The sequence below is a fragment of the Podarcis tiliguerta genome (assembly GCF_965153285.1).
Source record: "Podarcis tiliguerta genome assembly, chromosome: 9".
NCBI classification, from domain to species: domain Eukaryota; kingdom Metazoa; phylum Chordata; class Lepidosauria; order Squamata; family Lacertidae; genus Podarcis; species Podarcis tiliguerta.
Window position 1 is genome coordinate 43,315,070 of NC_139542.1, and position 288,358 is coordinate 43,603,427.

Here is a 288,358-nt window from a genome sequence, read left to right on the forward strand (position 1 = left end):
GTGTGCAATCTAGATGCTAGGAGAACATGCTGGCACATATCTCTGAGTTATTTTAATATAACTCTGTGACGGGTTCGGAGAGCTTGAACTGAAGAAACTGTTTAGCTTCTGTTCCATGCTAATGATAGCTGATTATGTAAATGTTTCACTAAAACATACTGGGGAAAAGACTTCAAGAAATTCAGATCTCAGACAAGATGAGTATCTTAGATGGGAAATATAATGCACTCTTGTTTATCTAAGAATTTTGCTATTTTCTTCTAAAAATGAAAATGCATCTCTTCATTTTTAAAATTAAACTTCAATGTATTTCATTTATTTCCTAAAAATACAGGAATAGGTTCAAGGTCTCTGGGTTTCCTCATTTACTTATTTGCTATATTTCCTCCCCACTCCATTGAAATTTCCCTATCCTTGACCAATCCTATGCATCTTATTATGAAAGAAAGCCTCCTGCATTAAATGAGTTTTACTGCCATGTAACTTATATAGGATTGTAACTTCAATCTGATAGCAGTCGCCAAAATTTCAGTTATGAGGTCAAACAACAATGGAGACAGGGCACCCCTGTTTAATACCTCTACCACTGCAGGTGGGCATATACCAAGATTGCAATTACCACTTCCTTCTTCATTCACCTGGGGCATGTGCGGGAAGAAAAAGGAGTAGATAACCTTATCAATAAGAGGGTTTTCAAACACCAACAAGTCAGCACACCCGTCCCTGTGGACAGCAGCCTTAGAATCAATCTAGACTGAAAGCATCGTGTTGAGGATGAACATAAATAATTCTGGATTGAGAAAAGCTACATTTCAAGCACTACAAAGAGGTTAGTGTATAGGCAGCCTGAAAATCATTTGATTGAAAGGCAGGATATGAATCATCTAAAGGTAAGCTGGGATCCCTACTCAAGGGAAGGAGTGAGGAAGGAGCACATGGCTGCAACTTCTTCTTTTTAAATAATTTTTTATTTATTCTTAATAAATGATACAAAAATGAAAATAAAATAAACTAACATATACTGATACAAAAAGAAAAAATACATATACCCCTATACTACAAACACAAACCCTACATACCCCCATGACTTCCCTCCAGCACTACTCAACTTTCTTTGGTTCAACTTTGAATATTGTCATTGTATTCCTCGGATAATGCATCCCTTTCTAAATATTGTTCTCATTTATACTTTACATACTTAGTCCATGCATATCAACATATTCTTTTTAGAGCAGTGTTTTTCCATATATTCCTCGAAACATTGACAATGTTTTGAGGCCACAACTTCTTAAACTGTGGTGTTACTCTGTTGTTACTTTACCCCTAATTTTTACTCCTGGTTTATTTGATGAAGAAAGGGCTTGTTTAGCTCAAATTAGCATTTGCCCCAAAGAGCAATTCAAAAGGGGTAGGGAGAACTGAAGGAAGACAAGGCACCTTTTTAATGTGCCACTGCCAGGCTCAGGCTGGTAGAGCAAAAGTTGGAGGCATATTTTCCCCCTTTCCCCACCCATTAAAAAACAACAACAACCCATTGGTTCCAATAGGAAGGAAATAATCAACACCATGTCTAGGGCTGGCATAGTTTGTCATCTGCTTTGGAAGTGTGTCAGAGTAATGACCAAGCTGTGGATTGTACAGATCCACAACCTCTCTCAGCATGCACACAAAACGTCTCTAGAACACCTCCTTTTTGACCCTAGTTATTTCTTTTCAGAATATAATTCAGCACTGAAGGAGTTACTTGTTATATGTGTACAATAGAATTTAAATCTGTACAAATCTATTCTCCTTTGGTGGGCAAAGCATTTACCTTTCCAGCTCGTTGGTAGGTTGCTGCAGGTCCTCAGCCAAATAATTGCAAATTCTTCCAGCCACCTATGTCAGCATCCGGAAATGTGTTTTATTAAATTTGGGCACAGAGAACCTGGCCAAAGCCACATGCACATCTCACATAACAAATGCAAACAGACCCTTCTTTCCTACATAAATGTAATTAGCTTTGCACTCCTGCTTCTACTCTCTTTTTTCTTTCTTCAATAGAGCCCTTCATTGTGTTATTATTTTATCTGTGTCAGCTGAAAGGAAATGCTGGTTCAACTTGGCATTTGCCTAGGTTATTTGTTTCAAAAATTACTCTCACTGGAAAAAAATAGCACAGAGCTTAGCAGTTTTTGGAGGGAGCAGCAACAGGGGGATGGAACAGGGATGGCAAATGTTAATCATGCTTTCTATCATCTATGTTAACACTGGGAAGAAGTCAAATATCCAGGGGATTTTCCTTGAATATATTTTCCCCAAGAAAAACAATGATATGGTTTTTTAAAAAATATGTTTAAAAGATTACAGATGGAACCACATTTTCTAGACAAACGTTTTAAACAGCTGCTAAAATCTGATGGGATAATGAATTGCTTCAGTTGCCGGTGGCTGTAGTATGATGACCACAACACCTGATCCCGGTGTTCAAGAGCAAAAAAGAAAATATGTACTTAGACAGCTCTCCTTTTTGATATGTAAGACTGAGATCACCCACTAGGGAGTAATGGATTGGACAGCTATTTTGTACACCTTGATTAATAACTGAAGTGTCCTTCAACACAGCAAATTTGTGCTGCTTTGAAAGTGGAGAGGGCGATCAATCTCAAGATCTCCCAAGTCATTCTTTTTCAATGTTAATTTGCATTTATAAAGGAGCATCTAGTGATTCTTATGAGCTGTGACTGATCTGGGCATTTTGCATTAGAAAAGTTTAATTGATTGACATATCTCTGTTAGTTTCCAGTATGAAACTATGCAGCATTTCCTTGAATGAAAAGTATATTGGCATAGTTTTATTGAAAGAGTACAGCAATTTCCTAGGATGAACAGCCATTGTGACATGGGTCCCATTGTGTCACCATTTCATCAGAAGTGATTCAGCCCATGGAAGTCAAAGCTCACCTTCCTGAGGGATTCCACAATGGTGTGAGCAACCAGTGTGGGAATATGGCAGAAATTATAACATTGCAATCAGAAAGAACTGACAATACCTGTCCAGAGACATATTTATAGAAGGGCAAATGGGGCAATTGCCCTGTGTGGTGCATTTGTGGGGGCAAGATTTGCAACATCAGCAGACGCCTTGAACACTTAGCTTTCATTTTGTTAACAAAATTAAGGTCCATACATGCTCTGGGAGAAACTTTATAAGCCTAAATGTGATACCCTCCCTCATATTTTCTGTGAAATGAGCTAGCCTTGCTTGGCTGCTCTAAATGAGTGAAATCACAGCTGGGGGCTGGGGGCACAGGAATTCCTCCTAGGGAATTCCTGTGCCTTTCTGTCAAATAGTATGTGCAGTAGGAAGTCATCTTAGATCACCCCGATTCAGGAAAGCCAGTAGTGGAGGTGATGACAACTTCTTCCCTGGGACTTTCTCCTGTCCTCTCTTTTGTGTGGCTCCAGATGAACATCTACACTGACAATATATGGCATATTGCACAGGTGAAATGGATAGCAGCATGGCACCACTTGCTCCATCAGCACCACCCCTTTTAAGCATTGTCAACCAAAACCACCCAACAGTTCCTGATTTGTTGGGTGATGCTTCTTCACACGCTCCTCTTTCCAGGCCTAGGGACAATAACAGTGTGCCGCACTGCATACAGAAAACATGCATACAGAAAACAACACTAAGCTGCACTGCATCAAGAAAATATGCCAAAAAGCAATAATACACTTAAACAGTTGGAAAGCAATGGAATCAGTACTCAAGTTAAATAAATCCACAGTGAAGTGAGCAAATCATTAACAGCATGCATCCAGAAAGCCAACATCATCCTCCATCTGGATCTCAAAGCAACAATTTAAGATTTCCCAGTGCAACCTAAACCAACAGGTTCCAAAATGTGTCTCTAATTCAGCACTGAACAAACCAGCTGAGTTCTTAATCTGTGAAGTCCAAGGGTGGGCTCTGAAAGCCAGGCGCCATGTGGTAGCCACTTAACAAAATGAACTGAGTGGCATCAGGAAACTCACAGTGAAAGATGCAGCCAAGTTTAGTAGCAATTGGTGTGCCATTCAAGGTCATGATCGTGCTAGCATGTCTGCTCAAATTCTTAGGAGCAGAGTAGAAATGGGGAACCCTGCTTTACTGATGTTCCTTCAGGCACCTGTTATTCTGGGAGTGCCAGCTACCACTTCCCCCTCACCCTTGTCCTTCTTCAAAGGCCAAGAAAGTACCTTGCAGGTGTTAGGAGAACCAGTGATGCTTCTCTGGTGATTGCTGTTCCCATAGATGCTCAGAGCATCTTATGACCACCAAGAACCTAAGACTATAGCTCAGACGATGAAGTCCCAGGATCACTGGCATGGAAAGCCACCCTGCACTTACATGCTTTCAGCCTCTCTCACTGCTGTAATAAGTTTCCAGGTGCTGAACGCCTGTTATATAAAGAGAGTATTTGAATGTCAACTGACACCCTTCACCCAACCAGAATCATGTGTGCTGCTGTCCAAGAAGGATTCTACCACAAACTCTTTGTGTCCTATAAGAAGAGATGAGAGATAAGATATGAGCATAGATGGGGATAGGGAAACATTTCTATGGAGGACTCTTGTGGGGTTATGGTTTAGCACTCCCAAGGGTAGCTCCTAAGTTCAGTTTGTCATGCTTTTGTTGTGTTCAGAACATACAAATGATTTATTAGAGTTTTCCATATATACAATAATTTTGTATGCAACTGTAATTAAACCATGCCCCTGTGAATAAACCATGCCATATATTTTAAGGAAGGGCAGTGGTAATAATACACATGCTCATTTCATAGTTGTTGCAGTGTACACGTATTCTTAAAAATCCAGATTGTTGTTGTTGTTTAGTCGTTTAGTTGTGTCCGACTCTTGGTGACCCCATGGACCAGAGCACGCCAGGCACTCCTGTCTTCCACTGCCTCCCACAGTTTGGTCAAACTCATGTTGGTAGCTTTGAGGACACTGTCCAACTATCTCGTCCTCTGTCATCCCCTTCTCCTTGTGCTCTCAATCTTTCCCAACATCAGGGTCTTTTCCAGGGAGTCTTCTCTTCTCATGAGGTGACCAAAGTACTGGAGCCTCAGCTTCAGGATCTGTCCTTCCTTAAGAATGGATAGGTTTGATCTTCTTGCAGTCCATGGGACTCTCAAGAGTCTCCTCCAGCACCATAATTCAAAAGCATCAATTATTCGGCGATCAGCCTTCTTTATGGTCCAGCTCTCACTTACATACATCACTACTGGGAAAACCATAGCTTTAACTATATGGACCTTTGTTGGCAAGGTGATGTCTCTGCTTTTTAAGATGCTGTCTAGGTTTGTCATTGCTTTTCTCCCAAGAAACAGGCGTCTTTTAATTTCATGACTTTTAATTTCACCATCTGCAGTGATCATGGAACCCAAGAAACTAAAATCTCTCACTGCTTCTATTTCTTCCCCTTCTATTTGCCAGGAGGTGATTGGACCACTGGCCATGAAAATCCAGATATTCATACTCAAATACAAAGAAAAGTGTCGTTTGAATTGTCCCTTACATTCTATGTGCACAGAAGCTCAAAACAGGATTGTTTCCTTCCTGAATTTCAGCATTATTTTTAAGAACCATCTGTACTTTTCAGCTTACTGCCATCATCTAAATATTGTAGGAGCTTTTGGGAAACTGACAAATCAAGCTGTTGTGCTTCTCAAACTTACCAGCATGCTGCTTTCCTCTGGTGCCTGCTGTAGTCCTGGAAACAGATGTCTGGTGTGCAAAAATGTGTCAGGTAAACTACCCACTGTTTGAAAAGTCAGCAGCAGAGGACAGGATGCTGGTAATAATTTCACAGAGGAACGTGGAGCTGCTGTTTTCCCCAAGAGCGTCAACAAAATGGTGCTAGAGTAAATATGAAACAGAAAACAATGGAAAAGAGGTTGGATATGTAGAATGGATAAAGTCTGGCAAATTATAGGCAGAAAGGGCTACAGAAAAGTTGCTGTAATTTTCCCACAAAGGCAGGGTGAGGAGGAGAGAGGAGACAAGCAGGCATTTGCAGCTGATCATTGCCATGCCACCAGCTCAGGGAGGCTGGTGGGTGAGAGGACACTGCGGCTGTGAGTCACTAGCTACTCAGTGTCTCTTGTGCCCTCACCAGGCACGGCTGCACTGGAAGGGATACAAAATTCTAAGAATTGATCTAGTGGACACCAGACGACACACTGACACACATAAAGGGCAGGAGTCTGAATCCTGGGCATCAATCAGCTCAGAATGCTACAGTGTGTGGGTGGACCAGAGGAGACTAAGAAAAAGCAAATGATTGTTGGGAAAAGATTTAGAGGAAGACAACGATCAAAGTTAAGCGGGCACAGCCTGCTAGAATGTGGTAAGAACTCAAGGAAGGGGAGACAAAGGTCTAATTATAAAGCTCAGTGGTGAACCAGAATCAGTACCCTGTAAAGAAGGAGGAGGAGGAGGAGGAGAAGGAGAAGGAGAAGGAGAAGGAGAAGGAGAAGGAGAAGGAGAAGGAGAAGGAGAAGGAGAAGGAGAAGGAGAAGGAGAAGGAGAAAGAGAAACTGGCTAGGGAGACCCATGATGAGAATGATCTTTAGTCCTTTAGGGAATAGGGAACACTTGACTGAGTTCTTCCTTATGTAATCTCACAACAGTTACTGTTACAGTTCAGGGATCCACTCATCCCCAACCTCACTACAGTGGTACCTCGGGTTACAGACGCTTCAGGTTACAGACTCTGCTAACTCAGAAATAGTACCTCGGGTTAAGAACTTTGCTTCAGGAGGAGAACAGAAATCGCGCGACGGCAGCAGCGGAGGCCCCATTAGCTAAAGTGGTACCTCAGGTTAAGAACAGTTTCAGGTTAAGAATGGACCTCCAGAATGAATTAAGTTCTTAACCCGAGGTACCACTGTACTGTGAAATTTTGAAAAATGGCAGTAACTCCTTCCCTTTTGATAGAAGTGGATGAAGTTTTAAGGCATACTAGCCCGCCTGAGAAAATAAAGCCCAAGAAATTACAGGCAAATAGTCAATGGGCTTTAGTGCTTAGCACCTTCAAAGTTTGTTTTTTTGAATTTTGTTTTAATAACGAGAATGTCTATTTTTAATAATAAATTTTAAAAATAGTATTTTAAACTTTTGAGCAGCATTGCATTGAGGGCAGCAGACTGGGAAGGAACAACTACCTTCTCTGGGAAGGAACAACTACCCTCTTGGCCTTTTCATCATTTCCTGCCCAGTGTCTACCTCTACTTCTTGTTTGATGCTCTGTCCCCTGACAGCCCGGGATCACTCTGAGTCACTCAACCTGACCTGCATCAATCTAGGGTTACTTCTCTCCACCCAACTCAAGAGACACCCAGATCCTCTTGTATCTGCCTGATTTGGTCCAGAGCTCAAGATTTAGGAGAGTCTGCTGCACACCTGTGTTGAGGGATGTGATAAAAGAGATAAGCAGGGATTGTTTTCGGCCAGAACTCACAAGACCTAATTTTGGCACCTTTCAGGTGGGCACCATTGCCATTATAAGAGAATAAGGGAGACATTCATTATGAGTTCCTGCACCTCTTTTTCTAGAAAAATTGCACTGGAGATCAGGATATGCTACAACAGCGGCATTAGTAATATTCTTGATATAAAAGTAAAGGGGGTGAAAAGTGTGGGTAGGTGAGAATACATTTTGTTTTAGATAGAAAAGATCTTGCCAATATACATGTGTGTATTGCTTTTTAGAGTACTGTATCATGTTTTTTTTCAACTGAAACCCAATTTCTGTTACTATCGACTCAGTCGGTTGTGTGGCTACCTGTCTCGTAGTACATTGCAAGTCACGGATGGATAGGCTTGGATGACAATCTGCTTTTCTACTTCAGAGAGTTAGAATATTGCCATCAATCATGTCACTGTAGTAGTTAGCTCGCAAATCCATTCTAGAGTTATAGAAACTATTCTCATGGATACTACTTGTAATAATCTGCCTTCAAGCGAGTGCGCACATGTTCAAACTGCTGGTGTCAGTTGCCATGTAAAAAATTATCATAGATCAGTCATTGTTTCACAGTCAACCTCACAGAGCTGTTTTGGGGATAAAAAGTGGGGTGAGGGGAGAATAAACAGTTTCACCAGCACTAGGTACCTCCCTTGCTAGGATTGGGGGCAGAGTTTTTCAGGGGCTCCCACTGGTTTATTCAAGTTGGCACCCTGTTTCTGTCCATGTACAGAGGGCAAGCTACAGAGGTTTCTCCTGTGCATGATGTACAGCAATGGGCAAGGCCTATCTGAGGCCCCCCACATGGTTGCTGAGATATACTGTCCCTTTAAATCTTTCCCCCCTAATTTCCATTGTATTTCTTGTTTGGCTCTCAGGTCACATTAAAACCTCCATGGGCTCTTGGAGTTATTTTGTAATTACTTCAAAACTTATAAGTTTGTGTATGTCAGGTGTGGGAGAACTACAATCATCCCTGGTCATTGGCCATGCTTACTGGGACGGATGGGAGTTGCGATTCAGCAACATCTGGAGGAGCAAATGTTCCCCATTTGTGATGTCTGTTAACCCCCTCCAGCACACATAACATAACAGTGACTGTGCTGCTCAGTTCCTCAAAACGAGGAGCTGAGGCCATGAAGCCAGCCATGCCTCAAGGTGGATGCAGAAGAGTAGCTTGCTCCAGCTTCATTCCACCTACTCTCCTGTGCATGGAGTCTCTGTCCCCTCCCCTCTGCAGATGGAGAGTTAGGATTACTGAATGACTACTGTGGTCACTATATGAATATTGTAATATATTATCTCATTATCTTTCCCCATTCCTCTACACCAGCCTTTCTCAACCTGTGGGTTCCCAGATGTTGTTGAACTACAACTCCCATCACCCCTAGCTAGCAAGGCAAGAGCTCAGGGATGATGGGAGTTTTAGTCCAACAGATGGGAGTTGTAGTCCAACAGATGGGAGTTGTAGTCCAACAGGTTGAGAACTGCTGCTCTGCACAAAATATGCACTGCAAATATGTGCTATGGTGGACCTTGGCATCTCATATTTCAGTGGCGCCCTGGGTGATGCCAAAATCTGGCATACACCTCCCTGCCTCCCACTGGATATCATAGTTGTGCTGCCTTCTGCCCCCAGAAACTTCATGCCTAGTGTGACCACACCAGTCATGCTCCCCTAGATCCACCCTTGATATATTCCATGAATCAGTGGGGGCTAAAACAATATTCAGTTGATTTCTATTATAGGTTGGAAAGCGGTGGCTGAAATCCTAAACGTATTTTCTTGGGCGCAAATACCACTGAAAGTAATAGGTCTTCCTTCCGGGTAGACAGGCAGAGGATTGCAAGGTAAGCTGAGCATGTGAAATTTGTTTTCTAGCTGAAAGGCTTTGGCTTTTTATGGCAGAATTGTATGTAGCGAAACAATGTTTATAAACATTTTCATGCTTTTTAATATATTGTGATTTTCTCATTTAATTTTTTAAAATCTAAAGGTCATAGATGTTAACTATAAACAAGAGAAGTAATCAAACACATGTGGTGTGAAATTCCATCGAGGACTGAAATTAAACAACACTTCAGGAAATGAGAGACAGGAGAAAACAGGAGTCTTTGGACTTTTGCACTACAACCTGAACTCGATTGCATTTGTCAGAGGATTCTCATTTGTACAACCTGCGTGCTTGCTCCTGAGCACTGGTCTGTTGATGTTATTAGAGTACTCTGCTTTTTTCAACAAACACTGAGCTTGGACATTTCCCCATATACCTGCCTGAGGGTGTTGGGGGTGGTCTGGAGAAGCAATCAGATGTTTCAGGGTGGTCACAGAAGGAGAAATCAGTCTGCATTTTGCAGCTGTCTAGAAAGAAGGATCCATGGAGACCTCGAAGCAGATCCTGTTTGCTTTTTGAGGCACAGCTTTTAAAACTAGCACTATCTCTCTGAGGACTTGCCTTCTCCCCTCCCCGCCCCCATCCTCAATGTGTATATCTGTAAAGGAATAAGTCTCAGGAAAATGTCACACAGCTCTCGCAAGGAAAGAGGCATGGAGGTGCCTGCCCACAAAACATTGTAAGAGGTGCAAGCAGAAGATTCTGATGAATTTCAAATCAAGAAGTGAAGTGGGACCACTTCAGACAGATTTGGGGTTTGTCTGACGCAAAGTGATATTGAATCAGGGAGTTTCTTTGTGCAAAGCAGGTACTTTGCCACTGAGTTGTGGTCCTCCCAGTGTTGACAAAGGACTTCTCAGGAACTGGCAGTGTCATTCTTCAAGAAGTGAAGTGGGACCACTTCAGACAGATTTGGAGTTTGTCTGAAGCAAAGTGATATTGAATCAGGGAGTTTCTTTGTGCAAAGCAGGTACTTTGCCACTGAGTTGTGGTCCTCCCAGTGTTGACAAAGGACTTCTCAGGAACTGGCAGTATCGTTCTTCATTGGGAAGTTAGGTGAGCAGTACTAACCTGTTGGTAGAACCACTATTGCCAAGAACTCAAAGTTATATGCATGCAATAGAGTGGTGAAAACATCATGTTGCAATTCTGAAAGGGTGTGCATTACCTGAAACTTAGAACTTCCGCAAGCTAAATCTCTGTGGTTCTTACATATGTGCAGGAATCCATTCACTTCCATGCCAAAGAACATTTCATACATGCAACACTTTCCGTGATATTGCCCCAAATGGTACAGTACTTGGTGACGTTATGTTCTGGCTGTACTTTGGTGTTTCTGCATGAACATGAACAGAAATGCTTGATTTGGGTAAGAGTATTCTCTTGATGAATTTCAATATAGTAGTAGATGGGAGGTTGGTTAGATTAATATGTTTGATGAACTAAATGATGGACGAGCCCATCTAGCATTCTAAACTCCTATTGTCATCACGTATTGTGCTTTAAATCAGGCATAGGGAACTTGCCTGTGTCCCAGTTATTAAATTGCTTTCACTTTCTTTGCTGCTATATGGATTCAAATCTGTCAGTACATGGGTCAATTCACAATTCAATATGAAGAGGGAAAGGAGGGGGAACCCATAAGATTCACATCATTCCGCCTTCACAGGGACCATCTGTCCCAGCACCTGGCGACAGTAGGCAGGATTTGTCTTCAGCACAAATGCCGCTCGTTGTTTGTTGAAGGTGAAACAAAATATTTCTGCAGCAAATCATGAATGATGCACAATATTAGAGATTTAATCAGTATAAAGGCCACTTCATCACCATAATTTTATGACCTTTCTCCCAAGCATCAGAAGATGTATATTCTATGGAAACAACCCTACTTTTTTTTAAAAAAAGGAAAGGGGAAAAGACTGCATTTCTTTTACCACTTATCTTCAGAATAACTAAATAGTTCAGAATATTTCAGAAGCAGTGCTTGTAACTGTCTCATTGTGCATGTTTGAAAATGTGCGTTTGGCAGAAGCAGCTATTCCATGTCAAGTGTTTTTCAGAGAGGGCTCCATTTTCCAGTAACCACTTAAGGATTAGCAATATTTTTAGGAGTGAGAATGTGATCTGCTATTTGCATATCCCCTCAGACCCATTGCATGTTTGTTCAAAATCCTGCAGTTCACATCTCAGGTCATATGGTGCAATAATATCTTGTTTCACCAATCCCTACATCTGCATCTAGATGATGACAAATATAAGAAGAGAGTTCAGTGTTTGAGACCACATTCAAAACTGGTCAGAGCAGCATAGCCAACAAGCTGAATTTCAACTAAAGCCTGCAGTTCTTACCCCTCCTTGCTCATTTGTTTATTTCCTAACTCACTTGTTACCAGCTTAAAAAGTAGCTAGGTTATCCTTTTTCTCAATTTGGACCCAATCTGGTTTGGAGAAAAATGCATCAAAATGCAGTATTTCCTAAGAAATGGCAAACAAGATACAGAATAGCTATGGATTGTGGCTAATGTCATTTGCACACAGCTTCTGAACAAGTGGTGGAATGCAGAGTGAGCGCACAGCTTGTTCCTCCCTACTCTTCTGAGCAAAGCACCCTGCAGCCAGATGCCTAAGAAGAAGAAGAATAGTTTGGATTTGATATCCCGCTTTATCACTCCCCTTCAGGAGTCTCAAAGCGGCTAACATTCTCCTTTCCCTTCCTCCCCCACAACAAACACTCTGTGAGGTGAGTGGGGCTGAGAGACTTCAAAGAAGTGTGACTGGCCCAAGGTCACCCAGCAGCTGCATGTGGAGGAGCGGGGACGCGAACCCGGTTCCCCAGATTACAAGACTACCGCTCTTAACCACTACACCACACTGGCTCTCACTAGTTCTCTCTTAAGAAGGGCACTTTGTTCAGTTTTTTCAGCTCATGGTGAAGGGAGGAGCTAGCAGCAATGGGCAATGGAGAGAGCGAGTGAGTGATCAGGAAAAAGGCAAGACCGGTACACTTTGACTTGCACTTAATTTGCTGCTCCATTATCTGACCCTTTGGCTTTGAAGATGGCCTTGTAGGTCAGGCGAGGACGGCAATTTATTTATTTATTTATTTTCCAAGTTACAGATTGCTTAGTTAGTAAACTCTCTAAGGGAGAGATCTACATAATTGGTGTTCTTCATGCACTGCTTATATTACACCTGTCTTTATCCTCACTTTTCCTTTAAAAGTATCTTTTGGATTTTCAGTCCAGGAGCAACAATGTCCAAAGTTAGTACTTGTTTTAATACAGTGTTTTAAGGCTGAATCAGATAGTTACAATATGCAACAGAGTGGATACCTCCCCTCTCTCTCTCCCCCCTCCCTCAATATTATTTTTTTTTCCCCTGGAGAGGGAGAAGCATGTCTTTTGGAATTTATGGCTGTCGTGTGGAATCAAATGACTATTTGCTATGTACTAGTTGGCTGCCTTAACCCTATCTGAGGGATGGCTCTGATTATACAGAAAATGAAGTGTTTGTATTTTCTGGGCATTCAATGAACAAATTTATCTACCCCACCTCCATTTTTCAATATTTCTGAGCAGTTGCGAGAACATAGTCATGCTCAGCTCACTAGTGGCTAGAGGCTACAGAGTGGGGATGGGAAACTGTTTTTCAACACCAGCATCCATCAGCCCCAGCCAACATAGCCAGTAATCAGGGATGAGTGATAGTCCTCTACCTTCTGGAGTGCCACATCCTTGGTATAGAGGATACTTCTCCATTATCCTCAGAAAATACCACTCCAGAGGTTTTGAAAGAGCCATGGTGAAGATACAAATTAGTGTGGTTCCATACCAAACCCTCTTGCCATAAAGATGCACTCTCAGGAGAGAAGGCACTGGAGACTTCAAAGTTTGACTGGACAAAACACTCTCCTTGTTTTGGGTCACTTCAGTGCATTGTAGAAAATTCCTCACTGAGTGGACAATTCTAAACGTAATTGGTATGCTGTAGTGCTTTTGGAAAAATCATTTCAGACTGTGCAGCTCTAATGCTTCATTAAAACAAAACAATTCCAGGAGGGCCTTTTCCTAAAATACTTGTAAATCTAAACCAGTAGTAAGGGCAGAGAAAAAAAAGAATTGCAATTAATGTGGAATGCCTCTATGCCAGCTCTGATAACTCAGGGATGCTGTAATAACATAAGAAGCCAAAATCAACTGAATTACTGCTGGCAGCATATATTTCAATTTAAAATTGCAATATTTTCCCTTCCTGCTCTTGACAATGAGATAGCACAGTGACTCTAAAAATGTTAGGAATCATATTGGGCATTACTGATGCTGTTTAAAAAGGTATATTCAAACAGCAGAGACACTGAAAAAACCCTACCTTATGCAGAATCTTCTAAATAGTATAGCATGCCATTTCTCTATGATGAATAACAGTGCAGGGAAAACAAAGCATAGTGCTCAGTCTTTTGGGTCCAAAACCAGATTAAGACCTTTGGAGGCTATAAACACTGAAAATGTCGTGGTAATTCAAAATAAAAACAATACTGTACCTTAAAATACATTTTTATTTTTTGAAATGACACAAAACTTACATATATGCAGTTTTGACTAATGTACACATTTCTGCAAGCAATTTTCTCTAATGCATTTTTGCTTGTTATTTTCACCAATGTATCAATTTATATTACACTCGCCCTTAATATAAGCATTTTAACAAAACAAAACAAAACATTGGTTGGAAACAGCATCACAAAATTTAGATAAGCATGAACATTAAAGGGTACCTGTGCTTTGGTTTGCATATTATGTTGGAAACTGAGAATTTGATAGAATTGGTTTTAAATGTGTTCTGCATGGAATTGCTCCACCATACCTAATAGATTGCAGTTAAAATAACAAAGCGAAAAACAACAACCAGGTACAATGTGTTCCATATGCCTGGTACCATTCAGTAGCCTAGCTGCTGTGTTGTTTTTGGGGAGAGTCATATCTCAATGGCAGAGCAATTGCTTTGCACGCAGAAGGTCCTGTGTCAAATCTCCTGCATCTTAATCTAGGGTTGGGAGTCACCCCTGTCTGAAACCATGGAGAGCTGCTGCCAGTTACCAAAGGCAATACTGATCTAGATGGACTATGGGTCTGACTAGGAATAAGACAACTTCCTGTGTTCCTAAACCAGCTGCCGTTTCTGAGCAGTCTTCAGTGGCAGACCCACACGCAATACCCAGCAGTAATCCAAATGGCATGTTAGCAGAACATGGCTAAATGTGACCGACTTATCTGTCCCTACATGAATGAGATCACAGCCAAAGATGCCACTATCCAATATCACCACAAACTATTCCCTACCCCAGGCATGTCCAACAGGTAGATCGTGATCTACCGGTAGATCACTGGACGTCTGCGGTTGATCACTGGTAGATCATTGGCTGCCCCCAAAGAAGCCGAACAACTGTGGCTCCCCTAATAAAAGCTCAACCTTTTACCGCCTCCTTGAAAAAACTCAACAACTTTGACCTGAACCCCCCAAAAGGGGGTAGATCACTGCCAGTTTTTAACTCTGTGAGTAGATAGCAGTCTCTTGGGAGTTGGCCACTCCTGCCCTACCCCTTTTATTATGCAGATCATTGCTGGTGAACAAAGCCCTGTGTTTTGAAGGACTGTTCCAGCTATTATCCTCCTATCTATGCCCCTCTTCTGCCCCCCCCCATCGCTTTCTCTCTCAAATTGTACTCGAAATTTAAATTTCTTATTTATCATCTCCACACCCTTTTGCCTTCTCTCCACCTGCTTTTTGGAGCTCCCCTTAGTTTAAAAAGCAGCTTGTGATGTGATACAGGAGCAAGGGAGAAAGATGTAAGGAAGATGGAAAAAATAAATTCCCCGTTAGGGAGCACTGAGATTTCCATGTGCTTCTTGTGGCCTAAATAAGTGGGGGTTTTAATGGGTGCTCTGCAGCAACTGTGCTAACCGAGACTGATCACTAAGGCAATTAACTTCATGATGCATACTCTGCTACCTTATATTACAAAGTGGGGGAAAGTAGGTGACCTTGGGGGGGGGGGACACTACATACATAATTATCACATTTTCCTCTTTTAATCAAGAAATGCTACTACAGAAACATTGCGGTTTTTAAGCCCAACCTTACTCTTTCCTGACAGATCTCAAGAGCCAGAGAGCTGGTGTCCTACATTCCTCTTCATTACAGTGAAAGATGCCAAACGGTTCTCTGCTCTCTTCTTTTCCTACTGGAAAGAAGTTCACAAAATTTCTCCAATTTAGGTTGAAGACTCAAAAACATAAGTTCTCTGACCATGTCATAACTTTATTTGTGAAACTGCTCAAGTGGCCTAAGAGAGCAATTACAGTTTTTCTCAAGATCACACATTTGATAATAAGAGAAAGTAAGATGTAAAAATGCCTGTTGTCTTTGTCCATGGAGTTTTCTTTGCAGGGATACTGGAGTGGCTTGCCGGTTCCTGCTCCTGGAAAAGACCCTAATGTTGGGAAAGATGGAGGGCACAAGGAGAAGGGGACAACAGAGGACGAGATGGTTGGACAGTGTTCTCGAAGCTACCAGCATGAGTTTGACCAAACTGCTGGAGGCAGTGGAAGACAGGAGTGCCAGGCGTGCTCTGGTCCATGGGGTCATGAAGAGTCGGACACGACTAAACGACTAAACAACAACAACAAGATGTAAAAATAAACCAGTAATACCAATTCTGTAACATAGGAAGCTGCCCAGTACTGAGTCAGATCATAAATCCATCCAGCCCAGTTCTGTTGATATTGATTGGCAGTGGTTCGCCACAGTTTCAGACAGGAGTATTTCCAAACCCTACCTGCAGACGCCAGGGATTGAACCTGGAACCTTTTGAATGCAAAGCATGTCCATTACCTCTGAGCTACAGCATTTTGCTATAGAAACACATTATCATTTTATGACAAAGAAGTATCCCTGTAGCATTCTCGTCCAGAAGTATGATGAGTTTGCCCCCTGAGAGCTGCAACATGTCAGACAAAATTCTCGACAACGGGATGCTGTTATTATTTTTACAAAAGGAGATAAAAGGCAGATGGTTCTCTTCACTGCAAAAAGAAAGAAAGGAACAAGCAAAAAAATAAGAGGCAATCGCTTTTGGATTTTCAGAAGCTGCAAAGATTCTACCTCTTTTCCTTTAATACTTGTGGCTCAAACATTTTTATAGGCGTTGGAGAGTTGAGCTGAAATCATACATTCTGGTTACAGTTTTGACCTGTCAGTCACAATGGAAGTCCTACCTCCTACCCTTTCCCACCTTTGCTGTAACTTCTATGCACACCTTGGCATTTTCTGGATATTTTAAGTTGAGAGACATCAGTTTAACATTTAGCAGATACTTGTATGTAGCATTTTTGGGGTGTCCAATTTTGTGAGCCAGGAGGTTTGATTCAGGGTGCCTTGTACAGATCCAACTTCAGCTTTGAGAAGCTCGGAATTGCTCTGAAGCTCCCCAGGAGTTGGCTGAAATTATTGCACACCCCTAATTTCTATGGGAATATGTCATCACCATGGTAATAAACTGACAGCCATGTTCATGGCAGACCCAGGGCTCAAGCTATATGGTTTGCCATCAGTTAGATTAATAACTGGCAAAATTAATATTTCTTATTAAGTTTGAGGAAAGATCCCCACCACTGCCAGCAAAGCCTGCCTGATGGCAGAGGACTATAGGACCTGGAAAGAAAGCACTGACTGACTATCAAGCTGATTTTGCAGTGGCTGAGGACAGTTCCTGGCTATTGTGAGACTTTAGGATGAACATCTCACAGTGGCTCCTGGCCATTGTGAGATCTCATGGTTGCCAGGACTTTATGGTTATTGCAAGACTTGGCCATTGTTGCTGGCCTCATCATTTGGCAGGCAGGAACTCACAGGACAAGGCCCATCTTTTTCGTGGAGGGTTAGGAATGTGACGGCTTTAGAACAGTAGTTGGATAAAGAGAATCAAGCGGAACCCCACCCGGATTCTAGGTGATGCAGTTAATGATTTCAATTAACCAATAAAGTCCCAACCAATTTGAACCCAAGTCTGGTGTCAGCCTATTTCTTGCTATTCAGAAACTAGTCCACAACAGAAATCTAATTGTATCAGATTATGTGCTGCTCAGTGGAATGTCTTTCCTTTATTTTAAAGAAAGAAATCCTGTCTTTGTACCTGGCAATAAAGATCAATACTGATCCTGTAATTTTAAAGAGAGAGGAAAAAGTGCACATACATGTACTATTAAGTGACCACATATTTTTACATTCTTTTTGTGATTTGGTGATGTGTACAATGCTAAAAAAAGGAAGGAATCTGTCTGATCTGAAATTCCTGAAAACAGAAGAGCTTCTCTCTGCCTCTCATTCCTCATGGCACACTCCTTCTCTCGGAAATTTAAATGAACTGTTATCCACCTTTAGTGAAGAGGCTCCTAAGCCTCTTGGTCTGAGTGCTTTACAAATCCTTTCCCACACATTTTGACGGATGTATCTGCTATTAGCTGATTACATATGTGCAGTGCTTAATATAACATAACCACTCTTAAGGGCATGAATACATCTCATTAATCCAACATCTCATTGCTAGGGATATGAATGCAGCGCTGAAGCAATTGATATTGCCAACACGGGTCCTGACATCCTATCATTTCAGCTGCAAAACGGAATTTCTAAAGATCTGAGAAGAAGCAACCTCTTTTACCACTTGCCATATTAAAGGAGGTTCACAGTTCCAGAAATAGACCACACTTCTGGATACAGTGATTGCAAGGAAGGAGGAAACATCCCAGATTGCCTCCCAGGGTGGTATACACATGCCTGTGTACTGAACATCAGCAGTGTGAACTGGCCTTGAGAGAGTAAAAGTCAAGCTTCAAAACTGGAGATAATCTTTCTACAGAAGGCAGGATTAGGACAAATAATCATCCATGTGCTTAAATGGATGAAAAAGAAAAAACCCTCCTACCAGATCAAAACAGGTCCAAACAAATATGTACAGCATCACCATAATGGTTTTCCCCCAGCAACTTAGTCTAAATGTTCAGCCAGTCACATATTCTTCATTTCAAGATGGATAAATTGCACATCACTTAGACCATTTCTTCAGAACGACATTTGATCAATATGAATCATGGGTAACGGCAGGGAAGAAATTCAGTGTAGTTTGTGTTTTAATGCAAACATTCCTAATGTGCAGTTACCCAGATGACAGGTGAACCAAAACACAGCTATGCTTTGAAATTCTAACTTCCCAAATTTTCGCAATGTAGTTCTAAAAAGAGAGGGATAAAAATGCACCAGGTAGGTAAAAGTAACATACAAAAATGCATTTTATTAGAGAAAATTGGTTGCGACTTTGTGTATACAGTGGTACCTTGGTTTACAACCATAATCTGTTCCAGAGGTCCAGTTGTAAACCAAAACAGGTTGGAATCCAAGGTGCACTTTCACCAATGGGGCCTCCTCCCAAAAACTGGTTGTAATCCCCCCCCCCAAAAAAGGGGCTGTAATCCAAAAAAGGGGACACGCACTTCCGGGTTTGACGTGGTTGTAATCCAAAATGGTTGTAATCCAAAGCAGTTGCAAACCAAGGTACCACTGTATTACAAGAAATGCACCATTAAAATGATGGTGATTTTTTTGTAAAAATATAAATAATTGTAAGCAGATCCAAAAATGTGGCAAATTGAATTGAAGATTTTAAAATTGATAAAATGGGAGAAACTGAAGTTGACAGATTGATCCAATCTTAATCAGGGATGGACAACCTTTTGACAGTGGCATACTCTGGGCTCCCAAATTTCAGCAGCTCCCTAAATTTCAGCATACCTCACCTCTCTTATGGCACACAGTGTAGCTGAACCGGTCACACTACCCTAAAAATGCATCTGCTTTATATGTTGGGGTAATCTGCTTGGGGCTAAAGCTGTCATTGAGTGAACCAAAAATTAAATAATTCAGAACACAGTTATCACTCTCCCCATTTTAGAATTCCCAAGTTTATGCAGGGCTGCTCAGAAGTAAGCCCCAGTTGATTTGATGGAGTTGCTCTCAAACCTTTTTTAAAATACCATTTACAAAAATAAACATGACTTTAAAATGCATTGTAGCATTCACTCACTTCCTCAGATTCATGAACTGTTATTCTCATTTGACACATACCCCTCCCCACATGTATACAGAAGCAATTTGTAAAAGCTTAGCAAAGAAGCCATAAAATGCAAAAGGTATGAGATTTCTATCCAAAATTCAAAGGTGCAGTGACAGTTTTTAACAGTGACACAAACTCTCTAGCTTAGCTATCCTACTGTAATACCTTTGGTGGGAGAGGAGAGAAAATCTTGGACTCAACAGAGACCTAACCAAATAGAGCCAAACTTGCTGTGGATTTCTGGTTCAGCAATTAAAAAAGAAATTTATTACAATTTTCAACCTAGCCATCATGGACATTCCACAATATAAAGGGTTGCGATATGAAAAGGCACACAAAGCTGGAAGCGTTTTCTGTGGGAGATACACATGTCCTGCTAAAGAGAAGAGACATACTATGAAAGAGAGATTATGGCCTGAAAAACAGATTTTCAGAACAGCAACAGATACACTAATAATGTAGTTAAAGACTTCAAGTTGCAAACACAGCTACTTAAGGGAAAGACAGATTTCCTAATAGATTTAGAGATCAAGAGATGAAAATTGCCACAAAGGAGAGGGATAAATGGATGGAGACTTAAAGGGAAAGCAAGAGCAATGAGCCAAATGGTTGGATGCATGCTGAAGGCAGACAACATCGGCAAGCAGCTGGCCCAGTAGAAGATAGGCAATTTTAAACTAAATTTTCAACATTTCCCTGGTGGCTCATTTCTCATTTTTTTCATGCTAGCCAAATCTCATTGCAATGAAACCATTGTGATTCCACTTATACAAACTGAATATTGATCAATATTTTACAGGCTCTTGGATCTCATCAAGATTTATAATGATTCTCAAGTACTAGATGATCACACACACACACACACACACACACACCCCAGGGTGGAAAAAGGCATGAGACCAGATATATTTTCCTACTTGTGGTTTGAAAAATCACACAATGATATGCCCAGAATGTTCATCATAGACACATGTCTTTAGACAGTCAGGTGTGAATAAGATGCATATGCCTAGTTCTGCAAGGGTAGAACTAGATGTCCCAGGAAATCTGGGGCTGTTGCTAAAAACTGCATCTATATGCTTAGTGTGACCTGACCCCCTCACACTGTTAATTTTATCTATCCTCGCTCTACATCATTGGCAACCCAATATTGTGATGATGCCACATCATGCATTGTCAGTGGCAGCCCCATGTCATCCAAGAAAGTCTAATTTTGCCCTGACAGTTGCGACTTCATGAAGACACGTCGTTAGTAATTTCCTGTTACCTTTTTTGGGGATTTGAAAGCTAAATATAAACAAGTACAGTTAGTAAGGGAGCATAGAGATAAGGCTCAGTGGTAGAACCATTTTCTTCTACGCGATAGGTCCAAAGCTCAGTATTCAGCATGTCCATTTAAATGGTCAGATAGCAGATGAAGTGAGATAGCTTTGCGGTGGAGAGTTCTTCCCAGTAACCATAGGAAGTCCTTGGCAATATGGACCAATGGTCTGAGTCAATCTAAGGCACCATCATATGTCCACAGTAACTCTGAACTAGATTTGCCATATTTCATTTTAAGCATTCTGGGTTTTATTCAATGAAGCCATCCCATTAGCACATGGACTACCACCTCTTCAATAGGACTTCTTCTCCCCTCCTCTCCCTGTCCATCCCTGCCCCCCGCAAATGTGTTGTGGAATTTTCCCTGACACTCTGGAGAAGATGGGACACATGGGGAGAGGAGAGGGAGAGGAAATCTTGTTATAAAAGGAGAAATCTTTGTAGTAATGAAACAATACCAATGTATACAATGCTAAGAGTGCAATCTAAAGGAGGGCAGGGGTATTACACAAATGGTTTAACTGCTTCAATCACCACCCTACCAGAACTGTATTTTCCATCCTATTGGAAACAGTGGAAGGGTAAGGAGAGGAAGAGGTCTACAGATGCTACTTTTGTGAGTCTAAATCTGTATTAGGGGCATGAGAAGGGACTAGGAGAGCTTTGGATCCTTTGGAACCCAACCAATTCCCAGAATGCCCCTCCGAACATAGACCTCCAACATCAGTTGGGCCAGTGCATTGAAAGAGCTGAAGTCATCTGAGAGGAAGGCTCTGACGCCGGGGCTCCATACATAGCATACGTTTTAAGCACCACCCATCAAAAAGAATCCTGGGGACTGTAGTTTGTTAAAGGGTACTGGGAATTGTTGCTCTATTATGAGTAAGCTAGGGATCCCAGGATTCTTTGGGGGGGGGGCTTTAAATGTATAGTGTTGTCAGGCAGCAGAGGAACCAACCCCCATAGCAGGAAGAGCAATGGATAAGGCAAAGAAAAGTCCTTACCATCTGCTTTTTATTCAATATTTACAGAGAGGGGCTTGGGAATGCAGTCTCTTGGGATGATGGCATTGTCCTGAGTAAATCTCCAACCCGCTTCTCTCCCACTTGCTCATTTGTCGTCATCATCACCTCCTCTACAGGTGCTACTTACGGCCTTCTGTCTTTGAGCTCTTTGCTCTCCTACTTTTAAGGCTCGCCGGGTTTTGAGAGATGGTGGGTCTGGAATGCTTTCTAGTGACAACATGTCAGCCAGCTGCTGCTCTGGCTCTGCCTGCTCCTCCTCTCCCATTATTTCCCAACTTTCCCCCTCATCTTTCTCTGAGCTGTGACCTTCCTCAAACCCCTGTTGTGATTCTGAACTGTATTCTTCTTCTCTGGAAGGGTCAGGCTGGGGAGGTGGCCTCCACCATTCCTCCTCTGCCCAGTCCCTGACAAGTGTGTGCACAGCCCTATTCTCCCTCTTTGATGTTGGAGCTGTGTGTCTGATGTCAGAGAAGGTTGTCCAATGATATTCTATGGCCTTTGGGACACTGTTCCTGGCACCACAGGACTGCACCTGTAAATAGCTCTAGGTGTACTAGAACCAGCCAATCTTTAAATATTGATAAGAATGTGAACTTAATTTCATATTAATGTTTTAAAAACATTCTAAACACATCAGAATGTTTTAAAAGGAAAGTCTCTTAAGATAAAAACAGTTTCTGTTGGATTTTAATTTGGAAAGAAACTGGTACAGCAGACATTTCAAAATGCTCTATCCTGGTTAGGTTATAAATTCAAAACCACAAGGCTTCTCTTTTCTATCTCATTTTCTTTCCTAAATTCCCCTGAGGTTATCTCACTCTTAATGAATCCATTGTGATTTTTTTTTTGTCCTGAGGAGAAAGAAAATGGAAACTTTCTAAGCTGCAGCCTTTAGACTATGGCAAAACAGGAAATACTGTTCCACTGATTTGTCAATAGCACCAAGAGGAGAGAAATAGATTTGTTCTTTCACAAATAACAAGATCTAGCTGGCTCAAATAAAAGAACACTGAGCTATGGATGACCATCATAGCAACAGGAATCAGAGCAGCAGACAGTGGGTGTGATCTTCAGTTATTATAAACTGCCATTAAGCCATTGATTTACCTTAGCCATAAAGGTTTGAAACCACCTCCCTGGATCTGTGTGTATGTTATCAGCATTTGCACAGACAACCTGCAAATAAGTTGATTACACAGTAAATGGAGCATGCCACTGACAATAGGTGACGTCTGTCTTTCAGTAAGCCCAAGAGCTCTTTTAAGCAATTCATCGTGTGAAAGGTTAGTCTAATATCAAAATTGCAGTGCTGAGCATAAGCTGCTTCAGCTGCTAAAATAAGTCTGAAGGCTTTCCGGAGTACAAAAGAATTTGGAGAACTAAGGAGGAAGAATTAGGCTTCTTGGAGTTTTGCACTTGTGGGATCAGAAGACAACTGAACATTTCCAATCCCTCCTGGCCCAGCTTCCCATTCAGTTTTGTATGTATTCACTTCCCCTTCCCTCCAAAAAACTTTTGTCCTCAGCAGTCTACACCCAAGGAAATGTAAATTTGTGGATACAACTGTGAGAACAAAAGTTCAAATAGGTTTAATAAATAGGCTAAATACAGCTGACCATTCGCGGTGTGGTGATGCATTACACTGGTGTATATGTAATCATTGGGTAAGCCAGTAATCTTTAATATCCTGCCAAGTGGCGAGGAAGCTCTATCACACATCTACACCATATCAGAAATTGGAAATAGAAGAGTATTAGTAAGATTCTTTCACTATGTTGCACAGTGTTGCAGAAAATCAGGTAAATCTACTGTATATAGCTACTAGAGAAGAACCTGACTGTGGATAAATAAGTTAAGTGATTAATCATGAGTTTTGTTCCATTAGCTGATTTATCAACTTGCTAAATTTGCATATGGAAAACAATACACCAGCAAGGTTAATGAGCAGAGTTGAGGAAGGGATTAGGGGCAAGGCTCCCTTCAGAAAACGTAAGGGTTGCCCAAATGAGAACAAAAAGGAACACAAATGTGACAAAAGACATGCAAGCTGGCAATAAAGAGTACAAGAAAAGAAAAGGAATTGACGAGCACCTCATTAAAACCATGAAGACCAATAGTTCAAAATATTAGAAGCAGGAAATTGATTAGCGAGGTGACTGGACCCTTGGGTGATTAGGGAGTTAAAGGGTTACCAAGAGAGGAAAGGGAGATTGCAGAAAAACTGAATGAATTCTTTGCCTCTGTCTTCACTGCAGAAGATTTAAGGCAGATTCATGTGTTTGAGGTAACATTTTTATTCGGCGAGTCTGAGGTTCTGAGACTAATAAAGGCAGTGCTTTTTTTTCTAAAAAAAAATGTTTAAGGGTACTCTCATTTTCCTATTCATATTGAAATACTGTCCCTCAATGAGGCCAAACCTAGATTAACAAAATGTTTAGGGCTATGCGTCCCCCCTGCATCCCCCCAGAAAAAAAGCACTGAATAAAGGTAATGAGACGAAGTTCTAGGCCTTATTGACAAAATAAAAATCAACAAATCACCAGGTCCAGGTGACATCCACTTGAGAGTTCTTTAAAAAGTATGACATAGCTGAAATTCTAACAAAAAAAAAAAAATGCAGCTTGATCCTAATGTCACGATAACTTTTTCCAAACAGCTCATTCCAGGGTGAGAATAAAATAAAACACTAGACCAGAAGATATTAAAAGCAAAACATTCAAAGAATATATCCCTTTGAGGGTGTCAACAACCATTTAGATAGAGGTGATCCAATAAACTTTGACTTTCAATCAGCTTTCAATAAACCCTGCCATCAAGACTCCTGGTGAAATGTCGCAGTCTTGAGATAAGAGGACAGTTCATCTTGTGGATCAGTAACTAGTTAAAGAACAGGAAGCAAAGAGTAGGAATAAATTGACAGTGCTAAGAATGGAAGAAGTGGGATTCCTACCCCACCCCCAGATTGGTATTGGAATCAGTGCTTTTTAACTTGTTCAGAAATGGAGTTAGAGGTGAGCAGTGAGGTGATCAGGTTTGCAGATGGCAACAGATTGTCCAGGGTGGTAAAAACAAAAAAGGAATTGCAAGGAGTTTCAATGGGATCTTTGAGAACTGAGTGAATGGGCATCAAAATGGCATAAATAATTCTATGTAAGCAAGTATAAAGTAATGCACATAGGGGAGCCCCCATCCCCAAATTCTAATGCAACCTCAATGGTAGTCCTAAATAGTGGGATTTCCTCCCCACAGAGATGTATCTAGCATCATCATGGTATAGATTCCGCTTTATGCCTAGCTCTTTGGCACCTGAGATATTATGTTTTTAGAACCTACCCTGTTCTTCGGATTGTAAATTGTTTTAATTGATTTTAATATTGTATTTTAATATTGTTGTAACCTACCCTGGAACCTTCTGGTGAAGGGTAAGTTAGAAATCCCAACCCTAAAACAAAACATTAATGATAACAATAACATTGAGACGAAATCCCCCACTGTAGTCATACTAGCCTTCCAGGCTAAAGAGCTATTGACACATGTTTACTTAGTCTTTTTTCAAAAGCACCTAATGGCATTAATTCCATTAATTTCCTAGGGAATTTCAGCAGTACTTGTTATGTGAAGATATAAATTCAAATGATCATGACCTTTATGAACAATCCTGCTTTCAGGAAGCCAAACTTTGTATTGTTTTAAACTGTGAAGTAAACAGTGTATCAATGCAACCCTAGCCATATTTACTCAAGACTCCTATTGAATTCAATGGTGCTTCCTCTCAGATAAGTGGGTTTGGATTGCCATCTAAGATACCCTGCATATTCTGCTTATAAACTGCCATCACGATAGCCAATTATATTACATTCAGGAAGCTGTGAGGTGAACACCCTCTGGCTCATACCATGTGCTTCTTACAAAGCTTGGCTTGATCTACACGTCATGATTGAGAAGACAGGTCTCTTCCCTGCAATCAATGTCAATTAGATGCTGCTTTTGTGGAGCTGACAATCCAATGGGACCAAAATAAACTCTGAAGGGCCCTTAGGTAATGAAAAATGACCTTTGTGAAAAGGAGAAAGGGAACAAAGAGGGATTTCAGGCAACCATTCATTATCTCAGCAATTGTAGAAAATGGTGGTTTTTTTCTCTGTTGAGTAACTAATCCTCTTCTTTTATTGGTTTCCATTGACCTATGTTTTGATTGATTATGATCCCGATTCTAGTACAAGATCACTCTGCCTCTTATCACCTGTTACTAGTAGGGGGAACTGTCACTTGTCTCATGTGATTTATGATATCACACAGGTGAACTCAAGGTTAATTGCATCATATATTTGAATAAATCAGAAGACCCAACTACCTTTAAAGAAGACATCAATAAACATTGCTGAGATCAAGGAACAATCATCTTCTTTTAGGCAAGAAGCAAGAAGGCAAGAAGCAGCTAATGCTGTGGACAGATCCTACTAGTCTTTGATAGTTATTTGCTCCAGTTTGGTGAATACTAGTACAGTAGTGTTAGCTGACATGGTCTTGAACAATCCTGAAATGAAAAGCTGAATGTAGAGAGAAGCTAAATTCCATTATTGGGCAAATGACCACACAACAAATATGTATGAAACTGCTCTGTGACCTTCAGATGAAGGGTGATATATATATATATATTAAAAAAGTAAAAATAAATAAGGTAAATATCTTGTCACCATGCAGAGTTACTTACAAAGAAATACAATGGTCCCACCAGCCTGGTACTCAATAATGTTGGTGTAATGGTGGTATAGCCTATCTCAGGGGTTGTCAACCTGGTCCCTACCGCCCACTAGTGGGCGTTTCAGGATTCTAGGTGGGCGGTAGGGGGTTCTACGGCACAAGCTGAATCCTCCTCCCATCAAGCACTGGTGGGTGGTAAGAAAATTTTACCATCAAGAAAGATGCATTAGTGGGCAGTAGGTATAAAAAGGTTGACTACCCCTGGCCTATCTGGGAACTTATTTACCGTATTTTTCGTCCTATAGGGCGCACCGGCCCATAGGACGCACCTCGTTTTTTGGGGGGGGGAAATGAAAAAAAAAAATTATTTCCCCCCCTCAGCTGCGGCTGCCGCCCCAAGCCTTGCGGACACCCGCCAGAAGCAAGGGCAGCCCTCTGGAGGGCTCCCCGTCCTTCGGGCGGCAAGCTGCCGCCCCAAGCCTCGCGCGCTCGGCGGGACCTCCCGTCGGGCGTGCAAGGCTTGCGGACACGCGCCCGAAGCACGGGGAGTCCTCCGGAGGGTTCCCCGTGCTTCGGGCGGCAGGCTGCTGCCCGCAAGCCTTGTGAGCCTGTGGGAACTCCCACAGGGCTTGCAAGGCTTGCGGATAGCTTCCTGAAGCCTGGAGAGCGAGAGGGGTCGGTGCGCACCGATGCCTCTCACTCTCCCGGCTTCAGCGAAAGCCTGCATTCGCCCCATAGGACGCACACACATTTCCCCTTCATTTTTGGAGGGGAAAAAGTGCGTCCTATGGGGCGAAAAATACGGTACTCTGAATAACAATGCTGAAAGAACATGTTGTAGTCTAAAACATCTGGAGGGCACCAGGTTGGGGAAGCCTTATTTAAATGCATATTTTGATACATTTTAACTCCTGAAAACTGTGTCACAGCATTCTGAAAAGTATGTTCCAATCCGCTATTACCAGGAATGTAGAAGCAAGCTAAGAGTTTCAGTGGCCTTGTCTACTAGAGTATGAGTCCATGTTTCTTCAAACTGCAGGCAATGATGGAAAGCAGTCTAGGGAAGTGTGACAGAATCCTCATTATCTTGACAAGTGACTTCACATTAATGTGAATGCCACATATGTATCACTAAAATCTCTGCTGTGGGCTCAGCACTGACACAGTACAGGTCACCTGTTCTGATCTAATATATTCTGCTTGGCACCATTTCTGACCAGTATGACACAGCTCTCAGATCATCCTCGCTATCTGAGCCTCTGGGCCAATCCATTTTTCCTCCCAGAGAAAAAAAAACATTCATATGCCATACAGCTGTCTCCTGGTGATAATCAACATCACTGATTCTGTTTCATGAGCAAATGACCTTTGCATGCTAAGCCCTGATATTCTATGAAGAGTATGAAATGCTTTGTTGGGCATTGAGTTAAAGGGAATTCTCCCACAAATGACTATAAAGCATGCTGGATCCAGTTCTAATTAGAGAAAACTGGACAAATTGGTGTTGAATTACCAGTTTGGTTCCATGAATGCCAAATTCATTCCTGATTTGTGTATTTGACCATAGAAAAGAGGTGTGTGTGTTTGCATTTTCAAAATATCCTTTTGGAGTGTTCAAGATGCTCCAAAGATTCACAAAGGCTTTCTTACATCTCTGGAAATGAGGCAAACTTCCAGAATACAGACAGCAAAAAAAAATTCCCCCCATGTGCTAATTCTCACAGTCTGTAATAAGGTCATGTTCACTGCAGTTCAAAACATCACCAGCCATAACAACATTTAAACAACTATTGCTGGAAGGCTCATCTATTATGAATAGCCATTTTCATTAGAAGCCATGTTTACCCCATAAAACTTGGCTGTTAATTGTGCTGTTTTGGGAGTGCAATGTATATAGCGTGATTCATATTTCTGAGAATCCATGCCCAGACTGGGCAATGAGAATTTAAAACCAACAGAACCCAGTGAGTGTTTGTGAGGGAACGTGATTATTGCTCTAGCTAATGTGTTACTCATGCAGTGTGGGGAAGAGCTGACTGACAGGGAGAAAATAGCACAGTCTTCAGCAGCAGGTTTTAAGATGAAGGGGACGAAATGAAAATTCTGTCATAATCTTCCTCTCCAGCTATTTTTAAGTTCTTAACACCCCTCTGTATGACTCACACAGTTTCCCTTCCGCTCTCCCTCAATACTCCCGTCATTGAACTCAATCACATAATGAAGCTCACAGAGTGTGGCTGGTTTCTGTAATCTCACAGGTGCTACTGGTGAGATGGAGAATTAAATTTTAGAGCCATCTCTTCAGATACCTGTATCCATTTAGTAAGCAATCTTTCTCTGAGTCGGACGTTTAAGGGGAGGCACAGTACTGCCATTGTCCCCCACATCTTGGTATTTTAAAGGGAGAGACTGAGGGAAATAACCTGCATTGTTTACTCTTTATTTTTCATGCAGGAGTGTCAGTTTAAGGTATTTGTCACAAACACACCACAAGCCAGTGTGTAGTTTGGGGGTGAAAATGTCAGACTAGGACCTAGGAGACCAGGGTTCAAATCTCCATTCAGTCATGAAGCTCACTGGAGGACCTTGAGCCCATCACTGTTGGTCAGCTTAAACTACTTTCCAGGGTTGTTATAAGGTTAAAATGAGGAGGGCATAGCCATATATGCTACCATGAGCTTCTTGGAGGAAAGGTGGGATGTAAACAAACAAATGAAATACTGAGTGGTGTGGAAATTCAATATAATGTTCCCTGCCCTGAAAAGATTCATGAATCTTATCAAAATTCTTGCAGTTCCCAGGAATAGGGCAGGATGACATCCTCTTCTACCTGTTTCTGCCACGTGTCCTGTCAAAGAAGGACACAAAACTGGAGTCCTGGGGAAGCCCAGTCGGGGGCCTCCAACATAAGCTGAAGTGTAGATGCACTTCTCACTTTAAGAAGTCACAGTGGAGTTGACACCACACATTACACACATTTTGTATGCAATTTTGCCTCATAGATGCCTTTTAAAAACTAATCTCGCCTAATATATTGCATTTTCTATTATATTTTCACCAATACATGCATTTTTATGCACAATTTCTCCAAGTATATGCATGTCTGTACTCATCACTTGACTAAAGAACAGCATTGCAAAATTCAGAGAAGTGCAGATTTTTTAAAAATGGCTATGTTTCAGTTCATGTCCTATTTTGGACATTGAGAATTAGGGGAGCTCACCCTTTAAATGCAAACTTTTTTTTTGTTTACTTTCTCCATGCAAATAACTCATCTTGGTGCCCTACAAGCCTCCTCAATGGGCTTCAGATAAAGAAATTCTGTACCATTGCATTGTACTGGTATCTAAGGCTTTATAAATCCTATTGCACATTTTCTTGTACAGCATCTTTGCCCCCTTACTGCATGGAACTAAACAAAACAGGGAATATCTTCCCACACCACCTATATGAATGTTTTATTTTCTTTTGCATGAAATGTTTCAGTGTGATGCAAATAGCTGCAAACTGAGATACTAAATATCAAGCACAACATCTAAAATGCATCTGCAGTTTATTTGTTTTATTGCATTGCATTTATACCCCACCTTTTCTCTAAGGAGCTCAAGATGGCGTACATTATTCTCCCCCTCCCCATTTAATCCCCACAAGAACCCAGCGAGGCAGGTTAGGCTGAGAGGCAGGGACTGGCCCAAGGTCACCCAGTGAGCTTCATGGCTGGGTGGAAACGAGAACCCTAGTTTGACACTCTAACCGCTACACTATCCTGGCTGCTACCACACACCACCAACTAGCCCTTGGCGCTCACCAGGCCATCCATGATTTGAAGGATCAGATGTAATTGAAGAATACATTTCACTCCTGCTCCCTTTGTGCACCAGAGGTTTAATATCCAGGAATGGATGACCTTCCCCACATGTCTATGGTGACAATTTTGAGACCAACGTGGCCTTTTTAGCAAAGCCAAGTTCTTGTTTCAGTTGGTGCAAAAGGCTTACAAGAGAAAAGGGAGCTAGACTAGCTTCTTCTCGAGAGGGATCCATACCCCATGGTTTTTGTAAGAAATCTCACCAGACTGCTTTATTATTTGCTCTGGTGTGTTTTTCAGCCATCATAGATTGCATAGCTTACATAATTTTCTCACAAGAGTCTGCAGTCCTTTTTCCCCATATAAGCCCCAGATGTGTATGAATGTCAAAGAGATTTATACACACTTAAGGAGGGGGGGGGGAGGGAAGAACCTGCAAGATCAAGAGCCTCTGGTTTTCTTATGCATTTTCCATTCCATTAAGCATTCATGCTGAATTTCTTTAATTGTAACTTTTTGAAAGCCAGAGCGCCATAAAGCAGCCTTGTATGCTTTTACCCCAAACGTAAACGGCATTAATGCAATTGAGGCCCTGTTGATGACAACTTACTTAAAATAATAATATCGGGATGTTTAGAGCCTGTCTTTCATCTCTTAGCCTCTCTGTGTATCTACCTTGCATTCAAATGCTCTTTGATTTCACCGCAAAGAACATCTCTCACTCACTAGTGAGCATGGACTTATTAAAAATTAATACAGAAGCATATTTAAAAATTAAACATATTTGTACATTAAGTTTCGGGATGATTCAACACTCAGGGAAAAAAGGTTGTAAGAAGAGAGAAGACATTCACTTGAGCAGCAAGATCTTAGCTTTCCTCCCCTCTCTACCTACTTGTTTGAAACACCTCTGGCTATGCTCACAGCAGTTTGGGCAAATTCTCCTGCTGACATAAGCTTTTAATATTTTTTTTGCCATAGTTTTTGCCGTCTTTCTTATGAAGCATAGCCATGATATGCAGAGAGAGCGTGCAGTGCTGTCTTGCTAGCTCTCTCTGACTCTTTCCCACCCTGCCCTTTACTCAGGAGTTCAGAATTTTGAAAAATGTTCTAAGAATGAAATGTCTGAAGAATAATTAACCGAAGTAGAAAATCTTCCAGCAGGGTCTTTTTTAAAAAAAATACACTACCCCAAAAGCACAAAAAGAGGCCAGTTTATCACTCTCTCTCAAAAAGCCCAACCTAAAAATGGTCTGAGGATGCTACAACCAGTCTGCCACTGGAATGGAAGCAAGCATTAAAACAACAACATTGCTTGTGAAACACAAGATTGTTTTTAATGAGTTTTGTTAATATATCAATGAGGGAAAGTCAGGAAAGAAGACCAATCTGTTTAGTGCACACATGCTGTGTTGGATTACTGAAAATATTGTTACACACCACCCCGAATCTCCACAGCAATGTGAGATTTCTGGGAGTTCCAGGAATGCTTATCAAGGCCTATGTTTTCTTTTGGACAATGGGGCACAGCGGAGGTTGTGGTGTCTTCATAATATATGGTTCATTTACTCATATATACAACCTGAGTCTATGATGGAGGAGCTTAGAGCATCATGCTTCAAGAGAGTTCTTGCTTCTGCCATAGTCTTGGATGCCAGTGGAACCCTCTGTTCCCGGTCCCAGATTGCTGCTTACAGACTAACACCCTCTCCCCCTGAGCTCGCATCAGGCAAACTGAAATCCTAAATGTAATTCTGCTGGAGGAGGGCTCCAGTCCTCTGCCGCCTGGTACAGTGTGTCTGCTAATGGGGCATATCCCTGCCTTTGGTTGCTTAACAACTCAGCCATTCTCAGCAAGTGAATCCCTGCTGCATCCCATGATTCATGGGGATTGGTTAAATTCTAACCTCTTTCTTGCTTCCAGGAATTTAGGGGAGTCTTGCCCCTCAACTTATAACAATACAATACAATACAATACAATACAATACAATACAATACAATACAACACACACATATGGGGGTGAGGAGAGAAGCAGGCAGACAGATAGACAAAGAGATGAAAGTATATTTCCTTTTCTGTTTTCTCCACAGGTCGCAGCAGCAGGGAAGGCAATCAAATGGGTACACATAATGAAGTATCAGCATGTTAGGCTAAGCAGAGTATGATAGTGTTCCCATAGGTGAAGGCGAGCCTTACATTTCTCTTTCTCTCCTTCCTGGTGAAAAACACTGACTTGGCAATGTGTTCCATTTTATATGTTGCAAGTGGGACCTGCAACCTTATGGAGTGCTCCTGTTTATTGAGCTGTTTTTGTTTGTTTGTTTGTGGTACTTTAGCAGTTCTTGTTTCCGGTATTTATACAACCACTGGTGCTGAGACCTGCCTGAAGGTGCTGTTTTGGCTACCTTGGAATCCACACTCAGAATAAATTCACTGTTAGTATATTGGGTACTGAACATTTGGTGAATGTTGATCATCAGAGGGGAAGCATCTGAAGTGGGAACTGAGGCGAGATGATTGAGAAAACTATGACTTCTGCAGTAAGATCCACACCATGCTTTAATGCACATTCAAACACACACTTTCGGCTTCCCCCAAAGACTCCTGGGAACTGTATCCTTAACAAACTACAGTTCCCAGATTCTTTGGGAAATGTCATGGTCTATATCTGGCCTCCATTTCCCTGCTAAAGTCCAGCTTTGACAATTATACAGTACGTGTGAAAAGAGGAATAGTGCATCATTCAAAAGGAAGTATTAAAAACAACAGTTTTGATATGGGAGATCACCGGTAGAATCTTTCTGATTGAGCCTGATAGTATTTTCCCCTCAGGTTACCTAATGAATTTCAAATGCAGTATGAGCTGACAGCTCAGAGCAAACAGTTAAAAGATTTGCATGTTTCATGCTCAAGTAAAACAATGCCCATCTTCTCCACAGCATTTACTTCACAGTGTTAACAGAGTCACCATAGATTCAATCAGAGAGCTCTATTTGCCAGTGACCTCAGCTGGATTTCACCATATGGCTACAAGAACTGTTAATGAGAAGAAGATCAAGCATGGAGGAAATAATCAGCCAAATACTCAGTACATTCAGTAATGACATTATCAAGCTCATTTTCTTGTGCTGAAAAGATAATGAAAAAGCACACCCACTGAAGTGTTTATCTCTGCAGTTTACTGCTTTTTTATTGTTAAACGCCTAAGAGCTTTTGCAGCAATGATAGCAGACAAAATAATAAGCTATTATTTCCTTAATTTTAAGATAAGGTCTATTTATATGCCCACAGTATATGGTGTTAAGTGCAGAAATAGCTGTTTGCTTTTTTCATCTGATGCCTCCTCGATAGGTCGGCAAAAGTCCACATGGACTATTATGATCAGAAAACACACAACAATGAAACAGAATCGCTTTTGTTTCATTATGACAAACGCATAGTGGTGAAAGTCAGATAAAAGTTGAAAATGCAGTCTGTTAATGTTAGGAAATATAGTAACGAGAATGATGACTTGAAAGTGCTATGCATGGCAGTGCTATCAGTAGTACCACTGATACCTTAACTTCTTACTTTAGGCCTCTTGATCTAAGGATGTGGGTGTAAAACAAGACACATCACACTCTGTGCTGAGTTTTGTGGAACTTCCATCCCTTCCCCCATCCCTCCATTGTAATGGTTCTAGGGGTTGCTTGTGCGTAAGCTTGTCCCAACCTCTGGCTGGGTTACCTGAGTGAACCTTTCCTGTCCGGGCAGCCACTCGCCCGTGACTGTCTCAATCGCTGGCAGAATCCATCAGTGGGCGTTTCTTAAACTTCTCCCAGCAAAGAAGCTCTTTGACGCCAAGTCTCCGCCTACTCTCCCTGCGCGGAAGCCTTCTGCGCAAGGAGGGCGTAGGCAGCGGAGGACCCTTCCTCTCCCCGCTGGTCCCCAGCAAGGAATCATGGGACCGCCTCGCCGATTCCCCCATCTGCCCCCCTTCTCCACTGGAGCTATGTTGATTCTCTTCCCCAGAAGACGGGCTGCCTCTCCCACTCCCGGGACGCTCTCTGGAATCCCTTTGGAGCTTGCTCTCTCCCTCGGACACTGATGGCAGTTCCCTGACAGTAACAAATGATGAAGACTCCCACGTGCTGATCGCCTATTAGATGTGAGGGGCAAGGGGGAGCAAAGTGAAGTCTGGTATTCTTTCTCTTGCCAGGTCATGTGCTGGGATCAGGGCTGTGCATTCAAATGCATGAAAACCAAACTTTCTCATTCTCATCTCTAGCAAGGGAAAGTATATCAGAATAAGTTCCAGTTTGGTAGCCAGAAACTGATCCCAGTTCATTTCATAATCCTCTCACATCCATGCATCCAGTGCCCAAATACAGAGTTTCAATTTTACCCAGGTTTTTTCCCTTCTTAACCTTCAGTGGATTGGGCAGGTTTAGTTAAACCAAGAATGAAGGGGTAAAACGCATATTTGAAGGCTAGAGAAATTGTTCTAGGAAGCATGAAGCTTGTTATTGACATATGCAAACAGGGTATTTTTGTGAGTGATTTTGATAGAGACACTATTTATAAAAAGCCCTTGCAAAGCAATTAGCTGTCCTCTCCACATAACAGGATGCTGTTCCAAAATAGCTACAGACCAAAAGTGTACAATTGCTAATTTTCATTGTGAAGCTTGACTTTCAAACAAGAGAATGCTGGAAGAATAGCTAGAAGGTGGTACAGAGATTCCTATTAGGGAAGAAAACGCATCTGTGTCCGCTTCTGCTACTGCCACAGCAGTTTAATATCAGAGGATGGCTAGGTGAAACCCTGTTTTAGTTTTTTTAAGACACTGCATCCTCAAAATCAGAATCTATTTAAATGAAGTTCCAGTAAGGGTCTAACTGTAACCGAGATTACATGAAAAGCGTCGCTTTAGCAATGTCTGTCTGCCTACTTATCCATCTATGACATCAGTTTAGATTGATGGGATATAACTAAATTGAGAAATAACAGAAAGATTGTTGGTGAATATCTGGTTTATGGAATCCCATAGAATTCAACTCCTTTGTTAGGAATAGGCAACTTCTCTTTGTTCTTTAGATGTGTGCTGCAAAGAACACATGGTATACCTGAGGAAACCATAGTCTCTGAATAGTGTGAGGCCCTATCCTCCAAAACACTGCATGCTGATCAGTCCCTCCCCTTGGTGTCTGCACACACAATACAAATGTCTGCAGGGAGGTGGCCTTCACATGTGCAGTTGTTCCACACCATCCGGAACTCTGAGTGATTGGAGTTCAAGATTGCATGGAATCCTTTCGTTTGTGCAGCTGACTATACAAAGCCACTACCTCTCACCACAGGCACCACACAGTGTGGTGTAGTGGTTAAGAGCGGTAGTCTCGTAATCTGGGGAACCAGGTTCGAGTCTCCGCTCCTCCACATGCAGCTGCTGGGTGACCTTGGGCCAGTCACACTTCTCTGAAGTCTCTCAGCCCTACTCACCTCACAGAGTGTTTGTTGTGGGGGAGGAAGGGGAAGGAGAATGTTAGCCGCTTTGAGACTCCTGAAGGGGAGTGAAAGGCAGGATATCAAATCCAAACTCTTCTTCTTCTTCTTCTAGAATGTATGTGCAGAAACTAGGGGCAGGGGCTAATCATTGTGCTTGATTTGGGGGTGGAGCTACTTGGTGTGGCCCTTCTCATTCCATAATATTATGTATTGTCTCACTCTTGCCATATTCAGTAGAGTTTGTTTGTTTGCTTGCTTGCTTGCTTGCTTTACAGAGAAACTAAATTTTTACAGCATTACTTGATATTTTCAGAAAATAAAATAAAATTTCTTTGGTTTTCCGAGAACAGTTTATGTGCTTTTTAAACAAACATAGATTAACCAAGCTAAATGCTGTGCAAGCACAAAAATAATAGCAGATTCAAATTTCTCACACCCGAAAACACATTTTTTAAGACTCCTCACTGAAGACAAGGGCAAAAATTAAGTTTCACCCCCTAAAATCGCACACCCGATTATAGGCTTGTAACATATATTACAGTGGTACCTCGGGTTAAGTACTTAATTCATTTCGGAGGTCTGTTCTTAACCTGAAACTGTTCTTAAACTGAAGCACCACTTTAGCTAATGGGGCCTCTCACTGCTGCCACGCGGCTGGAGCACGATTTCTGTTCTCATCCTGAAGCAAAGTTCTTAACCCGAGGTACTACTTCTGGGTTAGCGGAGTCTGTAACCTGAAGCATATGTAACATGAAGCGTATGTAACCCGAGGTACCACTGTATATGCATTTGTGGCTTGTCCACATAATAGGCACAGTAGCCCTCTTTCACTGCTTAGGTGTTGTTAGTTGCAGTTGCTTTTCAGAAAAAAGACAAACTGACAAACAACATTGCTTTTGAAAGGAACACAGGGCTGCCTAAGGAAGAAAAGACACACCACTAACAAAGTTCAGCTGCTAAGTTTCCATTTGGGAATCAGCTACACAGTTGCAAATAAATGTGTTGCAAAGTGCAACATACAAATGTGACACTAGATGGCGGCAGTGAGCTACGCAAAATTCAATATATTTTTCAAAACGTTTTTAAAAACCATTTTTCACAGCGTTTTTTGTATATGTGTGTAGATTCCACCTTGGCCACCATTTACAGCATCGCTTGATCCGAATGCCAACTATTACTATGGTATACCCCACTATTAGTCTCTGTGTGCATTTTCTACAGCCTAAAGGAGCCAGATATAATTGATTTGGTGTTCACCAGCTCTTGGAAGTTGGACCTCCTCTACCCAGGCAAAGAATGAGAAATGAAAAGAATGAATTGCTCTGAATAACTAGCATGAGGGGGAAAGAAGATTCTATCTTTTATAACCGAAATGTTATCGGAACCACGGATCTGCCACTGTCAGGTACTTGAATAGAGGTTTCAAGCTGTAGCCTGGCAGGAGTGTGATAGATTTCACATTCTTGGCTCTCCTATTTTTCCCCCACCTGCCACAACAGCATTTGTAAACTGCACCGCCTGGTGACTGATGATGCCAAGGGTAAACAATGAACAGAGAATAGACGAAGAGATGAAAAGGCACCCTGTTGGCGCAGGGAGGAGAAACAGCCCTTAATCATCTTATCAGGGATGGCACTTTGTGAGTTATTTATCTGTGCTGTCTGCTTTGCTTCACAGGACTAGTATACCAAAGTCATTAGAATAAAATGGTAGAGATGGTGTGCGCATTTAGAAATGGCGATGGGTTTGTTTTTCTCTCGCAAGGCTTGCTAACACATATTTCTCAATCTTGCTGAAAAGAGGTGGTGCCACAGGAAATTTATCAGCCTTGATACAATGGAGCATTTGGTCCAATATATTGTATATTAAGAAGGAAACCTCTCATATATTGTGATTAATTTGATTTGATAATACTGATCCTTTTCAAGTCGCAACTCCCAGCTCTTTTGAGCTAAGCATAATGTTTTTATTGCTTCTTTTACAAGACTTGAAGGATAGGAGAATTTGACTCCTGTGCTGGTTTTCCTGGCAAATAATTTGAAACGAATGGGGGTTGGTTTATGGTTTGCAACAGTGCAGATCTAACCCACCTACAATATAATAAAAGATTTAGTGACTTTAGCAATCTCGCTGCCAATCAGGCAATCATAAATGGAGATATCAAAATATAGGCATTTATTATTATGAATAAAGTATATAGGGGAGTTCTGTTCATTTAGAAAACCGTTATCCTGTCATGCCTACAAGTGCTTAGCTTTAATATCAACAACTTTTATGACTCTGTAAAATGAAAACTGTTACGCTATGTTGCTAAACAGAAACCTTTGCCATTATTTTTGCACAGATATATAACATTTTTAAAAATATGAAGTTAAATACCAGCTAGTGGGCCAAACCAAAGACTTGTCATACTGAAAAGGTGACTCAGTGTGTGGATTATGAAGGGAAAGGTTGAGGGGAAAGTGTTATGTAATCCATAAGCCCCATTCCATGGCCTCCAATCATTTTAGCCCCTCCTGTTGGTTTTCACAAGCCACAATCCAAGCTCAGTTCCTACAGGATGGATGTAAAATCCAAGCATACCTTTTATGTCCTTGTATCTCCTGAATGATGTCCCCGCTCCCCCACAGCAAAGCTACACTCATCTTACATCTGAAAGCCAAAATGAAGTTTTTAGACGATAAAACCCTGAGATGTATCATCAGCGTGAGTTGATAAAATCAATCGCTGAGCATAACTCTCACTAATGAATTGAAATAATATTTTAATTTAGCTCTAAAAGAACGAGAATTCTAATGGGTTCTTCTCCAAAGAACCTAAGCATTAATTCAATTTCATTTGGAATGGAATTACATAGCACAATCTCTTGCTTCAATCCTAGGACCAATCAAAACAAATTATGTATTCTTAATGTGTTGGTTCAGAAGGCAAAGCAATAAGAGCTATAAAGTAGCCACATACCCAGTGCAAATGAGCAACTTTTTTTTGCTACTTATTTTTGCATAGCATGCAAGTATTATTTTCCTTTCACATCCGGATTTGTGCTTTTAGATGGCATGGCCTTAAGACTAGGAAAGTTGCTTGTATGGGAGCTAAAAGCAAGCTTGTTTAAATGAAATTCTACATATTACATTACTCCTGCCTGGTTTTTAATGATAACTAACACCACTTGAAACATGATGGAAGCAGTTTAGAAGTAGAATGATAAATGGTCCTGCTACATCCATCAGCAGGTGAAGGAGTAACTGCTCCAATGTTTACTTTCCTCTTCTGTCCTGGTTCCAACATGAAGCTGCAGGTAGGAAAACCTCCTTTCTAAATAGCTGTACTATTAGGTATATCCAGTGGCGTAGCGTGGGGGGTGCAGGGGGTGCCAGCCGCACCGGGCGCAACATCTGGGGGGGGCGCTCGCACTCGCAGCTCTCTGCCCCTACCTGGCTCCACGGGTTAGGGGGCGCAAATTACTTCCCTTGCCCCGGGTGCTGACAACCCACGCTACGCCACTGGGTATATCTGTACTTTGTTAAGAGCTTTATTAGTAGTTGTAGAAGAAGAGCAAGCTGTAGTAGTAATCATCACCAAATTAAAATAATGATGATGATAATAATATGTAGTATTAATTAATAATAATATTCAAAAAATGTTGTTTAGCTCTGATATTGTGTGGCAATAAACATTTCAGTGCCCCAGAAATTATACCCAACAATGACCACCTTTCCCCCAAAATGAGCTCACACAAATAATGTAACTGTGGCTGTTCACATTTATTTGTGATCCTCAAAGGTACTCAGTGGTGAAGGAAATCTTTCACGAGACTGGCTAGAGAGAGTTCTGCTCCTTGACAACTTTATTTTGTGCAGTTCAAGAATCTGAGGCAAAGCATTTCTAGCCAAATGTAAGAAAGAAAGCAAAGCGGGGAAATGCAAAATTGCTTTCCACACAGTTCTATTATTCTAACCTTAAATTATTTGCTTAAGGGAATAAAAGGAATAAAATAAGCAAGATGCAATATAGCAGGAGGTGAAAAATATTAGCCTTTTATTGTCCTGTGTCAGTTTTCCTTTGACTTCTAGCAAATCTTCTTGCTTGAATGCCTTCTTTGGAAAACATCTTGATTCGCTATGAAATCTAGCTGAAGATGCGGCATGGGTCCAAATAAGAATAAATTGATTTAATTCTCCATAATAAGGATGTGCAGTTTACTAACAGATCACAAGAAGAGGCAGCAAACACTTCAAAATTGTTTGCATTGCTTGCAGGTGGTTGGAGCCAATTGCTCTTAGATCCTCATTGTTATTTAGATGGATGCACCAGAAAAGAAATAGCAAGGATAATTATATTTCTGAAAAGAATGGCTTTAACGTATCTGATATACATTTTTTAAGAAAAAAATGATAAGAAGAATAAACACTGCCGTAAAGTGACTGCTCCTCTGTCTTACATTAAAAGCAGGCTCCTTTACAAGAATCTATGATTTCAAAGCCATTATTGTGTGTTTGTGTGTGTGTGTAGTGCAAATACAAAACAGGTTTTTGAAACCAAGTCATTTCCTTACAGAGTTAGAGTGACAATTTTGAAATTGCTTATGTATGCAGACATAAAAGTGCACTTAGTAGCTGTAATTACAGCTTTTACAACAGTCTAATTAAAGAGCACATCCATCATATATATTGTCTTCTTTGCTAGGAACATTATCAATCAGCTTAGAGGGAAGGAGAAGACAGCATATTTCCTTTTCAACTCTGCCTGGGCTTCTAAGTTAGACATGTGCTAGTTCAAGAGGAGGAAGGAATCCCCACACTATGTACAGCACTGTGATATGACTTCCTGTTTTTCAGCTCTCTGCTAGCAGGCTCCCCCCTCTTCATTCTTCATTATGCATATGATGGGACAATGGGAGAGATGGGAAACCTGTGGCCCTCCAAATTGCTGAGCTACAATTCCCATCATCCACCACCATGCTAGTTGGTATTGATGGCAGGTGGGCTCTAGGTACGCCTGGAAGACAACAAATTTCCTGTCTCTGGGCTAAGGCAACATAGATAGCCAAGGAAAATACTGTACTCTCAGTATTTAGCAGCACCTGGTCTTTCCAGTCTTCCCACTAACATTTCTCTCCCATTTACAGAAACCTCATACCGACGCCCTAAGTTCAGGGAGAATCAATGAATGGAGTAGGGGTGGATCACAGCTCCTAGCCTGGCCCCCAACTTCCACATGATGACAGGAAAGCCTAAATCAAGTGCATAAATTCAATCAAATAACTTGTATTGATTCTTCCCAGATTTAGAATGTCTGCACAGGGCGGTTGCCATTCATCTGTCTGAAGAAATAATGGAGCGTGCCTCCAGGGGTGAAGTCAAACCGCTGCGTTATGTGCTGGTGACCTTCCCAGGGCCCAAGACTGGGCAGTGTGTATGGGGGTCCTAGGCTGCCCAGATGACAAGAACCCTCCCCCCCCCCTTGGCCTTGCTGATGTGGTCCAAAGGAAAGCAGAGCATTACGTTTGACTGCAGCTTAGCTGCAGGGGTCATTTCCCAGGGAGTGGCTGCTATCATATACAGCTTATAGGAGCCACAGGTGAGAGCTGAATGCTGGGTGAGGACCAAAGGTGAGCAAACTGCTCCAGAAGGAGCATGGCACGTCCCACATTACAGGTACTGCCCTTCACCTAACACCCCACACACCCATACAGGGGTAAAGGTAAAGGGACCCCTGACCATCAGGTCCAGTCGCGGACGACTCTGGGGTTGCGGCGCTCATCTCGCTTTATTGGCTGAGGGAGCAGGCATACAGCTTCCGGGCCATGTGGCCAGCATGACTAAGCTGCTTCAGGTGAACCAGGGCAGCACATGGAAATGCTGTTACCTTCCCACCGGAGCGGTACCTATTTATCTACTTGCACTTGATGTGCTTTCGGACTGCTAGGTTGGCAGGAGCAGGGACCGAGCAACAGGAGCTCACCCCGTTGTGGAGATTTGAACCGCTGACCTTCTGATTGGCAAGCCCTAGGCTCTGTGGTTTAACCCACAGCGCCACCCGTGTCCCAACAGTGGTACCGACACACAATTACACCAGACTAGACCATAGTTTCGTTTCATTTCGTTCCAGATTATTGCACATGCAGTCACCCTGGCCAACTTGCCTTCCTCATGAAAATGGACAGAGACTACCCCTACTGAAATTTCAGTATTTATGACTTATCTAAACATATTTTAACTTCATAATAAATAAGTAAATGCTCAGTATAATCAATGTGCAATCAAGTAATTATTCATAACATTTTCTTTATCGCAGTTCAATATTGAATTATAATCAATTCTCTGTTTCTCCAAAGAATTACAACAAGCTGATCTCGCTCAATTCAAAATGCATCTGTACATCGCTTTTCTTCATAAACTACTTGACATGTGTCTCTGTCAGCATGGCATGATGGAGTGTCATAGCTCCTGCTGGCTGGGGCAGAAAGCAAGGAAAAAACTGGTGTAGCACTCAAGCCCAATGCCCATTAAGTGATGGCAGTAGAGCTGACACAGGATCTTATCCCTCCCTGCTCCAGCAACAAACCTCATTCTGGGGTTTCTGCAGGCTACCACTTATGGGAATCCCACCAGTGGTACTTATGCTCACCTGCACTTTGGGCAGATGGCACCATATGCTTCCTGCCAGAACAGTGATGCTAGTGAGAGTCTGTGGGTGGAGGTCAGTGGAGCTGTTTTGAGCTGAGTGGAGAGAGACCTCCACCCCTATCCAACCTCCTCCCCACCACCAGTACTGCGGATAAGAGGTTTAGATTGCACCATTAGTAGTAGTAGTAGTAGTAATAGTAGTAGTAGTAGTTTTAAAAAAAACTTTCAGAATATAAATTCTCTTGTTGGAATGTGTGGACACATTTCAGTGCAGCTTCCTGCCTGGTTTGGGGACACTGGTGTATGTCTTCGTCTGGTGAACTGTTACCCTGTTGCTTCTTCTGAGGCTCTCAGCAGTCTGTAATACTATGATTATCCTCCTGAGCTACCTGGCAGGGCTCTTGTGGACTCTGCACACCAGTATTCCCATCTCTACTCTATGGGAACTGGTATCCAGCAGGGACTAATGATAAGATGCTTGCTCTCTCATGGCAGTAAAGTTCTATGCAAGATATTTACACAAGCCTCGTAAGTGTGAAATTAGTTTTTTGGCAGTATAAGAAAGACACCATTGCATCCGTCCATTTCTCCAGATTCCAAAAAGGCAGTGGAATCCTTGAGGAGGTATCTGGTGTTGGTGTCAGGCTGTATGAGGGCCAATACAATAATACATTAAGTCAGAGAAGATTATATAGTTGGTTTTGATGGGAGGCTATCCCCCTAAAGAAGCAAGTTTGAACTTTGGAGTGTGTTTCTGGACTCTTGCTTTTTTCTTTATGATTGTGGATAGCTGAAACTAAGCAGTTTGCTTTCCCCCAGCTTTGCTGTTGCTTCTTTTTCCTGGTCCTGAGAAATATAGCTCTTCTGGAGCCAGTATTTTATTTTGGGTGGAAATATCCCACTGATGCCAACAGGGTAAGAATCTGAAGATCAGAACGTGATCCACAAATCCTACCAAACAGAGGATGGAAAAAGGAAAGAAAGCTACAATAAAAGCTATCTAGTTGGATATTAAACTGCATTTACCTGTATGAAATACTTAAAAGGATTCCTGGGCCTTCGATGGAAAAAAAAGTACTCTTACTTATGTAAACTCATTTTAATATGTTTATATTCTAACTGTCCACTGGCTAATATTAAAACAGAACTCTGTGGATAACAATGGGCAAAGACTCACTTCCTGTTCTTTTGAATGGGAGATGAATCATCAACTCCTTCTCCATCTTTAAGCTGAGAGCAGCGTGCAAGGTGAAAGTTGGAGGAAAAGGAACTGTCATTCTCCTCTCTTTTGGAGTTAGATTCTTCTTGTTCTAGCATCTCAAGTTGGGATCACAAGGGGCAAAAAGGATGCCACTACTCACGAGCACTCATTAATCACCATTACACATTAGAGAATAGGAAATGTTTAACAGTCGTTGTCCCCATTCATCTTCACAGCAACCCTATGAGGCCAGTCATTGTCTGTTTGAGATGTCAAACCTCCTAGGGTACTTACCATGGATACAGAGAGAAAAATAAAGGACCAAATCAAAGTACAGGACACATGGATTTACAGGGGGGCGGGAATGTGGGTTTCTTTCCAGTTTTCTCTCAAATTGGCAGTCAAACAAATATAGGAGTGGATTGAATGATGCTTTCCTCCTAGTCTGGCCTACAACATAGAGTACAGCATGACTGCACCTGTTCCCCTTGCCCACTCACTATATTGCTGCTACCATATTTGGCCATCCACAGGGGAGAGTTTGTTCAATATGGTTTATGTGCATAAAATCCATTGTGATTGGGCAAAAACCAAGTCATTGATCCACTTGAGTAGAAAATCAGTAATCAACAAGGACAAAATGATTTCTATACACATAGGCCATACAGATGTGCTGTCAACATCAGATGGTTGCCTGGAATATATGAGGCAAGACCAGTACACAGAAGGGTAGAAAGGGTAGTAGTCTCACACTCCCCTCCACATAATGGGCCAGATCATGGGGAAAGTATTGTGCAACCCTCCATCCAGAAGAAGTAAATTTAGATGGCAGTCTTTGAAATTTCCACAGCAATTGGCTGTAAGATCTTTGACTTCATTGGAGAACTAACTTCTGCCCTCACAGCCAGCTCAGGGACTAAACTGGGAGCAGAACAAGGCAGAACAACAATGGGCTTTGTATTTTGCCCAGTATTGTAGAACATGACTACCTTGGCTTCTTAGATGTATGTGTGTAAATGAAAGCATTTGGGAGAGTGAAAGGGAAAGTATCTATTTCACACAAACGCCAAAAGAGAGAGAAAAAGATAATGTAAACGTATTTAGCTTTGGCTGAATTGCATGCAAGAAAAGCAGCTGATTTGTTGGAGCAAATAAGTCTCTTTAGCACTTTTAGTAACTGATGTATCTTAATATTTACTGCAATGCAAGGTTCCAGGCTGCTGTCTGTGCAAATATGCACATAAAGTGCCCTTAGAATTGGACAAAATTGCTAGATAATCAGGGCCTCAGGATGCTCCTGAAGAGCCTTTTTGGAGTCTTCCATTTCACGCAATGAATTTTCAATCAATAAAAATCACATTTTAAAAATTTCCAATTTTGTCCACTGCCGTCTTTACGGTGACTTTCTCTTACTTCTCTTGGCAGTATATGGGTCAATACAGGCAAGGAAAGAACCAATGAATACATTCTGTAAAAATAAATAAATGCTGATGTGCTGAAAGTTGATTTCTGAGTGAAAAATGTCAGTTTAGATATTCTGTAAGTTTTAGAGACTGAGAATTGCTGGGTCCTCATGACTTCAGAAGCTGAGCATTCAGAAGTCAAAATGGATTTATTTATTTTTTGTCTTCCACAACCACTAGAATCACTGTACCCCACGGGAAATACATTTTGTGAAGAAGTAAATGATATGTTTCCATCACTGTGACCTCCAGAAGGTACCCAGCAGGGAAGAGCAAAGGGTGATGCTTGATTGGATTGACATTTTCAGCCTAGTGAACTGCATATTGTCCTTGACCCATCAAACAAAAACTAGGAAGTATCTATATTCTACCCATGCAACCCACAAAATGGGGGAAAATTTTATCTTGAAATGTGATCTTTTTTGTAGCATGAGAAGTCAATGTTTTGACACTAAATAGCTGATGTAAATGAGTCTGGCCAAAGCAGAAAGTCTGTTCTGGGCTGTGGAAGAACACAAAAAATGCTGGATTCATGGGCAGGAGGTGTGCATTCCAATTTCTGTCCTGGAAAAGGTTGTCATTCCTCTATGTTCAGCTCCCCAAAGCCAAACACAGCTGATTCACATATCTGGTTGTCAAATCAACCAGATACCAGGAACACATTCCCTCAGGACCAATCTGTAGGTTGCACACCAATTGTGGGAGGTGCTGTAGCCAAAAGTAGATACAGCCATTGTAGTCCGTACATTGGTGACCTTGAGCTTAGATAGTTGCAATGCACTCTATGTGGGGCTGCCCTTGGGCCTGGTCTGGAAGCACCAGCTGGTGCAGAACGCAGAAGCTAAAATGCTGGTGGGGACAGATGACTAACAGCTTGTGACACCTCTGCTAAACATCTTGCACTGGCTGCCTGTATCCTACTAGGCCAGGTTCATGGCTCTTGTATTAATTTACAAAGCTCTGAACAACTTGAGTCCAGGATACATTTTGTTTTTTGTTGTTTAGTCGCCTTAGTCGTGTTCGACTCTCCATGACCCCATGAACCAGAGCATGCCTTGGAAACTCTCACATTCTTCTCAAAGCTTCTCCTTTTTATGTCCGTGGAGTTTTCTTGGCAAAATACTGGAGTGGTTTGCCAGTTCCTTCTCCAGGTGGATCACATTTAGTCTAAACTCTCGGCTATGACCTGTCCGTCTTGGGTGGTCCTACACGGCATAGCTCATAGCTTTTTGGAGTTCTTCAAGCCCCTTCGCCACAACAAGGCAGTGATCCATGAAGGGGCTAGGATACATTAAGGGCCACTTAAAACCTTATATCCTAGTTCAATCACTGAAATCATCATAGCAGTTTGCTATGTTACAGAGGCCGAACTAGCCTCAACCAGAAGTGGGCATCTAGTGTCACTTCTGTCATGCTGTAGAACACTCTTTCAGAAGAGATTCAGTAGACATCCTTTGCTTTTGACCTTCAGGGATCTCTTTTTAATGCTGACAGTCCTGTGCAGTTTATTTATTTATTTTTTTTGTTGAGTAGCCAGTCATTTGCTTTTAAGGGGTCTATGTTGCTCTACACCACGCTGAGATTTTGTGGGAGGGCTGTATATAAATACTTTTATAAATAAATTATAATAAATCTTGACACTTCCCTCACTTTCTGCTGCATCATGTCTCCCTTGCTTCCTCTCTAGCCAGTAAACTGCTAGAGAATGAAAAGAACTTTTGCTGGAGGTCTGAACTGACGGTAAATGTTTTTTGGAATTCACTTGCATGACAGCATTACATTAGGCCGAGGACTATGTGGGGACAATCCCAGCCCTCCTAAATGCATCAGTAATCTGCACTGTGTCATTGGAATTCTAAATATTATTTCCTTTAAATACATGACAGTTCACCATAGCCATTATTTATTTGTTACAATGGCTTTTCCATTTTTTTAAATTTAAAAATGTCCAAAGTGGCTTACTGAAAAAGAAAGAAGAAGAAAACCGTAACATTTTTTAAACAAACCAAAAAACACTTTTTTATTTATTAATTATATTTATGCCCCAACCTTCCTCCTAAAAGATTAATTGATTTCAGATGCTCGCTGCAGACACGTGCCTCCAAATACATTTTTCTGAGATGCAAAAGATGTGAACTGTCATTCCATTTTCTTACATTTTTAAAGCAAAATTTCCCTTGACTTGTAGAAAGGTTTGATGCACATTCTCAAAACACTGTTAGTAATTTCAGATTTCACTAAAGAAAACAAGAGGAAAAACACCATGTTCTCGAACACAATTTTTCAATGAATGTAATTTAATGCACATTTTGAGCCACTTGATACAGATTTCTAAATGGTCTTACTGGGGGGGAAATTACAGGTGTGAGCCTTTTTTTAAAGTAAGAAATCTTCTTAATGGGAGTAAGTGCTGTGTTTTGAGTGTTAACAGATGCACTTAGAGTTAAGAATTAAAGCATAAAGAGAACTTGTTCATAACTGCACAAAATGAAGACTAGATTTTGATACATAAGTGGAAGATCACAATCATTTTGATTAATGGGAACTGTGAGCTTTTTAAAAGACTGCAATATCTTTTCAGTTGCCTTCTCTAAGTTACATGTCCCCCCACCCTTTTTATAAACTGAGATGGACCTGCTCTGGCCATCCCAACAAAGTGGCAAGCAGAAAGGACTTGTACTTCTTCACAATTCCATGACTTCATGCAACCTTTTTTGTTGTATACAATTCCAGATTGTTCAAGGTGGTTCCTGATCTTCTGGAGTGGCATGGGAAGTGGTAGGGAAGAGGAAGGAAAGGGAACATATCCTTTGGCAAGCTTCATTTTACTTGGGGTCCTGATCATGGCCCCAGCCTATTAGCCAATGTTCAGAGGCAGGGTAGAATGAACCACTCGACTCTGAGTCTGCTATGCTAATACAGCAGATGAAAAGCAAACTCAAGTTCCTGATGCTGAAGGGGGCTGGGCTGAGCTGTCAATGATCTGCTGAATTCCAAGCTTACTGCCAAACACATGGCACTACTGGTCACCCTACCTGACAGTCTGCTATGGCCACCATAAGTGGCAGAGTTGTGGGTGCAGCAGTGGCCCTGCTGTTCTGCAGGTAAAAGGTAAAGGTAGAGGACCTCTGGATGGTTAAGTTCGGTCAAAGGCGACAATGGGGTTGCGGCGCTCATCTCTCTTTCAGGCTGAGGGAGCCAGTGTTTGTCCACAGACAGCTTTCCAGGTCATGTGGCCAGCATGACTAAACAGCTTCCAGTGCAATGGAACACTGTATCAGAAGCCAGAGAACACGGAAATGCCATTTACCTTCCTGCTGCAGCAGTACCTATTTATCTACTTGCACTGGCATGCTTTTGAACTGCTAGGTTGGCAGAAGATGGGACAGAGCAATGGGAGCTCACCCCGTCGTGGGGATTTGAACCGCCAACCTTCTGATCAGCAAGCCCAAAAGCCTCCGTGGTTCAGACCACAGCACCATCGCTGTTCTTCAAAGCCCAATCAGCCCTGGGGAAATGGTGGTTAAGATTGTGCCCTTAAGAAACAAAGAAACTCACTGGCTACAATATTATCAGCTAATGTAAAGAGTATACGTTTGGAAGTAAAGGCAACTATGGAAGCAAAGTAAGTCTAGGCCAGAAGATTGGGCTATCAGACAAGGTCGTGAACTACGGCTAAACCAGGACTAGGCATGAAAGGCATGTAATAAAAATGTTTTGTCACCCAAAGCATTTAATGTGTAAAATGAGCTGTCAAAGGCAGCAGCACAAAATGAACTGACAAACACAGTCGGAAAGGCGTTGTTAGAAGGAAAACCTGTTAAAGACGACAAAAGCCAGATTAATAGGGCATTGAGTATGGAGAGGCTGCATGACCTTCTTCCAGGGGGTAGGAGCGGGGAGCTATGTTGTTATAGCCAGACAGAACAGGCGTAGGCTTTCTCAAAATTTGCTTAATGTTTAAATGGATGCCGGTTTCTATTCCATGTAGTTCATTCCCGTCATCCCACTGTTCTAGCAAATGGCAAAAGACCTTCTAAAAATATGCAACTTAATAGGTCCCCGGAGAAAGAAAATGAGCATAGCAGATAGAGAAGATGGAAGGTTAGCTTTGCAGGGATGGGTAGGATGGGAGGGGGGGAGATATAAGAAGAAATATAGTGAAATGAAAGTAGGACAAAATCTCTGTCTTCCAACTTAGAGTATATTTTCAAAGAAGAATCAAAGTGGCATACTCTAGCTAGGTCCATGTTCATTCATGTTGTCTGCTTTCATTTTGGGCACGGGAAGAGGTAACTTGCTAAAGTTTAGCAAGCAATCCTCTTATTTGTCATCTCCAATGGAGTCTGTTTATTCCCGAGTATTTTTCGATTTGGCTGCTTTAAATGAAGTGGGCCAAATTTATTTCTGGTACAAACATTTTGCTGTGAGTCATTTGCCTGTTCAATAATGCAGCATTAAAGGCACCATTCTGAGGGAAAGTTTGAAAACCACATATATTTATGACTCAGCAGCACCTGAATCTCTGGTTCTATACAGTGAGGAATTTGGGGGTAATAAGTCGATCCTTGGGTTATTACTGTTAGTCTAGGATGTATAGGGTTTTCTATCAAATGATCAGTGAATGCTTGCACAGAAAGCCATCACTTATCAGACCAACGTTAGCATCAGAATGTGGAATTTGTAATGGAACATTCCCATTGCTTCTCATTCCCATTGTTTCTCATTGTGTGATCAGTTTTGTGACCTATTTTTTGTAAATGTTAGATGGTCCTCCAATCATTCAACCATTTGGAAGAACAGAGGCGGATTTAGGAGTGTGTGTTGCACTGTGCACAGAGCCTCAGGGATACTGCAGGCGATGCCACAACTATGATTTAGGATGAGGCACGAGACATAGGAGGTGCTGAATTTTAGCGTCACACAGGGCGCTGCTGAAATTTGAGACCCCGAGGTCTGCCACTGTAGGCAAATAACTACCTGGCTATTGGCTTGATATTTCCTTAGACCAAAGACTCAATATCAAAAAACTGGAGGAAAGTCAGGTGGAATGTAATGTCTCTTAATTATGCACTTATTAATAATGAAATGCAAACTATTTCGCTTTAATTTTTGCTGCTTTTATGTGAAAAGCAGATTGAGAAATGGGAATGACCCCCTCCCCCTACTAAAACAAATAATCTCGAGAATGATTTTTTTGGAGGTGGGAGAGTATATGCATCGAAAAGAGGTATATAAAATTATGCGTGATGTGGAAAAACAATTTCCCCCCTCCCTCTTTCATAACATAAGAACTAGGGGAAACCCAATGAAGCTGACTGTTCAGATTCAAAACAGACAACAACAACAACAACAGAGTACGTCTTCATGCACTGTGTAGCTAATCTATAGAATTTGCTCTCACCAGAGACAGTGATGGCAACAAACTTGGATGGCTTTAAAAGAGAATTAGATAAATTAATGGTAGGCAAGACCTTCTGTGGTTACTAACCCTGATTGATACATTCTGCCTCCATTGTCTGAGGCAGTATGCTTCTGAATATCACTTGCTGGGAACAGCAGGAGGAGAGAGAGCTCTTATACTCTGGTCCTACTTATGTGGTTGACCACAGTGAGGATGCTGAAATAGATGGTCTCTGGCCTGATCAAGCATGCACTTTTTATGTTCATATGCTATGTTTTAAAAATGGAAAAAAGAAAAACACACACCAGTATTTTAGAAATGGGGAAATGTATTGGGAGGGATAGGCGAGAGAGAGAGAGAGAGAGAGTTTTATTATTAAATCACTGAAACTATTCCTATTTAACTGAGCTCAAACCTGACCTGTAATGTGCACCTCCAATACAAGCTGTATTTTTACATGGCACCAGGATTCTGAGGAGAACATTGTTGCCATTTTGCACTCCTGGCCTGAGGTTTTTCAATACCTAGAAACAGAGGGAGGAGAAAAATATGTAATACACCAGAACAAACATTTGAGATTCCATGGTCAAAGGGAAGGTGTCAGCAGAGAAACCAGCTTTTTTTTTTTTTTGCAACTCCTGCAAATCACTTGGCACAGCTTGAAAAATCTCTGCAGGGCTTGTTCCTTCTCAACACATACATTTATGCCATACACACACGCATTGTGCATTAGGAAACCTATCATTGCGGCCTCTACAATTGACTTAATTGGGCTTCTCTGTTTTAGACAAAGCAAATGCATTTCTCATTCGGCACCAGGATATTTTTGTTCCCTCCTCCCCAGTACCAACAAGGTTTTCCCAGCCTATTAATGTACAATTTGCTTAGAGGCAGAGGCAGCCTCCTGGTGCATCAGTACCACGAATAACTACTCATTATATCCGATCTGCTTGTATTCCTGTTGTCTTGTTCAGAGACCTTTTAACCCAGGCATCCTGGAGGCAGGCAGCTCTGAGAATTGACTTAAGATATCTTAGAGTTTGGATTTCAAGACCCACAGTCTGCTTCTGTTAACTCAGCGGCTTCAATGTGACCCACAACCGAGATAGCTTGGGCTTTCAAATGCCACCTTTTAGGCACAGATTTGTGAAAGAGGATTTGAAAAATTTCAATGGAAGTAGACAGAAAGGCAGGCGGCACTTGTTGCTTATGGTATGTAATTGAAGTGCATGTCTGTTCGGTAAATAACTTGACTCAAACATTTACATAATTGCCTAGAGGCTAATGACATTTCTCCTTGCTGAACTGAGACAGGATTTGCTCGTACATATCCATCCTCTTTCAAATTACCTCCATTAAAAAAGGCATGGTGGCACTTGATTCTCCCCAACCTTTGGACCATCTAACCACATGGGTTGTTGTTTGCTTGACCCCAGGACTGGACCTGACTTTGGATGCTGCCTCTGACTTCAGCCAGACCCTGGTTAGCTGGCCTCCCACTCCTCTGAATCCTGCACACTGTTGCTCAGCAACGAGAGTACAACAAGGGCCCCCTTCAATTTGGAGCAAGCCCTGATATCAAGTCATGTTACTTCCTGGAGCAGGGGTGTGGAACCCTTTTCAGCCTGAGGATTACATTCCCTTCTAGACAGTCTTCCAGGGTCCACATGCTTATAGTGGGAGGAGCAAGAAACAAAGGTAGGTGGAGCAAAGAATGCCATTTTTTCTTTGTGCTGTGGGTTTGTTACAGACACTGAGGCATCTCTCCTCCATCTAGGTAAGCAAGCAAGATTATCAGAACTCATGGACATAAAAAAACAATCCCAAGGGCTAGTAAGAGAAGCATGGAGGACCACATCTGGCCTCGGTTCCCCATCCCTGGCTTTCAATGTAAGCACTAATAATTAGGTGATATTCCCTTTATTATTATTATGACATTTATTTTCCACCTTTCCTCCAAGGGGCTTAAGGTGACAGTTCTCTCCCTCCTCAATTTATCCTCACAACCTTGCCAAGTAGGTTAGGCCCAAGGTTACATGGTGAGCTTTTATGGCTTAGTGGGATTTGAACTCTGGTCTCCAGGGTCCTATTTCAACACTCTAACCACTACACCACACCTGCTTTCACATAAGTAAAACATGAAGGGGCTCCTGAATTCGTTCCCTGCTGAAGGTGGAAGATACAGCAAGCCAAGGTATGAAAAATAAAATAGGACTAACTTGCAGGCTTGGCTAGCCCCCATTGAAGACAGTTTTATATTTTGAAGGCAGTCAAAAGTGACTTCATCAATCCTCATTAAGATAGCTAAGAAAACTTGCTTAATGAAGCAGAAAGATGAGTACAGATTCGGTCTTCTAAATAGCAACTGAATTGCCAATATGCCACAGGGGCAGATTATATGTAAATATTAGGAACTGTCAGCAAATTAAAGATGTCTGGCCCTTAAACAACCAATCAATTAGCTAATTGATTAAATTTAAATAAATGTACATATTGCAACACTTTAGTGAAGGTAACCTTTTGAGGTCCCCAAAGGAATGGTTCAGCCTCTTTTTAACACCAGAACTTACAAATATGATAAACAAAAAACAACCACTAATTGTAGGAAGAAAGAAAAATTGCTTACACGTTACACTGAACACAGGTACAAGCTATTTCTACACATGTACAGGTGTTTGTGTGTACTCCTATGGATTTGTGTACACACAAATATAGGATTGTACATTCATTTAGTGTAATGTGTGGACACCTCTAGAGTCACATTCTTATAAGCCCCAGTAAGTACTTCCAGTATTTATAAGAGATTAAAACCTTAGCAAAAATAAAGTAAAACCTGTAGTAAAGTAAAACATGTGCAGCCATGATGAATACATAGCTGTCAACCATCCCTTATTTGGCGGGAAACTCCCTTATGCCAGTGCCGTTTCCCGCTGCTGTCCTGGTTTGATCATATCCCATAAATTTCCCAGGTTTCAAAGGAAGCAGATCCTCTCCCTCCCTCCCTGCCAGCCAGGGAGGAGGGAGGCTCCAACTGTCTTGCTTGGCTGCGTTGCTCCCCCAATAAGGAGCCTAAGAACGACCAGGGGTGGAGGTTGCATGCCGATCAAATTGGCCGCCTTTGCTCAGCGCTTCCCAGCGGAGAGGTGACGGTGGTTTTCCTTGCTGCATCCCCTTTGCTGGGTTGCTACACTGTGGGAACCACTGCTTGAGGCTTCATTTGGCTGTTGGCTGGGCTTTCTGCCTTTGGCTTGGAGGGGCTCAGAAGTTGAACATACCTGTGCCCGGAATCGGATGGATACGTCATTGACAGCTCACTCACCCTTGCTGGGGAAAAGGTCTGTCTGGAGTGGGGGCACATGGTGGTGGGAAAAGGAAATCCCTCATTTTGGCTGCTGATCCCTTATTTTCGAGGCTGCTGGTCCCTTATTTTCAAATCTGTAAGTTGACAGCTATGTGAATATGTACAATTGAGACCCAAGACACAGCCTTCTCTGTGGTGGTACTCTGGCTGTGAAACTGCCTTCAAAGAGAAACAGTGCTCCTCTTTACCTCCATTCAGGAACCATACTAATACTTTTGCTTTAATTCAGTGCTTTTTTCCCCTGGGGGGGCGCCGGGGTAAGCATGCCCCTAAACATTTTATGAATCTAAGTTTGGCCTCATTGAGGGGCAGTATTTCAATATGAGTAGGAAAATGAGAGTACCACTAAACATTTCTTTTTGTGAGGGGAGCACTGCTTGAATTTATCCAGGCATTTGACCTGTGGTTTTATAATGTTTTTACCCTGCTGGTTTAAAGTGCAATACATTATAATGCTGTTTTAAAAGGTTTATATGTCATTTTATTACTGTGCGATGACCTGGGCTCTCTTTGACAGGAACAATGAATTACACATTTGAGTTAATAACTACTAACTAACTAAATGATCTCAACTCTATGCCATGTAGATTTGCTGATATCTCTGTCGTTGGACGCTTTATTCATATGCACTAGCTGCCTATTAATCACCAAGCCAGTTTTCTCCTACGTACATATAAAACCTTAAATAGTACTGGACCAGGATACCCAAAAGTCTAGTAAGCCTAGTAAGATCTTCAAATGGAACCCATTTAGTTCTCATATGGCATTGCCCCATCTGAGATAGAACCAACTGAAGATGGTTAGGAACAGCCTTGCATTTTTACCATGTCACAAAAGGCAACCAGAAGTTTCATGCAAGTAAGTGCACAGAATTCCATTCAGGCAAGTGAGCAGGCTAGTGGATATGAGAGAGAGAGAGAGAGAGAGAGAGAGAGAGAGCTCCATCGCTGCCACAACAGCCAGCTTGCGTTCCATGCTGGACATGGAAGAAGTACTTTGTAATGTAAATTGATTGAGCATAGGAAGCTGCCTTATACAGAGCCAAACCAGTGGTACACTTAGCTCATTATTCTGTACACTTACTGGCAGCACTTTCTTGGGATTTCAGATGGGATGTCCCTCCTAGATATACCTGGAGATGCTCAGGCTTGAACCTGGGACCTTTTGCATGCAAAGCAAAGTGTTTTCCCAAGCCGTGGCCTTCCCCAAGGAAATGCAGCCAGCTGATGGAGGAGGGAGAGACTGGAGGCACAATTCTCCTCCATCAGCCTGCTTGATTTCCATGCTGGCTGCAGAGGAAGTAAAGCATGGCCAACAATAGCAAGTTTGGCTATTGGGAGTGTTGATTGCCCCCTCCACCAGCCTGCTGCATTTCCATATTGGTTGCAGAGGAAGGAAGGCCCTTCTACCTGCAGAAATATGGATAACTGTGTTTAAGGCTGGAGAAATGAGAAACAGAGAGAACTGAAGTGGACAGCCCTTTCCTTCCATAGTCTTAACATGAATAAACAAAATACAGTACCATAGTACAAACACTCAACCCACACCACACCACTGCTTTCTGTGACCTTGTTTCCTTTTCAATTTGCAAGCGGCCCCAAAGACCAAGGGCAGGAAAAACTAACCTTGATTAATCGTGTAATCTCTTTCTTGTAGCTTTGGCTAGAGGGAAAAATGCATTTCAAACAGACAAATCTCTGCCAGAAAAAGCAGCCTCAGCTTCCTCTGTTAGCATACATTATTGCCCTTTTCTTAATCCATGTTAAGTGACTGAACTCAGCTGTAAGTTTATGTCCCACTAGCAGATGGCACTCCAATTATTCATATTTGTAATTGCCTTAGAAAAAGAAGAAATACAGTAGTAGCTGGCATATCTCCTCCCCCAAATTAAATTTCCCTGGTGAGTTAATTGTTAATTATTCCCTAAACTAGTCAGGAATATATTTTTTTAACCCTTCTACCCACATTTGGGAAACTGTGTATATCAGACTTTATTGCTCTTTATTTTTTGTGGATTATTCATTTGTTCAGATAATGTATTTTCATTATGGTTTGAAAAGATAAAACTCAACAGCACAAATTGTAATTTGGAATGTACAGTCTGGTTTAGAGCCACAAAGAAAGCTAGGGATTTCCTTTCTGAATGTTCTCTGGAAGAGATATCAACTGGTCTGAAAAACTGGAACAAATTACTTACGGCACATTTTCATTCTAGCCCTCAGTTAAAGGCTGACAGAGTTAAATAGTGAAATTGGCTAATAGAACATAGGAACGGCCCTGCTGGGTCAGACAAAAGGAAAAATTTAGTCCTTTCCGATTGTGACCATCCAAGGAAGAGGGGAAGCAATCCATCCCAGTCTCCTGTGTGTGCCACCAACTACACCCATACACCGCTGCATCATGTGAAAGCGGTGTGATGACACAATGTGTCAGGGAGTAGACTACCTCTGTTTGGCCCAACAGGCTGCAAAGGCATCCCACCACCAAGCCAGGTTGGCTCAGGTGGCTCAGGACATGTCTGGGCATGCACAGGGATGATGGACAGGGTCAATGTGAGCACCCATATCTGGCCTGCGGCAGTGCCAGATTTATGTATAGGCTAAGTAGGCTGAAGCCTAGGGCCTCTAAATCTAGGGGGCCTCCCTAGCCCACCTGCTCCCTGGAGGGCAGTCTCCCCTCTCCCAAAATTGTAAACCCAAGACTTCATGCAAGGGCAGGCAACTCAGAGACTCAGGGCTAGTCAGTTGGGCCCCATTTGAAGCAGTGGGGCACAACTTGATTTTTAATTTTTTTTTTGTAGGGCCCCACTTCACAGCCAAAGTCTGCAAAATCTTAGAGATATAAATAAAATCTATCTAGATTGCCCTGGTGCGGGGCCCCCCTTAGGAGAGGCACACGAGGCCCAATTTGTTCAAATTGCTCCAATTGCCTTAAGGTCAGCCCTGATGAGACTGTGCAGGGGTTGGACTGATAAGCCCTGCACCTTCTAGGTCCATGGTGTCACTATTCAGAGTACAAACTCAAAGACTTGTTATGGAAATAAAGGGGGGGGGAACTTACTGGAAATCAGTTTTGTCACCTCCCCCCTCCAAACCCCGAGACAATGAGCCCAGCCACCTTTTATTCACAGTCGCATAAGCACTACACTACAGCATGGCCGTAAACCTGTATGTTCAACCACTGAAATATATACCCAATATGTAGCAATGAAGATTTATGTTACTGCTTTATGAATGAACACTGTGTTTTATGAATGGATTCTGTATTTTGTGAATTACCTAAGAGCCACCAATAGGGAGCTCTAGAATCTGACAGGTAACCAATTGGGTACTACCAAACAGCGACCCCCTATTGCTGAAAGCAGGTAACCAACAGGGAACGCTTCAGCTCAGCCTTTGCACTGTTGACTGAACACCCCCTGCTGTGCAGATAATGGAGAAAGCTCATAAATTGTACCTCTTCTGGCATCCTGGCCAACTCTATTACGCTGGTGTAAACCCTGGTGCGCCAGAAGCCCAGAATAGCAGCAAATAAAATCCGCTCATACGTCAGCGACTGATAAGACTTGTCAACCAGTTCTTCCAAAGTCTTCCTAAATTATACAGCTCCAAAATACAGGCCAAAAGAGAGCAGGTCTGGGAAGAGTGAGGCATACAATGGGCACCACCAGTGAAAAGGACCTGCTCTGTGTAGCTCCTGCCCTGTCATTTGATAGGGTGCCCACTTGCCCTCCTTCTTGACATGGAATGCTCTCTATTGGAGTCTCCAGGTCCAGTACAAAGACAATAAGAAGGGAGAGCAGGGACCTTGAAGTTCCCAACAGCTATTAATCAAGCAAGCAAGCACATAGGTCACCTTTGTCACAGTCAGGACACCTATGTCCTGGCCAGGCCTGCGCCCAGTCTTGTTTTTGTACAATCTTGTTTGTCCTCAGTAACCAAAATTATATTATCAACATATACAAGCAGAAAGGTTGTTTTCCTTTATTTGCAAGGAATGTAGAAAACAATGTGGCACTAATAAAGAAAAGTTTCAGGGTGGCAACAGAAAGCAAACTAAAAATGCTTTTGCAGTTCGTCAAAATATCCAGCAATATCAAGTTATAGGAAAACTGGTGCTATTAACAGTAATCCTTCTATTTGGTTGATTGGTTCGGCAACTACCATGCACATGATGTGTGGTGCTAATTATTGTCCCAAAGAGTTAACTGATAACTAATCAGAGGCAGCTACAGTTGCAAGTGGCAACAAAATATCTGTGAAAGGAAGAGGAGCAAGTTTGCTCAAGTGTGTTGCAGGTAGAAATACTGTTTGTAATGAAGTGAGAGCGGTAGTTCACTTGCTCGAATTAACAAATAAGAAAGCTTTGAGAATTTAAATTCTAAATTAAAATTGATTACTTAATTGAGAAGTAATTTATTTCCACACTGTGGCTGCAGACCAAAGCACTCGTCAGGAGTGCTATGAGATTCAGGTGAGGGTCAGATGCCTTGTCAATCCCAGCAGGTATATAACAGAAAGACCCGGCTTGCTACAGCCTCCCTACAAAAGGTTTACAAAGTTCAGTTATTGTAAAAGATTTTCAGTGTTAATTTTATGCATATTTTTTTTTTTAAATCACCATGATTTTTAACAATAATATCTTATGTTCTTTAAGGAGAAATTGTGAATTGCAGAATTTTAAATACCCGTCATCATCCTTGGCTTCACTCAATTTTGTTTATAACACTCTTTCATTTTCTTTTAGTTGTGAGGGTGGAGGGTGGGGAGAGGCCTCACCAGTGGAGCAGCCTAGGGCCTCTCCATCTAAATCCGGCCCTGGACCTGTGCCATTATGCATCCTTTTTCAATGTCTGAAGAGGGCTTCTCTTCTGTCACTACAGACAAGTGGAATGAAATTCAACATTCACCCTGTGTTTTGGATGGACTACAGTGAGCTTAGAAGCTGGGTGGCTTTCCAGGAGATTTGGGCCAGTCTCTAGACCAGCCTATGCAATATTACAGATTAACTTTTCTATTGAGTAGCATCAGCCATGGAACCTATGGGATTTGTGGAGATATTCACCATCAGCCCTAGAACATGACACATTGCAAGAGAAGATGGGAAAAGGTGATCAAGTGGTCCACCCACAGTGGGGGCTCAAACCCACAACCCTGAGATTAAGAGTCTCATTCTCTACCAACTGAGCCAACTGTTTTTAATATTATGCAATATTGTGTTTTCATATTAATCTTGTGTTTTAATTGCTGTAACCCGCTGTTGGGGTGATGTGTGGGTAACAAATTGTAGCTATCGCAAATAACCAGAACAATCTGCTTACATTTCTGAAGCGGAGCTCATAATAAAGATATTTCCAGAATTATATATTTTTTATATTAAAAAAAAACTTGCTCAAAGAAAGTCAGCCTGTGAACAAATGCAGTTCATGCTGATGTCATTTACCTGAGTGGGTTCAAGGTTATGCTTTTAGATGAAGAACTATATTTTGATGAGAAGGCAGTATGAATACATTGAAAAGATAATGCAAAAAGAAAATCTGCTCTCCCAGCTAAGTCTCTTGAATTAATGGTATACTTTCCCCCGCAACTTGTACTCTCAGTTCTGAAATATCTGTAAGGAGATTATTTATTTTATGAGAAACTAAGAAATAATCTTTGCTGAGGTTTTGGTGTTTGGCATATTCAAAGAGGTTGCAGATGAATTAGAAATAATGATGAGTGTTTAATCTAATAAAAGTTATTAAGAATAAGATGCGATGTGAAAATTCCAGGCACAATCCATAGGAATGGATATGAACCATCTGGTATCAATGAGAGTTCAGTACTTTACTGCACACTATTGCTTTGAATGTGACTTAGGTATGCACAGATTCTTCTGAATGTACTCTCTGAATGTCAAGAAAGAGATGATAGTATAGATTGTAAATGCATTGCATCAAAGGTTACCCTGAAATCCTGAAGTCTCTACAAGAACCAGGCTGATAAATCTGGGGCCAGAAAAGCATGGGATGCATCAGGCGGTGGTCATAGCCAATATTACAGAAGTGATAATCCTGTTTCTATGCAGTTGATATTCTGAGATGGCCTTATCCATATGGCAGCTGGTTGCCATAGTTTGCATGCAAAGTCTCACCAGTTTTCACGATGCTTTGCTGTAATCTACAATCACAGTATTTTTGTATCACAGTATCCTAACCTACAAATGGAAACCCATAATGATTTCATAGGGTAGTAGAGACAAGGTGATGGCAATGAGTGACAAATTTGATTAATTGATTGGGCAACCTCTGGTGGCAGCATTCATGGCCTTCCTATAAATAGCTTTGCTCTTGCACACATTGAAAGAATGGGTAGTATCCAATGTTACTTTGACTCAGAGGATACCCATTGAAATTAAATGGACACAACTAACTTCTGTTTATGAATCTCAATGAATCTACACCAAGTAAAAAAATAAAAAATGTATACAACACAAAGCTTGTTTCTAAATATGCTAAACTGTAAGAGCTCATGGGGGAGGGGTGTCTATGAGTACAAGACAAAATTTGATGTCAGGATTCAGATTCTGCCCTTGCTAGGCAAAGCTGCAGATACATAAAATATACACAGTGATGAGTATGATTGATGGTGAAAGGTAAGAGTAAAAGATATGTTATTAAATCTGTGTGCTTCAGTCTAAGAGCTAAAATATGTGTTGTTAATTTTGATGGATAATGTGGTATTAAGGTGTCATGTTACATTAATTATAATATGTAGAAGATATATAATATGGACAATACCCTCTGTGAGCATATATAGCAAAAATATATAGTCCATGGCAAATGCGATTATTCAATAATATGCAGAACATCATTGATTTGGGGGTGTTCTATTAAATTATAATTTAAGCAGTCCTTGGTTCAAAGACAGGACACAGAGTTCATTCGTGCCCATTCCTGAGGCTCTGAAACAGATAGGTGTGTGAACAATCTACTGAATCATAATTCTGAAGATGCCAAAATGTATTTTTAAAAATCTCTTGGGGAGCTCAAGCTACATTCCTAAACATCCTTATCTAGGAGTAAGCCATACTGAATACAATGCCACTTACTTTTGAGTAAATGTGCATGACATTGCTTCACACCAAGGTATCTGCCACAGGCATAAATGTCAGCATTTAAATGCGTGGTCTTGGGTGAAACTGGCTCTTACTGTGGAAACAATATAGCTCAATTCTATCACTGCTTTCAGCCTGAATTGTTACTTATTGTGGCTGAAGAGATTTTGTTGATCTCCAAGGGTTCCAAACCAAATTTACTTTTGCAGCACTTCCTTAGTTTCCTTTTTGAAATTCTTAAAACCAATATTAAGTCCATGTCAATCTTGAGCATCACAGGGATCATATTATTGGTAATAAGATACCATGAAGTTTTGAAGGAAGATGAGGCAAGGGGGTTTAAAAAGTCCCCAGAGCAAAGAAGGAGAAAAATTTCACATGATAAGGAAAAGTAGAAAGCGAAGGAACTCAAGTAAAAAAATGTAAGGAAACTTGCCACCTTTTAACATTTTTTGTATGTTTGTGCTACATGGTAGGATTTCTAAAAATGGTTTACTTGCAACTTACTATGTGGATCATTGGTGGCAGAAGGAGGGGGTGTTCAAATATTTTCCATGTGAGGCATTTCCTAGGGAGGGGGCGGGGAAAGAAAATTATTTTCTGACAAATTCTGTCTCAGTTAGTACTTAGCTATACTTAGTTTATATTTACGAATGGACAAAGCAATTGGATGAAAGACTAGGGCTGATAATCCTAAACCTGCCGGGAAAGCAGACATGTTTAATGGAACTGTGGAGTCCCTGCTCCATCCACAGCATCAGCACTTGGACAAGCTGGGGCAGAAGAAGATGGGGGGCAGGAGAACTTTGTATTTTTGCTATACCAGCTCCCAGACTAGTGCAGCAAACAGACCCAGATCAGGCCCAGCACCACAACATGTTGGCCTGAAGACTGGCTTAGGATCTGGGGGATCCTTTGCTGTGGTTTGTGCTCACTACCAATTGATGGGGATACTGTTGGCAGTAGTTTCTGCCTGCCCGCAGCTTGGGCAGGAGCTTCAAAGTGGCAGAGCACCCTCACTGGAAGAACTGCATGGGTGGACACCTCTACCTTCTCCAGACCTCTCCACCACAGCAGATTGTGGGGTGGGTGAATTGGATTGTTGTGTCCAGCTGCAATCCTATATCCATATATGTCTGAGCAAGTAGTATTGAATGTAATGGGATTTACTTCTCAGTAGACCTGTCTAGGATTGTGCTGAAACAGAACAGTAGGCCAAGCCCATTGTTTGCTTCAGCTGTCAGATATCAAGTTCTCCTACCTGAATTATAGCCATTCCTTAGAATTAGGAAGGCCTGCAGTATTGCTAGCTGCAAATTTTCCATAGTCAATGAAGTGACTAATATTAAGAGAGCCTTGCTCTGACCAAAAAACAAAATAAAACAAAACAAAAAAACAAGTGTGGCTTTCTTTTTCTTTATCTCCCCCCCCCCCCTTCTACTAATTTTTCTTCTTCCATATTAATAATACAAAATGGGTCAGAAAAGTCAAAAATACTAAGTAAGCATCAATTAAAAGGTAATCATCCATACAAATATAATTCATTCATTCATTTCCCTTCTTTTACTACCAATCATAATATTAAAGCAGGTAACCAAGAGTACAGATAGAATGATTATATCTTTCCTTTCTCATCTCAGTCTCTATATCAAGTATGAAAAACCTTTTGCCTTCAAGATACAGCTGAGCTATAACTCCCATAAACTCTGGCCATTGGGCCTGCTTGCTGGGATTGATGGGAGTTGTAGGTCAGCAACAGCTAGAGTGCCAAAAGTTTCCCACAACTGCTCTTTATCGAACCTTCTTCCCCACCTTGGGCTTGTAATCCTGGTTACTAGCTGAGTTCAAGAATTCAAGCTTGCTTACCAAGGTCAGGTTTTGGTTGGTAGTTCCCCCAACACAGACTCCAAGATAATACTGACTCTCCAAACTTATCCTTGAAAATTGAACTTGATCCACACCGTTTACAAAACTTGCTTCACCAATTACAAAATGGGTTCCCTCTGTTGCTCTTTGAAGATTATGGATCTGTGTTCAATGACTAAACATAAGGTGGTCTAACATCTGGGTCATTCATTGCATCTGGGCTCAGTCACACAACACAATTAAAACATATTAAATAATGATTAAAACTGGCTCCATAACTGTGCCCATAATTACTTACCTTATAGAGGTGGTGGTGAGGTTTTCAATTTTCTCCAGGAGGAACCAAAAAAAGCAAATTGGAAAATTGTTTTCTGATAAAATTCAATGCAGCTGTACTTATGAAAAGGTGATTTCCTTCTCCCACTCTGGCTTAAGATACAGAGAACTTTGTAATACTATCTTTTAGATAGTGCGTTGAGACTGCACATCCATATTCAAGCAATATTGTGGCTAGGTATGTTTTCAAATCAATGTGGAAGGAATTCATTAGTTGTAAAACTGATTAGTCTTAAGTGGAAGTTGCCATGCAAAATCACATCAAGCCAAGAGCCTTAGGGGCAGAGCTTTAAAACAGGAAAGCAAGTATTACTCAGTGAAAGATTTGTATTTTCCCCCAGCCCAATTTCTATTCCTTTCTGAATACATTCATCATAATTAAGTCAACATTTGTAAACAGCTACCATGTCTAATTAAAACTTGCATCTTTTACATCTTTTACCTGTACATCTCCTTGGAAAACATTATAGTGAAAAATATGCACCAGGGTCCTTATAACTGCATGCAGTATACTGAACCCTAGTAGGAGCAAAGCTCTGAAGGGCCCACAGAAATCACCCATTGCAAATTGCTCATTCAATTCAATTGAAGGACTGTGGTTCAGCAGTGGTGCGCCTACTTTGCACGCAGAAGGTCCCAGGTACAATGCATAGCATTTCCATATAGGGTTGGGAGAGAACCCCATTTGAATTCCTAGATAGCCATCACCAATCAGTGTAGACAATACTGCATTGCGTGGACTCGATATATGATGGCTTCATAAAAGACAGTTCTGTGCCTGCAAAATAATGTGCCGATGAAGCTGTCCTGTCCATCAAAGTGAATGGGGACCCTCTTTCCCTGCATCCCACAAAAAGGGAGATTGCTGTGGACACTACAGTATTAAATAAGCCTATGGAGTAGAGTTGTGGGTTTTTTGAAGTAATGAAACCCAACAAACTATCTCAGATAAAGACATGGCTGTAAAGCATGTCCAGTCTCTGGCATCTCCATATCACACATGGGAAGACCCCTGCCTGGGACCCTGCAAAGCCATTGCTTGTCAGCGTAGATGGACAATACTAAACCACTGAGCCTCTTGGGCTTGCCGATCAGAAGGTTGGTGGTTTGAATCCCCATGACAGGGTGAATTCCCATTGCTCTGTCCCAGCTCCTGCCAACCTAGCAGTTTGAAAGCACACCAGTGCAAGTAGATAAATAGTTACCATTGCGGTGGGAAAGTAAATGGCGTTTCTGTGTGCTCTGGTTTCTGTCACGGTGCTCTGTTGCACCAGAAGCGGTTTAGTCATGCTGGCCACAAGACCCGTAAAGCTGCCTGTGGACAAACGCCGGCTCCCTTGGCCTGAAAGCGAGATGAGCGCCACATCCCATAGTCGCCTTTGTCTGGACTTAACTGTCCAGGGGTCCTTTACCTTTTTTTTTTTTTTTTTTTTTTTTTACCTAGATGGGTCCATTGTCTAACAAAATTAGAATGTATATTTCCAACCATCTTTATATATGTGACTGCATGTGTGGAACCAGGTATTCCACTCCGTACCAGTTTGGGCATGTCTCTTTCCGGGGAGAGGCAAATGCTTAATATACTTTACATTAGGTGATTCTGTGTATTAATAGATTTGCTACCGATAACAAAAGTGCAAGATGGGCTTGTTAATATAAACACTGTCACCAGTAATGGTACATGAAATCAAGTTTTCCTGTACTAAACGGTCACTGTACCTTGGTACTTAACAGAGAAATTGTACTGAATTACTGTCACATTTTTATGCAATTTACCAGAGGAATAAATTACTTACCTGTCACCTGTAATGCAGTTATTCAGAAATACCCCCTTAATGTAGCTGTGTATATCTGCATTTGAAGTGCAGTGATGCTATTTGACCAAGTACCTTCTCTGGGAATATTTTATTCATATCTGGAAGACTACTTCTCCCACCAGTAAATCATCTAAGATACAATTCTACTGCCAAGTCAGCCTTAAATTCAGTCGTCCGTCCTTCTCCTGTAGTATTAAACATGCTAACTTACTTACAGCCCCAGGAGTCCATAAGGAAGTAGAATGTGTGGAGAAAATACAGCGTTCTCTAAAGCTGCTGCGGTAATTCACTTTAAGATTGAAGGCTATTAAATTTGGGGGCCGGTTCTTTACCATTGAAAACACACCCACACATATCTTAAATAACGTAAAACCATAGGTAGGCCTCTATTGTCGTTTCAAACAGATCTGAATTATCCTTTCTCACCTGTAGGTTTTATCATAGACTAACCCATTCTGCAACTTTTGATCAAATTGGAGGAATTAATATCTAACTTTGTATGCATTCCATAAACAACTTAAGGTATGAAGGGTAACAGATCCTTAACAAGATCTACTGAGGCCAACTTAGATACTGTATTCTTCCATGTATAAGATGATGCTTTTTGCTAAAAAAGGAAGGAAAAATTTGGGTGTCATCTTATACAGGGATAGTGAATGCAGAGGGGGGACGTGCAATGAATGGCAGAAGCAAGCAGGAGATTGGCAGTAGCGATTGGGTGGGTGATTGGTGGCTGCGGCAAGGCCTGCTGGCAATTGGCTGTGGCTGTGGCAATTGGGCAGGTGACTGACGGCTGTGATGAGGTGGGCAGGCGATTGGTGGCTGCAGCAAGTGGGTGGGTGGGCTGTTGGTGGCGGGAGCAGGCAGACAACTGGCGGCTGTGGTGAGGTGTGGAATCGGCAGTGGCTGTGGCAAGCCATTGGCAGTGGCAGGCAGGCAGGTGAGTGATTGGCAGAGGTGACCTTCCTCACCCCCCCCCCCCCAAAAAAGCTAAACAACTTAATTTCTTAATTTTGGGTTAAAAAAATAGGGGTCGTCTTATACATGGTGGCATCTTATACACGAAAAAATATGTAGGTCTGGTGTGTGTGTGTGTATGTATGCTTGCTTGTGTATGTATCAGTAGTTTGAAAAGATTTTACATGTATAAAAATAAATATTAATAGGAGTAAAGGTAAGACATTTAGAGCACAATCAAGGCCCGCCACTGGCACTTTATGGAGTGGCAGAGTCGCCACCACATCCACAGCCCGACCACTCATGGTGGCTGCAGCAGAAAGTGGGGCAGGGGCAAGAGGTTCAGGCTAATCCCTGTAGCAGCTCCAGGTTAGTGTAGTGATCAGGTCCAGACTGGGCCTAGTGTCATCTCATGATGACACTGAGGTTGGCTTGGCATCTGGCAGAGCCTGACCCAGTTTAGCCCTGCCAGACCCTTTGAAGATGTTGTTTCAGGGCTTCCCAACACACCTCCTACCCAGATGCATGTTCAGCAAGTGGAAGGGGGAGAGGGACTAAGCTGGTAGAGCTAAGCAAAGGGACACCCCTTCTCAGTCCAGCCCACCATAAGTAGAATTTGATTGCGTAGCCCATTTTCAACTAAAAGGCCTATTCTGTATTCAGGGGCACCTGAGCACCCACAAAATTTTTGTTGTGGGTGCCCAGCACTCACACCTCAGGTCCCCTGATGCAAATTCCAAAGTATCGCAAAGCCTCGGACAGCATCTCCAAGGCCTTGCAAGACCTCGGAACCCGACCTTCAGGTTCTGAGGTCGGGGGGAAGCTTGTACTTCCAGCTAACACCCTAGAGACCTGATGTCAGTGAGAATAGACAATACTGGAGTAAGTTGGCACATACCATATTTTTTGCTCTATAAGACTCACTTTTTCCCTCCTAAAAAGTAAGGGGAAATGTGTGTGCATCTTATGGAGTGAATGCAGGCTGTGCAGCTATCCCAGAAGCCAAAACAGCAAGAGGGATCACTGCTTTCACTGCGCAGTGATCCCTCTTGCTGTTCTGGCTTCTGAGATTCAGAATATTTTTTTTCTTGTTTTCCTCCTCCAAAAACTAGGTGCGTCTTGTGGTCTGGTGTGTCTTATAGAGCGAAAAATACGGTAGTCTGATCTGGTTTATTGTAATTATTAGGGATTCATAGGTTTGGGTGGACATTTGTTTTATGGTCTTCACCAGTGCCATAGAAAAACCTCTTATCGGTGAACATCTGTTATGTAAGACAAGAAAATGGTAGTAATTTGGGCCATATGCATTTTCAGCATGGAGCATTTTGCAGTGCATTAAAAAAAAATCCTCTGAAGGCATTACCACTTGCTGGAGTCAGTTTAACTGTAAGCATTTCCTCATTATAATGCCATTAAGGCTTGAACCAACCGCTCGTTCTGATTGATGAAGTAAATTCATGTAACTGAGCAATCTGCATTTAGCACTAATGCCTGTGAGTCTGGCATTTGACTAATTTTGCTCCCATATTTTTTTTTTTACCTCTTATGATACTTTTGGACTCAGCATAGAAAAGTTGTAACATAAGATACATACAGAATTAGGCATCCAGTAGAACCTTCTTTTACTTGTTGGTTTTTGATAAGATTGGTTAACTCTGAGACAACCATGTCCAGAAAATTCAGTTGATGAATACACAGAAGGAAATGACACAATTACCAGAAAGAAAAGTGCTTCTCTGCCTTAATTAACCCGCAAAGTTATCTTGCAGTTCACCACACCACCCACCCCTCATGTAACAGATGGCTATCATGACTAGTGTCAAAGTGTTATGTTTCTAAAGTTGATGTCTTATTATTTTGCTTTCACTTTTGCTTTCTTTTTCTTACCTTCTGAAGCAATCCATTATATTTTCAAAATATCTTAGAGGGTTCAGAATGGTTGGTAACCTGTGGCCCTTCAGATGCTGTTGGACTCTAAGTCCTATCATCCTGAACTATTGACTATGTTGGCTGGGGCTAATGGGAGTTGGAGTCCAATAACATCTGGAGGGTCATGGGTTCCCCATCCCTGGTTTAAAACATGTAAATTATTTATGTATTTATTCATTTCATTTCATTTTTATACTACCCTATACCCGAAGGTCTCAGGGCGGTTCACATAAAATATAAAATACATACAAAATACACCAAATCAAATCAAAACAAAACCAGCAACCCGATAAAACACACACACACACACACAAAAAGGATAGGACCCTGTTTATGCTCCCATCATTTCCACAGTCCATCTTAACTAGTTCTGAGGTTCTTTTAGCTCCTAATTTATACCAGTGATTTCTAAAATGGTAGGGTGCTTCTTGGATGGTAGGGTGCTTCAATTTAAACGAAATCTTCATTTGATTCAGCCAGTTGGAATTTTGTATGGATTTCCACCTCTCTGCTTGAATATATCTTAAGTACATCTGCTTTGTTTGAAACAGGGCAGGTAGAGCTGGGCTACTATTCAACAGCTCCATTTTTGTGAGAAGACCAGCAGGCTTCTTTCATGCTCAAGCAGTCACAATTGCATAGTCCATAATGACTGTCAATGTCCATGCAACTACAGACCTGATTCAAAAATTGGAACTAAATGTGCATGTGCTTCATGGGTGGGATGAAGAAAATTAAGGGCACCCACATATTTGCACATGGAGACATCGCCATGGCCTACACGGGTGTTGCTTCAAGTACATCTTTCTTTTCAGCTACGTCATAGTTGCCTTTCTGATGTTTGCTTTTCATTTGCATGGCCACCCGTTAAAGCAAAAGTATCCTATGGTGACTAAATCCCACAAACTGAAGTATCATGTCACCCCAGACACAGTGCTTCCCGAACAAGCCAATGCATGCAATTAGCTATAAGCAGAGTGATCAAATAATGACCAATTAAGTGACACACGCACTGGTCCTGCACTTCATTTCTGCCATAGCCAGATTTGCGCAGGATATTCTCAAGCAGCCTCAAACCTGTACCTCAAAGGGCCTCGTGCCAAAGGAACCCTCTGGAGATCTGAAACTGCCATCAGGAGCCATTTTCAAGTGATCACATCCTGGGGGCACAAGATCTTTCCACTGCTCCTGTCACAGGTGAAACGGAGTTCAAGATTTATTCGCTTGATACTTGAGTCACCCTGTATTCATTTGGTACATTACACTGTTTCAACATTTCTTTCTTTTTTTGTATCGGGACTGCAAAGCTGGGTGAGTGAAGGAAGTTGAAAGGAATGCGTTCTGACAGTGCCTTTTCAGAGAAACACTCAAGCTGAAGTTCTAAGCTTTATCGTTCGCCACAGCATTCAAGGCTCAATCTTGCTAATGCTGAGATCGCTCTTTAAAAGAGTTCCTAATGTTTAGTAATGAGAAATTATCTGCCCACACAATTAAATGAACTTGAGAAGTGTGATTAAAAAAAAAACCCACCGTAAAAATTCAATTAGATCTGTGTATATTAATAGTTCAGTGAGCTCTCATACTCACAGTGTAATGTGCAAGATGGAAGACCACAGAACTGAATCGCTGTTGTTCCCCAGCCCACACACTCTGTATGGAAATAAGGTTAATCAAGGAATAACCAATTTTCAGATTTAGCCCTCTTCAGATATTCAGAATTTGTACAGACTCAACATAGAGAATGAGGAACAAAATCATAACTCCTATCTCCATACTGCTCACACATACATAGATCCAGTACAGGTGACTGGGGACCCTGGAAAATGCTGAATCCTTGGATATGCAAAGAGATTGTTTATATATAACTGCGAAGTAGGTTGGTTCTGGGCACACAGAAAATGGATAACAAAATTGAAAAGGCACTACTGGTAGGAAAAAAGAGGAAGAAACTCCAATTGCTCTTCTTTTCTTTGTACATGGAACAAATCCATAGGGACAGCAGGTATGATCCTCTCCACCTTCCACATGCTAACAAGGTTTCCAAACTGCTGAAAGGGGTTTCTGATGTTTACAAAAGACTAAATTACAAAATTCATTTTCAGAATTGGAAAGTGAGAGTTGAAAACCTTCAATCCCTCCTGAGCCAAATCAAAATCCAAGCAAGAGAAGAATTTTCCCCTGCCCATCTCTGCTGCCTTCCCCTTTCCTTCCCAAATGTACTCCCCTTTCCTTAACAGATGTAGCAGAACAAGCAGTAGAACACCTGTATTTTAAGAAGGGACAAATCTGCCTCCTCTTCCCCCTATGCTCTGACACATTGATCTGCAATTATGTGCTGTGGTTTGGATTGCATAGGTCCCATATGCTCAGGGCTATTGTCTGGGTAGTCTTACTTCTACTGGATGAATCAGTACTAGTCAAAGTACAGTACCAGGAACAACAAAGCTGTATAGCTTGTATATATAGTGCTCTTCTATTGCCATCAGTAGAATGTGAGCAACTCAAGTACCTTCTTAGCTGTGGTGCTTAGACTAACATTTCCATAGGTCTTAACTGCAAAAGGAGTTAATACCCTTGTTGGATGGTAGGGTGCTTCAATTTAAATGAAATCTTTCGTTTGATTCAGCCGGTTCTACTTATTCAGTAGAATAAGTGCTAAGGAGAAATGGTCACAAGACTTTAATGATTATGCATAGCACCCATAGATCATCCTGAGAGTGAAATTTTCAAGGCTTCTCTCTCTGCTTATTTCCACATTTCAGAAAAGTTGGTGACCCTGTTGTCTTAACTGCTCTATAGAAAATCTGAAAATAGACAGATAAAATTACATTCCCTGCATGCCAATTCCCATAGTGAATGCTGCAGTCTGCATCTTTATTGGTCTTCTATACTACAGTTACCCCAAAGTCAGCAGGACATGATATAACACTATCAAGCAGGGCACAATCACTGCAAATCCCACAGAGTATTCAAGACGAGAAGGAAGAAAAGCATTTGTAGCCACAGTCGGGAAAGTTTGATTTGCAGAAATTAATGATGTTCATACTGAGCTACTACAGAGACAGCTTCTGCAACTTGATGCCCCCATCCCCCCAAAAAAGACATTTACAAGGTCAGCTTGTGGTTCTGAATGCAAAGGGGGGATAAATATACAGGAATGGGGAAAGAGGTTGCACAATACATATGTTTTTGTTTTCATTACAAAGTTGTAAGTAAAAGTCAAAATCAGCTCCTGATTTCACACTAGAGGAGAGAGGGGAAATTCAGTGCTTATCTAAACCCAGAGGAGATATGCTTATTAACAATAGGTGAAGGCTTTATGTAATGACCTGTAGTTTTAGGTGTTGCCTATATGAAAACAATTTTAAAAGTAACTGCTTCATAGAGTCCAGCTTCGCAGGTTACTTCATGCACTGATGGGATGCTGCAGATTGACAAAATATTTGTTGTTGTTTAGTCGTTTAGTCGTGTCTGACTCTTCGTGACCCCATGGACCAGAGCACGCCAGGCACTCCTGTCTTCCACTGCCTCCCGCAGTTTGGTCAGACTCATGTTTGTAGCTTCGAGAACACTGTCCAACCAGACAAAATATAAAACGTTTTTAAGATTAGATCCAATGTAGTTATAATTAAACCTATTTGCAGCTTGCACTGGAGATGAATACAAAGTAAAATGTCATGGTATTTAAAAATGTATTTTGTATGTTGACATTTTACAGCTAGCTTTAATAATCACTGTTTTAGTGGTGATACTTTGCTTTGTTCAGTAGTTGCGAAACCCCGAGTTAACGATGTGAAATGTAGCTTAGATATACATTACAAAATGAGCCAAGCAATCTTCTTATGAATGAATTGGTTTATTCCGATGAATAACAATGGAAACAAATAAGCAGCCCCAAAAGTTATCCTTACCATTATGGCACAATAGCTGACGCTAATAACATTTGTTATTAGCACTGAATAGCAAGCTCTTATTTCTAGCAACAATTAACCTCACTGGGGAGCAATTTCATCTACACATAGCAAAGGCAATAAAGTGAAGTAAAGTGACAAATTTAATAACAAGAGCCAAATACTATATTAATAAAATTCTTCATACTTGTTGTGGCATCGTCAGTGGAACTTTGGTATAAAAGCCTTTAACATTTTAGCTTTTCATTGTGCACACAAATTATAATTAAGAGAGGAGGGCTGAGTAAATATCTCCAGTGAAACAGATCTGACATTCATTATTTTAAAGTTCTCCAAATCTTTTCAAAATAGCAGTCTTTTTTTTTTTACATTATATTGTTCCTATTGAACAGACATACTGTATCTCATTTTTTCATTATTTTAAAAAAGGTTATAAACTGCTTCTCTCAGAATGATTTACAAAAGTTGGCTTGGTCTGAACACTGAGGGAATAATTCTGGATTCTAGAACCTGGTGCTGGAACAGCAAGATCTCAAGGTTCACCTGGACTTCTTTGTATTGGATGAGTTCTGCAGGTTATGTTAAACCATAGTTTAGCAAGACCTGCAGAATGCAGTCAATACAAATCGACTTAGGTTAATCACTGAAGAATTAGTAATCCATCCCTTTCCATCACTGTACTGCAAAAACCGATGTTTGCTAAGAAGCTGGCTGATGGTTTTCGAAGGGAAGCTCCACAGCTCAATGCCAGAGTACAAGCACTGCATGTGCAAGGTCTCAGGAATCAACAGTCAAAATGATCTGGGAGCAAATATGGGGAAATACCTGTGCCTGTGCCTCTGGAGAACCCCTACCAGAGAGAGGAATCAAAACGAAAAGGAGAAAAGGATGCAAGCAACAATGAAAGAAGTAGACTTGAGACACAACAATTTAAAAAAAGATTTAACCACTGGAGTCCCAGAACCAAGAAACAAAACACGGTGCTCTCTGTCTCCTAGTTTGCAAGTATATCTCCTCCTCAGTTACAGATCTGTCTAATTTTTATTATGCAATATGTAACAAAACCAGAAATTATTTCATTGCTCTTTTTACCGATTTACAATTTTAAAGGGTAAGAACATGAGACAATGGACAGATGAACATAAGATACAGATGTAAAAAAAATGTGCACAAACCTAAAAATGAGGTGGCATCCTTGAATAATATTGTTTTTTGACACAGCATGAAAAAATGAAGTACAAATTGGAAAATTGCTTGATTGATTGCTTGATCAAATTCACCTTCAGGAGACAAAGGTCGGCTATGTGGTACATACAGGGGCTCCCTCACCCTCAGCATATGCTACTCCCCCCCCCCATATAAGAATACATTTTTGAGGTGTCTCCAGGGAGCAAGTTTCTCTTCCTCTATCTTCATGAAGACAGTTGATGAATGTGTACTACATTTCAACCAACGATAAACTCACCCTTAATTGGCTATGGTGCTCTATCTTCCCTTAAAAACCTACCTGGAACAGCAGCTTGCGAGGCTAACAAGATTTATCCGGAAATGTATAGATACCTTTTACTGCACACAAATCTGTATGGAAACATTTTGCTACTGGCCAATATAATTTAACCATTGGTAAAAGGAAATGATGTTCCCTTCCTGACACATTTTTTTTTTTTGGGGGGGGGGGTTATATATAAAAAATACAAGTTTCTCATTCAACTTATTCTTTGTAAATGCAAGTTCCAAGCATATTTAAGATGGAGGCCTTAGGACTTGTTTTCTCTTTGTGTCATAAGGGAAACCAGTTAGGCAGCTTTGGCTGACGTTATGAGAGGGCACAAAGTTGCAGTAGTTGTGTGTTGCTAAAATATTTACAATGATACAGACTATACATTCATATTGTGCTTTTAGAATGTACAAAGGAGCTTAGGTACAGAGGACCCCTACAATACCCCTGTTAGGTAGGTATTATTGCCATATTGCAAATGTGGGAGAGGGGCTTGCCTTAGGCCAACCAGTAGCCTTTGAAGCAAGATCCTCTTTCATTGCTAGTTCAGCCTTTCTGCTAGGCAAATGTCTCTGGTTCTCTGTACAGTGGGTTGCATCTCACGCAGAAAGAAAACAAGCCTAAAACTCCATTTGTGGAATCATCCATAGGTACACCCTCATCTCTCCACTACCAATAGTCCTACCCCATACATGCCTATTCAGAAATAAGTGTCATTAAGTGCAATGGGACTTATGCCCAGATTTTTATAGGATTGCACCCTCTTGCCAGGAAATTAACTTTGGGATTCAAACCTATTGAGAGTGCACCTTAGCTTTAGCTCTCCCAAGTAATTCCATCTTAAGGCTGACAGAAAAATCAGGCTGTCATATGAGTTCATTTTAACAAAATTCAAAAGGTCTGTAAAATAATGCATTTATTAGGATCAGAGTTCAAGTATAGTATAGAAATCCAGTTGAGTTGTCTTGCCTAGTAATCTGTAAATTCTCCTCCTTAAGGCAAAGGGACAGTTCTTTGTCTGACAGCCAGTCTGATGTAATGTTTAGAGTTGTGGTCAACAGCATGGTTCCATGGGCACCAGTTTGCCAATTGTTACCTCCTAAGGTGTCTGCACAGGTGGCGCTGTGGGTAAAACCTCAGCGCCTAGGACTTGCCGATCGTATGGTCGGTGGTTCAAATCCCCGCGGCGGGGTGAGCTCCCGTCATTCGGTCCCAGCTCCTGCCCACTTAGCAGTTCGAAAGCACCCCTAAGTGCAAGTAGATAAATAGGGACCGCTTTATAGCAGGAAGGTAAACGGTGTTTCCGTGTGCTGTGCTGGTGCTGGTTCACCAGAGCAGCTTCGTCACGTTGGCCACGTGACCCAGAAGTGTCTGCGGACAGCGCTAGCTCCCGGCCTCTTAAGTGAGATGGGTGCACAACCCTAGAGTCGGACACGACTGGCCCATACGGGCAGGGGTACCTTTAAGATGTCTGCAAGAGGTCACACAAAATAGCCCGTCAAAATATACAATGTATGAGATGGTTCTTCCTGCCATTTTGTATTATACGACATACATACCATGTCAGCCATTGCGTGACTGGTACTCATGACTTTTTCTCAAAATTCCAGTACAGTGGTAACTTGGGTTACATACACTTCAGGTTACAGATGCTTCAGGTTACAGACTCCACTAACCCAGAAATATTACCTCTGGTTAAGAACTTTGCTTCAGGATGAGAACAGAAATCATGCAGCAGCGGCGCAGCGGCAGCAGGAGGCCCCATTAGCTAAAGTGGTGCTTCAGGTTAAGAACAGTTTAAGAGCAGACCTCCGGAATGAATTAAGTTCTTAACCCGAGGTACCACTGTATGCCCACTGGCCCCCCAAAACTGGTGACTCCTGGTTAGAGTATTGAACAAGGGAGGCTCAGATTCAAGTCCCCATCCATCTGGAAAAGTCACTGGGAAGAGAAGCATATATATATTGCCCTAAACAGGCAGGATATAAATGCAATATGGTAAATCAATAGCAATACCTATGCTGGTAGAAGAATTGTAGAACTGATGCAAGATGGTCAAGAATGTGTCACACAGAGACAGAGCAAAACTGATATTGGACGGAAATAAGTGCTTCAGTATATCTTTACATTTTTCAAACAATATTTAATGCTAAGGAATGCGTTCCCTTTGTAGCACACAGATGGCAGATGGCATCTCAGAAGACTTTTCCATCTAAATACCCGAAATAAATAGTAAATAATGTCATTATCATTATGCAAAATCAAAATGATGAGAGGCAGTCATGGAAATAGAAGCCAGAGCTCTAAAAGCCTCTTTTTACAGAGCCAACTTTTGTCTCAGCGACATGAAAACAAAATAAACGTTCCTTTAAAACACCACAAGTTATCTCATAATTGAAGCAATCTTTTCTGTATAGCTTGGACAGCAACAGGAGGGGAGGGAACCCAAGGCATTTTTTGTTGTTGTTGTTCTGGAACAGTCTCAAAGGCAGAATGAGCCTGGCCTTTGGGGGCCTGAAATAACCTACACTCAGGGCAACAGTCATCACCCAGAACACAGAACAGATGGCAGCGTGGTTGCCTCACTCACACATACAGGTTACTGAGCAGATGCCTTGAGGGCTCAGTATCAATTTTTTTGTGACAAAAAAAATCATGTAGGGTTTCAGGGCAGTCTTGTACACGCTTCACCAAAAAGAAAAAGGAAAAAGGAAACAAAGGAAAGCACCTCTGCAGCAAATAAGAAAAAGTTACCAGGGAAAAGGCAAAATGTCAACCGAAAATCAAAATTAGAAACTACAATCCAGTTATTAATGCTTCACATATCACCTTCCCCGGTCCCTTTTTGTTTAAGTAGGGTACTTCCTGTTCAAATTATTGCACATTTTATTGATGTAATGCACAGCAGTTCAAGACATGAGCACGGAAGAAATGCTATTATACATTCTCCATCTGTTTTGCTGAAAAGGTCAGCCTACCTGAGCAGCAGCCACTCACCTCTTTCAAATGCCAGCTGTTCAACATATAAAGGCAGTGACTGGAGAATGGGGGCAGAGGGAGGGAATTGAGAAAAGAAAGCATAAGCGCTTAGCCTCCTCAAGTGATTGGTACCAGTCACTAAACAATGTGACGGCAGGGCAAGAATGTAATCCTGTAGATCTAACTGATGTGTTGTGGTTTCAAAAACGAGCTACAAAATATGACCCAAGAAACTTGATGACAAAACACTGTGATTTGTATGGTTTAAAACTGTATTTTAGTCCAGGTTTGTCTCCTTTGATATTACAAATGAGCTAACTTAGTTCAACATGGTGGCCTTCCAGATGTTGTTGGACTTCAATTCCCATTATCCTCAGCCAACATGGCCAATAGTCAGGGATGATGGGAGTTGTAGTCCAGAGGGTACCACATTTGGCTACTCCTGCTATAACCCTCATTTAAGTATTCAGTCTGACCACTGACTAGTATATCTGAAGGAGCATCTCCACCCCCATTGAGGTCCTCCTCCGTGGGTCTTCTGGTGGTTCCCCCACTGTGAGAAGTGAAATTACAGGGAACCAGGCAGAAGGTCTTCTTGGTAGTGGTGCCCTCCCTGTGGAACACCCTCCCTTCAGATGTCAAAGAGATAAAGAACTACATAACTTTTAGAAGACATCTGAAGGCAGACCTGTATTAGGAAGTTTTTAATGTTTGATGTTTTACTGTTTTATATATGCTGTAAACCGCCCACACTGGCTGGGAAAACCCAGCCAGATGGGTGAGGTATAAATCATCATCATCATCATCATCATCATCTAAATGTTTGTATTAAATGTTTGTAAAGTGCTGGGTGCACAGATGTTCCCCAAGGCCCCCACATCCCCTGCGCCCTGGGCAGATAGTTGACAGTTAACATTTAAAATAAAAGATAGAAGAAGAGGAAGAAGAAGAGTTTGGATTTGATATCCCGCCTTTCACTCCCTTTAAGGAGTCTCAAAGCGGCTAACATTCTCTTTTCCCTTTCTCCCCCACAACAAACACTCTGTGAGGTGAGTGGGGCTGAGAGACTTCAAGGAAGTGTGACTGGCCCAAGGTCACCCAGCAGCTGCATGTGGAGGAGCGGAGACGCGAACCCGGTTCCCCAGATTACAAGACTACCGCTCTCAACCACTACACATGAAATTGAATGGTAAAAGTAAGCTAAGAACTGGGATGCAATTGAAACCTTTCCCCCCTACTTTGCTAGAGTGAAAATAAGGTTCAACTGCCAAGTCTCTTCCCATAATAAATAATTATTGGACAGACAGCACTTGCTTACTTCAACCAGGTTCTTTTATGGCTTGCACTCATAGAGGACATGGAATAAGGCTGCTGTCCAAATTAAATTATAGCACCCATTTTTTTTATCAGGGCAATGAGCTGATCCAGAAAAAAAGAAGCCCATTAGAACCAATGGGATCAATGCCCTGCTCTCCATTGTGCTCTTAGAAAGTGTGGCTATTATAAATGATACAGATGGCATTGCCATCCATATGTTCTATTTCAGGAATCTTGGGATAAAAATGCCCCCAATTCAAAATGCTGCACCTAACTACCGGGTAGGCCAAGACCCTTCCAAAAGGAGGTTTGGGTTTATACTTTCCATATTAGCTTCCTCTTCTCCCTCCCATGGGTATCTGAGGGTGGCTGGGGGTGACTGAGGTGGTGAGGAGCTACCTTGGCATGGGGTTCTTTTGGGCAGCTGTCCCATGCCTTATGACAGTCTTTGAGGAAAAGTGCTTCCTCTTCTTATTTTACTTTCTCATGCTGTCGTCTTGCCAGAAGCCCACAGCCCCTCCTCATGACACTGTACATCACTACACACAAGCAACTCTTGAAAGCATGCAGCCTAAAAGTATTCTATTATAAGCTAAGCAATTTCAGGTCACTATACTAACCCTGCACAAAGCAACAGAGAAAAAATGGTTAAACACCACTCTCCCCTCATGATACAGTACTTTTCTGGGCATTTCCCATATGGGGCAATTGCCAACCCACTAGATGAACCATAATCCCCAGTTTTCCACGTTTCTTTTCTTTTTTTAAAGTTTCTAGCATTTGTAGAATATGAGGTATGAGGCAAAATGTACAGGCAACATTATTCTTATTTTTGTGTTAGACACTAACCTGCCTTTGCTGTTCAATGCTTTGCTTCCCTTCCCTTACCTGAAAATTCCCTACAGATGCTGCAAGCAAGCCTTCCTTTTCCAGCCCAAACTTACCTGGCCGTGAAGTAGTGGTAGCAGCATTAGGGCTATCTCTCCCCCCCCCCCGAAATTTACCCAGCTAGAACGCTGCAACAGGGCTGCTTCTTAGACCATATTGATGAGAAGCCCTAGAGAATTCTATTTCCCAGGGAACCTTGCATCTAGGACACTGACGTTGCAGCATTCTGGCACCAGAAAGAGTAAAGAAAGGCACAAGGGAGAGCAGACGCTGTGGCTTGGGATGTTTTGGAGATGTTTCTTCCCCCCTCTAGAATAGCATACCTAGCATGAGCAGGGAGAGGGTTGCAATGAATTGATTTTTGTTTTTCTGGGATGCAAATATGCTGCTCCAAAGCCTATGCTGATGCAGAGCCAGAAGGCAGCGGGGGGGGGGGGATCCTATTATGGATTGTGCAATTTTGTGGTGTTAAGCAAAAAGGTAGCCTTCACTTTGGAGGCTTTTTGTAGAGCCTGCTAGTTGGTGGTGAACAATAGGTGGTTTCTTAAATGGGCACTAACAGTCCATGCTCTTAGTTTTTAATCTCAAAAGCCCATTGTGTAAGGTACCTAAAAACCACTTCAACCTGCAGGGTAGTAGTTAAAGGAAGGACTTGTGTAGTTTCAATCTGGGTGGTAGCAAAGAGGAAGGGAACCAGTGTCAACCTTTTCCAGGTGGTTGCTAGAAAACTGTGTGGTGGGGTGTCCCACGAGAGGAGTTGTTTTTGTAGGATGCATTTCAGAACCAGGATTGGCTGAACACGTGTTTACTCAACCTATAATTTTTTTATTTCATATATTTATATTTCCATCTTTTAGGATTACTCCTTACAAAGCAACTTACACAAATCTAACACACACACGCACAAATCAAATAGGTAAAAAAAGAGTCAGCATAACAAAATAACAGAGAACAAGTCAACTAAAAAAATATTTTATCAATCATTTCATCACATTCAGCTCAGTGCGAATCATAAAGGCCCCCTAAGCAAAGCCATGCTTTTCCAAAGCATGCTATGTTGAACATATGGCCCTCCCAGATGTCACTGGCCCCAATAGCCATCAGCCCCAGCCAGCAGGATCAGTGGCCAGGTATGCTGGAAGTTGTCTTTGGCCACTTCGGCTCTCAAGCACGGGACATTCCCAGCCCTATTTGGAGATGCTAAGGATTGAACCTGGGGTTTTCTGCATGTCGAGCTGTGCTCTGCCACCAACTTATGGCCCTTCCATTACACCAAAAAAAAAAGGTTAGAATCACATAGACTCTCTTGAGATGGACAGGTTGAGTAAGGGCTCCTGCTACAGGTCATTTAGTCCATGTAGCTCAGCACCGTCTGTTCTGACTTGTGTCAGGGCTGGGTCAGAACAGAAACGCAGAGACTCAAAGTCAAGTCAGCTTTTTATTCAAGAAAACAGCATACAAGCAGAGAGCACACAGGCACAGCTGCCCTCAGTGACCAACTCTTGGCCCCTCCTGCTTCCACCTAAACCTCCTCCTCCAGATGTCTTCCAAGCCGGTGTAAACTCTGGCAGGGAGCTCCCCCCTTGGATTTTCTTATCTTTATGTTCAGCTACATGCAAAGCCCTGCGTGACCTTGGAGTCAAAGGGGGAGGGGAGCTTACTGCAGTGGGACCGGGCAGCTGCTGCCAGGCTGGTGCAGCGTCTGTCCGCAACCTCCTATCTCTTTCAGGTTCAGGGTCTGAAGTCTCTTCCTCTGCACTCTGCCCTGCCCTTGAAGGGCCTGTGGCTTATTCTGCCTCCTTTTTCCTCTGACCTGTCTTCAGAGTCCCACCACTACGATTCTGGGTATGAGCCTTCCCCCTGTGCTGCTTCCCTAGGGGTTCTTTGACTGAAGCCTTCCACGACTTCTCTTCACCCGGCCAGTCCCTGGCACTTGCAACAACTCTCCAAATTCCTGTGCAGAATATATCCCCTGCAACCAGATACGATTAAGGAAGCCAGGACTTGCACCAGGGACTTTGGTATGCAGAGATTGGTCTCTGCCATTGAGCTATGGCCCAGCACAAATCCTAATTATATGTGTTATTATTAGAACAAAAACTTCCAAATGTGAGTTGGCCATATGACTACTGGTCCTCTGAGGTGCCATCTCTTCTGGGGCAGTTACACATCAGAGAAACCAGACAGATGCGATTACTGAATGTCCTAATGCTTCATTCCATTATGGCAGCAGAAAGGCTGTTAGAAGCAAGGGTGAAATGCCATTCAGTATAAAACTCAGATGCAACACCACACCAGGAATGTTCCATTCACACCAGAGGCTCTGGGTACCTCGAAAAATATTGAGGAATCAGATGAGACAGCACTAACTGCATTGACTAATCTGGAGGGAACACTTTGGAAAGCGAGAGCCTGAAAGAACGATGTCAGCATAGCTTGGCTAAATAGTAAGGGAAGGACCGTAATAGCATGTTGCAGATATTGGGGAGAGTATAAACCCCCAAGGAAGAGTATGAATTATTTAGACCCTGGCAAAAAGGTATAATTAAGAATAATGAGGTGAATTTATAAAATGGAATATTCAGGCTTGAATAGAAGGCAAAAGGGAAGCTAAATTAGGTGATCTACAATTTTCCCAAGGGAAGTCGTAGAAACTCGATTACCTGGGGTGGCTGGATGAGAGAAAAGTGAGAAAACACTATAGGGGGAAAAAGACTCTTGAATTCAGCAACAGATACTGTACTTGGCTTAACAGCGCTAAACCATGTATAATCCCTGTAGAGCAGGCTTGGAAGCCACGCTGACAATGTGCTCCGTTGGTGCTAGTTATTACAAGGGCAATATTTTTTTCTGCAATTGTGTCAGTGACTTCTTACCTCTTGAGGCAAAACTCAGCTGGGCACCAAAATGTATCTGAGACACTCAGGAATGTGCTCAAGCAAGAGACAGAGAGGCTATCATTCAGCAAGGTAAATTTGGTCTTCAAAAGGCATCATGTGCACACACATCCCAGTTGAGTCTCCAATTACAGGCTTCGCAGAGGAGTTTTGCAAACCTGGGAAAGCTGTTCGTTCAAAGATAACCATGGGACAAAAAAGTAAGGGGGTGTACCATGCGGGCAAACCGACACAAAAGTGCTGTTGAGCTCAGCTTCTGTTTGCAGGCTCTCCATAGGCATTTGGTTGAACACTGTGAGAACAGAATGCTGGACAAGATGGGTTTTTTGCCTATCTAGCAGGGTTCTTCTTATTTTCTTAACTAATGTCTGTCCCCAGATGAATTGCGAGAGGAGCTGAACTCCATTATGTGGACCAAACCAATTTCTCCCCACTGTCTAGAAGTTCTTCAGAACTTCTCATTCTGTATGGTAAATGCATTGAGAAGGGCAAAGAGCAGGACCACATCACTGGCCACCTCTAGAAGGCTGCATGTACTACTGCCCCCACCCTTCTATGTATTCAGCACATTTGCAAATATACACTTACGTTTATATATTTGATGCATACGCCAACAATTGAGACCTACCAGTTGTGCAGGTGTTCCAGTTCTGTGAAGCATCTACAAACTGACAGCCATTTGCAGACACTGTTCTAGTCTGTGTACAGTTTAGAAAATGCACTCATTCTGTTCCAGTATTTACATCTTCCTACCATCCTGTTTAGGGATGCGGGTGGCGCTGTGGGTAAAAGCTCAGCGCCTAGGACTTGCCAATCGTCAGGTCGGCGGTTCGAATCCCCGCGGCGGGGTGTGCTCCCATTGCTCGGTCCCAGCGCCTGCCAACCTAGCAGTTCGAAAGCACCCCCGGGTGCAAGTAGATAAATAGGGACCGCTTACTAGCGGGAAGGTAGACGGCGTTTCCGTGTGCTGCGCTGGCTCGCCAGAGCAGCGATGTCACGCTGGCCACGTGACCCGGAAGTGTCTGCGGACAGCGCTGGCTCCCGGCCTCTAGAGTGAGATGAGCGCACAACCCTAGAGTCTGTCAAGACTGGCCCGCACAGGCAGGGGTACCTTTACCTTTACCATCCTGTTTGGGGGATCAGAAACAATTTGGAAGTTTTGATAGAAGTTTGTCTTGTGGAGAAAAACAGTTTTAAACTTCCATGCATGTGTAAAATGTTGAGATATGCAAATGGTCAACCTGTATTTTCTTCCCTATGAGGTTTCTTTCCTCTGCAATTCTGCCCCAAGTACACAGATGGAAATAATTTTATTTAATATTCTAAAAACAGGTTTAAAGTACAAACAAAATGGTGCTCTGCCTAGAGGATGGTGCCACTTGGATATACAATGCATACCAACCTGCCTTGCTACTCTGTTAACATCAAAATGCATACATAAAACTGTTTATCCTACAATTCTTTTAGAAGCACAGTTCCTAGAACATCTGAGCTCCCACAGCAGAAGAACATACATCCCATAGAGGGAGTGTAGCCTTCCTTTGATTCAACAGAAGTAAAAAAAAACACCCCACATTTATGCACCAAAATATGCTTTTGAAATAAATGTGTTTATATGCTCGGATCCACTTAAAGTGTTCTCTTGCAAATATATTCCACTGAATGTTGCTGGGAATTCATTTCCTTCTCCCCTCCCTCCCCACCATACTTCTTGGCCACCTCCCAGACTCAGAGTGGCTTGTTATTTTCTAAGCAGTGGCAGAGGTCATGAATGGTTATGAAGATGGTTACTACAGTGTTTATACCCTGCCTTTTCATGAATTGTGCTCAAGATGGCTCATTTGTAGAGCAGACTACTTTGCTTGCATTACAATAAAGCAACTCATTGTCAAGGGTTTTAAAATAACACGCATTGCGAGGTCATTGATGTCATGACACAAGGCAACACTATGAGAATGGTGGCCTTTGCACTGCAAACGGTGGGCCTTCAAAGGTGAACAAACATGGTAGTCCCAAACAATTTACCTATCACAATATGTTACACTGGCATCTACATCTGATAGGAGATTCCTTCAGGGCATGATAAGTTTTCACTAAGGGGCTTCACCATTCAACCTTTTTATTGTCACAAACCTTGTCAGCTATTGCCTTATTGCAACCTAGAGTCAAGCAGTCTCTTCTTTAAATTCATGTGACAAAGTGAGAGGGTGTGTGTGATCCTATCATGCCACACTACTTATGACAACTCTTAAGTCCAGTTATGAACCAAAGAAGAGGACTGCAATGCAATGCTAACTTAAAATTATCATGCATGCTGTGTGACAGGAGAAGATCCTGACTACACATCCACCTACTTGGGAGACAGGGCCAACAATCTGGTCTTTTACTCATGCATATTGAACCACTGCAATACTGATTTCTCACTTATACCACACTTGCTGCAGAGGCATGACTCAAATAACTGTAGACTCTTTCATCAATATAATATTAAAGGATCACTATGTTTCCATTCATAGATATATAATGAGAATAAGAGACATGGACTTGCTCAAGACAATAGACACAATCCCACACAATATTGGGTACAGTGGAACCTCTACCTGCAACCATAATCCATTCTGGAGGTCCATCTGGAGATTGAAATGGGTCGCTGGGAGAGGCGCCGTTGTGTGCAGGCGCAGGCAGCGATTGCCCGCTTCTGCGCATGTGCGAACAGCAGCAAATCCGCTGGTTACTTCCAGGTTTGCCTCGGACGTTGGACGAAATAGACGTAAGCGGAGGTGGATGTAAGAAGAGGTTTGACTGTACACTGAAATCAATGGATCTATTTCAGCTCAGTGAAAGCCTTGAATAAATTTATTAATTACAATGGTGCTCAGTTGTGACCATGGGAGTCCATTATGAGTCCCATCTCCAAGTACAGCTCTCCTGCCACAAGGCCACACTAGCTAAATAACAGAAGCTAAGTGAATGATGGTGCAATCCTATACATATCTATTCAGATGAAAGTCCCACTGATTTCAATGAGAGTTGCTTCCTTTCCATTTCTATAGCAATCCAACCAACCTCAGTGACTTTATATTATTTATCATTAATATAGAATCCAGAGGGGTTTTTTTAAATAAAACAAATCCGAGGATAAAAACCCACAAGCAATTGTTTAGCCCACATGACCTTTATATTAAAATAAAAGAGGACGGGAGCTGCCTTTATAGAAATTTCAACAGGGGGCTTTCTCCATGTAAGCAAATGTGTGCTTGTAGGCTGCAAGGGAGGAGGAAAATCCATTATCCAAACACTTCCATCTCCCTCCCTCCACGAGTTAATGCCAATGTACTTACAAGGATCTTAGGAGGAAACAAACATTGTATAATATATTAGGAAAAGGCCATCTGGCAGAATATATTTGCTCTTTTCCAGTTTAGCTGCAATCCCATCCTCTTGTGCTTTAACCACCTCTTTAGTTATTCCATTTTTCTGCAAGGCATTTCATGCATCTCATGAAATTGCAGGGATGTGTGTGTGTGTGCTAAAATTGCCTTCCTCAATAACTTTTTCCACATGTTCATCATTCTCTTGCAACTCTTCATTTCCTCTTTATTTTCCTAATTTTTGGATACCCTCCTCTTTATCACCGCAATCAGTGCTCTTTGGAAAGCCTGAGATGAATGTGAATTGCATGGTTTACAGGGAATAGTAAATATTTTATAAAAGCTACGGATTTCAACAGATTGTCCTATCTATAATTTAAGGGAAATATTCCTATCATGGTTTGGTGCAAACAGATTCTCCCTTTTTCTTCTTTCTCTGAAATTCAAATGCTTTCATGTCATGACACAGGAAAATAACTGCTTCTATTATCTTTATCTACCACCCACCTTTCGCTGTCATTATGCAACTGTTCAAGAAGGAAGACGATTACTGATGGCTTTATTAAGCAGTGATGCAAGGAACTCATCCATGAATGAGGCATGAATATATATATATATATATATATATATATATATATATATATATATGCATGCACTTCTTAAATTCTTTTTGTGAATTCACACACCAATGACACACCACAGTTAGGGCCATTGTTCTGCTTCAAAGGTCCTGGGTTGTTGACACCCAACCAGCTATGGCTTATGGGCAAGCTTGGGTTTGGACATTAGAACAAATGATGGCTGAAAGATGGGGCCAAAGAGCTACATTGCTTCTTGGCCAACTTTGGTGGTGGTGGGTACGACCAAAGTGAGCATGGCCAACCCACACTCTTTCATGTGCATATATACAAAATACACAGACACTTTCCCCTTCTCTCTCCTCATTTGTCTTTGTTTCCATTCTCTCTCTTTCCCCTTCTTTAAACAAACCATAGGTTTATGCTACATCTGAACTCACTCTGTTTGTGTCTAAAAACAAAAAAACACCCAACTGTAGACAAGGTGTCCTTGTGTAGGATTGCCATGTGTCCTCTTTTTCCAGGACATGTCCTCTTTTTCCGGGGTAAAATTTCTTCAGGTTACAGACTCATACGCTTCAGGTTACAGACTCTGCTAACCCAGAAATAGTACCTCGGGTTAAGAACTTTGCTTCAGGATGAGAACAGAAATCGTGCTCCAGTGGCGCAGCGGCAGCTGGAGACCCCATTAGCTAAAGTAGTTCTTCAGGTTAAGAACAGTTTCAGGTTAAGAACAGACCTCCGGAACGAATTAAGTACTTAACCCGAGATACCACTGTATGGCAAACCTCTTGTGGTTACTGTTCTTGCTTTCTTCATATCCCAAAGATAGAGGGAACACAAATGTATCAAAGAACCACACACATCAATAGGACATTGGAACATTCTTCACACACATAAACAATTACATACACACCAGGCTAAGCACACATGGAAGTAAAACCACTGCTTCTCCCCAGCTCACTCCAGTTAGCATTGCCTGTAGTTTGAAAAGGAGGCCTCACTTGGATTTGACATTCCTGCACCAAAAGATACAATATATACTGCTCTTGAAAAACACCGTCACCACAGCATAGTGTACATAGTGTGTACCTTCTGGACACAGATGCTGAGGCAGGAGGCACATGTCTTCAGAAGCATATGCAACAATAAATCAGCTCTTTTTTTAAGATGCCAGGGGGTATTTTTTTTCAGTCTCAAAATTCCTCTTTCTGGAATGCATGTTTCAGACTCTTATGTTAGGGGATCTCTGTAATCCCAAAACAGGAACTGCAAAGTTGTGCACTTGGTTCTCTATAGTAAAAATTCTGCTAGGTAGTAGGGAAAATGAGACATGGACATTTCTTTCCTCTTTGTGTGGGATTTCCCATTAGGCTCCTGGCTGAGATATTATTCTGTAACCAATCTGTAATAATTGTGGTGTAACCATCTTTTCAGTGATGACTGATGCAAATTTTAAAATAAATTATTATTATTATTATTATTATTATTATTATTATTATTATTATTATTATTATTTATTATTATGGTTGCCTTCTGAATGTATTTACCACTTCAGGTATAACCCTGTTCAGGCATTCTGCCTGAATACATAATGTACACACAGGTAGGGGACATGGGTTGTATAATGGCACTATCCACAACACCCCCTCTTGACATGTGACAGCCCCCATATGCTCTCTCTCCAGCCTTTCTGTGTAGAGGAGTAATATCTGATTAGGCAGGGTTGTTGATGGAACAGAGACTTCTAAGCATGTTTTACACTGTTTTGCACTAAACTTTTATATTGATCTTTGAGAATTCTTGGAGAACAGGTGAGGTCCCTGCAGACCGGAGGTGGGCAAATGTTGTCCCCATCTTCAAAAAGGGGGGAGGAGAAGAAGACCCAGGTAACTACCGACCAGTGAGATTGATACCAGGAAAGGTCCTAGAACAGATAATTCAACAGTCATTTTCTGAGCACTTAGAAAAAGCTGCTGTGATTTTGAAGACCCAGCATGGATTTTCCAGAAATAAGTCATGTCAGACGAACCTCATTTCTTTTTTTGATGGAGGAACAAGCCTGAGACAAACACAGTGCAACCCTATGCAGGTTTACTCAGAAATAAAACCCATTAAACCCTATATGCCCTGACCTGAGAGTAAGCCCCATTGAACCAATATAGACATGCACAGGATTGCGCTGTGGGCAAATGAAATATTCAGCACATATTGCATTCATGTTCTTAGCAAATTGTGCTCTATACTTATTGATTGTAAAAGAATACGGCATTCTGAGATGGCCAGTGTGCATTCCAATCAGGTGCGCTTGAGAGCGCTGCCAGGTATTTGACTTCATCTCAGCGTTATCTTGAATACATCTCTGTTCAAAGCCTGTTGCGTAGAAGAGAGCATCAGAAGACAAGAGGTCTGCAAAAATAAAATAAAAAAATTAAAGAAATTCATACAAATTGGGTTTAGTGCCAGAAATTCCTGGAATTGCTGATGGAGGTCGTTTTTGAGAAAACTAATTTTGCACTTGCTATGCTCACCTCTGAGTTAGATGCGGGTGGTTCTTTGATTTTTAAAAAACCGAAATCATCTTTTCTCTTCATACCACCCAATTTGATAGCCCTTTAGCCCGAAACTGAGCTGAGCAGATCATTACTGCTCATTTAAAAGGCAAATTTATAAATAACTATGGCAGGAAACAGGAAGAGACTCAGAGGAACAGTATAGAATAAGAGAAAGTCAAGGAAGCTATTGCTGACACAGGAATGTAGCAGCATAACAGTTTAGCTACAAACAACTAAGTTTTTCCCTCAGTTGCAATATGGTGCTGAATTTCTAGTAAAGGCTTTTGACCAGGAATGAGGAACCTTTGGCCTTCAAAATGTTGCTGAACTCCAACTTCCACCAGCCCCAACTTCCACCAGCCATCAGTCATCAGAATGGCTGATGGTCAAGGACATGGGTAGGCAATCTAAGGCCTGGGGACCAGATCCGGCCCAATCGCCTTCTAAATTTGGCCCACGGATGGTCCGGGTATCAGCGTGTTTTCACATGAGTAGAATGTGTCCTTTTATTTAAAATGCACCTCTGGGTTTTTTGTGGGGCATAGGAATTCGTTCATTTTTTTCTCCTTCAAAACATAGACCCCACAAAGTCTGAGGGACAGTGGACCTGGCCTCTGCTGAAAACGTTTGCTGACCCCTGGTCAAGGATGATGGGAGCTGGAGTCTAGCAATATCTGGAGGATCACAGATGGCATTTGACCATCAGTGCCTTCTTCAAGCATGCTCAACCAGTTGACATATCCACCCAACTCCAGATGTGCCAACAACTGGAATAACTGAGCATGGGGGAGATGCTCAGTTTTTCTTCAGATGTTCTGAGAAGCAGCACACTTTTAGACACTTCTCAATGCCTTTCTTGCTGCGCTGGAGCCAAACAAGGTGATTCAAGAAATGTATACTCAGGCTATACGTCATGTCTTGTTTCCTTTGGGGAGAAAGAAATAGCAAATGTCAGGGGCTCCAGTCATAATCAGGATCACTGCAGCCAGAAAGAAGTGCAACTCAGTCCTTATGAAAATGGTTCTCAGCTCAAAGTGACTACTTGCTCCAGAAGGAAAGATAACATCAGTACTGCTGAGCTCAGATGAGAATATTTTTGCCTTTTCTCTCTCATTGAGGATTAACTCAATAGTACATCTTCCCCTAAGCAGTAAATATTTTGCTTGAATTCCCATGACTTTATACCTGAAATATCTAAAATACCTGACCTCTATGGTGGATAGAACAGAATTCTGCACCGGAGGCGCTTCATCCAACGGGGTGGATCGGCATAAAATAAAACTGCTGCTCGTGATCATACCAGAAGAAAATAAGGAAGAAAATAGACTGGAGCACTGCAACCAGGAAAGCTCACTCTTCCCCTTCTCATGCCTCATTTCATTCTCGCTGAGTCTCTAGGGATGATCGGAGTGCCAGAATGAGATGAGAGCTGTTCTCCAGGCTCAGCCACTCCAATCTGTTTCTCTCTCTCTTGTTTAGCTCTCTTGCAAGATTGCGGAGGTCAACAGAGAGAGAATGACCAGGGTCATTTTGTGTGTGAGAGAGCTTCTGGGATTTTCTGGAATATTGGTGTCAGTTGAATCCAGAGGGATAAGAATATAGAAGAAAAACTCACTCTGCTGTCTGAAGACAGAACTTCCTGGCTCACAATGAATGCCAAAAGACAGGAACTCCGGACCTCACTGCTGTGATTTGTTTGGGGTAGGGGTGGGTTAACTTATTCCATCCAAGGGCCAAGTGGGTGGAGCCAGATGCAGAGGGGGTGGGGACAGAGGGGAAAGCATTTTTTAAAAAATAACACCACACCTGTTTTATTACTCTCTTCCCCTTTCTCCTACTGCACCTTATTCAATTTATTCCATTATTATTATTTTTAAAAAATAATTTTTATTAACAGGCCAATCACATCACATTATCCAAATCACATTACTTCCAAATTATACAGCCGAATTTTACATTTTTTTGGGGGGGTACCCATACATTAAGCTCCGGACGAGTCCAAACATCACTTATATTGCTGCGTTAATTAAACAGTTCTATCCAGTTCAATCCAGATAGTCCTTTATTACTTTCTTCATCTTCTTGTTGTTATCGTATATTCCTTTCTTTGTGATCTCTGATAATTTTCACAAGCAGATTGGAAACAGACATGCTCTGTGTGGGTTTTGTACTCTCCAAAGATCATATCGCTCAGGGACAACCGCTGTTCCTCGCTTCCATAAAAAAAAATTAATCTTCAGTTTGTCCTTTACTTTTCTCAGACTTGCCCAGTATATCAGGAGGCTCTGTCGGGTCAAAATTACATTCCAGCAATCCTTCTCATTCCAATGGTCCTGATTCTCCTCCCCCTGTCCTTCTTTCTTCGGCAAGCCTGTCTTGGCGAGACGCCATTTTTTGACTGCGTCATAGAATTTTCCCCTGTTCTCATTGTTTACCAATCCTTTCTTTAGCTAAAATCCATCCCACACAGTTCTTAACTTCCTGCTTGTGATTAGTAAAATGCAACGATCTTATTTCTTTCTGGGGTGAAGGGTTATTAATATCACATAGCACAAAGAAAAAAGGTTTTTTCCTCCACCCCCCCCCTTCATTCCAAACATACAGTCTCTTAATGGTGATTCATCAGAAGATTTACTTATCCGTCCGTCACTCCCGGTCACAGAGATCCATTAATCAGCAGTCTTATCTCTCGAGCGTTACTTGATGTATGTGCTTCAGCTTCATTCCAATCGTATGTTTCCAATTATAATTCCGAGCTGAAGCTAACCAGCACGCGCTAATTGGAATCAGCGTCAGGAAGAGCTGACCGCATTGAGGGCTCGTTCCAAGTGATCGGCGCCCCCAGACCTCGGATCTGGGGGTGCATTGTGGACACCGCTGGCAAGGCAGCCCCCCATCTCCTTGGGGGGGTAGGAAGACTGCATACTTCCCATAGCCTCTTAATTACCTCGTATGGGTCAGAGAGATGTTATTGTCGGCCATCTTCCAATGCGCCACCTGGTGGCCCCCCAATTTATTCCATTATTACTTCCCATCGCTCCCCACTTCCAACATCTGAAACGTCATAGGTTCCTTGTGCCTGAGTTATAGTAAGGGTCCTGGGGATGGAGAAATGGGATTGGGATATGTGTGCCATGGAGTTATAAAAACCCCTCTAATGGGTAGGTTTCAGGATAGGATAGGTTGGTCACTTAGACATCACACAAGAAAGAAAATGCATCACCAAAGCAGACAACACAAATTTGCATAAAATTCTAATGCTAGTTAATATTTTTAGGTGCAGATTTAGAAACAATTACTATAATTTAAATAGAAATACAATACATCTCAGCATAGTAGGGAAGACAATGTCTAGGCTACCCATGTGCCTGCTCAGCCTGCTGCTCTGAGGCTTAGTGCTGTTGGGAAACGTAACTGTTCCCTCCCACTTCTCTCCATTCTTATGGTTCTTTATCTTTAAGCTGGATCTGTAACAAAAAAACCTTTCAGAGAGACAACTCTGATGGACCTTCAGATGGAGGACTGCTCGCTGTAAAACCGGACACATTGCCACCCCACTTAAGGGGCAGGGGAAGAAAATCCCACTATCTCTAGATGATGATGATGATGATGATAATTTATTTATACCCACTCTGGGTGGCTTCCAACAAAATATTAAAATACAGTAATGCATCAAATGTTAAAAGCTTCCCTAAACAGGGCTGCCTTCAGATGTCTTCTAAAAGTCTGGTAGTTGTTGTTCTCTTTGACATCTGGTGGGAGGGTGTTCCACAGGGCGGGTGATATTACCAAGAAGGCCCTCTGCTTGGTTCCCTGTAACTTGGCTTCTAGCAGTGAGGGAACTGCCAGAAGGCCCTCGGAGCTGGACCTCAGTGTCCGGGTAGACTGATGGGGATAGAGACGCTCCTTCAGATATACTGGACCGAGACTCATCTATTCATGAGCATGTGTCTGTCATCTATCTATCATCTATCATCTATCTATCTATTTATCATTCATCTATCTATATATCTATATCTCAGCCAGTCCCAAATCAAAGACAAGTGAAGGCCTAGCGTGATGATAGATGGGAGATGACCATTTGCTTTTCCCACTCCTATTTTCCTTCAAGAGAATAGGAGGCCTGGACAGCATTACATTGCTTTTGGTTCCAGCTGCCTGAAGCTGAACAGGAGCAGTCCTCCTAAGGCAGGAATGTGGAGCCTGCCACCCTCCAGATTTTGTTGGATGGCAACTCCCCTCATCCCTGGCCATCATACACAGTGGCTAAGTTGATAGGAGTTGAGTCCAACAACATCTGGAAGGCTACAGGTTCCATGTACTTGGATGATGGCAATACTCTGCAATGTTTTGTTGTTGCTCCCACATCTATTTGTCTTATGCTGAAATCAGTCATGAATGTGGAAGAAACATTCTGCTGCTACTCAGTGCCTGTCTGCTCCTGCACCTTTTCATCATGGACTGGCAAGCTTTGTATTTTATTAATTTTTTAAGGCCATGTGAAGGTCTTGGATATGAGGGAGGGTATATATTTTCACAAGATTATTTTCCTTGTGCTGTATACTTATGTTCTGTGACTGTGCAAAATGGCATGCAACAAATTGCTTGCTTCTTCTTTTGCCTCTCCTTCCTTTGTATGTTAATGTAATAAGACACACTCTTAATCCCAGTTTCCTTTTTATATATAAAAAAACAAAATTATAAGTGTGAAACTGTGAATGGTAATTTCTCATGTGTCAAGAGGCTTAGTTAGACTTTCTTTTCTTTCGGTTGACAGGCAAATCAGCTTGCCGAGGCTGCGAAGAGTTTGCTGATAAGATTCTCCTGTGTGTGCTGTCATTAATTTGTCATTTTTGTGACTGTGAGGCATGCAAAAGTCCCTGAGATGCAGCAAGAGCTCCCCCCCCCTTTAATACTGTAAAAAGAATTAAGAAATTAGCTCCCCTACTGATGTGATGACAATTCATGCAGCTGCCACGAAGGAGAGATCAGGTTTTAAAATGTTATCGGAGAAGCAGGAGTTTAACGTCAACAAAAATTGCAAGACTTACTTGGCCTCCAGAAGGAAAAGAAGAATGGATTGTTTCCTTTTTGTTCCTGCTGTTTTGTGTGCTTGATGGAAAGATGGGCATTTATACTCAAGACTACCAGTATTTTGTGGGAGGGATTGATCTAGTTAAAGAGGAGTAAAACACCCTTTCTGAATACAGCTGGATTAGATCATGGGTAGGCAAACTAAGGCCCAGGGGCTGGATCCGGCCCAATCGCCTTCTAAATCCGGCCTGCGGACCATCCGGGAATCAGCATGTTTTAATATGAGTAGATTGTGTCCTTTTATTTAAAATGCATCTCTGGGTTATTTGTGGGGCATAGGAATTCGTTCACCCACCCCAAAAAAATCTGGTACCCCACAAGGTCTGAGGGACAGTGGAAAAGTTTGCTGACCCCCGGGTTAGATCATTGTGACCTCATTACACCCAGGAAGAGACCAGCTGTAGGATATAAGGGAGAAGCTGAGCCAGTGCTAATAGGAATTGAGAAGGTATGACCGTTTCTTGTGCACTGTGGATTTCTGGACAGATATTGACTGAGATCAGAGTTTTCCTTCTCCCAGGTTGACGAGCCCCATCCAGTGGCGAAGCTGCATGCTCCGGCACCGGGGGCGGAGAGTAGGCGGGGCGTGGCTGGCATGTGTCCCGGGGGCGTGGTGTGTGTCCCGGGGGCGTGGCATGCTGCATGCAGGGGCATGGTGCCTGCACATGTCCAAGGGGGCAGCCACGATGGCACCCCCCCTCCCTGATGGTGCCGGGGGCGGTGCCTGCCCACCGTTCCTCTGTCAGTGGCCCCATCTACCCCTCACTTCCCTCTACGGCACGTGCAGAAACCACAGTCTTGACCATTGGACCCGCTATTGGTCTCATCCATTTAATCTGCCAGATCCTGTCTTCACATGCAGGGGAAGTCCCTATTGCATCAAGGGTTGGAGACCCATTGGCTACCCTCACCTGGTTTGGCCAGACAGTTGAAGCTGTTCTAGGGTTGTGGCTTGCTGTAACGTGCATCATGACAGCTTCTAGGATCCACAGGTGAGACCTGAGTGACAACACCTGTTTTCTGAAAACACATATGGTGAAACAGACATGCATGTATATTGAACTACATATGGAATTCACAAAACTTCCCATCGGAAACTGGGGGAGTTAACCTGTTTAATTAGAGAAAAATCATTATTGACATTTATTAAGGACTGGAAATTTCTTAAGGAATTATTCCATGAAAGAGAAAATGAACTTGTAATATCTGGTTTTGAAGATTGAAAAACTATTGGTTTATAGAAATTAGAATAGTTGGATGTTAATAAGTGAATGCTATATTTAGCTGACAGAGAACCACTATCTTTTCCCATTCTCTTTTCTTTTTCCTTTCTTTTTTTCTTCTTTTCGCTCTTGTTCCTTTTTAAATTGTATTTTTAAAGTATTTCCTTTATTCTGGTGTATTATAAAAAAAAATTCTTTGTATCGGGTATACACTTTTTGTATATCTTTTAATAAGTATCGAAAATAGATTATTATTTTTAAAAAGGAAGTGGGGAAAGACTGTAGCTCAGGGGGAGAGCATCTGATTTGCATGCAGAAGGTCTTGGGTTCAGTGACTGGCATCTCCAGGTAGGAAACTGAAACTGCAGAGAGCCTCTGCCAATCACTGTAGACATAGTGGTTAAGAGCGGTAGTCTCGTAATCTGGGGAACCGGGTTCGCGTCTCCGCTCCTCCACATGCAGCTGCTGGGTGACCTTGGGCCAGTCACACTTCTTTGAAGTCTCTCAGCCCCACTTACCTCAGAGTGTTTGTTGTGGTGGAGGAAGGGAAAGGAGAATGTTAGCCGCTTTGAGACTCCTGAAGGGGAGTGAAAGGCGGGATATCAAATCCAAACTCTAGATGGATCAATGGTAATGGCCAGCATAAGGCAGATTCCTGGGTTGCTATCATATGACTTCCATGCAAGGTATCTCATATTGTGCGAAGTGGCTTCCAGACCTCTTCTATTTGAAGAAAGAACCACTTGTTTGTTTCGAATGGGGGACTCCATTAGGTGCCAAGGCCTCGTGCAACAACTGCAGAGAAAACACAGCTCTGCATATTTTATTTCATTGCCGTGTTCTAAGTATACAGGTAGTCACAGTCTCCCTTTCATCTTTATTATTTTTATTTTTAAAGCAAACTCAAAACATCAGATGTGTTTCAGGCTGTTCTCTTAGGAGGCGCTCATATCTCCTGCACAGCAAGCTTTCCTCTCAGCTGTCAATTAATTGCCACCTGGAAGGCACCAGTCAAATTAATATTGTATTAAATGGATCCAGAAGTCACAACAAACTGAAGCCTCTAAAAAAACAAGGAACAAGCTGGCAGGGGAGGGGGTGGGCGTTTGGAAGGTGCATGCTTAGTCCCATACTGCACCACGATATTCCCATCTTGCACAAACTGCCTCATCTCCTCCCAGTCATTCACTTACACCCAAAATTAGCCGTGGTTTCAAAGTTCACACGTACCTGGTAAGAATTTGCCCAGCTCATAATATTCCATTTTGCTACAGATGGAGCACCTTATCCTGTACTAGCAATCCCCCTCAGTAGACACGTTTCAGTTGCACACGTTCCAAGAGTCTAACATATTAGGATCCTTTAGCCTTGGCAGGCATATCTAGTACTGTAACTCACACTTGTACATGTCTTAAAGAAGGAACCATGTTTGCTGAAGTCACCTAGAATCAATATATATTCACTTATATATAAGTGGGGATAAGAGCTTATTGCCAAAACACAAATTCCAACTCCCGTATTTTTCGCTCTATAAGACGCACCCGACCATGAGACGCACCTAGTTTTAGAGGGGGAGAACAAGGGGGGGAAATATTCTCTCCCTCTCTGAGCAGCGCCCCTTCAGCGAAGCAGCAGGAGAAACAGAGCCCCTTCCATTTCTCCTCCCGCTTCGCTGAAGGGGCGCTGCACAGCTTTCGCTGAAGCCTCCGGAGCACAGCGGAAGTGCTCCCGCTGCGCTCTAGAGGCTTTGCGTTGCTTTCGCTGAAGCCTGCATTCACTCCATAAGATGCACACACATTTCCCCTTACTTTTTAGGAGGGGAAAAGTGTGTCTTATAGAGCAAAAAATACGATAAATCTTGGAGATTAACTACTGAAGGGTTGGGGAGGGGGGCAGCTTACTTGCTATATGGTGTTCTACTTCTTTTTTCTTATTGCACAAGTAACTTGCATCTTACGCTTATTTATCATACGCACTCACAGCCTCATGTGTGTCACTGAAAAATGTTTAAATATTTTCAAAATGATGCAAAAATGGTGTGCACAGGGGAAAAATAAGAATATGGCACAAAAACGACACACGCAGGGGGACAGGCGAGCAGGAAAGAGCAGCCAGCAATCCCAGCCGCTTCCATGAGAGTGTTTGAGTGTGGAAAAGGCAGTTGAAGAGGGTGATTGGAGGAGGCCATAGAGGCTGGCAGAGGAGTTTGGAGGGGCAATGGAGGGCTTTGGAGTGTGGAGGGGGTGGTTGGCAGAGCTTCAGATTGTAGAATGGCCCCAAAATGCAAGGCATCAGCATTTTGGTTTGGAACTGTCTTTGTATTCATGAGCTTTCTTGATAGATGTTTGGGGAAACAACCTGTTTTTCTGAGTGTTCTCTTCTTCATTTTTGGGAAGCTTTTAACACTGACATGTAAATTAATTTGCAAAACATTGGCACGCCGCATGAACAAATAAACATAAGGGTATGTTTGAGTCCAGGTGTTGTAACACCCACACTAATTGCATCTTTAATTAGGCACGTGTTCCCAAACCAAATCTCTGTTCCCAGAGGGCAATGAGATTAACATACGTGTACAAATATTATGAGCTAAAAGAGAATGTTCAGAAAGCAGACACCCACACACCCCAAAAAAACCTCCACACACATTTATTAAGATAATTATGAATACTGAGCCAATTCCAAAAGAAGCCAAGGGAGAACCTGATCATCACTAATATAAATCCTGTGTGTCACACCCTTTTACTTTCCCCTACACCAGACATGGAGAACCAGTGTAGTGTAGTGTAGTGGTTAAGAGCAGTAGACTCGTAATCTGGTGAATCAGGTTTGTGTTCCCGCTCCTCCACATGCAGCTGCTGGGTGACCTTGGGCTAGTCACACTTCTTTGAAGTCTCTCAGCCCCACTCACCTCACAGAGTGTTTGTTGTGGGAGGAAGGGAAAGGAGAATGTTAGCCGCTTTGAGACTCCTTAAAGGGAGTGAAAGGCGGGATATCAAATCCATACTACTACTACTACTACTACTACTACTACTCTTCTTCTTCTTCTTCTTCTTCTTCTTCTTCTTCTTCTTCTTCTTCTTCTTCTTCCATGTGTGGCCGAACTACAACTCCCATCAGCCCCAGCAAGCATGACCAATGACCAGGGATGATGGGAGCTGGAGTTCAGCAACATTTAGAGGACCAAAGGTTCCCCACATTTGCCCTACACCATCTCACTATAAAAATGATATGGAACTTCAATAAAAGGAATCAAAGTTATTGCATTGGACACCAAATATACATTAGTAGTGGTGGTCGTGCTTCATTACAATCCTGAAGAAGTAATTCCATAACTGATAAAGGTTATTCTGCATGGTATATTGTATGCTTTCAAATCTAGCAAAAAGAAAAAAGAAAAAAAAGGCTCCAGTACATTTTGCAGATATCTATAGTAATTAAGAGATTGGCTTCCCTGCCTTTACTTTCATTATTTTCATGTCATTCTCTTTTCGCTCATCCTTAATATGCACAAAACTTCTTAATTAAACCTCTACAGACTCTCCATGGCTTGTGATGCATGATTCACCATGTCAGAACTGACACTGTAAAGTTCTTTCTCTACATTTTAGGCTTTTCAGCAGGATCAAGTGTGGGTGTTTTTCGTCAGTAAAGCTTTTGTACATTTTCTCTAGGGGACAGAATATTTTGTCAAGTCTCAGAACACAAGGATATTAGCTAGAAGTAGCTGCATTGCCTCTCTTCACCAAGCCTGTGAGAAGGGTGAACCCCAACATCACTTTGAGAGAGGGGAGATTCCCAGGCCACACCATCCTGGGAATGGAGGGGAGACCAGGATTTCTTTGTGACTCAAATCCTACCCCTCTCTTGGTCCTCTGCTGGGGACGTATTTTCACAAAACAAACATGCAACTATGCCAAATCATCCATCTGCATTTCAGCCTTGGGAGGCTAGGGCCCCCCCCCATTCACTTTATTACTGTCAACTCCCCCCCCCCCAAAAAAAAAAAACTTTATGTCCCACTACATCCAGAGGGCAGTGAACAGCATCATATTTAAATTAATATATTTTTTAAAAAAATTAAAAATCAGAATTTCTATACTCACTTTATATATCCATAAATACTTTACATACTGAACACTAAAATAGGCTCGCTAAACTCTTTTTTTGTAAATGATTTTTTATTAATTTCCCAGTTACATTTTCACATTAAAAACAAAAATTAACTCACATTTCTACCGGATCTAGATTTATACAAATACATTTTCACGAACCTTCTGTCTGAGATTCTTTGAATCTCTAGACTTCCCTCCATACCCTCTTCTGGTTCCTTATATAAAACCAAGTTCTTCTGCATTTCCATACTTATACTTTTCCAATTATTATTTCCCATAATTTTTTTTCCTAATTTTCTACTAATTGCAAGCGTTTACTTAAAATCCTGCCAATGTTTCAATCTGTTTGCATTATTTTTGCACATAAACAATAAACTATCCCCACACTTTTTTAAACTTCTCATCATAGTCTCTGAGCTTTGCTGTTAATTTTGCCTTTTCTGCATAGTCCATTAGCTTGATTTGCCATTCTTCTTTCGTCGCTATCTTTTCTTCCTTCCATCTTTGGGCTAACAATATTTGGGCGGCTATTGTAGCATACATAAATATTTTCTTCTGTTCTTTGTGGAGTTCAGTTCCTATCAATGCTTCTGTTTTTTTTTTTTTTTTTTTTTTGTTTTTTTTGGCAAAAGTTATTTTAAACATTTTCTTCAGTTCATTACAGATCATTTCCCGGAAGCTTTTAATAACTTTACATTCCCACCACATATGATAAAACATACCCTCCTTTTCTCTGCCTTTCCAACACTTGTTAGAATCTGTTCTGTACATTTTAGCAAGTTTTATAGGCTCGCTAAACTCACCCCACTAATCGGCAGTGCATAGTCATGCAAGAGTCATTAGAATATCTGAAAAATCTTGTCGAAAGGAAAGTTGCTGGTGGAAAGGTGCAATTCATGAATGTAGAATCACAGAGTCTCAGTGGATGCAACACATACACTCCACCACTCGTAAATCTATAAGCACCTAGTGGATTATTATTTTTTACATCTTATGTACACCACTAAGAAATTCTGAATATTAAGTGGTCTATAAATACCTGAAATAAAGGAATGAATAAAATGGTACAAAAATGTATTGGGGATTCATATTTTTCAGAAGATCTAGAGAAACTATTTTTCTGCCCTCAGATATTTAGGAGCTATTGCAGCTGAATAATCTCTTAGAAATGTGGAGCTGGCAAGCACACATAGTCCTGTCTTTGAAAGGGCTACCCTTGATAAGCATTCACCTGCTATGCAAATAAAAGCACAAATAGAAGGTCAAATAGCAAAGTGAGAAGTGTGTGGTGGTTAAGAAGCCATCACTAACAGTTTTCAGGTTTGGCGTCAAGAACTAAGGGACACGATTATGGGGGGCACCATGTTCCACAATGTGAAAACGACTTGCATTTAGCTCAACTTCAGAAAGTCAAAAAGAAAATTAATTGCTTTCTCCCAAGTCTCTCAGGCACAGTGTGCCTAAAAATAAACACCAAACAAAAAAACCGGCTACCTCAGCAGCTGGTGCCTCAGATGGAATTCACATGCCAGCTGCAAAAGCCACCACAAAATCAGCTCCTTTCACATAAAAAAGAGAGAGAGAGTGAGACCTTACCTATTTTGGTTCTTCAGCCTCCACAAAATGCATTCCCTACTCCCACCCCAGAATATTGCACATATCTTTTCATGCAAGGAGCTAGAGTAATTTCGAAGAGTAGCTTCCGATCTGTTGCACACAAAGAGATATAGCACATTGAGTTGCACAGAAACATGCAGGCTTTTAACACACACAAATTATTGGGTACCTCCGGAATGTCACTGTTTTTGCAGGAGGGAATCAAGAACGTATCGAAAGCTTATGACTGTGCAATTAAAGTGTTCTGTTACCTCCTCCCCACGCTTAAAAAAAGAGAGACTATATTGCAATTTAGGAAAGTGAAGGTGAAATGCACTGAAAACTGTGGGATGAACAAATGGTTACGGGGAAGAGGTGTAAAACAGTTCACAAGAGAAGCAGGATGAACAACCCTGTAAAAAAATAAGAATACCATATTTTTTGCTCTATAAGACTCACTTTTTCCCTCCTAAAAAGTAAGGGGAAATGTGTGTGGAGCGAATGCAGGCTGCACAGCTATCCCAGAAGTCAGAACAGCAAGAGGGATTGCTGCTTTCACTGCGCAGCGATCCCTCTTGCTGTTCTGGCTTCTGAGATTCAGAATATTATTTTTCTTGTTTTCCTCCTCCAAAAACTAGGTGCGTCTTGTGGTCTGGTGCATCTTATAGAGCGAAAAATACGTTAAATGCTCAATAAAAACCAGACCCAGGCTGTGTACACACTAAACCTTTAAAGCACATTGGAAGCACATTCTTGACCTCAGATAATCCCGGTCACTGTACTTTGCTCAGAATTGTAACTCTGTGATGGGTCAACTACAGTGCCCAGAATTCTTTGAGGGAAATTATGTGTTTCAAATGTGCTTTGTGCAAGTAGATCAGGGTAAATGCTGAATACGGAGGTTGTCTGAAAGAAGCCATGGTGTAAGGAAGTCGGCTGTAGAGCTTTCTGTACATTAAACCTGGATTAATCCAGGTTTATGCATGCATCGGTGTGTATTTAAACCTTCACTCGCATGCAGGCCCTCTGGCCAATGGGGTGTAGGGCTTAGTGCGCAGGACTAACACCTGGGAGACTAGGGTTCAAATCCCAACTTGGCCATGAAGCTCACTGAGCGACCTTGGACAAGTCACTGCCTCTCAGCCTAACCTACCTCACAGGGTTGTTGTGGAGATTAAGTGAGAAGGGGGAGAAATATGTATGCCACCTTGAGCTCTGAACTTAAGGGATGAGACAGAGAATGTAATCTCCTCCCCACCAAATTTTTGAGGAAAGTGGAGCAACCAAGAGGCTCCTCTCTGCTGAACACCCAAGAGGGTTGCAAGGAAGGATGTGGTCTTTCAGATACTTGAGGATGAGGGTGCCTACACACCATGCATTTAAAGCTCATTGCTTCCTCGTGTAGCGCTCTAGCACAAGGCACAGCATCTCTCAGGGAATCTGTTTTCAATAGGGAAAGATTTGTGAGGGTTTTTTGGGGGGTGGGGGGAAACTATGTTGGTGTTGTTCCACAAGGGAACTTTTATCAACAGCATCCTATGTTTTCATGACAATTTCAACCATATCTGCCCAACCCTTTGGAAAAGTGAGGGTTGCACAAGCATAGCTTAAAATGCTTTGTTATTATAGCTGCTTGGGGAGCTATTTCACACACGCAATCCTGGTTGTTTTCTTCCATCCTTCTCAATACATTTTCTTTATGGAACACCAGAGGCAAAAGCTTCTGAGGTTAGCGAATGGATAGATCATTGTTTGGATGTTCTTGTAGCTGAAGCCTGCTGCAATTGGGACTTTCTGCAACAAGCTTTATGAATTTGGAAACAGGGCTGACTAAACCCATGAGCTCTTTCATGATGGAGTCTTAGAACAAAATGGAACACTCGTCATCTGTTTTACCAATTCATTTACCCCGAGGCCTACCCATTTACTGCCAGAGGTGCAACTAGGCAATTTTAGACCCTGGGCTTAACGGTCTTGCACATGAGAGCAGACAGCATTAGCTGGCCACGTGCAGATCTTTAGTTGTGAGGCACACAATTAACATTTATTTCTCCAGTTGCCACCTGTAGTCCAGGCTTTATAGCTGCTTCTATGCCCCTCATATGTTAAGAGAACAATTCTCTTGAGCACAAGCAGTTTCACATCAATAAAAAAATAAATCACAGTGCCAGCAGGACTACAGAAATAAAATGGACCTTGCTTCTGCTGCCCTGGCACTAAGCACATTCACTTAGCAAAATACATAATATATTTGTAAATAAAAAGAACACCTGTGACTATGTACATGCCCAGTCAGCTACCCAGAATATAAATGGTCTTTAAAAATAAGGATAGTGATGTGATCACTGGCAGGCTTGATAGGTCCTGCCATGCCTATACCTACCCAGTGCTGAGGTGGACTTGTTTGCTGCTGCCCCCATCACATGCAGCACATGGGGTGGTCATCCAGGTACTCCTGGGCTATGGGGTCCAGGACAATTGTCTCAAGGTCTGACCTTAGCCGCAGCACTGTTCATTGGTGAATTGTGTGAAAATAGCAGTGCATTAATTTAAGAATAGCACCATGGAGGACTGCCATCATTTGAAGGGTTAAATGTTAACCATAAACATCTTGTATCAATAATCACAGCAGATGACATTAGTTATCTGACTGCACAAGTTGCTGAACTTATGGAATCATCCCCTACCACATCATCACAGCTAATCGGAGTCTTTATCATCATGTACACCGAAGCCATTAAGGCTTGAGGGTCATGGAGGAGAAGCTGTAGCAGTCTCTGGGAATTCTGTCTCTCCTCAGGCTTCCTGTCTGCTTCATTGGGGATCTAGAGCAACTATACTTGGCATTGGGTAATCAGGACAGATGGGGGATTCTGCTGGTTTATCACCTGCCTTGCTTGCTAGAAGTCTCCCTGCCTGACTTAACAGAGATGGTCTCTGAGGAAGCATTGAAGACTCCTAGACTGCTGGTTCTTGAGGACTTCAACATTCATTTATTCTGAGGCATTTTAGGACTTCATGGTCACCATGACAACCGCGGGGCTGTCCCAACACATTTTCTGCACAACACATTTGACGGACCACACTCTTGATCTGCTTTTCTTGACAGGCAGGAATAATGTGATCTAAGAGAAGGGGAGGTATTAATGTCAGCTCCTTGTGATGGTCGGATCACCTTCTGCTGAGATTTAGGCTTTCCGCAACTCAAGAGGCTGATGGATTCAACTGGTTTCCAGACAGTTCTGGTGGATTTTCTGATTGATATGACTGGTGCGCCTGTTGAAGCCCTAGCTGATTTGTGGAATATGCTAATAGCGCCAGCTCTTGACATTATCACCCCTGAGCTCTTGCTCTTGTTTGATAGAGCCAAGTGAAGCTGCTCTGTTGCATACGGACACCAGTAAGTGATCAATATCCAACATACTTGTGGTGGAGCAAACTTGCAGACGAAGATGACAAAGAGAAGGAGAAGTGACTCATTGTACACAAACCTCATATACAGCTCTTAGAGCAAATGGATGAAGGATCCAGAAGAAGTCTGTATCCCTATAGACTACTCTAAGAGTACTGCTCCTATTCACCAAGCGAGTCTGAGGCAGGGGAGTTGGTTATGGCTTGTATGCATTCCATAAAAATAATGCTTTTGCTGAAATTACCAAAAACTATATGGATTGTTGCCCCAAATTGCTGCTTGGTGGCCTGCATTTCTCACCTAATTTGGGTATAGTTTTTTATTTGTCTCAAAAGAAAAATGTTGCCAAGGGTTTGAAGGCAGCTATACCCATAAGAATCATTACAGCATTCAGGGTAAAAGTTGGTTATGAGAGTCTTTATTTTGCAACCTATACATAAACATAAAAAAGAAAACTGCAGTATACTTTAATGTTACATAAGATAATCATTAAATTTAGTTATTAAACCTATTGAAATTAAACGCAAAGAAGAAACCATTTTTTTCTTGCAATTAACTGCAGATAAAAATCAGGGAAAACAGTTAACACACAGTTGAAATTAAACAACTGCTTGCATAATATTACACAGGTTCTTTCAATTTTATTATGGCACAAAGCCACAGGTCTGATATGAATGAAGGTAGTGGAGTTTTAGAACGTCTACACAATTAATTAACATGCTAACATAAATATAGTGATTAAAATAATTTTCTCTACAGTCAATTTTGAATGCAACCCTACTTAAGAATTATAATGTATTCTACATGGTAATTACATAACAATGGGGTGGGGGGGTGGGAAATAACGTATTTCTCCATTCCAGCAGCAGTACCTATATTGATATTAAATTTGGAATTTGGAAATGCTTGGCTAATGCCTAATAATCTTATATTGGTATGCATGCTACAAATCTTTCTATTTCTATTTTGCAAGGCACCTTACAATAACTCCTCTAAAAATTTGAACTAATATCCAAACAGGGCATGAATTAGGAGAGAGATGCAAAATTAGTTTGAGTCTGGAAACTAAAAAGTCACAGTTAGGGTTCAAAAGCATTTCTTAGGGCACGTGTCATTCTCCAACACAGTATTATAAAAACACACTCTTTATGCAAAGTTTTCCCGTTAAAATATGTTAAACTAAAATTTATGGTTAGAATACTATAGAAATAAAAGTAAAATCATCAGGCCGCCTGCACGCGTAACAAGCTTACATGATTTTGACATGAACAAGGAAGAAATAAAAGAACAAAAGGACAACAAAACTTTAGATTTGCAGAATCTATACTTTTCCTGGTTTACTGCATTTAAAATGTCATTTCAAGATGGTAGTAATTTCAGAGTCAAAAACATAACAGTTGCAAACACAAAGGAGGACCTGACACCTTCTTCTATAGTCACAGTTTCTCCACTCCTCTGGTAAATTATAGGCTGGCGACAGGTTATTTCCTTAATCAAACTTTCCTTATTGTGCCCATGCAAAGAAGTCCACATGGCCTAAATCACTGCTAAAGTTTAAGTTGCTTTACTTATCACAGAGCACCTGCTGGAAGCGGCCATACACACACAATTCCAAACAGAAGATGTCTTTTTCATGGAAGGTTTTAAGTTTGGTTGTCCTTATGATTATCTGCACATATTATTATTTTTTTAGTAGCACACATATGTTTCTTTCTTCAGGCTAGACTCCAGTGTGTTTTCTTCTGCTCAACGGCATATAAAAACAACACATAATATAATGCTTTTCATTTAAACAAAGGAAGTCTATGACTCCAGCTTCAATATTTCAAATAATCATACAAAATATACATGTTGTTTAGAATCCTTTTGACCTTCGAAGGTATAGGAATTATCTGGGGCGTCATCTTGTAGAAAGAGACAATTTAGTCACAGCTAAAAGCATCAAATATATCCTTCGTGGTCATCGTCGTCATCATCGTCCCCTTCATCCTCGTCGTCATCTTCAATTTCATCTTCGTCATTCATCATATCGTCATCCTCATCGTCCGTCCATTCATGGAAATCACCGCTGGCAAAATCACCTGATGTTTCCAGATCAATAGCTAAAGGAGAATATAGCTGCATTACTTTGTGTCAAGTATTATTTAATGCTATTTTTTTAATAGGTAAGATCATTTTTTTCCTAATATTTTTTTGGGGGGTGGGAGGTTATATCTGAGGCCCAAGGGAGTTCAGAATCCAACTACTCAAAGAGCTCCTGTCCCTCCGGAGTCTTGCTAAGGCTGCATCCTAAAGTTGCTTTGATTGCAATTGACAATATCATTGTCTGACTCCAAGGCACAAATTTAACCATCTACTACAAAATGCATTTTGAAAAAGACTAGTAAAAACACTGGTAAGGAATACTGATAACTCAAGATGAGAGATATATATTTTGTCATTATGTATAAATACAAAATGGGCTTGTCAAAACTAATTTTAATTATTGCAAGAAACAAGCAGAAAATAACAGCTTTTAATTAAGACCCCCCCCCCCCAAAAAAGTGTGAGATGATGTTTTGAGTTGTGCTGTGTTTTATTATGTAAAAGGCTTATAACTGTGAAGGTGTAGATCACAATCTACAGGGGGTGGGGTGGGGGCTGATTCTGCACACAACAGTCCTGTATCAGCAAATACTTTACTTGGAAATTTGCCTAACCAACAGAAAAAATGGGTTTGAGGCAGCTATGAATGATCAGTTTTTAATACAGTTGCTTTAAAAGCAAGTATCATCTATGGATTAAGAGAGATTCCAATTCTCTCTATCAAGGAAATCAGATAACAGGGCATACTCTAGGTGGTAAATTCAGACCTCAAAGATCAGCTGTGGGGGGGGGGAGGGGGGGACGACACAGGACCTGACAAACTTTTCTCATCCAAACAACTGGAAATGGAATTATGTGATTTACCACAGTCTGCAGCTCCATGTGTTCTGGATCCTGTTACCTCATTGCCATATCTGTCCACGCACCAGCACTGTCCTGCACTTCCATGGCACTGAGTTGGCTTGTAGTAACCATCTTCATCACATAAAGGTATATACTGCCCTGTGCAATACACAAAAACATTACCAGGGATGTGCAGTCACTCTTGCAGCATAAATGTCCTGGCTTCAACCAAGCCATGCCTAAATAGCTCAGTCGGTAGAGCACAAGACTCTTAATCTCTCAAGGTTGTGGGTTCAAGCCCCACATTGGGCAAAAGATTCCTGCATTGCAAGGACTATATTATCCTTGTGATCCCTTCTAACTCTACGATTCTATGAAACTTGTGAATATGCGTACAATTTTTCTGTTATATGTCCTATTTCATTCTCAGGTTAAGTACTAATACAATGGTACCTCGGGTTAAAAACTTAATTCATTCTGGAGGTCTGTTCTTAACCTGAAACTGTTCTTAACCTGAGGTACCACTTTAGCTAATGGGACCTCCCGCTGCCACGATTTCTGTTATCATCCTGAAGCAAAGTTCTTAACCCGAGGTACAATTTCTGGGTTAGCAGAGTCTGTAACCTGAAGCATCTGCAACCTGAGGTACCACTGTGTGTTTAAAGGTTTCAATAAATATCAAAGCATGTTTCCCAATTGCTTGCCATAAAAGGTCTCTCTGTTCTACCAGAAAAGGAATGTCTACATTGCCTTTTCCTTGTTCTACTGATACCTAATTCATATTGTATTTTTTCATATGTTTGAATAGGGTTAAAATACTCTGCAAGGGATGTATTTCATGTTGGTTGCCATGGAAGAGTAACAGTGGCAAAGCCCAACTGAATTCAAAAGTCACTGAGTTCAATGGGACTTACTCTCAGGTAAGTATGTACAGGATTGCTACCTAAATTCTACTTAAGTTTATTAAGTATATCAGAATAAGAATACAATTTATTTTAAACACTGTAACATATGCAACAAATTTGGAGGTAATTGCTTCAATTTAAAATACAAAGTCTTTAACTCTGATTATAATTATGCAAACTTTTAGATTCAATGAACAATTATTCACGTAAGAGATTTGAAGGAAATATTAAACAGAACATTTAAAACCATATGTTATTTTACGACTGAATCATCTAACCCTTCTTTTCACAGTAGGTTTTATAAAGTGAAAAAAATTGACATTATAGTACTGTAATAAAACATATGTAATATCTTGGAACTGATAAGGTAATAAAACTAAGTTTAATGGTTTTCAAAGACTTTATAAATTCTGTTACTGGAATTTAGTTTGGTCCATCATTTTAGGATTCATATTGATTTTCTGTTGCAGTTTCGCTAGAGTTATTTATGTAAGCAATAAAAGCTTCAAAAGAATGATCTATGACTTACCTAGGAGCTTCCTTCCCCCTTGCTGTTTCTGAATGTTGCTGAGCTCTGTCTGGCAAGGTGGGTCTAGAATGATGACATCAGATAAGTTAAACTTCAGTTATGTGTGAGAATTTAGGAATGGCTTGCTCTGCTTACGATTTAACTTCAAGTATAGGATTTAAAAATGGCTTACTCTCACTGACATTGTTATTATTAACAGATGTGAACTGGAAGCCGGTTCTTCTACAGTCAGAATGTAAGAACAGTCTTGCTGTTTTAGAAAAAACACATATTTAGCCTAGAATTCTGACTTCATCAGAGGTCTTCCTCCAGATACCTCTATGACACTTGTAAGCAAAGCATGATAGCATCAGCAATCTTTCACAACTAACATCTGTTAAAAAGAGGATACATGGGATGGTATTAAAGTTTTACTGAAAGTGGACCCACTGAAATTAATGGACCCAAGTTAGTTATGTTTACAAGTTTCAGTGGGTCTGCTCTGTTTTAAACTTCATTGAATACCACCCTTGGCTTTTGACCTAGATTGTTGATAATCACCATCTGATAGACCTACTAACCAGATCTTGTCTGATATTCTTTAAGGCTATCGTAGTATTTTCTTTAAAAAAAACAGTCTGAAAACTGCCAGATGATAATTAACTGCAATAAACAGTTTGACCATAGGAAGTCTGCACTTTTAAATCTGCACTGGTTCCCAGTCTATTTCCAGGTCTTTTTCCAGGCTATCGTAAGTAATGGAACTCACAAATTAAATATTGTGAAGTGTGAAATAATATTTTGTGAACCTACTCTCACCGTGAATCCTAGTATTATGATGAGAAACAATTATCTTTATCCATCTAAGGTTTTCCCCCCTCATTATTAGCATCCTTGCACTTAGTAGATGAGAAAATATTTAAAATGTTTTTTAACTCTGTGCAATCTTGGCTGTATAACTCTTAGTAGTCACTGATCAGCAGAATTCTACTAAAATAATATTGGATGAGTGAATCCTGAAACGATTTTATTTATTTATGCATGTGCATACATGTGTTTGCTTTAATAACTATTATCTGGGTCACAAGCAGAAGAAAAGCCTCAAAATACAAGTACTTTAGAATGCTGTGTCTTTAGAGTAACTCTACAATGTAAGCATATTTCACAAATCTGAATTTCCTTGAGCACAGTACAAGGTTGAATACTTTCAAGTCCCGTGTATTTCAATAGAAGAGTTAAGCACACACTTAAATCTTTTGCATTGAAATTGAAAAGTTCTTAATACTGACTGGATTGAGCTGTCTGTGTGTGTGTGTGTGTGTGTGTGTGTGTGTGTGTGTTCAACAGCTGCATCACTTTCACTGATTTCCTCTATTGTCAATAGCTTTGCTATTGAGCTAAATTTAAGACTAAGTCCATGTTACTTTTGATTTTGTTTTATTATATACCAAGGTTACAATTGACTAAAATTGTGTTACTGCTTGTTTAGTCTAAACAATGCTGAAATGCTACTGATTGTTGCAAATTCTGCAGTTTTTAATGGAATACACAATCGTAAAATCTGTTCAGTATATATATTGAACAAATTTTATGATTTTTTAATATATCTGTTGCAGAAGACTTCAAACATCAATAGACCTTTTGTGCATTAGTCATGCAAATGAGAGAATCAATACAGATTGAAATACAAACTGACTATTCATGCAGATCAATCTGTATTTACCCTTCATTTTCGATTTTGAATTTTACCTTGGGGGAAAATAGAAAGATAAACAAAATGCTTGGATGGGTTATGGAGATTCTGTTTAGAAACAGCCTCCTTAGAAAGGTGTGGCTGTGTGACAAGAAATATGCCAATTCTATTGATACTGAATTGAGAAACAAAGTATCAAACACTAGCCAGAGAATCAGAAGGCAAACCCAACTATTAGAAACAAATTGCTATGCTTATCAGTAGCACTTTTTGTAAATTTATTATAAAAGAACCCTATTATATACCTTTTATCTAGTGTGTATTTTTTATACTGGGTTGCTGAAGAGTGATCCTTCTTTAAGCAGACGGCTTTGTGCAAGGGATGGTGTCAATGTTTTTCCTGACACACCTTATTTCACCCTGTATTAGAGGGAAACCTGCCCAACAGGAGTCATGTTTTAGTAATTTGCAGTAGGAAGCAGGAGACAAGGAAGCCCTGGTGCATTATCACAACGCCTTTTATGGTTCTCTGGATCCTGCCCACTGTAACTTTTCACGGCCCCTTAAAAAGTGGATTTCTCACAGGAACTCTTACTTTTCCATAACCTTTTATAAGATTTAATCACACACACACACACACAGAGAGAGAGAGAGAGAGAGAGAGAGAGGGAGAGAGGGAGAGAGAGAAACAACTAAGAGTTAAATGTCTAACATCAAGATTTTCAAGTTGTTCTAGCATTGTACCTTGCTGTCTCTGAAAGCAGTAGCACCACTCATTGTTAGATATCAAACTGTCTTTGTAAGTGTCACAAGAGTTGAAGAATGCCTTGGTGCACTGTTCGTTCTTGTCAAGGTAAATGCTTCCAAGCTCTGACTGGTCCAGTAGGAGGTCGTAGTTCGTATCAAGCCTGTTAAACATCCAGCCAAGAGAGTCCTTGCAAATTGGCAAAATGCTGGTATCAAATCCTAAAAGGCAGAAATACAAAGAAATCGAATGAGAGAAAGATTCGGCTAGCTCACAACTTGGAAAGCCAGGTAAGTCATGGAAACATCTTTATCAGTGTGTGCTGATGACCAGCTTGTAAAAGTAACATGATAACTGCTTAAAAACAAGAGTATCTGCATCTATTACTTAACATAGCATTTAATCTCAAGACACTTGACAACATATGCTTGCTTGAAAATTCTAGGCATGCAATAGTGGGAAATAATTATTGCACCCTGACTTCAGTAATGTTGACATCCGTAAAATGAGAAGTAACTGAGTAAGACTGGGTATGTACCCGGGAAGACTGGTATGGTTATATAAAATTGGTAAGAAAGGGAGACTGAAGTCCAGATAAAAACAGTGGAGAATGGCACAAGGAACCATAACGAAAGCATTGTGCTGCTACTTTGGCTTCCTACGTAGAAAGGTATGCCAGTCTTCCTTCTTGCTCACTCTCAAGCAAATCAGACTGAGGAGAGCTAGTTTGGACTAAGTTTCCATGGGTATTTTTGGGGTGGGTGGGAAGGTAGGGGATAAAAAACATTGCGTCTTTTTAAGAGCACCCTCTGGCACGACAGAAGACAAATCTCTCAAACTGGATTCCTTATGATTCCTTATAATTGATAAGCTAGGTCTGGTTTGTAAGTTCTGCAAAAAGCATACTGTTCTTGCATAGGTGAAAAAAATAGGAGGACCCTGTGCCTTTTCACATGCAGCCAGTAAAGCAGTCCCGAGGGGAGAGGGGTTTCTATTGGGGGGAGGAAACTGGGACAAGCACCCTGAACAGTGCTCTAATTAAGTTGCAGCCTGCCTTTCTGTCAAACAAACAAACAAAGCAAGAGATAAGTCTACTCATCTACTCCCTCTCATCTAGCTTGGCCAAAGTATGATTGCCTACTTTGAACATGAAATGTTCTTGGTCTGAATTTCCTGTCACTAAGACCAGAGATCACTAACAAGATGCCATAAAAGATGTTAGGAAGTCCTGTGTTAACAGTTGTTGTTGTTGTTGTTTAGTCGTTTAGTAGTGTCCAACTCTTCATGACCCCATAGACCAGAGCACGCCAGGCACTCCTATCTTCCACTGCCTCCTGCAGTTTAGTCAAACTCATGTAGCTTCGAGAACACTGTCCAACCATCTCGTCCTCTGTCGTCCCCTTCTCCTTGTGCCCTCCATCTTTCCCAACATCAGGGTCTTTTCCAGGGAGTCTTCTCTTCTCGTGAGGTGGCCAAAGTACTGGAGCCTCAGCTTCAAGATCTGTCCTTTCAGTGAGCACTCAGGGCTGATTTCCTTAAGAATGGATAGGTTTGATCTTCTTGCAGTCCATGGGACTCTCAAGAGTCTCCTCCAGCACCATAATTCAAAAGCATCAATTCTTCGGCGATCAGCCTTCTTTATGGTCCAGCTCTCACTTCCATACATCACTACTGGGAAAACCATAGTACCGGCAGGCAAATATTCTAGGTAATATTTTATTATTATTATTATTTATCCATAATATAAAGAAACTGAAATCACAGAGAACAACACAATTTTCAAGCTGGGCTGTCACAAGCAAAGCAAGAATTATACATGCCGACACCTGACCATATCAAAAAGCCAATTCATGTGAAGTTCCACGGATGTTTTCAGCATGACTTGCTCCCTGTATGCATCACTAGTGCAGCTTGTAGTGTAGGGTGCAGCTATTACATGGCAAAATCCTAAAAAGACTCATCCTTGAAAACAGAAAGATGTGAAGAACTAAAATCCTGTAATGGCTGGGAACTAAAGACAGAAACTTCAAAAATGCTGTAGAAAATCAAGCAAACAGCACAAATGGCCCAAAGCGTTCCCCCTTAAGGAGAGAAGGGAATTTGTCACCTTCAGTTTTAATCTCACACCCAGTGCCCATGTTGTCTACCAAGCACCCTTCACAATAGGAAGGAAAATGCTGAGAAGATATTCATACAAAACTGCAGCAAAACTCAACTGCTTAATATACAGCAACAGAGTATTTAAATACAGTATAAAGAGGTATAAAATATTGTTTGGATGCAAAGTGATTAACTCTCAAATACTCGTACTGAACGCTGTTCCTATAGAAACAAAATCGAGACTACTGAAGTATGAGGCTGTGGCTAGCTGAATAAATACCAATGGCCTGTATGGGACTGCAAGCTAGAACACAATTTGAATTGACCTAATGAACACTGAACTCAGACCCAATTAAGAGAACCAACTTGCAAAGTAAAGTATGGTAACTTGGCTCAATATTTATTAAAAGTGTCTACATATCATTCTCTAGCATCTCTTGTTAAAATATACCAAAGTCACATATTTTTGACCATGCACAGTAGGATCTGTACACAGCCTAGGGGATGCAGTGACTGGAGATAACTAAAGGAAACTGAGAGTTCCTGACCGTGCCTGAAGACATCAAACACACCAAAATATAAGCCTTTCCTATTATGTTATTCATACAAACTTAACAACCAGCACACACAGAAGCAAGGAGGAGTTGTGAATATGATTAGAAGTCTGATTTACCCCTCTGGAAAGAACCTAGACCAACCAGATTTAAACCAGAAATGTTTTTGTCAACTATTAAACTGCTAATTTGGGTTCCCCCTACCCACTCCTTCTCAGAAGAATATTCTTTCATTTGGCTTAGGTTGCACCACTTGGCTATTTACTAACTTGGCACACGTACAGGGTCATTAAAAGCTTTTCCTCCTTCCAGGAAACCTGCCATTGGGCTGAGTTCCAAAGGAAGTACTGAATTCCACACATCACCATAAATGTCTTTTGCACTTCACAACGCTCGGCATTTCCTCCACTAGGAATTCACCAGCAAAACCTTATAGGAAAAAGAATGTATATCGGCTAATATTTTTGTTTTCTCTCTGGAGATAAATGTTGAATCCTGAGTGTTTCAAAACACAGGTTTGACAAATAAAGCTGTGCCAACTTTCCTCCCTTCCTTTGGCAAGTGAATAAGGAGGAAGCTAAAATAAGTCGGGTAATTCCATGAAAATCTCAACCTGCAGACTCCTTTTTTCATTTTCATATATTGTAAACGTTCTCCATATCATTTTAAAGATAATTTCCCAAAGTTTCGTTATCTGGCGGCAGTTCTTCAAAATGGCATTTTACACATGAGTGAAACAACCAGAAGCATGACATGTAAAATGACTCAGAATTTCCCTAATTTTTTTCTTTTTCTAAAGTTCAGTAAAAGACCTCTGACTTGTGTTGGTACGCTTTATGGGACTGATGTAGCAAGTATGCCAGAGGCACCATGATTTTATTTATGGTGAAGGGCTAGATATAAACCTCCAGAATAAATAGATAAAGTACACATGTTCAGATTTATGGAAAGCTTTAACAATACATAGGAGCTTCATTTGTTGCCAGGCTCCTAAGGGAGAGAGAAGCAGGGGGAAGAGGATTAAGTACTGATTACTTCTATGCTGCAGTTGATGAACTGAGACACAGAAATTAGGTGCAAGATAAACCTTGATGCCCTGATCCCATCTGGAGACATGGCACATAGTTAGGCACATGAGCTACAAAGTCCCTGGTTCATCTCTCAACTCAGCTGGATAATACTAGGTACTTTAGACAAGCCACTTTTCTGATGGCCACTGGGATGCTAGCCTACACAACAGGGTTTCAGCAATATAATATGCAGAAAGGAACAGGTTTGAGTTCCCTAAACCCTACAATATAAATGCTACTTATTTATTAAATCACACCCTACCCTTCCTCATAATGGAGCCCAGGGTGGCAGATAAGTGATAATGCCATAAAAAATCTGAAAAACAGCACAGCTGAAGGCTGGGAAAGATCTCAGCTTAAAAGGCTTTTTGAAAGAGGAAGGTCTTCATTAGGCGCTAAAAATACAACAGAAACTGTGTGTGACTAATATTCAAGGGTAGGTCTAAAAGGTAGGTCTAAACAGATGTCCTGATAAGATGGTATCTGCAGGAGTCCCTCACCTACAGAGCACAGTAATTAATTGAGGGTGTATGGGGTGAGGTGATCTTTCAGGTATCTGGTAATGTATACTAACAAGGGAGTAATAGGAATCCAGTCACCTATTAGGCAGCTTAAAAGGCCACTGTAAGAAAAATCGAAAATTGAAAAACAACAAGCTGCTTGTGGGACACCATATTTGGTCCTGGTGATATTTGCCTTGTGATCGCAATTGAAAAAAAGGGATCTGCAAGGACTGGGTTGGAAGCTACTTCACACAAACATTTTGCCACATGGTGCAGTGCTACACTGAGTGATAACGCTACTACACTCAAAGTTGGGTGAAGGAGTGGCATGCTTTATGAAATTTGCATTTTCCTAATGTTCCTCTATATGCATTTGTTTCATATGGAATCCATTTTAAATGCTGGTGTTTGGCACATTATTCCTGAAATGAACTGCAAGAATATTCCTTGTTTTTACAGGGAACACAACAGTACTTTTAAAATGCAACCATTCCTAGTTTATATTACTTTCAATGCATCAAAAATATTTAGTATTTTAAGTATCTTTTACAGAGTGGGCCCTGGTTATTCCAGAACTATACCTCACCATTTACCCATAACAAACTGTGGTGGTAAAGAAGCCAAGCCAAGAGACACCAAAAAGAGTATTATTAAAAAAAAATCCTTCTGGTCCCTACAGAAGAATCTTAAGCCTGGATTGTGTGGGCACAAGACTCTGTTTTCTTGATTGCAACTGATGTTTAAGCTTGTCTTGTTTACATTTTGTATTGACTGGATTGTGAAATAATGGTGCACCAACTCTACTGTAAATCTTTAGAATGTAGAAGTAAGTAGCAGCCCAGCTTTCACATCCTGTACCACTCTATTTATTATAGAAAAATGAATCCACATAAATACAGATTCATCTTTATTTCATTTTGACTATTTGCTATTATTGCTTCAGCGTGAGTAATCATACAGAGCAATAACATTTTCAATTAAGTAACATAATAGGATTTCTTAGTAATGCAAATTTGCAGAAAGTAGAAGACCTAATCAAACAAAAGCATGCAAAAAATATCAGCACATCTAAAAAATGTTAATAGTGAAGGTATCAAGGTAGGCAGTCAGCAGCAGGCAAGCTCTATTAAACAAGACATGAGAGAAATTCACAGAGCTGGCCTGTTGTGTTAATGAAGGGTCCAAGTTCAGCGCTTACAAAATCTAATTTGCCTTGACTCCTCAGTGGGAAACCACTCTCAAAATGTATCACTGCATATAATAATTGCTGTTTTAAACAAATCCTACCAGTAATTACATAACCTGATATTCCACTTGTTTTTGATGCAACAGCAACAAAATCTTTTAAAGTTTCAAAGGATTTGCCCTGTTAATTGTTGTTGTTTAGTCGTTTAGTCATGTCCAACTCTTCGTGACCTCATGGACCAGAGCATGCAGGCACTCCTGTCTTCCACTGCCTCCCGCAGTTTGGTCAAACTCATGTTCATAGTTTCGAGAACACTGTCCAGCCATCTCGTCCTCTGTTGTCAATCTTTCCCAACATCGGGGTCTTTTCCAGGGAGTCTTCTCTTCTCCCTGGAAAGTATTGCAGCCTCAGCTTCAGGATCTGTCCTTCCAGTGAGCACTCAGGGCTGATTTCCTTAAGAATGGATAGGTTCGATCTTCTTGCAGTCAATGGGACTCTCAAGAGTCTCCTCCAGCACCATAATTCAAAAGCATCAATTCTTCGGCGATCAGCCTTCTTTATGGTCCAGCTCTCACTTCCATACATCACTACTGGGAAAACCATAGCTTTAACTATACAGACCTTTGTTGGCAAGGTGATGTATCTGCTTTTTAAGATGCTGTCTAAGTTTGTCATTGCTTTTCTCCCAAGAAGCAGGCGTCTTTTAATTTCGTCACTGCTGTCACCATCTGCAGTGATCATAGAGCCCAAGAAAGTAAAATCGCTCACCGCCTCCATTTCTTCCCCTTCTATTTGCCAGGGACGCGGGTGGCGCTGTAGGTAAAAGCCTCAGCGCCTAGGGCTTGCCGATCGAAAGGTCGGCGGTTCGAATCCCCGCGGTGGGGTGCGCTTCCGTTGTTCAGTCCCAGCGCCTGCCAACCTAGCAGTTCGAAAGCACCCCCGGGTTCAAGTAGATAAATAGGGACCGCTTACTAGCGTGAAGGTAAACGGCGTTTCCGTGTGCGGCTCTGGCTCGCCAGAGCAGCGATGTCACGCTGGCCACGTGACCTGGAAGTGTCTCCGGACAGCACTGGCCCCTGGCCTCTTGAGTGAGATGGGCGCACAACCCTAGAGTCTGTCAAGACTAGCCCGTACGGGCAGGGGTACCTTTACCTTTTATTTGCCAGGAGGTGATGGGCCCCTGTTAATAGTTCATCATTATTCACTTGTTGGGTCCCCCCTGCCCCTTTGAAGCTTAATCATTCATACACTATTTCATTCATACAATGGGCTTGTCAGTATCTTCCTTTGTGTAACTGTAGAAATATTCACTAATGGTTATGGGCTACCATGCTGCAGTGACTGTATATCTGCCACTCAGCTCAAGTGAAGCACTTATTTTTTATCCTCTCCTTTCAAGGCAACTAATCATCAGCCTGTATCGAACCATTTCTTAGAACTGCATACCTGGCTGAACAATAGACTTGTGAATGACAACCCACACAAAACTCACTAGCTTGTTCTGAACTAAGTGATCATTTGAAGAAAGCCTGAAGAGATTGTTGCACATCAATACAAAGCCATGGCTCGATTTTCTGGAGGGCACCACAGTTGGAGAAAAAATTAACTTGTGGAAGGCATGCTTACGTTTCTGAAGCAAGTGGTTATAAGCTCAGTTTTGAGACTCACTAGAAAAATAACACTAATGGATTTTTTAATTTAAAAATCCCCAGAAACTTAACATGCATTTTTTCAAAGAGATATCAAAAGATGCAAGTGCTTACTACTTCTTTCAGGTCTTTGTACAATTCTAGTCCTCTTCTGAATTCCGCTTTCATGAAGAGCCTTGAACCAATCTCGCAATCTGTTTGCAACCTCTCTGAACTCCAGGTCACTGCACACTGAAAAACAAAATGAAAAGCTTTGTAATTTTCCCGGGCTGCATATAAATTCAATCTTTCATGTTGTTGTAAACAAATGAAAACTAACAGATAACAATTTCCTTATGAGTTATTTTCTCTTTCAATATTATTTACAATCCTCAGTATTTTAAAGATGCAATTTACATAGTGCTTTTGAAAAATGTCTAATGTATTGTTCTTCATAAGTAAAACTATTCTCAGTTTCCCTACTGGTAGGAATACCTGCAACTCTCGCTCCCTATGTTGTGGTATATCGTGTGTTCTATTGTCGAATAAGAGTTCTTATTCTTCTTCTTCAATAAGCATGTGGGGCATTTTTCTGGATGTGTATCTGTGCACTTTATAAATAATGTGAAGAAATGGGACAAATTTCTACTCAAAATCTATTGGAACCTTCAGTCTACTGAAATAAACTGGCTTGTAATTAAAAATAATTTACTTCAAACTTTCTTGGAAGGGTTTCACACATCTCTGGCTCTGGTTAGTGCCTTGATAGGAATTCATGTGGGAACTCTGTGCATACTACCTTAAGGACCATGATAAAAGGAAGTCAAGTCTAATGAACAAACAAATAAATACATTCATTATCTGAAGTCTAGTATCTGAACACATTTGATAGTTGACAATATTTGAGAGGTGATCAACAACAGTGTGTATATTACAATGGTTTTCAGCTTTTCCACATGACCCCTTTTCTACGTGAGCTGGCAAGTTAATTGATGCCTGCAACCTTGTGCACTTTCTGCTAGCTGCACCCAAACCAGTCACTCTCATCTATGCCTTGTAGCAGATCCCAGCTACCAAGGACAGCGGTTGAGTTGTTGGGATCATATACAGGCCTGCTGCATTTCCTTCAAGAAACTCTAACCCATCAAGAGTTCATTGAGTGTGCAGCCAATCCAGGCCCTAACAAGAGAAATGGCACCCCATTTGCTTGTTTGGGGTGCCAGTTTGGCTGGAAGATCAGTTGAGCCTTAGGTCCAAAGTGAACTGTGAGAAACTGTGTTGAAATGTCCAGAGCAGTAGGCTACAGATTGGTGGCTGGGCAGCAACCTATGTAACTGGTACAGCTCGACGATAGAAGGTATGAATGTTTGGAGTCCTGGCACTCAAAGGGAGCTACAGCATTGCACATAAGAGATTACAATCTGCTCCCCGTGGCGTAAGTACACCAATGCAGATTGCTAACCCCCATGATAGCAGTTCAATTAAGCTCTTGGGCTGTACTGCTGCCAGAACGCCAGATCAAGGTTGCAGTGTTACCAAGGATTTAATCTAACCAGCTAACTAAATTTTGGGCATAACTTGTACCATTTATCTAGCTCTCTAAAATGAAATCTCTCCCCCCCCCCCCATGAAGACGTGCTGCTACTATTATACACGACATATTGGCCTGCATTGATTTAAAATAGGTCAAGATGAGGTAATTCAGACTATTATTTCACCCAATAGGTTGGCAGATGAATCTTTAATGACAAAAGACAGACAGTAAAGGTTGTGGAAGGTTAGACAGTAATCAAAAAAATGCATATTAAATCAGATGAATCCACTCAGGAACCTGCCAAGAAGTGCTTTTCCCTTTGTCTAATACTACTACAGGCGCTCTTGCTCTTACAATCAATTCTAGCAGCCATTAAAAGAATTAGTATGGATAAATGAAGTCTCTAGCTCAAAGGTTATTTTGTTCTATCATCTTAAAGTGCTAGAAGCTGACTGGGTTTACAAAAATCAGCATATTTAACTATGGATAAATGAATGAATTTAAAGTCCCCTTCATACATGTTTCATAAATAACTTTCATAATATATAAATGCAAAGAGGAACCAAGTGCGGAATTTGTTTTCACATAAAGTAAATGCTACAATTTGTGGAGTTGGCATTTGAATATAATTTACTGATTGGAGGTAGAGTTTCTGGAAATGCTAATCAGCATATTTTCCTTCACCGCTTTAATTTTCAGTGCAGAAGCTAATTGTATCCTTTGATACAATTGAATCAAAAGAGCAGGAATGAAAAATGTATTAAGATTTTATGCTAAAATATGCATCTAAAACACACAAAAAGGGGTTGTCTGAGCCAGAATCTGGGCAAACCTGCTCCTAATTAAGTGGTAATTGTATTTGTGCTCTACACTGCACCATTTCTGAAAGACAATAGCAAATGGCAAAGGGATAACGTTACAAAATTTTCTCCTGTAAATGACATTTAAGTTGGAAGACTAACAAATTGTTTTTAAGCTGAAAATGGGGTCTTGGTGACTGTGATCCACAGAAAAGGCAAGAACAAATTAACAAAGAACCTCTGAATGATTTCAGAACTTGAACCATTTATGTATTGTCATAACCTATTTATGTATTGTCTACTGTGTAGAATGCAAACTGAAATGTATACCTTATAAAATACAAATGCAATAATCCTTCATTACTAATTAACTAATTTTAATTTCACAATTTCAAACTCTTTTGCGTTCATCTTTAATCAGTATAGTAGCCAATTGCTTTTAAATTATTCCTTTAGCATAACTTACTGTTTTCCAGATCTGAAGCCACCTCCATGGTTGCCCAAACTTTTTTCAAAGAGGACCAGATTTGATGAAGTGAACGTGTGTGAGGGCCAACCACAGTTGTTGAGTGTTTTTTTCTGACCCCAATAATTAAACTGCCAGTTGTTCCCAATGTTATTTTGTACCCATGATAAGCCTCAAGCTAGTCCTGTATGTTTACAGTTTGTCTTTCATCCCCTGTTTCTGTTCCTATACTAGTCAGTAACATCTCTCTAGTGTTAATCAGCACACTCTGCTCAGTTCATCTTTTCATTATGGCCAATGACCAGTATCTCTTCTCAACCTTCTTGTTACCCTCAGAGTCCTAACTATCCACCCATTCCCCTGTTCTTTGAAATAATTATAAACAGGGTCATAAGAAGGAGGAGAAAAGGGGAATGAGGTGGTTTTTAAGCAATGTCAGAAACTCAGCTACATAAGCTAGGCACCAAAGGGCTCTTTAAACCAAAGTTACAGTCGCCAAAACAGAATGTCTAGTTGCCATTTTAGAGCAAGACAGACCTAAAGTCTTATTTTTCAAATGATGGACTGGCTGTGATTGATTATCAGTTGAACATCTGGCTAGTTCAGACAGTGGCGTAGCGTGGGGGGTGCAGGGGGGGCGGCCGCACCGGGCGCAACACCTGGGGGTTAGGGTTAGGGGGCGCAAATCCACGGGTTAGGGGGCGCAAATTACTTGCCTTGCCCCGGCTGCTGACAACCCACGCTACGCCACTGAGTTCAGATGACAACCTTGAGCTAGGTTAAGGTCTAAAACATGGGTAAGCAAACTAAAGCCCGAAGGCCGGATCTGGCCCAATCGCCTTCTAAATTCGGCCCGCGGACAGTCTGGGAATCAGCGTGCTTTTACATGAGTAGAATGTGTCCTTTTATTTAAAATGCATCTCTGGGTTATTTGTGGGGCATAGGAATCCATTCATCCCCTCCAATAAAGTCTGCCCCCCCCTCCCCCTGTGTTTAGTATACAGTTAGAGAATACCTGAAGAGAGTTAAAGGATTTCATTGATTTGGTTGCTCCCTAAAGTTGAGGGGGGGGGAGAGCAGAGGAATCACTGACAGCAGAAACAGCAGGTGGCAGCTTTAGTAGGTCTCTCCCCCCCCCGCAGTAAATATTGGGATGGAACTATAGAACAGACCTCACTACATCCTGTCTCTGCCTCTGAAGGCCAGGTACATGCAATCCATCAGTTTCAGAGTGATAGGAAAAATGAAACGGGATAATTATGCCAGAAAACTATTAGAACCAATTGAAAATAAGTGGGATGGTCATTGGTCTGTCTGAAACTCACTGGGATGGCATTCAACTCCCCTTAAACATTGTTTCCAAGAATATTCTCTTTCCCTTCTTTCAACTGCCCCACTTTATCTGATTATTTTCAGATAAAGTTCTGTCCCTCTCTACTATGGAGCAGAATGTTTTCATACAATGAACTTGATCAGCACATGGCAGCTATATTTTATTAGAACAATTTTGGGTGGGAGGTTAAGTCTAAAATAAGACAATCAATTCCTTAATTTCATTTGTGGCCTGATCTTTTATTAAGAGATAAAACCTTTGTCAACAGAAGTACATCTAATACTACATATTTATAAACAGTATGCATTTTCTAGCCATCTGCTAACCCTTAAAAAAGTCTGATTTTAAGAATGCACCTTAAAATTTACAAATAAATGCAGTTTGATTTCTTCGCTGCTTAACTAAGCAAATGGGCTTTATACTCCAGTTATTCCATGTTATGAGATAATTAATATAAATACTGCTGATATATCAGGGAACTGCAGCTGCTTATTCCTACTGCTTGAAATTAATGTTCCATAGAGGCATTCTGTCCATGATTAATGTATCATAAAATTTAAAATGATTTCAATTAAATTATATATTCATAAGAGAGATCTAGTCTTATTGTCTCCATACAATTGTCAAGGCAGCCCTCATTCAGTCATCAAGGCCAAAGAAGATTGTCAAGATTTACAACATGAGGAACTGATGAACTAGGGAAGAAATGAGCCACTCCTTCACCAAGTATAGTTCCATGCTTCCCTTGCTTCATTCATACACTAGCTTGAGTTTGTGTGAAATCTATTTCTAGAACTTCAACCCACATTTGACAGTAAGTTAGGTCTACTTTGTATGATTCCACTCTGTCACACAGTGCTGTAATGTGTGCCAGGTGGGTGAGCAATTATGCAAAAGTGCTTGCAGTTCATAAAAAGTGGCTGAATAATATAGAGAGGTCCTGAGGGAAGGAATCAGCCTGAGCTGCAATGCAAAGTTCTGATAGGTGTGGACCCCAAATGTTGTGTACACACTGCCAACACTTTAAAAGGCATTCAGACATCAATCCCTTTCTTCATTTATCCCTTCCTCATTTTGCCATCTTAAGCATATCACTTCATCCAGCAAACCAAACTGATACTAAAGTGATTTCCTCATCAAGGAGGCTAGGATCAGACTCTTAGTCTGCAAAATAAATCTAGTCTGCAAAATAAAGCTACACATTTTGCTAAATCCTCTCGTAGTGACAGATAGTTTCTTCAGCAAATGATGCATTTTATAAGCTAATTCCATTTTCCCCAATGTTCCACTACTTGCTGCTTTTAACATATCTCTCTGTGACAAAACACATACTTAAGACAAAAAAGGCAACCCCAGGTAACTGACCCCATTTGTGCGCGCACACCCCTTCATGAAGCCAAATTCCTTAGCCTCAGGTATTGCCTTTTGCCTGGGTTTTACGCAAATGCCATATCTGCTGCTGAGGATCAATGACTTGCAGCTTTGTCCACACCATACAGCCTGATTCTACACACATTTACTCAGGTCTCACTGGTATCAAGGGGATTTATGCTTAAGTGTAAATAAGACGGAAGCTTTAGTTATACTCGGATTTAAGACTATGTCCTCACACTGGAGTACTACTGCTTCAAGACCTACTCATTCATAAGCATCAGTTTCTCTGGAATGTCTGGCTATCAGAATTTAGCAGGTCCATGTTTTCCTAAGCTGCACTGCATTATGGGATTTATAATACTTATAGCAAACACATCACAAAGCATTATGGGATTTGTCAGGCTTTCAAATCTGACTCACAATGGAAGAAAGGGAGCCAAGCCACAACAACTCTCCAAAGTAGTAAAAGTCAACCACCTTGTGATATTGTAATGGGTGTGTGTGTGTGTGTGTGTGTGTTGAACTGGACTAAATGTGCTCTTGGGAAATATATTTGTGTGACTTTTCTGCAGAACAGGAGGCTGCTGAAGTGTTGCCCTGGCCAGGTCTGTTAAGTATCTACTTTGTTATGTAAGCTGGGGCCAATGTCCTGCCACAGAAACTAAACATATGGTGATTCTTCTGGAAGGGGGCATGCCTTTCTTTCCCCCATTCCTTGGATAAAGATGTTGCCATCAATATGTCTGTGTATGGAAGAGAACAAAAGATTGGCAGTCCTGAAACTCAGTCAGCAAGAAATAAGAGGCCTGGCTTACTTTCTGTGATAAATCCAGTGCTAGAGCATTGTGGGTCCCCTAGAAGACTAAATGTGAAGCAGAAGCTCTTGGGAGTGTTGTGAACGTCCATCTCATGCTTAGACTGTATACAGAGAATTTATGTGATGTAAGGTTTTATATCTTCCACAGAAAGAAACCTAAGGTACATGTAGGATGCCTAAAACTATGCTCCATTTTCTAACGGCATTAATACCAGCAACCATTGCATAGATCGCACCATTAATGTTTCCTCAAGGATTGTTAATTATAGTTTCATCCAAAACTGTATTCTGAATGCAGCTATTAATAATCATAAGATTGACAGTAAAACCATTATACTGCTTACATATTTGAAAACAAATTATTGGCTTCCCTGTTAAAACGTTTTTATATCAAGCCGTTTTAGTGTCACATTGACGAATAATTTTTCCATGGAAAACACACACACATGGACAATGAGCTGCTAGGCAGTAATCTATTCAGCCATAAATTTGCTTGTTATTCATAAAGTATGAAAGATATTTGAACTAACTGGATGTGTTGATTATCAGCTCCATTGCCTTTAGCTGAAAGGAACTGTCAAATGTCATCAACCGTGAGCCTCTTTTCCCATTGCATCTTAGACTAGCAACATCTATTTCCTCTAATAACTGCATCACTACTCTGTACTACTTACAAGATTCATGAAACTGAGACTGATTAAACTGTCAATGATGACATCAGCACTTTGTCAGGAAAAGTCTGAAAATAATCTGTCAAGAGCTGATGCCTAAAGAAATACATGTTTCAACTTTTTTCTGTAATATCCAAGTGTATTTTGATAATGCTGCTAAAGATATTCTCATTTTTTTCATAATGTAGTGTTTTGCATTCTAATATGATAAAGATCATTTCTTGTTGCCTGTTATGCTAGCTTGTAAGTAATGCAGCAGCTATCATGCAAATAACTCCATACATTTTTGATGTATTGTGGCACAATGCCAATTGCATACAACTTTCATCTCCTTTATGAAAACAGTATGTAGAAAATCTCTAAAAAGCAAACCCACTACTATAGCAATGTTGCATCAACACCACTGCACAATTTTGTCATGCCTTGACCCCTTGACAAGTTAAAGGGATTTAGTCTCAGAAATGGATAAATAGTACTTTAAATTTGACTCCAATGATAAGAATGCATAGACAACAGAGGCAAGCACAGAGGCAAGCAAACATGTAGGTAGTGAATAAGGAACTATAAGAGTCTCATACACCTTGTCTATGAGTTTGACTGTACCACTAACTGCCATGGACATCTTAGTAATCATACACTGCTTGTACAGTTATACAGGAAGCACAATGAAACACAAAACCCATGCACCATCCTATGGTTACTTTAAAAAAAAGAAAAAGATGACTTATTATGATTGAAAGTCCTGCTCTCTCCCCCTGGCCAACACTCCTGGTTTGGGAAACCAAACTAGCAAGGTAAGCTGCAGTTGAAACAAAGAAACAAAAAAGAATACCACTTAAAAGGTACTTCCAAATAAATTGGCACTTAGCTGGGATTATTTTGAGATAGGGACCATTACTGAGATATAAAAGTCCACCAAAAGTTTGCAGAGTCTTCAGATTCCGCTTCTTCCCTCAGCACATATAGGTGATGAGTTTTTCCATAAGCACAATATGTACCGCTGTGAAGACAATTCTCCTTTATTTAATAGCAGTTTCTCATTATGAACTGGGGAACTTATGTTTTAAGGCTCCCTCCAAACCAGGTAGTGAAAAGTCGTGTGTGCAAGGGAAGAAGGGAGCATGAGGGTACGTCACTTGTTCCTGGTTTGAGAAAGCACGCCTTATTGGACAGAGGTCAATATCCAACTGTGTCATCGGAACAGACTTCCATGAATCAGGACTTCCCTTGCCTGATAAAAGTCTGCTCCACGTGAATGGGTACCATTCCAGAGGAGATTCAGGGGACATTCCATCTCACCAGTGCATTCCACTGCAAAACAGTGGCTATCACCCAGAGAACATATTTAAAGTGAAACATAACCTGATATAAGCAGGAAGCTATTTAACATCTGAATTCTTACTCAGTATTTTTAAGTATTTGTCTCTCTGGCCAGTTTATAGCACATTTAGTGTTATAAACACTGTTATTTTTGACAAAATGTTCAGTGAATCCTGACATGACTCTGGTAGTGAACAGGTAGGTTCATCACCAGCTGGCTGTGTATTCATGTTTAATCTTTAGCTCTGAGGCTATCCACCAGATAGGCTCTCATGACAAACTTCCAATCCTCAAAAAATGTATTTCTGAGTTTACTTGGAAAATATATATCAGCCAGCAAAGAATATTGTATTCTCGGTAGCCCATTTGCCTTTGATCCTAGTGATTATCCTGATACACATTATTCATTTTAACTTGCGGCAGCCATAGTACAGTGGACTCATTCTGTAAGAGATGATAGGGTGATGGCAAGAGGCATTTACACCATGCATTGCCTTTAGGTTAGCCAGGGAATAGCACAAATGTCACAGCAATGACAGTCTTCCAGAATACTATGTGGTGAGTAAGATCATCCAGTATATTTAAGTGCCAGTCTAACCAGTCTAAGTACTGGTTGCTTATTACATTCTCCACATCCCCGGATGCTTAGCACCCTAAACTGTATCATTGAATTAATTCTATCAATGTACAGGATTACTTGTATTAAAATAAAAGTTGTGTTGTTGTCTCCTCTCCTTCAGAGCAAAGGCTACTTGGGTTGTGAGATAGTTTGTAAATGAGAAGGAGCCAAACAAACGTATGGATTCAGACAACTATATCTGCTGTTCAGTAGAAAACTTTTCAAAGGCAGAAATGTTATTGAAAAATCTGTCCTCTGCACTGCTCTTTTGAAGCTTTCTCATGTTGTATGTTTCCAGTGTTTTAACTGCTTCAAAAGAAAAGAATACAGAAAAATTATTCTGTTTCCTTTTGTGTTTCCAAGCTTTGTAAATTCAGCCTGGGCTTTGTTAAGAGGTGCATGCAGTTTCCCCATTTTTATTTGAAGAAAGGCTGCTTTTAGGAATAAAGTGACTGAGCAAAACAGAATGAATTGTGACCTCTGGGATATCCTTTAAATACATTCCTCCTGAATTCTATAAGGATAACTACTAGGAATGATCAACACCTCCAACGGATAAGATAGGTGAAAATAATGAAATTTCCTGACAAACATAACAGGCACATAAACCTGCTTAAAAGCTTTCATCTGCCCCTAAATCCAGATAAGGGCTAATCCTGCTACAAAGGCAAAAGTATAAAAAGTCTCTAGCGTAATCTCAGAGAAGAACAAACTATTTTGGAAAAAGTTGTTATTTGGTTTTATGGCTGCAACCGTGGCTTAGTATCCAGGTTAAAGCTGACATTACTAGCAAAACAATTTAAAAAAATAAGGATTAACTGAACTATTAGGTTCTAGCTCTAGTCTTATAGGACAGAACTCCTGCTCAGTATTCCAGCCAGCCAGCCAGCCAGCCATGCCCTTAATCCAGGATACTCCAATCCATTTTCCTCCCTCCTCCAGTTTGGGATTTCAGATATTCAGCCAGGCAAACATACCTGTAACCAGGATATGCAATTCCCTTCTCCCTCCCTCCCTGCCTCCCTCCCTCCCTCCCTCTACAGCAGTCAATCAGTATTTCATGCCCTCTGAGCATGCTCAGCCCATATCCAGCTTGCCTGCCCCCATTCAAGAACAATTTTGTATACTTCTGCAAATCTTGGGGTTTCCTCAAGACTGTGTATAACTGCTGTCATTTTGGCTACATAATGATCTATGTTTGAAGAAAAAGCTTGCTACAAGTATATAGGATCTGAGACATTGACAGTGAAATATAGCAGTGGTTTGCCATAAAATTTAACACCGAAATCCAAAACCACAGAACCATATCTATTTAATTTCCACAGACCTACACTGACATCTATTTAAAGCAGCTGACCCCATCACTGCTGATTCTGACAAGGTGAGCAGGGGGGTAGGCGGCTCCTGGGTTCAGGAAATAGTGTTTCTGCTGCTTTGGGTAGGATTTTATGGATATGTCTTTTGGGGGTTCCTCTTGATACTGCACTGGCACATGAGGTCCAGGAGGTGTCAGTGGCTTCAAGTGCCCTTTACCAGCTTCAAATGGGTTGCCAGCTGTGCTGATACCTTGGTAGTGATGGCTTAGGTATGGTGATCCCTGTACTGGTAGCTTTTTAGTTTGACTACATCTTCCAGTTGAGTTACAACTGGTCTGGACTTCAAAAAATGACCTGTAACTTCAAATTAGTACAGAACTTAGCTGCTAGAATTTTGATGGGCACATCCAAAGTTGTTCATATCACACATATTTCAAAAGATCTACACGGGTTGTCTATTCACTTCCAAACCTAATTTGAACTTTAAACTGGATTTAAAAATCCAAAAAGTCTTGGGATCTGAATATTTTATGGAGCATATTACACCAGGTTGTTCATGTCTTCAGTTCTTCTGCAGACACCCTGTATATGTTCTGTAAATATACATGTTTCTACAGGGAAGAAAGCCTTTTCTGCAGTGGCCTTGACTTTGAAATACCGATGAAGTATACAGACATTGCAAGCTTTTAGGGATCAGTGAAGTTTTTCATATTTGCCCAGGAATGTTATCATTTTAGATTATTTTGCTTTGTTTCAGTTTGCTCTTTAGTTACTTGGGTTTTAATTTGTCTTTGTTTGGTATCTTGTTATGTTTATTTGTTGGCTTTATGTTGTATTTATATGTTGCAAATTAGTTTTTATTCCAACTTTTCTACACTGTCTGGCATATTTTGAAGAAGTGTGGTTTAACAAATATTTTAACTCAAGTTACCATTTACAGAGCTTTCAAACCACTTCAAGATCTTTCATCAGTATGCATCAGTCAATATATGGAAACAACAATAATAAACACAATAAAACCAATTACACCATTTGCAGTTAAAGCAAACAGTTTTAATATTCTATAATTTATTTAAGATTCCAGTTATATGAAATACTGCACCTCAAAAAAATTTACAGAGCTAGCTAAGTATATCATGGGACCAGAAAGGTTGGAACAATTTCTCTGTGAGCAAAGGCTACATTGTTTGGGGCATTTGAGTTTAGAGAGAAAAAAAGACATGCAAGAAGGTACCATGACAGAGGTTTATATAATTATGTGTGGTTATTTATAGAAAAAATGAATAGACTTTTGTTGTTGTTCCTTTCTCATAATCTTAGAACTCAGGGTCATCTACGTAAGCAAAATGCTGAAAAAGTCAGGACATACATACAAAAAAAAAATACTTCTTCAATAGGACACAGTAAAACAATGGGATCACGACCACAGCATGTGGTGGTGCACACAAACAAGATAGTTTTAAAAGAGAAGAAGAGTTTGGATTTGATATCCCGCTTTATCACTACCCTAGGGAGTCTCAAAGCGGCTAGCATTCTCCTTTCCCTTCCTCGCCCACAACAAACACTCTGTGAGGTGAGTGGGGCTGAGAGACTTCAGAGAAGTGTGACTAGCCCTAGGTCACCCAGCAGCTGCATGTGGAGGAGCGGAGACACGAACCCGGTTCACCAGATTACGAGTCTACCGCTCTTAACCACTACACCACACTGGCTCTCATAAGAGGATCATAAAAATTCATGGATCATACGGAATAAGAAAAAACAAAACATGACGCCATTACAGCTTTCAATGTATAGCAATCTTGGGCATGAATGGGAAACAACATTTGTATACAGATGTACTGTAATAATAAAACTATTATTGCATAATCAATTTAATTTTATATATCATATTACATTTCTTCTATTTAAAACAATAATGATTTAAATTTTAAAAATAGGTATTGCTAAAATGATTGTCCCAGTATCTTAATAAAATTATATGTTTGATGTAAGAATCACAAAGCCAATAAAAGTGCTAATTAAAACAATAGCACTCTCCATTACAGAATTATCATGCAGAAAATGAGATACAAGGTAGTTAAGCTACTAAGAAATAAGAAATTGTTAATTACTGCTATAGTCCAGAATCTGATTATCAAGATCATAAAACATAGAAGTGGGATGCTGTGAAAAGCTATAATTTAAAAATAGAGTAATGGAATGAATACATTAGAAGCCACCAGTCCTGAACAAAAGCTCATGTGCAGTTTGCATCAGTACAAAGTCACAGTGCCAAACACCTTTTGTCCCCGATATTAAAAATTAAGTACAATATAAAAATAAAAACCTGCAGACTACTTGAAAACAGGAAAATGTAATGAATTGTATTACGGAATACAAATTACTTTATGTACCAAAAATTGACACAAACACAATCTGTTGTTAATATTATATGTATTTTATATTCTGTTAGTATTAATAATAATTACTAATAACAATAAAACATAATTAAATGTAAAACATTTATTCTCATCAATGCAAGAAGACTCCCAGACAATACAATGGGACACAACTGAACTTGATCAACATAAATTGACATTGAACAAAAGTTTGTAGGCAAGGGGTGGGGGGAACCTACAGCGCTCTGCTTAATTTCATGTGGTGACATGGAGCAAAAAGTGCAGGGGTGGGGGGAGAGAGTGGGATTAATGCTGTGGGAATGCAACCCCAGAAAGGGAAGAAGGGTTCCTCATCCTTGTTGGATGCTAAAGAAAATGTATGCTTCACAGCTGCATTGTGTAGTAGATAGATGATAATCATAATTTCAAATCTGCTACACATTGCAACATTGCTGAACTAATAGTTTACAATGAGCCTGGTAAGGGCCCAATTTGAATTAAATGTCAGAATTCATTTGTCTATATAGTATTAACGCCACATAAATGATGCCGATAGGTGCACTGGGATTGCAAAGGTCTGGCTCTCTCTGTGGAAGTTTCACACTGACCTAGTTTTGTTGCTGTTGTTGTTGTTGTTGTTGTTTACTAGTTTGATCGAACCAGAAATTCACCTTTTAAACTTGGACTGACACATCAGTCTATAATCTTTTTTAAAAATAGAACTTTATTGAACAATCAGCATCGACCTACAAAGCCATATACAATAATACAATATATACAAACTATATACCGTATTTTTTGTCCCATAGGACGCACCTAGTTTTTTGGGGGGGAAATAAAGGGGGGGGATTCCTTTATTCCCCCCCCAAACCAGGTCGGGGAAACCGAACCAGGTTGAGGAACAGCGGGATGGCGGCACTGCTGTCCCCCGAGCTTGTGGGGCTGGCCGATGTCTGCCCGGTGCGCACTGATCCCTCTTGCTCTCCTGGCTTCAGGGATAGCCGCGTGAAGCCTTTTCAGGGCAAAGGGAGGAACACTCCCCCTGCCCTGAAGAGGGTTGGCATGGCTATCCCAGAAGCCAGAACAGAAGAGGTATCACTGCTTTGCTGCGCAGCCATCTCTCTTGCTGTTCTGACTTCGCTTCGCTGGAGAGATGCTGCACAGCTTTCCCTCTATGCACAGCGCCCCTTCAGCGAAGCGGGAGGAGAAACAGAAGGGGCCCCGTTTCTCTGAAGGGGTGCTGCACAGAGCTCCTTCAGCGAAGTGGGAGGAGAAACAGAGCCCCTTCCATTTCTCCTCCCACTTTGCTGGAGAGGCACTGTGCAGAAAGGGAGAGAATTTTCTCTCTCTTGTTCTCCTCCTCTAAAACTAGGTGTGTCTTATGGTCGGGTGCGTCTTATAGAGCGAAGAATATGGTAGCTGCCCTGACAAGACTGTTTATTTGTGGGAAAATAAACAGGGAGGAATGCAGCTCATTTCAGGATAAAGGTTTTTTTTTAATTCTCTTTCTTTTTTGCAAATTATCAGCTATTTATTTCTTTACAAATGACAAGAAGACTGCAGTTAATTGTAAAGGTTAATGTGGCATAAGGCTGTGGAACAGGTTGGACACATTTTCAGAAGTAATTCTACTATAATTAGAGCTGTCACATTTATTGAGCAAAGCTGAACAGCCAGCAGAGACAAGGTTTGCATCATCCTTCACGTTTCTTTTTCTCTCAGATATTCTGAAAAAGAAAGAAACTAGAAAAAGCAACAGTTTATAAAAAGGATATAACATCTTAGCAAAGCAAACGCATTGCTAAACATACATCTTACAGTTCCGATCCCTTTGCAAAACTGTTTAAAAACTACTGTGAAGTGAGCAACAAATACTGTAATCAATGAACAGAAATTCTGCCTCTGCTTGAACATTGGTTTTCTGTTTCAGGTATATAGTAGCAGAATGCTTCATTTAAAAGGTTTTTGTTTTAAAAAGGAACTGTCAATCTAGAAAGCCACAACTTATATGGAATTGCACACATAAATATAATTGCTCCCTCGCTCCTTATAAAGCAACATTACAATTTCTGTACTTAGGAAATTAGGAAAATATTAGGATATTAGGGGAAAAACAGTGACTGCCAGCTATACAGCAAAACGTCTTTTCAACCAATAAGGAGCATGCATTTTCCAGCCCCACCCCACTTCAATAAACCAAAGCCTAGAAGATGGAGAGAATTTCAGTACACTAAACATGCACAGCAGGGACGTGGGTGGCGCTGTGGGTAAAACCTCAGCGCCTAGGACTTGCCGATCGCATGGTCGGCAGTTCGAATCCCCGCGGCGGGGTGCACTCCCATCGTTTGGTCCCAGCGCCTGCCAACCTAGCAGTTCGAAAGCACCTCCGGGTGCAAGTAGATAAATAGGGACCGCTCCGACGGGAAGGTAAACAGCGTTTCCGTGTGCTGCGCTGGCTCGCCAGATGCAGCTTGTCATGCTGGCCACATGACCCAGAAGTGTCTGCGGACAGCGCTGGCTCTCGGCCTATAGAGTGAGATGAGCGCACAACCCTAGAGTCTGGCAAGACTGGCCCGTACGGGCAGGGGTACCTTTACCTTTACTAAACATGCACAAGCTGAAGGTGATGGTGCCTGCCAGGTTCTAAAAACTCTCAATGAAACATTGGCCCTATCCCAGATTTGATCCAGGATTGGATCCGGGTCGGGCAATGTCTGGGTAAGCTGGATCAGAGAGGTGTGTTTGTGTGTCACAGTCCTAACTATTACACAATAGCCCAGGTATGTTTCTTTTACATTGTATATATAAAAGAAGGAATTTCCACGCAATTTAAGGAACAAATATATCTGCATAAAGATACCACTTTGGATAATAAAATTAAACTACAAACTGGGAGACTGTCATTACAAGTTCCAGCATGTATATTGGTTTGTATTTTTCAGGCTGCACTGCTGACCTACTCAACATAGGTTTCAGCCAGAGGTCGACAAATTTTGTCTGAGCTTGACAGCCAACAATTATTTCTTCTAGTCATTTAGAGTAAAGTAAAAATGTTCCCTTTCCAGTGAGGAAGTACAGCCTACTCTGCCACATAGAAATAAGCACTTACAGAACAGATGGCATCAGCCCCTATACTCATCACTGCACATCCCCAACTTTCTAGCCTTCAACCCTACCCATACTTTCGTAGCAAGAATTCTATGTTCCAGAACGTTCACACTTGCAGGATGTACATGGAATGATCTACCAATTAGAGCAAAACCCAAAATGGTGGTACAGTTGTAGCTTGGTTGCAGAGCGCCTTGGAACTTGTATGTTTCAGCTCCGAAACGATCAAAAACCGGAAGGGAGTGTTCCAGTTTTCGAATGATTTTCAGAAGTCAAACATCTGGAGCTTCCTGCAGCCAATCAGAAGCCATGCTTTGGTTTCCAAACGTTTTGGAAGTCGAACGGACTTCCAGAATGGATTCTGTTTGACTTCCAAGGTACAACTGTATATAGAGTGCAGCTAGTTATCTATTGCATGCCCTGAACCCCCGCTGGGAAAGCCTGAATATACCAGCACAAAGTGAGTTACTACAAAATATCGTTAAACTGTACCCTCCAAAATGGCTTTGGTGCAGGCCGAAGAAGAAGAAGAAGAAGAAGAAGAAGAAGAAGAAGAAGAAGAAGAATTCATATTGTATGGGTGATTAATATGGAGGGTGATAGATAAGTGAAATGTCCAAACCCAGTCACTAAGCCCACGATAAAAAATTTTTGTTTCAATTGCAATTTTTAAAGGAATAATAATAATCTCTGGGCAGCTCCCAACAGAATATTAAAAGCATCAAACATTAAAACATCAAATATTAAAAACGTCCGTAAATAGGGCTGTCTTCAGATGTCTTCTAAAAGTCAGATAGTTGTTTATTTCCTTGACATCTGAAGGAATATCAAAGTGTGCTGAAATTCTTTAAAATGCTCTATTTTAGAGCCAGTTGACAATGAAGCTCAGCTCTACAGTTCATGTAAGTAATTGTGCAGAGAATTGTCTACAAGTACTGTCTCCCAGAGCACTATTTCCCCAATCCTCAAAGTATGGCTAATTAGTAAAACAAACATCATCAGAAGCCTCAATCACAGATCTCCTATATCAAACCTGAACACAAAACCCCTGGAGTGTTCAGGGTTTGGTCTTTATAAACATGTCAAGTTTTATGTCAAGCCCAGTGTTAGCAGGAAGGTAGTCAAAATCATTAAAGAAACAGTGTTGTACTATCATATCTTTTTTGTAAACTACCTTAAAACAAAGAGTCACAGTGCTTTTCCACATGCAAGGGTATAAGTGAAGAAATCACCACTGACAGACCTAATATAAGTGCCAGTACTTACCCCTTCTATTGTTTCTGCCTTCACTTGTGGATTTATCTGAAGGGCAAGGGCAATGTCCTTCGCATTTCACTGAGATCTGTTTTCCTAAGACACAGGCTTGATATTCTAGTTTGCACTGCAATAGAGAGAGATCGACAATCTTCAGTGTAAGCATCATTTACATTTTTTGTAAATTCTAGTCCATTAAGTATTTTGAAAGAGATTAGGGTTACCTGTTAGTCACTTTCTATTTGTGATTACAAAGGACTACAAAAGCCACCCATCTGAATGGATCGTGTTGATAAGTGCTGTAATTCATTAAGAGCCATGATGTGGAAAAATAGGACATCTTTACAAAAGCAGGTGTGCAGAACCTGTGACCCTCTATGTTGCTGAACCTCAACTCTCATCATCCCTATTGGGCAATGTTGACTGGGGCTGATGACATTTGGGAGTCTAGCAATATCTGGAAGACCACAGGTTCCCCATCTCGGTGCTAAAAAAATATGTGCCTTTGACTAAAGAGAACTTCTCAGCCTTGGTAACTATTTTTTTTACAAAACAAAGAATGACTGATGCCACACTTTACAGTGCGTACAAACCCTGTTTGTATTTGCTTTGGCATATTTCTTGCCACTCTCCAGCTGACTTGATTGTTTTCTACGATGACCCCATAGTATGCATTTACATAGTTCTTTCAAGCACCCAAAGTGCCACACATGTGTAATCTCAATTATTCCTACAATAACCTTGTAAGGCAAATCAGCAATAGCCTATACAGTGGTACCTCGCAAGACGAATGCCTCGTAAGATGAAAAACTCGCAAGACGAAAGAGTTTTTTGTTTTTTGAGTTGCTTCGCAAGACGAATTTCCCTATGGGCTTGCTTCGCAAGATGAAAACGTCTTGTGCCTTTTTCTTAAAACCGTCAATACATTTCTATGGGAAACCATCAATGCACAGTGGTGCTTCGCAAGATGAAAAAATTCACAAGACGAAAAAACTCGCAGAATGAATTAATTTTGTCTTGCGAGGCACCACTGTACTGCAGATGGGGTTGGGGGCTGAGAAGGTGTAGTTTGCCTAAGGTTCATGGCAGAGCTAAGAACTAAATCTGAAACTGTTAGTTCACAGCTTACTTTCTTAGCTACAAGATGCTATAACGAAGGGAAAAGTTGAGGAAGCAAGGTGGTCAGAAAGCATTCTTATCCTGTCATTCGGCATTAGTGTGTTCTAAACTGTGATGCATTTGAGAACTCTTTCATTTCCAGGCTAATGTTAACAGTTAAAAGTATATTGCATATGTTAAGTATATTGGATAATATCTAATTGTGAATGTTTGTGAGCAGAACAGATTTGTGCAACAAGGCTTCTCCTACTTCCCTTTGCAATCCCCTATATATTCCCCCAAATCTGCTTTTAATGGTTGGGAAATGATCCAGAAAATATTTTAGTGAGCATGCAGTATTGCATGGAGAGTAGAGGAATGAGAAATCTGCTTGGAAATGTTAATTTTTTATTTTTTTAAGGGTTTTTTAAAGATTATTTTTGATTTAGGGGGAAATGTATAGCAATTTTTTTTCATCTGCTCTCTATATTGCAGTCGATTCAGGTTGTTGAATTTATCTTATGGAATATAGTGATAAAATTTATGTTACTTTCTTCCTCCTCACTCTACAAGTTTTTTTAAATAAATAATTTGCTTAAAATGTCTTCTGGTACCATAAGAGATGCATTGTAATTTGACTTTTTGATGCATTCTCTTTTCCTAAACAACATCCACTGATTGCATTGCTAATTCATCAAGTTCAATTTACTCAATTATCCAAGGTTGAAATATTTATAAAGTTATAAGTGAACTAAAATATCACATAAAGGGCATGCTCATTAGTATTTAATTGTGAGGAAAATGCAAAACAACACACATAATCAGACACACTACTTTTTGCTGCTTTGAAAAAGAAAAGGTTAGCAAATTGTTTTACTTGGGTTAAAAACTAAAATATCGAGTCATGTATGTACTCCTTTACTTTTCACACTGCAATATTTCACTCTATTAAACACTGACATGATTAATCCACTCACAAATGGTATAGATGCAATTACAGTGAAATACCTTTCATGTCTTCTTGGAAGAGTTCAATTGCACTTTCTCCCAAGAAAATGTGCATAGGACTGCAGCCATTGAAAATGTAACATATATAGGTAAAGGTAAAGGTACCCCTGCCCGTACGGGCCAGTCTTGACAGACTCTAGGGTTGTGCGCTCATCTCACTCTATAGGCCAGCGCTGTCCGCAGACACTTCTGGGTCACGTGGCCAGCGTGACAAGCTGCATCTGGCGAGCCAGCGCAGCACATGGAACGCCGTTTACCTTCCCGCTGGTAAGCGGTCCCTATTTATCTACTTGCACCCGGGGGTGCTTTCGAACTGCTAGGTTGGCAGGCGCTGGGACCGAACGATGGGAGCGCACCCCGCCGCGGGGATTCGAACCGCTGACCATGCGATCGGCATGTCCTAGGCGCTGAGGTTTTACCCACAGCGCCACCCGCGTCCCACATATATAGAAAAGCCCAAAAGGCACACAAAAATTTGGTTTAGCCTTTTCCCAGTGGATTATACAGCCACTAAAACAAATATGCTATGGGTAGACTCAAAACCTAGAACTCTCCAAAGTACAAAGTTTCAGTGGCCATTTCAAGAATTCCCATTAAAACCAGTGGAGACATATGCAGGCTTCAGAATGGGTAATTCATTCTCTTACACACACACACACACACACACACACACACACACATTTAGGTTTGATAAGTCCTAACTTTGGGGTATGACAAAAGCATGATAGATGACTGACTGGGTATGTATTACCTAACAAAATAGGCTGATGATGTGGGAATCTAAAGCTAATATTTATGTTACAAATAAGAAACGATTTCAAAAAATTTCTTACTTTGTGGAATATAAATGAATTTGCTGTTAGAAAGGAAGAAATGGGTGAAATCATTATTTCTGCACTATTGTGCTATGTACACTTCAAAAAACCAAAGATATTGCAAGACATATTAAAACATTTCTAAAACTGTGAGCAAATCACAAAAATGCACACAATTGCTGATTGGACCAATTTCACAATTATCTCTGATTTATGAATATTTGTTAAGCAAGGCTTCGTGCTTAACATTGCCTGCAGAAGATGCAGCATTTCCCATACATTTTTAGCATTCATATGACACCTGTGTGTGATATGATTAGAAATGAATACTTCTATTGGGTTAGGTAAAGGATAAAGGGATCCCTGACTGTTAGGTCCAGTCGCGAACGATTCTGGGGTTGTGGCTTTCATCTCGCTTTATTGGCCAAGGGAGCCGGCATATAGCTTCTGGGTCATGTGGCCAGCATGACTAAGCTGCTTCTGGTGAACCAGAGCAGTGCACAGAAACGCCATTTACCTTCCCGACGGAGCGGTACCTATTTATCTACTTGCACTTTGACATGCTTTCAAACTGCTAGGTTGGCAGGAGCTGGGACAGAGCAACGAGAGCTCACCCTGTCACGGGGATTCAAACCGCTGACCTTCTGATCAGCAAGCCCTAAGCCTTCTCAAAGCCTGGGAAGAACTTGCCCAGTTTCAGGAAGGAGGCGTGAGGACTCTTAACAGGGACCTAGAGTCCTTCTACCTTCCCAAAGCTGGGCAAGTACTTACCAGGGTTTGGGAAAGTGGTAGAAGAGCTATAGGACTCCCCCAGGGGATGGCATCCATAGCTTTGCACCGGGTGGCATATTGCCAAGGTCCCTGTGTGAACATTAGAACTGGAAAGGATCAGATCAGAGGTCCCTCTAGCACAGCAAACTGCTTCCCACAGTGGGCAACCAGATACATCTGAGAATCCCACAATGTGACGATGAAGGCCATAGTCCTCCCTTATCAGCATAGACTTGGGCATGAACATTGCAATCCTGACAAAATTAATTTGAGTCCCTTTTCTAATATTCCCTAGTGCATAATTTTATTGTCCACGCACACTAAGAACAAAGTTTTGTGGCACCTTAATAATCAAGAAATTTATTGTGGCATAAGCTTTTGTGCTCTAATTCTTCACTTTATCAGACGTGTAGAATATTATTCTGGAAGCTATAAGTGTGTGTGTGTTAGCAATGAGGGTCAGATGGAAACTGAGAACTAATCATGGTAAAACATAAATGTGAAACATCCTGATATAGATTAGCAAATTAATAACTGTACAGGCTAAGTATGGTAAAAGGCTGTTCAACAGTTTCGTGTGGGAATTTCCCTTTGAATGCTCCTCTTCGTTGTGCTGTAAGAGCGCCTTAGGACCAGTGACAGAGTGTGCTGTAGGTGGGGTTAAATGTTCTGCTAATTTTTGAATATTGCACTCTCTGACATCAGATGTATGATAATTTATTCCTTTGTGTCGTGACTGAGTTATGTAGAATAGAGAATAGCATTGTTTGGAGAAGACAACATATGTCATAATAGACAATGAATGAACCCTTGAATGACATTATTAGATCCAGTAATGGTGTCGTTTGAGTACATATGGAGACAGTTTTTTTCTTTGAAAAAATGTTTCTGGCAGTTTAAATACAAATAAATTACAGAAAGAAACAAAAACAAAACTAATATAACTAATCAAGTCTAATCTCTGAAATATTTCTGAATAAATATCCAGAAGTCTCCATAGACATTCAGCTCTGGTCTCCCCATTAACAAAGTTTATAAAGGCATAATGTATATTCTCAAAATATTTATCTCTAGCTTTCCACATCTGCAGTATTTTTTTTCCAGCACAACATCTCAAATTTACTGTTTCCATAGTTCTGTTGATACTTGTTTCCCAACATCCACCTTTGTGCCACTTTCCTTTGCACTAAATTATATTTTCTCCATTTAACATAACAGCAGTATAGATCCAGAGCTGGCATATAGGTTTCCTGTGGTCTTTGTGTCACTGTTATGTAGCCTGCTGTCACAGGTAAGTAGTTATTTTTAGTTAGGTGGTTGTTTGTGAGTTAGGCTTCCGAGAGGGATGTAGATCACTGACAATATGATGGAATGGCTTTAGCTAGGAACAAAGGGTGTTCTGTCACCTTTGGTCTTGTTTCTGCCCTGTAATTGATTATTCATGGGCACCAGTCTGGCCTTGTTGATCTGCTTTTTCATTTCAATGAGTGGGTATTGTAGTTTTAAAAATGCCTGAATTAAAGCCTTGTGGTGTATGTCTTTGGCAATCCAAGAAAGATGGAACTGTATTGTAGGACTTGGCTGAAGAGAATTGATTTTTGGTGAGTTCTGGGTAGATGCTTGAAACATGTAGATTTTTGAAGCAGTTAGTAGGTAGTGCTTTTAGCCCATGATGTAGTTGCACAATAGAGTTAAGATATTTCGCCTGCTTTGTGGACTGGTGATGGAGGGGGTGAAGGTTGTTCAAGTCCTGGTGGAACTTCTCAAGTTCCTCTTGTCCTTGAGTCCTGATGATAAATGCATGATTCATGTATCTCAGGCAAAGGTGCTTTTCTGAATACATGCTGAAAAAACATAGTTCTATGTTCTGTATTTTTATCTTGTGAAGAAGTGTCCTGATGATATTTGAGTGAAGGGTGGTATATAAATTTAATAAAGAATAATGATAAAAAATGGTTGACCTATCATGGATTCAGTGCACTGAAGTAGCATCCTCTCCCCAAAGTTGAAGCAATTGCAGGTGCATACAAAGTGGCAGAGCTGGGTGCACCATAGCACCATCCGAGATCATTTTCCTGACCTAAACATCATTGTGGAGGATGTTTGCATAAAGGACCTAAACATTCATGATTGCTAGGACACAATTCTCTGAGAGACCATCACAGACTTATCAGTTTGTGTAGTTCCTTGATGAGTGTGCACTCAAGTGTACTTTCCTTTTCTTTTAATCTAATCAAGTTTTTCCATTAAACTAATTTGGACTACTGAAGAAATGTTCAGATATTTGTTTATAAACTGTATAAAATTAAAACAGCATACATGCAGTAAGCAAAACTAGAGTAAATCAAACAACTATGCAAGGGGCTACTACCTCCCCTCCCAATGAGCCATATTCCCTAGGTTCCCATCTTTCATTTTTTACAAAGAGTTATTTTCTAGCATTTGTTTGCTTTCAAATATAAGACAAAAAGTATAGGTACAATTCTTCTCATTTCTGATGAGAAATGACCTTCATTGTTCTACCTTTCCCACACCCTGAAACATTCTTGCAGGTGCCCATGTAAACATGCCAAATCAGATATTGATTGAATTAGGCAAAGTCTACCCTAAAAATTTCCAGACAAAAACATTATCGTTGGATGCTGAGAATACTGTGTAGTGTGAATGCAGAATGAAAGAGGGATTAGGAACAAATGCTAGATAATTTAAAGATTTAAGCATGATCTGCAATGGAGGGTGTGTGTGTTGACAAATATTTGTTTGTTAATAGACAATATCACAAGAATCCTAACTTCTGCATTTGATATTCAAAGCTTTTTTTCATCGTAATGCCTCATAGGTAACAATCTCTATTATTTGCTCAGATTTTTGGAACTATCATTCATACAATTCATTTGTTATAAATCCTATGATATTCTGACCAAATACCATGGATTTAGTATATCTGAAAGCATAACATGGAAATCCCATAGCAACCTCTATAGTGCTGCAGAAATTATTTTTACAAGACCGACACAGTTTAGTGACATGTATTCAAAGTATCACACAATTTGCAGAAGTCGCTGATAAACACATACTGTAACAAGTGAAGGAGAGTTGCTACAGTATATCATACAACAATGCCAAACTCTTACTGAAGCTTTACAATATAATAAAAATAAGCTTTGCCTGGGGTGAACAAAAATATTTGTCCTTAATGTCAGTTTCAAAATTGACATCCCTGCAAAATAACCATGGGTTTATAAGCCAACATTATGTGGTTTAAATGGGTATTTGAAGGCATACATCTTTACCAGGATAGGCAAACAAACAGGAAGCTTAGGTGTGAACTTTAATGTGCAAATTAATTACTGCAGGAAATGATGAGGGGGTTAGATTAAGAATTTGCTGTTATCTGCCTTGCTTCTGCTTTCAAGCTGTCTTTGTAAGGTGATGAACTAGAATCCCCCAGATAAGATTTGTGGTCCTCCATGCAGTTCCCAGAATAACCATAATTTCCTCATGTTCCCTTCAGTTATATTACTAAACATAATTAGAAGTGATATGACCAAGTTGTCCTGTCCTGTCCTGCCTTTTCCCTTGCTTGCATGTACAGTGGATGCCTGGGTTGCGAACGTGATCTGTGAGGGAGGCACGTTTGCAACCTGAAGCATTCACAACCCACAGCACCATGTCTGTGCATGCGCGGGTCATGATTCGATGCTTCTCTGCGCATGCACAAAGCGCAATTTAGTTTGTGTGCACATGCGCGAGCGTCGAAACCCGGAAGTAACCCATTCCGGTACTTCCGGTTCGGCACGGTGCGCAACCCGGATACACACAACCTGAAGCGTCTGTAACCCATGGTATGACTGTAGTATTGATTCCTGTATCCATGCAAGCCATCTATACTCTTGGGTAAAGGCAGTTAAAGGTTGCAGATTTAACAAACCCTACAAAAGTTGTTTGGGCCACTAATTGAAAATGGTTGCTAATCTAGCTAGAAACTGTTTAATCTTGACGTTTCTTCTTTCATCTAGGCATATTTCTTGATTATCTTAAAATCCAAAAGTTTTGGCGTTTGCATTTTATATTATTTCCCTACAAGCATCCATTAACATAAATATTGTTAGTTCCTTAGTTGTCACTTTCTCATTTCTTCCTTCCAATTTATTGAAAGGACTAAAGCCGTCCTAGTATATATAGTCTGATATGTAATTGTACCACAAAACTGTGGTACAAAATGACATGACCACCATATTTCCATATATGCACCTTGTTTCTTGTACCATTTCGAACCATTTTGTACCATTTGTATTTTTTTGTCTTTCCCAGTGACACTGTTGTACTGCATCATCAGTATAATATTATAAAAATTTGCCATACCAATTGTTAATACACGTTTCTTTGATTGAAAACCCATGATTTTGAATGACAATTTTACTTGTTTAATTGAATTAAATGATACTGTGATTTCTTGGCATTTATTTTTTGAAATGGGGATGGGTTGTGTGTGTTTTATAAAATTTAGAAGAGCTTGTCTATACAGAACATAATATTTGACAGTAGAATGTTATATAACATATAATGATGGTGGACAAACCCCAGACATTATTCATACCTGAGAGGAATAAGTATGGCCGTCTGATCCACAGACAGGATTAGTATAAACCACTGGACACTGCTTGCATTTTGATGACAAGGGACCAACTCTCCATTGTTTATGGCCTAAGCCAGCCTCCTTCATACTGAAAGAAAACAAAGCATGTAGCATCGTGAGCAATAAAAAGTTTTTTAAAACCTGTGAAAATACATTTTTTAAAAAAAGGTTGACAATTGTGTGAGCATACAAACTGTCTGAATAACATTTCACTGGCCTCATTTAAACTCAAGTGCAATTTTCCCCACTGCCTCCCTGGACAATTGTAAGACATTTAATTGCACTCTGAGTATCAGCGATATGTCCCACATATGGAGAGAATAAATGTTGCAGTCTCCTAATGCACTACAGTGGTACCTCTGGTTACGAACTTAATTCTGTCTGTTCGTAACTGGAAACCGCTCGTAACATGAGGTGCCTCCTGCTGCTGCCACACCACTGGAGTACAACTTCCGTTCACATACCAGGACAAAGTTTGCAACAAGGGGCATCTATTTCCAGGTTAGTGGAGCGCGTAACCTGAAGCATTTGTAAGGGGGACAGTACGTAACACGGGGTACCACTGTACTTTCCCATCACTGCATTCTGTCTATTTAAGATTGGACAGGTCACTACCAGAGAGAGCAGGGAGCTTCTGTACAATTTATACACAGTTATCCTGGATGGAAAGTCTCAGTGCTTTTTGCAACTTAGGAGGATTCACCAAACAATGTTTTGAAATGGGTGGTCTAGTTTTATTTGGAGCTTCATAAATCTACATATATTTTCATTATGCCATTTTTCTTCAGAATTTCAGGCATGTGGGAGTGAATCGGTAGGGAAACCTCTAATTCATATGATTTTTACATACACATAAACATAATTGCAAAACAATTGCAATTTTTTTTGGAGTGGTGGTTAAAAGAAGTGTCACAGACAGCTAAATAAGGTGCCATAGAGCTCTTAAAGAAAGTTGAACATTCAACCTTGGGAGATAAAGAAGTTCAAAATTGCAAGTGGTGGGCAATTTATAACATCCTTACAAAACCAATAGTACTTGGTATTAATGGGACTAAACCATTAGGAAACTGCATTGCACTCTATAATACTTCAAGATAGTGGACTCTATGGAGCCATTGATAAAAAGAAAGTCTTTTTCCAGAGCCATAACATATAAAACTGTACTATATAAATCAAACATAAAATAGAAAGTTGTTCTTAGCAGATGGGGGATCATGAAAGAAGTCAAAGTCAAGAAGACACAAAGTCAAGAGTGCACGAGGGAGATATGACACGTGGTGTTGAAAATGTAATTGAAAAATATCATCTAGTGTGTTAAAACCTCTATAACACAAAAGACAATTTAAGGACTAGGAAAGTGAAAAGGACGTTTTAAAGGTTAATTATTGAAAGCTACAATTTTATTTTCCTTGGTAAAAGCCACAGAAGACTGAGTTGAAGGAGAGACACTAGATTATTATTTATTCAGTGTGCTTTTTGAGTTGAATAGGTTTTCAAACAAATAAGAGTCCAATGGGGAGCGGACTGTTTGAACACATTTAACGGCGGGGGGGGGGGGGGGAGATTGACCAAGTTGCAAGGCAATTACAGTTTCCTTAATTCATGAAGAATACTTGAATGTAACTCTTAGATTGACAAGTAAGTCTTACAAGCCTTTGTTTTATCACACTAAACCATGTCTTGCCAACTCCTGAATTAGCCTTTGTATCCCTCCCTTTAATAGCAGTTTGTTACACAATGAATAGTAGGTAATCATATTTACTTCCAAAGCTTCATCTGGTTGGTTGGTTAGTTGGTATTTATTTATTTATTTATTTATTTATTTATTTATTTATTTATTTATGGTGGGTGGAGGGGGACATATCAAATGATAGCTAAAGGGGAAATAGCAGGACAGCTGGCAGTCTGTTTTTCAGGCCAGCTGGCAATCTTACCTGAACCTCATTAAAACAGAGTATTTTTAGGATTCCAAGCTATAGAGGGCACCAAAGAACTTTCAATAAGTATGAGACCTTCTTCAACCATGTTGTCTATTTCCTTCTCTGGTTAGCCTACCCTGTCAACAACTCCAAAAACCACTGAGATGGAGAATCTAAGCTTTGCACAAATGCAGGAAATGCTTATTATGAAAAAAAAACTGCATATGGTTAGAAGATCATGATCACTGGTAAATGATCAAGTAGCAGTCACATAAAGGACAGCTTTTCTTATTTCATGCCAATTCAGGCAGCATTCTATGCCAATTTCCTGATGTTCTGTTACTTGCTGATATTTCCACATTTCATGTGATCTTTCACATGATGCAGAAGCCACCTCTGGAAAACTAACTCAATTGTAGCTGAAGTTTAGCACTCGTTTCTGTGTTATTTGCTTTCAGTAAAATCCATTTGCAATCCAGTTAACCTGGGAAATAAGTTTTGTATTGTAATATCATATGACAAAAATTGGGGCAGTATTCTGGTATACCAGATGGGCAGGGTATAAATAATAAATTACTATTACTATTACTATTACTATTATTCAGTTCTTTGCCATCAATATACAGCATGGGAACAGTTGTGTAATGCAACACGTAATGCAGTAGAAAATGAATGTGCTAGCATTATAATCAGGAAAACTTAATATTCAAATGCAGCCAAAGAAATTTGGATGAAAGAGCAAAACAAGCAAATAGCTACTTCATTGTACCAGTTTTGATTACTCATTCACAAACAGTTCTATAAGGGTGTCACTTATTTTACTGAGATGTAGATCGCCTGTCTTAACATCAAGAATCATACATTATCCCAACATTTCCCATATATCTCAGCCATTGATGGATTACTAGCTTGGTCATAATCATATCATAGGACCATAGAATGGTAGAGTTCGGAACCAAAGGGTTGTCTAGTCCATCCTACAGCATTGCAGGAATTACTGCTAAATAATCCCTCAGAGATGGGATTATCTGTTTAAAAACTTTCAATGAAGTCCACCACCGTCTAAGGTAGTTTGTTCCACCGTCAAAGAACTCTTACAATCAGAAAGAGCTTTTAATTTTTAGTTAGACTCTCCTTTTTTGTAATTTGAACCCATTGGTTTGGGTCGTATCCTGTGGGGCAGCACAAAGCAAGCTTGCTCCATTTTCCATGTGACAGCCCTTGAAGATATTTGAAGATTGCTAACATATCACCTCTCCAGGATGCAGCCTTCTGATGAAGTAACATGGGGAGAGAATTCACACAGGAATAGCCACTTATTTCCAACAGCAATGGAAGTGTTAAGTTGGGACTTGGCTGGGCCTAGGGGGCAGTGGTGGGGGACAAAAGCACTTTTGAGAAAATCCTGGGTAGATCAACGGTTCCAGCAAAGGATGGAGAATTTACTTTTAAACATGTTCTAAGACAATAAGTGGCAGGAATGACTTCAGGACCACAAAGACAGCTGATCACGTGCCAACAGTGAGTGCAGACCAAGCAGACATAGCCACCACACACACATGCACATACAAACACAGGTCTCACATGCCAAACCTGTGATGACACCATTCACTGCATGCCTGGCAAACCAATGTAAAGGCCACAGAGTGTGAGGTTCTAGAGTAGTGAGCTGCCCCTTTAAGGATCTGCAGTCTTCAGCAATGGGACAGGGCTTTGGGGGAGACAAGCTCAGGAAGTATAAATAGCTCAGACAGGGGCAAAATGTCTCGTCTTTAAACAATTTCTTGAAGAAGTGGACATACACTTCTTGACTGTTAGACTTCTCCTTCTCTAATCTACACCATTGAGTAACCTGCCTCTTCCAGCATCCACAAGGCATGATCCTCATCAGGACTAGATACTGGGAGATCTGTATAACCATCACAATGCAACAGAGGTTTTCAACTTGGGAGGACTTAGAGCATTGGTTTTGGATCCACAAATCTCTTGATCAACTACATTCTTTCTGTGGCACTCCTGTGGGGCTTAGGAGCCCAGTTATGTCACCCCTTGCCTGCAGAGCTGGAAGCTCCTCACCCCTTCTTCTTGAATCCTCCCTTGTGGAGTGTTCCCTCAGCCTCCTCCCCATTCCCCTCTCCTTTGGAGTCTTCTGGGCAGCCGCAGCTGCCACCCCTGATCTCTGATCTGCCCCCTTGTGCCAAAGAGAGGTGCCTTCTCACACTGCCTCACAGGGGCCTGGGAAGTACCCCCTGGCCAGCCCCAGAGTCACCATTCACCTGCAGAGCTTTTGGGAGGCAGAGATGCAAGAGGGCATCAGAGGAGGGAGGGAAGAAAAGAAGGACAGAGGCCAGTGTTGTCCACAGTACCCCAACCATCATTCAATGCACCCTAGGGTGCCATGGCACACTGGTTGAAAGCTACTGCAATACACCTTTCAGCAATACATGCAGACTTGGGCTCTTCAATGAGAACTTTAGAGAAGGCTGAACCAATGATATCTTTGGTCAATTTTGCTGCTAATAATCTAGATTTCCTTGACCACTGTTCTCTGCTCTGGCAACAATTTTTTTAATTACTGTTTTTCATTATGTTTACTATTATTTATGTGTTGTTTTTGTTCAGTAAAGTGAACTCAAAGCGACTTACAAAGAAGAACACATTACTAACAAGGGTGAAAACAAGATTAAAAGCAAGCTAAAATGCACAACCAATATGTACAGGGTGAGTCTTTTAAAGGAGACCATGTGGAACATGTGTACTCTGTATCCACGGGGCTTTTTTTAAAGGACTCACCCTGTATAAAATAGCAGATCCAACTCAATGCAACCTCATTAATATTCTTTTGCTTATTTCATGGTATTCCCCACCCTATGTCTCATACTAGAAAAAACTGTGGGGTAGAAGCTTTGTCTCAAAAAAATAAAGTGTTGAAATACCGTTGTTTACCACCACTGCATGAACACATATTTGAATCCCAACTTTTTAAAAGTACACTCACTGACACTTCACACTTGAGCCTATCTTGCCCCTTGAAGTAGGTGGTCAAGGTGAGAAATTATAGAAGTCAAGATAGCCACAGCAGCCAGCCAAAATTTGCTTCAGTCAATGGTGGTCCTTTGTTGAAAGCACTTCTGTGTGCCACCAGTGTAGCCTTACAGAGCTTACAAACAGTTCCTGCCAGCTCCCAGAACCTAAAAGTTGGCAATCTCAGTTCTCTCATGCAATCCTGCCCATTTTCCATTAGTATCAGTGAAAATCATTAATGAAAAAAAGCACAAAATAATTCGCCCGTGGGGTCCTATTTTCCTTTTGATGCTTAACTCTCATGCAAGCCTATCAAAGAATAGAGCTAGTTACCCTCTCTGTCCCCCATTGTGGCTACACAACCAGTTATACTTATCCAAGAACTATATTTTGTTCCCTAAAGAATAGCTAGAACTAGCAATCCCATACATTAATTGTGATATTGTTTTTAAATAAATAAATAAAATAAGCTGCTGCACTATATAGAGTCTCCAGTACATTCACAGATCTTTTTGCCTTTTACTTCTTCCAACTGCTTTCTTGTCAAGCAAAATTAAAGCACAGTAGAGCAAATCCCGTGGGTTGGTTTTTTGTTTTGCTTTTTGAAGGGGGGTACTTTGCAGGGTAGTGTAAGAATCATCACAATTGCACAGTTCCACAGTAATTGGACTAATCAAAGCTATATAATGTTACCATTGTGAATAAAGTAGTCCTGCTCATTAGCCCATTACAAAAGAATTACTGTAAATTCAAGCCTACGTGCAGCATCACTTCCTGTGCAAACAAACATAGATAATGCAACAAGCTTGAAACTTTTCCAAGCTGGCAGACTGGCAACGCAAATTATGCAGAGAAACAGAAAGCTTTCACTAGATTCAATAGAGCTTGGAGCGTAAGAATGATTAAATGTTTCTGTACACAAGTACACATCACAATAATGAATCAGACTAAAAAATTCCAAGAAGGGGCTCAACTGCACCAGCTGGGCTTCTTCAGAGAGCAGGGTTATAATGCAAAATGATGACATTCTAAATAGCCTCATTTCCAACTTCTGTGCAATCTGTCTAAGACATGCCTTTAAAAGAAAGGAAGGAAGAGAGAACAGCAATAGTGTTATCATATAACTGGAAATGGTCAAGGACAGGGAAACCCATTCTTGTTTCTTTATTTAGTTTAAAGCAGGGGATCATAACATGACCCATTTTTCAGCATATCCTAATTTGATTACCTTGAGAAAGAGATGGTCTGCATTTTAAGACTGAAGGTACGAATCATATTTTTTAAAAAATAAAAAAGCCTAGCTACAATCTGTACAGTGGTACCTCGGGTTAAGAACTTAATTCATTCTGGAGGTCCGTTCCTAACCTGAAACTGTTCTTAACCTGAGGCACCACTTTAGCTAATGGGGCCTCCCGCTGCCGCCACGCAACCGCCACACGATTTCTATTCTCATCCTGAAGCAAAGTTCTTAACCCGAGGTACTATTTCTGGGTTAGAGGAGTCTGACACGTCTGTAACCAGAGGTACCACTGTACAACTACATCACACATTTTAGGGGACATGTTCACACACAAAGTAATTGTGTGAAGATTTAACCCACATTCCATCCCGAATGCTTAAGCCAACTAAGTTCAAAGACTGGTTGCAGAATGGCAGACAGAATCAGGATCCCTAAAAAAAAATAAAAAATAAAAGCAGAGAGGGTCACATAACCCTAATGCTTATTATTTCATTAGTAGTTGCATTATTTCTTCATTTCCTCATACACTGGCCTGATTTCAAACAAGAACAACAAAGTATTCAAAAACAGTCTAGCCACAAGAACAGTTCTGCTATTATGTTCTGATTTGCACATTACAGCTTAAGAGGATCAAGAAATGACAAAGTAGCATATCAGACATTCTCACTTTGGCTAACCTGCTGAAGTACTGAAAAAATAAGCAGGAAAGTACTACATAGACTGTGGGCATTCGTTATCAATAATTCCTCCAAAACAATCATTAAAATCTCTTTGAAGTATTGTTTAAAATGAATGAATATTTTTTATGAAATATTCATTTCATGGCTTAAAGAATTTACTGTTGGCACTTCCCAAGCTTCTGGGGGGAAATGTGTTCTATAACCAGTGAGATACAACAGGAAAGGTTCTCTTCTGCATCTCCACATAATATACAGCTCCCTGAGGGAGAACCTGAAGATGACCCTACCAGCAGCAGCAGCATTTCTTAATACACAAGCAAGTCAATGTGGGGAAAATCATGAAAATGGTATAAGACCAAATTGGACAGTATGGGCTCAGAGTGAGCCTAGTCTTTAATAATATCAGACTCGAGAATCTTGTCATTTGAGAAACTTGAGTGGGATCAGATGAAACAAGTTCCTTCTAGCAGAATGAACAGAATCTGAAAGGACTTAATGTATTTTCACATTCAATTTGTATTTCCCATAGAGAAAAACGTACAGCATGTTCCAAATACATTGAGAGATAGGCCATATATAAGCTAAGGACAGAAGTCTTCAAGCTGCATGGTGTCAAAGGAGAGCAGAGATATATTGGGCACAATGGAAACCTGATGGAATTGAGAAAGCCAAGAGGACTAGTTTCTGCTGGCTACTACAGGTTAGGGTTCCACCTGCCTGCCATTGGGGCAGGAGTGCTCCCATAGCCAGTGACAGATCTATGCACAGCTGGATCTGTCTCATCCAAGCCCCTTGCAGCATGGCAGGTTGGGGGCTTCGACTGCCCTGTTGATCTATTATCAAATTAAACTATAGTTTACATGAATTTGCACAATGAATCTGAGGTCTTCCCCTATTTTATATTTTTAATGTAAGGGATATCAGTGGAGATGACTAGACAGGAATGATCCCATCCATATCAGTCAACTAACTCTTTTCTGAGTCTTTTTTTCTCTGAGAAACACACCTACAAGATACAAACCCAGAAGATGGTGAGACTTGTATACTAATTTCACATATACACAGACATGCTTAAAGCATTTGGTTAGAGTGTTTGCTACCTTTGCAATTAGTTATCTTCTCTTCTAATTGCTTCACTGGCATATCATATGAGACCTTGCTCTAGTTCTATTATAAATTCATTCAATGTTTTTTGTATATAAATATATGTAAACAGCACATTTTATGGCAATTTAATTAAATTGCTGTTCGGACATGACAGATATAACACTTCAGTTGAGGAAAGGAGGAAGATAGTTTTGCATACTTTGCTCAAATATAATATTAAAACATCCAAACCTATTATCTGGGGAGAATAATTTTTATAGTTCCACCAGTAAATTTATTACATATTTTGCATTACATAACAGAATGAATCTTGTTTAAGTAGAAGAATAATTAGGCTACTAGCTGAAAAACCTGGTTTTGCCATGAAAGTCACTAAAACAAGATGCCTGGAAATCTATCAAGAAAGATGAGAGATTTCTAACCTATTTCCTATGTTAAGTTAAGGGCAGAATAACCATGCCACCATCCCAGTTGATGGCCAAACAGGTAATGGTATGAAACATTCCAAAATTAAATACAGTGGATGCTCGTGCGGGAAGCATGTTCACAACCCGCAGCGTCCGCAACCCGCAGCGCTGCGTCTGCGCACGCACAGGTTGCGATTTGGTGCTTCTGTGCATGTGCAAGCACCAAAACCCAGAAGTATCCTGTCCAGTACTTCCGGGTTCAGCGCGGTGCACAACCCGAAATCGCACAACCCGAAGCGTCTGTAACCCGAGGTATGACTGTATCATTCTATATATAGACATAGTTAATCCTGATTCAGTAGCTCTTCCTTCTTAGCTTGTAAGTTCCAGTACTTGAAGAACATGTTGAAATTATGACAACACAAATTAGAAAAAAATTGAGTTTTACAGACCATTAACACCCTGTATGTGTGGGGAGTTAAAGTTTACCATGAACTTCTGTTAATCTTAATATATGCTTCAGTGGAAACCCCAGAAGTGGAATCTCTTACAGAGCCAATAGACTAGATTCAGAACAAGTTAGTTATGTTTTAAAGGTAAACGGACCCCTGACCATTAGGTCCAGTCGTGAAACTCTGGGGTTGCAGCACTTATCTCGCTTTACTGGCCGAGGGAGCTGGCGTACAGCTTCTGGGTCATGTGGCCAGCATGACTAAGCAGTTTCTGGCGAGCCAGAGCAGCGCATGGAAACACCATTTACCTTCCCGCCAGAGCGATACCTATTTATCTACTTGCACTTTGATGCGCTTTGGAACTGCTAGGTGGGCAAGAGCAGGGACCGAAAAATGGGAGCTCACCCCATCATGGGGATTCGAACTGCTGGCCTTCTGATCGGCTCTGTGGTTATGTTTTAGTTTCACTCAAATCAATGGGACAAATTAATCGTATTAGTTGATGCTTAAAACTAACTTAAATCCCATTGATTTTAATCAGAATAAAAGCATAACTAATCTACTCCGGGTCCAAGGCAATGTCTATTTAGTTCTGTCATTTTAAAATTGGAAGGGAGCTTATAAACTTCTGGTTGCATAACAATTCCACTGATTAACAAACAGTAAAATCTTGTTCAGATTATTGGAAATAATTTGAAAAATGTCCAGGTATAACAAGGTATCATAATCAAAGAAGTTTAATTTTGGTAGAGAACACTTGAATCAGGTTCATTTATTAAACTGTAGTAACAACCAGAGAAAATAACATTAAATACCACCCACCTAGAAGCATCTCTAATCTGTCTCTCAAGGCCAGCTCCCAGATGGAGAGGTATCCTAGGTACCGTATTTTTTGCTCTGTAAGACTCACTTTTTCCCTCCTAAAAAGTAAGGGGAAATGTGTGTGCGTCTTATGGAGTGAATGCAGGCTGCACAGCTATCCCAGAAGCCAGAACAGCAAGAGGGATTGCTGCTTTCACTGCGCAGCGATCCCTCTTGCTGTTCTGGCTTCTGAGATTCAGAATATTTTTTTTCTTGTTTTCCTCCTCCAAAAACTAGGTGTGTCTTGTGGTCTGGTGCGTCTTATAGAGCGAAAAATACGGTAGGTGAGAGAATCTATGAACAATGGCAACACACACATACATACACCATTGACTCTCCAGCCAGCAGTTGTGCTGCATTGCGTGCCCAAGTGGGCAAAGGTGGGAAGGACCCTGACTACAACACAGGTCTCAGTGATATCTGGCTGCTCTACAAGCAGGAGAGTTTCACCATTTCCTGTGTTCCCTTCCTCTACCTTTCCTCCCCTTTCACCATTCTACCATCCACTAAGGCATTTTCCTCAGGGAGAGTAAGACGTCAGCCTGCTTCTCCAAACCTTGACTTGCCTGAGGTTCTGTCTACTTGACAGGAGTGCAGGCCCTGTGGAAATATAAGGGAACACTTCCCTTCTTCTCAAGGTAGAAACTGATCCCAAAGTGAAAAGAGAAAAGGGACACCCAAACTTTGCCAACCTGTTCACCTTCATTTTACAATGTAAATTCCTACACACAGGCCATCGGATTAATTATTTTAAATACTAGCCCTAGCACAAAATCAAGTTCAATTCAATATCCAGAAAATGAAAGCCATCGCTTGTGAATCTATTTCTTCAAGCAGCTTAACTCAGAAATTGCCTTCCTTGTAAAGCTGATCTTATATATTTAAAAATCTTCAATGACATATGGCTCTCAGATCTGCAGCTTGCAAAACTTTGATCCGTTAGAAATATTCCAGACCAAGTTTTATCGTTTCCTACTAGGGATCCTCTCTTGCGTGTCTAATACAGCTGTCCGCTTAGAGCTCGGTCAAATCCCTGTTAGTGCTTGGATATGGATCTTGAAGATCCATTATTGGTTAAAACTCATTTTTTCCCTGTTGGGTTGGCACCCTTAACCCTATTGGATTCCTATCAATCCAAATGGAAATCTACACTGTATGGAAAGTTAAAAGGTTTGGGGTTCTCACCACAGGCACTGATAGCTGTCGGCTATGAGAAAGCCTGAGTAACAATTCACCAACGAATCTGGGATGGATGTAGAGCTTCAGCATCATGTGAGAAAGATGAATAAGCATCCAGCAATCAAAGATAATGGGAGAGTGTTTACCCCAGCGACATATTTGTCAAAATTACAAATACCTAAGGTAAATATAGACGGCTGTTTACCCTCACTAGATTCAACGTACTGCTCTCTGCCTTGTTGCAGGGCAGATACGTGGGTAAACTATATGTGGAACGAGTTTGCCCCGGCAGTGCGATAGAGGTGAAAACTGTCTCTCACGTCCTGATACAACGCCGTTTTTACAGGGATATATGCTCGGTTTTTATCACCCATTATACAGAAAATTCCAAGTGGGCCCAAACCTTTAAAATTTCTGATAGAGGACAATGATCCAGAGATCACCTTAAAGGTGGCCAAATTTTGCGTGGTTGCTGTGCTATTATAAAGACTATGGCCTCAGAAGCAAATTATAGATAATATTGGAGAGATTAAGACTTAAACCATATTTTAACTGCTGCCATAATTGTACTGTTTAACATTAAATTGATTGTTAATTTAAATTTTAATTTATTTTATTGTGTTTTTGATTTGTTTAGTATGGTATGTGAGTCTGGTCTGGGACCGTAATAAATTCAATTCAATTCAAAACTCTTCAATGTTCTTTAAACTTAATACTTTCTGTGTATGATCATATTTTCTCAGAGTTCACATCGCAGCAATTTTAAGCAAGCTACCTATGTGTTCTGATCCACACCATATAGTCCTTTGGTACAGCACAAACCCATTATTCCATTACAGAATCTTTCTGGTATTAATGCATATAATGCAAATCCTTCTGGACTGCACTCTGTGTTCAGTATTCAATGAATATCTGAAAACCTTTAGATATCCTATAAATAGCTTACAGTGAAATCCTATGCAATATTTACTCAGCACTTAAGGACTCAGTTACATTAGTCAAAAAAACAGCGTTTTGAATGCATTATAAGCATGCAACAATAGATGGTCCTGTAGAGCTCAAATCTTTTATATGTGATTTTACATAGCATTTTTTCTTTGTTATAACAATTTATGACTTGTTTATAGTGGGTTTTTTTCTATGTGTAGATCCATCCAAAGACTCAGCAAGTGCACTCTTTGTTTCTTCCAACCCAACTTTCCTTCCCATTACCAACGAAACAGTCTCATTCTCAAACAATTAGGGGAGCATCTGCTCCCTATGAATTCACTTTCAGTACATTAAGCATTTGGTGACAAAGGGTCAGACTGTCATAGGCAAACCAATAAATCAATGCTTATTTTATGTTTCTTTTTCTGTGCTAATTTATTTTGTTGCTGATGCTACTAAAAGGCAAAAGAAGGGGGGTGAGAGAGAGAGAGAATATTAATTTGTTACTGGGAGCCCACCCATTATCCAAACTAAGAAATGTATCCTTCCTTGTTCTCTAACCCATAAATTGTTCCACAGAAAATCAAGCTATATGAACCTATCAAACATATCTTATTAGGTGAATTTTTCATATCACTCCAACTCCAAGACTACTTATCTCAACATAGGTACTTATCTCAACACATTTACTGCCTTCCTGATATGATTTCTTAACACCAATTACTCAAGAGATAAGGTTTGTTTGTTTTTATCAAGCATCTTCCAAAGCACTATGCTTTAAGTGAAGTCTCGAAAAAGAAAATACTAACGTGAAACAATGTCACTCACAGAGGGAATTCTGTCTTGAAGATGCAGTGCCAAAGAACAGTTTGAATAAGTGATATTGTTCTGTGTATTGTGTATAATGGAGCCACTACTGCAGCTCTATAGCACTTCAGAATTTTTTCCAGCCTTCTGTCACATCATCCATCACAGACAAGGGTAACCAAATACCATGATTCAGGGCACAGAGCTGATCACCCCTGAAAGCTGAAAGGGAAATGTTGTTCCCCATGTTACTACAGCACACAAATCAGGAATAGCTTAGGGAGGAAATTGGGGAAAGCACCATAAAAACAAAATTAATGGATTTTCACTCCATTCTGTCTACATTCCACCCCCCTCCTTACCAGGCCTTATAGCTAGCGCTTTTTTTCCTGGGGGAATGCAGGAGTACGCATACCCCTAAACATTTTGTGAATCTAACTTTGGCCTGATTGAGGGGCAGTATTTTAATATGTGTAGGAAAATGAGAATACCCCTAAACAATTTTTTTAGGGGGGAAAAGAACTCCTTAGCCATAGCTATATACCCAAAGCTAAGGTCAATAGGATAAGCAAATGAAGCAGATCCAATAGCCGATTTTAAAGCAATTCTCGCTGCTTTCTGGAATACTATTAATTCTTTCAGTTCCAAAATTAAGAAGTGCAATAAATGAAGATAAGATTTAAAAGTTCTCAACTTTCTGGGATTTACGTAGTCTGGCAATCAATTCTAAAAGATAAAAGATATACAGTTGGGGCTCCCTCGCACTCCCCCTTCATGATTCTGATTCATTGCAATGCCACATGTACATTGAATCAGAAGGCTGCTATTAATGTCAAAAGGGTAGCAAGGTCAGTTTGATAAGATATATGTGGCATGCCCTATTTTTAGAATTTGCTACATCTGTTGGTGGGTTTGATCTCAAAGGCATTTGTAAATAACAGGTAAGCTGAGAAAAATTACTGATATTTGAAGCAAAAAAAATATCTTTACAACAAGAAGCAATTCAGTTTGTGTTGATATGAGATTATAGGTGGCTACAGATAATGGTGCTATTCACACGATGACTGCAAATAAAACATAATGGCCTGTTCTTTGAAGTAGTACTTATCAATGGGAAGAAACCTAACCTGTGATAGGATTCTCTAAAATCTACCCGTTAAATATCATGAAAGGATTAACCAAAGCTGAACTTCATTGCTCAGCCTTGCATTACTAAATACGTTGCATTGCTACATTGGCTCCCAGGACGTTTCCAAGCACAATTCAAAGTGTTGGCGCTGACTTTTAAAGCTCTAAATGGCCTCGGTCCAGTATACCTGTAAAAGCGTCTCCACTCCCATCATTCTTCCCGGACACTGAGGTCCAGTGCCAAGGGCCTTCTGGTGGCTCCCTCGCAGAGAGAAACCAAGTTACAGGGAACCAGGCAGAGGGCCTTCTCGGTAGTGGCACCCACCCTGTGGAACACCCTCCCACCAGATGTCAAACTGAACAACAACTACCAGACTTTCAGAAGACATCTGAAGGCAGCCCTGCTTAGGGAAGCTTTTAATGTTTAATAGACTAATTTCAATATTTTGCTGGACGCCACCCAGAGTGGCTGGGGAAACCCAGCCAGATGGGTGGGGTATAAATTATTATTATTATTATTATTATTATTATTATTATTATATCATAATATTTCACAGGTATGTGCAAAAGCACACAGATTGTCAAAATCTCTAATCAAACTAAAAAATAAATGAAAGCCTGATGAGTATAAGCCAGTGGTTTTCAACCAGTGTGCCGTGGCACCCTGGGGTGACTTGAGTGATGGTCAAGGGTGCCACGGCCAATATGGCCTCCATCCCTCTTTCCTTCCCTCCCTCTTCTGATGCCCTCTTGCACCTCTGCCTCCCAAAGGCTTGCTCAGCTACAACCTCTCCAGCTAAATGGTGCCTCTGGGGCTGGCCAGGGGGTGCTGCTTGCCAGGAGCTGAGGTGGCAAGCAGATGGGTGAGGGAGCCCATCCAGTCAATCAGCCATCCCTTGCTGTTGGGAATGGATCAACAATTGGGAGGCCAGGCAGGCAGGCAGGCAGGCAGGCACTACACTGGCCTTACTTGTGCTTGCTAAGTGCAATGCCTGCCTGGGAGGTGAGTGTCTGGCGCCAAAGGGGAATCTTTCCACCATGTAGACCCAGTGGTGCCTGCTGCTGCCACCTGCTGCCTCTGAAGGTGAGTAAGATGGTGCCCGCACATTCACCTTCAGCCAGTCTCTATTGGGCCACTAAGGCTGGGGGAATCCTCTTCCCAGGCCCCTGTGAGACAGCTTGAGACGGCACCTCTCTTTTGGGTGAGGGGAGAAGGCTCAGAGACCGGGGCAGCTATGTGGAGGACTCACAAGGAGAGGGGAGAGGAGGCTGAAGGATCACTCCACATTGGAGGGTGTTCTAAAAGGGGTGAATGACTGCTGGCTGTAATCAAGAGGTGACATAAATTGGCTTCTGAGGCTTTGGAATGTGTTTCCTCACAGGGGAGCCGCAGAAATAATGTAGTTGGTCAAGGAAGCCATGGACTCAAAAAGGTTGAATACCTCTGGTATAATCATATTCAAAAACATGTATTTGTGTGTTTGTATTTCACCTTAAAATTACATCACAAATAGCACATTACAACTGTAACTCCATCCTAAGAAACAAAGTATTTCAACACTCAAGCCATACATTTTCGAAAAATATATCAGCCAATGCAATCAAATGCTTAAAGTGCTCTATCTCAGAAGTATTCAGATGCAGGGTCACAAGGCACAAGTGTGTTGACACCCAAATTCATCTGCCCTAAATCCCTTCTGGAAAAGAGGCAGGCACTAATCGATATTCAGTATTTAATATTAATGGCACATGATAGCTGAGCTCTCCCGCTCTGCCCCGCCCCGCCCATCTACCATTGTTGCAATCTAACAGTGATGTCAACAACCTAACAGGGATGTCTTCCACCTTACATGTTACAGGTGGGCTGGCCTACAATAGATTCCCATGACTTTGCATTCCATATAAGGAAAACTATGTTCTGCCTCCTACTCATTTCAATCTATTTAGTGCTGAATGGTCCAGGTGTCTGTTTATTAGGAATAAAGATTCCTGATGACCAATTGTGCTTAATTCTATTAAATCTTTGATTTATCAACACAAGCTATATTTTTGTGAAGTAAGGAAAAATTATAAAAAGGTATGCTTTCCTAAGCAGTGCAGGTGCACTCAATTAAAACTATCTATTTTGAGAACTGTACCATACTAGCCACCAATGATAGCATAAACTTCAGAATTTGGCAAGAAAATGTGCTCCCTTAAATTGAAAGGAGTTTTTGATGTTTTATTTTTGATAGAACAGCTGCATTACTGGAGGGAAATCTATCAAATGAAAAGCAACAGAATACAAGAATACATTTAAATGCATAATTGTTACTATGAAAAACAATGGAACCATTAACATAACTTGATAGACACCTCTGTAGCCTCAAGTATAACCCTGTTTTTCAAGAGAATCTGGTAGAAAAATGGCATCTGGTCGTCTCTCCAATATGCAATGCACAGCTTTAGAAACTTCAGTAGCTATGCAACTACACTTGACATCTCACAACTTTTGCTGTTATACGTATTATCCATCTGCTCAGTAAGTATACTATGCTGAACAGCAAGGAAACAAGATTACATGAACATAGTTTCCAGAATTATAAAGAAAAAACAACAATGATTAAAATGCAAACTGATATGCTTTAGTGCTTTGCTGTGGAACAATGAATAAACAGCGTTCATCTTTTTTTTACTCAATTGTTGTATTTCTTCCTCTCCCCAACCATCCACAATTAATCTTCTTAAGATGAAATACTCCCTATATACCCAGGATTTTACTGCATGGTATCCTGACACTGGGGCGGCTCACACCTGTTACATAATAAGGGAGCCCTCAGAGTAACACACACTTTGGAACACACACTAAGATCAGGAGGAATTCCTACAGGAGGAACATGGACAACTGTGTTTGATACCTCACTACCACCTGTCTGAGCTATCTGTCTCACTCTAGGCAGCATGGAGGGAGGCAACAGCAGGTCAGATTTTTCACTGTTTTGCTCCTAGGCAACATTCATCAGAATAAGACAGTAAGTACCAAGTGGTGGTAGAAAAGCTGTCCCAGCAATCTTGGGAGAGCTATGACAGTACAGATTATCCTGCCTGCCCACTGCTGTTTGCACAAAATCCTTGGAAATGAGATGTGAATAAGGAATTCCCTGTGTTTGTTTACGCCCACATAGTGTGTTACTTCTTTCTTTCTTTTTGCTACTCCCCAGAGGAGAGAATAACAGCTGTACTATTGATGATACAATTAACACTTTCTATTTGTATGAAATGATAGTATAAATTTAACCATTAACAGTCTGACCAGTTCAGAAATATGCATGTACACTTTTCAAAACAGACCAACACATGAAACTTTGGACTTTCTACAGAGGAATGTGTGCATTCATGCACACAGATGCATGTTTGCATGCAAATAAAAAAAGGGGGGCATCGCTTTCAGAAGTGCATTTTTGGGACAGGAGCAGTTACCTTGGAACTGCTTGGCATATAACTGGAATAAATATGACCATTTTGATAGCAATTCACTGGCCATGTTCAGAAGCAATGCTGACAACCAACCACAGTTAAGAAGATTTGTTTGTTCCTAGCTTCTGATCATGGTTTGCTTGGGAGAGTCAAACAAAAGTGCTGGTTCAAATGTAACAGCATTCTACAGTTTGCTTTCCTGCTCCAGGGAGTAGTGAAATGATACTGCACACACCATTGCTTAACTATGGTTTACCCCAGCATTAAAACAAAATAAGTTTTTTTTAATATCTGTAGCTCATGAAGTCCATGAAGGATTCTTTTATACATAGAAAGTTCACGAATATATACACTGTCACATATTTTTACCTCAGCTATGAGATGTGATGAAAATGTTAGCAAAATTCCATAGTTACAGACCTTGTTACTGTTAACTAATCAATAATATGGAGATATTTACCTGTGCGTAAGTCTCCGGTGGCTAATGCAAACAGCTGTGTGTTGGTCTTGAGCAACGCATACCTTATGACGACTACATTTCATCTTTAAGCATGGATCTTTAGCTGGGTCTAAAGCTAAAAACAATTAGGAGAATATTTTTTTAAATAATCCTTTTCTACAGATGTACAGTAATTATAAGCCAACTCAATTGTTGCACACAGTAGAGTTATGAATGCCTTACTGGGGGCTCTTAAGTGCATTTCATGTTACATTAAACCAATACTTTTAAAAAAGAAACCTGCATTATAATAAAAGGTGTAGTCTAGCACACAAGCACACATAATAACACCTATGTATGGCTGATTGTGTGCTCCTAATTTCTTGCTGTTAAGGTTTCTAGTTTGGTCTTTGTTGTCATTGCTTTGATGCCCAGGTAGTACGTAAACTTCCATGGGAACAGATTCGTAGGAACTTGTTTTTCACGTGATAAACATAACTATCACATCTGACACTTGCATCACCTGTTGACTGCCAAGGACAGAAACTTGATTGGATGGGAGCACTACTTGTATATGGGCACATTTTTCACCATGTAAAGATCAACATTTGAATTGGTTGCATAAATTATCATTAGACAGAAACTCAAAAAGACAGGGACTAACTTGTACCACCTTGTTCTAACTTGTGTTAAAAGCAACATAATATAGTGAGATTTACCACATTATGGGATGCATAACCTTAGAATGCAGTAATTTCTAAATTCAAACACCTGATTGAATCAAGTGGCACTTTGTGGTTTGAGAAGTATTTTCTGCATAGGGTTTAAAAGGGTTGAAATGTGACTATGGCCCAGTTCAAAGCTCACGTGGTACACCATGACCACACCAGTTGCCTGTTTTGCTCTTCCCTGCTAGCATAGGGAATGATTCCTGAGCTTATTCCAAAATGGGGATCATAGCTTTGTTTTGCTCAAACATACCACAACGTTAAGAACAAACATTGGCTGCAGAACTGCACTTTGGAAGTAACGCTAAACCAAGGATGGTGGCACTAGCATGGAGGAGCAAGGCTGACTAGATAAAATCACTTGCATCTAGCAGGACCTTGACTCCGCTGTTACAGCAGATGAATCTCAAAGGGTGTCTAGAGAACTGTCTAATCCTGTTGTGTTGGATGAGTTTCAGGTAGTAAGGCTCAAAGATGAGGATAAAATGCTTGGACCGGCCAGAGTGACCACTAACGTTCTGGATCCTTGCCCCTCTTGGCTGATAAAAACTAGCAGAGAGGGGACAGGTGGCGGGGCCAGTAATTACCAGCCAGTTGCCACCCTCCCCTTCTTAGGCAAGCTTCTTGAGGTGGTAGTCACGGAACAGATCTAGGTGCTCTTGGAGGAAACTGGTTTTCTTTGTTGTTGTTGTTTAGTCGTTCAGTCGTGTCCGACTCTTCGTGACCCCATGGACCAGAGCACGCCAGGCACTTCTGTCTTCCACTGCCACCCGCAGTTTGGTCAAACTCATGTTCGTAGGGTTTTGGCACAGAAACTGCTTTGGTTGCCCTGTATGATGATCTCTACCAGGATAGAGACTGGATTAGAGCCAATAAACTGAAGCTCAGTTCAGAGAGGTCTGAGGCACTGTTAGTGGGTGGTTTGCTGGATCAGATGGGATACTGCCTGCTCTTGAAGGAGCAGGTACGCAGCTTAGGGTTCCTTCTGGATCCACAGCTGTCGTTTGAGGCTCAGGTGGCCTCGTTGGCATGGTGTGTCTTCCATCAGCTTTGGCTGGTGGCCCGGCTGTGCTCCTATCTGGACATGGATAGCCTAACTTGTCTATGTTCTGATAACCTCTAGGTTAGATTACTGCAATATGTTATACATGGGGCTTCTGTTATACAGGTTGCTCACCAGGGCAATACAGTTTCAGCACTTACCACCAATCCTGGCCAAACTTCACTAGCTGCCAATTAATTTTGGGGCCCAATTCAAAATGCTGGTTTTGACTTATAAATCCTTAAGTGGCTCAGGACTACAATACTTCCTGGATCACCTCTCCCCATATGAAGCCATTCAGACCTCACACTCATCATCTGAGGCAACATGAGAATGTGTATTTTCTGCTGTGGCTCTCCAGGGAGGGAATGCTCTCCCCAGGGAGACTTGCCTGGTGCCATTGTTACATATCTTTAGGCTCCAGGAAAATACATTTCTCTTTTTCCATGTCTTTGGCTAATTAAATAATATGTGACCTTTTAAACAGGGGGCAGGATACTGTTTTCTCACTACGGTATATATTTTTGTCTTTTTATATTGTACATCATCCTGTGACCGTGGATGAACTGGCAGTTTAGAAAATAATAATAATAATAATAATAATAATAATAATAATAATAATAATCTGCATTCCTGGTAAACCAGTTATGGTAGTTTACCTTGGCATGCAAACAAGGTCAATGGGAAATCAGAGAATATTGATTAAAAAATAGTCAGGAGTTCTTTGTTTTACACAGAAACAAAACACTGAATAAGCTTTGGCTTTCATTCCTTTGAACTCACTGAGAAATCACTGCATCAGGGCTGTATTAAATTCAAGTAAAAACAACAACATTACAAACATTTTCTCAGATAGCTGTCAGATTTAGAAGCCCTGTGCTATTTCTCTCTGTATTGTGTTTCTCACACCTCCAGAAATGTGTGACAACAAAGACTTCGTTCACTAGATAAAACACTGTCACAATATGATTTTCAAAATAAAATAAAAAACGGGGACATTCCCAGTGTTTGATAGATTCTAGCAATACTCTGCCTTTCAATAAATATAGAATGGACATTTACAAATGTGTAACAGAATACCTGAGAACCTATGTGAAAGATTGAAAATCAGTACAATTTCATGCCTATATAACCTGAGAATACTCAGTGATCCATTCGCTGTGTATACAATGCTTTAATAATATCATATGGACAGGTATCAGTTTCAATAGGAGGCAATGTTTTGAACATGAATGCCACTTGTTCAGCTAAAAACAGGAAGTGACTGCGGTGACAAGTGACTGGTTGGGTTGCAGTATGATCACATATTTTTTACTTACAGTGCAAGTGCAATCTCTTTTCTATAGCAGAACTAAAGCAGTTTTAAGCAAAAGTATACTAGTATTTAATTTGTGTGGGGCCAACCCTGAAAACTGACTTAAAGCTTCAGCTCATACAGACACCCATGACTGAATGAAGAAGAACACATAGAAGAAAAATTATGTATGCTGGTTTATCTACACTGGCCTCTAAACCCAATTTATGTTAAAGGCCACAAGTTTCCTAGTCCCTGTCACAAAAAGCATTGGGTCTACCATTCCATTTTCCCTGACTGGGCAGCACATAGTTCCTGCTAAACCATTAGATCCACACAGGGCCAGCCCAAAACATTTTGGCGTCTGATACAATCCACAAAATGGTCCCCCCACTTCAACCTTGGGAGAAGGGGTGATCTACATCAGGAACAGACAGCAGGGAATCAAAGCAACTTTACCAATGGTTTAAGTAGGAGTCAAAGGCAGTCACTAGGAGGATGGGGTGGCTACCCTGAATCAAAGTGGGCAGGTGCAGGAGATCCCAGGGGGCAGAGCCTTCCCCCCCTTTCCTTTCTAGTGGTGGGAGGCGAACAGTTCCTTTGTCCCTGTCTCAGGTGCCTAAGATCTCCCTTCTGACTGGTGGGAACTGGTGGCAGCAGCTAGCAGGTACTTAAAAGAAGCAACTGGCCTACTCTGCAAGGTATTTGCACAAGGAAAAGGTGTAAGAGGTTTTCCTGAGCCTCCTCTTCTGCCACAGTACCTACATATATTCAAAAAAGGCTCTTTCTCATGATTTTATACCTTTTCTCATATTGTATACCTTAGATGTCCAATCTGCAGGGACCAGGGTAAAACTGTCTCTCATTCAGCTCTCCCTCTTTATAATTCTTTGCCTAGAAATGTCTGTTCTGAAAACTGTGTTTTGTTTTGGTTTTAAGAAAACTATTTTTGAGGGAGATATTTCCTGGATTTTTAGATAACTACCTAACAATAAAGGGACGTGGGTGGCGCTGTGGGTTAAACCACAGAGCCTAGGACTTGCAGATCAGAAGGTCGGCGGTTCGAATCCCCGCAACAGGGTGAGCTCCCGTTGTTCAGTCCCTGCTCCTCCCAACCTAGCAGTTTGAAAGCACGTCAAAGTGCAAGTAGATAAATAGGTACCGCTCCGGCGGGAAGGTAAACGGCGTTTCTGTGCGCTGCTCTGGTTCACCAGAAGTGGCTTAGTCATGATGGCCACATGACCCGGAAGCTGTACGCCGGCTCCCTCGGCCAATAAAGCGAGATGAGCGCCGCAACCCCAGAGTCGGCCACAACTGGACCTAATGGTCAGGAGTCCCTTTACCTTTTATTACCTAACAATATACTCCTATGCATGTCTACTCAAAAATGCCTTGCGTTAAATGGGAAACTATGTATAATATAGCAGCCTAAATAGCTTTAGGTTCTTCTGTAGTTATTTGCTTTAAGCTATTGGTGGGGGTTGCTTAGCAAAATGATATTTTAATAGCACTTTCAGTAGGAATTCTACTAATACATCCTGATTATTTTTATTGTTCATTACTGAAATGTCAAATTTATGTCATAATGAAATCTAGACTTAATAGTTAGCAAAAGTTTCCCAAATGCATTTACATTTTAGTTCACATACAGTGGTACCTCGGGTTAATAACTTAATTCATTCCGGAGGGCCGTTCTTAACCTGAAACTGTTCTTAACCTGAAGCACCACTTTACCTAATGGGGCCTCCCACTGCCGCTGCGCCGCCGCCACCCAATTTCTGTTCTCATCCTGAAGCAAAGTTGTTAACCCGAGGTATTATTTCTGGGTTAGCGGAGTCTGTAACCTGAAGCGTCTGTAACCTGAAGCATCTGTAACTCTAGGTACCACTGTATATGCCAGAGTTTAGCAAAGCAAATAGAATGGCAAGACGTCCTACATACAACATATAGAATTATGTCGGGAATTAAGCACCTTTGTGAATCGCTAAGGCTCAATAAGAATGGGGAGTGGCTTTGAAAAGGCTTTTAGTGAAAGTTCCTCACCAAATACTCCAGAGGAATCTTAGCACTTGTGGGGAAAGGGGACATTTCTTATATATGAGTAACTGGTTAAGAAACAGGAAGCCAAGAAAGGGAATAAATGATCAGTTCTTCCAATGGAGGGTTGTAAGAAGTGGTGTCCCCCAAGGATCTGTATTGAAACCAGTACTTTTTAAACTTGTTCATAAAAAAATCTGGAGTTAAGGCTTAATAGAGAGGAACTGTTGTTTTTAACCAAAAAACAAAGTAAGGGGGAAAATATGGGAGAAGCATATAAAAGCATGCATTGTGTGTTGAATGTGGCTAGACAGTAGTTCATCTCCATCTTTTATAATACTGGGGTCATGTAGCCAAGCTTTCATAGATTTAAGACAGATAAAAGGAACTAGTTCTTCACACAGTTAAACTACAGAATTTCAATCAGAATGTGTGACCATCAACATAGCCATCTTTGAAATGGGGATTGGACAAATTCATGAAAGATCAGGCACCAGCTGATGGGGATTATGAGCAAGTTCTATTGCACCATGATTTTGACATGGATTATGGTGGGTATGGTTTCTCTCGCACAAATGTGTATAGCTGTAAGCCACCAGGGTCTGAGGACCTTCTACTAGATGGGCTACTCTCCCAGGTTAATGAGCCCATCTGCCTCTCATCTCTCTCTGTCTACAGCACATGAAGAAACCACCTTCTTTAGCATTGGACCCAACATTGGTGTCATCTACTCAATGTACAGGAGCCTGTCTTTGCATGCAGAGGAAGTCCCTAACTTACTGAAGTTTTGAGACCCATCGGCTACCCTTAGCTGGTTTAGCCAGCCAGTTGAAGCTATTTCCCAGGGTATGGCTGCTGGCTGTCACATGCTGACAGCTTCTAAGAGCCACGGGTGAGAGCTGAGAGCAGGGTGGGGACCAACAGTGGACAAACTAACCCAGAAAGAGCACAACTTGAGGAAAGAATTTGAGATCACCAGATTTTCACATTTGGCCTTGTGTATATACTAGTCATTAATGCATAAGGTTTGTGGTACTACTGTCTGTTTCAGATCTAGCGGCGTTACACTCTGTATGCAAACTTTGCAAACTAGTTAATGTCCACAGGGCCAGTGGAAATGAAATCCTGCTTGATGAACAGGACACAATCCAACTTACTTATGATGTTTAGCTTCTACACATGGGTTACAGCATAATCTGAACCAGTCTATTGCTTGTTCCACTAGAAATCTTATTTCCATAAGCATTTCATTTGTTCAAAGTATAGATAGCGTGTTTGTATTTGTGCATGCATTCCCCTATATTTAATTTTAAGTAGAAGTGAGAAACTTTCCCAAAGAGTTCAGGAATACTTTGCCGCTTGACTCATACTCTATTCTTTAACAAGAATCTTTGCAGACAAATGAATCTGTTTTGATGTTTTTTCTTCCAGGAAATTGTGCAGCAACTAGTTTCCATGCATGCACGCTCCCTCCCCCCCCCCACTCTCTCTCAACATACTCTAGGACAGCATTTCCCAACCTTGGGCCTCCAGCTGTTTTTGGACCACAACTCCCATAATCCTCAGCTAGGAAGACCAGTGGTCAGGGATGATGGGAATTGTAGTTCGAAAACAGCTTGGAGGCCCAAGGTTGGGAAACACTGCTCTAGGAAGACCCAACTGGTCTCTGGAGACATGCCAGTATCTACAGATCTGCAGCAGCTTAATATTTATCTGAATACATCTTTCAGTAAGCTTCTTCCAAGTATTTACATATTCATGGAGATAAATTTAGGCTGGATCTAGACACATCAAATAAGTATTTCAGGAAAAAGCATTGTTAAACTTTGTATGAGAAATCATGTTGGCAAAAGCGGAACTCCACAGCACTATCTGGTGTTATAATGCATATAAAACACTTTTTTCTTTACCAATCTAGCTAAATCCTTAGTAGTGTGAAGCAGCCCTAGAAGAATTTTAATTATGGTGCAGCTTCTGAAACTGTGCATGTTATGATTTGATGGTGCTTTAGACACTGATCATAATTCACTATGAGAAACTTTAGTAGGAATCTTTGAGAGTGTCCAGCAGCACTTAATGAAATGAACATAGTCAATACATCAGAGTTGAGTGTTGATTATCAAGATCATTCAAACATGTAAAGACTATATTTTTCAAGATAGAAGGGTGAAGATAATATGGTTCTTGTGGTGCGGGATACATTGCAGAATAACCTAATTTCAATGTCATAATAATAAGAAATGGTCTACCTGCTGGCTAGTAAGTGCACTTTCCTAATAGCAGCTAAGTTAGCAACTGGTTTGTCTTCTGGAACAACCAGAAAAGGGAAGCTTAAACCACAACACAACATATCTTATTAAGATTAGTTATATATTAGAAATGGAAATCAATCAAGAACAGCTAAGAGTTGGTCAGTCAAACCAGTCTGTGACGTAACTTTCCTAGTTGTATGGAGATTTATTCATTTCCACATTAAGATTATGCTATTTATCTATATATTTTATTATTATTAATAATAATAATAAATAAGCAAGCTAGTATTTGGAATAGGACAACTGAAAATAATTTCTCTGATTTTCCAATAAATAATAATAAATCTTTATCTTGCAAATCACTTAATTGTTTGAGTAATAATAATAAGTGGTTGTAATGCTCCCTTGAAAGGAAGCTGTCTGGGACGTCAGTGTGGCTTATAGTACCTGTGTAGTGTCAGCATCTGTTATTGAAAGCTATGGAGGAAGACAAACTGCATGAGGTCCCTATTGGTAGCAGTCAAGCACTCAGCATCAGCAGCAGTGGATAGCTCTATCGCTACCATGGGCCTCATTTTCCTCCTTCCCTGCAAAGGAGCAACTGGCAGACTTTCTCTTATGGGGAAGAAAGTACTGCAGCCCCTATTAAGGTAGAAGCTTCTCCTCCTCCACTCCTTTTACCTTTTTGCATAATAAACTTTGTCCCATTGCAGTCAATAGAGATCAGATTGATTTTCTGTGGCTTCTACCTTTGTCGAACTATTGTGGCTGGGGGGGGGGGGGGAGAGGAAAATCTGTGTCCTACATTAACTCTGCTACAGCTTTACTGAAACAAGCCACAACTTCTCAAACACAGCTTAACTTACATAAAAGTAGGAAGTTCACAGAGCTTCTAGCAAAAACAACTAAACAGGTAAGCTTGGAAAGGTAACAAAGTTGACCTGATAAGGTAAAGACACATCAAATTATTGAATGTCTTAAGCATATAAATTAATTTTAAACAACCACACTTGAAGAGGCTGGGTGTGCTACACAGGAATATGCTGAAAAAAACATCAGCACTTTTAACAATTACACAGAAATATTTTGATCTACCATCACCCCCACTAAAATGAACTGTATCTTCATTTTAGAGATAGCTCAGTTGGTTAAAGCGTGGTGCTGACAATGCCATGGTTGCAGGTTTGATCTCCATAAGGGACAGCTGCATATTCATGGATTGTAGGGGGTTGGACTACATGATCCCCAGGTGCCCTTCCAAATATGATTCTATGAGATCTATGAGATATCCATATTAGATCATAAAGCACGCCTTTCCCTTGGGAAACATAGGAAACTGCCTTAGACTAACTCAGACGTTTGACCCATCTAATTCAATATTATAAACACTGAGTAGCAGCAGCTTTCCAGAGTTCCACTCAACTTTCTCCATCCTACCTAGGCATAGTGGGGAATGAATCTGGAAACTTTGGTATGCAAAACATGAGCTCTACCGCTGAGCGATGCTCATTTCACTCTAGAAACATACATCTTAATCATCAAACACAAGTGTACTTTTAGCACAGCGTATGTTAATTTTATTATATATAATAAGAACACAAAATTAAATAGGTACAAACAGAATACTGAACTTAACGTGTATGCAACCTTTAATGCAAACCTGTAGGCACTGGAATTATATCATAAGTGAACTGATAAAAGCAGGAATAGTTCATGAAAGCATAACATACAAGAGACTGAAATTGCCTCATTCCTATTTTTGGTTGAATGCCTAGATAACAGTTATATATACTGTAAAAGCCAAGTGCTATGGATTAGAGTGGCCGATGAAAAGCATTATAAATGGTATCTACTAACACAACAATACCTGCAGGGTACCCATCCTCCATGGAAATGTCATTTCATATCTTATCTGTTACATGAAAATAGTTCACTGATCCTCCGGGGTATTTCTATTGAGCAAAGGAAAGGAGAGTCCATACCTCAGAAATTACTTCAGTGACTTTGTATTGTAATTTAATTCACTATAGCACTCCCGCTAAGCTTTGAAAGCCTCTACCTTCTAAGAGTAAACTGGGGTAATATATTTTGCACATATGGTCACATGAAGAAGAAAAATTGATCTAAATATGTTTCACCCATCTTCTATGACTATATATTGAAAAATAGTGCATAACCAACAATGCCTTCCAGCTCACAAACATCACTCAGATAAAACTGGTGAACAAACAAACCCCACTGCCTAAACGAATGCTATACTTTTTTGTTATGGTGCAGAATTAGGAAAATAGTAGCCATACAGAATGTGAAATAACTTTTATTCTAATGCACAGGTGGTTAAATATTAATATAAACCTCTACATAAAGAAGAAGAATTCACACCATTCATTGGCTTTTGCATTTTTACCCATCTAACAGTCTGAATTTAGACTGCATTTGCCACTTATTGCATTAGCTTTATATAGGCAGTAACAAAAAAAAATCTCAATGTATGGAGGTGGAAAGATGCCCAGAATATTCCAGGTTAATTTATGAATGGCTTCTTCAAGTTAATTTCATAAGAAATGTGCATGTCACAGCTGATGGTGGGATTCTTATCTCAACAAATAAAAGTGACCTTTTTGCAATTTCATGTGGGTGGACTAGCAGGTACTAATACACAAGTTCTGTAACAAATGCTGATTTCAGTTTACAATAGTATTGAATTGCTGCAAAGCTTTGATCAGCCCCCATTCATCCATGCATGTCAGGAATTTGCCAAGCATTTCCTTAAGCAGCAATTACAGTCCCATTATGGTTCCTACGATGAAGTTCTGGTTGATAGATAGGGCCTTCCATCATTGCCGAAATGTCAGCCGGACCAAATGTGGCAACTGCATGCAGCACAGAGATCAGAAATGCCTCACAAAAATGTTGCTGTCAAACATGCAGACAAAAGCAGAGTTTAACAGTATACTTGGCACACAACATCACTGACAAGTTTGACAAAAGATGACTTTTGGTTGGAACACGGTGAACAGCAGTGGCAGCTACTCATTGTCAACTGATCCACCAAGAGAGAACACAAGAAGCAGCTGATAGCAAAAGCTGGTGCTAAAACTGATGGTTCGTGCAATTGATGCAACTTTACAAGGTGCTTCCTTAGTCAACATTCACTTTCCTGAATCAGATGTTTTGGTACTATTACTTCAATGAGACCCATACTATGACCACCAACATCCTGCAATGGTGGCACCAGTAAGAGGAAAAGGCAAGGTCCTCTTCATCCTATTTATGATGAGTAAAGAGTTACAGGGTACATACACAACCTGGTTTTCATATCTTTTGCCAACTGTGATACCACTGGTTGTTTTGCTGATAAACATAAGCTATCTTGTTGGAAGGTTTTCCAGCAATCAAATGAAAGTCTGCTTAAGGCCTCTGTTGACTTTGGACTTGATGCAACATCCATCAGATGCCACTTACATGATGTTACATGCAGAGCGGAAATAACTATATATGAGATGTTTCAATAATCTTCTTCAGCTACTCTGTCCACACTACCATTCTGAGAATGGAAACCAAAAGAACATCTGATCCCATGTTAAAAGTAAATAAAATGATATTTCTATAAACACATTGTGTAAATTTGTTCAAGTCGTCAATCTCCTAAAATCTAATTTTGTTCAGCTGGTTAGGTTCATAAGTACCAAGAACGGTCTGCGGAGAGCTCCTGGATTCAATTATTTTCATCTTCAGTCTTCAATGAATTTTTTTTTTAAAAAAAAGTTCCACCACTATCTAAATTCAATAAATATATGTTACTAACTTAGCATCTCTAATTTTTTCATGACATGTGGGGTCAAGCACTGAAATATGCATCTATGTATCTATCCCTTTTATGCCAGTCTTCCACAACTCTACATTCCAGGTAGTCCTCAAACACATGTTGTGAATTGTCAAATGGTGTTTGGTGGGTGCCTTGTAATTTAGTGGTGTGCTTACTCATACAGCTTTTCCAATCAATTCTACCCCATTGGAAAGACTAGGTGGCTAGGGTTAAACTGCTTCCCCCGCCCAGAAAAAGTTTACATGGTTAGTTAGTTACTAATGTCTGTAGATGCTTAGCCCAGAACTTATATTCTGCCAATTTCATGTGGAAAGGACTTATATGACAAAAAATATATGCTGATTTTCATGACAGACACAATATACTTTTGGCTTCAGAGTTGATTATCAGCTTCAACACAGTACAGCAGTGCAAGAGACAAGCTTCCCTGTGTGCACAGCCTACGGAATCAGTATACCAACACTCTCAATTTCTTGCACCGTGAGACTGCTACAATCAGAGGTGGATTTAGGGCAGCGCGACTTGTTCCCCCGCACAGGGTGCTAAGCTGAGAACATGTCTGTCTGCCTCCTTCCCAAAGCCTAGTCAGTACTTGCTCTAGGCTCTAGGACTCTGCCAGAGCCCTTGCACTTCCTTCCCAAAGCCCTGCACCTAGCTTACCCAGCGCCTGGGAAGGCAGGGTAAGGGTTGGAAGGGGGCAACACATTTTTAGTATAAAAGAAATACAGGTGGCCATCTAAACTGTTCTCAAAGAATCATCATATTTAAAACAAGACACAATACAAAGTTCAACTTCAGTGGTGGTGGAGAGAATAGCTCCATACCATCACTTTAACTTTTTTTTTTTCATTATTATGTTAAATAGGACAACATGAAATGGTTTATTTTGTTAGATTGTTGTTATTATTATTAACTATGGACAAACAGTGGTTAGGAGAGTTGGAAAAATTTGTTGTATGACTGTTAGGGGAGGATCTATGTCCCCCTTAAATTGTCAGTTGAATGGCATTTGGCAGCAGCAAGCCAAAAAAAGAAGTGCAAATATGGCATTTTAAATATTTTAAATATTTATCATCTTCTGTACATCTATAGAATCTCCCAAATGATCTGCCAAGAAACTACTAGCTCAAGAAGCAGAATTCCAGCTTCCTCATCTCACCCTAAACCATCTTATGACAGTACAGATGAACACCATGTGGTATTAAAAATGGAAACTCAGTCTGACACTGCAGCTCAGAAATAAATGCATTCAATCGAATGCAAAATTTGAAGAAGAAAAAATTACTTGCTACAAGCATGTTAGCAAGCAAACAAGAACCACCCTTAAGACCATAATATATTCCTCGAGCACACACAATCTTGAACAATTATCCAAACCAAAACCTCTCAGCAGCTATTCAAGATTCAAATATATAGTCTCCCATTCAAGCTTGACTATACCAATCATATTTTGCCCCTCATCACCAAGATCATAGATCATGCATTTTTAACACCTGGAAACCCAAAAAAATCCAATCTTCTTTAGAAAAATGGGAGTGGAGTCCATACATATGAAGTTTCTTTACAGAACTTTTCTACGATTGCCATCATTTATGAAAACAGAGAATTGCTAGACTTAATAAACTTGGGGAATAACATCATGGGATTATTAAACCACAAAAGGAAGTCACAAAGCCGTTTAAGGGCTTTATAAAGAAACTTTAACCGACTTCTCTTTTACATCATCCCACACCATTATATTGGAAGAAAGTTTAAGCAAATATGAGAAGAGCTTTATTACAGCAACAACATACAACGGGTTACATAATGTTACAAGCTCTCCCATGCACATTTCTATGTAGCAGCATCTGAAATCTGCCAACTGTGGGGATGGCCATGATTGTATGGACCAGCCTTCCCCAATGTAGTGCCCTCTAGATTTCTGAACTACAATTCTCCAGTGTATTCCATAGACAGGGATGATGTGAGTGGTCGTTCAAGTCATCCAGAATACACCAGATCATGTGCAAATATATTGTTTTATTGAAACCAGTAACCCCTGCTAATTGGCCATACCCAACTGTTACCGTTGAAAGTTATAATCCAAAACATACGAAGGACACCAGGCAGGTAAGAGTTGCTATAGAATAAGGTCTGTCCTCTGTGGCCTCCTGTAGCCAAAAGTTAAAAGTAACCCCAAGAGGAGCTGCTAGGAAGCCGCTCTGATAAAGCCTCAACTAAACATGAAAATGATTGGGACTTGGAGAAGAAGGTGGCATAGCCCCAGTTCAAAATATTTTTTTCACCTACCTAAAGTCCCTTCATTCTTTCTTTTCCCATGCCTTAAATGTTTCAAATCTTTTGACCCGTATTAAATACATTCCAATTTGGTACGCTTGCCCTGTCCATTTCACCCATGTTTTCCTTATAAGGGATGAAGTAAAAATTGTTGGTAGATCATAAATTGAAGTTGGCAGAAAGTCTCAGTTTGTATGTATGTGGTAAAACATATTCATATGTGGTCCTTATATGTAACCATGCACCTTGAGCTTTTCTACATTACCTGGGTGGAAAAATACTGTGTATGAAGCAGACTTCAGTGACTATTCCTTCGATATCCTAAGTAGAGTACTCTAAAGAAATGAAGTTATGAGCTCAGGCTAGTTTTTAACCCTAACTGTAATGTCACCTAGCAGTTATATTTTTATACTTGAATTGATTGTAATTCACTTTTCAAACTTTACATAGTATCAACCCCTTTAATTGATATAAGGATTATTTCTTACCTTGATCAAAAGGTCTGGCTGGACTCCATGTGCGAAAATAATCATCCTGCAGCAGAAAAAAAGAAAGTGTATGTTTATTATGCAGAAAAAAGTATAAATACATGCAGAAAGAAAAAGAACAGAAATACAGAAGGAATATACAAACCTCAACTTCCTGTAAAGGGCACGCAGCAAAAAGGAACACAAACAAGAAAAAGATATAATTATCATACTGGCAAACCAATTGCAGGGAATAGAAAGAACTTTGCTAATGAAGAACTAAAAGTAACTAACAGCCAATCCACAAATCTGATGAAAAACTGCTTGGGTTGACAGACCTCCATTCAGCCATAATGCTTAGCAGGGGTCAGCAAACTTTTCCAGCAGGGGGCCGGTCAACTGCCCCTCAGACCTTGTGCGGGGGCGGACTATATTTTGAAGGGAAAACGAACCTTGCGGACCTTGCTGCCCGCTCAGTCAGTCCCGGTGCCGCCCAGGCCAGCAGCATGGGCTCTGCACCCCGCCGAGACAGAGGACATTGCCGACACTGCCAAATACAAGGAGGTGGTGGCGTGAGTGGCGGTGGGGTGCTTTTGGGAGGGGGCTGCTTTTGAGAGAGGGTGGGTCCGGACCCTCACAAGGTCTGAGGGACAGTGAACCAGCCCCCTCCTGGAAAATTTTCCTGACCTCTGCCTTAGATGATCAGTCTAAAACACCACTCTATCTAGCTGACCTAAAGAGTTGATCAAATCCTGGTTCAATATAGAAACAAAGCAACTTGTTTGGGACATCAGCGGGCACTCCCAGAACTGCCACTTCAGAGACCAAGGAAAGGCAAATGTGTCATCTCTGCAATGAATGTAATTACAAAAAATCTTGCTCATGCAGCAGTGAACCGTGATTTTTTTAAAAAAATAAAAATGATACGGTCAGTTACAGCATACTTTTTTATTTTATCAACCCTGATTAGACTCTATTGTTTTACTAAAAAAGGAAGTATCTCAATAAAGGCATGATTTTTATACTTGCAAGAAGTGCCAAAGTGTCTCATGTTACACACAAGGAAGGCTACCAGTTTAGAGAGGAGTGCTTTGTACCTCACTTATAAGCTCCACTGCAAAATATGTCCACAGATGTTTGATACTTTGAGTTGTTTTAGCAGTGATTATGGATTTACACTTTTCTTGTTGTGACAAAACATGTCTGAAGCCAAAGCTACATTGTGCCAACTTTAATTTTTATAAGCATGTGTTCTGACTGTTTAGAATTAACAGCTATAATTTGTGTGAAGTGACAGTTGATAACATAGAATATGAAATAGATGGAAGTGATGCTCACATTTTTCTTCCTGTTTTCAATGATTTACTCCAAAAAGCTATTAATAAAATAAACATAGAATTATGCAATGTGCAAGCAGCTGGCTATGAAGAAAGGTTTGCAGTAGTGTGTTCCCACCCCCCAACAATTTTATCTAAAAAAAAACTCTGCTTGGAAGCCCAGTGTCAATATTGGCCTGATCTGCTTATTTCCAATATGCTCAAATACAGGTTTTCCTTTGAGTAAGATATATGTAGTATATCCTGTTCCATCAAGAAACTACTCACAGATTGTCAAAAACTTGGGGGCAGCGGCTTTTTAAGTCATTGTCGGCTAAAATGAGGCAAAAATAGTCTTAATACAATTCACAGATGGCACCAGATACCTGTGAAATGCCACAGATTAAGCTCTCATTCAAGTCCTTTACATAGTAGATGTCAAGTCATATTTCCATATATGGTGAGAATGCAAACCTGCACAATTATTTAAACCTGTTTTTAGGTAAACAGTAAGAATTTCCTGTTTAAGCAGCTACTAATCTTTTCCATGTCTGCAACTAGAAATTTATTAACAGAATATTGGGAAGCAGCCAAAAACCTAACTCTAAAGGCATGATGAGACAGACTATGGATGCTAGATCTTACAGGGAAACTAACAGAGCATCTTAGCGCACTAAAGAACACAAAGACCAAAGATGATTTTGAAACTATGTGACACATGTTTATTTAATAAACTCTACACTGTTGTACGAACCTGCTTAATGTTTGACTGTATCATTTACATTGTATATGCATAGATTGTTTCTTGAGGAGTGGGGTTATATGGCAACTATTTGTTATATAAGTATTTTCAAAAACTGAAAAACAAAAGTTTTGGTTTAAAATAAATAAACTACGTGTAACCTCTATACTGCATTCTATACTTGGGGGACTGTGCCCATCAGACTGTGGCTGACAGGAGTCAGTCAACTGGACTTTCTCATATGTCACACAGACAACTGTTTCTTGCAGGTGAATTCTAAGTCAGTTGCCTATTCATTTTAAATCCTACTTTCATAATATAATGGTCATTTACTAGAGTATTGATCTGGGTTGCTGTTCTATTATAACAATGTGAAACAGCCACAATGTGGCTCTTTACATGAATTACATCATAAAAGACCTAGATCAGAACTTCTTAACTAAAGCTTTCAGTTTTAACCAATACAGTGGTACAGGGGTTAAGTACTTAATTCGTTGCATAGGTCCGTACTTAACCTGAGACTGTTCTTAACCTGAAGCACCACTTTAGCTAATGGGGCCTCCTGCTGCCGCTGCACCACCAGAGCCCGATTTCTGTTCTCATCCTGAAGCAAAGTTCTTAACCTGAAGCACTATTTCTGGGTTAGCAGACTGTGTAACCTGAACCGTATGTAACCTAAAGTGTATGCAACCCGAGGTACCACTGTACAGGGCTCATTGTCTAAGGCAACATCAGAAAATGAAGGCTTTGTTCTGTGGATTCAAAGCACCACATATTAAAGAAGACTTTCCAGCATCACCTTCCAGTAGCAGCCCTTGAAGACTTCCCCTGCAAGTGAGGGGAGCATTGACCATTATCCCATCAAAAATGAAGTGGCAGCTGCCAGAAGAAGAAAATCTCTTATGTGTATGTAAAAATATTTTACATAAACACATTGACTTTTCTGGATCTCAACCTATACATTTAATACAAGAGAAATTTTAACATGCATTTCCCTGGGCTGACAGTAGCTAGATACAAACATTGGATAGAAAGATTTGCAAAGTTTTTTAACCTCACCTAGTCTCCATGTTTCACATTAAAATAAAATGAGTGGAACATATTTTTTTTAAAAAAAAAGTTAGAGCGGATCTATTGAAGAAGAGGAAGTTTGTGTTTCATTTATGCTTTCTTACTTGATGAAATAGGTAGAAGAATTTATCCATGTGCTTTGGTATAAAGTCTGGGACCATCTGATGTATTAATTATGAATCACAGCTATGTCTAAATTAAGAAATGTGCAATTGTCATTTCTCTAATAGCAGCCTTTCTTTTGGTTTCTGTAGCATTTTATTTTACTTTTAGCCTATAGTGTTTATGCATTTCAGAAGTCTTGATTATTTTTTGAAGGATGATATACGCATGCAATATAGATAGGAAACTGAAGCCCACAACCAATCCATTGCAAACACTTCTAAAATATTTCCAATATAATGATGATGCTCACAACCAATAAATTTGATGCTGGTTCAGTTTTGTTCTGAATCAATTTTAGCCAACATACATTTGAGCAGGGTCTAGCTGAAGGATCAACTGGATTGTGATCCATTAGTTTAAAGCAGGTGACCATGACAAGTTTGCTTTGGTTTAGTGCTATACCAGGGCAGGATAGAGGTGGGATTTCATTTGTTGCAACACGGAACAACTCTTTCCTACTCTTTAGACTTTTTTTTGACTTCACCTTTGTTCTCTTGATTTTTGCCACCTTCCAGCCCCTATCCTTGCTTTCTCCCATGGACCTCCACTCCAACCTCAGCATTACTCCCCCGTGCCAGTCCCTGGCTTTGCTCTTTCTTTCCACCACCATACATTTGACTTGCTAAAATGCAATAGCAAATTGTACAGTGCTGCCTCAGTGGTTCTGCATCTCTACAAGAAGGAAGATCACAAGAAAAATCATTTTAACACGCTTCACTTTATTTCTTATGCATTGTTGCAAATATTAATGCATCGCAACATGTTTCACGGGGATTAACTCTGCTGTTATGAAATGTAAAATGCCATATGCTTCCACTGCACACCAACGGCACATACTTAAGTTGACTGGGCAAAGGTCACATTCTTACTTGGCACATGCCAAAATCAGTAAATTCCATTTCACTTCCCAAAAAGTTGAATTACTGGTGCTAAAGGTCACTAAGCAGTGTGACTGCTTCAAAGTTCAGAATAGTAAATTATGTGGTAGGGGGAAGGTGGTCTCCCCCCCCCCAAAAAATTGGGAAATTACCAGTGATTTCAAAACATTCCACTATGTGGAAATCTTTTTTATTCATTAAATGATTGTGATTTTTCTTATCTCATGACTACTATGCTCTTCATATTGTAAATATGCTTATTGCTTTTTAAGAGTACATTTATTTGTTTACAAAACCTTTAAGCCACTCTTCATTATAGTGATCAGAGGATGGTTTCCAACCATATAAAAACAGCAATCATACACAATCTTATTTCCATAATTATTTTTTTTCTAAATGACAATCTAAATGATTTTAAAGTAAGCACACAATATAAAAAAGTGTGTGGATAATCACAACAATTTGCACATTGGATTAACAAAAAATGAGAGAATGCTGTATTAGTTCAGTTGAATTTTAACCATCATTGATCGGAAATAACATCTCTAGAGTCTCAATAGGAAAAAGAAATGACACAACTGAAAGCAGAGCTTAGGAGAACTAAAATTATATATGAAATAATATATTTGTGTGGCATGTGTGTGGCATTTGTGTGGCCACTTCTTCCTATGGCCCATCTGACATTCTTTCTTTCCTAGCACTGCAAGCCTAGCAGCATATCTACAAATTCCATATGACCTACTATTAGGGACTTGATGCCCTAGTTTGCCAGCCTTTTGATTTGCCACCAGGAGCGTTTGAAATCTACTGCCAACATAACACACAGGAACTGAGCACTTGGGATCTTTTTAACAATGCATTCATATATAAAGAGCACACTGCATCCAGACAACCATCCCATCAATGATTAATAGACAATTAAAATATTTTAAATATAAAACTGTCGTAATTTTGACCCATATTCCTTTCCAAAGAGGACTTGTTAAGCTGCAACTGTAGAACAAACACTTGAGCTACATTTTCAGACTCCTTTTAAAAATGCATATGCTCCATTTCTAAGAAAATAAATATTTCATATCCACTGCTTCAAGGTCAGCCCATTAGTAAAGAATGTTATGTTTCATGGAGCAGGTCACTAGGGGATGAGTAATCACCTAGATAATAAACTACTGTATTTTTCACTCTATAACACGCACCCGACCATAACATGCACATAGTTTCTAGAGGAGGAAAATCTGTAGGCATGCCACCCGTAGGCATTCCCTCCATAACACGCACAGACATTTCCCCTTACTTTTTAGGAGGAAAAGGGTGAGTGTTATGGTGCAAAAAATATGGTATGTAAAACACAACTACACTGTGTCATTCTACTTTTTGCCTGGCAGCTACAATAAACTCATCATCAGAATTTGTTGATAGTATCCATCCCCTAGGAACACTAACCAACCATCAATACAGAACACACACACAAAGAGAGAGGGGAGGTGGCGGGGGTGGGGAGAGAAATAAGGAATACCCTGAGTGGGATATGAAGTCTGGTAAATTTTGGGTAGGAATAAAATTACATGGAAGCAAACAGCTGAGAATTTCATTCCTCAGATGTCATTTGATAAATATCAATAAGTATCCTTGTTTCCTTTCCTGGCATACTGGTAACAACATTTTGCTACGTTCCCCCAGGGAATACTTTGGTTTCCCTGGGCCCACCTGAAACATGTTTGCTCAGTTAAATCAGCCTTACAATTCAGCCCACAAAAGGTACTAGCCCACGGTTCACTCATCTGCTTTTTACTCATCAGAGGGGCTGGTTGAGAACATACAAAATAAAATGTAGTCTTGTAAGACATGTTGCATGCCAGCAACATGGCAGGCTCACAGAGGAAGCCTCTTTCACCATCTCATTGGGTTTCTAGTACAGTGGGACCTCGGGTTACAGATGCTTCAGGTTACAGACTCCGCTAACCCAGAAATAGTACCTTGGGTTAAGAACTTTACTTCAGGATGGGAACAGAAATCATGGAGCGGCAGTGGGAGGCCCCATTAGCTAAAGTGGTACCTCAGGTTAAGAACAGTTTCAGGTTAAGAACTGACCTCCGAAAGGAATTAAGTTCTTAACCCAAGGTACCACTGTATAGTTTTAATTGCCTTTCTGAATGATTACAATAAGAGTACCCAGCAGACTTTAGAGATGGAGACCCACAAGAACAGGTTTGCACCTTAACAGTCAGGCATGTCTTAAACAGGCCTACAAGAGAGAACTATTTAGCTTCTTTGCTTCCAGTTGCATCAAATTTGAGTGTGTGCACGCACATGCATTTTAAAACCAGGCCTAATTAGAAACTCCCACTCCTCATGAAAAATGGAAAGTATTACATTCATCTTTGTAATTCCACAGCAATCATTTGAGCAGCCTCAAATTCATTATAATGCATTAAGTGAGGAACAATCAGTCCTAATTATTAGAAAGCAAAAAAACTAACAACCCTTTTTTGATAGATTCCTTTTTCTCTCCTTTGAATTGCATTAAGAGCAGAGTGTCATTCATATGTGATTGATAGTAAGAACACCAACGGCATAGGCAGCAAACGCCAAGAAACAAAAACATCCCTGTGTGTTTTGAAAATGTAAATCTTGTAATCACTACAATAAGAGATCATGCACCAAATTACATTTGTTAAAGAAAAACAAATACCATAGCAACACATTGGAACGGGGTGGAGGGGCGGGGAGAGAGATTACGTAAGTGCAATTAATAGTCTACTATTTTAAGAGTAAAAGAAGCAAAGAAGAAGAAGCAGGCAGGTCTGAGAAATTTGACATGAACAGTAGTGGGTGTTATATTTAATTCTGGGGGGAAAGATGTTATAGAAAGTTGAAGAAGTAGTGGAGTATTTGGTAGACCTAGAAAGTAGTAGAGAGGGCAGCAAGCACATGTTCTATGATTTATTACTGTAGATCATGGTTGGCACAAATTAATGTGACATGAGGCACTCGCAACTTTTTTGACACAGGTATCAGTCTGGTCTCAAAACCTGTACTGGAAGGAACAGGAGACTTCCTGAGCTCCTCGCTGCTTGTATAAAGATGAGCATATGTAAATCTAGCTACCATTAAAATCTACTTAACACCTGAATTTATGCAATGGAGATAATGGGTGGGATAACTTTTGAGACAGGATTCAGGTAGGCAGCCACAGTCGAAATAAATAAAAAATTGTCCAGTAGCACCTTAGATACCAACTAAGTTTGTTCTGGGTGTAAGCTTCCCTGTGCATGCATACTTCTTCAGATATAAACAGGAGGCAGACAAGAATAGCCACTTCACTAGGACGTTCTTCCAACTGTTTATGGAGCAAGATGGACAAAGTGGGAAATAGGCAGGAAACTCTGGGATAAATTCAATAGAATTACAGAACTATTCGAATTATAGGAATTGCTCATCTCAAAGCCCTTCTCTCTTCTTCACTGTAATGAATTGACTAAATGAGTACCAAAACTCTAGATTTCCAATGGTTAGTCAACTCTCCCTGGTCCAACAAGAAATTTAGTCAACACCCTCAAGGAACAAACACATGTCCATAAGGACAGATGTGCCCTTCCCCCACCCTTAATGTGGGTTCTGCTGCAGAATTGTCATGCTAACTTTCTGCAAGCTTTGGGGAGTAGTTTGGGGTTCTTTCACTCTTTAGATCAAAGAGTGTATGTATTGCAGGATTTGCTGCTGCTGAAATTCTAATTTTGCTGGCTGTAATAGCATTTATATATTCTATCACTTTCATTTCATGCTTTCTTTATTCCTTTTGTGTAAGAACGTCTTGTGGGCATAAGGTTAAGGGTAAACACGTATTCATAACGGACACACATCATAACTCTAGCAAAAGATCCTAACCTCTTGGTACTGTAACAAATATAGGGTCAGGCAATTGTCACTACTTGACCCTATCAGCTGACAGTTCCTACAACTGTCTAGCTGTAATGCACAACTACTTCCTGCACCTACCAATAATCTTAAAATGCTCCATTACTGTAACACTACTGAACTTTGAAGGGAAATCCAGACCTGCCCAGAAGCACAACAGCCTCTATACATTTTTGGATTACTTACTCTGTCATGACTTTAATTTCCTTAAGCAGTTTTGCATTCATCCCCTGAGAAAATTGCTCCCTATTTAGGGAGTTTGCCTGCACCCTGCTTTATGAATACTGAAGCACAGAATCTAATTTATTTATTTTTCCCCCAGTGTCTTCCTTTCTAGTTAATAAATTACTCATGTGTCATCTCATCAGTGATAAGTGAAAAAAGAAACTAATGAGGCTACTTACCTTCATGAATATAATGAGATGCCGCAAGAAATGCTAGCCAGGCGACAGCTGCTTATCTCTTGCCAGTTTAAAAAGATACGTCACAGAAAACATCCTGACTGTGGCAAGTGATTTTACTGAACACACCAGCAGGCCATAGAAAGAACACTTCAGCCAGAAATGACTTGTATTTTTCAATAAAATCCATATAGTTTAAACCAAAAACAAGAGATTCCTGACACTGCTTGCAGAAACTAACTTCTCCCAGCTAGTACACTTTTTCCTTCTAGCTAGGTAAATGAAGGGGAGGGAACAGCTGTAGTAGGCATGTGGTGCATGGAATGTGTAGAGCAGGGGTAGTCAACCTTTTTATACCACCCACTCATGCATCTTTCTTGGTGGTAAAATTTCCTTACCGCCCACCAGTGCTCGATGGAAGGAGGATTCAGCTTGTGCTGTAGAACCCCCTACCGCCCACCTAGAATCTTCTGGGTGGTAGGGACCAGGTTGGCAACCCCTGGTGCAGAGGCTTGCCCTAACTCTTTCTTGCCCTAACGCACTGCATAGAACTACCGTATTTTTCGTCCCATAGGACACTCCGTCCCATAGGACGCACCTAGTTTTTTGGGGGGGAAATAAAGGGAAAATTTTTTTCCTTTATTTCCCCCCCAAAAGCAGGTCGGGGAAACCCAACCAGGTCAAGGAACAGCGGGATGGCGGCGGTGCACCTCCCTGCTGTCCCCCGAGCTTGTGGGACTGGCCGATGTCTGCCCGGCGTGAGTGGCGCTCTGCTTCAGGGCGCCTTGCCCGCCGGGCGGCAGGCTGCTATCCGCAGTGTGGGGAGCGCTGTGGGGAACTCCTGGAGGGCTCCCGACGCTGCGGATGTCTGCCTGGCGCGAGGGGCGCTCTGCTTCAGGGCGCCCCGCCCGCCGGGCGGCAGGCTGCTATCCGCAGTGTGGGGAGCCCTGCGGGGACCTCCCGCAGGGCTGCCTAGGCTGCGGGTGTGTTCCCTAAGCGCCGGGCGCTCTGCTTTCAGGGTGCCCGACGCTCCGGAAAGCAGGCTGCTATCTGCAGCCTAGACATCCCTGCGGGACCTCCCCAGGGCTGCCTAGGCTGTGGATGTGTTTTCGAAGCGCCGGGCGCTCTGCTTTCAGGGCGCCCGCCGCTCCGGGAAGCAGGCTGCTATCCGCAGCCTAGACATGCCTGCGGGACCTCCCCAGGGCTGCCTAGGCTGCGGATGTGTTCCCGAAGCGCCGGGCGCTCTGCTTTCAGGGTGCCCGACGCTCCGGGAAGCAGGCTGCTATCCGCAGCCTAGACATCCCTGCAGGACCTCCCGCAGGGCTGCCTAGGCTGCGGATGTGTTCCCGAAGCCTGGAGAGCGAGAGGGGTCGGTGCGCACCGACCCCTCTCGCTCTCCAAGCTTCAGCGAAAGCCTGCATTCGCCCCATAGGACGCACCCAGATTTCCCCTTCATTTTTGGAGGGGAAAAAGTGCGTCCTATAGGGCGAAAAATACGGTACTTCTCCCAAGGTTCTGTGCTCTAGCCCACTGCAACCCAACAAATCAGGATATTGGAGGGGGCAGGACAAAAAGAGCAATCCTCCTCTCCTTTCCTCACATGCCTGCCCCTTGTTGGTCCTTTCACATCTGGTCACCTGTGAGGTAAATGGGAGGAGGGGAGGAGTAAATGGGGTAAAGGACAGGCTGTCAAGATTTGGGGGGTGAACACTGGCAAAGACACTTTCTGAGCCCTCGGGCTCACCCAAGCTTTTCTGATATGATTTCTAAGTTTGTCCAAAGAGAGCTTCAACAACCCACTCATATTTAACAAAAGCAGATATGGATGTTACAGTTAAGTGGTTCATCATACAAGTTTATCACACCATTCGTTTAAGGGTAGCATAGAAATTCAATATACAAACAAATAATTGCCATTGGCCAAGTATTAACAGTAGCAAAACCTTTCACAATTTATTATCACTCTGTGAAACTTAAGCCCAACTTTAGCCTTGCTCTATTGTCTATTTTAAGCAATATTTTTAAAGGAACTACACAAAGCATACACATTATCTCAGTCAAATGCAGCCAGACATGAAATTATAACAGTATGAAGGAAAGGAATCTTATCACAAGCAACAGCTTTATCATTTTTTCTCTTCCTCTATTTTTACTTCTTTTCTAATTTGTTTGTCTTTCTTGAAACAAAGATGCAAAACTATTTGTTTGATAATAATGAATAAACAAATAATTATTCGCGTTGATTCAGAAATGCAGATTGCCACAATTTAACAATGTACAGTGTTACACTTGGCCCTATAAAGAAAAATACGGTCCATAGTTATTATTGCAATACAGCTGTGAAAAAAGACTAAATATTTTAATAATGTCTGGGTGCATTATAGATACATTAAAATTACTGAGCATGAAATCTGACTTTACAAAATGAATTCTTTAATAAGTATTCAGATTTTTGTCATTTCATTCAGCTCCACAATCAGATTGAATTATTGGATTTCTTATTATATGGCTGGCTAAAATATTGACTTTCCAAGGATCTATATCCCTTGAGAAAACACTTAAAAGAGTTCAACGTATAAATACAGTTTTATGACACAAGCGCTAGTGAACTACATTGTGTAAGAATATATTCATTTGCATGAGGAGCAAAAGCATTTGAGGAGAATATTGCTAAAAATAGGAAGACCAGCAACATTTTAAAAAAATGCATTAATAGCGGTTGACCGGCTACGGAATACCTTTGGGTATTAATGGAATCAAAGGGGTGCTATGTTGCAGAAAAACTGAATGAATTATTTTCATCTGTCTTCACAGTGGATGTAGGGCAGAACCTTGTGCCTGAGTTGCGAAAACAGACTACGTTCTAGGCCAGGGGTAGGCAACCTAAGGCCATGGGCTGGATGAAGCCCAATTGCCTTCTCAATCCGGCCCATGGACGGTCTGGGAATCAGTGTGTTTTTACATGAGTAGAATGTGTCCTTTTATTTAAAATGCATCTCTGGGTTATTTGCGGGGCATAGGAATTCGTTCATTCCCCCCCCAAAAAAAGATATAGTCCGGCCCACCACATGGTCTGAGGGATGGTGGACCGGCGCATGGCTGAAAAAGGTTGCTGACCCCTGTTCTAGGCCTTACTGATGAATTAAAAACTGGCAGATCACCAGGTCCAGATAGGAACTAATAATCACATGTATACTAATGTGTTCTAGTGGTAACCGACCAAGAATGAGATCCTGAGGTTGTACTGGATAGCTTGATGAGGATGTTGAGCCAGTGTGCGACAGCTGTGAGAAAAGGCCAATTCCGTGTTAGGGATTACTAGGAAAGGGACAGAAAATAAAACTGCCCATGTCATAAAATCTATGGTGAGTCAGAACTTGGAATATTGTTTCCCATTCCACCAGTCACCTCAAAAAAGATATTGGATAGCTTGGAATGTTAAGAGAAGGACAACAAAAATGATTCCGTGGCTGGAGTAACTTCCCTATAAGGAAAGCTTGCAACAGTTGAGGCCTTCTACTCTAGAAAAGGATGCGGGTGGCACTGTGGGTTAAACCACAGAGCCTAGGACTTGCCAATCAGAAGGTCGGCAGTTCAAATCCTTGCGACGGGGTGAGCTCCTGTTGCTCGGTCCCTGCTCCTGCCAACTTAGCAGTTTGAAAGCCCGTCAAAGTGCAAGTAGATAAATAGGTACCACTCCAGTGGGAAGGTAAACGGTGTTTCCGTGCACTGCTCTAGTTCGCCAGAAGCGGCTTAGTCATGCTGGCCACATGACCCGGAAGCTGTATGCCGGCTCCCTTGGCCAATAAAGCGAGATGAGCGCCACAACCCCAGAGTCGGCTACGACTGGACCTAATGGTCAGGGGTCCCTTTACCTTTACCTTACTCTAGAAAAAGCGTGAATAAGGGGCAATGTAAAAGATATGTAAGTTCTGCATAGCGTGGAGAAAGTATATAGGGTGAAATTCTCTATTTCTTGAATTCTCTATTTCTATTACTTGAACCTGGGACCATCTGATAAAACTGAATGTTGGGAGATTCAAGACAGACAAAAGATAAGTACTCCACACAGCTCCAAGTTAAACTATGGAATCTGTTCCCACAAAATTCAATAATGGTGACTACCTTGGACAGCTTTAGAAAGCATCTTGACAAATTAATATAGGATAAGGCTATCAATGACTACTAGCCATGACAGCTATGTTCTACCTCCACTGTTGGAGGCAGTATACCAGTTCTGAATACCAGTTGCTAGGAATCACAGGTGGGGAGAGCACAGTTGCACTCTGGTCCTGCATACAGGCTTCCCATTGCATCCAGATAGGCCATTTTGAGTGTTGGACTATGATGGGCCTTTGGTCTGAACTAGGCAGGGCTCTCATGTTTCTTTTAAAGAACTGTTTGTATGTGCGCGCACACACACACACTCCCCTAGCATTGGCACAGAATCCAACCTATAATTTATACAATGTTACTTTTTCAAGAAAATGGATTATATCATCCATTCATTCTGAAACAGAATAGTACCAAAAGTTTCTGAATGCTGCTCTCGGAAAGAGGTCAAACTGACATTTGTACAATGATTAATTCAACTACTGTACTCATATCCTTTATATATGAAACCTTGCTGCTGTGGAACTCTCTCTCTCTCTATATATATATATAATCTACAATACGCATGAAGATGAAGAAAGAGTTATTCCATTTGACATTTGAAGTCTTCTTTTTTAAGATCTGTAAATGGAATATGTCACTCAGCATGAACTAGATTTTTTACCTCTTCTCCAATCCTTGCTTTAACTCCTCTTGCTAAATATGAACAGAATATTTACCATCCTTAAATGACCGTGCAGCTGTTTCTTTTGTTGTTGTTGTTTTTAAATCAATGTTCATTTTTATTTAGAAAGCACTACAGATCAGAACATTACTATTTCCCCCCTAAGTGATCAGTGTTATGGTCTGGTCAGACTATGAAACACCACTATTCTGTTTCACCGACTTGGTGTCAAGTAACTGCAGACTCATCTCCATCACTAACATAAGTTCAATTACGCATCTTCTACAGCCATCACAAATCTCCCTAATTCATAGGAATTCTTCTGCTGCAGTGGAGATAGACTGCTATGCCAGGAAGTATTATGGTAGTTTGAGCAACCTCCAGATATGAAGCATTTTATTCAAGCAAGCCATTTGCAACTAGGAGGTGGCAGGGAGGGTGGTTGTTGCTTATAAACTGTTGGATATAGCTACAAGCATCGTCATAAATACCAGCCTTGCAAGGCCATAAAAATTGTCAACCCATAAAATTTGTTAGTAGCCCATTTGCTATGCACACAGGTGTATTTTTCAAAGACCCTTTAAAACATTTACATGTGTAATCCTACACACACTTATTCAGATATTTCTGCATTGTTCAATTGGGTCTCAGTACATGCAAGATTGCAGCTTTGAACTTATACAATTGGACCCACACCAGTTGCAAAACGCACCTGGCTCCTTACCACTGCTTTACAGTAGTCTAAATTTGAGATTACCACATACAGCAGTGGTAATTTGCAATCCTAGTGCAAGAACTGAGGGTATCTCTACATTTGTTTTTATTCCCAAGCCTTCGAGAAAAGGCAGGCTAAATAAAGCATTTTTCCCCAATACTCAAAAGGAGATTTGTAGCTATTAGTGCCAAGAAAGTTAGCCAGACAAAAACTGTCCAAGATACCAACAAGGGAGTGCCACAGAATAACAAGCCAGGGGCACCTGGTACCCTAGTAGCCATATGCTACTTCATTGCAAAAGATGACTAGTAGTCTACCTAAGGCTGTTAGCTCCCCCTCTCCCATCACTACTCTTAAGATCCATAAAAGTTGCCCATTCTGTACAAAGAATTTGCATGCCCCTCACAAAATGGCAAAGATGGCAAGGAGGAGAAGGTTAGAATACAGTAGAGAAGTATAAATTATTGGCTGGCTGGCACAGGGGGGCATGCAGCTGTGTGGGAAAGGCACTCCCACTCATTCCAAAACTTTCCTAACCCTAACAATTTTGTTTCCTAGTTTGTGGAAATTGCTTAGTGTTTTGTAATAGGTGGTCTAGACAAAAGCATATGCCTCTAGTATCAAATATTCTCTTTCAAAGACTCCTCTGTCCACTGGCAATTAGCAGCTAAAAGCAGCAATTAGCGCAGTATAGTCCCTCTAGCTGTAGAATCACACAGCTAGCTTAAGGAAATGTGGCACGGCATCTAGTAATTCAAAAATTCTTTGACATTTCTTAACAGGCTACCATATGTAACATAATTATAACATGAACATATGACAGCTAATCAGAGTCAGTGAGGTTTCAACAGTTAAATGGGACTAAATATCTAACATTCCTTAGGGCAGGCATTTTATTTTCAAACTACTGTGCATTTAAATATAGCTGTGCCATCATCTCCTTTTCAAAGAATGCTATATATAGAATTGGATTGCTTAGCAGCCATTGGCAGTACACAGGTAGATAGATATAAGTAATAATAAGCTTAGAAAAGACATACCGTATTTTTCGCCCTATAGGACGCACTTTTTCCCCTCCAAAAATGAAGGGGAAATGTGTGTGCGTCCTATGGGGCGAATGCAGGCTTTCGCTGAAGCCTGGAGAGCGAGAGGGGTCGACCCCTCTCGCTCTCCAGGCTTCAGGAAGACATCTGCAAGCCTCGCATGCCCGGTGGGAGGTCCCGCCAGGCGCGCGAGGCTTGGGGCGGCAGCCTGCAGCCCGAAGCAGGGGGTGAGCTGCGGAGCCCGCCCCCTGCTTCAGGCAGATGTCCGCAAGCCTCGCACGCCCGGCAGAAGGTCCCGCCAGGCGCGCGAGGCTTGGGGCGGCAGCCTGCAGCCCGAAGCAGGGGGTGAGCTGCGGAGCCCGCCCCCTGCTTCAGGCAGATGTCCGCAAGCCTCGCACGCCCGGCAGAAGGTCCCGCCAGGCGCGCGAGGCTTGGGGCGGCAGCCTGCAGCCCGAAGCAGGGGGTGAGCTGCGGAGCCCGCCCCCTGCTTCAGGCAGATGTCCTTAAGCCTCGCGCGCCCGGCAGAAGGTCCCGTCAGGCGCGCGAGGCTTGGGGCGGCAGCCTGCAGCCTGAAGCAGGAGGTGAGCTGCGGAGCCCGCCCCCTGCTTCAGGCAGATGTCCACAAGCCTCGCGCGCCCGGCAGAAGGTCCCGCCAGGCGTGCGAGGCTTGGGGCGGCAGCCTGCAGCCTGAAGCAGGGGGTGAGCTGCGGAGCCCGCCCCCTGCTTCAGGCAGATGTCCACAAGCCTCGCGCGCCCGGCAGAAGGTCCCGCCAGGCGCGCGAGGCTTGGGGCGGCAGCCTGCAGCCTGAAGCAGGGGGTGAGCTGCGGAGCCCGCCCCCTGCTTCAGGCAGATATCCGCAAGGCTCGCACGCCCGGCAGAAGGTCCCGCCAGGCGCGCGAGGCTTGGGGCGGCAGCCTGCAGCCCGAAGCAGGGGGTGAGCTGCGGAGCCCGCCCCCTGCTTCAGGCAGATGTCCTTAAGCCTCGCGCGCCCGGCAGAAGGTCCCGCCAGGCGCGCGAGGCTTGGGGCGGCAGCCTGCAGCCTGAAGCAGGGGGTGAGCTGCGGAGCCCGCCCCCTGCTTCAGGCAGATGTCCACAAGCCTCGCGCGCCCTGCAGGAGGTCCCGCCGGCCCGCAAGACTTGGGGCGACAGCCTGTTCTGGGGGCTGGGGTCTTGGGAAGCTCAGGCTTCCCCCGAGCCAGCCCCCGCGCCTGGGGGGGAAATAAAATTTTTTTCCTTTATTTCCCCCCCAAAAAACTAGGTGCGTCCTATGGGGCGGAGCGTCCTATGGGGCGAAAAATACGGTAGGTTAAAAACAACTTTGCAACTTTCACACTCTGATAACAATCTCTTAAGTACTTTAAATATCTTTTATGATGGTACAGCTGTTATAATTGATAGCCTGGCTTCATCTCTCAATTGCCCATTGTCTTGCATATTTGTAACCTTCAGCACAGGAATGCAGATAATGAAGAGCTAAGAGTGGGGTTTTGCAGGATAAAACCTCCAGACTGTCAGTATTTTATGGAAGGGACAGGCATCAGTATATGTAGGAAGGGTTAAATGATAATGAAAAAATGATTGAAGTGCTCTTGGAGCAGCAAATCCACTACAGCAGACTTTTTGCAGTTAAGGAAGTTATGGGGAAATGTATGGAAAAGTATGGGATAATGATCAATGGGTGGGATTATGTGTGATATCCCTGCAAAGAAAATAAGAAAGAATGCTCGATAAACAGCAGTGATTGTATAACTTCTGCTTAAGCTTTGTGCAAGTAAAAAAGAATGAGTGTTCAACTAACAAGTCATTTGGAGGAGACCATAATACAGAACTCCTCTTGCAGAAAAATCACAGACATTGGTATTGATTCCCCTCCTCATAAAAAAAATGGGGCGAGTATTTCTGCAGCAGATTCCAGCCTACCAAGAGATGCAGACACTACTTTTGGGACCAGAGTATATATTGGCTAAAAGGAAGATTCCCAAATGGGCTCAGAATGCAGTGACAGCCTGGCTCCTCCTGTCCGCTCACTCCAATAACCCAGTAGACCAGGGAGGAAGACGCTGTGGCTCTCCAGATGTTGTTGTTCTCCAACTCCAATCAGCCCAGCCAGCGTGACCAATAATCTAGCAATGTTTGAGGGGCTACTACTTCCTCATCCCTGCATTAGACAGAAGGTCTCTGAGCTCCCTAAAACAGATCCTTTAAAAAGAAAAGAAACAGTGCACAGAGTCAATAATAAACAGCTGAACAAAGAACGCTAAACCAAATCATCCATTACAAACCTAGAAGACTGGAATAAAACAGTAAAGGTTGAACTCCACTTGGCACCAAAATGACAACATTGTTGGTCGCTGGTGTACCTGTAGAAGACGTTCTATCCCACAGAATCACCAGTCAGGAGATTGCTTTTCATTTGCCATCTATCTTATCACTAAAAGCAGAATACCCCAGACCCAAGCAGCAGAAGACTGCCACGGGCGGAACTATCACTTCATATCCATTTCTGGGAACTACCTGAAGCCATAAAGTTGTTTCAGAACTGGTGAGATATGCTCATGCCAGTCAATGAATAGCTATGCCTTTTGTAAAATGAAGTTACTGAATGGTTTTCAAATGTAGCTTCATGTACAAACACCCCTCCCATACACAGGTACTGATGTGTTTAAATCTATTTTTAACTAATTTTAGCAAACTGCTATCTTTGCATTAATTTATTCATTCATACCTGACATACATTTCCTCACACAGTGATTTGATCACCTAATTTTCAAGAGCAGATATATTGTAAGCTTGAAAAAGTCCACGTATTCAAGAAATTGAAGCAAGATGTGAATACTTTTCTATACACTATGACCTTCCTTAACATCTGAAAACAGACTGGATTCATTCTTCTAATGGAAGTCCTATTTAATTAGCAGATTAACATCAAATTCTGAAAGTGCATTTTGCCTATATCAGAGTGATTTCTCCTACACCTGGATGCTCTCCCTGCCCCTAGGATTGTCCTAATTTTGGTCATTAACAGCATCGTTAAATATTCATTGTTATAACCATTTCATGTAAATTATACAAAGATAAATAACTTGAAAATTAAAATTAATCTAAGGAAGAAGATTTAAAGAACAATTATACAGTGGTCAAATAACAATGAAGATTCTAAAGTAGTAGAAACAGCTGGTGTGCTCCCATAGAAAATAGCTAGTTTTCATATATAAGAACTAGAGTAAAGATCCTAAACACTTATCTACCATGGGATCACTGGCTTAGTTCAGACACAATGCCAGTTCATGGTCTGCTTTTACATAACCTTCCCATGTCTGCATTTCCCACTTACCCTATTTTTTGCTCTATAAGACTCACTTTTTCCCTCCTAAAAAGTAAGGGGAAATGTGTGTGCGTCTTATGGAGCGAATGCAGGCTGCACAGCTATCCCAGAAGCCAGAACAGCAAGAGGGATTGCCGCTTTCACTGCGCAGCGATCCCTCTTGCTGTTCTGGCTTCTGAGATTCAGAATATTTTTTTTTTCTTGTTTTCCTCCTCCAAAAACTAGGTGCGTCTTGTGGTCTGGTGCGTCTTAGAGAGCGAAAAATACGGTATATTACTACTTTTGCAGTTTCCCACTAGAGCTGAACAAACTAGTTTTTGCAAACCAGAACTAAAGTTCTGAAAATGTGGTTTCTAGTTCAGGTTGGCACAAACTGCAGTTTGTCTGCAGAAAATGAAGAAGCCCAGAGCTCTTTCATGTTCTTTGGTATGGTATCTGAACAGAGCCATGATTTGACCTTGGACACTCTTTCAATCTGTTATCCACCTATAAAACAGAATTAATAGTCTAATCTTACTCTGAAGGATACAGCCTGCAAAGTTAACAGTAGTAACTAGTACTTTGAGAAATAGTTTCTCACCAAAACTATCACACAACTTTATTGCCTACTCATATTGTTGAGTTTCTCTCTCCCCCCACCCCATGGAAATTTAACAATATGTTGTCCTGGATATTGATACTTCCCTTCACACAGACTGTGGGTGATATATTTGTACTTGCTTATAGAAAGCCAGTCACATGGTCAAGTCACAGAGCAGGGACACAAGCACAGGTATCAAACGTTATGAAAGGATAGACCTTTAGCCAGTTGGGTTATTCCTATATTGTTAACAAACCCAGATGTCAACCCTGTGCCCCTATCTACTCAGACAACAGCACTGCTGGACCTAATAATGTCAGCTATGACATCAAGAGTTCATTAATCCACATCTTCCAATATGATATGTGTGGTTATCTGCCAGAAATGCCCTTCTGCATTCTACATAAGACAAACAGGTCAATCTTTACTTAGGTGTCTATGTAATGCAGAAAGTTGCTGCTCTATGAAGTGTTTCATGAGCATTAACAATGATTGGAAACTAAGTTTAGGAAAATGTTATTGAAAATCAAATCAATTTTAAGTGTTCATATTAAAAACCTGCCAAACATATGGTGTTAATTTTTTTGAAAAAACAAGATTCATTTTGATGTTAAAGTTATTACTGGGCTCAATGGAGCATTAATTTTGACAGGGCTTCCAGAAACAAGACTAGTGCACTGTAAGTAAGAACAATATGATTCCTCAGGGGTGTAGCAGGTGTGAAAAGGACCACCATAGAAGCATATACAGTGGTACCTCGGGTTAAGAACTTAATTCGTTCTGGAGGGCCATCCTTAACCTGAAATTGTTCTTAACCTAAGGTACCACTTTAGCTAATGGGGCCTCCCACTGCCGCTGCACCGCTGCCACGTGATTTCTGTTCTCATCCTGAAACAAAGTTCTTAACCCAAGGTACTATTTCTAGGTTAGCGGAGTCTGTAACCTGAGGTACCACTGTAAATAGTTAATAGTCTAGGCGTAACCAAATTTCATTGAAAGAAGTTTATCTGTCAGTTTGGGCAATATAGTAGCTTCCTAGCATATTCTAAGGAGTGGACAAATTTTAAGTGGAGTGGGAGAGAGACAGGAAATATAAAGATTCAATGGAGTGGAAGACATGGAAAGTGGGAAAATCCCTTTTGAGCGTGCTATGGCCCTGGGCAAGCCACTGTCTCTGAGGCAAATCTAATTTATATTGTGAAGAGCATCATGGAGATAAATTACAAATAATTTTTATTCATATTCTGAGTACTACATAAATAACTGAATAAGATATTTTTTTTAATAAAGAAGGAAAACAAAAGCAAAATACAGCTGTAAGAAAGTCATTAAGCAATTTAAATTGCTTAAACCTACAAGCTTATACCAGGTGAAACACATAACAAAGATATATCAGGATCAAAATGAATAATATTTTACAAATGAGAAAATCATGCCAGTTCTAAACTGTTCATGTTTGTTCTCCTTATGTTAGTTCCCCACCAACCTCATCATCATTCTTCCACTAAAAGCCCAAAAACTTGCATTTTTTCCATGACACATAATTGAAACCTCATACAATCTCATTTACTTGTCTGCTGCTGTCACTGTGGGAGTTTTTATTAATGGTTATATCACTTCACTCTTTGTTGCTCATAAAACTAAGAACTTCTAAATTTCATATCCTAAGCTATAAATACTAAAACTGCTATAAAATGTTTAAAAGGTAAAAGGTAAAGGAATCCTGGGTGGTTAAGTCTAGTCAAAGTTGACTATGGGGTGCAGCGTTCATTTCGCTTTTCAGGTCCAGGGAGTCTGCATTTGTCCACAGACAGCTTTCCAGGTCATGTGTCAAGCATGACTAAACTGCTACTGGTGCAAGAAGGACCTTGATGAGTGCCTGAGTGCACAGAAACATTGTTTACCTTCCCAGCGCAGTGGTACCTATTTATCTATTTGCACTTATATGCTTTCGAACTGCTAGGTTGGCAGAAGTTGGGATAGAGCAAAGGGATTTCACCCCATCGTGCAGATTTGAAGCTCCAACCTTCCGATTGGCAAGCCCAAGAGACTCAGTGGCTTAGGCCACCCACGTCCCTTTATAAAATGGTTAAAGGTAAAGGTAACGGGACCCCTGACCATTAGGTCCAGTCGTGACTGACTCTGGGGTTGCGGCGCTCATCTCGCTTTATTGACCGAGCGAGCCGTACAGCTTCTGGGTCATGTGGCCAACATGACTAAGCCACTTCTGGCGAACCAGAGCACAGAAACGCAGTTTACCTTCCTGCTGGAGCAGTACCTATTTATCTACTTGCACTTTGATGTGCTTTCAAACTGCTAGGTTGGCAGGAGCAAGGACCAAGCAACAGGAGCTCACCCTGTCGCGGGGATTCGAACCGCCAACCTTCTGATCAGCAAGTCCTAGGCTCTGTAGTTTAACCCACAGCGCCACCCATGTCCTTTTCTAGAGTAGAAGGCCTCAAATGTTGCAAGCTTTCCTTATAGGGAAGTTGCTCCAGCCATGGAATCATTTTGGTTGTCCTTCTCTTAACATTCCAAGCTACCCACGTCCCATTTATAAAATGGTTAACAGGTGCTAAATCCTAATAGTATAAAAAAAAGCCATTGGTTCTCCAGTCCCAGTGAAATGCAAATTAAGTAAACATTATTTCATCTCTAAGAACTAGAATTAACTGTTATAATGGGACAAGCTATATTTACCCAAATTATTTTCAGGAAAAACACCTATGGGAATGAAAATCCATTTCTATCTCTAGGATTTGGAAATTAGTTCCAATGCAGAGAGGAACTGGTGCTGCAGTTCAGATCCATAGGCTTACAGAAGCACAGCATATATATTTTTTCATAAGCATTTGTTGACACACAGGATGGATAACTGATGGCTGTGATTTCATTATCAAATGAAAGGGGAAAGACATGTCAGCCATCAAGGCCCCTGTGGTGTGTGAGTATTTCACTATGTTTGTACATATATCCTTCCTATCTTTCCCCTACACATCTATGCACAATTTCCTCCCTCCCCAGTCAGAAACTGTATGAAACAGGAACAGATATATCCTACCCATATAATTCCTACATTAGAAGGATGTAGTGACACAGACCATGAAGAAGGGACGGCCATCTCCTTTGCCAGCATCTATCTTATCTGTTGCTTAAGAAAGTATCCAAATCACCCAGTGAGTTCTAGATATTGTGTTCTTTCTTCAAATAACAGAGAGAATCCTCCTAAGTTCTACCAAGTACCTCACAGAAAATCTTCATTTTCATTCCTTTAAAACAGAGGAACTTGTGATTATCCAAGTCAGTCTCCCAATTCACATCAGCTCCAGACAGCATGGATAATCATCAGGGAGTCCAACATCAAGAGGGCCACAGGTTACTCATCTTTGCTTTTTAAAAATCAAGCTGATGAGTCACTCTAGCTTAGAGAGCATCAAATGGAAATTGGTAGAGGGAATGTCTTTTGTTCATGGCTATGAGCTGTCCTACCAGTAAACTGGCAAAGATGGTAAGAATTGGCATGAGCTGAGAGAGAGAGAGAGAGAGAGAGAGAGAGAGAGAGAGAGAGAGAGAAGGAGAGTATTTGTTTCAGAGTACAAAAATGATACCTGACTGCGACATGTTCAAAGGAAGAAACAAGGAAATTGTAGCCTTGCAAAAAATATTAGATACATTCAATCACTTAACTGTGCAACTTTAGCTTTTTATCAGCTTTTCTTTAGTGGCTTTAAATACATCAGTGAAGAATTTTGTATATTTGATCTTGTAAATGGAGTGGAGGATTTAAGAACCTCCTTAAGAAAAGAAAGTACATTGATAAACAAAAATAAACTTGTGGGTATTCACATTTTGCCTTCGTAAGATTTAATTCTTTCAGTTAACACAAATACAACATTTTGGGAGTCATAACTTGAAAATGTAATGTTATTTAAACTGAGCTGGAGGTTTTCCTTGGACTTGGAACTCTGAATGATTGGGATCCATAACATAGGGAAGCTTTTGTATGTACAACTATATATCCTTCCCTACAGATGTTCACAGGGTACATGTGAATGTCGGGGACAGTGTTCAAATTTATACCAACGACCATAAAAATTGTTAAAGGATAAAACAATACTTTGTAAACAATTGCAATAATTATCATTTTTGTAACTCAGCAGTACTGCAAAAACTGCTTAGTTACAGAACTGGGTCTTGAAGGTGAGAGGAATGCAAAGGAATGTCCTCCTTTGTTCACAAAACTTCACAATTACCTAGCTGTACCATAGCAGACCTTTACCTTATTTTCACAATTTAACCCATTTACAGAAACAATTGCATGCTGAAAGTCTTGAAAAGCTGTATCAAATGCATGCTGTACATAGTTATAAGAAATCTGGTGCAGAAGACCACTGAAATGTTGTCTCAGTTCACTTACTAGATTTTCACCATAGTTTTTTTGTTTGGTTGCTTGTTTTAAAGGTATGTCACTGTACACTAGAGATCCTTCTTGCTTCCAGGCCACAGCTCTATCTTGAACCTAGTAAATAACCTTTGAGAGCTCTTCATGTACCAACAGCCTCTCAGGTGACTTTCTTCCCACAAGGTGATGTGTAATACATGCAATACATAGTACAAGACGATGAGAATGCAACTGTTTGTGCCCTTCTGCTTGAATAAATGCTATTGCTGTATATACTCCTACAGAATGCAGACAAATTAGCTAACTCTTAACGCATCACTGAAGCAATTTCCTCTGCACATTCAGATTTAGGTGTTCAGTTACTGGGAAAGATTCTGTTTTCTGGACTAGAAATACTGCTTCCCAAATATTTACTCTTGTTTTATTTACAAATGTGATGCAGTAAGAACAGAATTATTTCTCGCTTTAGCAGCCCTAAACTCTGCTCTGTGATGTACTGTAGTATTGTAACAGCTACATAAACCACTTCCTGGCATTGAAATTTAGATACAACTGTGTGCTCTTGAAATTTTTATAAAGAGACAAAGTTTCAAATATTGTATCTTTCAGGAAATCTTTCAGGACGCCAAGAATTCAGAAGGCACCATTACATGGAAACATACTTGGCTCAGTTCAGATGCTCATATCTCATTCTTATTGCATCAGAGTGTGCTTGAGGTTTTCTCTCTCCACGCACAGCCCCTTTGCTCTTACCCATACATAAGCCACAATTAAATAAGGAAGTCCACAATTGGCCACAATTTCACCAACACTGCAAAACTAGGGTTTCCAGCTTCAGAACAAGCCAGGCTATTAAACCAACTTCAAACTTCTTTTTAATATCCTGGCTTATCCCAGGATAATCATTGTTCCCAGTTTCTTGTCTGATTGCTATGCAGCATGTTGTGTGAAGGAGGAGCATGCCTGGCCAAAAAGTCTGCAGACTATCTCAGCTTAATATGGCAAGATACAATAATCCAAACACGTTCCCCAAATGACAATCTGCACCATTCAGGAGAAGGGGAAACATCAGCTGGATGGAACTTCAGCATGCACTGTAACCATTCAGGTTGTACAGAATCAGTAAGGACAGGACAAAAGGGGTTGTCTAATATGAATTTATAAATAAGAATGTTTTCTGTGGCATAATACTATTTGGTTTGTAAACGGCTGACTGTATGAGGTTAAAAGGTTACAAGCTTACTTCTAATTGAATCTGGAAAACATACTGAATAGGTGCTCTACTGTTGGCAACTTGCGAAGAATCAGCAGGTTAAAATTTGGTAATTTTACAGTTACCAAGGAACTGACTATTTGCCTTGAGAGGTTTACTGCTATTTTATACTGCATAGTGCTTTTAGACCAGAATTGTGTGTGGTGGGTTGAACAGAAGGACAGGCAAGGATAGGTTCATGGCAGAATGTTCTATCTTCACTCACTGGTTTTCAGTTAGGAACCAATGAGCTGTCAGGACACCAAAATGTAATTTGTGATTGGCTGGAAGGTTGGAGCCAGAGAGAATAAAAAGGGCAAGATGACACAGTGAACATCAGTTGAAGACAGATGCCAGAAAGAGCCAAGACTGAGAGTGGGATAGTTAGGGAGGGCAACAGATTGGCAACAAGCAGCAGCAGCCCAAAAGCAGAACAACAAAGCAACTGAAACTGCAAAAGCTGATAAGGTCTGCAGTGAGAGGAAGACTCCATTAATGCCCTATATGAGAACTGAAGCCGGATGATAAACTAAAGACAGCTGATCTCAAGAAGCTACAAGTCTTCAAGCAACTAAAAGAATTTTGTGATGCATTCTTATGAGAAGACTTAAGAATAAGATATCCAATGATGCTAACTGGGGGGAAATTAGGACACAGACTATTGGCTTTTATTACAAAAATAAACTAGCTTGAGCGAACAGATACTTCTTTAAGGTAGCATCACTATTTAAGCACACAACAACCAAAGCTTAGTTTTATTATCAAATCTATTAAATAATTATATTGTTTTTAAAAAGGTTTTAAGTAATAGATTTGTTTCATTTTTGAATCTCCCGATCTCTTGGTCTTATGGCTATAGCCTAAGCCTATAGGCTGAAGGCCAAACCGGAGTGTGTGGTTAAAAAAACTCTCAGGTTGTTCTTGATTAGAGCTCATAATTAGTAAGTAGACAAAACACATTCAGACAAAATGCCAAGTCAAACTGCTATATAGTTCAATGTGGTACAGGAATAAAAAATACTGGGGAAGAGTGAAGCAGCAGCATGCAGCTTTCCAGGAACCCACACATTCATTCGATCATATTAAACCACAGCCTGGTTGACCACGTTGTGCAAACAAAGCAAGTGTGTGTGTTATAAAGGCACATGCCAAGACAACCTTACTTGCACAGAAATGCAATTGAGGCAACACCCTGCCACTCACAAAATGCAAGAACTTTCTTGAACAGGTCAGTGGCCCTTCCAGTCCAACATTTAGTTTTCACAGTAGCCAACCAGATGCCAACAGAATGACCAACCTATAAACAGAAGCTGAGCACAAACAACAGGACTCTGCCCTCCTGTGGTTTCCAGAAGCTGGAATTCAAATGCATACACCCTCTGATAGTGGAGGTAGAAAACAGCTTTAACTTCTATGAATTTGTGTAATCTCTTTTAAGGCCATCCAAAATTGTGGCCATTGCTGCCTCTAGTGGGAGCAATTCCATAATTTAATTTTGTAATCTGTGAAGAGGTACAGTACTTTTTTCCTCCTGAATTTTCCAGCATCGGGTGCCCCATAGTCCAAGTGTTATGAGATGAGAGGGAGAAAAACATCTCTATCCACTTTCCCCACCAGATAGACAGCTGTTTGTCTAACAGGAACTTGCCTTAGCCCCAGCCAGAGTAGACAATGGTCACAGATGATGGGAGCTGAAATCCAACATTTGGAGAGTCAAAAATTAATGACCCCTGCTGAAAAGGGAAGAGGTTTTGCTACCCTCAGGACACAAATTGTGTTCAGAAACCATGCTTACTCGAACATAACATACCAAATTTTGTTTTCTATTTTGCAAAGTTTTCAAGATCAAAACTCAGAGGAGCCTCTGGAAACTTTTGTACATATTAGTTATGATGCAAGGCAGGAGAACAAGTATGACCTTTAGAGATACACTGAAAGGGGGCAGTGCAATCTGTCAGATGTAAGTACTTTAAAACCACACTCTAATGTGGGGATCAGCAAAATTTTTCAGCAGGGGGCCAGTCCACTGTCCCTCAGACCTTGTGGGGGACTGGACTATATGGGGGGGTGTGAAAGAATTCCTATGCCCCACAAAATAACCCAGAGATGCATTTTAAATAGAAGCACACATTCTACTCATGTAAAAATACCAAGCAAGCCCCACAAATAATCCAGAGATGCTTTTTAAATAAAAGGACACATTCTACTCATGTAAAAAAATGCTGATTCCCAGACCGTCTGCGGGCCGGATTTAGAAGGCGATTAGGCCGGATCCAGCCCCTGGGCCTTAGTTTAACTACCCATGATCTAATGCCTAATTATGCACCTGTAAATCCCTCTGATATGTACTTCACACTTATTGATCTAACTGGTTACAAGGCTGAAGGCTGAAAAATGTTTCATGATCATGTCGAAAAGCCCAATGTGTTCTTGAAGGATGCACTCAAGCCACCATCATTGTTAACTCTGTTCCTGCAGCCTGACGATTTACAGGGTTTTCTCTTTGTACAATACAAAGACATAAACTGGCCTGTCAACAGTGCTGGTGCTTCAATTAATCTTCCTAAAGTAGCACAGCATTTCATCTGCTGCAGTAGTAGAGTTAGGTTTCAGCTCTGTCAACAAATATGAGTATTTTCAGCAGACTTTGCATGAATAGAAATGATGGTGCATATTTCTTCATGGATTTTTGATCCATTCTGTGATTAGCTACATCAAATCTAGTACAGAGTACTTAGTAGTATGTGAAAATATACCTTGCTTCTTCTTTTCCAGACACACTGCCTCCTTCATATCCTATCTTGGCTGAAGAGAGGCAAGAGGAAGAGTAAAGGAAGAAGTAGGCAGTGCAAAAGGATGTTTCATAAATGGGTGAAGAACTGCACCTGACAGTAACATAAAGGACATATGGGAGAATCTTAAGCACAATTTCTTGGTCAAACATCCCCGTGTCCACTCACCCTCCACAAATAAGAAATGTGACACAAACAAATTTGGGACCCCATGCTTTTATGGGAGAAAATGATTTCCTTTCCTCAATGAACCACAGCAAAATCTCCCCTAGCCTCTCTGTTGTTGCCCCTTCACAAGCCTGAGCCTCCATCCCTTAACCTCTCTATTTCTTCCCCCTCCCAGGCCTTATTTTTGTTCTTCCTCTCACCACCATGTAAACTGCGTGTTTGTGTCATGCGTTCAGCATATTCTGACTTCTGGCTCCCTCATGATGTCTGTCCCTAGCTCTACATACTGTTTTGCTTCCCTGTCCTTCACCCCACCTGTTAAGGGTTCATGGTTAACCTTTATTTTGTGTTCATGACTGGACTAATCAACAGCATGCTCTGGGTAATCTCTCTCTCACACACACCATTTATTTTCTGACCATTTCTAGCAAGTTGCTTTGTGGCAGGAAGCGTAATGATTAAATCAATGAAAATAATGAGTTGCTATGATGGTAACAATGAAGCCATTTGGCAATTGAAAGGTCATCAGATGCAGATTGCAAGATCTGAGACTCCTTAGGTAAACATAGATGCTACTAAGATGTAAATTTAGGGTGAGAAGAATAATAGCAGCTCACTCTAGGTGTCCAGGCAGGCAGGAAATCTATTCAATCTATTCAAGAGGCTATCTTGGAGAGGTAATCTTTCTTGATTACATTTCCTCAAGGTACCCAAACTCACACATTCACCAGGCCTTATGGAATAATTCTATGTAACAGTACATTTCTGGGTATAGCACAATTCAGAATGTTTCTCAGAGCAGTGCACAGTTGACTCCAGCAAATATACTACCTCTCTCATAAGCTTGTTTTCAAGGGTCATGTGTTTGAATACATGCACATGCAGATTCCTGGACACATATGCAAGATACTGCTGTTTATCTCCTTACAATTATGGAGAGGCTATGCAAATATTTCAAATGGATCAAACCTGCACACATTAGGCAGGGCCACACAGATGTGATTCCAATCATCCACTGCATAGAATCATAGTTTGTAGGCAAAACACAATTAGAACTAATATTACAAGGATCCCGTTCTTAAAATGAGCAAAGCTTACAAAACTAAGATGCAGGATACAGACTACTTTTGAAGTGTTCTTCTTCATTTATAATTATTTATGGTGGCAGTCTCCTTAGTTAGCAGTATGGGAGACTTTCACTCCAGGATCTTCTATTTTCATAACATACATCACATTTAAGAATCAATGAGGAAAGTGATTTATGTTAGCAGCTGGATAACGAAGATCATTAATTTCAGCTTGCAAAATATATCCAGCCATTAAGCAACTGTTCATCTTACAAGCTTATTAGTGCAACAACTAAAATTACAGTCATTAATAGAGGCCATGACTGCTCAGCTTACATTATTACATGAGCTACATCTCTTCTAAACTAAATCAAAAGTCATACACTTCTGCCTGCTTCATGATTCAGAATTCACTCTTCCAATAATGTGAGAATTTATCACATGACTCTCAGTTTACTGAGAGTTGGTGCAAATATTATCCATTTACGGACGTACTAATCTTTAAGCCAGTTCTACAATCTTCTATGCCAGGCCAGGCATGTTTTAGAATTGAGAACAAATACAGAAATTGCATCACATCAAAGATAATGACGTTTATGCATCTTGGGACAGATGAGCACATCTACAGAACAACAACAGAGCAAAACATTGGCACATCTTCCTAAATTATTTCAGCTGTCAGGAAACCTAAGCTGCAAATCTAGGTGCCCAACATTTAGCAATAAGATGTCAAAAGAGATTGTATTTGCTCCACTTGCCACTCTGTGCACAATCATCATTTTATTGATGTATATTCTAATCCACAAAGCAATGCTGCTTCACATTTATTTCAGTGTGGCACATATGGGAGCAATAATTAGTGGACTGAGAACAAAATAAAAAGGCAGGAAAGGTTCTATTTCGAATTACTAGAGAGTCCTATCAAGGGTCCCATTAAAGCTAAGAATCCATGATGCATAACAATAACTCTGAGCATCATTAAAAATTGCTGAGCAGGTATACCACAACAAATATGATATACATTAAGAAAACCTAGGTTATGCAGGGCAATGATACTTATCACACTTTTGCAGCCTATCAATGTGGGCCACAATCCTGTAAATAATTTATATTGCATATAGCAACCAAAAGCATTAATATTACATGTAAAGCATTACTGTTACAGGCAGATATTGTTTTTGTCTGTTACTACCTTATGTATTTTTGTGTTTTATATTGTAAACCACCTATGATCCTTGGACGAAGGGTGGTAAAGCCATTTTAATTATTAATAACAAATATGAAAATTAATTACAAATGCATTAAACAAGTCTCATGATTTTATTTTATTTTTTAAAAAAGCTAGCACTTGTCTCCAATAGAAAAATATCCCTGACCCAGACTTACTTAAATTGCAGGCAAATTTACACCTGCTTTCCACTTAGCACTGTGGCAAGATCAGAGTTAAAAAAAGGTTTAACAAAATGTGATTCCTGCTCAACTAATACATTCAATATTCCAATCTGCAATTATTCAGAGAACTGCAAGAAGTTTAGAAATATAGCAAGAGTAAGATCAAACCCAAGTCTCACTTTTTCATGGCATGTTTAATCCTATGTAGAAAATTATGGATTCCTTGTATTTCAGTAGGCTTTCACAGGAAGCAAATGCTGAAGAAGAAAAGCCAAGAAGTTGCAATACTTCCTTAAATTATGGATGAACCAAATTTAAGAGGAGTTTTGGAATGACAGCTAGTAAGTCTAACATTCTGTCTCTAGTAAATTTGCTATGAAAATCATAAAGCATCTAAGATTGATAGATAAGGGTATCATTTGACATTTAGGAAAGTTACAACACACAATAAAGCTATAAGAATATTATTTCCCATGGGTGTGTGTCACATAGAGCACAAATGACCAGGCCAATGTCACCCCAAAAGCTATTAAGAACCTTTAGCTGGTGCCACCAGTAGTGAAGTCTGCTGCTTCCACCAGCTGGCAGTTGTTGATCAACTGTATGCTATGTGCTGCACAAGACAAAGACAATCTGGAACTCTTTGCAGACAACAGCAGGCTCTATTCTATGCACACTACCAAAGATGAGGTTCCCTCAAAGAGATGGTTAGTGCTGCTACTGCTAATCATCTGCAAGGTGAGAGTACCTGAAATTAGTCCATTCATAGCAGATACTCCTAACAGTTGCACCAACCATGAGTTTCACCGTACAGAAACCATCCACATGCACTCCCCAAGGTGCTTGCAGGGTGAAGCAACCTTTTGCATGGCATGGATCGTAGCCAAAATGGACATCCATGCACAAAAGCCCATTTCCATGCAGATGGCTCTTGTTAACTATAAACAAGGGTTTGGAAAAGCCCGAGGGTTTTAACTCTTCTACCCACTAATCACATGGTATGAAAAAGCCTTAGTGAATTGAATTGCATAAGCAGAATAAAATTCTCAAAACAAATCTCTTTGCTGTCAACAGCATAAGGAATCCATGCTAACAAAGGGCCAACTTACATGATTAGTTGAAGTGGTAGTTAAGTAACAAGCTTAGCATTTGGAAAGCTTACCTCGACTGACAGGTACTGTGTACATGTGATAAACCTTTTTTTAAATCCAGGGGCACAGTGACAGCCACTTCACACAAAACAATTACTATATAGATGCAAACTATTACTACACAGGTTTACTGCTTACAAGCTAAATACAGATTTATGAAACTAAACACTTAAGGCAGAAATAAAGGAGGAAATGTTATGAAAGGATTTGATAACAAGATCATCAAGTGACAAGATTAAAAACAGGTAAGTGACTCATAGGTGAAAGCTTAGAAAAGGTGAGCTAAACATGGCACATGTACCACTATATAGAACAGTCCTCTTAAAAACACTTAGCAGCAATCTATGTTACCAGCTATGAAATGAAGACAAAGATTTAACATCATTTGTATACCATTTTGTATAAAATATTTGTATACCATCATTTGTATAAAAACCTCTAGGCAGTTTACACAAAATACACATTAAAAGAATACATAGTATTCAAATACCAGTGTTTATAGTCTTCTGGTTCAGATATTAGAAGCAGAACAGAGAAAGCCTTGCCCTTTTTAGAAGAAACAGAACAGTCTGAGCATTAAAACCATGCTGTACTTGATTTCTGTCTCCAGATTTTTCACCTCAAGTTATATATAAAACAAGAAGAAAGTCTGCTGGCACCACCTATTCATACATCCCAAAACTATTTATAATAGCTGCAGTTTAATAGGCACAGATGGCAAAAGTCAATTCCAATAAGATTAAAGACATAAGACAAGACTAATGGTGGATATCCATATCCACTAAATCACCTGCAGCAAGTAAAAGAAAGATTATTTGTTCAGAGAAAGGCGATAAAGACAAGATGAAACAGTTATCTACTTTACCTAAGATTACAAGGCCAATCTAAAGAAGAGCATATTAATGTTCTTCTAACTCTGAAATATCCAGCAGTATAATCAGCTTCTCTCAACTAATGCTTTCCAAGACCAAAGAAAAGATCGCTTAGCCAACCTGAGCATTCCCCCCTCCCTACTTTTCATTTACAAGTAGACCAATCTATTTACATGCAATTTGACTAAACTGTTTCTTTCCCCCTTACTACTCTGAGGTCAAACAGGGAATCAGGGATAAATAGGAATTCATTAGCAGGACACAAATACTAGATAAATGTATAAAGACAGGATAGATTTCGAAGTTAATTTATATTTCAGTCACCTCAGAATTTCTCCTTTAGTTGCTCTTGTCTATAATGTGCAACAGAATTATTGATGAACAAACTAGGAATATTATAGCATATGTCAAAGCCCTGAGCATAAAAAGCAACTTTGTAAAGAAAAGCAAAGTAATAAAATATTATAGAACTACTTCTGCTGTGGGACATTTACCCCCTGTCTATATAAAAGAGAAAAGAAAATGAGAGGCTCTCCCAAGTTAGGTGGCTAACCTACTTGGCTATCAATCCCATGAGATGTTCCATGTTTGTTTGTTTTTTTTAATGAAAACCAACTATGTTTACCATGTGATACTTTTCAATCATGTAATCAACAGGCTCATCAATAATTACTTTCAGACCTGGACTCTGTTTCCTTGCCGGAGGCTATATATTGTTTCTCCAGTCTATAGATCTTCATGGTTCAGCAACAAGTCTGATAAACATAGTAGCTGTGGTTTAACTTGGGAGAGATGACTGAGGGAGAGCTATAGGGCTATAGTCAAAACAAAAAGAAAAAGAAAACCCTGCACTTATCCTACAAAGAACTGATCAGCACAGCACAGTCCAATAAATCCTACTGGATGCCATCCTGAAATCTCTGCAGTCAAGTACCGCAAAAAATAGGTGCGTCCTTGTTGACACTCTGGCCATTATAACACCACTGGGAGCTTCTTGCTGGATTGTAGCTTTTCCTTGATTGCTGTTCCGCAAACCTCAGTTAGGAAAAGAGTACTGCATCCTAAATGCATTTCAGTTGCACAATTTCAACCACACATGGTTGAAGGCAGAAACTGCAAGTCAAATCCAAGCCAGGCAGGGAGCTTAAAAGCTCTTTTTGTACCAGATCCACTTGGGGTTATATTCAGCACGAAAAGAGCTTTTAAGCTCTGACTTGCTTGTTGGGCAAGGCTTGCTCAGTGCATGAACTCCAGGGATTCTCTCCACCCCACCACCACCTGCTGGCCACGGGGTGGCTCCAAGGATTTGGAGATATGCTATTTTTGTGTATACACAGAACCCAGCCCCTGCATAAGATGCAGATAAGAAAATCTGAAATTTTAGGCTGGGATCTGGCTTTCTTATTGGACAAGATCAGCACTTTTCAAGGTAATGTTGATCAAGACTATTCCAGTTCTTGGGAAATTGCGTTAGCTTTCTGTATAGTTGATGATGGGCTACTTTTGACAGTTGAGGAATCCTGCTGTGTTGTGGAAACCTTCCAGTTAAGAGTCACACTTAGAAGACCAGAGTCAGTCAGTAGTCAGATGTGTCCATGTCATTTTCCAAGAATATTATCTTTCCAGATTCTATCACCCATATTACTTAATGTAGACAGCTGGTGTAGTAACATGGTTTAGAGCTAGATGTCCTAGCTTCACATCTCAGCTCAGTCATGAAGCCAGATTCAGATGTCATGGGAAACAAGCTTCCAAATAATACTGCCTCTTCAACCCTTCATCAAGCTAATTTTCAGTTTAAACATCATCAGGATTGCCTCTCTGCCCTGTAATATGACCACTGTCTGCTGGAATTAAGCACAAAGTCAGTACATACTCCAAAACACATAAATTTTCTACTGTTTCAGGGTCACACATGGCTTTTGCAATGTAGCTGATGAATAACTTTCTTCTGGACGGTCACAAGAGAATTCATTTCTTTTAAGAAGCAGAAATGTCATGTTAAGTTTCATATAAAGTACTAAAGGTTATTTGAAATTTCCACCATTCCATGGATATCATTTTAGTGAAAAATCCAAGTTAATGTAATGCCAACATTATAAGACATCAGGCAAAGTTGCAACAACATGGTGTAAAGCCAGTGTTGGCCTAAGACATCCACCAGATTATGGACAATTATTTCAGAACAGCTCTCTATTCTCTTTCATTGTGTTCTAAATCACTTCTGGAAAGCTGAGCCAATGAGCCAGAAGTCAGGGTCATTATCTTACACATTAATCAATCCTGTCAGTTAACTCTGAGTTAAGCCTTTAAATACTTCTTTTCACACCAGAATTACCTCTGAAAGAGATAGGATTTTTCCTATTTTACAGAAAGCTTGCTTGTCACACACTTTAAAACTGTTTAAACATTCTAAATCCTTTCCACACTCCAAAAAAAAGAACAAAGTTCTACAGAAGTGGAATTGAATAAAGGAAGACTTTTTATATTATTAAGGTATTAAAAATGTATTCCCAGGCCTTCACCACCTATTTGCTGAGGCTGAATTAAAAAGCTCAGGCAGCTGTAACCATAACCTTAAATTATTTCAGAATATTCCTAGTCAGCCACTTTGATATCAACAGCTACTACTTCAAAATTAGTTGTTTCAGGATTGTGGAATCATGCCATCTTTAATGTATTGAGCTCAAGCTCTCCTTGAAAAATGAACATATGCAGACTCTGTTTACAATAAATCCAGATGTTGGTGGTAAGCATGGATAGGATTACTACATCCTTTCATGACAGAGTCTCCTGTGCCCTTAACAGCTGCTGCACAGTAAAACATTCAACAGGTGGAGTTTGTCTTATGAATCTACTGTGATGGAGAAAGTTCTTCCACATGAATTGTGCCCAGCTAACACAAGAGAGTCTTATGTTTAATGGGGATGTCTCCCAAATAAGTGGATATAGGATTGAATCACTAGTGCTCTGAAATTTCTTTATATGGGTAATCTGCGGTCCTCCAGATGTCATTGGACTACAACTCTCGTTAACCCCCACTAGTGCAGCCAATGATTAAAGAATTGTAGAACTGGTTGAAATAAAATGAGAACTGCAGACCAACATCTTCTGGAAGGCCACAGGTTAGCAACCTGTATTTTAAACAGACACGATACCAGGACATTTTATTGGAAGACTCAATAGGGAGTATTCTCCAAATTCTTTAATACTTAGAACAGGTTTGTTTGTTTCAGATACAGAAAAAAAACTGGCTAATATCCCAATAATACCACACACAACACCAACAAGGATCTTTCACAATGCATTTACTTATTCAGTTTTATGGGATAATGCATTGAAAGTATCAGTTAACACAAGAGCAGTATGATCATATGCATCTCAGGAGTAGGTTACATTATTCTTATACTTAAGTTTGCACAAGATCGCAGTCTTCATGGATATATCATACAATGATTTGACACTAGTCCCACATCCTACAATAATCACATACTATTGAACTGGAAAATCTCAAGCTTCTAGTTCTACATTAAGGAGGAATGCATTTTTTAACATTTCATACAATAATCAAAGCTAAAAATTAAAATTGAAACCTACTATTGAAATGTATTAAGGCACACACACGTGGACACCTTTACTAGCCCAACTGTTTTTGGCCATACATTTATGCTATTTCCAACATGGACAAAAAAATCTATACGTACACTGGCAATGCAGAAGGAATAGCATGAAAAACTTATGATTTCAGATTAAATCACAGATACAAACTATTGAAGGGACCAGTTGAAAGTCTCAAGACAAACATTTTTCTCTCTTTTTGAGAGGGAGTAGTTAGAAATTCTAGTGTCAAGGAAATCAAAAAAGTTTAAAGTGTATGTGATGCAATTTGTGGTAATGTTTGAAACCATGATGTATGGATGCTTATTAATAGTTCACTTAGAATTCCTTTCCAATTCATTCATTCATTCATTCAAAGAGACACACTGGCTTACTGAAAATTCAGCTGCTAACTAAAATGTTTCTACAGATAAAATCAGCCTACAGCACCACTGTAAGTTTTGCAACTTTGCACTGCAGTGGTAATAAGCACCCTCACACACACACAACATTCAATACTCCTTTTACTTAACTGGCTATATAGCAAAATCAATCTTTCACTATAAACAAATTCAGAAGGATGCTGATTATTAATCCAAAGCCCATTCCCATGCATTTTTTTCCTAGAGAGTTCATGGAGTTCAGCATATAAGAATATGATGCAGCCTAGGAACTAGTAAACTGTGACCAATCCCCTTGAATACTTTGAAGCAGGGTACATTTCTAACCCAGAAATTACTATTTTCTATTCATAAGCCAAGAAAACCTATTCCAATCTCAAATACAGAAAATGAGATTATTGCTTGAGATTAACTTATTTCCAGAAAACCTCTGGCATTCCATTATTCATGATTTATCAACTTAAGATGGCATGCCCTTGACTTACGTTTTCTCTCCTTACTAGTAAAACAGTAGTGAGGACCCTATCCTATATTGTTTACTCTCATTTGTCATTTTTTATGAACACCATTAGAACCCAAAAAGGGGGCAAAATATGTTCATTTTATTGAGAGGATGCAATTGCTCTTACTATTGGGGTGCCAGCTTTCTGGCAACTTAAAGCAGAAGAGAAGAGTTTGCTGGAGGTTTCAAAAATATTTATTTAAAGTGATAAAAAGAATAGTATAGAGCACAGAGCAATGTGCAAAGAATTAAGTGTTAATGAAACACAGACAATTTGTCATAATAAGATAATATTAGTGACTCAAGTGTAGAGACCACGACCAATTACTGTATGCAGTCTCTCTCTCTTTTAGTAATTCAGTTGGGGGGGGGGAGTTTAATTTAAAACCAAAGTTATTAACATGCATACAAAAAATTAAGCAGCATTCAGCTATTGCTTTTCTTCAAAGTAAAGAAACAATGGCAGTCCAAAGTATGCTTGCTCTAACAAGAAAACTTTGACACTTTTTTTAAAAAAAAGTTTTCCCATTAAAAAAATTCAGCAGTAGAGAAGAGTTTCCAAAGCATCAACCAGATATTTTTAGAGGAGTAAGATTTAAATAAATGGTGATAATTATTATTCAACCACTTCTAAGGAGATAAGATTCTAAACAATGCAATGCTATGCTTGTTTACTTTGTAGCAAGTCCCACTGTGTCCAATGTGGCTTACTCCCTAGTAAATATTCAGACTGAAGCTGCAATCCAATGCACACTAACTTGGAACTAAGTTTTAGTGAATGACATAGGACTTGTTTCCAATTACACAGAAGGTTTCACAGGCCACATACATCAAGCTGCACAGATCAAAGATATCTCCACTGCAAACCTTTACGTGTCTCAGCCTAAGTTAAGAAAAATTCACAAAAAGTATGGCAAAGCATTCACATTATTTCTTGCAACACATGTGTTGCTTCTTAAGAATTTATATTTAGTCTCATGATAACTTTTTGAAAAGGATAGAGAAAGGAGATTTAAAGCGACTGGTGATGCTTTCAAACTATTACGAGCATTCTCCCTTAGCCATTCATTCAGAAGCATTCTCTGCACAGATTGGACCTGTCTGAGTGTGAGATTTGGGGCTTACTTAGCACATTCCTTGCTTGGGCTCCATTTGATCAGGCCCCAAAGTGAGGGGGCAGTGGAGAAGGAGGAGAGAAAGAAAAAGAAGTTGCACTCCCTACCTAGCTTCTAATGTGACCCTGGTTTCATGCATGTTCCACCAAACTCACTCAGCTGCTTTCCATGGGGTGAAAAAGCACTGCAACTGTAACTCAAGCACATCCCCCTCTTCCAGTTAGAGAATACAGATCCCTAGATAAAACACTAGGATCGGAGATGACAATGTAGCAGCAGCTACACTCCAGCAGCCACCCAGAGAAAACTCAGCTCTCTTCTATCAAAAGGGAAGCATCTTTCCCAACGAACTATGGGTTAAAGACAGAACCAACACATGCCCTAAAAAATCCCACTCTCCTTTCCAGTTACGACTCTTAACCTCCTCTATGTCTATTCTCTCCTCCACCCGCTGCATCCAGCAAAAGTCTGCCTTTTCATCACCATTTCCATCCCCTGGTTCTCAGCATTTATTATATATTCCTGGCCTGCACGTGCACAAAGAGAGGTGGCATGGGGGTGGGAAAGTCCACCCGCCCCCCAAGGCAGCCCATCACCATCAATCAGGGCTTTTATTCATTCGCAGACATCCAAGTCTCCCCAAGTAGCATTGTCTGCGTGTCTCCCTCCTCCTCCTCTGACTTTCAAGTTCTTTTAAAGGGTCCATTAAGCCACCCGATCGATCCTTACACTACTCAGTTAACAGCAGCGAGAAAGCTCCCCACAGTGGGGATGCACTTTTTACACTCAAGGCGATGCGGGGAAGGGAAGGGTGGGGAACCAAAAAAAAACAAAAAACCCTTTACATCTCCCCATACCACCCAGGAAAAAAAGTTGAGACATCACAGCACCCGCCGCCAGTGGGAAATGAAGATCGTTGCAGGGGAAACAAAAGTCTGCTCGCATCGGGGAAGAGGAGCGAGGGAGCCATGCCAGTTTTCGCGAAACAGGAGCAGAAAAGCGCAGGAGAACTTCTTCGCAGAGAAAAGGTGATCGCGCCCGCAGCGCAAACCCAGGTAAGCAGGAATTAGATAGAGGAAGGGGAAAGAGGAGCAGGAGAAGCAGCAGTGGCAGAAGGATCAGGCAGGCAGGCGGACGAGCAAGCGAGCACGGCACACTTACGTCTCGGAATTTGTTCCACTGTCCAACCTCCTTGTCATACTGGGAGATAGTGGTAAGCCATTGTTTATCATCCAGAAAATTGCCGCTGTCTGACCTGCCCCCGGCGCCCGTCGCTGCTGCTGCCGCCGCCGCCGCCGCCGCCGCGGCTACCACCGCCTGACTGCACCAAGCGGCTGCCCACACACACGCGAAGGCGGCTACCTTGAGCATCTGAGGGAGAGAAGAGAGACGCCGCGAGGGCGGGTTAGCCCCCGAAGGCACCCCACACACGCGCGCCCGCACCCTCCCCTCGCGAAACAGAAAGGGGGGTTTCCACAGAGAAGGCTCCCTTGGCGAGAAGCCGGTCCCCCTCCGGGAAAAAAGAGAAAAATAAGAGGAAGAAAAAGGCGCGAGTCGAAAGGGGGAAAGCGCGCGCTGCCCACTCCGTCACCTTGCCGCCAACCCCGCCGCCGCCGCCGCTCCGGACTCTCCGCTTCTTGCTTGTGGAAACGCAGCGCGACGCTGCCCACTGAGCCTCTTGCTGGAGGAGCTGCTGCTGCCGCCGCCGCCGCCGCTACACGCGCCGCCGTCTCGAGCCGTCCACTCAGCGCCTGGCGCCCAGCGCGCGCTCCCCGCCCCCGCCCCCGCCTCCTCCCGCCCAGCAGGCCCTCCCCCCTCGTTCTGCTGCTCGGCTCCGCTCCGCAGGCAGCTGCTGGCGAGCGGCGGGAGAAGCTCTCTCGCTGGCGCTCGGCTGACGAGGGGACGCGGGAGGGCCCTTCCGGACGGGGCGCGCGCGAGGAGACTCGGCGTGGCGGAGGCGGCCGGGAGGGCCCGAGAGCTACACGTGAGGCGAGGCACGTATGGTGCAAGCGCGCCTTTACGCGGCCGCTTCTTTTGCCTCCTGAAGGAAGAGCTGTTCCCGCGGAGGAGACAGCGCAAGGCTCTCCTGCGCTGTAGCAGAGGCTGGAAACAGGGGCTGAGGGCTCGAGAGGGACGTCAGAGGAGCGTGCTGGATCGGGCCCGTGGCTCGGCTAGTCCGGCGTCCTGGTCTCAGTGGCCAGCCGGGTGCCTGTGGTGCCAACTTGAATAAAATATTGGAAGAGGGGGGCAGGTAAGCCCCGTCCCACATAATAGATCACATGACGCAGCCCCCCTATCTGAATCAACTTTGGGGGGCCCAGCCCCCTCAGATATTTGTGGGGGGACTAAAGGGACCTCAGTCGCTAGGCGTTGAGTCCTATACCTGTGGGAAACCAGTAAGCAGGATGGGAGCACAAGAGCACCGTTCCCTCCTGCCCTTTCCAACAGCTGGTATGCAACTGTACAGACATAGCCATGGTAGCCCTCTCCTCTCTGAATTTGTCTAATCCTCTCTTAAAGCCATCTAGGTTGGCAGCCGTCCTTGCCTCCAGTGGGAGGGAGTTCCACAGTTTAACTCTGCACTGTGTCTTCTCTCACATACCGCCAGGAAGCCCTCTAACATCTCCCCCCCCCCCTTTCTGCAACGCCACTTGATCTGAGCCTTGCCACTTCTGGATGGGGGAAGGAAAAAGTGAAAAAGAGTGGCTGCTCCTGATGCCTTTCATGCGCTCACCCCCTGGGCAGGGAAGATCGGTTTCATGGCCCAAGCTGTGCCCATTCTCTCATACTCTCTCTAGCAGACATGGCACAAGAGGGTGGCCGGGGGAAGGAGCATCTGCCTCTCACCCACCTGTGCTTTCCCTCTGGGTGGCGCTGCTAGGGATGTGCAAGCAATGAGAGGCAGCAGCAATCGCTTGCCCAATTCTTTCTGCCAGTAACTAACGCACTGCCTCCTCTCACTGAGCACACCCAGTGCCGCCCAGAGGCAGAGGGCAGTTGAGAGGCTGGTGTGACTGCTCCTTCCATGCCCATCCCAGTTACACCACTTCTTGGAAACCACAAAAGGGCAGAAGGTTATTGCACTCGGTCTCTGCTTCTGGGCTCCCCATAGGCAGTATGCTGGACTTCCTATGTTCTCTAGACAGCAGGTGGGCAGGAGAGATGAATCATAGAACTGTAGAGTTGGAAGGGTCCACAGGGGTCTGCTAGTCCAACTGCCCAGGAATCTTTCACCCAATGTGGGGCTTGAACCCACAGCCCTGAGATTAAAAGTCTCTAAGCTGCAACCTCAGAGTTGGTCACGACTGGACCTAATGGTCAGGGGTCCCTTTACCTTTTTACTGGCTAAGCTAAATAACTGGACTGGAGTGGTTGCTTCCACTGCCTCTCTAGATGTCACCATGGAGCCAGTTCTGCCTGCTGCTGATTCCCAAATAGGGTGAGTAACAGATAAAAGGCAGGAGTAGTCACTGCCTTTTGTTGATTTCACTCTTCCTGACTTCTTCCAGATGTCTTGGAGGAGGAGGGGCTTTCCTGGATGCCATTTCCCCCACCTTCTGCTGTTGGAAGGGTAGGAATGAGGCATCACTATTTATCATTTGAATCCTTCACCATCAATAGCTGGTGATTGGCTGGCATTTCCTTCAACATAAAAGTGGAAGTATTAAACATACTTAATACAGAATGGTTCAGAAATAAACTTAAAAGCATACACAACCCTAACATGCATTTAAAGCACACGGCTTCCCCAAAAGAACTCTGGGAACTGTAGTTTGTTAAGAATGCTGGGAATTGCAGCTGTATGAGGATTAAACTGAGAACCGCAGTTCCTAGGATTCTTTGATGGAAGCTGCAAACTTTAAATGTATGGTGTGGATGTAATCTGCTGGAAAGCATCAGGTAAGGCTGAGTTTCTTAGGTAGGAGAAGTGCTTCAGGACGGAAGCATTATTTTACAATTACATTTATATCCCAGATTTATTCACTCCAGGAAGTTCAAGATGCTATATATGGTTTTCTCCTCTCTCCAGTTGTCCTCACAACAAACAACCTTTTAAGGTAGGTTAGGATGAGAGATAGCATGAGTGGCCAAAGGTCACACCAAACAGGAACCTAGGGATCTGCCTTCTACCAAATTAGATCACTAGTCCATCTAGCTCAATATTGATTGTACCAGCTGATAAGTGACTCTAGGGTTTCAGGCAGGATGAGGCTGGATAGCTCAGTCAATGGAGCGTGAAACTCTTAATCCCAGGGGAATGGGTTCGAGCCCCATGATGAGTGAAAGATTCCTGCATTGCAGGGGGTTGGACTAGATGACACCTTCCAACTCTACAATTCTATGATGTCCAGATAGGGCTGAGATATACCAGGGCCCGGACATGGGACTTGCATGCAAGGCATGTGCTCTGCCACTGAACGACGCCCTTCTGCTTCTCCTGAATCTCCCTGAATTGAGTTGCTTCAGTTCTGGTTGGGATGATTAAGGCAAAATGATCACACACCTTTAGTAAATGCAGCTCATGAAATGCCTCTCCCCCAGCCCACATATCTGCTCCATCTTCTAGCAGCTGATTTTATCATTCTCAGAAGTGAGATTTTGATAACTACCGGGATTTTAAAGCTTCCATCCCATCTACAAAACAAATACACCAAAAAGAATTGCCTTGGTTTGCATCCCGTTCTCTTGGTTTATTCTAATGTCCTCTCTTATTACTCTTTTATAAAACTTGTATTTCACTTTTCTAGCCTTTACTGCTCACTTTTGTAAAACTGCACTCTCACATGGCGTATACACTGAATGAAAGGAAGAGGGTGCAGGATCCCAGCCATAACTGTATCTTGTCTTTTGTAGTTTTCACAACAGTACAGAAAGAGTTTATGCATGTACAATTTGTACACATGTAAACTCTATTCACACCTCCAGGTGAATGGGGGGGGGGTTGGAAAAGGGGACAGAGTGAGCATAATCTTGACTTACTCCACTGAACATATAAAAAGGGCTTACGTGGTAAATTATTCCGTAATGAGAAGAGCAGAGTTTGATGAAGATGTTAGTGTGTATGCATGCACACACACGTCATAGAGAAAGAGATGTGTTTAGGAACAAGAGTAGTATGGGATTTACAGAAGTTTCCCTCTGATTTTTATAAAAAGTGATCTTGCATATATGTGTATACTCTTTTGACAATGGAAACTAAATGATCAATTATCTCTAATTTTGCCTGTCTCAGCTCCCTGAACATTTAATAACTCTTAAGTGCTTTTTTCATATCTGTAAGTCTATCAGTTTGCACATAATTGGTTTAAGAGCCTGATTCCGACAAAGGATGCTACAGGTTGCATTATTTGAGAAAAATATAAAAATACTAGAGCCAACCACAAATTACACTTTGAAATTCTCTGCCATGCTTATAGGCAGAGAAATGGGGCAGAAGTGGGTATTTCAAATAATTTATCCAAGGGAAGGAGTAACTGGCCAACTGCTTCTCAGTGTTGGGGTTGACCATTTATTTAGTCTACTTACAACCTGCCCTTCAGCAAATGGTCCAAGGGAGGATTATAAAAACAGCACAATTAAAACAAGTACGAATTATATTAAAATCATAAACCAACCAACAACAAAATTAACAAAACCGCAGCACGGAACAGCAATGCAGCACCCACTCAACTAAAAGCTGGAATGCCTTGGCACAACTTCTTTCCTTTTTACTCAATGTTTAGGTGCCACTGCTGCAAGTAGCAATAGCAGTCTCATTACCCATTTTCATCATCATCATCATCATTTTATTTGTATAGCACCTTTCCACAGTTAAAACAATGCTCAAGGCAGCTTAGAATATGAAAAGATTTACATAGTTACAAATGTAGCAAAGTAGTCATAAAAATAAATAAAACACAACAAAAACTACATAACCAAACTGAACAATTTCCACATAAAAATATAGATTCAAAAAAATTAAGATCAACAACAGCAAAAACTCCCAACAAAACTTTTCCCAAACTTTTCCATCCTCCACAATGTCCCAGACCTAATGTTGTTCTGGGCTATTGTTGGGGTGGGGTGGGTGTGCAGAAGATGGTGACCACCACAAAAATGGTGGGAATTCTGCAAAGTGCATTTGGGGTATGGAGTGTTAGAGGAGGCATCTTACCTCTGGTGGGGGAACATGCTGTGCTACTTCTGGGGTAATTTGTCCACCATTAGTCCCCACCCTGTCCTCAACTTTCATCTGTGGTTCCTAGAGGTTACCAGCTTGCAACAGCAGCCACACCCTGGGAATGACTTCAAGTGGCCGGCTCAACTGGGTTAGGGTAGCTAACCCTCGGTGAGTTAGGGGCCTCCCCTGCATGCAAATACATACTCCAGCAGATTGAGTGAATGAGTCCATTAGTGGGTCCAATGGTCAAGAAGGCAGTTTCTGCACATGCTGTAGAGCAGAGGAAAGTGAGGGACAGATGGGGCTTGTCAACCTGGGAAGACAGCCCATCTAAGAGAAGGAAATCTCATAAACCACTGTTACCTTGTGGGATATCTACAGGAGAAGAAAGGGATAAGGAACAAACCCTATACAAATCCAGAGTAGTGTCCCTAGGATGATTGGGTGGTGCCTTGTATGCCTCCTTCCAGCAACTCCTGAAGCTAAGCTGGTGCCAAGCGTATTTTTCTGCTTTCCTTTGGACCAAATCAGTGAGTCATCTGGGCAGCCCAGGACACTGCCCAGGCTTGTTTCTTGGGGACGTCACTTCAGTTTTGGTAACGCAGCAGTTTGACTTCATCCCTGGAGGTGTACCCATTGTCCCTCAAGATAAGCACATGCCAACAACATCTGGGGTGTTGGGGGAGAGTTGAAAATAAGAAAAATCTCAGATGTTTTCTCAGAGGAAAAAAATACTTTTTCAAATGTTGGTTCTTAACTGTTGCAATTTAATGGGTTAAAGAGCCCACCAGCGACCTAATATTCTTCAGCTTCTGATTCACAGGGATCCAGTTTACCCAAGGGCAAAATTTTGCAAGAACTCACAACTTGTTTATCAGCATTTTCAACAGGCATATTTGTGACATCACTACCTCATTTCTTGTTTAAGTTCACTGTAACTGAATTCTGGCGAAGTGTTGCATTCACTAGGGTTGCCAACTTTGGTTCTGACAAGGCCATTAACAACTGAATGACAGACAAAAGTTCAGGCACTGATGTTTTCCTGGCATTGAGCTACATATAGTGATGTGAAAAACTTCATCATCTGAATTTCTGCCCGACATGCAGCTATTAAATGCACAAGAGCACTACAATGGAAGAGGGAATTGGCACCCGTATTCTTCCTATATAAATTATTAAAGATCCTTGATTCATATTGAATTTGGCAGTACTAAGTTCTGTTCACTTTAACTCTGCTTTTGAAGAAATTGTTTCAAGATCCTGGGTTTTGGCATCAATCATAAAGTGATGGAACTGTAATTGGGTTTTTCTTTTTAAAAAATCTAGTTTGGTGTGGATTTTTAGGACAATGGCCTTCAGTTTGAATTTTGTGAGTAGGCTTTGTCCAAGGGAAATAAATTAAAACTCAAGGGTACACAGAGTACCTTCAGTGACTCACTAAGAATTCCTCCATATTACCTCTTTATTGAACATTTATCCTGGTTTGCTTGCACAAAGCTTACACAGCAGAAAGAATGTACTGATCTTTATCAGGCGTTTGTAGGAAGATTATATGACAATGAGCATTCATCCAGATTTGTTTGTGTGGTGTTTATATGTCTGTTAATCATTTGTTTATTCCACACTTCTGTATACATTTCATTGTCACTTTCCTAACTGCAAAAAGCCAGTCTCTTTTTTTAAAAGTAGATTTGTGGTGCTAGGTCAACAGAGCACTCTAATCCACTTTAATTATGTAAACCTTAATTTCCCAGTTTGTGCTTAAATCCCTCCTGCAAAATACTGACAGTCTGGAGGCACACCGAAGTTATCCCTTTTTTCCCCCCTAACAAAGGTACTGTGTCTTTAACAGCTGGATAACACACTGGACATGAATTCAGCAGGTTAAAGTTTTCATAAAATCTACAGAGATTTCGGTGTATCTTAATTGGTGTGTTAGCCAGGATTCACCTCTAGAGTCACCTGTACAAGATCACATTCTTTATCCTAAATAGTTTCCCTGAAATAACTTGCCACCTTTCCTATTCTTCATTCACAGTAATCATCCTGTTCTAGGTGATAAAACTATTCCATGTGTTTAACTAAATCAGGGAGTAAGAAATTAGAACACATAAATGGTAAAGACATAAACAAAAATAAATAAGTAGAGGGAAACGCATAAGGGCTGGGAGATAAAATAGTGAATAACCATGGAAGAGGAAGAAGAGAGACTATTCTGAAAACCATGACATGGGGATCTGGAATAGCCACCCATGAAGTGTAAGTAGCGTTGTACTGATGCAACGTGGAAATAATTATATCTGACTAGAAGTGTGTGAGAGCAAATAAAATGGAAGCTACAGATATTATCAGAGGAGTTATTCTCTGTTATTACTCAGAATAAAATAATATGTGCATGTGTACTTTTAGGATACATTTGCACAGGAAACTCCCATGCTGCCAGTTTAGCACTTTATTGCAAGAAAGTTACAAAGGTTAACATAGCATGATACCATACCAGCAATACATAAGCAGCTGCACAAGCAAAATTCCCTCAATTTGCTAACAGAACCAGAAGTATAGGAGGACACTGGGAGGAGAAATTTCCCTCCATTAACCTCGGTAGGAGTGGAAAACATTCAAACATTCTGAGTTGGCATTGGGTTCAGTGACCATTTCACCAGTGTAGTGGGGCAAAACTCCAGACCTGCAGTAACATACTGTAAGTATAGGATTGCATTGTTAATACCGTTTGGTGCTTCCCGCATTGACATCATTCCTCGCAGCTTGTATACTGCCTTGACAGCACTGACCTCATGATTTTCATTCCTCATTTGCGATACAGACAAAAATACAGGTGAGGGATTCAGTGTCATTGAACACAGATGCCTTATTGGGACTGGATGTCCTAAATGAGTGCATTGGAGTCCTCTTTTCTCACAATGCCTTTGTGCAAATTTGTGCAGAATGAGAGGATGCAAGTTTGCCCAGCTGCACCATTGAATTAAACACAATTCCCCTTTTTTCATTGAATTCAATGGGACATGTGAAGAGTGGATTACCTAGTTGTCGCATTAAAAACAAAAGATGGATGTAACCAAAACAGGTGCAAGGGTTCGGGGGGGGGGGGTTTGAAGAAAACAATGCTGAGCTGTTTTGCAGGGACGAAGACTTGCAGCTAACGTTGAGTCACCAAATATAAATTTGTCTTATGCATAAGACATGGGCCGCTATACATGGAGAGAAAGTTCATATCTTGCTGAGCAGAAATAAATGCTTATAACGTTATATCTCTTTCTGACATGAGCCGCACAGACTCTAGTTGTAACTCTAATTGAATAATGGCTTCTTGCCAGGATATAAGTTTGATTAGTTTGGAATTGTATTTTACATCTCTCAATTTCTCCTTTTGAGGCTTTCACTATTCTTAATCGAAGCCAGAGTTTTCTGGCTCATACACAGATGGTTGCAGGCTTCTCTGCTTGTCTGTCATTCTGTATGGGTGCTTCTAGATGGGGGCTTAATATTGCAAATGGGTCATTAACAGCAGGGCTTGTAACTTATCAGGTTTAAAGGGTATATCTAGATGAAAGGGGACGGATGCATAGGCTGACATTTTGATGCCAGTGATGTCATGTGGAGCCTGAGAAAAGCTTGCATGCATGAACAGCCAGTCCCACAACAAACAAACACCTGGAAGGACTATATATACAGAAACATAGGAAGCGGCTTGATACTGAGAAAGACGAGTGGTCCACTGACTGGCAGAACCTACCCAGGGTTTCAGGCAGGGTCTTCCCCACCCCTACCTAGAGATGCCTGGGATTAAATCTGGACCTTCTGCATGCAATGCAGGTGCTCTAAAGGTGAGCTACGGTGCTTCCCATAGCATGCCATGTAACTCGAAAACTGATGGGTTGGATTGGAAGCATTCACCCTGAAGGACAGCAACCTGATATTCGACCAGGTATGCTGCCAAGTTAGCATGTATACAATTGCAACTCTTCTAGACCCCACCTGCACTATGCATTTAAAGCAGGATCATACCACTTTAAACAGCCATGGCTTCCACTAGAGAATCCTGGGAATTACAGTTTGTTAAGGGTGTTAGAAGATCCCTCTTTCCCTCACAAAGCTTGAATTCCCAGAGGTCCTTGGGAAGGCGGATTGATTATTAAGCCGCTTTGGGAATTGTAGCTTTGGGTGATGGTTTCCTACTAACTCTCATCATCCTTCCCAAACTACAGTTCCCAGGATTAATGGGGGAAGCCATGACTGTTTAAAGTGGTGTGATAATGCTTTAAATGTATAGTGCCGATGGCGCCCTAGTAATTCACTATACAAACAATTCATGTTAAGTGGTTTGGAGGGTTGGATGCATTAAGAAGATTTGTGTCCCTGGTCACTTACATTTCTTCATGAAAGCACCAACTGGGGACTGTCCAAACCACACTACAGCCTCTCCCCCCCCCCCCCCCGGAATTGTTGTTTCTGGAAGACCTTTGGGATGCTAATTAATCTGTTCAGAAAGTGCACTGTCCCTGGCTACAGGTCATTGTCTACTTTGCCTTCCATTTCAAAGAAAGAAATGGGGCTTATATAATTTGGAGAATTTGCTGTTGAGAACAATCTTAGCCCTGCACAATGAAAAGAGAACTTTAAGGAGAAGCCTCACCATCGTTTCCACAGTGTTACAAACTGCCACCCTCTATTTTCCTCATTTTTCAACCATATTTCTGTCATCAACAACACTGTCCTAGATTTGGGATACGATGGCTAAGAGGCCAAAGCACTTGTTAAAAGTCTTTCTATACCAGTTGAATGCTAGTTATGCTGCTGCCATGAAAAATACACTGATGGAATGCCTCAGATATACCAACAGAACACAGTGTTTATGAGGGGTTTCAGAAGTGCCTAAGGGGACTAACGGTAGTGACCTTATTTCTGGTTAAGCCTCTGGAACTGGTGGAGCTGCAGTGTTGCTGTGTGTCCCCTTTATTTTATTTAAAACATTTGTATCCTGCTCTTCAACTGTAGAAGACTCACACAGTGGCCTTTCTGCATGCTGTGAGTGTGCTGGGTGCATATTCCCATTGTTGTGGGCCCATTTGCCCCCGCCCCATGTATGAAGAGTACATGTGTGTCCTTACTAGCATAGTCCCTGGTTGATGGGCTATGGCAGTGGTTCCAGAGCAGGTATGTCTTTTTATGCCATCTTTTCATCGTGTTCCTTTCCCTTCTTTGCTGAGCGATTATAAGATATGGTACAGTATTCCTCTGGAGTAACAGTGACATACCTTTCCTTCTCCTTGCCTAATTTAAGGACTGCTCTGCCCAAAACATTTTAATGAAGTGACCATTCCTCTAAACTTCAAGTTCCAAAATTACAATAGATTTTCTATAAAGTATTTTGAGATTAAAATTGTGCCATCTTTATGGACCCTGGGTTTGAAAAGTAACATTTGAGCTCTGCAGCCTAGTTTTCTGTATTTTCACTCTGAATTAAGTGACACTGAATTCAACAGAACTTATTCTCAAGCATGTCTAGAATCACAAGTGTACACTGCTTCACTCCTTCAATAGTAAGGTTGCTAACTTTCCCCTTAAAAACGTCCGTGCCTTTAAAAGCTACATGGGCGGCAGAAATTCAAACATGTCTACACCCCTCCCCCCAAAAAATCAGATGTGGAGCATTTATTTGTGGTGAAAAGAAGGGAAAGAAAATGCTGAACATATGGCACATACTCTTTAAGATTTTTTTTGCTGTGAAATTTTGTAAACAGCTTAGAGAGCCCTTCAGAGCTATACAGTGGGACATAAATATTCTAAATAAATGCATAATAAAAATGTAGCTGTTTACAAGCACAGGAATTCTGCCAAAATAAAATTCACATCCCTATAACTAGTTGTTTTCAAGTTTTGAAAAGAATTTCAGGCTCAGAGCTGGTAGAAAGCTGGCTAATGAACTCTGTGCTGGAAAGAACATTAGATCCTTCAGAGGCTGAGATAACACCTCCACACCATGAATTTTAGTGAAGTCTTTGGAGTTGGCTAGGTATTTTTTTAAAAGAGTTTTGATGGTATCAGTGTCACCTTCATCCAAGCCAACTGAATGAGACTGATGTCTTGGACTGCTTGTGCAAGTTACAAAAACAGCCTTCATGATAAGGCCAATAAATGATACACTGTTTTCAGCAAATGTACTTTTAATTTTCTTGTACTTCCGGCAAAATATTACACGCCTGAATTTTCACTCAATTGTTTTCAGCTCCCCCATGTTTAACATTATTATCAGATGGGTGTACTCTCACTCTTCCATTCCTTTTGTAGAGAATTGATGCTGCCATATTATCCGCTGGGGGGGGGGAATTATTTGGTTTTGAATTCCCTTGCTTTTGGTCATTCATATATGTAAATCTAAGCATATCACAAGGAAGGAGGACATTGAACTCAAATCAGAACTCAGGTTTTAAGTAAGCTTTCATAAGATCATGCTGAGAAAGCCTCTATTTTTAACCCTAGGGGTTTGTTTCTTATAGGAAATATTACAGGACCACATGCCAGTAGTGAGTGGGACAATGACTGTGACTCTTATCTTTGTGCAGTTGGCTACAGTCCAGGCGTACAGATGTCCACGGTTTCTACACATAACACCCCTCCATCCAGACAAGCAAGAGATATTGCTAAAGTTCAAGGGACCTTTCAGGCAGGCAAAAGTATGAGGAAAGTGTGGCCAGGGTAGAAGTCTGAAGGACCAAACTGAGAAAAATATTTGTCTCCATGTCTGATCCCAACCCCGTTGTATATTGACTTAGAATTAACTTAGAATCATTGAATATCCCCACCCCCCGAGACAAACATGTTTATTACTATTCACAATAATTATTTTAAGGTGAAAACAAAAAGCAAGGTGAGTGTCTATTATGTTACACAGACTTCATCAACCTTCTTGCAAGGTGAAAGGCTTATCTGAAGAAAGAACAATAAACTTGGTGGTCTTCTCTCTCCTACTAGTGCCCATACTTCTGGAATTCCCATTCTCGATTATGTAATGGACACACCTGCCAAGTCTTAAGCCAACGAGAGATACAATGGAAGTGGAAAGCACGATTGCAGGCAGCCCATGCAACAGTGCATTCTTTGGAGGTAGCTGATTCTTGGTTAGCTTGACAGTCTATGCACAGATCAATAATTTCTGCAAATGGCACAGTTGTCAACCACGATGTCCCAAGCCCAGAGTGCAACTGCATTCCACTTCTTTACTTTGAAGTGCTTCTTGCTGGCACCACTATTGGTCCCACTCAGTGTGTCCACATCCATCGCAGCAGCCATTTTGGATAAGCCAATCCTGCCAGAATGCTATCTGAATCATTGATTTGTAGAGTTGGAAGGGACAGAGGAAAAGTAGGTGTTGAGTAGTTCCACCTTCTCTTTCACCCAATAGTATTTCTCTACTCCACACAAGTGACCTACTATTTGCTTGTTCTTCCTCTGGCTTCAAACATAGCCAAAGAAACATTTTTTATTATTTTAAACTCTCTTACAAGCCTGAGCTCATTCTGAGCTTTGGCCCACCTGACCTTCTCCCTGCAACTGTGGGCTACTTTTGTATACTCTTCCTTTGCAATTTCTAGCTTTCTTAGATTTCAGCTCATCTGTAAGCTCCTTATGCAGCTACACCAGTTTCTTTAGGTGCCTCCCACTTTTCCTTCTTGTTGGAATTGTACGCCTTCAATATTTCAACTTTAAGAAACTCCCATTCATCTTGGACTCCCTTCTCTTTGAGTATTTCTGATGATAGGGGGTTCCTTAAGCTTTATGAAATCAGCCTTTTGAAGTCCAGAGTGCATATAACTCATAAGTTTATCACAAGCAAAAGCATACAGACAATGTGCACAATAACTAATGCACTCTCACATTCATGCATACTTAACCTAAGAGAACAAGAAACTCTAATCTAGAAGAAGAAGCAAGGTAGTTTGAACATAACCTTGTGGCAAAAAGACAGTGATAGGAGAAGGGTTTTACATATCCTAGCTCTCAACAGATGATCTTACAACAATGGAGGGTGATAGGGTGATGTAATGGATACAGGAAATGGTTATTGCAAAAAACTGATTTTAAAGTTTTCATGTTCTGTTGGTGAGCATTTGTCTAAGAAGGGGTTAAGTGACATAAAAGGAGGGGTTTGGTGATGTATAGGTGGGTGACCTTAATGGAAAAATAGTAGACTTGGGATAAGTGGCAGGAAAATCTGGTTTCTGCCTGAAAGGTCATGACTGTCTGTATGTGGTCAACTCTACTTAGAGAGGATTATCCCTCTTGAATAGAGTGTCTACTGGTAAACAAGTGTTTTGCATATTTTTTCCTGGTGGGACAGGATACCTGCAATGGGCCTCCATTGTTTTGCTCATCCTTTTAATTGACACCTAAGTGATAGCCATGTTTGCCTAAAGAGACTCTGCATCAGTAAATCTGAGACATAAAGTCTATGCATTTAGCAATCTTTTGACAGCCAGATAGTTTCATTAAGTCATTCCAATCCCATCTTCCTAGTGATTCCTGTCATGTCTGCCCAACAGGTAAGGTAAAAAAGCAATAGAAAATGTAGTTCCACTGAGAGGTTATTACCCCAAATGCAACCCTTTGGTCATGCCAACACAGTTGTGGACCAAAGTGAAATCTTACACAAAGCACCATGGTAACAAGCTCTAGTCCACAAAAGTTTGTGTCATAATAAATCTGTTGGTCTTTAAGGTGTCATAAGGTGCTCTTCATTGTTTTTCCTACAGCAGCTACCTCTCTGGAATTTGTGACACACCAAAGTTAACAATTATTTATGAACACACCTATAGATCCTAAGAGTGGAGCAGTTGTGTGAATGCAGCCACACATGATAGGGTGACTTTTTAAAAACCGCATAAATATGGTCATCAACAATCTCATCACAAGGGATGCATATAAAAGACTTCTACAAAAGGTACTTATAAATAATTTGCTCAGCTTCCAGTGTTCAGGCTGTGAGTGCCATTGCTTATTATGTAATCAAAATGTATCACCCACATACAAGAGGGGAGGTATAATTAGGTTGAGACTGGTGGCACTGTGGGTAAAACCTCAGCGCCTAGGACTTGCCAATCGCATGGTCGGCGGTTCGAATCCCCGTGGCGGGGTGCGCTCCCGTCGTTCAGTCCCAGCGCCTGCCAACCTAGCAGTTCGAAAGCACCCCCGGGTGCAAGTAGATAAATAGGGACCGCTTACCAGCGGGAAGGTAAACGGCGTTCCGTGTGCTGCGCTGGCTCTCCAAGATGCAGCTTGCCACGTGACCCGGAAGTGTCTGCGGACAGCGCTGGCTCCCGGCCTATAGAGTGAGATGAGCGCACAACCCTAGAGTCTGGCAAGACTGGCCCGTACGGGCAGGGGTACCTTTACCTTTAACCCCCAAGTTGGCATAAGTACAAACAATCTTTTTGGGGAATAAGTGGGGGATTCCAAAACTGTCCAATGAGGAATGAGCATATTCAGTGGTCACAGAATACTGATGTGGGTGTGTGGGAGACAATATGGGAAGGGTAATCATAGAGAAGGACAGGGTTGCCTGATTGAAACACAGAAAAAAGCACTTCTCACTGCAATGTTTTGCCCAGTCCTACTTGTAGGTCATTTACCTAGTCCTAGAACATTTGGGTGCATGAAGAGGGAAAGGAATTCACACAGGGGGAAGACTCTGTGGTTCTGGTAGCTACACACCAGTACCTGATAATTATGTAACACATGAAGCTTCCCAAATAAACCTGAGTTTCACATTTGTCAGTCAGGGCAATATGCAAGTGTGAAGAAGCCTTCTGAAGAAGTTTCTCAGGATTTGACACTATTCATTATGTTCAGATATGGTTGCCACTTTAAAAATAACTCATTTTCCCATGAACTCTACAACAGTTTACATTACAGAGGTGACCCAATCCAGGAAGACTAGCTTAGCCTCAATCTACACAGCTAACTACTTCTTTTGTCTAATGCAGGCATAGGCAAACTTGGCCCTCCAGATGTTTTGGGACTACAGTTCCCAGCATCCCTGACCACTGGTCCTGTTAGTTAGGGATGATGGGAGTTGAAGTCCCAAAACATCTGGAGGGCCAAGTTTGCCTATGCCTGGTCTAATGTTTTGCTAGTATGACAAGTGGTTAGAATACCAAACTAGGTTGAGGATCCTGGGAACTGTAGTTCATTAAGCATTCTGATCTCACAAAGACAAAATTCTTTAAGAAACTGCACAATTCTTTGGAGGAAGCCATGGCTGTTAAAGTGGTATAAGAGTGCTTTAGAAGTGTGGTGTGGATGGGACACCACTTTCAGTTCTGCAGCCAAGAATGTTCCTTGGTCAGTCAATGATCTCGTAGCTTATCCTACTGCACAGGGCTGTTGTGAATATAAAACTGAGGGGACTATGTCTCTGTGGAGGAAATGTAGGGTTTAAATAAGAGACCTGTTCCTGTACACAGTTGCTTGGAAGCAAGCTCTACAGAGCCCTGTAGTGTGTTCTGTTTTAAAACATTTGTCAAATTGTGTTTGTATTGCCATTTACTCCCAGCATAAAGGGGCAATGGATTTCTGGTCATGCCTTTGTTCATGACTTAACCTTTGAGGTTGTTTGTTGTGTGGTGACTAATTGCTAACTCTCTAGATAAATATTCATGGCATTCCACAAGCTACTTGCGAGCTGTCTGTGGTAAAGAAAAAAGAAAGAAAAAAAAAGATTTCCTTTGTTTGGTTTAAGCATGCTGCCTGTTAATGTAATTGGATGTCCTGTAGTTCCTGACCTGTAATGTGTGAGAGGATAAATAATCATCCTGTATTTACTGTTGTCACAGTGTTCAAGATCTTGTAGATTCCACTACATTCCCACTCCAGTCATTTTCTTTCTATGGCTGTTACTTTTAATAGGTTTCCATCTCTATTACATGCAAATTGTCTCAAAAATGTCCTTTTATTTCCCTTCTCTACTTACTGGAATCAGGACTGATTTGCTTAAATCAGTAGTTCTTCAGAGTTGTTTCCTGAATCTTCAGAAGCCAATTTAAAAATGGGTTGAACCTTTGAAGTATAATAAGCAAACTGATCCTAGCAAACTATTACTTGGAAGAAATGTAGAATTAAATTAATCTTGTTTCTAAATAGGTGAAACTGGGCTTTCAGTTTGTGGGTGAAATTAGGACACAGGGTTACAATGGCAGCTCTGAGTCAAGCTCTCCCTCCCTCTCTCCCTTTCTCCCCACAGGAACACAGGAAGCTTGCCTTATAGAGTCAGAGCACTGGTCCATCTAGTTCAAGCCTCACTTGGAGATGCCTGGAACCAAATCCAAGACCTTCTGCTACAATTCTTTGAGCTATGGTCCTTCTCATAAACTTCTATTCAGCTTACTTTCCATCCTGATGTCATAGTAATGTGGATTTTCACACTCCTGCCCCACATTATTGGTGAAGAGGGCAGAGGAACAGGTACTATGATGACAAGTGGGAGCAGGGGCTAATTCAGCTTTGCCCAACCTGATATCCTTCAGCCATTTTGGACTATGACTCCCATAATCCATGGCCATTACCAGTACTAGCTGGGGCTGACAGGAGCTGTAGTTCAACACATCTGGAGGGGAAAATAGTTGGGCTAATTCAACACAGCAATCAAAATGCTTTGCCTAGCCCTACTGAGCAAGCCCCATACCACTCTGGCTTGCATGAGCCAAAGGAGTGGGGGCTTTCTTAAACTGCTCAGCTGGGGGGCGGTGGGAAGCCAAATGGTCTAATAAAGATTTAGTCATGGTTCATGTGAGTTTCAGCATCAAGAGTTCTCTTCTTTCCTTCTAATAACTTCTATGTCACATTATTATCATTCATGCTTCTTTGTTATTTTGGTTATTTGCTAATTTACTGACATAATTACATGACACATTCAAAAAATGTTCACTTGTTTACCTAGATACACAATAGCTGAGCTGTAAAAAATAGTGGATGCTCTTCCACACAAACATTTGTACAAGTATAGAGAAAGTTTGCACCTTTGTTCAGTGGAACATGTGAATTAGACAAGAAGAAATGCAAAGTTATGTTCATTGGCTTTTGAAAATTTGTAGCTCAGAATCTGTCCTTTGCCTTCTGCTGCTCTGTATCAGCATCTTTCATTGTTCTGATTTGGGCCTTCACATTTTCCAGATATATTCCAGTTCAGCCTAGTTTTCTGATCTATAGGATCTGCTACAGTTTACTCTCAAGTTGACAGTGTTCAGGTAAATATATCTGGCAACCATAAACATGAAGGTGATTTTAGCTTTATCTCTCTGTGTGTTTAAAAGATACATTAAACAGACACAATGGAAAATAAAGATTCTAAAGCACTTACACTCTGTCAACTAGACCCAGATTGTGCCTTTTAAAAATAACTGTGATCTTCAAAGAAAGGAAGGTATTCTGTAAACATTCCAGAAAGGAAGCCTACGTTAGTCAATATGTAGCAATTTTTATCACCCCTAATAGGACTCACTTTTGCAAACAATTTCATTTGCTTCTTTTAACCTAGAGGGAATGAATATACTTATCAGGTCTCGTTGTTCTCTAAATCAAGTCCAGAGCCAGTTTTCTGCAGCAACATTTACATGAGATGCTGCTTCAAAGGACTTTTGAAAACAGGGGTTCATACATCATAAGAAAGGGGTAGGCCCATTAGCAAACTCTTGCCAACACCATATACCGTACTTTTCGCTCCATTGGACGCAGTTTTTCCCCTCCAAAAACTGAGGGGAAATGTGTGTGCGTCCTATGGAGCGAATGCAGGCTTGTGCCATAGCCGCGCACAACCTCTCCGGCAGGAAGAGGCTGCACAGGGCTATGGCTTCTTTAGCTCCATGCAGCCTCTCCCGGCAGGGAGGGATTGCGCGGGGCTAAAGAGGAAGCCAAGGCAGCCAGTGGGATGGATCCCGCTCACTGCCTTGGCTTGTTCTATAGCCGCGGGCAACCCCTCTGGCAGGGAGAGGTGCACAGGGCTATGGCTTCTTTAGCTCCACGCAGCCTCTCCTGGCAGGGAGGGATTACGCGGGGCTAAAGAGGAAGCAAGCAGCGAGTGGGATGGATCCCGCTCGCTGCCTTGGCTTGTTCCATAGCCACGTGCAACCCTTCTGGCAGGGAGAGGCTGCACGGGGCTATAGCTTCTTTAGCTCCACGCAGGCTCTCCCAGCAGGGAGGGATTGCACGGGGTTACAGAGGAAGCCAAGGCAGCCAGCGGGATGGATCCCGCTCGCTGCCTTGGCTTGTTCCATAGCCGCGCACAACCCCTCCAGCAGGGAGAGGCTGCACGGGGCTATGGCTTCTTTAGCCCTGTGCAGCCTCTCCTGGCAGGGAGGGATTGTGCGGGGCTAAAGAGAAAGCCAAAGCAGCGAGCGGGATCCATCCCGCTCGCTGCCTTGGCATGTTCCATAGCCGCGCGCAGCCCCTCCGGCGGGGAGAGGTTGTGCGCAGCCTGTACGCTGCTCTTTGGGGCTGGGGGGGAAAAGATTTTTTTATTGATTTCCCTGTCCAGAAACTAGGTGCGCCCTATGGTCCGGTGCGCCCTATGGTGCGAAAAATACGGTAATCCAGAGCCTTTGGGCAAACACTGAACATGGTTAAAAGAGACAAGATATCCCAAATTCAGGAAAACTGGAAAAGGACACAAGAGATTGGGGCTGCAAACAAGATTGTTAAGACCTGGTATTTAGGGGCTGGGGTAGATGGATAGGCCAAGGGAAGGACATGCAGAGTCAGAGAGCAGAATTTCTCATGGTGTGGTAGGTAGGGTGACAGTTGCATGACAAGATTTCTTTCACAGGCTTTCCAAGCTGCCCATCACATCCAGTATGAACTGTAGACCATTGTTGTTAACATTTACTATATTTCTATCCCACTTTTCCTTCAAAGGTGCTCAGTCCCCATTTTATCCGCACAACAAACCTGTGAGGTAAGCTAGGCTGAGGTATCGTAACCCAACAAGCTTCCTGGCTGAGTGGGAATTTAAACCCCAACCCTCTTAACTACTGTCTCTCATCCCAGAGGCTAATGGGATTTCTGGATTCATGTTGCTTAAGAAAGGAAGAATCTCTCCATGCTTACACATGGTGAACAAGAGCATACCCAGCTGGTCTGGCAACAGAGGCTCTGGGACATAGTCTCATTCGGTCAGCAGGAGCAGTGGGTGGAGAAGCACTCATAGTTATATCCCACCTTCTTTCCAATAAGCTTCTCCCCGCTCCCTTCCACAACAACCTTATGAGGTAGGTTGAGCTGAAAGAAAAAGAAGAGAGCCAGTGTAGTGTAGTGGTTAAGAGCGGTGGACTCATAATCTGGGGAACCAGGTTCGCGTCTCCGCTCCTCCACATGCAGCTGCTGGGTGACCTTGGGCTAGTCACACTTCTCTGAAGTCTCTCAGCTCCACTCACCTCACAGAGTGTTTGTTGTGGGGGAGGAAGGGAAAGGAGATTGTTAGCCGCTTTGAGACTCCTTAGGGTAGTGATAAAGCAGGATATCAAATTCAAACTCTTCTTCTTCTTCTTCTTCTTCTTCTTCTTCTTCTTCGCTTCTCCCCACTCCCTTCCACAACAATCTTATGAGGTAGGTTGAGCTGAAAGACTGGGACTAGCCCAAGATCACCCAGCAAGCTTCATGGCCAAGTGGGGATTTGAACTCTGGTCTCCCCGGCTCCTTAGTCCAACAATCTAACCATTATATTACATTGACTCTCAAGATCTTAGCATGTTTAAGTGTAGTAGACACACTGAGAGATACACAAACACACACAATAAACTAGCATTATAAGAGGTAAGCAGGGGGCAGTAAGCCAATTCCCAGAGTGATATAACAACCAATCCCTTTTTCACAGGGAATTTGAGGAATTATAAGCTTTGTGAGAGGAATAGATGGACTGGTTGGGTGTGATTTTTAACTGGATCTCATTGACTGCGTTTGCTTGGCTATTGAGATCCACCTTGAGATCACATGTGATAAAATTCTGTAAATAAATAAACAACATGAATGTGATGAATTCAGTGGAGGCAAAACCAAATACCCCACCCTCACCCTGAACAAGGGGTGAGGAGGGGACACATCCTTGTTGCCAAGGCAACAGGACCAAAGATAATTGTGCAGCTATGCCATGCAATGGTGGCTTCTGCCCAGTGTGTCAAAACAGTAAGTGTCACAGTACAGTTGCCGTGGCAACACAATGCCTCCATGAACCTTTTTGGACCGTTTTTGAGCTCCCCCCTTTCAAAAATTCACCACAAATTGATGTGTTTTTCAAGGGGCACAGAACATTTTTCATAAAGCAAATAAATAGTCACAGAAATACTCATCCCCACGCCATTTTATTAAATATTTAGATATTTTGGTTTGGCTGTTAATATTTTCTTTCAATAGTAATAATCAAACTGCATTGTCCTATGTATTACATATATTGCATATTGCAGTTTTAGTAAATTCTTCTTGAGATGACCACGCTGGACTCCCTCCATCTAAACTCAGGTGAAAATATGTGAATGAATCATATTTCTTAAAGCTATGACAGTCTCCACTGCATCTTGATTCTCAAAGGCACACCCCAGGAATCTTGCTACCACTAGGCAGAGAGTGGGGGAGTGGGGTGGCCGCGTCCAACATTTGTAACAATATATCTATACCCTGCCTTTTCCACCTGATGGGACTCAAGGCAGATAATTCACACTAAAATACTGGCAAATTTTCATGAAGTTTAAAAAGAATTGCTAATTGTTGCAGAACGGTGGCAAACTGAATGGTGGCAGACTGGAAAAATGAGAAAGTAAGGGAACCAAAACCAACAGATTTCCCCATCCCTACCAGAAGTCCAGAACATGGGTCATCATGGATAGCTTATGTCTGCCTGGAAATGCCCATTAAGAATAACTTTCTTGGTGATCCTAACCAAATACCTTCTCCAAAAAAACACATCATGAGACAAGATTTTAAGTGGCTGGTAATATAATAATGCTTCAAAAGTTGCAATCCGCATGCATTTACTTGGGAGTAAGTTTAAACATTTACCTATTGAACTCAGTGGAACTTATTTCTAAGGACATGTGTAGGATTGTGCTTGCAAGTCTTGCAGAAAAACTAAAAGCCAGGATGGGTGTGGTGCAGGGAAGGGGAGCCTATGGGCATCCACAGCTGTTGGACTAAAATTCCTATTAACTTCAGCCAGCATGGTCAATGGTTAGGGATGGAGTTCAGCAACATCTGGAAGGCCATTTCCTGTTACATCACAAAGTATTGTTGTTTTTTTAATAGGAAATCCAACCACTAGGAAACATTTAAAAAGAGTTAGAATTCATGTAGAACATTTGTGAGATGATTTTTCCTGGTGTTCAGTAAAAAAGAAAGAAAAAAGTTTTCAATTATGTATTTCTTGAAAAGTACATGGCTAATGCACCAGCCAACTGAGGATTAACTAATGTCAACTTAATGATTAACAGGCTAGAAAGGAAGAACATGACTTATGAGCGCTTTGCTAAAGACACCTGGAACAGGAATGAGGCATTTTCTAATCATCTTCATTCACACCTAAGATATCAAGAAGGATTCATTAATATGTACAGGTTTCACGAAAGCCAAATATAATTTCTGTGAAGAACAGGAACAAAATCACTGCAAAGCTAAATTATATAACCATATTGAAAATTTTACCATGGGCAAGCTGCCACTTAAGTCAGGTGCAAACAGATTTCAGGCTATTTTTTTCTTTTTTAAAAAAAATTGTGGCCTTTCCAAATGTTCCATTTGTAGTGTGAACAAGAGAGAAACCTCTCAGGATTTCTGCAAGAGGGGCCTATTTCTTAGTGTACTCAGGAGAAGAGTGCCCCCTTGTGATTTCAAAGAATCTCACTGAGGGAAGAGATGACATGAACAAGTTGTAATCAACCATTTCCCATCTTTAACTTAGATCCTACACCTTGATGTTGTTTTATTTTGTATCACTAAAAATAGGTGTTTCTTTCTAATGAGCTTTATATAGTCAGTTGTAAGGAGGCATTTGGGAATTCTAGAGAAATGTCAAGGCTCTGCTGCCTTGCATCTTTTTATACTTTGCTTTCCAATCAGAAAACTGTAATTGAATATTGTAAAAAAAAAAAAAAAAAAAAAAAGGCACCACAGTGGTACCTCGGGTTACATACACTTCAGGTTACAGACTCCTCTAACCCAGAAATAGTACCTTGGGTTAATAACTTTGCTCCAGGATGAGAACAGAAATCGTGCTCTGGTGGCGTGGCAGCAGCAAGAGGCCCCATTAGCTAAAGTGGTGCTTCAGGTTAAGAACAGTTTCAGGTTAAGAACGGACCCCCGGAACGAATTAAGTACTTAACCCGAGGTACCACTGTAATAGTTTAGCATCTTGCTTCACACAATGGGAATTCTGGATACAGGGCATGAGTGTAATAGCTCTCTCCCACAGTTGCCCCTGATTCTGGAAGTAGCATTCTTCTTCTTCTTCTTCTTCTTCTTCTTCTTCTTCTTCTTCTTCTTCCCCACCCATCTGATTGGATTGCCCCAGACACTCTGGGCAGTTTCCAACATATATAAAAACATAAGTATATCATCATCATAACCAGTAGTCACTGACAGCCTTATGAATTTGTCTGTTGCTACAGTGGTACCTCGGGTTAAGTACTGTACTTAATTCATTCCAGAGGTCCGTTCTTAACCTGAAACTGTTCTTAACCTGAAGTACCACTTTAGCTAATGGAGTAACCTGAAGTACCACTTTAGCTAATGGGGCCTCCCGCTGCCGCCTCACGATTTCTGTTCTCATCCTGAAGCAAAGTTCTTAACCCGAGATACTATTTCTGGGTTAGCGGAGTCTGTAACCTGAAGCGTATGTAACCTGAAGCATATGTAACCTGAGATACTGCTGTATTTTAAAGCCATTGGTTGATACTCCCTTAGTGTTAAGGACTTGGCAATTTGAAGACCTGCTCTGGAGTCACATAACCTAGACACTGGTAGGTAGCCGTGTTGGTCTGCCGTAGTTGAAACAAAACAAAACAAAACAAAACCCTTCCAGTAGCACCTTAGAGACCAACTAAGTTTGATCTTGGTATGAGCTTTCCATGAGCCTGCAGTTTCAGTTCTAGCAGAGGGTCTTATTGAACTATTCCTGATTGGACTCAGAAACATTACACTTACTGAGAGGAGGAAGGGTGTGGCAGTGGGGAAGGTGGTGCTGTGCAAATGCACCTGTGGAGCAAATCTGGTACACCTGATGGTGCTTTTGCACCACACCACCCTCCCCGCCACTCATCCCTCTCCTTCCCAGTAAGCGGCAGCATCTCACCTGCAAGGAGTTCAGGTAAGCACCTCCTCTGCATCACACCATTTGCTACTGCACTTAATCATCAAAACCACTAAGCACTTTACATAAAGTATTTGATACCTGCCTCAGTTGGCCAACATATTATACACATACAGGTGTAGAGGAAAGCATGGCAGGCAGGCAGGCAGGCAAGTATAGTGTAGTCAATGCCCATCCACAATTAAGTGTCTGGTTTCTGGCACTCACATATTAGACTCAAGTCATTGCCAAGCAATGGCTTCATTGAGTTGTGCGTGAAGAATTCTACACACTTTAAGCTTAGGACATTTGGGACCTTTTAAGGGTAGGGAAGCGAAATAGCATCCTTCCCCCAGCACCAGCAATTTCTCTCTTCCTTTCATTATTTTCTCAATGACTCATCACGAGTATTTGATTATGGTGTTTTCTCACCCAGGAGATCTGGCCTGCCAACCTTTTGAGTCCCCTTTGTTATTTTTCTGTCAAGCCAGTCGACTTGACTGATAGCAATTATCTTCTTTCTGCTCTCTGCCCCTCAGTGTGCCCAACAAATCCCAGATTACTCAATTATTTATCAGTATCGACTTGCTCCTTAATGCTTACAAAATATTCTGAGTACAGTTCAAATAATAGCCCTGCACACACAGGACCGCTTTATATTCGCAACATTACACAAGTACACCAACTGCCACTCCTCCCTATGAGGAGCTGTTTTCAAGTGGAGGGTAACATCTACTGTATCTCACAATGTATATATTCTAATCTCATGGAGAGTTTCCATACTAATGATGGTCTTCTTCATGATTATCTTGCAGTGGAACAGAAGCATTTCATGTGAAAAATTCCACTGTAATGGTAATAATAATAATGATAATTTATACCTCGCCCATCTTGCTGGCTTTCCCCAGGCACTCTGAGTGGCTCCCAACATAATATTAAAAACATGACAAAACATCAAACATTAAAAACTTCCCTAAACAGGGCTGCCTTCCTTCAGATGTGTTCTTAAAGTCAGATAGTTTTTATTTTGTTGACATCTATTGGGAGGGTGTTCCACAGGGCAGGCGCCACTACCGAGAAGGCCCTCTGCCTGGTTCCCTGTAACCTCACTTCTCGCAGTGAGGGAACTGCCAGAAGGCCCTCGGCGCTGGACCTCAGTGTCCGGGCTGAATGATGGGAGTGGAGACGCTCCTTCAAGTATACTGGACAGAGACCATTTAGGGCCTTAAAGGTCCGCACCAACACTTTGAATTGTGCACAGAAACATACTGGGCTATGAAAAAATTAAGAAAAGGAAACACAGAGAACAAAAAGCAACCAAAGATGTAAAAGAGAAATGTACAGTGGTACCTTTGGTTATGAACTTAATTTGTTCTGGAGGTCCATTCTTAACCTGAAACCGTTCTTAACTTGAGGTACCACTTCAGCTAATGGGGCCTCCTGCTGCTGCCATACCGCCGCGGCACGATTTCTGTTCTCATCCTGGGGCAAAGTTTTAACCCGAGGTACTACTTCCGGGTTAGCGGAGTCTGTAACCCGAAGTGTTTGTAACCCAAGGTGTATGTAACCTGAGGTACCACTGTATTTCAAAGATGAGGAAAAAGTTTATTGTTAAATTAGCCCAATGCATTTTGGCTCAAGGGCTTATTTGATTCTTAGCAAACTCTCAGTTTCAAAGATCTTGCAGGGCAAAACCTCCTAAAAGAGCAAATTACCCCTTCAAACCATATGGAATGCTGGGAAGTTTAACATTAAAATTCATGATGAAGCTGCTTTTTAAGCCGTCATACTCCTGACTCCTTTCTCAGTCTTCTTCTCATATTTAACAAAACTAAGGATTCATTCATGTTCCAATTAACACCAGGTGCAGACAGTGTGGTGAGGCAGCACCAGTCACCTAACTTGAAGCTGACTTAACAGATCTTGAAGACCAGAACCCCAAACATAGATTATCCCACATTTTCATCAAGATTAACTCATATCAGTTTGATATATCCCACCCCTCTTTCTGTATGTTTTAAACTAGACAGAAAGGTCATTAAGGATCTGTTCAAGATGAGGATAAAAGCAATCTTCATAAAGAAATTTAATTCATTTGCATAGCATTTTCTCAGCTTTCCTACTTTCAACTTTTTGAAAGTCAGGAAAGTAATATAGCTAATTGAAATCATAGAATTTTCATTCTGATTCAGCCAATTCTCCTACAACAACTTAGAGCAGGGGTCGGAGAGGTTTACCTCACCTGGCCCAGTTCACTCCCACTGAGATTGCTCCGTGGGCTATATTGCATCTGCGCAGACGCGATTTCTGGCGCTGCGAAAGCGAGTCCCTGCTCTGCGCTGCGCCGGTTTAGCCAGTGGAGACTCGCCTAGTGGGCGGCTTGGTTCGGGGGCAGGTCATGGGCCGTTTCAACGACCCCCATGAGCCGCTTGTGACCCATGGGCCACAGGTTGCTGATCCCTGACTTAGACACAGTACTTTTCCTTCAGAGCTGACTAAGATTTGCAACATCCTCATAGATAACACATTCATAAAGGCCTTAGAGAGCTTCCATAAGATAGAGCCCCTCCCCCGCGCTTAGCACCAGGAAATATTTGGGCTCCTGTTAAATATCCATAGGGGGCCCACCTCCCCCCGATATGTTTTTTCATTATTTGGATCTCAAGATTGATCTCATAATTTTGAAGACCTAACCCCCTTTCTTTTTTTCTTTTTAGGCAGAAGAACAAGGGCTTAGGCTTGGATGGTTTTCTTGGCAACCTCTCTGCACTGGTCTGAGCCCAAACTACACTGATGAAGATAAGGGTACCTATGAATAATTCATCATGGAAAACTCATATTTTAATCTAGCAGCACATTCCTCTCTGAAATCTTCAATGAAACACCACCCTGATAAGGAAAAAATTGCTTTCATCTCAAGGGAGCAAAAAATCTATATTTAATATGGTGAAATGAAACATCCAATTGATTATTCATAGGTTCCACAGTAACTAGTTACATACAAGTGAGGATTTAATGTTCTTATTTTACATACAGATTATGTATGAAAGTGCGATAATTCTGACCTTGTGTCAAACTTTTTGAATGTATAAGGCTCTTCAGCACATATACTCCCATTAAGAAAACCTGTATACCAAATTGTAATGTATTTTCTTACATCAAGGCTACCTGTGTTATGTAGCTCCTGTTTTTTAAAAAATAGTTGCAGTTAAAGCTTCCTTTTCTTTATATTCTTGTGTTCATTGAAACCGCATGAGTTGTGAGGTCATCTGGCTCTCCAGAGCATGCATTCTGTAAATATAATGATGAGGAACAGCCCCTTTGCCTGGCATCTGGGAAGCTGTCATTCCCAATGCTTTTGTCATTCCTAATACTTTTGTCTACTTGAGCCCTGCTCAGGTATTTCTCTCCAGTTATGGAGACAGTTGGCTTGTGCCCCTGCTGTCACATCACACACAGGACCCTCTCCAGTGGGGAAAGTACTGGAGGGGAGGGGGCTGCCCAAAGTCCATAGGCTGTCTTGTGAATAGAACACTGAGTTCCAGCGCATGGAAACACCCTCTGCACATTCTGGGGGGAAATAAAAATCCCCTTTTAGACTTTCCTTCAGCACACTGACAACCAGGGCCGTCTTTACCCGAGGGTGCAAGGGGAGCAGGGCACCCGGGCACCAATTTCTGGGGGACACCAGAATTGCCTACCATCGGCGTGGCTGCTGAATCCCTCTTCTTCTCCTTCCTCCTCCTGGGAAGCTTTTAAAAGCACCTGGATGTGAAGCTGCACACCTTTGTGGAGCCCGTTCGCCAGGTTCTTGAGGGGCGATGGCAGTGAGACTCGGAAGAGCAGGACGCTGACACCACCTCCATAGCCTCGCCTGCAACCACATAGAAGTATATCTAAATTTGGGGGCGCTGGGTGCATCTTTGCACCCCTGTGGCGCATATGCTAAAGATGGCCCTGCTGACAACACAGGGCCAGGGCCAGCCTAGGACACAGCAGAGGAGGTGTGTTGAATCTGTGCAGTCTCCCTGTAACCCCAACTGCATGGAGAGAAAGATATGAACAGGGTATTGGTCTTGTCTGTATTAGGTCTCTTGCCTGAGACAGTTTCCCTATAGCTGTATTTAATGATGTACCTTGGAACTACAGATCAGCAACAGACAATTCTGATCTATGACTTCAGAACTTCAGAGATCTGTAACTTCTTGTATCAGATGCAATCTTCATTGCTTCTTTGGGTGCAAAGCAAGATAGATTTGCCTGTTTTTGTATATCTATTTTAATTTCACATTTCCACTCTATGTCCTTACCTGGTTATTAGGACACTATTTTTGTGTGTAGGACACTTTTTTGTGTAGGACACTGCTTGTATACCTGGGCTTTTCTAGCATTATCCATACAGCATCCCTATTGAGATACCACAGACACCCACTATTTGTAGTTCCTGAAAACAGCTGAAGACATGTTTGTTTCTACAAAGTTTTCCAGTTGAATTGGCAGTGAAATTAATTTAAAGTATGGCCTGGTCTGGTTATGTTAGGGTGCTTCTTTTTACTGCTTGCTCTACTAGAAATAGTTCAGAAATGAAATATGGTCAGCTATTTCCTTTATTGGTGTTTTATTTCACATGCACAGAAATATTCTTTATATACTGGTCAGATGTTGATATTTAGGGTGGGTGGGAAATCTGGACATTATTCACAGGATAATTCAGATCTGTTAGTTAGGGGTTAGCAACATACATCTCAGCAGAAGCAGGACCATGGGAGGAGGGAAACAGAAACATTTTTTTCTTGGAGTATCCTCATGCATGTTCTTTCATTCTTAGCAATCTTCTGGCTTACAGTTATCATGCAAACCAGGCCACAATGTCCCTAGCAACAACTCCTCTACATATTTGAGTGACTTTTTCTCATACTGAACAGATCTTACAGCATGCGACAATATTTTTTTCAAAGCTGAAATCCAAAAGCAACTAACTTTACTGTATGACAATGGGAGACTAAAATGCATTGCCTTTCAGATGTGTTGTCAGTACATTGTTGATTTCAAGTTCCTTTACAGAGCACAAAACGAATATCTATCAAGACCGATGAAAGGCGTGCATTTAAGAAGAATGACTAAATGTATCATTACCATCTGGCATGAATTTCTAATATTCTTTTGAAAGTCTACTGCCGGTTCTCATTTTTGAGTCTCTCCTTTCATTCCATTAGCACCCTGATTGCCTCTCCCAAGGTACACTGTCTCTTATTACGAATATTCCATGCACTGGGGGGCGGGGAGCAGCGGGTTGACATTGCTGATTCACACCTAAGAAAATCATAGTGAGCTCTTCAGATGAGCTTTACACAAGCTCAGAACAGATTGTGAGGGAGGTACAGTTCCAGAATTGTATCAGAGAAATCTTTGCTGGCAGAGCTGTAAATGAAAATCAAGGATGTGGTCAACAATGCAAGGAATAACAGAATCCTTCAAACATCTTGGTATGAAATCTTAAGCCTTGGTTTTTGTTTCCTTTTTTTAAAGCAAAAAACAAAATTAAGGATAATATGTGTCTGTTTCCATCTCTAATGTAATGTTTGTATTGTCAGAATTGCAGGAATTTCTAGCAGCAGGAGAAAGCAAGCTGGGTTTAAAAGCTTTGCATCTCATTGCCCCTCAGTAGGTGGGGTGGGGGGGTTGCCTTGTTTTAAATGTTTTGGGGGGGGGACTACAAAATCCACTCTGAAATCATATGAAGTGAAAACAGTTGTAAAACACAAGATCCTGTGGGAATCACTCACATTTCCTCCAGTTAATTTTGGCCAACAGCTCTCTTTATGTGATTCTTATTATGTTATCTGATTTTTAAATTTATTTTTAAGAAAGAAGGGCAATTACAGCAACCTGTGCAGAGTTAAAGCATTGGCTAAAGCATTGGGGAGTGTGGGGAGGAGAATATACTGGGGTGCGGAGATAAAGGAAGACTAATTCTGATAAATGCTGCAACCCCATGACAACGAAAGGGAAAATGAAGCTAAACGATAAATAGTATCTGTTTGCATTCAATTCAGTTCTAAAATTTGGGACACCTGGAAAAAGTTTCTAAATGTCTACTTCACAAATATTCTACACATCATTCAGATGATTTTCATTATGAAGTGTTGCATCTGGAAAAAATATTCGTGCCTACTTTTGGAAAAAGAGTGAATGACTGCCAGCTTATCTTATTAAATGAGGTTTACGGAAAAACGGAAACAAAATCATTTTACTGTGAAGAAGCCTAGAAAAATAAAATAAAGTAAATACGTGAATTGGTTTATCTATAAAATGTTTTCTGTTGCATTGTAATATGAAAAATTTAACAATCTATATGTTGACACGATAGCTTTATTCAGACAAAAAAAAAAGTGTTTTGTGGTATGGTAGAAAATGCAATCTTAGTAGGGCTAAGAAAGATACCTGTCTGAAACCCTACATTGACTGCAGTCAGTCATGGTAGAGAATACTGAGCTAGATAAACTAACTTGGTACGAGGCAGTTTCCTAATGGCCATGTATGAAGGGCCCATAGACCTGTGGCAGCGAACAGACTTGGAATGTGTAAGGTCCATATTCAATCCCTGTCTTCTCCAGTGAAAGGAGGTAATACTGGGGTAGATGACCAAATAGCCTGGCCTATTGTAAGGCAGCTTCCTCTGTTACATGTAGCATAAAGGCTAGTGTTCAAGCAATAAGAGTCCACACCTCTATTGCTCATGTAGAACTTAGTCACATAGTACATGGGATCCCAACTATAGAAAGTGCCATCAGACTGCTAGGAGGTACCTTTATGTTGTTGTTTAGTCGTTTAGACGTGTCCGACTGTTCGTGACCCCATGGACCAGAGCATGCCAGGCACTCCTGTCTTCCACTGCCTCCCGCACTTTGGTCAAACTCATGCTGGTAGCTTCGAAAACACTGTCCAACCATCTCATCCTCTGTCGTCCCCTTCTCCTTGTGCCCTCAATCTTTCCCAACATCAGGGTCTTTTCCAGGGAGCCTTCTCTTCTCATGAGGTGGCTAAAGTATTGGAGCCTCAGCTTCACGACCTGTCCTTCCAGTGAGCACTCAGGGCTGATTTCCTTAAGAATGGATAGGTTTGACCTTCTTGCAGTCCATGGGACTCTCAAGAGTCCCCTCCAGCACCATAATTCAAAAGCATCAATTCTTCAGCGATCAGCCTTTTTTATGGTCCAGCTCTCACTTCCATACATCACTACTGCAAAAACCATAGCTTTTACTATACGGACCTTTGTTGGCAAGGTGATGTCTCTGCTTTTTAAGATGCTGTCTAGGTTTGTCATTGCTTTTCTCCCAAGAAGCAGGCGTCTTTTAATTTCGTGACCGCTGTCACAACCTGCAGTGATCATGGAACCCAAGAAAGTAAAATCTCTCACCGCCTCCATTTCTTCCCCTTCTATTTGCCAGGAGATGATGGGACCAGTGGCCATGATCTTAGGTTTTTTTATGTTAGCACATGCAGCTACAAGTAACAGAACGTCATGGTCCAGGACCAAGTCAAATTTGTATCCTATAGGCACAGATTTCCTACGGTGATCATGTTACATGTAAAGAGCCGACCCCTCAACTAACTGGAAGCAAACACTTTTATTTCGTCCCCAGTGCTAATGTTCTATTACACAGTAATAACAAAAAATGGCCTCATTATTTCTACTATTATTATGCTTTATTCACAGTCCTCTCAAACTTTTGCAGAGTGTGTCAGTGCTGGAACATTGCCATTAAAACAGCAGGTTTCTAAGAAATTATGAAGTATAGCCATTTGTGCATTATTTCTAGCCATGAGTAAAAGTGGTCCATAAGTCCTGACTATAAGAGAAGTGACAAAAAAAATTATCTGACTCTATTATTATAAGCTACTTAAAGATGGAAAATTGAAGGTGGTAGGGAAAATACAGGATGAAAATCACTTTTAGCAAAAGGATTGCTGAGAAATGCATGCCTGGTTTTAATGAGGGAGGGGGCAGAAAAATAACAGGGCACTATTGCATAGAATTATTTTAAACACACACATCTGGACTCTTGTAAACTGGATTGGATTCTGTAGCAATCTGGATATCACTTGATGACAAGTAGGGGAAAGCTCTGATTCCTTTCTATAGCTGGTACCATTGGCCTTCTAACAGTGGGACAAGACTTGGGATGAGGGGAAAATTCAATGCAGTTCACATTTTCTGACAGAATAGGCAACTTGAAACACAGCCATCCTTCAAAATTTGCAACTTTCTGAATTTTGCAATTTTCCAACCAACTAATGTGCACAACAATGTGTAAACTGGGATAAAGTGTGCTTCTAGGTGCATATATTAGTGAAAACAACATACCAAATATGCTGATGCATTTTCATGAAGACTTAATTCCCCCCCCCCCCACAAAGTGATATGGAAACATGAAGAATTGAGCTGAAGATTCCTTCTTCCTGAGATAGCTATGATGATAGAAGCAGAGCTGTATGGAAAGCAAAATGAATGGATCAAAGAATCATTAACGATGATGGAAAAAACCATTGCTGTGGTGAAAAAAAGATATATTTAAAACATTGATGAATGGAATCCTACCAGGACATGGAATCATCTACACTCCTGAGCCTTAATGGGAAATCCTACTGAATAAAATTTATTTGGCTATGTGGGCAATCTAGACTGTGCCTGCTTAGAACACCAGCATTTTATTTCTGGGGTTTTAATTATTGCTCAGATATTGATACTGGTGCAAGAGGGTGTGTATCGAGACAAGGAAATAGTATTGTGAGCTACTCTAACTAACAAACGGCTCTTCTCACCCTACTGCTATTGGCTCTATAGTGAGAAAGACAAAAAATTGTTAAATAGTATTTTGGATCACATGGCCTATCTAGGGACTGATCCTTAAAAAATAAATTAGGCAGGTACAGTAAACCAAGCACTGGGGAGTACCTAGGCATAACATTATCATTCAGTGTGAAGGACTGAAATTCTCATGAGTGTAAGTAGCACCATTGTAAGCAAAACAAAATTGTTTTATGTTACTACATTTGGCTTTGAAAGGACACAGAACGCCTGGAGGAAAAGTGACCAGAATTTTGTTATATGGGGGTGGGGGTGGGGAATCTAAAAGAGTAAAGTGGAAAGCACTTGAAGAAAATGCAAAGATTCATTGAAATTCATCCAAGTTAAGCCTGAACAGGAAACAGCCCAATAGAGCCGTTAGCTGTCATTAAGTGGGGGATTTAAAGAAGAGGATGAGAAAAAGTGTAACACAGAATGTTAACAAAAATCAATTGAGGCTGAATAAGATGGGAGACGTTCATGATAGATCAGCGGATGGCTATCTTTAATTATGTAATGGAAATAAATAAACAGGGTTGACCAGTTTTAGTTCATATGCAACTTTGCTTGTCTTTTTTAAAAAATGTAAATGTACAGTGGTACCCAGGTTACAAACACCTCGGGTTACAGACTCCGCTAACCCAGAAGTAGTACCTCAGGTTAAGAACTTTACCTCAGGATGAGAACAGAAATCGCGCAGCGGAGACATGGCGGCAGCGGGAGGCCCCATTAATTAAAGTGGTACCTCAGGTTAAGAAAAGTTTCAGGTTAAGACTGGACCTCCAGAATGAATTAAGTTCGTAACCAGAGGTACCACTGTATCAGCCATGTTAATCTTAAAGTAGGTTGCATATCCCTGTAAAATAACTAAGGGGTCAAGAGGAAAAGTGTATTTAATAGTTAGACATGATAGAATAGATAAAGGAGATGATAATCCCCTATTATCTTTGGACAAGTCCACCATATATGTAAGAAGCCTGCCTTAGATTAGCTGCTACTCTAATCTGTCCCAGTTCTGGGCACCACAAATTCAGAAGGATATTGACAAGCTAGAGTGTGTGCAGAGGAGGATGACCAAGATGATAAATGGTCTGGAAAACAAAGCCTTATGGGGTTGAGGAAGTTGCGTATGTTTAGCCTGGAAAAGAGGAGACTGAGAGGTGAATAGCCATCTTCAGATATATAAAGGACTGTCACATGGAAGATGGAGCAAGCTTGTTTTCTCCTGCTGTGGAGGTTAGGACCCGAACCAATGAATTCAAGTTATAACAAAGGAGATGCCGACTAAATATAAGGAAGAACTTTCTGACAGTAAGAACTATTTGACAGTGGAAGCATTTTCCTCGGAAGGCTGTGGACTCTCCTTCCTTGGAGGTTTTTAAGCAGAGGTTGGATGGCAATCTGTCATGGATGCTTTAGTTGAGTTTCCAGCATTGCAGCGGGTTGGAATAGATGGCTGCTGGGATCTTTCTGACTGTACAATTCTATGATTTTAAGTTTCCTATAAATCTTAATTTAACAAGGCATCAAGTAATATTAGTACAAGATTTTGTAAAAGTTCTCTCTTAATATACTGTGACCATGCTGGACTTTCAGAGTGAATAGACACCCAAATTTCTGATGTAACAAAAATATCCATAAACATCTTCCATTTCTTTTTATGACTGTTAACTTTTGATCATAGCACAATATGAATATTAACTAAATTTTGGCAATAATCTTTTTTACTTCCTACCTATTATTTATCCGTTTTTCAAATGTCAACAATTCCAAATTTCTCAATCAGAATGCAGAATGTTTTATATACATGCAACTATGAGACAGCCCAGTTATACTCAGAGTAGAGCTTTTCCAATGAATGGACAGGACTAACTGAAGGACAGTAATTTCAGGTACAAGTAGGTAGCTGTGTTGGTCTGCCGTAGTTGGTCTGCTCTGAGTAAAAGCTAGTTTGAATACAACCCATTGTATTCTTAGCATCTTTCTCTAGTCAATCAGATCAGATCTTGACAATGGGATTTACCATGGGCTTCCTGATACACCTTCATCCATCCTTTGAGAATTTTGTCACTGCCCATATATTGTCAAAGATAGAGAAGTTCAGAGTTCCAAGCTGACTCTCTGTTTGGATGTGTTAAGAGTGGTAGACACACATTTTGGGAATTGCTGAACTAAACAAATGTCACAAAAGTTATATTCTTTATTGCACTCCTCCTAAATATTTTCAGATCAGTGTAGCAGTTTGTAGCATTGAGCCCTAAGGCTCCAAGTTCCATTTCCATTAGCTGAACAGCAAAATGCACAGAGAGGAGGGAGAGAAAGTGATGTGTTACTTACCAACCCCTTTATTTTCCTTGATTTAAAAGGAAGAGGTTGATAAATAGTGCAATTCCTATCCTACATGAAACTTTGTCTTGCAAGAAACAGCATTAGTACCTCAAAGATAACAATAGAAATTGCTCTAGGAAGATTAGTTACACTTTATTAAAGCCCCAAATCCAGTGGCTGGATTTCCAGGTGCCTGGAAGGAAATGAAGGTGGAAATGAGAGAAATTCTTTGGGATAGAGATCAGATCAGGGAAGATGAGGAAATAGCATTTTTTTTGCATCATTATTCATAACATGAACACAAATGGATATTCCAGGTACATTTTTCAATACTGTGATTCCTTTAAAAATGAATGGTTTTCAAGCTATGAAAACTGGCAGACGTTTTTGGACAATGCTAGATTTTCCACTCTCTTGCTTGAGGGAGATCATAATTTAGGTTATTATAAGTTACACTTTTTTTCCTGTCGTAGCTGTCTGCTAGGGATGCTTTCCTGAAAGTAGCATAGTAGGTTATGATTTAGTAGAAGTTGTTAAACCAGATAGCCCTGAATGCTCTTCAGACCTATGAGTTAAGGAAAGCACCAACTTGGATGGCTTCAAAAGAAGATTTGACAACTTCTTGGAGGATAAGACTATCAGTGGCTATTAACCACAATGGAGACGTTCTACGTCCATTGTTGGAAGCATCGTACTTCTGAATAGCAGTTGCTGGAAACCACAGGAGAAGAGACTCCTGCTGCTCTCAGGTTCTGCTGCAGGCTTCCCATAGGCATTTGGTTGGTCACTGTCAGAAAAGAACGCTGTACTAGATGGGCCATTGACCCAATCCTGCAGGTTCTTTTTATGTTCTTAGGTACTTTCCTCCTATATCATGTTTCCACTTTAGGATGCATGGTAAAAAATTCAGCACTCCAACACCTGTATTTAAAATTATTCTAAATATGAATGCTGAAATGTCTCCAAAGGGACAATGAGAAGTCAGAGAATCATTTCTATTTTGTCCTTTGGCAGCACGCTTGCATAGCTTGTTCTGCCAATAATACATTGAGTTGAATATGATGAAAGAGGTGATTGCTCCAAGGATAGCTCTGGCAATAATAAAAGCAGTAGCTCATCATAACACTCTCTTTGTTTCTTACAGCACCATCTATTTTATGTGGGTGAGATAGTTGGCTTCCAGCGCTGCTCACTTTCCTCCGTTTCTAAGTTGGACAGGAGTGCAATACATCATCAACAGCCATAAAAGGATATATCAGCATCACGCTACATAATGATGTGAATGGAAATTAAAGACTATATGAGTCTTGCAGAGGAAATCAATTCAAGTTAGCTAGATAAAGGGCAGAGTATAAATGAACTTATGACTCTAGGTCAATTAGATTAGATCCCATAGGCCAGCAGGGGAAACTAGGGGTCCGAACAAGGATGCTTTTATAACCAACTTTAGAAACCAAGGTTCATAGTATAATGGTATCTTCTACTGTGCAGGTCCACTGTCATGAAAGGGGATGATTCCCATTAAGTTCTATGGGAGATCTGCACAACAGATATTAATTTCAAACAGGACTAGGCAAGAGGCTCACCCCAAAAAAAGCTACAGTAGAAACGTAGAATGAGCCAGAACACCTTGACTGACTAAAACAATTTACATAAAATTGGAAGATTTCTTGCCTTGACCTGTGGACTTACATTACTGTCCTTTGTGATCATGGCAGAGCGGCTGCATAGAAATAAGGCAAACTAGTTCCACCATCTGAATTTAGCATTTCCTTTATGGATTTTTCACTCACATAACACATCCATTTGTATGTCTGCTCTCAAGTAGGAACAAATGTGAAAGTCATTTGCAATAAGGTTTGTTATTTGCCAAGACTTCCAAAAAGGATTTTAAAAATCTTAATTGTCCCTTGAAGCACTCCCAAGGAAATTATGCAAGTAACAAAATGAATGTATTTCTAAACAAATGATTTTGTCTTTGCTCTTATGATCATTAACGCCACATTCTCAACCTATTTTCACTAAACAGTCCTCCTGATTTCTCTCTCTCTCTCTCTCTCTCTCTCTCTCACACACACACACACACACACACACACACATGCCCACATCTTCTCCACATACTCTGTTCTTGTAGGGTTGGTTTTTAGCTCCCTCTTTAATTATCCACCTTGTCTCTGCCTGCCTCTCTCCACTTAATCTTCCAGGTTTTCCTGGGAAGCTCCCCCACCTGACAAAGGGCTGTTTCCACTTACCTCAGAGACTAGTCTACTGGCAATTATTTCCCCTGCAGAAGGGAGCAAAGGTGGGGTAGTTAACCGACCAAAATAAAATATATTTTTTAAACCTTCCTCCCTTTCCCTTCTGTTAACACCCTCCAAACAGAAGGATGCTTTCTCTTCACAGAAGAGCACCACAGAACTTGGATTATATTACTATCCTGGAGGAAATACTGCTTTGATGGCAAACTCTCATGTTTCTCTAGTTTTCTGTAGTTGCACTTGTAAAGTTGAACCCAACCATTACATAATAAAAGTTATGCTGGTTCAGGCTTAAAGCTCTGCGTAGTTCAACATCCAGCTCTGACAGTGGGCAAGCAGAGAAGAAGCCCACAATCAGGACATAAGCAAAGAAAGCACTTTCCCTACTTGTGATTCCTAGTAACTGGTATTCAGAGACATAGTGCCTCCAGCAGTGAAGGTAGAGTGCAACCATCATGGTTAGTACCCTCCATGTTGATAGCCTTGTTGAGCCCTGATATATTAATGGAGGACAAATGAAGGCAGTCATTTGTTTATTTTGAAAGTTCAAGGCTGGCTTCACTCGTGACACATTGAATGTTATAGGCAGAAGTGGCAGGGTGCTAATTACTCCGGTAATGTGTTCCATTTTTTCCAAATGGTGCAAACAGCAATAATTCATTTGAAGTGGCTGCTAAAAAATTTAATGTCTGACAATCAAAGCTTGGCAAATCCAGAAGATAATCTTTTGTGTCTACTAGTTGGCATTCAGCGACTCTCTCTTCATTATAAAATATAAATGCATTGCTCCTACTTGAGGCAGTTTAGATTATAAAAAATGGCAGATGTATAATGTGTCTAGCTTTGATTGTTTGAGGTAGTAAGGCAGAGCCCAGCAAAGAGAAATGCAGATGTTGCATATTCACGGAATAAAGCTTGAATGATCCTTCCGATAGGAACAGCCCGATTATGTAAATAGGTAGTAGTAGCAATGAAAAGATTTTTAAAATATGGTCATAGTTAGTCATTTCAGTTGCTTATTATTATTGGAAAAAATCCCCTTTTATAGAAGGGCATATTCATGTCTTCATGCCGCCATTACCTGCAAAGAATCTGAACCCACAGGAATGGGTATAGGGGCTCACTGACCCTGCTGCACCCCCCAAATGTTTTTGCCTGACTGGAATATGTCATTGGACTCCAGTAATGTTTCTTTTTTGTTTGGATAAAGGACAACGGAAGGTGTGTGCATCTACATAGAAATTGGTCTCCTGTGCAATGGTATACTTTCCACCTATTGCTCACCTGACTTTTCCCTCTGGCTCCATCAATCACCTGCATGTGGCCCTGAGAAGGTTGCCCAGAAGGGGCTGTGGCCCTCAGGTTGAAAACATTTCCCCAGCCCTGCTTTAGAGTGATACTCTGGCCTACCCCATGGGCTCATGTGGTTTACAGCAATTTCATCATTGGCCATCTGTGTCCCTCAGAGGACTCACAATTATGGTCTCTCCCATTTTCCCCCCAAGGGGCATGTTTAGAGGCAGCACATTCTCAAGCATGTTCTGTACTGACATGCTGCCTCTCTAACTCCCTATCTAGGGAGTACTTAGCTACTCCTCTCCTGATGATTAGGAAATGTTGAATATTGTCCTATTTAGTAGAGCTGTTGAAATTGGGGACATCATTTGGGCTTTTAGGACGCAGTTTTCAGTGTCTGGTTGATATTTTTGCCGCACTATTTCAATAGCCACTTTGAGGATTAGAAAGCAGGATATGTGCTCATGACCTGAGCACATCATGTGGCACTGGCCCCCTCAATCACAGGGCCAAGCCTGCGCACTTGGGTGCAAGTTACCTCAGCATAGAAATATGTCTTCTCAACATTTCAGGGGTAAACGGTACCTTTGAATCTCCGCCTGGCCCTTAGATGTTTTAAAAGCGGTTTTTCCAGAAGTACAGTTAGAAACCAGGGCTCCGTTGAGGGAATTCAAGATAGTGCTCAGATAACTATCTGCCTTTGAAAACAAGGCTAACAAGATTGTAAAAGAGATTACACGAAACTGAGCCATTTTTATATCTATAACATAGACGTTATCAATCTCAGTGCACTATGGAAAACCTTTTCCTGAAAGAGCATTTTGGGGGAAGTAAAAGACTTGAAATAGCACAATTCAAAAAGAGGACATATATAACAATCTTAGATGACTCCAGAAAAGGCCTGTCTCAAGATGATGATAGCACCCGAGCTTTTCTTTGAATCACTTGAATCCTTTTTTATCAGTTTCATTTATTGCTTCAGCTGATAGTTGCCCTGTTTCTACCCCTGCTCCTCTTTGCCCTTCATCACATGCAGCTGGTTAGATGCCTGTGTATATAGTATATGTGCATGTATGTGTATACAATATATGTTTTTAAAGTCTACTCCATTCAACAGCTCTCATTCTTTTCTACTGTAGATTACTACTAGTGTTGTAGCACAGATAATGTCCTAAACAGTCAGTGCTGATTTGGGCCCCGGGTGTCAATAAAGAACGCAACACCACTGACTGCCAGTACTGTCTGGCAGCACATTTTCAGTTTATCAGACAGGATATTTCTCAGTCTACCTGAATATGCTAAGGAATGGATGTGAGGCATGTTCTTTACCAGTTAACTATGGCTTCTGCTCTCTCCATAGGCATGACCATGGGCTGGCACTTGGGTAGATAGCTTATTAAATATTATGTCTGCCATATGGAGCACAGACATGGGTAAGAATTTTAAGATCAGCCCTTAGGCTGAATCATGAGACATGATTTGCTACACCACATATTTGAATTTATTACATTGCTTTTTATTTGGTGGCATAAATTGTCAAAGCACAAGCAAACCACCTCAAAGAGATTTATTGTCCTCGATCATTTTATTAATAGTGAAGAAAAGTCTCCTTATGCATGTGCTTGTGTAAAATGAACCCACACCTTTTCCAACAGTCTATTATTTCTCTGAAGAACTTCTCTCTCTCTCTCTCTCTCTCTCCCTCTCTCTCTCTCTCTCTCTCTCTCCCTCTCTCTCTCTCTCTCTCCCTCTCTCTCTCTCTCTCTCTCTGTGCGTGTGTGTGTGTGGTTATAAAAAGAATTATGTTCAGAATCTTAGGCATATTTAACTAAAATAATTTTAACTCTGCTTCACAGAAATGGATTAAATTCATCTCCTTCCAGAGACTTAATGATATCTTTAAGCAACCTGGGATTTAAAGGAGTGAATAATTACAGCAAATCAAGACAGCGTTACACAGGCTGACAGGTTCAAGGCAATGATGGATGAGTCCTAAGTGAGAAAACTGTCACCTGGTTTCTGTTGTTCTAAAGACATTCCTTAGTAAATAAATCATAGCAAAGTTTAGTGTTTCTCCCCCCCTCCAAAAAAACCCCTCCCACAGCAATATGATCTGGACGTGTAATTATGGCACTCTTAATTCAGGTACCTCCACTAAAAATGAGTTGTCATGTGAGCAGAAAAAACACATAGGCAATCTTAAATATGGGATTTATTAGTTTGTGTTTTAAAGCAGTAAAACATGTCAGGGAAAGGAATTAAAGACGACAGTAACGGATAGGATTAAAGAGGTTACAAATTTAATAAAGGACCATGATATAAAATGAAATGCTATTAAGCATGTGTGGTTGTTCCAACGCCCAAGAAAATGGGAGACAATTTCAACTACTTTGAAGGAAGAACAGGACTAGAGAAAATCTACAGATTTTCAGAATGTGGAGTTTACTTGGAAAAGCAGTGACAGCTGGTTTATTTGCCCCTTTCTTGATTTAAAACAATGCCATTGGGACTGCCACTGTTTCGCCAACAGTGAACTGTATCATGGCATAACATCATTCCAAATTGTGTTTCCCCAACAGTGAACTGTATTATAGCATAACATCATTACAAATTGTTTTTCTGGTGATGGCAAATCCATCTTGTAAAAACATAAGGCTTTGGGAAGCAACAGATTTGCCTATCGCTGCATCTTCATGGAAGTGAAAACTACAGCCGTTGCATTGCTGACTACCCCACAGTTGTCAAAAACACAGTTTTGGTCGGGGGGGGGGGGTCTGGAAAGCTTGTAATAGCCAGCGCTATTTTTCTTTTCTTTTTTCTTTAAAGGTAAAGGGACCCCTGACAACTAGGTCCAGTCGTGGCCGACCCTGGGGTTGCGGCGCTCATCTCGCCCCACTGGCCGAGAGAAACGGCATACAGCCTCCGGGCCATGTGGCCAGCATGACCAAGCCACCTCCGGCAAACCAGAGCAGCGCACGGAAATGCCGTCCACCCTCCCGCCGGAGCGGCACCCACCCATCTACTTGCACTTTGACGCGCCCTCGAACCCGCCAGGTTGGCAGGAGCAGGGACCGAGCAACGGGACCTCACCCCATCACAGGGACCCAAACCGCCGACCCCCCGATCGGCAAGTCCTAGGCTCTGTGGTTTAACCCACAGCGCCACCCGCGTCCCCAGCCAGCACTATTTTTCTAGAAAAAGAGGTGCTGGAACTCACCATGAACACTTTCCTCGTTCTCTTAGAATGGCAGTGCCACCCACCTGAGAGATGCCGGCACCCACCTGAGAGGTGCTGGAACTGAGTTCCTGTGTATTCCCCCTGAAAAAAAAAGCCCTGGAGGCAACTGTTGCTAACCTATCACAATACAAAGAAAGTGCCACAAACCGAAATCAAGAAGCTACAGCCTGGCAGCCTTGCTGCCTCTAAATCACAAAATGTTACCGGATCAGCACTATTTCTTTTATAAGCTGCTTGCTTATTAGTTTGGCTGAGACAAAAAGACAGCTGTCAAGCCCAAATGGAAACCAGTGAAAAGAGAACTCTCTCATTCTTTATCAGATTATACATTGGTACTTCCTTTACTGCTTTCTTCCAAGTTCAGCAGTATTTTACTGTATTAGTTTTCAAGTCGAGTTTGGTAACAACAGCTAAAAAAATCAATCTAATCAGTCAAGTATGAACAGTTGTGCTTGAAGCATCCATATGCCTGTAGACTGACACAGAACTAATGAATGTGTTGTCTGTCAGCCACTCTCTGTCTTCTTATTTCTTTATAGCTTTATCATACATGATTTTGTAACGTATCTTACCTTATAGTAACATTCCCTCAAGACAAGAATCCTAGATGGATTGTTCTACCAGACTTGTAAGTTTGGGGCAAGCCAGCTCCTAAACTCCTAATTCTCTCCCCCACAACATGTATCTGGTATCCTTGTTATGTATGGGCAACACCCCATTTATATGTGATCCATTTGCTTGTGACCATACACATGCATGGTGCTAAGTACCCAGAAGTGGTACTTGGAAATGGGGAACACCCTGCAGAGTCCTCCTGGCTTATGAGGAGATGCACCCCAGGGGAGGGTCTCCTCATGAACCAGAGGGGCAGCAGGGCATTGTTGAGATGCTCAGCCTCACAGCCTAACAGCTGACATGTGGGGTAGTGCAGCATCTCTCACCACTTGCCAGAATATTAGCTGAGCAAACACTGCTACCCTTCCGGCTTGCATGGAAACCCTTCCAAGAGCCTGAAGGCGATGTCCTTGGTGTTTCAAGACAGTTGTTTTCCCAATTACTGCAGTGCCAAACTTAGAAGTGAATCACAAAGTATTTCATAGGTAGGTTACTTGTTTTTGGAGAGATCTCAAACAATAGTGGACAGGAAAATGTGGTGGTCACTTGCTATTGCCCCCAGGTTGACCCTGTAAGTGTGTTTAGAATAAAAGTGATCAGTACGTGAATTCCTGCAGTTGATGCCTCACTTGTAGGTATCAACCTGAATTGTGATTATTGTCCATGCATGGGGTAGATCAAAAACAGATGAATTTTGAAAAGAAAAAGTATGTACAACCCTTCATCAAAAGACCATAGAGCAGTTTACAACATAGAACATAATAAATAGCATATAACAAGACCCCGTCAAACTCTATGATTCTAGGAAAACAAAGCTAGAAAGGTTTCACCAACATTATCAGCACCTTGTAAAACAGAAGTGCTTTCTTCCCAAATCTCATCAAGAAATTTTGTAATTGCCAAGCCAATTCTGAACTGAGCCAAGAGGAGTTTCTCGTCACTAGATGAAATCATCATAGTAGTTCATAGAAGTCTACATTAACTTTATGCATGTACATTTGCCAGACATTTATAAGTTGTCCTTTCTGCCAAATTGGCACTCAGAATGGCATACCAGAACGATAAAACATGAAACAGCAACACAAAGTTCATAAAATATTAAAACCTAAAAATAACCCCCAAAACCAACTAAAGTAGAACAGTAATGGCCCAAAAAAACACACCGCCCCATTACAACATCAACCACAAGTAGTTGCATTCAAAGGCTGATATGCTGAACAAAGAAGAGGAGGAGCTCTGTAAGGCTTGGTAAGTTTAGAATGCTGATTTTCCAATTAAATGGATGTGTTCTTGAATGGGATGAAACAGAAAGGCTGAAATCCAGTAATGCTTGCTCAGGAGTAAGTTCCACTGAGTTCAGAGGAAGTTATTTCCAAGGACGCATGCAGAGGATTGGTTTGCAAATGCATTCTCTTTGAGTGTATTTTCATGGGCAGTAAGTAAAAACATATTAGCCTAAAAACAAGTACCTAAGCTTTCCCCTGTCCCCCTATAAAATCCCCCATTCTTTCTTTCCCACTGTTTTTCAAATTACCTAACTGAGGAATACTGTTAGCCTCAAATCAGGTTTTACATTTGCTCTCTCAGTACAGATATATTCTCTTGGGAACATCTCTCTCTCTCTCTCTCTGCTCTCGCTGAGCTACATCTCAATCAGCAGACAATTCACTGAGGAGATTCAGTTTGAATTCCAGCTTCATCTAGTCACACTCAATTGAGCATAGATGTCTGTGATCATTAAAGGCCACAGCTTTCCTCTTGACACTTTTATGGAAGAGGTCCAGAGCCACTCAGCACTTGAATTTCATATTTTCCTGAACCTAAAGGTGTGCAGTGTGAAGCAAGATGACCTTTTCCGTATTTTCTATGAAATGAAGGCTCCTACTTACATCAGGCGGACACATCTCTATAGAGCTTCTGACTAAAATATAACAGGAAAAGTAATAATAGACACTAGATGGTCATTTGTTAAAAGGTAAAGTATCCGGTCACCATGGTTTTTGTTTTCATTTTTCGGAGTTCAAAGGGCTTACAGCACAATCCGCACTTTGCTTTCTGGGAAGTCAGCTCCACTCTCTCAAATAGGCTTGGAGCAAATGCAAAGTACAAAACTCCATTAGTATACAGTGTATCAGACAGAAGAAAATGACAAATATCACAGGTAGGATAAAGAGATCTTTACTATGCCATCCAATTTGTTTTTTTCAGCCTCCAAGTTCCTTCAGCTGTAGACAGTGCTACACCCATGGGAAAAATCAGGGCAACAACCCAAGACCTATTTTCAACTGGAATTTGGATGTTATGGGGCAAGGAAGTGGAGCTAGCAGGTATGGGTTTCTAAGAGGTCATGCAGTCTGAATCCAAGCACACTGCCTGTATGGTGGAGTCAGGAACAAAGACCAGATCATTCCACTGAACATCTGCACAAATGCCGTGCAAGCGAACACCACCTGAACCAAAAACATGAGTGGCTTACCTTTGATCCTCCAAGTGTTGTTGAACTCTCATTGTGGCCCCAGTCGCAGGGACCCCCCATGGCACGCATTGACTATAGCAAGTATGTGATGAATAAAGTCAGTCAGACAACAATCTGAGAGACATCACCTTGCCAAAAAAGATCCGTATAGTTAAAGCCATGGTTTTCCCAGTAGTGATGTATGGAAGTGAGAGCTGGACCATAAAGAAGGCTGATCGCCAAAGAATTGATGCTTTTGAATTATGGTGCTGGAGGAGACTCTTGAGAGTCCCATGGACTGCAAGAAGATCAAACGCATCCATTCTTAAGGAAATCAGCCCTGAGTGCTCACTGGAAGGAAAGATCATGAAGCTGAGGCTCCAATACTTTGGCCACCTCATGAGAAGAGAAGACTCCCTGGAAAAGACCCCGATGTTGGGAAAGATGGAGGGCACAAGGAGAAGGGGACATCTTAAGGAAAATAGGGACATCTTAAGGAAAAGCAGGACATTCTGGGATCCAGTCATAAACCTGGATGTTGTTGTTTAGTCGTTCAGTCGTGTCCGACTCTTCATGACCCCATGGACCAGAGCACGCCAGGCACTCCTGTCTTCCACTGCCTCCCGCAGTTTGGTCAGACTCATGTCTGTAGCTTCGAGAACACTGTCTAACCATCTTGTCCTCTGTCGTCCCCTTCTCCTTGTGCCCTCCATCTTTCCCAGCATCAGGGTCTTTTCCAGGGAGTCTTCTCTTCTCATGAGGTGGCCAAAGTATTGGAGCCTCAGCTTCAGGATCTGTCCTTCCAGTGAGCACTCAGGGCTGATTTCCTTAAGAATGGATGCGTTTGATCTTCTTGCAGTCCATGGGACTCTCAAGAGTGTCCGCCAGCACCAGAATTCAAAAGCGTCAATTCTTCGGCGATCAGCCTTCTTTATGGTCCAGCTCTCACTTCCGTACATCACTACTGGGAAAACCATAGCTTTTACTATACGGACCTTTAAACCTGGATGGCTTCTGTAAATCCAGGAGTGTCCCTGAAAAATAGGGGCACTTGGAGGGTCTGCATAGAATTCTCAGGTAGCAGGCTGGAAGCCCCAAAGGCATTTGGACAGGAGAAGGTAGTAGCTACAAACCTAAACTTCCAAGCAGCAGAAGTCACAGTTATAACATTCCCTGGAATTGTTTCATCCGAAGGGTTCACCAAGTTTCTGGAAATTCATGGCTGTTATGGGAACTGAAGCATAGTTCTCTGTAGGGTAAATGGAAATTGAAACAGAAAAGGAAACATAAAATTAACTTGGGTAACAAGAGATAATTACATACAATTCTTCCTACCTATTTAACGTTCGAAAACTCACAGAAATAGTGCCTCAGGTAACTTTATTTTGACATCTGCAGAACTCCCAAGCATGCAAGTATTTGAATACATGAGTGACTGAACTAATTAGCAAGAACTTGAAGCACAGAAATGAAGCAAGTGGATTAGGAGCTCAAATGATAAAAGTTAAAAGATGTTAACAGGACATAGCATAGTTAACACGCTGTGAAGTATCACCGAATGTGTTTTCTGCTTGTTCCTTTTTGACACATGCATGTCTTCTTCACATGCTAAAATTCATTCCTTTATATTAGAAAAGAGAAATAGACATTTCTCAAATCCTTCATAAACATGCGTCAATCGGGGAATGAGACAGAATAAAATGAATATACAGTCCATCCAAACCACAGAAGAAATGTTAATAAACGATGTGGCTGTTTTGCTGCAATATTATGAGGTGGGTGGGTGGGTGAGAGGGATATTTATTAACCTTAGTTAAAATAAATAAAAAGCTCAAATGGGGTAATCTGTACAAACCGAAGATTGTGGAATTGCAGGAGACAAGAGCATTTGTATCTGTTTCCATACACAAAATGTACTCATTTGGCCACAGATTATTTATACTGTGTATAAAGCAGAATTTGAAATGATGGAAGAGGCTGCCAAACACCATGCATTGCCTTCAGGATACAGATGATGCCTTTAAATCCAGTGAAAGACTAATTAATCTTAAACTTTGTGGGTGATCTCTAAGACCAGTTCTAGCTGTAAAGAACTTGGGGAGAAAGACAGGATGGGGCAATTTTCATGACTGGAGTAAGTGGGGGCTTAAAGTTTCATATGTGGTTATTTGACACATTAAATATTAACTTAAAATAGCATGTGCATAATAAGGAGCTAGACAGATGACAGGTATTATGGAGTACTTCATAAGGACAACCTATTCTATGTGGATATCATTTTGTTGTATATTTCCTGGTAGCGTCTGCTTCATTGCTCAGCCTTCACTGTGTGTTGCCTTTTCACTGGAAGATCTGAGGTAGATACTTCTTGGTGCTGGAGGGTCTTTTCCCCCTACAGCATGGCTTATCCTTCTTCCAAACTGAGAGTTTAGGGATTTGCTTGCTTTTTGACTAATGTCAAAAGGGCTGACTTTGATAGACCCTTTAGTACTCACACCATGACATTATGAAATGATCACATGTGCACAAATGCCTGGAAAAAAATTACGTTGCAGTTTGTTTTCCAAGTAATTGAGACTATTCTGGAACAGGAACTATAACAGGAACTGTCTCCATTGAAACATACTGTGTGAAGTGATACCAGGTGTTGTGAAAGCTCTGCCTCTAACATTTGATCAGAATTTCTTAACTCCAAGCCAATAAATTATATTTTAGTCATTCAGTGGTGAATATGAGTGACTGAACTTGATATAGACACACCTGATGGGTCTGCTATAAGCCCAGGATTTCCCAGACATTACTGGTATTTCAAAGGCAGAAGTGACGTCCGGCGGTTTGCCTGTGTCATGGTCAGAGTTACAAGCAGTCGGAGTCCCGGCTTGGTATATCGGGACCGGGGTAGAGGTTGGGAAGCAGGAATCAGCAGTCCAGGGATCAGGAATCCAAGAGTCCACAAATCAGGAAATCAGGAATCAGGAAGCCGAAGCACAGCTAAGTGGGTAGCGTGTTGCTGTGGCAAAGAGCCAGAAGGAAATGCTGGTCTTATATACCCCTCCCGGCCCTTGGCACCAGGTTCTATGAGTCTTCTGTCAAGCCTCACCTGTGTGGCCGCGCCTTGCCCTTCCAGGCCAAACTCAGGAAGTCCCCAGTCCTGCGATGCCCTACCAGTCACAGGGCCTGGCTCCTGCACGCACTCCTGACAGCCTGGATCTTTGGCAAGTAAACAGGTAAAAAAAGCGCTCAACATCTTTGGGGGTGTCCGGATTTTTACTTATTGAAATATGGCAACTCTAACACCTGAGAATATGTGCATGGATATATTTCAGTAGAAATTTCATACTCCAGAACTCCAAGATCCCTAACATTCAGCCTCATGCAAAAGACATACATTTAGAGTTAGACTTCCAAACCCATTCTGAATTTGTTTTAAGTATGTGAGTTCAGAACTGGGCCATAGTCACATCTCAGCCCTATTAAACCCTATGTATAAAATGCTTCATTGGGACGCGGGTGGCGCTTTGGGTTAAACCACAGAGCCTAGGACTTGCTGATTGAAAGGTCGGCAATTTGAATCCCCGCGGCGGGGTGAGCTCCCGTCATTCAGTCCCAGCTCCTGCCCACCTAGCAGTTCAAAAGCACTCCTAAGTGCAAGTAGATAAATAGGGACCGCTTTCTAGCGGGAAGGTAAACGGCGTTTCTATGTGTGGCGCTGGTGCTGGCTCGCCAGATGTAGCTTCGTCACGCTGGCCACGTGACCCGGAAGTGTCTTCGGACAGCGCCGGCTCCTGGCCTCTTGAGCAAGATGAGCGCGCAACCCTAGAGTCGGTCACGACTGGCCCTGACGGGCAGGGGTACCTTTACCTTTATAAAGTGCTTCACCTTTCTTGTTGTTCTGACCATGTGACCTCTGCTTAAATCCTTTTTCTGTCCACTCCTGGATCCAGCGCACACTTTTCTTATCTCCATACCTCTCCATGTCTTTGTCTCTCCACATGACTGTGTCCTACTCTTCTAATATATTGCTGCTCCTGGTGTTTATTCTTCCAGCTTCACCACTCAACTAGTTTGAGGGTCTCCTGCTCCTTCAAACGTCCTCATCTTTCCTACCCTGCTTCTTTGGGTCAGCATAAGCATCTTGCAGGTTCTGTTTTAGGCCTGTCCATTTCTGCTGGTTACAAGAAAAGAGATTCCAACTAAACATCAAGAAGAACTTTCTGACAGTAAGAGCTGTTTGACAGTGGAACCGTCTCCTTCAGGAGGTGGTGGACTCTCCTTTCTTTGAAATTTTAAAGCAGAGGTTGGATGGCCATCTGTCAAGGATGCTTCAGCTGAGATTCCTGCATTGCAGGGGGTTGGACTAATGACCCCTGGGGCCTCTTCCAATTCTACAATTCTGTGATTCTGCCACAATTAAATGCAACTTTCTTCATTTTAGCACAATCATTTAGGCCATGGGTCATTTTGTTGTTGATATTGTTAAACCTAAATTGTTGCTGATCTACTGTCACTCAGAGATAGTAGATTCAGAGCTACCTTCTTCCTGCCTCTGAATTAGGATACTGTATCTTGTTGTTAGGATACTGTTATTCCATGCATTCCTGGCTAATGCAAATGGTACACAAGCAAGTGTAACTATTCTTTCTACTGCAGGGACGGTCCTAATATGCTGCAAGGTTCTAACTCCTCCCAGCATGGCTACTTATTTGGGATGATGAGAGCTGTACTCCAGCATCATTGGGAAAGCCACAGGGCCCCCATCCCTGTAGTAGAAAGAGCGCTACAGTTTTATTTTAATCTTATTGTGACTCTATACTTGCTCAACACTAATATGCTTTTTTCAATATTGTAGTGAATAGACTCTTCCCTCCCACCTCCTGATTTAAAAGAAAGCAATGCGAGATCACTAGCTTTCCGTAAGAAAATAAAGGAAAAAGAAAAGGTTTTGTTTGTAAAATAACACTGAAATGTCTATGCAGCCTGCCTTTGGCTGATCAGCATAAGATTAAGCAAACAGGAACACGCACTACTGAACAAAAGGGATAATCTTTTATTCATCATTCACCAATCTCCAGAGGTCCAGTACCAGAGTCAGAGTTAACCTAATTTCTCATTAATGCTTTGCTCAAAGGAGATGCAGATGTAACAGGTGCACAAAAACACCATCCAAATAGCAGCAGTTAAAATTCCTGTTTTTAACCAATGTTTGCGTGCACACTGGTGATCATTGGACTCAAGATGTTTTGACAGCTTCAACTTCAGGCAGATGGACTGAATATTAAGCTGTGCCTAATTGTAAATAGATGAGCATACAACTTACCAAAGCTCCTTGGCTCAGCATTGCTTTCCATCAAACAAAGCATTACTTTTTCATCACAAGCAAGCACATTTACAGTGCAATCCATAATGCAGGTCTTTTCAGAAACAAGTTCCATTGAGTTCCATGGGGTTTCCTTCCAGGTAAATGAGCACAGGGTTGCAGCCTTAAATTAGTTCTAATTTTAAAACATAATTTCACCTTAATACTCAAAATAGCTCGGAAATATAGGTGTGGAATAATGAGCCAAACATATCTATTTTTGTTTAAATGGGTCTGGAAAATTAACGTTTTTGTCCAAATTTCTTTCCTGCTTCTATTATTTTACTACTGAGCACACACAATAAAAGACAGAACCAGATAAGGCTGCCGCTTTTGAATGAGGGACAACAACTGTTGGCAAAGGGTTGAGCAAGCTTTTTAATTACATACAATTATCCCTGGGCAGAACGGAAATTGAGTGATTAGCTGTTGTGCTGAATAAAGCTTCTGTACAATTCAAAAGGTTCCAGAGTTTTTCACCAAGAAAAGGTGATCCAAAAAAAAATATGTAAAGCTATTGGCTATCATTCTGAGGAAACTATGCAATAAATCTGTATGCTGAACATGCTGGTAATGACGTACTGAGAGAAAAGAACTGTGCTATACCAGCTATATCAGCCTTCCTCCACCTGGTGCCCTCAGGAAATGGTTGAACTACTGTTCCCATCAGACTCAGGAAGGGGCTGATGGGACTAATAGTACAAAAAATCTAGAGGGCATGAATCAGGTTCATATTCTTCAAAAGGAGCAGAATACACATATACCACCTTAATTCTTTTTAGGATTAAGGGTGGGACTTATTTGTGTTTCCTTAGGCAAGAAATGGTGACTCCCCTGGTTCTAGGATAGTGGCAAGCGTATATTCTCAATTATTCTCATGACCTGGACAATATTCTGAACTATATGATCAAGAATATATGCACAAATGAATATTCCTGATGACTGGCATCCACTGACCTTGGCCAGGAACTTCTTGTTTCGTGTGTACATTGTTGAAAACACTGCTCCCCAGTGCCGCAGTCTCCCCTCTCCCAAAATTGTAAACCCAAGACTTCATACAAGGGCAGGGAAACTCAGTTCCAGCAACTATTAGGCTCAGGGATAGCCAGTGGGGCCACATTTGAAGCAGTGGGGCGCTACTTGATTATTATTTTTTGTAGGGCCCGAGTTCACAGCCAAAGTCTGCAAAATCTTATAGATATAAATAAAATCCATCTAGATTGCCCTGGTGCAGGGGGCTCTTTAGGAGCGGCCCGCAGGGCCCAAGTTGGCCCAATTGCTCCAATTGCCTTAAGGTCAGCCCTGATGAGACTGTGCAGGGGTTGGACTGACAAGCCCTGCACCTTCTAGGTCCCTGGTGTCACCATTCAGAGTACAGACTCAAGGACTTGTTATGGAAATAAAGGGGGGCACTTATTGGAAATCAGTTTTGTCACCTCTTCCTCCCCCCCCTCCCCGACCCCAAGACAATGAGCCCAGCCACCTTTTATTCACAGTTGCATAAGCACTACACTACAGCATGGTCATAAACTTGTACGTTCAACCACTAAAATATACACCCAATATGTAACAATGGAGATTTATGCTTTATGAATGAACACTGTGTTTTATGAATGGACTCTGTATTTTGTGAATTACCTAAGAGCCACCAATAGGGAGCTCTAGAATCTGACAGCTAACCAATTGGGTACTACCAAACAGCGACCCCTATTGCTGAAAGCAGGTAACCAGCAGGGAATGCTTCAGCTCAGCCTTTGCACTGTTGACTGAACACCCCCCTGCTGTGCAGATAATGAAGAAAGCTAGTAAATTGTATCTCTTCTGGCATCCTGGCCAACTTTATTACGCTGGTGTAAACCCTGGTGCACCAGAAGCACAGAATAGCAGGAAATAAAATCCACTCATATGTCAGCAACTGATAAGACTTATCAACCAGTTCTTCCAAAGTCTTCCTAAATTATAAAGCTCCAAAATACAAGCCAAAAGAGACCAGGTCTGGGAAGAGCGAGGCATACAATGGGCACCACCAGTGAAAAGGCCCTGCTCCGTGTAGCTCCTGCCCTGCCATTTGATAGGGTGCTCACTTACCCTCCTTCTTTACATGGAATGCTCTCTATTGGAGCCTCCAGGTCCAGTACAAAGACCATAAGAAGGGAGAGCAGGGACCTTGAAGTTCCCAACAGCTGTTAATCAAGCAAGCAAGCACACAGGTCGCCTTTGTCACAGTCAGGACACCTGGCCAGGCCTGCGCCCAATCTTGTTTTTGTACACTCTTGTTTGTCCTCAGTAACCAAAATTATATTATCAACATATACAAGCAGAAAAGTTGTTTTCCTTGGTTTGCAAGGGATCGTACAAAACAAAGTGGCACTAATAAAAAAAAGTTCCAGGATGGCAACAGAAAGCAAGCTAAAAATGCTTTTGCAGTTCATCAAAACTATCCAGCAATATCAAGTTATAGGAAAACTGGTGCTATTAACAGTAATCCTTCTAGTTGTGTGTGATTTCCCCCAGAGGTTAAATGATTTCCCCCAGAGGTTAAATGATAACCAATCAGAGGCAGCTACAGGAGAGCTATGAGATTCAGGTGAGGGTCAGATGCCTTGTCAATCCCGGCAGGTATATAAGAGGATGACCCGGCCTGCGCAGCATGGAAGACTTGGGTATTGTGCGCAGTTCTGAAAGGGCCCCAAAGGGTAAACCACCCAAAAGGTATGCTGAAGAGTTTGCTAAAACAGTCACAGCAGATACAGCTGTTGTTACTAACTCAGAGAAGGTTTGGGAACCTTCAAGCTTCCAAGAGGTCTAAAGGTTAACCTCAGAGGATGCTGTAAGGTAAAGGTAAAGGTACCCCTGCCCGTACGGGCTAGTCTTGACAGACTCTAGGGTTGTGCGCTCATCTCACTCTAGAGGCCGGGAGCCAGCGCTGTCCGCAGACACTTCCATGTCACGTGGCCAGCGTGACAAAGCTGTTCCGGCGAACCGGCACCAGAGCAGCACATGGAAACGCTGTTTACCTTCCCGCTATAACGCGGTACCTAGCGGCCGCCAGCAGGAGGGATGTTTCGTTGCAGTAGGCAACCTCCAACAGCCAAATGCCAATAAATCAGTAAGGGGTTGCTGCTCCCTCGACAAGTTGGGGAGTAAAACAATAAAACAATAAACTAAAAGCAAAGTGAAGCGAGGAGGTAATAAAACAGCCGATAAGACGTTAAAACTGAGTTTAAAACCAAGAGGTGGCTAAAAACTACGTAAAAACTACTTAAAAACTACTTAAAAGCTTAACTAAAAGCGGAGGAGTCTGACTAGGCTGCTGTCTCCGTCGCCATCTTGCTGTGTCCTCCTATCTACTTGCATTTAGGAGTGCTTTTGAACTGCTAGGTGGGCAGGAGCTGGGACCGAACAACGGGAGCTCACCCCGCCACGGAGATTCAAACCGCCGACCATGCGATCGGCAAGTCCTAGGCGCTGAGGTTTTACCCACAGCGCCACCCGCGTCCCCAAGCCTGCCCAGGCTGCAAAAGGTTTACAAAGTTAAGTTATTGCAAAAGTTTTTCAGTGTTAATTTTATATATTTTTAAAAATCACCATGGTATTTAACAATAATATCTTATGTCCTTTCGAGGAGAAATGGTGAATTGTAGAATTTTAAATACCTCTCATCATCCTTGGCTTCACTCAATTTTGTTTATAACACTCTTCCATTTTCTTCTACTTGTGAGGGTGGGGAATGGAGAGGGGCCTCACAAGTAGAGTAGCCTATGGCCTCTCTTCATCTAAATCCGGCCCTGGCTTTATGAGGGCCAATAAACTGCTTTGATTAACCACAGGCTGATCAAATGGTCCTACTACACCAGGCAGCCAGAATGAAAACTAAAGTAATGTTGTTTGCAATTCTGTGTACTGCCAGCAGTAACATCAACAACACAATAAACACCTGATAATGTAAAACCACTGACGGAAAATACCTGCCATCTCTTTTACGAGGAAAGGTCACATGGTTTGGGACTTTTCAGTATTGAAAAAAAAGAAGTTAGGTGACATGACAGAGGTGTATAAAATTCTGCATGCTGTGAAGAAAGTGTACAGTGGTACCTCGGGTTACATACACTTCAGGTTATATACGGTTCAGGTTACAGACTCCGGTAACCCAGAAATAGTACATCAGGTTAAGAACTTTGCTTCAGGATGAAAACAGAAATCGTGTTCTGGCGGACCGGCGGCAGCAGGAGGCTCCATTAGCTAAAGTGGTGCTTCAGGTTAAGAACAGTTTCACGTTAAGAACGGACCACCGGAATGAATTAAGTATGTAACCAGAGGTACCACTGTATAGCATTTCTCTCTATCTCATAACATTAATAAGGAGGTCATCGAAGAAACCTGGGTTCAGGACAGACAAAATGTCATATATGCATTCAGGCAGCACGTAGTTAAACCATGGAATAATTGCCACAAGTACTGGAAATCACCAGCAAGCATGCCTTTTAAACTTGGTTATACAAATTCATGGATGATAAGGCTATCCGTGACCACTAGTCCTAATGGCTACATGCTGTGTCTATGATCAGAGGCATCATGCTTCTGAATAGGAGATGCTGTGGAAGAGCAGTTGACCAAAGTGGGAAATGAGATCCTGGAACAGCTGCTTTGGTCTGACCCAGCAGGGCTTTTATTATGCCCTCATCTATAGGTTGACCCTATGGCCAAAGATATAACACACTGTTTGCAGCTATTTAGCAATGGTTTGATGAGGATTGTTTTTACACCACTTGTCTTGAGTGCTGCTGTGCCTCTGTGAGTCATGGCCTTGGGACATTTATGCCACCTGTCACCCCTTTTAACAGCTTTGCTCTTGCATGCATTACTTGGATCATTATTATGCCATTTTTCAGACTGAGCCTGAAGTGCTTTAACACAGTTATTGACACTTTTTCACCATATGAACTGATATAGACAAGCAGTTTCAGAGAGAACCCTTAGGCTAACAATTGTATTTACATCATCTGCTACTGAGGGAAAAGCAGAACTAATAAAGCAAACAAAAGATCAGGCCTCATCCCTTTTCTTCATTAATGTTTCAGATTATTTTCTTGGTGCTCTGTGGAAGGCTGGGGTGGAAGGCTATTGTAAAATAATGGAATAACATTTCTTTTACAAACCATTACCTGTGAAGTTGCATTGCAGGCCTATTCCTGGAAGACCATTGTTTCATTTCTTTAAAAATTACACATAGTAAATGAATTGTGTCATGAGGGATTATATGAATAGGACTAATTAACGGGTTTGAATATGAACGATAAATAATACTGTCAAGTGCTCTGCAGACTGAGGAACAAGAACCCATGTTGTAAGACTGTCAACACAGCAATAGATGAAAGCATATGCATATCACAACTGCAAGCCCTCAACACAGGACTTGCCTGCCAGACTAGATCCAAATTCATCTTCATAGAGTTGGAAGGGAACCTGAGGGTTATCTAGTCCAACTCCTTGCAGTGCAGGAATCTCAACTAAGTCACAGTTGAACCATGAAACTACATTGAATTAACTAACTGAGTGGTCCTAACTTCAAGTTACACTCACTGAGCAAACCAGGGTTGCTACTAGAGCTGGACTGAACTGATAGTGGCCATTTCTCCATTATTTCACCTGCTTCAAAATCAAAAATATTTCAGGGGTGAGATGATTTTTGGGTGGGAGGGGAATAGAATTGGGCAGGCTGCCATTTTATTTTCCCTAGAAATCCCTGTTCCAAGGTGCTTTTTGAAATTGAGAGCTGTAATCCAATAGCAGTAGGAGGCCCCCAGAATCAACTGACCTATAACCAAAACAGTGATTCTGGTAGCTATCATGGGTTATGCATGAAGGGGGCTTATGTGAAGTATATCTAGTACAACCTTTTTGCCATGTGCCCTATGGGTCTATCTTGCTTCTGAGGCCCAGTTTAAAGTGAACATTTGGCTTCCCAAATCAATGCAGTTTATCACTGATGAACTACTATTATTTGTCTCATTTTTGACAGGTTTGATACCCTTTTGCTCTTTCCTCCTTCCGATGTGTTATACAACTGACTATTCGCATTGAAGTACAGTGGAAATAATGAATGCTAGTTTTGGGCTATGTTCAAATAAAGGAATAACAGAAATCTTTCTGTGCAGGCTGCTAAAGTTGGTGGAAGACAAATGGTCGCTCAACAGGTGCCTTCAGCTCACTAATTCATAACAATGTGCTGCAAATTATCTAGTATATAATCTTGTTACTGTACTCATCAATATTTGTTACTATTGAAAGATAATCATAATTGAAATGGAACACTGTTTTCTCCCTTATACTTCCACCTATCCTAACAAGTGTTTCATGTTCTATTAAATCAACAATAATAAGCGTTTTTAGAGTGCCTTTGACTATTCCATGTATTTTACATACATTATCTTTTAATCCTTAGAATAACCCTGTAAACATTATTAGTATTAGTATTTTTAAATGCTATTTTTTCTGAATTAAGTTAGAGCTGAAGTACTATGTCACCAGAAAACAGTATTAGAAGCAGAGGTTTTATAAAAACCGTAACTTACCAGAACTCAGTTCCAGCACCTCTCAGGTGGGCACCATTGCCATTATAAGAAAACAGGGGAAATATTCATGGTGAGTTCCAGTACCTCTTTTTCTAGGAAAATAGCACTGTAGAAGTGGTGTTGCAAAAGGGTAAAGGCAGTTGATGCCTTTTCATAGGCTTATCTTAAGCTCTTTGCACCAGCAAACACCTTCCCCACCAAGACTTACTGTTTGTGCCATGGTGGCGAGAAACAGACACCCATATAGTACCTACATGTATGGGATTTTCCATCCCTGAAGAACAAGTGACAGCTCCACGAGGTTATTCAAATCAAGAAACTGGCGCTGGAGTTGAGGATTATGCCACTCTCCCCAGTGCTACAGCTCTAATGTCTTCTTGAACTTTTTATAAAAAAAAAACCAGGATTACAACCAGGGACCTTCCACTATCTCATTCAGTTGCACTCTTTAAAATATTTCATCCTCAAATGCCCCAGCTGGCATTTTCATTCTATGTAGGTGTTCTGTTAGTAGCTGGTATGGGTGTTGCCATGTGTAGAAAATATAATCCAAGTTTTAATAATAATTTATTATTTATACCCACCCATCTGACTGGGTTTTGAGGCTTCCTGGTGGTTAAACCAGTTCAAGGTTGTGCTGCTTCCAGTAGAAATACAAAGCAAACTGCCTTTATCATGAAATAATATTTTTAAAATATATATAATGTATGAGTGGGCAATATCACTAAATTCTTACCCACTGTGTGACTAAGTATAATTCAAGGTTGTGCTGCTTCCAGTAGAAATACAAAGCAAACTGCCTTTATCATGAAATAATATTTTTAAAATATATATAATGTATGAGTGGGCAATATCACCAAATTCTTACCCACTGTGTGACTAAGTATAATCCACCGCTACTACATAGTAATACTAGTGCTAATCTGTAGCCCTCAGCACAAAAACATGTTCTTCATATTGTAAGGATTCGGCACATATCTGGTTCTGGAGAACTTCATCTTTTGTCACTGGAGACCTTTTAATGTCAGTATCAAGTGCTGTTGAAAGCTTAACTGATTTAATGTGGTCTCCTCTTTCCTGGCTGATTTGCATCTTTGAAACTTTGTGCAATTAAATTTCACCTAACTTCTCACACTTCAGCGACGATGAGTTATGAACTATAGAATCCAGAGACAGGGAATAAAATCCCCTGAAAATAAACCCTGTGTATGCTTGGATACATACGTCTTTGGTAGTTCAATCATTCTTTTTCCTGGTGGCAAGCAGAATTTGTGGAGGAAAAAAATTACTGGTTGGTAATGAATGTGATGCCTGGTGATCCTCCAGCACCACTTTATAATAATACCCTACTCAATTAGGGTCACCTTGCTATATAATGAACGTTACATAGATCAAGAAGGTATATAGTGGAAGGAACCAGCAAGTGGAACTAGACCTCTCTATTTTGGGGGAAGGAGAGACAGGAATGAAATGGGATACACAAAACCATGAAGGTAAAAGGAAGGGCAGATGCTTCCAAACATTTCTTGCTGTATGAGTTCATAGACTTACCGTAATTCACATAAATTGGTGTTTGCCTTTTGAGGTGCGTGATTTGGGCCTCTCACATAGCATCCTCCCATTAACTCCTGACAAATTTGTCATTTGTTTGATTACTCAAAGCTTGGCATGTGTCTAGTGAAAGGGAATGAGTTAATTTTAATAAATGGCCCATGATTTATGAGTAAGCATGCAAATAATACTGCCTGTGAAGAGATAGGTGTGCCCCCACCATATTTTTGAGAACCCCATCCAAGAATCAGAAAGGGATTACAGTGGTACCTCAGTTCCCGACGCCTATGTTGTCATACGTTTTGGGTCTCAAATGCTGAAAACCCAGAAGTAAATGCTTCCGCTTTCAAATGTTTTTCAGAACTCAAACATACAACACGGCTTCTGGTTAGTGCAAAAAGCTCTTGCAACCAATGGGAAGCCACGCCTTGGTTTTCAAATGTTTCAGAAGCCGAACAGTCATCCAGAATGGATTATGTACAAGAACCAAGTTACCACTGTAATTCCCTCCCACTTCTTTGAGATCCTTCAGCATATCTGCTGATGATGTTTCTTTATAAAATGTGATAGCTTTCATTGGATAATGTCCTCCACTAGATAATGTGTTGGAAGAGAAGGATAAAAGTCCAGCTCAGCTGTAAATTTCCTGGGTGGTCTTTGGGTACTGATGCCACTTAGCTTAAGTTGTTTCTGTTGTTAATTCTTCTAAAGAAGGGATGTGTTGCAAAGCTATACTTATTCAGAAAAATCAAGACATGGTGGTCATATTACTAACCAGTTCTGCACTTCTGTTTACTTTTGCAACACTGTTTGGTATGGAAAATTATATTATATATATATTTTAAAGCCCACAGAACATGTCCTGTTAATTTGACTTCCTCTTGATTTCCTACACAAAAGGACCTATGAAATATTTCATGTATGCTACTTTCTATTTCATTTTTCCTTTTCTCAAAATGGCCAGTGTCAATACTAAAGGTTTCAGGATCAAATGTTTCTCTTTTTCTTTTTGCTAATGTCCCCCCTGCTAAAAATAAATAAATCCTCACTTCATCGAGGTACAGACAATGTACACTTTTCAAACAGAACTGACTGGTTAAGACCTCTATTTCTTTCTCCAGCAGTAAAAGAAATCCAAATTAGAATAAAGGATTGCGTGAAACAAAAGCATGGAATACTTAAATGGAAGTTGATGTAGTTGTGAGGTCGAAAATATCTACTTCAAAATAGTATCAGAGGCAGCTTTACTCAATTCAATTGAAATTACATCTCATATAATTAGTTTAAGACTTCTGTTTAAAATGATAAAATATGCATGCAAGTGTTTAGGATTATTATAATGTCACACATAAGCACTAGAGAGCTCCAGTAAACATCAATTATTTCCTTACATCTCTCTCTTTCATGCACAGTTTGGGCCATGTTAATTAGCATTTCTCAATCTTTATCAGATTTGTGGCAAAACAGATTTCACATTCAGAAAAGGTATTCCAAATCTGGTATTGTATGCCCTATTAAAGTGGCTAGTTGCTACAAAATCTGGATTCTTTTGACAATTCTTATAAGCCCTTAAGTAGGAATAGGATGTAAAAATTGTCAGGGTTGTGTGAAGGTGGGGGGTAGTAGTATTCATTCATTGTTATTAAATCAGATGCCTGACAGAGTACTGTTAATCTGGAATAGAGTTTGTGGAAATATTTTACAGCAGGATGGTTCCTTAGAGATAACAGCACTCACAGCAGGTTTGGTCTCCAACAGGAGAAAAAAATCTTATTACGAATTACAAATAAGAAAATGGCATGCGGATGTCCCGTCTTGTGAGCAGATGACATAAAGTAGAGTATGAACAGCTGGACGGGGTAGGAATGGAATGCATCTTTCCTCTTGATCAGGGAATAACAAGTTTCATTTTCTATTTCCCTTAATTTAAAATGAAAATCTTGTAATTGAATGCTGCCTCGGAAGCTCAAATTATCTCTAGCTCTTTGCTTGTCAGGTAGCCATCAATAGTACAGTGGTACCTCGGGTTACAGACGCTTCAGGTTACAGACTCTGCTAACTCAGAAATAGTACCTCGGGTTAAGAACTTTGCTTCAGGATGAGAACAGAAATCGTGCTCCGACGGTGCGGTGTCAGCAGGAGGCCCCGTTAGCTAAAGTGGTGCTTCAGGTTAAGAACAGTTTCAGGTTAAGAACGGACCTCCGGAACGAATTAAGTACTTAACCCGAGGTACCACTGTACTCCTTTTCCATATGGTCAAGATTCTTACTTGGATCTGAACCTGGTTCATTTGTACACGTGTGCTGTTCTTTCATATGGGAAAATAAAGGAGGTAGTAAAGTGGTGTGGTTGGTCCTACTCACTTAACACCCACACATCAGAATGCATGTCTGCAAAAAGGCTGGGTTGACGTCTAGGGCTGCACATAACCAAAGGTCTTGACAAGGAGTCAGGAAACCTTTTCAGCAGGAGGCCGGTCCAATGTCCCTCAGACTTTGTGGGGGACCGGACTATATTTTGGGGGGAAAGAGAATGAATTCCTATGCCCCACAAATAACTCAGAGATGCATTTTAAATAAAAGCACACATTCTACTCATGTAAAAACAGGCTGATTCCTGGACCGTCTGTGGGCCGGATTTAGAAGGCGATTGGGCCGGATCCAGCCCCCGGGCCTTAGTTTGCCTACCCATGGTCTTGACTGCATGGAGCATCACATACCCTGCAACATTACTACAATGAAAACAGGGATGTCCTATTTGATGATGATGATGATGGTAATTATTATTATAGCCTGCCTATCTGAATGGGTTGCTACTCTGGGCAGTTTCCAACATGTATAAAAATATTGTAAGACATTAAACATTAAAATAAAACAACTTCCCTTTACAGGGCTGCCTTCAAAAGTCTTCTAAAGGTTGCAAATATCTCATTGGATCAGGTCTCTCATAACTTCATATCCTTCAACATTCCTCAGTGAAAATATTTTTATTTTTTTTAATATATAATTTTTATTCAGTTTACAAATAAGACAAATTAATACAATTCAAACAATTTATAAAACCATTCTCTCATTTTTTGACTTCCCTCAACTTGGCTGGTACTCCTTCCCTTCTCAATTTTCCACACATTTCTTAGTTCTTATCTACTTCTTAAATTAAGTCTACTTTCAGTCCATAATTTTAACTTTCTTTTTTACAAAGCTTCACTAAACGTTACAAGCATTATTTGTTTTTCACTTAAATTATGCATATAGTCTGAAAAAACATTCCTCAGTGAAAATAGGGATGTCCTAAGAGAAAGAAGGACATTTCGGGATCAAATCAGAATCCGAGACAGGTTCTGTAAATCTGGGACTGGTTCTTGAAAATAGGAACACTTGGAGGGTTTGGCACAGTGTTTGGGAGCAAGGCAGCTAGGGAAAAGCTGAAGCACCTATTCTTGGTTCTTCCTCTGGAGAACTTCCTTCTTGAAGACGCATATAATCTTGGGCCTTTATCCATCTGATAAATAAACAAACACTCACACACAAAGGAAGCTAGATATTTTGTTTACAATCTATGATGGCACACAATTACACATAATCGGGCATTAAAGATATCTGTGGACTCCAGAGTTTCTGCATCCAGCAGCGATGCCTCTGGGAGAGAGTGCAGTGTTGTATCTGTGACTAGTGGGATGTGGCGACATCTGTTCCCTTCTTCAACATTATCTGTTCTTTGTAATTAAAAACATTCTAGATTATCACTTCCTATCACTGATTAATCAGCAGGTAGTTGACCATTCCAGCAGGAGGCAAAGGCTTTCTGTTTACTCCCTTGCCTTAAATACCCTACACAGAAAGTGTCTTTCCCTTCCGCTCACAATATAGCAGCCTAGCTTGCTCCCACTACCATATTATGTATGAAATTCAAGCAATCTCACTTTTTAAAAAAAAAGACAGAAGCCTTCTAACACAGACAGAAATATTTGTAACAAGAACCACATGCAAAACAGGTTGTTAGAATTCCTGCTAACACACCTTGATGTTTTGAGGATTTAAACTGCTGTCTCCCCACCCTTTTTGATTGCTTTATTTTGCAGTCTTCACAGTTCACAGTGACTTGTGAATTATTGCAATTGCTTTATTTAAAATAATAAAGTTGGTTTATCAGGTAAAAGCAGATGCTAATGCTAGATTCAGTAATTATCACATAAAATGGATCCATACATATGTATGACTTTATCAGGTAATAACAGGTACTGAATATTTATCCCCCAAGCCACAATGACTGCACATTACAAATTTATGACTCTTCCCTATCTTCTGTACAGTTAGCTTTCCCAGGAATCTCAAATGGACAAATATCATCTATCTCTACTGGGGCTATGATGGTTCCTTTTTATTACCTGGAGGTTATATAATCACTAGTAATCATGGGACCGTGGTGCCCCCTAATATATACATATTGTATATTGGTATGCACATATCCACCAGACTGAACCAGAAGCTGTTAGGGAAGTGTTTTGTGTCAGGAGGTTAATAAACACAAATTAAAAGCAGAGACACAGCATTTTCAATCAGCTTTCTGGGTCACCTTGGGGTGTAGCTCTTCAGGCATCTCATAAATTTCCCCCAGGATGTTGGTGTCTGAAAAAACTCCCAGAACCCAGTGGGAAATCCAAAACTTCTCCTGCACAATCTCTATAGGGTTACTTAACGTCTCGCAGAATATGAAAACAGCTCTGTGTCAAGAATAAAAAAGCAAATATGAAACATGCTGAGCCTAGCTGCCTGATTTTCTGAATAATTATAACAGCTGTAAATATTAATATGTTCACATTGTCATATTCTCTTGGTAGAGACCAAAAGGGATGGTTATGAGAGGAATCACTAGGGAAGCCTAGCTTCTCTCTGTGTAGCCATTGTTGACATGGAAGTCGCTGTTCATGTTGGTGCACTTGATGTTTTATGTCAACATAGCGATTCTCCATATGAATACTGAGGTGGCATAACCATATCAAAGACGAAGTCTGAATACATCTAAGAACAATAATTTTAAACTGCAAATGGATTCAATATGGTTTGCACAAAGTAAGTAGAATACAGGAGGAATAAACAATATAGATAGCTATGATCAGCTTTATTTGTGGTACATTTCATTATCAACACATGTGGTGGCCTTATGTTGCATATATTGGCTCCTCAGCCCATGCTAAGTTGGCCCCACAAAAGCACTGCCACACACAGAATTGTGTTTCCGTATTTCACCAATAACTTCCATTGAATAGAGTTTGCAGTTGCACACAAAATGTCCGGTCTTATGCATTGTGGTTCCTGCATTCAGCTGGCTCACCACAAGTGGAAGCATTAGCCTCCATTTGTAGGGCTTCCACAATAAACCATTGGACTACCGGGCTCTGACCCTAATCTTGCTACCACTCCTCAGCTTCTTCTCTCTGACCTACATTTGGAGGTTTGAAGGAGGTGCCAGTGGTACTCACATAGTGTCTTGACCCACAGCCCAAGGACTATGCATCACCTGATGGAGGACTTGAAGGAGAAGGAGGCTCCAGTTCCATCCTCGAGGGAAGAACTTCCAGGAACTTCTTCAGACCTTCTTAAGGACCTTCCCAGCCAGATGACACAGACCTACCACCCTCCTCCAATTTAGAGACAAGTCTCCAATAGTAAGCCTGTCTCCCCAACTCCAAAGGAGCTAAAGACTGCAAAATTAGGAAAGGTTGTTTTAATGGGTAGGAGAGGATATATTAATTGCAATTTATCCCTCCTGGTGCCCGTGTGTGGGGGCTGAAGAGAGTCTTATAACCCATCCTTGGCAGCAATATTAAAAGCATAGGAATTAGTCTGTAAAGCCTTGTTTTGAGCAAGTCCAGCTATGAAGTAAGCTGACTCCCCTTTATTACCTTGCTTAACAAAGAATCAGGTGACAACTTGTAAAGTATGTTTAATAACAATATTTGTTTACATTATAATTGTGCATTAGTTCACAGCAAAGGCAGCATCAAATGCCATGCAGGCAAAATACCATATTTTTTGCTCTATAAGACTCACTTTTTCCCTCCTAAAAAGTAAGGAGAAATGTGTGTGCGTCTTATGGAGTGAATGCAGGCTGCACAACTACCCCAGGAGCCAGAACAGCAAGAGGGATCGCTGCTTTTGCTGCGCAGCGATCCCTCTTGCTGTTCTGGCTTCTGGGATTCAGAATATTTTTTTCTTGTTTTCCTCCTCCAAAAGCTAGGTGTGTCTTATGGTCTGGTGCGTCTTATAGAGAGCGAAAAATACGGTACTTCTATTTAGAATAAAACCAGCTTAGGTAAGTGCGTAAAGCTGGAGCAACAGAGGCATTTCTGCATCCACTGCTGGTCAAAGGAAGAGAGGGAGAGGAACAGAAAGTGCTATATGCTCCTTCCTCTCCAGGAGAGTATGGGAAATGACATCACACAGAGTCCTCGCTACCAATTGCATTTCTATGGTCTGAGTATCGGCTTATCACTATGCGCATTTCTGTTGCCCCTGATGCACACATTAGTCCTTTGTTCAGCTAACATATGAATGGGCAAATGTTAATAGTAAATGAGTAACTATATAACCTTTAGAAGATATCTGACGGCAGACCTGTATAGGAGTTTCTAGTGTATAATGTTTTATTATGTTTTTATATATGTTGGAAGCAGCCGAGAGTGGCTGGAGCAACCCAGTCAGAGGGGTGGGGTACATATAATAAAATTGTTGTTAAACATATTATAGCAGTCATATGCCTCTAGTGGTTATGTGATTATCAGTAAGCATAAAAGAGAGAGAAAACTTGGCAACTCACTGGAGATAGGATATTTCATAACCTGTAATGGCAGGAACTGGTAATTGTCCTGCTGCAACTTAAGGAAATTCACAGAATGGGAGTGCCAGAAGCCTTTAAAAATTGAGAAACCATATTGTCCATTTAGAATTATGATGATCTAGCCTGGGTCCATATGAGAGTATGGCAGATAATTATTCAAAATAAGCAAATAAGCAGATGGAGACATGTGCAGCTTAGACTTTCCTCCTAGCCACCAGATAACTCAATCTAATTGGAAGCAGGAAGAAAATCTTATACACACACACACACACACACACACACGTATACAGGTTGTTAGATACTTCAAAAATCTGTGGTAACTGTTCACCCACAGGGATAAGGCATTATTATCTTAAGGAAATTTACAACAGTATCTTTAGGCAAAATTTTTAGATCATTAGCTGGTAGTCTCATGCAGCTCTGTTCTATAGTTTGGGAAAGCCAAAACGTTCATTTCTTTTGGCATTTTAATACCCTGGTTAGATATACATTTTCCTCTCGTTTTTGGCAATGGAGGGGTGTTTGTTTTTGGCTGGAAATAAGATTACCAACATTCCAGAAATACTAACACCTTTCCCCCAAACTATCCTTTCACTCCTTTATATATCACCTTCCTTCCATCCCTCCCATCTTGTCTTTCAGTTTTCTAAACTGAAAATTAATTTGGCCCGTGGCATATAGCAGAAATGGTAAGTTGCATATAGATTCTCAGGTGCATACCCTTGGGGATTTATTTATTTTTTGACAGTGAAATACCATGTAAAACTTTGAAAGCCTGAGCCCAGGTGGCCACCTCATTCATGAAATTTTCTTACTGGCTTTACAACTGTCCTTCTAGCAGCAAATAATTAAATGACACACAGAGGCACTTCTGCCCTAGATTTAAAATGGTACAAAACACCTTTGAAATTCAAATCATACTCAAATACTACCTTTGAATGCCAAATGGTAGCAAAGTATTAGTGGGAGAATGGGGCTAACCGTCCCCCAACAAGAAGGAAACCATAAATAGCTTATGCCTTGGAATAGCTGTTAGAAACAGCAAACGTGAAGCTCAATCATTCTGCAGCATTGTATATTAGGCAGGGTAAATCACCCTTTTCCTTAGAGATCAAGAGGACTGAGAGATGGATTCATGGTCTAGTGCACTCCTGCCATATAAATTTGCTGAAGGCCTTATGAAGGTCTTAGAAATTGTTTGCAGCCAGTGACAGCTGGATGGTGTCAAAAGATGAATTAAAAAGAAAGGTGTATTTCTATTTTAATACTACTTCTTCTTCTTTTGCTACTACTACTACTTCTACTACTAATTAATAATAATTGCCAAATGTGGACATTTTGCATTTTCTTTGAAATCTACCCATGAAAGAAAATGTCCAAATATCAATGTGATCTGACGTATCACAAACAGTTTTTTTTTCCTTTAAAAAAATGTTTAGGGGTACTCTCATTTTCCCACTCATATTGAAATGCTGCCCCTCAATGAGGCCAAACTTAGATTCACAAAATGTTTAGATGTATGTGTACCCCTGTGTCCCCCCAGAAAAAAAAAGCACTGATCACAAGGTATTGTATATTCTTGAAAAGGGTGAGGGGAAACGAAAATGTCACACCGGGACACAAATTGGATGTAAGTTTGAGTTTTATGATGGAAGATTTATAGGCATAAGATGATGGACAGATCCTGACAAGCAGAGACTAGTGTATAGTAAGACGTAGGGCTGTGACTGAACAGATTAAGAATGAAATATTGAATAGTTCCCTCATTTATTGCTATAAAGACACGCACTATTTTGCCTGGAATCTTTAATGCTACATCATTGAAATGGCAAAAGTTTAAGATTCAGGAAGACTCTCCATAGAACAGTAGTGGGAACAAAGAACATAATATAGGTGTTAAAACTGGATATAGTTATGGATGCTATTATGGGATGCATTTTAATTTAGTGACTCAGCAGCTTCTTTGAGTTAAAGTTTATCCCACATGTGACCATTTTAACTCACTGTGTAAAAACATCAGAGGCCAAAAATTTAGGTGAGGTATTGGGTGAGTGAGTCTTGTGTGAGAAGGCCTAGAAGATTGGGAACACTCATCAGAATGGTTTTCTTTTAAAGCTTGTCACTGCTAAGATGCTATTAAGATGCTAACTTGAGTCCTGCTTGGGTGCTATCCTCCACACAGTCTGAAGAGGGGAGCCTCCTCTACATTCATAGGTTGTCCACAGGGTTCTAAGTCATGCAGGGAATCTACATTTGTAGACTTAGTTCTTCACTTCAGAAATTCTTCTCCATCTAGCGCATGGAAGGAAGATGAGCCAGACGATGGGAATGTGACATAAAGGGTGGAGCTAAAAAGCCCAGGATTTCTCTCAACCCCTCATTTGATTCTAATACAGTGGTACCTTGGTTCTCAAACACCTTGGTTCTCAAACGCTTTGGTTCTCAAATTCCAAAAACCCAGAAGTAAGTGTTCCGGATTTTGAACGATTTTTGGATGCCGAACATCCAATGTGGTTGTCGGCTATTGTTTCTGGGGCACCTGCACCAATCAGAAGCTGTGCCTTGGTTTTCAAACATTTTAGAAGTCAAATGGACTTCGGAACAGATTAAGTTTGGAGCTTTTGTTTTTGATATTCATTTTGCGTTTTTGTTTTTGAGGCTTTTTCGGTTACTGTATTTTTCGCCCTATAGGACGCACTTTCCCCCCTCCAAAAATGAAGGGGAAATGTGTGTGCGTCCTATGGGACGAATGCAGGCTTTCGCTGAAGCCTGGAGAGCAAGAGGGGTCGGTGCGCACCGACCCCTATCACTCTCCAGGCTTCAGGAAGCTCTCCGCAAGCCTTGGGAGCCCGCGGGAGTTCCCATCGGGCTCCCTAGGCTTGCGGATAGCAGCCTGCATCTCGAAGCCCGGGGCACGCTGCACAGTGCGCCCCGGGCTTTGGTTCCCCGACCTGGTTTGGAGGCTGGCGGCGGGGAGAAGTGTACTTCTCTCTGCCGCCAGCCCCACAAGCTGGGGGACAGCGGGGAGGCACAGCGTGCCTTCCCGCTGTCTCCCGACCTGGTTTGGGCTACAGGCAGATATCCGCAAGGCGTGGGAGCCCAGCAGGAAGTCGCGCCGGTCTCCCAAGGCTTGCGGAGAGCTGCCTGTTCTGGGGGCTGGGGTCGGGGGAAGCTCGCCAAATATTCGGGGGAATATTTCGCCAGGGGGAAAATATTGTTTTTTTCTTTATCCCCCCCCCCCTCCAAAAAAACCTAGGTGTGTCCTATAGGCCGGTGCACCCTATTGGCCGAAAAATACAGTAATTTGTTTTTGTGACTGTTTGGAACCCAGTTCAGCTACTGATTCATTGATTGATTGATTATGTGACTGCGGAAATGGATAAAAGCCTCCCATCCAAACAATGGCTATCATAAGTGCAGGGAAGAAAAATAAATACATTTTCATTTTTATCATCTACAATACTGTCATTTATTTTATAGTACAGTACATGATTATTGCTTTCATTTTATGGATCAATGATCTCATTAGATCATAAAATTCATGTTAAATTGCTGTTTTAGGAGTTTTTTTTAAAAAAAGTCTGGAATGGATTAATTCATTTTGCATTACTTTCTATGGGAAACCATGCCTTGGTTTTGGAATGCTTTGGTTTTTGAAAAGATTTCTGGAACGGATTAAGTTTGAGAACCAAGGTACTAATGTACCTGGAAGAGCTATGGTGTCCAAGACAACTAGTAATGAACACACCTAAATTAAAGCTAGACTCCTTTTATCCTTCACATCTTAGGTTTCATTATGTGATGTTTATTGTGTTTTCATTTTATTTCCTTTTACTTCTTTGCAAACTGTCCTGATAATTGAGGAGCAGTATAAAATCTGATTGATAGATAAACAAATATTCTGTATAAGAAATTGCATGCACAGAACGGGGTTAGGATGACTCCTTGATTTGGTATGTACTTTTATTAAAATTCATAAATATCTGTAGGCTGGCAAACATATTAAAAGTGTATCAAAATTAACTCCCAACACAAAAGCCAGTCTAAACAACAGTGCCCCTGCATAATCACTGCCAGTCACTGACCCACTGGCATCAATCGCTTTTCCCAGTCTAGGCATATTCTTTCTGCCTTAGACCTCCCCACCACTAGCCACTTGCTTAAATATCCAGAATTTGGAGGATGGGATAGGGAGTCTGTACAAAGACAATTGAACCTTAAAAAATACAGTGGTACCTCAGGTTACAGATGCTTCAGGTTACAGATACTTCAGGTTACAGACTCCACTAACCTCGAGTTAGTACCTCGAGTTAAGAACTTTGCTTCAGGATGAGGCCCCATTAGCTAAAGTGGTACCTCAGGTTAAGAACAGTTTCAGGTTAAGAACGTACCTCCAGAACGAATCTAGTTCTTAACCCGAGGTACCACTGTAGGTCTCTTTTTACTCTAAGGCTTAGTTCAGGGTTTGCGATGCAGAATATGCCCACATCAATTCACAGCATAACGAATAAAAAGGAATTGGCTCCCCTCCCCTTTGTTAGAAACAAATATTTGATAAATGGAAGATCTAAATGCCATTTCGTCTTGAAATATTATCTGAAGATTGCAATCATTTTCTTCTCTTGCACCATTTATTACTGACCCACAAAAAAAGAAAATAACATAAGCGGGTGACATTTGCTGATCTGAACAGCAACAGCAATGCCTTCATTCCATCTATGTGCAACAACAGAAAAGCGAATGCCTCAATAGATACTGTTAGATTCCTTGGGCATAGCAAATAGGCTCTGTGCTTCAGGGCTTGCATTTCTTTATTATTAAAAAGCCAGAAGTGCAAGCACTTTAATTATGTCATTGGGAAGTTGCATGGATCTTTTTGGAGCATAGATTGTTTTTTATGAAACCACTTCTTGGCAATGGGGAAATGTCTGGATTGCCAACACAAAACTTATATTCAATTTCCTTCAAACACTGGAGGTTGGGGAGAAAGCGCCCTTGGGGAAATCGTGTTACATTCATTGAGCAGTAACTGTGGGTTAGGACAACTTGATGCCTGGTTGCTGTTACAAGATGGCGATAGAGGCAGGGGAGCTGCAAGGCAAGCTCTGTGGTAGCACCCAGAGGGCCACCCACTGCTGACGCAGGTCCTCAGTTTACCGAACCTCCCTGGGAGACACCTCCCTGGGAGATGCTAATGTTCTATGAGTCTTGTGAATGAGGAAATTTAGACAGTGGCAATAGCACATCTTGGCAGATTTATTCAGTAACTTAGACCACATTCACACCATATATTTAAAGCACTGCACTATGAAAGCTCCCCGCTAAAGAATTCTGGGAGCTGCCCTTTGTTAAGTTCTGAGAGTTGTTGGGGGACTCTTTTCCCTCCTGGAGCTATAATTCTCACACTAATTTAACAGTCAATCCCTCTTCACAAGTAAATCTGGGAATTGCAGCTCTGTGAGGGGAATAAGGTAAAGGAAAAGGGGACCCCTGACCATTAGGTCCAGTCGTGACCGACTCTGAGGTTGCGGTGCTCATCTCGCTTTATTGGCCAAGGGAGCCGGCGTACAGCTTCCGGGTCATGTGGCCAGCATGACTAAGCCACTTCTGGCGAACCAGAGCAGCGCATGGAAATGCCATTTACCTTCCCGCCAGAGCGGTACCTATTTATCTACTTGCACTTTGACGTGCTTTCGAACTGCTAGTTTGGCAGGAGCTGGGACCGAGCAACGGAGCTCACCCTGTCGCGGGGATTCTAACCGCCGACCTTCTGATTGGCAAGTCCTTGGCTCTGTGGTTTAATCCACAGCGCCACCCACGTGTGAGGGGAATAGGGGCTTCCTAGTAACTCTCAGCACCCTTAACAAACTGCATTGCATTGTCCAAGCTATATCCTGTGTACATGACTTGTGACATCACCTGCTTAATCCCTCCAACTGCTTTTCTACCACACTGAAGCCATTCTAAAGTAATATAGTCAATACTGCAGCAGAATGTCACGTAGCAGGGGCAGCACATCTAGTTTTTCCACCTGAGGGAAACCTTTCTGGAACTTCCCCCCCAAAGCCCACTACGGTCACCAAATGCAATACCTGTACAATTTTCTCCTTGTTTAAAAGTTCCCTGTCAAGGCTTCTCCTAGGTGTCAGGGATTTAGACTTTCACTATCAGATATTGCTGGATATAATTCACAATGCCTGTAAATATAATCCAGACATGAGAAAGAACTTTCTACAGGAAGTAGCCTCTAAAGAAAGTACTTGATAAACACAGCAATTAGCAATGTGGTCATGGGTTGGTAAATGCATGGTCTTTAAACTACTTTAGCTGCCCACACACCTCTAACCCTTAAATTACAAGCAATAGGCATGTCATCTGTCAACCATTGTGGGTGAAGGCAACAAAGCAAAGTACACGCTCCTGGTACCCATACTGGGATAAAGTCACACTTCAAAGTGTGCCCTGATCAGTACATCTAATTTACAAGCATTAGCATCTTATAAATCACAGAATTAGTTTTCTACATTAAAGGTTATCTACACCCCCCCCCCACTTTTTAAGAAGCTTTTGCCTCTTTTTTGAAAAGCAAGTAATCAAAATTATTCCTGTGTTCCGACATGTACATTAGCAAAAGCCCACAGCATAAGAACCCAATGCTAATTATTTCCTATATGATTTCAACTGACACTTTATTGTACATTAGGACTGAAAATCATTAGAATATGGGGAGCATTTTCCCTTGTTTTGGCTAGTGTTTTGATTTATGTTCACGCTTGCTGCCCTTGCCTCCATTTTAAGAAATCATGTTTAACTTGGACTCCCCTAACGCATTTCACTATACCTGGCTATTAGTTCTCTCTCTCTCTCTGTACTGCTTGTAAGAGGCTTAACTACCTGCCTTTGGAATTATTTCCAACTCTGTGTTACTTATAAGGTTTTCAACAATATCTGATAACCCCCAAAACAAAAGCTAAGTGATGTGAACAGTGTAAAAGCAGTGGGAATTTCTCTCTTTTCACTGTCGCCAGTAGATGACAGACTATGGATTAATGCTATCAGCAGGAGTTGGATCTTCTGCTAGGTGTAGTGAATATTGCACCTCAGCCCAGTTGGGAAAAGCACAAAATACGTGATTCTCATTATTCTGAAGGGTTGTCAATTGCATATATTTTTAAACAAAACACTCCTGTTGAAGAGAACATGAGCAAAATTTAACCTCCGGTACTTTTGGAGGAAGTGGTAGAGGCAGCATGTATGAATGTGGAATCAGGACCAATTGAGGTAGAAAGCTACAACTGAAGATAGGTAAACGGAAGCAGACAAACAGCTATTTATCAGTCAAACATTTATTAGAATAAATCCCAACCTTCCCTTTAATTACATGTCAGATGTGCCTCACAAAAGAGCCCTTAAAGTAGGAAGACTGGTCCCTCAGACCCTCCAACATTTGTCTGGTGAAAGTAGGGACCGTCCCATTCCATAATAATAATTTTACTATTCATAACCCACACATCTTTATTGGGTTGCCCCAGCCACTCTAGACAGCTTCCAACATATATAAAAACATAATAAAACATTAAACATTTAAAAAATCTTCCCTTTACAGGATTTGCCTTGAGACGGCCCAGGGGTGAGATAACTCCATACCATCTAATATTTCTCCAGTGAAAGGAGGGACATCTTAAGAAAAAGCAGGACATTCCGTGATCAAATCAGAAACTGGGACAGCTTCTCTAAATCAGACACGTTCCTGGAAAATAGGGACATTTGGAGGGTCTGGTCCCTTTTGTACAGATTATAAAACTTTTCAGGGCCTTTTGCCATGATGAATTTTGTCTTCTTGCAGTGCTGCTCTAAGCACAGGGAGGCATCCTTGTGGAGAATCAGGAACGTTATGGATGCAACGGTTGTTAATTCATTGTTATAGGTGATATGCTGTCATGGGACACCCCCCCCCCAGCTGCTGCCTCCAAAGCCGTTTGAAAACTACAGCTGTTACAGAAAAATACAGGGATGGGGAGTGATTTTCAGTTTTGCCTCGCCTCCACAACCACTGTTGCTGTTCCTCTAGAGCAGAATGGTATAAAGAGGTCAAAGGCATGATACAGCAGCTCTTCCAATTGGCTGCCTTGTCTCCATTACAAATGTCCTGTAAAAGGAACATCATAGACTCCCTTCCTACAAAGCCTGCACAAACTTTTCCTGCTTCTGACTTGAAATTCATTGTTGCAGCGCAGCTAGCAGTGAAGAATCCTATGGTGCTGCTGCCGCAGCTCTAATGGTGTGGGGTGAATAAAGTGGGCTAATAAGACAGGAAATCTATAGGGCTGCTATTGCTAATACGGTGGAGCCCTCCTGCTCCCATTGTCGGGTTTGAGTAGTAATTAGCAAAAGGCATCTGAGAAACACACTTTAGTGAGCAAAAAGGGAGTCTGTTCCTGAACATTTCCATGGATATATCAGCATTACTATAAAAAAGTAGATTCAGCCTTAATTAAATTCAGCTTGTTGCCTCCAGATAAAGGAGAAATGCATTATTTATTTACATTAGGTATAGCCCTTTGTCTTAATTTAAATGGCTTCCACATATAATCCACTCCAGCAATTTTTTTTCAGAACCCTTTATTGACCTTTAAATTGCCTTGAAGTAATGTGGACATCAACATTAGCAAAAGGGTTACATTTGCTCGTGCAGTGTTAGGCTTTTATTCTTCTTGTGTCAAATAAAATCATTCCCCAAACGGAAGGGTTTGGTTTTTTTAAAAAAAGTATCAATTTTTCATCTTGTAGTTTCTCCGAAAAATGAATTGCAACCCAGAAGCCAAATTGCTTCAAAAATAAACGAAAAATGTGCAAGGGTCATAGTGTTGTGTTGATTCTTCCTTCTCTGAAAGTCTTCTAAATGTGTGTGATTTGTGGCTGCAAGTCGGAGTTTCATGTGGTAACTCATTTTGCAATTTTAGGAAATCAGTAAGGGATATTTGCCAATTATTTGTTGGCCTATAGAGCAACTTTTCTAGCTTCACTCTCAATTATTTGCTAAAGGATATCACTGTAGGACACCACAGAACCATTTTTTAAAAACAGAGATAAGTGGGATCCCATTTGGTAGCTGCATTTTGGAGAATCAACATTAATGGGTTGTGCCACTCACAAGCTGTATATACCTAGGGTTCACTCTTTGCAATTCTACTTAGTACAAATTGCTATACAGTCTTGGACCTGGTTTATGGCTGAAATCTTGCTTAAGTCCCACTGGCTTCAATAGGTTTTAACACTGTGTAGGATTGCAGCCTTTGTCACAAAGTCTTATTTTGATGAAATGGTTGCATTTTTCTCAAGCTATAACTCTTTGATCTGCTTCCGACGCCTATTGAGAGAGGACAGTCTTACCAGGTCTCTGGTTAGTGTTGGAGGAGAGGGTGTGTGCATCTCTCGCACCCCACCCTTAAAGTAATGGTATTCCCTGTGGAGACCCCTACACACAGTTGTTACACACAGATTTACACAATTCGTCACTTCAAATATGGGGTGGCCACTTTGTTGTTGTTGTTTAGTCGTTTACTCGTGTCCAACTCTTCGTGACCCCATGGACCAGGGCACACCAGTCACTCCTGTCTTCCACTGCCTCCCACAGTTTGGTCAAACTCATGCTGGTAGCTTCAAGAACACTATCCAACCATCTCGTCCTCTGTCGTCCCCTTCTCCTTGTGCTCTCCATCTTTCCCAACATCAGGGTCTTTTCCAGGGAGTCTTCTCTTCTCATGATGTGGCCAAAGTATTGGAGCCTCAGCCTCAGGATCTGTCTGCGAGCACTCAGGGCTGATTTTCTTAAGAATGGATAGGTTTGATCTTCTTGCAGTCCATGGGACTCTCAAGAGTCTCCTCCAGCACCATAATTCAAAAGTATGGGGTGGCCACTTACATATCACTAAAAAAGAGGAAATGTATCACCAGAGAAAGAAGACACATTTGCATCAAATGTCAATGCACTGATTTATATTCCCAGAGGCAAATTTAGAAATAAATACTATAGCTTAACTAGAACTACAACTCCCCATAGACGGGGGAACTGTGACTAGCTGCCATGAGTGCTTCCTCATTTTTTGTCCATATGTAAAGTGTTGATGGGTAAGTTCAAGGTCCCTGCTCTCCCAAAAGATTCCTGTATTGCAGGGGGTTGGACTAGATGATCCTTATTGTCCCTTCCAGCTCTGCAATTCTATGATTCCTCCTTCTCTGTGAGTTCTATGACTATACAGTGGTACCTTGGGTTAAGAACTTAATTTGTTCTGGAGGTCCGTTCTTAACCTGAAACTGTTCTTAACCTGAGGTACCACTTTAGCTAATGGGGCCTCCCACTGCTGCCACGCCGCGATTTCTGTTCTCATCCTGAAGCAAAGTTCTTAACCCGAGGTACTATTTCTGGGTTAGCGGAGTCTGTAACCTGAAGTGTATGTAACCTGAAGTGTCTGTAACCCGAGGTACCACTGTACCTGAAAGACTCTTAAAAGTGCATGCCATAACTTACTTCCAATAAAGAGGGTTTATTTGTTGTGGAATTTAATGGGTTACTGCTTTTCTTTCTTGCTGTCTCTGAAATTAGTTAAAGGAACTGATGAACAAAGATGCATCAAACATACCCCCATGACTACCCACACAAGCAAAGAGCCTAATTTGACCAACCTTTGCATTATTTCAGATGTAACAGAATGGCTTGCTCAATATTTATTATTCCTGATAAAGACCAAGGCT

At 41.2% G+C, this 288,358-nt stretch overlaps 1 protein-coding gene, 1 long non-coding RNA gene and 1 pseudogene across 3 annotated transcripts; 1 reads left to right on the forward strand and 2 right to left on the reverse strand.

Annotated features, from left to right (window-relative positions):
• Window positions 1–103,797: 103,797 nt before the first annotated feature.
• SPOCK3 (SPARC (osteonectin), cwcv and kazal like domains proteoglycan 3) lies at window positions 103,798–213,514 on the reverse strand. Its single transcript, XM_083457462.1, has 11 exons — window positions 213,332–213,514; window positions 212,902–213,111; window positions 174,119–174,164; window positions 160,193–160,307; window positions 142,504–142,630; window positions 134,224–134,338; window positions 117,357–117,473; window positions 110,180–110,401; window positions 107,764–107,826; window positions 106,351–106,488; window positions 103,798–105,503 (listed from the first exon to the last, which is right to left on the reverse strand). The coding sequence occupies exons 2-11, from the start codon at window positions 213,109–213,111 to the stop codon at window positions 105,343–105,345; spliced, it is 1,314 nt and encodes a 437-aa protein (XP_083313588.1). The 5' UTR covers window positions 213,332–213,514; the 3' UTR covers window positions 103,798–105,342.
• On the forward strand, window positions 212,256–239,925 carry LOC310685452. The gene is made up of 3 exons (XR_014515279.1): window positions 212,256–212,795; window positions 229,158–229,378; window positions 238,958–239,925. It is a non-coding gene; the product is annotated as an uncharacterized lncRNA (long non-coding RNA).
• On the reverse strand, window positions 224,736–225,237 carry LOC310685133 (E3 ubiquitin-protein ligase RBX1-like; annotated as a pseudogene). The gene has a single exon. The product of its transcript is annotated as an E3 ubiquitin-protein ligase RBX1-like (transcript).
• Window positions 239,926–288,358: the final 48,433 nt, after the last annotated feature.

What these genes read in the sequence shown, in the direction of transcription:
- SPOCK3 (XM_083457462.1), bottom strand. Translation starts at nt 213,111, where the DNA reads ATGCTCAAGGTAGCCGCCTTCGCGTGTGTGTGGGCAGCCGCTTGGTGC. An exon ending in AGTGGAACAAATTCCGAGAC is followed by an intron (nt 174,165 to 212,901) that starts GTAAGTGTGCCG and finishes TTTCTGCTGCAG; the next exon opens with GATGATTATTTTCGCACATG. An exon ending in ACAAAGACCTGAAAGAAGTA is followed by an intron (nt 110,402 to 117,356) that starts GTAAGCACTTGC and finishes TCTGCCTTTTAG; the next exon opens with GATTTGATACCAGCATTTTG.